At 37.1% G+C, this 288,358-nt stretch overlaps 1 protein-coding gene and 1 long non-coding RNA gene across 3 annotated transcripts; one reads left to right on the forward strand and one right to left on the reverse strand.

Annotated features, from left to right (window-relative positions):
- Positions 1-84,078: 84,078 nt before the first annotated feature.
- Positions 84,079-95,322, reverse strand: LOC105081545 (uncharacterized). Its single transcript, XR_836454.3, has 4 exons — positions 95,244-95,322; positions 89,575-89,691; positions 89,049-89,171; positions 84,079-84,394 (listed from the first exon to the last, which is right to left on the reverse strand). It is a non-coding gene; the product is annotated as an uncharacterized LOC105081545 (long non-coding RNA).
- A 95-nt stretch (positions 95,323-95,417) lies between these two features.
- Positions 95,418-214,831, forward strand: NECTIN3 (nectin cell adhesion molecule 3). 2 transcript variants are annotated; one of them, XM_074363162.1, is made up of 9 exons: positions 95,418-95,991; positions 135,170-135,511; positions 141,972-142,268; positions 145,363-145,480; positions 149,230-149,381; positions 166,550-166,688; positions 168,818-168,902; positions 205,897-205,959; positions 206,775-214,831. In XM_074363162.1, exons 1-9 carry the CDS (start codon positions 95,829-95,831, stop codon positions 206,952-206,954), a joined length of 1,539 nt encoding a protein of 512 aa, XP_074219263.1. In that variant the 5' UTR covers positions 95,418-95,828; the 3' UTR covers positions 206,955-214,831. The 2 variants fall into 2 exon arrangements, with proteins under 2 accessions (XP_074219263.1, XP_074219260.1); XM_074363159.1 differs by lacking the exons at positions 166,550-166,688; positions 168,818-168,902; positions 205,897-205,959; positions 206,775-214,831 and adding an exon at positions 155,067-159,017 and having other exon boundaries at positions 95,430-95,991.
- The last annotated feature ends 73,527 nt before the right edge of the window (positions 214,832-288,358 follow it).

Below are 288,358 nucleotides of genomic sequence, written 5' to 3' on the forward strand. Positions count from 1 at the left end.
CAAATGTGCCACAGGATAAATGCCCAGTCTTGCTGAGACTGAGCACAAGGGAGAAACACCCTTGTTGTCTTCTCAGAGATACCTGAGCAGGGGCAATAAAGTTGTGTAGAGGTCTAGAGTCCAGCAATGACCAGTGACAGCCAATGAGATATGGTAGAACTATCAAAGTGACCCCATTTTCACTCAGGATCTCTTAACTAGGAAAAAAAAATGGTTAATGTTTCCCAAGTGCCTTGAACATGCCAGTGATTTTTGCTTACAAGTTTATTTGATCCTCAAGTCAATTCTATGAGGCTCCTAATCTTTTCTTCATTTTATAGCTGAGAAACCTGAGTCTTAAAGAGACTAAGTAATTGGTCCCAAGGCTAGAAACTCATCAGTGCTAGCCTGGGGATTCAAATCCAAGTTGGGAGGTTCCAGAACCTGATGAGTAACCATTAAGGTGTACAGGCTACTTGTTTGTGCTCTGGACAGAGCCGGGAGGACTGGTGGTGAAGCTAAATGAAAATTCTTTGCTCCAAGAAAGGCCAGAATTGGTGCAGCCATTTAACATTAGCTGAGAATCCACTACAGCAAGGTGAGGATCAGGACTGGGGAATCTCCATCACCTAGTAAGGGGACATCCCAGCGCAGCCAGCCTGGCGTCCAGCCAGACCAGCAGGGGCAGGTGCCGGATTCTTGACAACTCCTGCAGCTGCTGCCACACCATCTTTGAGACGTCATGGCAAGTGCTCACAGAGGCTAGCACATTGGGGGAGCCCTTATCCCCTGCATGTGGACAGAGGAGGGGTGGGACAGTGTCACAGCCTCTGCATGGCAGAAAGGCTCACTCTTGGTACCGTTCTGGGCTAGGCTCTGGGGGATTGGAATTCTTTTTCCTGATTTTTCCTGAAAGAAGAAAATTACTTCCTCATTCTGAATGTCAGTTTCCTATGTTATAAACTGAGGGAGTTGGAGCAGCTCACCTCTGAATTTCTCTCTTTGACTAAGAAAGACTTTGAATTAGAAAACTGGGAAAACAGCTTTTATATGTACTGTGTATATATATTTACTGTAAAACATTACTGTGTAAGAAGGAGGGGGGGATAAGGAGAAGAAGAAAAGCAACAGAAAGAAAATGAAAGAGAAAGGAAGGAAGGAAGGAAGGAAGGAAGGAAGGAAGGAAGGAAGGAAGGAAGGAAAGAAAGAAAGAAAGAAAGAAAGAAAGAAAGAAAGAAAGAAAGAAAGAAAGAAAGAAAGAAAGAGAGAAAGAAAGAGAGAAAGAAAGAGAAAGTAAGAGAGAAATTTTTAAATAAACCAACGGAGGTAGGGCTTCAGGACTGCAGTGACTGTAAGAAAGGTAGAACAGGTAACAGAAAACAAAAGAGAGAGAGGGAAGGCGTCCCAGGGTTAGTAGCTCCTGGAGAGGAGTAAAAGGTTTTCTCCAGGTTTTAACAAAAATAGATTAAACCTTTCCTCAGTGTGTTAAAACATCCTGCAGGGCATTTTATGGGCCAAGATAAATCAGAGCCTTCTCCATTCAAGACCTGATGTTCAAAAAGAGTGAGGTGGGGAATGCTAGGAAGTTCTGAAAGTGACTGTTGGCTGACGGTCAGGGACACATTTCTTGACCTTGTAAACAATGGGATTTTCAGATTCGTCTCCTTTAAAAGAGAGTGAAACCTTTGTTCCTTAGAAAGTTTAAACTCAGCTAGACAAAGAGTGCACTGTTTTAGAAATGTTCTGCATTGTGTTAAAGAGCCCATGGTAGAGAATGGTCTGATGGGGATCCCCGGGGTAAAGAACTGGGTGACCTATAACTTCTCTATTCTTGTGGATTTCTGCTATCTTAAACCTTTTGCTGCAAGCCGCCAGGTCTCTGAGGAATGGAGAATTGAAATACAACAGGTGGCTTGGCTGGCTCTTTCCAACAGATGTAGAAGCATGCCAAATGTTTTGTCACCAGCATCACCCAGTGCTTGTTCTTTCTCTCTCTCTCTCAGACACACAGAACACACATGCACTCACACCTTTTCTCCTGCACAGCACTTGGGAGGGGCCTACATAGGCAAAGCGAGGAAGAACACTTTATGGCTGTGCAGTGTTAGAGCTCCCCATAAGTGGGGCCCAGGAAAGAGGCCAGTCATGCTTTTTATTTCATCATTGCCCTAAAAATGTACCTAATTTAGATCTACCTGTAAGCAATCATAGACAGAAACCTAACCACAAAAAACTAAAGCATTTTGAAATGTAAGAACAATACAGGAATATGTACACTCAGGAATGATTCAATTCTCTGACCCCAAAATACAAACAAAAACAAAAACAAAAAAACACCAAATAGACAGACTGAGCTGAGATGATGCTACTGTCTGTTACAACTTCAGTGTCATATGTATTTATAACATCAGATCTTGGAAAATGCCTAAAGATGATTCTGGGTATAGAAAATTGGGAGGGGGAGGAATTGTGCAGAAGAATCACGTAATTTCCATTTTATTGAAACATCATCATATTTTTACTGAATGTTTAGTATGTACTAGGCAAAATGTTGTCCCTGCCCTCAAGGGGCTTTCAGCTTACTAGAGAAAATGGTCATAGAAACACCCAATTATAATAAAAGAGAGTACATTTATAACTGAGGCAAAACAAGCACGATCAACACCCAGGAAGGAAGGATTCTGACTATGAGGTTCTGGTGAGAGTCATCAGAAAAAGGTTCACAAAGAAAGAGGCTGAGAAGGAGGAAAAGGAAAACATTTTTTTCTCACTTAGTAATCGTACATTATCCCCAATTTGCAGATGAGGAAATTGAAGCCCAAAGGGATCAAAAGACTCCCAAGAGAGCTAAGCTGTGAGAGACAGAACTTGTGCCCAGGCCTCTGTATGCCGTGTCCTTCCACCCTACCAAGGTAGTGACCCTGGAGCCGATCCATCCAGATATGAAGGGTTTTAGCAAACGGAGACCGAGCAATCACCCTGATTCAAGACACAGGGGAGTGGAAGTGCACCGCAAACTTGGCGAACTTCAAGAAATCTAATGAGGTTAGAGAATCAAACACACGGGTGGATACAGAAAATGAGATTGGAAACATTTTAAAATGACAAATGGAGATACAAAAAGTTCAAATCTTAAAAAAATATGAATCATAGGTTACTCTCCCAGTTGCTTAGCTATGTCTCCCTCTCCCTCAGATCATTCTTGCTTTAAGAAAACTTCGCTATGCTGGAGACGTGTATGTTAAGAGTCTCAATACTCACTGGATGGCTAAAATTGTGATTCTTTTCTTTTAATTATTTTATTTCTAACAATCAGGTAAGAAATGATGGGATAGTTTAAAGTTTGACTCATTATATGACTTGAAGAAAGAAAAGGAAGAGGGGAGGAAGATCAGAATGGGAAAATAAGAGCCTAGAGAAATCAAATCCACAGGTGATCCTGAATCCACATGTACTTATATAGTCCTCAAAGCACTTGAAATTCTATCACTGGCACATGTTAACCTGCTGCTGAAGTTTTATAAAACAGGGTAGGAGGAAGAAAGGCATTTGGTGTACATAATTTGTACAAAAAAAAAATCAGAGAAATAATCTCCTTGGTTGCTGCCAGAAACTGAACTTTATATGGAACCTTCAAATTCAGCCTAATTCCTACACCTCTCAAAATACTTCATCTCTTGACTCAATTATTCTCAGGCTATGATCACACCACATATGTGGTCTATAAGATGCATGTTTAGTGTAATGTGATCATTGTAATAAACCATATCTACACTACATTAGATTCTTCTTCATAAGATAATCAAATTAAATCAGCATACGCCCAATATTCCCTTTTTAAAGACTGTTTTTTATTCAAAGAATTGAATATAAATATATTCCCCTTAGTACTACTACCTCACTGCTCGAAGAATATAGATGTTCTTATTTATATGCTTTATTATCTTCATAAAATATCAAACAAAAGTGCTTTCCATATTTCCCCACCAAGTCAAAGAGAAATCCAGAAATTTACTGGGTTTCTATTGACCCAGTAAATGTAAGACAGAAATCTAAAGGCTCTTAAGATTGTTTATGCTGAAAATGTATCAAATTCTATTCTACAAGTACACTGACCTGTAAAAAGTATTTGTCTTGCTCTGGTAAATAGGAGCCCTATGTAAATGGATAGCTCAGCTTGAACTGAAGTTTACTTTGTTCTAATCAGAACTGATGTATCAGATCACTTAATAAAGTCCTTCTTACACAAGAGAACCATCCATTCTCCAGTTTGCATTGCAGCATATGGTACTCCACCAAACTCAAAATGAATAAAGTATAATTTTTTCATCCTACTAAATTGATAAATCTCTCTGAAGATAGACCATAACAAAAGATAATTCATTAAAATTGTCACTCTCAAAAATACACTCTTCAGAAATAAACATTAAAAAACAACTTTAAAAATGGATTTGGTATAATCTCATAGACCAGAAGATCAAGAATACAAAGGCATTATGGATATTCAAACTCCAAGATTAGCTCCTCTATCAAGTCTATTTGACCTTGTATGAGATTTAAAAGGGGATTAAGAATCTAATTTTCATCTAACTTTCTTTTAGAATAACTTTCTTTCACTCCCTCTTGCCTTTTGTTCCATGTACACCAAAGCATAATATGGAATAAGACGTCCCTTTAAGACAATTCAAGTGTCACCTCCATGACAAGCCCTCCTTTAACTACCAAGTTCCATTTAAATATCTCACCTCTGTGCTGCCATAGCCCCTGATGCAAAACTTCAAAGCTGCGATTACTTACTCTATCCTATAGTCTTTGACTCACTAGTCTTCTTGTTTTTAAGAAGAATTAGGACCATTACTTACTCAGTTTTGTTTTCCCATTACCTAGGTCAGTATCTGGGACACAGTACCTGCCCAATAAATGTTTATTTGATTGACTAAGTGACAATTGATAAATATCTATTCCTATAATAGGAAGAGCATTCTGTACATACATCCAAAATTGCATCTTTAGACCTGTTTATTCCCTATCCTATTTAGGTAAACCTCGTTCTATTATGCTTAACTTAATTTCACCGCACTTCACATATATAGTGCTTCTTTTTTATTTTTTCACAAATCAAAGGTTTTCGGCAATTTTGCATTGAGCAAGTCTATTAGCACCATTTTTCCAATAGTATTTGCTCACTTCATGTCTCTGTGTCACATTTTCACAATATTTTAAACTTTTTCATTATTATTATATTTGTTATGGTGATCTGTGATCAGTGATCTTTAATGTTACGATTAGAGCTGTCTTGGGGTGCCACAAACTGTGCCCATATAAGAAACAAACTTAATCAATAAACGTGTGTGTTCTGACTACTCCACCAACTGGCCATTCCCCCATCTCTCTCCCCCTCTCCTCAGGCCTCCCTAATCCCTGAGACAACAACATTGAAATTAGGCCAAGTAAAATCCTGCAATGGCCTCCAATGTTCCAGTAAAAGGAAGAGTTACACATCTCTCACTTTAAAAACATTAAAAATCTTAATGAGGAAAGCATGTCAAAAGCTGAAATAGGCCGAAAGCAAGGCCTGTTGTGCCAAGTTGTGATTGCAAAGGAAAAGTTCTTGAAGGAAACTGAAAGGCTACTCCAGTGAACATACAAATGATAAGAAAGAGAAACAGCCTTGTTGCTAATACAGCAAAAGTTCTGATATAGAGAAGGTTAATGGTCTGTATGGAAGATCAAATCAGCCATAATAGTCCCTTAAGCCAAAGCCTAATCCAGAGCAAGGCCCTAACTCTCTTTAATTCTATGAAGGCTGAGAGAATCGAGGAAGCTGCAGTTGAGAAGTTTGAAGCTGGTAGAGATTAATTCATGGGGTTTCAGGGAAGAAGCCAACTCCAAAACATTAAAGTGTGAGATGGAGCAGCAAGTGTTGACACAGAAGCTGCAGCAAGTTATCTAGAAGACCTAGGTGAGATAGTTCACGAAAACGGCTACACGAAACAAGATATTTTCAGTGTAGATGAAGCAGCCTCATATTGGAAGATGACATCTAGGACTATCATAGCTAGAGAGGAGAAATCAATGCCCGGCTTCAAGGCTTCAAAGGACAGGCTGACTCTCTTGTTAGGGGCTAATACAGCTGGTGACTTTAAGTTGAAGCCAGTGCTCATTTATCATTCCAAAAATCCTAAGGCCCTTAAGGATTATGCTAGATCTACTCTGCCTGTGCTCTATTAATGGAACAACAAAGCCAGGATGACAGCACATCTGTTACAATGTGGTTCACTGAATATTTTAAGTCCACTATTGAGACCTACTGCTCAGAAAAAAAAATTCCTTTCAAAATATTACAGCTCACTGACGGTGCACCTGGTCACCTAAGACCTCTGATGAAGATGTGTCACGAGATTCACATTGTTTTCATGCTTGCTAACACCGCATCCATTCTGCAGCCCATGGATCAAGGAGTAATTCTGACTTTCAAGTCTTATTATTAAATAAATATACTCATAAGACTATAGCTCCCATAGACAGTGATTCCTCTGATGGATCTGGGCAAAGTCAACTGAAAACTTCCTGGAAAGGATTCACATCCTATATGCCATTAAGAACATCTGTGATTTATGGGGAAAAGTCACAATACCAACATGAATAGAAGTCTGGAAGAAGTTGATTCCAACACTTATGGATGATTTTGAGGGGGTCAAGACTTCTAAGGCAGAAGATATTTGATGCCAGTCAGAAATTTGGATCTACAGAAATAAAGAACATTATAAACTGAATAATGAATGAAAATATAAATTTTTCTTATTTTAATTGTTCTAAGTAATAACTGACTGCCTAAAGCAATGTACTAGGTGCTCACAGCATATGTAAAAATAAATTTTGTGGTTGCCTTATTTTAAAAAATTGCCAAAGACACCCCAACCTTCAGAAACCACCATCCTGATCAGTCAGCAGTCATCAGCATGGAGGCAAGACCCTCCACCAGCAAAAAGATTATGATTTGCTGAAGGTGCAGAAGGTGGTTAGCATTTTTTTAGCAATAAAATATTTTTAATTAAGGTATGTACAGTATTTTTAGATATAACAATATGGCACAGTTAATAGACCATGGTGTAGTGTAACATAACTTTTATATGCACTAGGAAACCAAATAATTTGTGTGACTCTCTTTACTCAAATATTCACTTCATTGTGGTGGTCCAGAACCAAATCCACAATATCTACGAAGTATGCCTGTATTTTAATACACAAAGATATTCTAACTTTGGCTTCTGTGAATAATCTGACACATTTTGACTGTCAGCATTATGCTTTCCATCAGACAATATATCTCACCAAAAGGGTAAAAAAAAAAGTTAAAAATGTACATATATTTTACCTTAATATTACTTGAAACAATGGCATGGGCTTATGAGCACAGTGATGAATTTATAATCTGAAACTCAGTGATTGTGTTACACTGTGACTGGGGTATATAATTCTTTCTTCAGGCAAGAAGGGGCTGTCAATTGGCAGCTTCAAAAAATAATGAATGTTTGCAGTAATAATTTCATGGGTTGACTGAAACTTAATAGCCTTTATTTCCAATTTAGGCTCGTGATATGTTCCAGTAGAAACAGTCTCAAATGAAATATAGTCTATTACAATACTATTTAACCCTCTCTTATTTTTTCAATCCTTTGTTGCTCTTTTATTTGGTTTTGTGTTTGAAGCTGAGGCAGGCTGTGTTAGCTACCACACTTTTCACTTTACTGCACCTGTCTCAGCCTTTCAGTCCACTCTCCATTACCCAAGAGATGGATGTCCAGTGACTAATTATGTGAGTGATGAGGAGCCCTGCTTTAGTTCACTACTGCCAGCCTCCCTCTTGGCCCTTTTACTATTCAGCAGCGGATAAAGAAGGAAACAAAAAAGACTAAATCTAGATGAGTCCACCCTACTATTGCTAGTAGATCAAATCTGGCACAAGGTTAAGACACTCGTGTTAATAAAGGTATTTGATGTTCACGGTTACAGAAACATTTGACTGCCACTTCAATGGGCTTGAGTTTGCAGGTCCATGTGTACAGGGACAACACATACGGAGTATAACTTAGAATCTGAGAAAGAAAAGAATGAGACAAAAACTTGGGAGGTGCTGAAACCTTTGGGTTGCAGAGTGTATGATATACAGCAAAACATTCTTTAAAATAATGTCTTTTTTCAGGGATATGTGTCAGGTTCACTTGAGACAGTTTTGCAGAATTACACATAGATGGTATCTACCCTAGAACAAATGATTCAAAAGCTCCAGAGGTGGCCTAGACACAAGTGTTTTAAAAACAATCAACCAAACTCTCCAAGGGGGTCTGATGTACATTTCTGATAATAATAAACCATTCCTTAATTATTGTCCAGATATTACCCAAACCAATTCATTTGATAAGAAAAATGAATAAAATGGTTTATGGTAGTTAAAAGAACAAAAATTCATTGGCAGGACTTTTCCTTTTGGATCCTCTGTCATGGTGCTCAGGGCAGTAATGGCTACAATGCTTTTCCTAACACTAATGCACAGAGAAGTGTCTAACACCACAGACTCATTCTGCGAAAGAACAGGTCAGTCAATAAATATAGCAATCACTTTCAATCACCTTTTATCTAAACTAGACTTTAAAAAATCACAGATTTAAATAAAATTTCGCCAAGAGCTTATTATGCAAACTCAATGAATAAACTACAGTGGATAATGAGAATTCATTCAAGTGTTACCCTTTGCCTGCTCTAAAATTAAAGAGGTGTTTATACAAATCTAGTAACTAGATAATCTATAAAAGTGAAGCAATGATTCTGCTAAACTACATCATTTAAAAAGATTGTAGATACTAATAGAAACGATGTGGATGAAACAGGGGGTATTTCTTTTCTTCTAGAGTTGATACCAAAGTAACTGAGAGTAAAGGAATGAGAGTAATAGCACCAGAAGGAAGAAATTTTCAATGGAAACATAACATCTGAAGTAGGAGTAATAGAAGAAAAAGGTTGATCTTTTTGGTTCAAGTAAAATGACTCCTCTGCAGAGTCAAAATATAAGGGACAAGAACACCAAAAAGTTGACTTTTTTTACCAGAAAAAATAATCCCCTGGACAGAAATCAAGAATGCTTCTATGTTCTCAACAGTACTCATCATCTTCTTGGCCTTCAGTCAGTGTTAATAATTATAATATGTCTGTCCCTACTGTGACCTCTGAGAGAACTTGTCTTCCACAGCCTTTCTCCTGAGAAGAGCATCCCGTTCCCTCTGCTCCCGGGCCAGCCCACTTCCTTAGGCAGGGATGGCTGTCATCCAGATCCAGACCATTCCTGCTGGCAGCTCTTGTCTGGATCCAATTGGCCTCAGCTGGAGGTCCAGATGGCCCATTCCTTATTCCCCAGCAGGGTTTCAGCAGCATCCACCCTTCTGGGTCTCTCTGCCATTAGTGCCATCAGGCCTGAATGTTTTCCCTAAATCCTAACAGCAGATAAGTAAAGCATGTCAATTTTATTCCCATAGAATAGAAGATGGCAGTAGAAGGAAGATAGCTTCAGAAAGGGTACAATATCGTTACACAATATAAATGAGCAAGGTCCAATTGTGAAGTATTCTGAAAGCTGGGCTTTATTCATGGCATTTCCTGAATATGTCAATGATGTTTACATCTATATCGATATCTGTCAACATCCATTGATCCATCTATCAACTGACAGATAAATAGCAATGTCAAACGAACAAATGGATAGAAATTGTTTGAAAAATGCCACATATAGATAGAGATATAGACATAATAAAGAGATATATGTATATATAGCTAGAGATCCGTATGTACAGCTGCATCTACATAGACATAAACACTTTCAACAATGAGACAGATACCCTGCCTAAAAAGTTATAATAGATAAATCTATATGCATATTCACCTATCTATACAAACATTTTTAAAGAGTTTCTGACAATTTGTCGGTTTACTTATGGTTGCTATACTTTATGAGATTCTCACCAAATTTGAAGGGTATGATGAGATGATCTGAAATATAGACTCTGTGTCAAATGCAAAATTCAATCTGGGAGACTTTCTAAGATAGCCAAAACTGAGGATGTATTTTCACCTTATTTGAAGTATATACTTGGGATGGTCTGACTGAAGACTCGGGTTGTACAAAGCACACAAGTTTCACTTTGTGAACCCCAAGTACCTATCTGTCATCTTCCAGAACAGGTGAACTGAAGAAAGGTGTTAGTTTGCTAGGGCTCCTGTAACAAAGTACCACAAACTGAGTAGCTTAAAACACAGAAAAATTTCTGTCAGTTTTGGAGACTAGAAATCTGAAAGCAGGGTGTTGGCAGAGCCACGTTCCCTCTAAAGGCACTAGGGAGCAATCTTTTCTTGCCTCTTCTAGCTTTTGGTGGTTGCTGGCAGTCCTTTGCATTCCTTGGTTTGTGGCAGCATAACTACAACCTCCGCCTCTTTGTTCACATGACCTTCTTTGTGCCTCCTCTGTGTCTTCAAATCTCTCTCTCCTCATAAAGACACCAGTCACCCAATTTAGGGCCCACCCTAATCCAGTATTGCCTCATTTAACTTAATTACATCTGCAAATACATGATTGCCAAGTAAGGTCATATTTCCAAATGCGGCACCAAGATTAGAACTTTAACAAGTATCTTCTGGAGGGACATAATTCAACAAACAGGAACCATTAACCAACATGGGTGGATAACTCACCTGTATTAGGCACTAAATATCCATCTGGAAAAATAGGCCCTAGGCCATAAGATGCTATGAACATAGGAAACGAATAGAGCTGCAACTACGATCCTAAAAAGATTTAAAAAATTATTGCCCAAACTAAGATACTTTTGATAGTGAAAGTGAGTGCAATGAATGATTATGCCAGGACAACAGGCATAACCCAGCACTATCCTGACAAACTGTAATGTCACCTTACTCCTAAAGGGGAAAAATCACAGTATCAGGCTCTTGAATCACAAGTATTTTTTTGCATTTGAGTTGCTTCTCAAATGGGCAACTCCATGTAAGGTGCTCTAGGGTGAGGCACAGAGAGAGTTATATATTTAATGATGGATAATGAATTCTTCAGAGCAATAAACAATTGAAAGAAATTGTTTATAAGTGTTGGGATGTTTCAGTTTATCTGCAACTGTTTTTGCTATGAACTTTTTCAAGCACTTATAAATAGAAAGACTTAGCTACATTTAAGTCTGAATCTCATCTTCAATTTATGTTGGTTAGAAGCTCCCAAAGAACTATATGTTGTCTCTTCTCAGTGTATTTGACCATGTTTGGCAGGAATGTTACTGGATTTCATTCCTGAATCTTGTTTCTCATGCCACCAAAATTAAACCCATCACCTAAATCCTTATGAATAAAGTAAGGGACTGTACAATAATTGCTTAGCTATCCAAAGTCACTGAAATTCAAAAGCAATAATGGAGTGAGAAGTTTTGATTTAGATTTTTGCAGAAAAAAATATGTGGGGGAAAAAAGCCAACCTGCTGATAGTTTATTATAAAAAATAGGTCAGCTCACAGAATGAAAGGATGACTCTTTAATTAACTAGAAGCTTGAAACCCCAAAGTGTGTAAACCGCTGTATTTATCTTTTTAGAGATTAGCCTTTTTGCTGTCTCATATATCTGCCTCGGTCCTAGATAATAATAATAAATTCTTTTTGTTTGGAACCCCTAGGTTACCTACCCACAATGTTAGGTACTAGGGTAGCTACATAAAAATAAAATGTCACAAGTCTACAGACATTTTTGTATACACGTACAACTAGCAAAATGCAATAACAAACCAGTGACCCCAACTAAAATTAAGAGCATCTGAAAGCAGGGTGTGAATCGGTGTGGACTGTAATCATAAAGAAATCCTCAGAGTAAGTGTTGTAAGTGCTGCTCCTTGAAGGTGAAAAGATAGAAGAGAATATATCTGGAGGGAAAGAGAATGTGCAAAGTCACAAACAGAGGAAAGAAGAAGGAGCTAACATGTAATGAGTAACTACTATGCTAGTCAGAGTACTTCCCACTTCACGTATATTAACTAATATGACCCTCACAGCAAGCCTGGCAGGTAAGCAGAAGTGACAAATAACTCATTAAAGGGTCACAGCTAGGAGGCAGCAGAGAGAATACCTGAGTAAATATTCTCTGATTCCAGAACCTACTTTTGTGCCAGGCTCCCCCAGGACGCCTAGTCTACACAGTAAGGAGACTGAGCTCTCAGGAGGCCAGGCCTCAGCGCTGGATGGGACAGGACCTCCCAGGTGAGAGGAGCCTCCGCTCTCTGGAGTACCCCTTCAGGAGACAGTCACCACACCGAGGTGAAGTTTCCTAATTTGGAAATTGGTACACAATCTTCATTTTCTCTTCTAGAGCTATTTAAAGGAATTACTCTAAGACTTCGTTTATTACAAGGAAATGTGTGGGGAAAAAATGACTTTTCACAGCTGCCTGTGGGAGTAATTTTTAGCAGCTTGAATTTATATTAAAATAAGCTATAATGTAAGTGTAAATGTGATGAGTCAGTATACTGCCATTTTGTATATTTCAGGGCCATTTTTCTTTACTTGTTTGGCATGAGTTACCAGATTTTTTTTTCCTTTCACATACGAAGGACCTTGCAGGAAGGGATGGAAAAAATAATTATTTAACTCATTGGAGAAGTTATGCAGCTTGGCTACCCACTCAGGGGTCAAAGTTTCAAAACTTTTCAAATAATTATGAAGTGGATCGTTTCTTTAGGAATGACTGTCAAAGGGCAGGAAAGTCTCCTGGATAAAAGAATGCCTTGGACTAATACAACTTTTGATGTGTATTTTCTCATTAGTGGATAAAAATCTAGGGGCTCTTAGTTCACAGTGATAAAAGGAGCTATTGATGCCATCTCTTTACCTCTACACATGAGACCTTGTTTCCACTGGTTAATTAGTGTTGATAAAGCCATGTGAAATCCTAAGATAAAAAGGCTATATATTAGACACATGAGATGTTGGTGAATGTGTCATCAGGAGCATTATTTGAGTTTTCTTAAGCTGAAATATGGATTCTGCTGAAGATGCTTCATATTCCTTAAGATGAGGATTTTAGCAAAGAATGTTTCATAATCGTGAAACTCAAAGTTTTAACCAGGCAAACTCAAGTAGCCAAAAATGTGTGTAAAGATATTTTCCTGCCCTGGAAAGTGGGCAGATGTGGAATGTATTAACTCATAGACAGGTTAAGAGCAAAACAACTTTCCTTCCTCTGTAATTTGCTGAAGAAATCCGTCTAGGAAAGGAAAAATGGAGAGGTGGAGAAAAGTTAACGTTTTTACAAGATCGTTGGGCGGGGGAAGTAAGAGCTCACTCTATCTGGACCGCTGGGTCATTTAAAGATTTTTACTATGTAGCAGACTCTGCGCCAGGCATTCAAGGTACAACCTGAACCTGATGGACATAGGCTTGCAATCTCATCAGGAAGGTACACAAGTAAATCAGCAATAAGGATGGAATGTGATAAGTGATGAGGAGATTGCCTCAGACTTGGAGTATCTAGGAGGGTCTCTTGGAGGAAGCAACGTCTCAGCTGAGTCACACCACATGAGGATGAGTTGTCTAGACGAAAATGTGGGGTGGACTGGGATGGGAGTCGGAGTGGGGAAAGGGTTTATTGGGGATGTTCTAAGCATAGGCTAACTGTGTGTAGAGGGGCCTATGGTATATTCATACTGTATCCAAGGAACAAAAAAATAAAAGTTCAGAATGCCTGTGGCACAGAGAGCTTCTTCAGTATGGCCCGCTTCACAAAATACATTGGAAAACATAGCCATGAGCCTTCCCCTCAAAGAGAGTAATCCACCTGGGCAGATGAAACTATATTGCAAATCAATCAAGGACTACCCCCATGGAAGTGTTCTAAGACAATCAAATCAGCGGGGGAAAGGACACCTCACTTTTCTGCCTCCTCTCTTCGACATCCCTTGTGCACGTGAAAGTTTTGTGAAAATGAAGAGCAGGGTATTCATAATGACTCAAGCACCTTGGAAGAGGTTTAACCATTTGTCTGAGTGTAAGCATGCTCTCTGGTTCTCTTGCAAGAGGAAGAGGTAAATCAAAAGTGTACAAGTAAATAGAAGGGAGTGTCAGTCTTTGACTGAGGGTAGGAACATGTGGTAAAAAAAAGACACATGGTAAAAGCATCAGGTAACCCAGGAGAGGGCAGGAGTTGGTCAAGAATTTAGTGAGTCAATACATATGGCCCTTTGATCAGAGTGGGAGTTAAGTACGTAGACCAGAAGTTTGCAACAGGAGGTGTGTATATATAGTAAAGAGATTATTCTCTAAGGAAATTCCAAGATCTAATCACAAAACTATGGGGGGAAAAGTGAGATCCTTTTAGATGTCAAATCCCTGATAACCCTGTGCAAGCTGTAGTCAGAAACTCAGCTGCTTCCATCATCAGGGAAGAAGCAAGTTAAGAGAAGATTAAGGCAGCCACATTAATTTTAATGCACTATTCACCGCAGTGGTCAATCCTCACAAGGCTTATATGTATCACATATATATATCAAAGGGGTCATTTTCCATAAGAGGATTATTAGACACTTGAGTTAGTCAAGAGGTTAAAGACTTCATGCTCCTCTCCTTCATGCTCCTCTTTTTGGTGGCGCAGACTTACTGCTCTTTTTGTGGCAGAGAGGACCACAACGCTCTAAAGTACACATGGGAAGGTCCACCAGCCAGAGGGTGGGTAGCGCTTGCTAGGCAGTTTTGGGTTTTTTACAGTTTAGATGGCTGTGTGTGTGTGTGTCAGAACTAAGAAAACAGCATAAAGATGAAGAAAAAAAGTGAGGGAATGGAATGAGACAGATACAAGTGTAAATAGGAGAAAGAATGTGCAAGGAAAAAAAAAGAAAGGGCAACAAAAGTATAGGGATAGAGAGCAGGGAAATAATTGGTTAGGTGAAGTACACAAGGCTACCATTTATGTACATTTTTACACAAAATTACATAAATGTACATTATACAAAAAATTTATGCTGTCTCAGGGATGCATGTAGAAGTAGTTTTAAAGAACTGACTAGAAAGATCACATAAAGTTCATAAAATGGTTCCCTTTGTGAGGGAAGTAGGAAGAAAAATGGAACTGGTTAGGTGGAGAAAAGAAAGTCAATTTTACCAGTGCTTTCAGTTCAAAGTGAAATGTGAAAATGGCCCCATTTTTAAATTCCAGGAAAGTACACAGACATTTGTTATATTAGTCTCTATAGTTTGATGATGATGATGGTGACGTGTATGTGTATATGTAGGGGTGTAACTTTTCAAAATTGAAAAAGAAGAGGGGAAAGATGGGAAGGGTTCTGATGACCAAGTGTAGAGCAGGAAGGTACATTGTCTACCAGCTAAGTGAGACAGGCACGCGTTGAACGTCACAGCATTCTGGGAGTGGCTGGAGGGCAGTTTTCCCCCAGGATAAGGAGAGTTATCTTTGCTGCTCTATCTAGTCTCGGTAGGCCTCTCCTAACACCACCTCAAAGAACCACACTGGCTGCTCAGCAATCACTCTCTGTGGCTCAGCTTTGTTCACTTTCTGAGGTTGCTGATTAACTGATGTATTTTCTGTCAACTGAAATTTCCAGACACATTACCATGTTTGAAAGGCTCGGTGACCTACAGCACAAGAGCTTCCTGGGGAGAAAAGTGCAGCATGATTTATTGGGGCACTTTTACTCCCATCCAGCTAAAGGAGTGTTTCCTACCTGTATTAATACCATTGGTGTGAAATGATTAAAAATCCCTCACTACAATTCTTGTTTATCAGGTGCCTGCATTTCCAAAACGTACCGTTTCTTCTAAACCAAGGCAGGGTACAATCATTACTGGTAACACAGATTCATACTAACAGGTTATGTTGACCAAGCACAAGATTCTTTTCGTATGTTATGAAGGGGTGCAGAAGTCAACAAGTTAGCCAGGCTCTGAACAATTGCAGAGCTGGGAAAAGAGAAACTGAGCTACTCTGAAAGACAAATGAATAGACGCAAGTACACAGAAAAAAAAAAGACTGATTTGTATATTTCATTGTGCAGGAGCTACAGCAGCCCGAAGGCGTAGACAGGTTTATGAATTTCCTGAGGTCACACACATGATGAGGTTAATAGCAGATCGAATCAATGGATAACTCTACACCTGAAGAAAACCATGACAGGTAGGATGACTTTTAGGTATCCTTCAGCCACAAGATGAACCTTGAACATAAAATCCAGATAATCTGAGAAAGCACCACCGAAGATTAGAGGAAAGAGGGATTCTGTGATTTAAGAAATATACAATATCTTGTCTAGTTATTTAATATAAACCACATCAATACCCACTATCAGCCCACACTACCAGAAATGAAACTAGGCAAAAAGTAGCTGAAGGTCACAAAGCAATGCAGATTATAAATTATCACTTCCAGGCCCGTTGCTTAGCTACCAAACCAGCCTGTCTGCTTACCCTGATACTGCCTGCAGCAGCATCATTTGCAGTTATTTAATTAAACTCGAGCAAATTCTGAAGTAGAGACCAAGAAATTATTATACAGATACAATTAAATGAAAAACAAAAAAACTCATGAGTGTTTAAGATAAAATCTAAGGCCTGACCTAGAGTCTGAAAGTACTGAAAGGGTAAAATGTGGCTTTAGAGTATTTCTGGTCCAGGATAGAAATTTCACCAGTAGAACTAGAAGCAAAGGAACAATTGATCATTCACCTGAAAGCAGCTGCCAGACAGCACTAACTCTTTGGTGGTTTTGTGCTAGAGAAGAGACTGGTTTGTTTCCTGTCTAATAGGAATTGAAAGCTAAGCTGCCAATCTTCTAACCTTGTTGTAAATGTACATTATACACATGACCTTGTGCATCCATCCAAGTGAAATACATACACGCAGAGAATATCGCTCCCAAATATATTTACATACATATACATTTACTGGGATTCCAGTTCCTTGTTTGAGATGGTAAGAGCCAAGTATTACACAACCGTGGTATAGTTCCTCTCATTACTACATGAGTCAAAAAAAAGGAAAGAAAAAAAAAATAAGTACAATGAAATTGAAACAAAAACTGGCAGATGCTTCTCTTGTGTGATTTTTCTTCTAAAGAGGATGAAATGCAGATGCAAATGAAAAGTGAAAGTTTAAATGTGTTTTGTATAAATGTGAGGAGTAAACATGTCAAGCAGCTGAATTAGTTGCATATGTGTTGAGAGAGAAGTGTGATATTATCTGAAGAGCTAAAATTGGAGGTGAGCAATGACAATGACAGAGAAACAAACTCTCTAGGTGTTAGTTTCAACATAGGAGATGAGAAACAGAACCGACAGGCTAGAGAGGCGGTAGGTAGGGGGACATTCTGATCAAATTATGTTTGGTTGGAGTTTGAAAAGTATGTGGGAAAGTGGGCTAAGTGACTGATAAAGGGAAGGAAAGAGAGAGAAGTTCATTCCAACATACTTTAATAAGCAACCAAATAAATATAATTTTAAATTAACTTGCAATGGTGATATTAATACACTGTTAAAAGGACAGATGCAAGCAGAAGATTAGATGAGGAAGAAGCATACTATTTGGTAACTAAGAGAGAACTAAATATTTATATCATGACATCTAAGTTATCCAAAGTGGTGTCCAGGAAGATGGGGGGGGGCAGGTCTTCCAAGTAAGTGAATATTTAGAACAAGGAAAGTTTAACCCTTTAAGTCCAATTACAAACAATGTAATCATTTTGTTGAAAATCTCACTGAGATACATCACTTCACCCTGCTCAAATAACGTACACAAAAGGATTTACCCTTTTCTTGATAACACAGAGTGCTTATCATGTGCATCGGGCTGATGTTCCAGATGTTGCATGCAAATTGGAGACTTCAGACTGAACTCACTGAATTCTTCCCCCCTACTAATCTATTCCAGATGCAGATTTTTAGCATCTCCTCCTATGCGGCAAGTCCAAAGGTATGGAGAGCAGCCTCTTCACTAAACGTCCTCAGATTGCTTGCTGCTCCAGATATTTAATGTTTCTTCCTTTATTCCGAGGCTGGCTTCCTAGACATCCTTTGCTCAATTTCTGGTTGGAACCTAACATCAAGTAAAGACTGATAGAGGGAAATTAGTTTTAGTTATTTAATGTCATATTGACTCACAAAGGAAAAATATGGTTCTACTTTGCTAAATAGTAAAATGAAGGAGATTCGTGCATGGGCTGTATTCTGATTTAGAGAAATTTGACACTAAATTTTGGTAGTGAAAATTATATACTACTTGACAGTTAAGGGGAGTGAGTGCCTTGGTATTATCACCTTGCTTTCTCTCAACTCTGGCTCTTCCCCCTTACACTCACCCTTGCACAGACTGCCCACACCCAGCTTTGATCATTTTCCAACTTTTTACATTGACACTTCTGTGCAGGAGCATAAGCTCCAAAGAAGCCCTGCTCTGTAATGTGCTCCAAGATAAGATATACATAAAAATAGCATTTTTGGAAAACTTGTCACCACCTTGAACACAAAATCTTCTATAGCTCTTACTTCTTGTCCATCTTTCCTTCTTTCAGAAAGGAGGCAGGAGAGATTAGATGAAGTGAGGTAAGCATTTCCTCCCTTGGGAACCTGATGGCTCAATATCTTAAACTCTTGCTACTATGCTTAACATTCTCTTTGGATTTAATGTCTTGTATAAGATACAGTCACAGTAAACACAGAATGTGTACCCAAGCTTAATACAAATGACCTGGATGCTTCAAGGGGGGTTTTGTATACTTCCCTCTGAAACTAGTGGGTGTAGATAAGTGACTCCTCTTATTTCAGAGGGAAAGAAAGTTCTAGGTTTATCAATTGGCGCTTTTTTTTTTTTGTCTCATTATTTAAAAGGGATATGTCTTTCACTCAGCAATCGAAGTTTATTAGGATTGTCTGGATGTAATCATGAAGAATCAGACACAAAGAGTTAGAATGAAAAGTCCTGGGTTTTCTGATACAAAAAGGATGGTGTAGAAGACCATGAATTCACCTCTTCTCACGGACACACTGAATCTATACCTACTTATAGAGTAGTTCTTCCTAAAGAAGAACTGAGGGCTGATTGAACAGATTCTGCACAACAAATAATGGAGAGACGACATAGAGATGGGTAGGAAAGACAGACATGGTACCAATGGGAATCCACCCCCAACAAAGTGACCTCCATTAGGGAGGGATATCACTAAGGGGTCAGCTTGTAGACTCATCCACCCTCGGAAATAGTGAAAAAACAGCCATTCAAAGGGTACCTAGACTATACATGAAGGAAATCCATTTACTAACCCCAGAGCATCTGCCATACAAGTGGAGAACTGCTGGAACTCTCTCTGGGGTCAAAGGTGCCAGAGAGCACCATTTTTTGCATTCCCCCTCCACCTCGATAGCATGGTGAGAATATGGTCCACACTCAAGCCAGTCTGCCAAGGCTGCCCCAGTGCAACCCAGGCCCTTGGCCAACACTAACTATAGCAATCCCCCAAACATGGCCCTAGCATGGGGCACCCCCAGAACCCATGCCTGTATCTGCTCCAGCTCTAGCTATTTCACTAGGGTGTCTGTGACATGGAGAACCCAAGAATCCCCCATCATGCACCTGCTCCAGCTTCAGCCATCCTGCAAGGATGGCCCTGGTGCAGTGCAACCCAGGACCTCCATGGCCCACACCCACTCCATCTCCAGCTAGCCTGCTAAAACTGCCCAGGACATACAGTCTACACAGGGGATGCTCAAACTGAAAATCACATTTTCAAAACTGGGGGACATAGCTGTTTCACCTAATTCATACAAACACGGAAGTCAAACAAAACAAGGAGACAGAGAATTACATTCCAAATGAAAGAAGATAAAAAATCCCAGGGAAAAACTCTAAGGAAACAAAGGTAAATAATTTACCTGATAAAAGAGTTCAAAATAATGGTAATAAAGATGCTCACCAAACTTGGGAGAAGAATGAATGAAGACAATGAGAATTTCAACAAAGAGCTGGAAAATATAAGAAAGAACTAACTGAAGTTTAGGAATACAATAAATGAAATGAAAAATATGCTAGGGAGAATCAACAGAAGATTAGATGATACAGAAGAACAAATTAGCGACCTGGAAGACAAATAGTGGAAATTATCCAATCAGAACATCAAAAATAAAAAATAATTTTAAAATGAGGATATTTTAAGGGACCTCTGGGACATCAGTGTACTAACATTTGCATTATATGGATTCTAAAGGGAGAAGAGAGAACGAGGCAGAAAACTTATCTTAAAAAATGATGGCTGTTGCTTGCAAATCAATGAAGTTAGAATACTCCCTTACAGCATACACAAAAATAAATTCAAAATGGCTTAAAGACTTAAACATAAGACAAGACACTATAAACCTCCTAGAAGAAAACATAGGCAAAAACATTCACTGACAAAAATCTTAACAATGTTCTCCTTGGGCAGTCTACCCAGGCAACAGAAATAAAAGCAAAAAAAAACAAATGGGGCCTAATTAAAATCATAAGTTTTTTAACATCAAAGGAAACCATAAGCAAAACAAAACAACAACCTACAGAATGGGAGAAAATATTTGCAAATTATGGACAAAGGTTTGACTTCCAGAATATATAAATAGCTCATACAACTTAATAACGTAAAACAAACAACACAATCCAAAAATGGGTAGAAGACCTGAACAAGCAATTCTCCAATAAAGACATACAAATGGCCAATAGGCACATGAAAAAATGCTCAGTATCGTTAATTATAGAGAAATGCAAATCAAAACTACAATGAGGTATCTATCACCTCACACCAGCAGAATGGCCACCATTAAAAAGTCCACAAACAATAAATGCTGGAGAGGGTGTGGAGAAAAGGGAATCCTCCTACACTGTTGGTGGGAATGTAGTTTTATGTAGCCACTATGGAAAACAATATGGAGATTCCTCAAAAAACTAAAAATAGATTTACTACATGATCCAGCAATCCCATTCTTGGGCATACATCTACAGGGAATTGTAATTTGAAAAGATACCCTCAATGTTCATAGTAGCACTATATACAATAGCCAAGACAGGAAACAACCTAAATGTCTATCGACAGATGACTGGATAAGGAAGCTGTAGTATATTTATACAATGGAATAGTACTCAGCCATAAAAAAGAATAAAATGATGTTTGCAGCAATATGGATGGAACTAGAGGGTATAATGCTAAGTAAAATAAGTCAGATAAAGAATGATAAATACCTTATGATTCACTTATATATGGAATCTAAAAAAAAAAAAAAACAATGAACAGACATAACAAAACAGAAATAGGCTCATAAATACAAAGATCAAACTAGTGCTTGCCAGAGGGGAAGGGGTCGGGGGTGGATAAGTGAAATAGGTAAAAGGGATTAAAAGATACAAACTTCCAACTACAAAATAAGTAAGTCAAGAGGCTTTGATATATGGCATGGGAAATATAGTTAATAATATTGTAATAACTTTGTATGGTGACAGATGGTAACTAGACTTATCCTGGTGATCATTTCATAAGGCATAAAAATATCAAATCACTATGTTGTACATGTGAAACTAATATAATACTGTAAGTCAACTATACTTCAATTTTAAAAAGGGTAAAAAATCTTACTGCCTTAAGAACTAGACATGAGAATCTGAAAGTCCCTCCAACTAAACGGATGACATGAAACTAGAAGAAGGCAGCATGAGTGAGCAAAAAGAAGGCTAGACAACAAAAAGCAAGAATTATATACTGACCTAGAATCAGACTAGAGAAATACTATGTATTCCTGAAAAAGCAGTTGGTGGTCAAAGGATAAACTATCCTTATATGATATGTTTGTTTCCCAAGTGACCAAAAACAAGATGCCTCCATCTTCAAGTTCTCCAGTTTTTTGGGGTTACTCTTCCTGTAGTTTATATTTTAAGTAGCTTAAGCCTTCATTCTACATAATTCTCAGAGGATTTTATACATTTCACAAGAATTCTGAGAACTAGTAGGGTCAAATGTTATGCTCACCTCATCCTGCTTCATAACAAAAACAACAACCTAAAATCAAGTATTACACCTGTGTTTTTAAAGTCCTTCAACCAACCTCTATTCTTCCCTCCCTGTTATCATGGAAATTTCTCATTGGAAAGGTTTTCCTCACAATGTCCTGCTTCCTAACACACTGGTGCATCACCCAGCATATGCATCCTTACATCTCACCTTTTTTTGTGTCCCTAACCTCCCAGGCTACCTGAGTAACCTCCAGATTTTCTTCTGTGCAAAGTTATGCAGTGCTCAGTTTCGTCTTCTATTTCACAATAGTGATTGCACATTGGAACTACCTGAGAAGTATATAGCATACTAAAGTCCAGGTCCCACCCTATACCAAATGAATTAGAGCTGCTGTGGCTAAGACCAGAATATCATTATATTTTAAAAGCTCCTCAAGTGTTTCTAATGCAGAGCCATAATTGAAAACTTTTTTTCTAGCCCAGTGCTTCTGGAGCTTTAATGTGCATAGAAACCACCAAGAGATCTTGTTAAAATGCAGATTCTGATTCAGTAGACCTGAAGTGGGGGCCAAAGATTCTGTATTTCTAATAAGCACAGTACCACACTTTGAGTAGCAAGATTCTAGACCAGTGGTTTCCAAACTTGTGGCACACTAGAATCACCTGGGGAGCTTTAAAAACTGATGCCTGGACCCTAGCCCCAGCCACCAAGATTTTTAAAGTATCATAGGAGCTTCCAAACCCATTTTAGGCCATGAATGCAGGAAGAGTGAGTCTGTCGTATCTGTCATCTCTTCCATTTCCAAACCAAAGTCATCTCTCCAAAATGAATCTAGTTGCTCCCCTTGTATGCAAAAGCTTTGGTAGTTGGCTTTTATATTAAACAGCGTTCTTTCATCCCAGTTAAAGATGTTGTGTGTCTAGGACAACTATTTAATAAATAAGTATTAGATATTGTCAAAAGACTTTTATTTGCAAAGACCCAATACAATAATACCTGTAAGTATTATCTTTAGCAGGCATTTCTAAAACCAGCTGTACTTTTTCAGCCATCAGGTCTCAATAATAAGACCAATAGGAGATTGTGCTATAACTGGTGTCCTGATATGGGCTCTTTATAAAATTGGTACTTAAATAAGAGTGTCAAAGTCTTACCCTGGAGGGTAGTCAATGGGTTATTCAAGATAATCACTGGTGAGTTTATATGGGGAGTCAGTTGTTGACTACAGCACTGGCTTTACAGCCAGATACTCCTGTGTTAAAATTCTCTCTTTTATCTCTGAGCTCATTTTTCCATCTATATATAAGAATTAGAATAATTAAGCCTGCATGACACACACACACACATACACCATATATACGGAAAGAAAGAAAGAATTTAAAGAGAAATATAACCTGGTCCATAACCCTGTGCTCAATGAAAGTTAGCATCCTTCCTTTGCATATCACCCCAACCAGTTGTAATCATAGTTGGTAAGTAAGATTTTTCAAATGTCAGTACTTTCGTAGCTTGATTTTATTTTTCATTCTAATCTTAACTCAAAGGAACACTAAAAAGCAGAAGCGTATACTAGATGTTGTAAAGAGGTGTGAGAGAAGTAGATATGTTTTCCACATTTGATAAATATATCACTTAACGGCTTACAGGGTAAACATAAATATATGAATATATAAAAACACATAGTAAAACACACAGCTAGTTTCAGCTGTGCAAAGAATCAGACATGAGGTCTGAACTGTTGCTGAGAGACCAGGCCCGGGAGCCATCTATCTGTGAAAGCTGCATAAAAATGATGAGTCTGTCTAGAATTTTTAAGCCACAAAGGAAGGGCCTTGGTGAGACAGAAAAGGGAGAGAGGGCAAGCAGAACAAAGAAGACTAGCATTTACGCAGAGTCGCTGGCAGTGTTCAGTGGCAACACAATCCCATCAAGAAAACTTTACAGATCAGGATTTAAGGACCTATATTTTTAAATGACTGAATATAAAATGAATTAGATTTTTTAAACTTTAGGTTCAAAGGTACTACGGGATTCTCTCTTTTCTTCTCTGACAATTCTGTAGTGTTATATACAAAAGAGACATAGTTCAAGGGACTTAAAGGGTATCCTGTTACCTTGAAGATCAGTCTGATCTGCAATTGCCTTGCTGTTGTGTGTTCTTTCTCCCGAAACTCCCTTTGAATAGTTTTCACCTCAGAGTACTTTTAAGCATTTTCCTAAAGTGAAATGTGTGTTTGTCATGTGTATTTGGCAGGAAGGACAGGAAAGCAGATAAAGCTTTTATTGTACTTGATACTCCGACAATTTGAGTATCATTCACATACAATGAGATGGCTAAATCTTATGCAGTAAATAATAGCTGTACCATCCTCTCCTACAGGGTTCCATTCTTGTGTAACCAGACGATGTAAATGTACAGACCAAAAAGTCAGCAGTCTCACCATGTATTAGCAATGTTAAATTGATCAAATATCTTTTAAGATTACAGGTAAATGGATGCCACGATATGAGAGCTGGGATGGCCAGCAGGTTTTCTGGCACTGTTCAGCACTATTCTGAGCTCAGCTGTCTTTTCAACATTTTTCTGTCTTTCTTCTACTTTTTAAAAATCATCTATCAAGGGTACTTGAAAACAAGGATGATTGCAATATCCAACTCTTTTACTACATTTTGCTACTCTAAAGAGTCAAGAATCTCTATTCCAGCTTCTTAGATATAGAGCCTTAAATAGGTGTATATTCTCTACCAGAAATGGAACAAGACTTTTCAGTTTGGGAGCACTCCAATAGCCAAGTGCTATGAATAGAACAACAGTATAGATTGGCTGTCCTGTTTGTGTCCTTATGGCTTCAATATCCTGCTTCAATTCTATACTCAAGGTGTGGTGGTTCAATATGTAAGTTCCATGTAATCTCACACTAAGTACACAACAATAAAATGATAGAAAATCTACAATACTTAAACCTATCATTCAGCTGAGGCTGCAAGGCAACAAACTGATCAGAAATCTAAAAAAAAAAAAAATGCACTCCAAGGATAGATGGAAAGCAAGAATTTGATGACTTGGGGAAGATGCTGCTGGATACATGTAATAAGAATTCATCTAAAATATTTAAAGAATTGCTGCAGGCCAACTGTTGGCTAGCCAGAGAATAAAGCACCTGAGGGCGGCACACACAGGGGCACTTGCTCCCACTTGCAGACCCACTGTGCACAGACCTTGCTAAATGCTCACAAAAACACTGGTGAGAAGACTAATTAAGCCTGCTGAGATGCAGTCCTGGTGAAGGAACAGTCTCTACCGCAAAAGCATACTCCACTTGGATCCTTTTCTCCTATCTCCCCTACGATAAAAGGCCTTCAACTGTTGAAGAAGAGAAACAAGCCCTTTCTCCCTTCCCTTTGGGCTCCGTTGAAACCCACTGTAGCTAAGAGGCTGGAATAGAAAAAAACTCTCTACCTTTAGGGGAGGGGCAGGAACAAGTGCTGGGCCCAGACCATGAAACCTCTTCTCCAGCTGGGTGAGCAACAATATCATGAGAAGATCTCACTCCCATGACTCAAGTTGCAAAACATGCCTAAAACTAAATCTTAATCAAAACAACAGAGACTACTCCACCACAACCAAACACACACACGCAATCATCATGCAACCAAAGGTGAGTAGCAAGGAACACTGGTCCACTTTGGGGAAAAGAGCAAGACCACGGAAGATCTCTCGAAGGGAAGATCCAAAGCAGAAGGTGGAGAGCAGCCATCAGAAAAACCTGACAAACCAGCCTCCACCCTGAGCAGAAGGTAATGCTAAAGGATTCAGAGTTGGCATTGCACAGAAGGTATCCATGGCAACAATAAAATGCAAATAGAGTTCAACTCCTGACTTAACTGACCCAACCTCCCCTACACTAAAGGCCTAACAGAAGAAAGATGTTGTGTCATCTTCAGGCATAAAAATTATTTATCTCAGTCTTTGCTATCCTACACAAGATGTTCAAATGCCTACAAAAAATTAGGAGGCATCCATCAAAGTAAATAAAAAACAATGCATTGTCAAAAAATAAAGCAATAAAGATACCCAATCTCAGATATGATATAGCTGTTGAAAATAACAGACTAGGAATTAAAAATAGCTGTGATTACTATATAAAAGACTCTTATGTAAAAGGTAGACCACATGTAAAGTCAGACGGTAATTTCAGTAGAGAAGCTAAAACCATAACAAAAATATCACAGAGATGCTAGAAATAAAAATATAATAACATGCATAAAGAATGCCTTCAATGGGCTCAACAACAGACTTGACTCAGCAGAGAACAGAATAAGTGAAATTTAAGATAAGTCAAAAGAATTAACAAAATGAAACAAAGAAGAAAATGGCTAAAACAAAATGAACAGAGAATCCAAGAGCCATGGAACACTATCAGTCTAACATGTATGTAACCAAAATGTCAAAGGAGAGAGAGGACAGGGCAGGAAGGAACATTTAAAGAAACAAAGGCTGAGAAGTTTCCCAAATTAATGACAAACATCCAACTACAGATCCAAGAAGCTCAGAAATCACCAAGCAGGGTAAATACAAAAATACAAAAGAAAACAACTACATATATCATATTAAAACTGTTGAAAACCAAAGAAAAAGAGAAAAATCTTGAACACGGTCAGATGGGAAAAAAGATACATTATATACAGATGAACAAAGTTAAGAACTACAGCAAATTTCTCATCAGAAACAATACAGGGAAGAAAAAAGTTAAGTGTCACTTTAACAGTGCTGAAAGAAAAACTCTTATCCATAATTCTAAACCCAGTGAAATTTTTATCAAAATAAAGGAGAAATAAAACTTTCCTCAGATAAATAAAGTCAGAGAGAATTAACAGCCAGCAGACCTGCACTATACCACATGTTAAGAAAGTTCTTCAGACAGAAGGCATATGATACCAATCACAAACTTGGATGTACAAATAAATCAAGAACACTAGAAATTGAATAATAAATAAAAATATAATATGCACTTTATTTTTTCTTATTTTTAATTGCTTTAAGTGATAAATGACTGCCTAAAGCAAAAATAGTAGCAATCTATTGTATGCTTATAGCATATGTTAAAAATAAAATGTATGACAATAACACGATGAGAGAGAGAGATTGGGGACATACTGTTGTAAAGTCCTTCACTACATGCAAAGTGCTGTAATACAGACTCTGACTACACTGTAACTGCTAGGGCAACCATTAAACATTCTTTAAGAAAGATAAAAAAAATAATAAGCCAACAATGATTTTAAAACAGATTTATAAAAATAGTCTAAAATAAGAAAGAAAAAGAGGTAAAAATAAATGGAAAGTAATAAATAGAAAACAACTGGCAAAATGATAGATATTGGTCCAATCATCTAAATAATTTCATTAAATGTAAAGGGTCCAAACACATCTATTTAAAAGATAAACTGTCATATTAGATTAAAAAAAAAGCACAATACAACTATATGCTGATTACAAGATATTCACTATAAATATAAAGCCACAGGTGGATTAAAGGTAAAGGATAGAGAAAGATATATAACGCAAATGCTAAAGGTGGACTCTTAAAAAAAAAAAAAGACAAATGAATTTACATTTAAAACAGAAACAGACTCACAGACATAGGATACAGACTCGTGGGTGCCAAGGTGGGGGTGGGAAGGGATAAGCTGGGAGTTCGAGATTTGCAGATACTGACTGGTATATATAAAACAGATAAATAAGTTTATACTGTATAGCACAGGGAAATATATTCAATATCTTGTAGTAGCTCATGGTGAAAAAGAATATGAAAATGAATATATGTATATTCATGTATGACTGAAGAATTATGGGGTATACCAGAAACTGACACAACATTGTAAACTGACTAACCCTCAATAAAAAAAAATTTTTTTAATTAAAAAAAAAAGATAGAAATCTGGAGCAACTATATTAATACCGAAGTAGACGTGAGGACAAAAAATATTATCAGGGATGAAGAGAAATATTAAATAACAATAAAAGGTTAATTCTCCAAGAAGACATAATAATCCAAAATGTTTATGCACTTAACAACACATCTAAAAATACACAAGGCAAAAACTAATACAAATGAAAAGAGAAATAAACAAATCCACAATTACAGTTGGGGATTTATGCCTCTCATTATTTGAAAGAATAATTAAACAAAGAATCAATAAAGATATAAAAGACCTCATTTATATTTATACAATACACTACCAAATAACAGCAAAATACACGATTTTCAAAAGCACATGGAACATTCACCAAGATAGGTGATGTTCTGGGTAATTTAACAAATACAGAAGAATTAAATTATACAAATTAGATCCTTAAACCTCACATATAATCAAAGAAATGCAATTAACAATAAAGATAATAAAAATGAATAAATAAAGATAATACTTTTACCTACTCACTTGGAAATGATTTTTTAATATTAAAATGCAATTTTGAAAAGATTGCTAGAAAACACACACACACACTTTTAACAGGAGTGTGCACTAATACAACCATTCAAGAGAATTTATCAGACAATTACAAACCTTCAGTTTTGCAAAATTTGGCTTAGAAATACACCCTGTAAGAACTAATTCTAAATAAATCATAAGTATATGTACAAAAATATGTATAAGAATTGTCTTCCAGTATTAAGTATTACTTACAATAGTTAAAACTGGAAATAATTTAAATATGTATCAATATATTAACTCATTACAAATAAATACCATTCATTAGGCCATGAAAGAAAGCAAAAAAAATGAAACAATTGAGAGTAACATTTTGTGTTAGTGGTTGTTTGTATTTCTTTGCTTACATTTTAGGGTAGGGGAAATTTCATAAAATGTTTAAGTCTAGGAGAAAGTAAATTTCAAAAAAAAAGGTGGTTAAAAAATGCAGGAGAGAGTGGTTGCTTAGACAAGGCCCCCAAAAAGATGGAGTTTATAGGATCCTAGGCACAAAAAGTAGACCAGTCTTGAAAATGAAAAGAGGAGTTAGGGTTTTTCGAGCATGATCAGCTCATCCTCCTTGCGTGGCCCTGCAATAGATTTTTCTGTGCTCCAAACAAAAAAAAAAAAAAAAAAAGAAGAAACATTTTTTTTGAAATAGGAAAAATTAGAAGATAAATAAAACTGCAAAGACAGTTTAGATGATGCATAAAACCACAAAGATAGTTTAGAAGGAAATAAAGTTGGGAAATTTCATAATGAATATGTACAATTTCCTTAGTTAAGAGTTAATCAGTTGTGTCTATTCACAGTTAAACAATCAGGGATGAGTATACAAACTTGGCAGAGCAAAAGAAGATCTGTATGGCCAAATGCATAAAAATGAAAAGGTGTCAACTTAGATGAATAAAGGATTACTGAAGAACTATGAGGCACATCTACAACTACAGAGAAACCCAGTAATAGAGTAATCAATATGGCCATGTGACTTTCTCCAGATTCATTCTGCAGTATGGAAGCAGGATCAGAATTGAGATTAAAAATTAACTTGTTTTCTCCACTAATGCCTGTAAAAGATTTTAAATTCCATAGGTGAGTTACACCATAGGGGAAAAAAGGAATGTATTTAAGTGTTTTTTATTTTGGAATAGCATAGAAATATACTGTTTGCTGGGTTGGATTCTTCTTTTATTCATTATATAATTCATCTTGTCTTTAACAAGAAAACCTTTTCTCATGTTGTGAATGAGGCTCACTTTAAAAGTAGGTGTGTCACATATCTGAGACATATTTGAATTCGCATGTCTTGACTAACTATAGGTGGTATCAGCAGAAGCCAGCATTTTCACATATAATTCTTTTAAATCCAAAATTTTTCCTTTTCTATGGCTAGGAAAACAAGGCATTAAAAAAACAGTTCCTTCACATTACCTCAAAAGATCTTTAATTAGCATAAAAGTAGCTATATAAAATGTCAGTGTGCTACTTTGAGTCTTCTTGCTTCTACAAACACCATATTCAATCATGATTCTGAATCATCCTCACTGATTACCAAACCCAGTTGTATCTTTCTGTTTGGAATCTTCCACTGCTTCCTGACGTCTTACACATTCAAAATTCTTCACCTGGTATCGTCTTTCTTATCTAAAGTTACCTTACCTATTCTTTGTCCCCTAGAAGAAAGCCAAGATTGTGATTTGCTCATCATGGCATAAAAGTTGCATGGTAAAACTTTAATAAACATAATGTAAACAAAAATTTTAAACACTCAAGAAAATCATATGCAGGTTGGTCTTCTCTTGTTCAAGGCTTGTATATGTTTAGATGATAAATCTTTGCTTGGGATCCTTCCTGGCTCTGAGAAAAAACTGGTGGTTAAAAAGTACAGCCAAGAGAAGCACAAGCACGTCTAGAATAGGAAAGTAAAGACATCTGAAAATCTACTCTTCCATAAAAGTTCTTAAAAAATAAGAACACAGGTAAAAATTACAAATAACAACTTTTTGGAACTCTGGAAAGTAACACTTTGCATCAAGAAAAATGGCTGAATCTCAAGAACACTTTAACTTGTGCCATTCCCACTCTTCTCTCCCAGCTGTATGATAGGTCCTTAAACCAGGGGTCTTGGAACTGTGGTAGTTATAAAAACCAGCAGCCTAGAAGCCACTGGAGGAAACAAAATGGGTTTGGAACTCCCCGAAAAGCCCCATCCCAGAGAACTGCCACTATTAGATTTATTTGGCATCTCCCTGGAAAAGTCCCATTTGGAGACTTTTGTCTTTATTTGATTTAATTCAAAATTTCCTCAGTCAGTATCATGGGATGCTCAACTCTTTAAAGATAGTCATCGCCTCAACGTCCAGTTTTCATCTTTCTTCTCCCAACTCACCCCAGCAAACCTTGCTCCTACTTCCTACCCCAACCAACCCTCCTTCCAGAAACACTGAAATAGTCATCCATCTCCAAATCTGATTTTCTTTCACATGCCTCAGTAATTGCCTCTGTGCTCAATTTTACCTGTTTAAAATAACCCACCCATCTATGTGCTGCTTACTCTTTAATGCCAAGTTCAGTTAATACCTTCATTAAATCTTCCTGAGCCTCCTTCTATTCACACATGCCCAGATGGTGAGGGGCGTCTCATGGTGGCTTCTACATTTCCTACCAACTGCTTTGCTGTATCTTCTTCATCTCTCTTCACTTCATTTCCAACACTTACTGTTGGAGTGCCCCCAGGCTCAGTCCTTTGACCTCTTCTCCATCTCACTCACTCCCTTAGTGAGTAACATAAATAGAACATTGAAAGATGATGAAAATATGATTTGTCACCTCAATTTCCTCCAAGTGTTTACTCAAGTGATAACACTATTTTAAAACTGCAATTCTGATCTTCAACCTCAACACTCAATATTCATTCACCTTTCCTATTTTATTTTTTCTCCATAACACTCATTGCCTTCTAACATATATTTTACCTATTTATGGTTCATTATCTGTCTTGCCCATTAGAAAGTAATCTCATTTGTTAATTACATCTCAAAAAATGAAAAAAAAAGGAAGTAGTCTCCACAAGGGTAGGGGTTTTCACCTGTTTTGTTGACTGTATCCCTAGCATTAAAATATTGACTGGCGCACAGATGATATTCAATAATTTTATGTTAAAAGCATGTTTGTTATATAAATCTATTTTCTAATGTGAATTGAACTCATTCTCTTAGGATACAACGGGAAAGTATACGTCATTTTCATCAGCTTTTCACTTTACTGAATCCTCATATTCTTAACTTCCATGTTTTCCCAGAAGAATAAAGTGTTATTTATCTCAACTGACAACTTTTATTTACATTTTCAATGAGAGTACATTGCAAATAAAGAAAACTTAACTTAATCTCTTCATTTTTCTCATTATATAGTTGACTTATTACACAATTAAAGCAAGAAAGCATTTTATAAGGTCACTAAATTTAGTATTTATATAAACAGTATTTATACATTGCCACCAGGCTGACCACAGAAAACCCCTCAGAACTGAGAAAACCAAAGGCACGACAGCCAGACATCTGACAGAGTTAATGCTGAATTAGATTCAGCCTGATAAATAACAACTAAAGACAACAGGACAGTTGGCTGACGGAACCAAAGTATCCCCTTTACTGCTACTTCTGAAAGCTTGAGTAGAGATGTGGGACAACAGACTTCCTAACCGTGAACAGAATAACCCCACGCGGTTGCTGGCAGCACTGAATAAATGGCCACACTTTCCTATTTAGAAAGAAAGACTCTACCTGGTAGGCAAGGAGGAGCTGGCCTCGATGTTCATAAGCCTAGGGGTGAGCGCTCCCAAGAGGAGCCGAAGCCGCAGCACCAGGCACGCCCTGTCCCTCCCCTCTGTCAAATCCACCAATAAGATGAAGTCCTTCCTCCTTGCTGTGGGAGGATCCAATGAAGGGGCGGGTAGAGAGTTACGGAAGCATTCAGAGAAACGCCTTCCTCCGGTAAACTGTAGGACCAGGAAATGAGGATTCCTCCCAACGGGGTACTCAGGCTCGCCTCTTGGCTGTAATATGTGATTACAGTAATATGACAGCTGCCTTTACTAAGAACATTTGAAAGAAGATAGGGCCCTTTGGGCTTATCTTTGAGACTAGTATGCAGGTACCTCGGAAGCATGTAGTTTCTGCTCCAGGAGACGTTTTGGTGTGAAAGGAGAAAAGGTGCTCTTTTTTCACCCTTTCTGTAGGGTACCAGAGACCTTTGGACACTTTAAACATCAAGGTAAAATGGATTCAGCTTTCTCACTGGAAATAAGTTAATCTCAATGTTCAAAAAGTAGTTGTTACTTCTTATATTTATCATAGAAACATATGAAGAGTTTTAAAGGCTTGTAATAGAAACAACAGTCCCCTGTCTTGGACCTACCCTGCTACCAAACACAGTCATTTTAAACTTTGTGACTTTTTTTCTGGCACTTAATCTTCATATTGAAAAATATACCTAATCTGTTATGTCTAGATGTATCAATTTAAACAATAGTTCTTAACTTCTTCATATTTGAAGACATTAGCAGGTTTACTGTGCTTTCTCTTTCCCCATCCCACAAAGTTAAAAATATCAAACTTTTTATTAAGTCAGCATTTAGTATCTACATGAATGTTTTCTGCCCAACCACATAATATTACATTTTTTCTTAACCAAATTTTATTTTCCTCTGTAGTTAACAATTTCTTCCCCTTTTTTTCCATTTTGAGGGTTTTTTTGTTTGTCTGTTTATAATCTTGCTAGTTTTTCTCATAGCTTCCACAAGGCTCTTGTTTCACTTTTCCACGCAGTCCAAGCTCTTTTTTAAAATACCTATCAGTTCTGTGCTTTTCTGGAAATCACTGTGACCCCTCTTACCTTGCTCCTTTTGTTTGTTTTTCTCTCTTTCATGTTGGAAGAATTCCTCAACTGGAAGGTGATCCTTGATGACTCTTCCATATGTGAAAGTGATATACTGTAAGACTTATTGGAAACTTCTTTTGTGGCAAATTCTTGTTGAGAGTGAGCTCTTCATTGTGGGGAGTGGGTGGCTAACTAGCCTTTTTGCGAGCTCATACAAAAATGTATCATTGGTTATTTTCTGTGTGTCTCTTGGGTTTCCTCAGAGAAACATCCTCCCAATTCTTGCCTCAGGGAGGAGGTAACAGCTGGTTTTCTGGGATTTGAGCAGGGAAGGTGGGGAGGGGTGTGTTCTCATCATTCATTATATACACTTCCACTTAATCTATTCTTCTCTGAATTAGCCACCTTACCCACATTCATCTTTGTGCCTGACAACCACAAATCTAGAATCCTTATGGTTAAATTTCTTCTGAACCCAAACCCTTTATTTCCTATGGAGGTGGCAGCAAGGTGGGCAGGTGCTGCATCAGAGAGGGGTGGGGACCTAGATGACTGAGCCTAATTTGTACCTTAAACCAATTCATTTGTTTTTACTCCCCATTGTACCTGTGATTTGGGGTGCTATAACAAAATTCCATCGACCGGGTGGCTGATAAACAGCAGACATTTATTGTTCCCATTTCTAGAGGCTGGGTGCCAGCATGGGTTCTACAGGCAGGGTGTCATCCTGGGTGGGTTCTGGTGAGAGCCCTCTTCCAGGCTGCAGATTTCTCATTGTGTTGCATGTGGTAGAAGTGTCAAGGATGCTGCCTAGGGCGTGAATCCCATTCATGAGGGCTTCACTCTCCAGTCCTAATCACAAACCAAAGGCTCCACCTTCTGATACCATCACCTTGGGAGTTAGGATTTTAACAGATGAATTTGGTGGGGACAAACATTCAGACTGTAGCATCCCCCTCTTCTAATTAACTGGTACCTCTTAATATCTGAGCCTTCCTACAGTTTGACAAATGAATAGGTTTGTATTTTGTTATCTCCCTCTGTTTGCCCTTAAGATTCATCTTCTCCTGCCCTATTTAAGTATTTCTTCTACCCACTTCCATATTTCCCCCAATTTTTATTTTTCTTGTCCACTGCGATCTTCTCTCCCATTCTCATTGTCTTTCTTGTATAAATCAGTACCTTTTTATTCATTCTTGTAAATTTGCTAGAAATTTGGGCAGGAGCAAAGATGAACACTTTTGTTCAATCAACCACGTCTACCTGACATGTGAATTTCACTGAATTCTAAAGAACCTAAACTACCCTAGGCTGATGGGGGCATTCTAAGCAGTAAAGACTTTAGTTTCTGCTTTGGAGATCTTAAGAATTAAATTGCATTTTAAGATAATTATTTCTGAAATAGCCACAACGCAGTACAAATGAATGGTACAGACAAGAAGTAATATGGTTATTTAGATGAAAGATTGAGTGATATATGACATTGATGTTGAAGAATCAATAGGCTCTGGGTATTTAGGAAGAAAGGACTGTGTCCCAGGCCCAGGAAACTCAAGAAATAAGTGTCTGAAAGATTGTGTACCCAGTTGGGTTGGAATAAGAACAATAATAACTCCAAATTCCACTACGTTTTTTATACTGATGGTTGAAGTCTATTCAACCTACTAATCTATCCCCAAAGTTCCTCTTCCTACTCACTAGCATACATAACTCCTAAAATGCTTTAATTGACTTCATGTAATATTGTAGTTTAAATTTTTCATGCAGACAGCATCTGAAAAAATAATAATTTTTAGCTAGTCCCTGCTTAGTATTCATCTCTAAAATGTTTTGTTATAACTTACTCATCCAGCCTTATAGTCTCTTATTTTTAATTTGATCTTCTGACTGAAAAAATAAAGTAATACAATAGGTATATTTCTGATAGCTTTCCCCCCATTCTCCCAAAGTCCAAATAAAAATCTCAATATATACGTTGAATTCTTATGGGGTATATATGTAGAGATATGTTTCTCTAGATCAAGAAACAGATACTTGCAACTGTATCTGAGGAGGTAAAAGAGCCAGAAGTTGCTGGTGTTTGATTTTACAAAATAAAAAAATTTAAAAAATGAACAAATTCTATCATAGCTTCAGGTTTTAAAGTTTTAAGACTACGCAGAAACTTTCAGAATTTCAATCACAGCTTTGTAATATTTTACAGCCCTGCCAAGTTAAACAGCAACAGTTGTCAGATTTATCTGCAGAACACGTGGCTAATGACCTTTAAGGCAATTTGCCTCATATGTCAAATGGGGGGGGGGAACATGAGCTATAGCTATTGAGATTAGTTGCTTTTCCTATTTTTGCCCATTTATGTAACTCAGTATCTGGTTTAATAGATGTAACATAAGGGCATAGAGGTGTTTTAAAGGACAGTTTTTCTCTAAAAGATGTTATTTTTTAAATTAATTATTAAGAAAATTATGAGGTTTTTGGCATTTTGATCTAAAATATGTCAGTGGTTCTCAAAGTAATTGGGTTGAATTTTTCTACAAATGTGTATATTGGCTTATGTTAATCTTGGCTGAACAAACTGTTACCATGAGATTGCATTTAAAACAACTGGTGAGATTTGTGGAAAACACATTTCAATCACTAATAACTTGCCTTCATATTGCACACCTCTTCAGGCAGCTCAAAGGATTTTATACGACATATTAAAAATTATAAATGTCTTACCATATCTTACAAATACCAGACATTACTTTTATTACAAAGAGTTTTTATTCTTCCCACAGGAATGATTATCAATAAAATGCTACAGATAAGAAAACTGGAATGTCTGATGGAGGTTTTATTCACCAGAAAGAAAGCTTTGTTCTAAAACAGGTAGCAACAATACTTACAATAGGTTCTGTGTTTATGATCCATGGTTATCACCAAAATTAGGACAGTGTCTAGGTTAACAGCCATCAGGAGTATGAAAACAGAAAGGGCTTTGGTACTCCAGGGTGTTTAGTAGGATACTTGCAGGTTTTATTCACACAGGCTTGAAGTGAAATACTGGTCTGCTAACTCTATGCCGTTTAATCTGTGGCAAATTGCTTCACTTCTCAGTTTATTGATATAAGTAAAGGCAACATATCATGGCAAATAACAAACAGAGACCATTATTAATTTGTACAACAGAGGTAGCAGTTAATAAGTCAAGAATTGCTGGTCCCTGGTCAAAAAGGCAGGAATCTGCCTGTCTTGAAGGAGATGCATTTAGGTGAAGAGAGATTCTGACAGACCTCTTCAGGAAAAATCTGCTCTATTCCTTGCTGTTCCATATTTTCAACAGTAATTTGTAATTCTGCTGGTAACCTAAGTTTTTTGTGTGTTTTTTTATTCTGTATTTTAAAAATAGTTGCCTTTGCTATTACTAAAACTACAGAGCTAAAAACAAATCTTCATAACTTGTATTATTCTGGATAACAAGTTTTTCTGCATTTCTGAAGATATGCATCGTGTTTAAAATGTTAATAATTTGGACAGAAGCCTTTGTATGCCATATTATATGTTTCCTGGCTTCTTAGAGTATATAAAATATAATTTTAAATCTTTGTGATGATCCATGATCTTCACTGTGAGCAACTATTGAGTCATGCTCTATTCATTCTTTCAATAAACAATTATTGAGTACTTTGATGAAAGGAAAATTCCCTTTCTGATGAATGTACACTGTAGTATGAGAGACAGACAAGAAAATAAAAGTTATAGAGCACCTTTACAGTAACTGTGCTGTGGATAAACACAAGGTACTGTAGGAGCTCAGAAATGAAGTACCTAATTCAAAGCAGGAGTGTATGCTTTGGGATAAAGGATAGGAGAAGTTTCCTGAAGACAGGTGATTTCCAAAACATAAAGAGAAATTACCCAGCTAGGGAAGAGGAAAGGACACAGAGAATTCTATGAACACAGCAGAGTTTGGTTTGGCACAATAAAGGGGTGCAGGTGGCAGAACTGGAAGATATTTAATAATAGAGAGGTAGGCATAGACCAGATAATGAAGAATTTTGAATGCCAGGATTAAGAGTTTGATGTTTATCATGAAGGCTATTAGCCATTGGAGACTTTAAGAAGACTTAGATGATCAGACTCATATTTTGGAAGGATTATTCCAGCAGAAATGCGAAGAATTATAGCAGGAAAATGAGACCAGTGGTAAAAGGACAAATTAGGTGCCTTCTCCAAGATTACTGGTGATGCAGGTCCTGATGACTCTGGAAGTCAGATAATGGCTGTGGGCATAAAAAGAAATGGATAAGTCTGGGAGTTAAGAATAGAATCCAGGAGACAAGAACAGAACTGATTTCTGGCCTGATCAATTACAGAGTAAGGGCTGCTGGATATATTCTCTACTGTAAGTATTTATTAAACTAGAAAAATATATGAAGCAATTTTTTTCTGGCTTTAGATGAGAGAGAAGAGCTGTAATCCTAGAAAGGAAATAGATGACATAAGCTTACATTCATCCCAGGTTTCTGGCTGAAGACACTTTCCAAACTGTAGCACAGATAAGTGGAGTCAACATAGAGAGGAATTATCTTGCTGGTGAGAAGAGAGATTAAAGTTCACAAATGCAAAGGTGGCTGGAATTAGTCAGTCAGGGAACCAGAGTGCAGGGTAGTGATATGTAGTGATAGAGCTGCCAAAATTTGTAGAGTTCCCCTTCCTTCTTTAGCTATTTCCTAAGCTGTACAAGCATAGAAAAAGAGTAATTAAACCTAACAAAGAACAAGTATTGGGAAGTTATGAACTGAATTTAGATGTCCCAGCACAAAAGATATTGCAGTCAAGACCAACCAAACTAATGAAACCTTGCTAAACACTCTGGCCATTCTGAGGTCTCAGAAAGGCCATGCTTCGAAGTAGGGCTTTTCCAATCCTAAAGTAAGGGTTGCTCTAGATACATCCTAATAAAGCCTAAAATAAAAATAAATATTTAGCAAGAAAAGTTGCCACTAAATTAATTCACCCCTCAAAGGGTCAACACTCTTTCAAGAAAGACAACATAATCCAGATTCCCCACGTGTATCTTCCACAACATCAAGCAATCAAATAACACATATGAGGCAGCAGGAAAATGTGACACATGACTCCTACTCCACCAAAAAAAAAAGCAACTGAAACAGAACGAGAGATTATAAAAATGTTAGAATGACCAAACAAGGATTTCAAAACAAGTATTATAAATAGATGTTCAAAGATTAAAAGGAAAATACATGGACATAGTGAGTCGGGAGATGGAGGATCTCAACCGATAAATGGGAATGCTAAAAAATACTGAAATTAATCTTAGACCTCAAAAATTACAGTATTTGTAAAATGGAGAAAAACCACCAGCTAGTCATAGCAGCAAATTGGACCTTGCAGGAAAAAAGATCAGTACATTTGAACACAGGTCACTAAAAACTGAAGCACACAGAGGAAAAAGACAAAAAACAAAACAAAACAAAACAAAACAAAAAACCTGTGACCTGTTTTTTTGTGAGAAGATTATCAAGAAGTTTACCATTTAAGTAATCAGAGTTCAGAAGAAGAAGAAAAAGAGATTGGACAGAAAAAGATTTAAATAAATTATGACCAAATTTTTCCAAATTTAATTTAAAAATCAACCCACAAAACCAAAACTCAACAGATCACTAATAATCTAAATGCTGAAAACCAAAGATAAAGAGGAAATATTAGAGGCAACCAAGGAAAACAAGACAGCACAAGGAACTATATTCAGTATTTTGTAATAACCTATAATGGAAAAGAAACTGAATCACTTTGCTGTATGCCTGAAACTAATACAATATTTTAAATCAACTATACTTTGATTTTTAAAAAAAGAAAAGAAAAATAAGACATATATAGAGGACCAGCAGCAAGAATAATCACTGATGTCTCCTTAGAACCAGTATAAACCAGAGACAATGGAGTAGAATCTAGAAAACATTGAAAGAAAAAATCATCAATCTAGAATTTCATGCTTTCCCAAAAAAAAACCTTCAAAAATGAAGGCAAAACAAATACAATTTAAGTAAACAAAAGCTAAAGTAACTTTTTTCAAATAAGCAAACCTGTACTGCAAGAAATCATAAAGGAAGTTCCTTAGGCTGAAATGAAATGAAACTTGACAAAAACTCAAACTTACACCAAGGAATTAAAAGCACTAGAAATAGTAGATGTTTAGGCAAATATATAACATTTTTGTTCTTGTTTCTTAATATCTTCCAAAGACAGTATACTTTTTAAAAGAAAAAGTAATAAAATTGAATTGTGGGGAACATCATAAATGTAAAATTAAAACAGACAATAGCAATGGCACAATCATCTGAAAAGGGCTAAGTGCAAGTTTAATATCTAAGATTCTTAAATTATGTATCCTATGATATTATATTAATTCCGAGTAGACTGTGATAAGTTAAGGATGCATATAGTAAACCCTAAGGAAACCACACACACACACACACACACACACAAAGAAAGAGTTATAGTGAAAAGCCAAGAGAAGACATACAAAGGAATACTTATAAATACTAAATTTACCCAAAAAGGGGGGGAAAGGAGGAAGATGAACAAAGAACAAGACAAATTGAAAATGAAAAATGAATGGTGGACTTAAACACCAAAGTGTCAATAATTATATTAAAACTAACAATACTGAGCATATACATTAAGAAGCAGAGATTGTCAAACTCAGTAAGAAAGTAAAATAAAAAATATTCTTTTCAAAGGAAATATTATTGAAATAAGTAGATACAACATTAAAAGAATGGGATATTCTTTTACTTTTGACAAGAAGCATTACCATAGATACAGAGGGACATATCATAATTAAAAAGAGATTAATTCACTAAAAAAGACATCACAATCATTAATGTGTATGCACCAAGTAACAGAGATTCAAAATATATGAAGCAAAAACTAAAGGAATGATATAGAAATAGACAAATTAGAGTGTGAGATTCTAAAACTTCTTAAGTCACTGATAGAACAACTGAATGAGGGAAAAGGTAACTACATGGAAAATTTGAACAATAACAGCTACCAGCTTAAACTAATTGATTTATAGAACACTACATTCAACAAAGGGAGAAGAGACATTCTTTGCAAAGAAACATGAGTATTTGCCAAGACAGAGCACATGCTGGACCTTATAGCTTGCCACAGTTTCAAGGATGCTGGCAGAAGACAACACTCCAGAGTCAGAGATAAAGGACTTTATTACTCATGGCAACAGCTATAGCCAAAGTATCAGCGGCATTAGTGCCAGTTCACTGAGCACTCGTTCCCACAGGACGCCAGAAAAAGGGTCAGATGATAACCGTACACACAGTAGAGTGCATTTACAGGAGAGGAACCCTGAGTTTAGGGAACTCAAATCTTTTTATAATAGGCAGTGAGCATACCTGACTTTTTTGCCTAGGAGGAAGACATTACCTTTATTATGTTTATTATAATGGACAATAAACAAGCCTGCCTTTTACTCTAGAGGGAGACACTATCTCTTACCCTTAAAAAGATATTCCAGAACACAGGCCATCAGTACTTCTGCTCACAAGACATGCAGAAATGCAAGGAATTCATAGAGATGTATTTTCTAACAGTGGTATGGGCATAAAGATAGGCAAATAGATGAATGTGATAGAATAGAGCATCCATAAAGAGATGCACATGTTTGATCAACTGATTTTCCATACAGGTGCCAGAATAATTCAATGGGGGCAGAAGTTTTTCAACAGATGGTGCCAAAACAACAAGGTATCTATATAGAAAAAAAAGACCTTTTCCTCTACTTTACGCTATGTACAATGATTAATTAGAGATGGATTTCTGACCTAAGTGTAAAAGCTAAACTTCCAATGAAAATATATGAGAAATTCATTACTATGGAATAAGCAAAGATTTCTTAGGACACAGAAAGCACTAACCACACACAAAAACTTGATAATTGGACTTCATAATTTAAAACTTCTGCTCATCAAAAGACACTATTTGAGAAAATGAATAGGCAGGACATAGAGAGAAAATATTTGCAACAAGTATATCTGATAAAGGACTTGTATGAGCAGAAAAGCGAGACTACACAGATCAGGGATTTTTGGAGTGGGTACATTGGAAGGACAAGGGGCAAGAGAGAAGAGTACTGTGTGAGTGTCTGAAGTCTTGGATCACCAGGTGTAGACTGGATAGGGAAAAAAGCAAGAAAGTCAAGTTGATACATCAGAAGACAATTAAGCAATTATTTGACCAGAGATTATACTTTCTGAGAGTAAATACAGATACAAGCAAAGGATGAGAGTGGAGAACAATGAGAATATAATCAGAAAGAGCATTACTTGGAATTTAAAATTTCAGATTGTGGAGCAGACCTAGGAAATAGTGAGGTAAAACAGTCCTGACTGATACCAAGGCACAAGTCAACCCTGACAATGGGCAGCTGAAAAGCAGTGAAGTAACAATGGCCTAGGAATATTGACTGTATGCTGTTAGGCACTGAAGGGGAAAGGAAGCCAGTGAGCCAGGTGCCAAAGCTTCCATGGTTATGGAATAATCAGAAATTCAGCACTGGAATCTGACACAACATTGTAAAATGATTATAAATCAATAAAAAATGTTATATTGTTGTTCAAAAAAAAAAAGCTGTAGGAGTCCAAAAAAAAAAAAAAAAAAAGAAATTCAGTAGTTTAGAGTGACTAGGGGAGAGTGAGGGTACTAGTTTATAATGGCGTAATGGTTTTATACTCTATGCTGGTTGAGACATTTTCATATTAAATTTTCATAGCACCCCTATGATATTCGTATCTCATCCTCATTTCACAGATGGTTAAACTGGAGTTCATAGAAGTTAAATAATTTGCCCCAGGTTACAGAGCTGTGAATGATGGGGCTGGATTCAAAACCATATCTGCTTAAACCAAAAGTGTCCTTTCTACTAACATACCATACTAATATATATCATACTAATAGCCGGATAACCTGGGTGGTGAGTGAGAGGGTATGTGAAGGAACAGTGGTGCCGGTTGAGGAGAGACTTGAGGGTCAAAAATGTGGACAATTTACTCCCAGACCCAGAGAGACTAGAGTAGGACTGTATAGTACCTACTACTGAGAAGGTTGAGAGAGGCTGGAAGAGATTTTACCTTCAAAATAAGAGTAAGGTAGCAGTCAAATTAATCAGGTTGATGAATTGTTCTACAAAGACCTTGGGTGTATAAGGGAGGTTTTTGTGATTCTTTGGATTCAAGGACCTATTACTCCAAACCTAACCTGAAATTTTTTAATAATGAAGTCTGTTACTTATAGATTTTTTTTTTTTTACTCTTTTTTCCTTCCCTCAATCTCACAGCTCTTATTTCTCATAGTTGTCAGTGTATGAATGTAGAAGTTCCTCTCCCCTCTACTAATGTCTCTCCCAACCTAGGAGGGGGTTATAAGCCAGATAGCAAGTTTATTAAAAGCACAGGCTATGTAAAGCTTAGTAAAAAATATGTGCTACATAAGGGTAAATTAGTTTTGAGAGAGGGCCTGAGAAGGCCTATTACAAATGCGGAGCAAGAGTTTTTGTTTATGTTATCTATTTTGGTTTATTTTTAGTTTCAAGCTATGTGGGGGTGGGTGAGGTTGCTGGTTAACTAAATTCCAGATAGGTAAGGTGTTACTGTACAGAAGCAGAAAAATAAAATTCTTAAACATAATTTATTTAAATATTATTTAATTAACCTTTAGTAAATGTTAAATGAGTGAAATTAAACTAAAACTTTTTCAATTCTAATTTCTTTTTGGCCTATATATTTGTTCATCATTTGGAAGGTAAAGATATTTTTAACTAAATTCAAACAAAATGCATTTCTTTTGGGCAACTGCTAACAGCATCAGTGGATCTTTGAGCTGAGCCTGGAGCTCACTGGTTTGAAATTGGGTTAAAATGGTGGTATCATAATTTATAACAAGAGAATAGACTCAGAATGAGGCGTAAAAAAGCTCAGAAGAAATACATTAAACTTTAGGGCCACATATCTTGTTGTAACTATTGAGAAAACTAACTGCATTCTATTTGTCCATACGTACTCTCTTTCTCCGTAACATAGACTATCATCAGACTGTTGATGAAAAGTCCACTGGCCTAAGCTATTAATGTCTTTGGGAAAGCTTATAGGAGACATATTTCTGTAACATTTGGGTTTTATATAATGAACATGTATTATTCTTGTGTTCAGAAAAAAAAGATAAAATTGTTATAAAAAAACTAAGGAAAAATTTATACAGAATTTGTTAGGCATTCAAATTATACTGGAATGAAGTTGAAGTTCTATTAATCCAGAAAGCATGTAACAAACTGACTCTTGAAGCAAGCAGCCTTTGTCGCAAGCGCTAGCTCTGAACTACTGTGAGGGCTCCAGCAAATCAATCCAAGTGCCTGCTGTATTTTTCTACATATTAAAATACCTTAAGAAGACCCAGGGCTGGCTTGCAAAGAATAGGAAAAAAAAAAAAAAGGACATAAAAAAGACCATCCTTGCCCTGTGGAGGACACAAGAAAGGCAGAGTGTACAACCCCACCAACACCTTCTCGGTGAAAGCTTGCATCTGAAGACTGGAGCTCAGAAGCAATGGACGCCTTGGGCTTTCCTGTTGTCCTGTCTCATGCCTCAGACTGTTCCCCGGAATGCTGACACATCATCAGATTCTTGCATCAAAACTCTAACGTAGGCAGCAGTTGACTTTATTTTCAGGACCATCATCACCAACAAAAGAAATGTTAACTTGCTTAGTTATCTTTTTTCTAGCTCCTCCAGAATATGAAGGAAATAAAATCAAGATTGAGGCTTTTTTTTCTGTTTTTCATAGAACAAATCTATATAATTTATAAACAAAATTGTCAGTTGCTTTTAACTCATATTTAGATAAAAACAGTTGTTTGAGGTGGTGGCTGCTTTTTTTTTAAAAAAATTACATCTGTAACACATTCAAGGTAATCTTGAATTCCAAGTTTGATTCAGTAATCAGGGGAAAATTGTTTCAGTTGAAATTCTAAAGAATAGTATGAGTAAATGTTACTGTTTTTTTTTCTCCTTTGAATATGTGTTGTATTTAAATTTGAAGTTGAAATTTGGGGCACCTCATATACGAAGTGATAGAAATTATATTGTAATCAACATATTTAAGTTTGTGTTTCCTTACTATGCAGTTATGTTTACCTGTAGAAGATACAGTAGAAGGCCTCCTAAGAAGAAGTTATAAGTAAATTTAACCTTGAAAAATGAATTGTTTCTTCAACTATGCTATGTCCTCTTGTTGATGTTTATAGAGTTCATGTAAGAATTGCTAGGGAATGTGCTGGAGAATCTAAGGAAATGTTGTTTAAAAAAATAACCTTAACATTTAACATCATCTATGTTATATTGATTTTTTAGCTGAAATTTCATAAAGCCAAATTGCCTGTACACATTTTCCAGTGTGTAATATTTGAAAAAAATTATCCCCCTGGAAAGAATGATAAATGAATTTTCCTATAATTCACCCTGGCCATAGCCACTTAGTCTGGCTGCACTAGCATGAATGTTGGTACAGGGACCAGGAGGTGGGTACTAATCAAACCACAGCAACCATAACAACAGGTGGGAGCAGGCATAGGACTCCCAGAATTAGATTCTTTCCTTCACGTGGGCAGAACAAATAACTGCTCTAAAGTTTGATATAAAATCATGGAATGGTACAGCTTCTGGTAAATCTGAAGAGCAAAGAGATGAATGCAGCAGAATAATTACTTAATTCGTTACTTAATTGCTCCTCCCCACACCCTCTGTTTTCCTATTCACCATCTGGCTACTTGGACCACGCTATGGAAGGGCCTTCACTGCTTCGTGGTTGCCAACAGTGGAGTTACCAAAAATCTCAAACACATGTTTTGAAGATCAAAAGTCTTGAGCCAGCTGCGAGGCAGAAAATCTTGAAAAGGTGTATCATCAGGTATGTGCTTTCTCAGCCCTTCTACAACCCATCCACAAGTCCTCTTTGACTTTCGGTTTTGCTCTCAGTATCTCCCTGCACCAGTCTTCATCGTCCTCCAGTGGTGCTCCGTGCTTAGTATGAGGCCTTGAGGTACAGGAAGGGCTTTTCCCAGTGTTCCTGTTCTACCCTCAGCTTTCATCAGTCCCTGCACGCCTGCACCTCAGAGGCCATTTCTCTCCAAGTGCTTGCCCCGCCTCTGCAGTAGATGGCTGTTGCTTGTTATTTGGTGCCAGGCTCCTGCTGGAGACTGAGGGGTGGTTCTTGATTCTTCTAGTCCAGCCCTAGAGTTTGGCAAAGTCTGTACACCTGGGACTTGAGGATGGGGCCTTCTCAGTGTTCCTGCCTCTATCCCCATGGCAACCAGAGTTTCTACTGTTTCTGAGGCTCCAAGAGTGGCTCTATCTGGTCTTCTGCCCTGACCCCAATCTTTCTTGTGAGCATCCAGGGTAAGCCCATGGTGGAGAGTTTGCAAAAGACTGTGAACTCCCCTTGTGTACAGTTATCCTAAACTGATATGCTAGCCTACACATGGCCTCTAGGAATTCATTGACATTTTAGCTGATTTCTTCTTGCCTGCTTTCCTGAAGGCAGGAAGTTGCCTTCTTCTTGCTCTGCTGAAGTTATTAAAAAAGTTCATATGTCCTGTCCCTCCTCAAAAGGACTCATCACTCTTTGGGATTCAAAGTTCTCTTAGCTGCCCTGCAACTTCAGTTCTCTGATGGTTTAAGAAAAGATAGTCTCTTTTAGACTATGCGGATTTTTCCTGTTGTTAGTATAGGAGCAACTTGTGTGTGTGTGTGTGTGTGTGTGTGTGTGACTTTCTGTGTCCTAAACAAAAGTAGAATTGTCTAAAACAAAACACCCTTAAAAATTCCTTAAACTTTAAAAAAATCATAATAGTCTCAGTGAATTGAAAGAAAATGAGAACCAACAGTGCTTCTGCCTGCAGCAGTTTCTCTGGCTTCCTCCTCCAAGGGTTGAGAAAAAAGATTATTATTGCCTTAGGCCAAAGATCTGCCTGGTGAGCTCAGAAAAATGGAATGGGATGGATTCCCTAAAACTTCTCACATTTGGGTCTGCAGAACTCAGGGTCCTGATCACGCAGGGTAATGAACTGAATGTTTATGCTGCCCTAAAATTCATACGTTGAAGCCTTGCCCCTCAGTAGGATCATTTTTGCAGATGGGGCTTTTAGGGCCCTCTTGGTGAAATTAGTGCCCTTACAAGAAGACACATCAGAGAAGCTTGCTGTACCCCCCAACTTCAAGCACGCAAAGAGGAGGGAATGTGAGCCCACAGCAAGATGGTAACCACCTACAAGCCAAGAGAAGAGGCTTCAGAATGAAGTCTACCTTGCCTGCACCTTGATCTTGGACTTTCTAGCCTCTAGAATTGTGAAAAATACATGTCTGTGTCTCAGCCACATAGTCTCTAGTATTTTATTATAGGAACCTGAGCTTAGACATCCTGTATCGAGCAGTCGAGAATTATCCAAGGGAAATTTCTTAGACCAGTGAAAACTGTTATGGTTTGTCACTGGAGTGTGGGAAACTCTAACCCAGAGAGGTTTTAGTTTTGGAGTGGCTTTTTGTATAGCCTCAGCACAGGCTTGTGGGGGTGAACCAAGCCATTTGAAGAGTTACAAATAACGGACCTGTGTGACTTGAAGATCCAAAGTCACCCCTGTGGGACAGACAACAAAGAGGGCAGTAACATCTTCAAGAGGCTCAGAATAAAACACCCATAGTTTTCCAGACAGCACCCTAGTAAGGACTTCCCTTTCCTGTGTCTCTCCTTTGCATATCCGAGGTCCTTCCTTTAAATTTAATTCATTCATTTAACAAATATTTATTGAGTGCTACCATATGCCAAGCACTGCCCTGGAATGTTGGACTATATCAGAACACAAAACAGACAAAGATCCCTACATCTAATGTAGAGTTTTCATTCTAGCAGTGGGAGACAGAATTAAACAATATATGAGATAAATAAGTAAATGATACAGAATAAGGAAATGTGTAGGTGCTACAGAAAAAAAAAAAAAGGAAAAGGAAAGGGAGTCAGAAGTGGTGAGGGTGGTTGGGTGGCAAGTTACAATTTTAAGTACGGTAATTAGCTTAGACTCCAGTGCACAGGTGACATTGGAGCAAAGAATTGGAGGAGGTAAGGGAGCTGGCCATGCAGATAACTGGGGAAAGAATGTTCCCGGCAGAGGGAGCAGCCCACAGAAAGGCCTGGGTGGGAATGTGCTCACTGTGTTCCAAGAACATTGCAAAGACCAGCAAAGAGGAGAGTCGTAGGAGTGGATATTATTAGGGAGGCAAGGGACAGAAGTGGCAGATCATGTAAATACATGTAGCAAGGCTTATCCGGACATGTTGTTTCTAATCTCCATGCTGAATGCCCCTCCTGTTGGTGAATGATCCCTCTGTTCTTGTATCTAACTTTTTAAATAAAGGAGATGCTTACAATGTTCATGCTGAGAGTCACCAGACAGGGATTGATTGGAGAGAGGCAGGCAATAGTTTCAGTCCCAGATTAGTAATACAGCAGTTAATAGAACACCTGTTACCAGATAATTGAAAAAGGTCACAGTCTAGAAACCCTAAAATAAAGGCAGATCAGTGAACTGGGTTCCTAACTGTGTAGAAATACATCAAGATCATAAACAAATAAAGAAATACAGATGATCAATAAGCAAAATGAGAAAAAAGAAAATTCAACCTCATTAGCAATCACCAAGATATAATTTTCTACTATCAATATAGATTATTTCTATATTTCTATAATAGTTTGATATACAAGTTCAACATACTATTATCTAGTGTTACCAAAGGCAGGGAAATAGAAATTTTCCTATTATGTAATTGGGAGCATACGTAGGTTACAACTTTACTGGAAGGCAACTTGGCAATACATCAGCAGCTTCCTTAACTAGCTTCTTCTCAACCAGTTTTCTGAGCTAAACACCACCCATCATGCGCTCTACAAAGCACACTGTCTAGTATTATGCACACACCAAGTGCTTGAAGCTAGGGGGCTTCTCTCAAATTCACCTAAGTGCTGCCGCTTTCTCGATGTTTGGTAACCAAAGGGGTTTATCAAGAGTGTCTATCAAGTGTTTTCTATAAACTTACCATTTTACTTCTATTCATTATTATAATTGTGATTTAATAAATATTATATAGTGTGATGAAATAAAAGTCGTTTGTTTTTTTCAATGGAAACCAAGTGCTTTGAAAAGACTCAATGAATATAATTTTTTTTAAAGAAAAAGAAAATTGCTGTCAAATTAGATAAGGGTGAGTCAAATGCAGAAGAAATTGTAGAATTTTTGAAAAGCTGCTTTTCCAATGTTTTAAGTTCTCTCTCCATTTTAAGCACAGTGAAACTAAAATCTTAAATAAAATATAATTCTAGTTGTGATTTATGAAATAAAAGGGATTCAGAAATTCAATCAATAGAATGTACTAAAAGCAGAAAATAAAACATACAAAACTTTGGCCCAACAATTAAAATATTGGCAAGTGAAGGTACATAAATCAAATAAAATAAGTAAGGTATTTTGTATCATTTAAATATATTTTCTGCTTTAAACAACTTCTTTCACTTAACCTATCACTTATATTGTGATATGCATCACATACTTCAAATGTATAGGTCAAAAACCTTAAAGCCATATGGTCACATTAAACAGTCTAATAATAAGAAAACATCAGACAAATACAAACTCAGGGACATTTTACAAAATAGTTAAATGGTACTTCTTGAAGTGTTAAGGTCATGAAAAACAATTTGGAAGAAACTGAGGAGACGTGATAACTAAATGCAACATAGTTATATGGATTGGAACATGGAACAGAAAAAAAACTGTTAATGCGATAACTCAGCTTAGTATTTACCAGTGTTAATTTCTTCGTATTGGTAAATGTGTCATGGTTATGTAAGACGTACATTAGGGGAAGCTGGTTGAAGTGTATGTAGGAATTTTCTGTACTATCTTTGCCACTGCTCTGCAAATCTAAAATTATTCAAAATAAATTTTTTTAACTATATGGGAAAAATCCCCCTCACCCAGTTCCAGAAATTCTACTGCTGATAATTATTCTAAGGAAAATAGTTTAAGATGTATGCAAAGATTTAGCTGTAAGAAGTTAATTGGAAATAAATGAACAAAATTGGTGATTGGTTAAATACAATTAAGCATTACAATCAATGGCATAATTCACAGATATTAAAATAATATTTTAGAGGTATTTTTAATTATATGAAAAAATCTTTATAATATTAAGTGAAAAAAGATATGAAAGTAGACTGTAGAGTGCGAATCCATTTGTAGGTGTGATTATGTATACACTCCCACAGAAATGTACAAGCATGCACGTGCACACACACACACACACACGCACACACACACACACACAAGCATACACAGAAAAAATCTTTGGAGGGCCAAAGATTCTAATGGGGTAATTGCTAGATTTGGGGATCAATGTTCCTTTATTTCCCCTAATTTAAGAATGTATCGCATTTTATGATTTAACTGTGCCCGATAAACTTCAATCTTTTTCTTTCTTCCTTTTTTTAATGCCCCTTAAGGAGGGGAACTTTCTATTTTTTATTTCTCTTCTTCCTCTCTCTCCCCTCTTCCTTCATCTCTTCCTCTCCCCATCTCTTGCCCTTTCTTCCTTCCTTCCCTCCTTTTCTTCTTTCCTTTTTAAGAGGAACTACTGATATTTTCAGTATCTTTTTTTAAACATATTTTTTATTGAGTTATAGTCATTTTACAATGTTGTGTCAAATTCCAGTGTAGAGCACAATTTTTCACTTATACATGAACATGCATACATTCATTGTCACAGTCTCTTTTGCTGTGAGCCACCACAAGATCCTGTACATATTTCCCTGTGCTACACAGTACAATCTTGTTTATCTATTCTACATTTTGAAATCCAAGTCTGTTCCTTCCAACCCCCCATCCCACTGGCAACCACAAGTTTGTATTCTATGTCTATGAGTCTGTTTCTGTTTTGTATTTATGTTTTGTTTTGTTTTGTTTTTTTTAGATTCCACATATGAGCGCTCTCATATGGTATTTTTCTTTCTCTTTCTGGCTTACTTCACTTAGAATGACATTCTCCAGGAACATCCATGTTGCTGCAAATGGCATTATGTTGTCAGTTTTTATGGCTGAATAGTATTCCATTGTATAAATATACAGCTTCTTTTTTATCCAGTCATCTGTTGATGGACATTTAGGCTGTTTCCATGTCTTGGCTATTGTAAATAGTGCTGCTATGAACATTGGGGACCAGGTGTCATTTTGAAGTAAGGTTCCTTCTGGATATGTGCCCAGGATTGGGATTCCTGGGTCATATGGTAAGTTTATTCCTAGTCTTTTGAGGAATCTCCACACAGTTTTCCACAGTGGCTACACCAAACTGCATTCCCACCAGCAGTGTAAGAGGCTTCTCTTTTCTCCACAGCCTCTCCAGCATTTGTCATTTGTGGACTTTTGAATGATGGCCATTCTGACTGGTGTGAGGTGATACCTCATTGTAGTTTTGATTTGCATTTCTCTGATAATTAGTGATATTGAGCATTTTTTCATGTGCCTATTGATCATTTGTATTTCTTCCTTGGAGAATTGCTTGTTTAGGTCGTCTGCCCATTTTTGGATTGGGTTGTTTGTTTTTTTCTTATTAAGTCATATGAGCTGCTTATATATTCTGGAGATCAAGCTTTTGTCGGTTTCATTTGCAAAAATTTTCTCCCATTCTGTAAGTTGTCATTTTGTTTTACTTATGGTTTCCTTTGCTGTGCAGAAGCTTGTAAGTTTCATTAGGTCCCATTTGTTTATTCTTGCTTTTATTTCTATTGCTTGGGTAGACTATTCTAGGAGAACATTTTTGAGATGTATGTCAGATAATGTTTTGCCTATATTTTTTTCTAGGAGGTTTATTGTATCTTGTTTTATGTTTAAGTCTTTGATCCATTTTGAGTTGATTTTTGTGTATGGTGTGAGGGAGTGTTCTAGCTTCATTGATTTACATGCTGCTGTCCAGTATTCCCAACACCATTTGCTGAAGAGACTGTCTTTATTCCATTGTATATTCTTGCCTCTTTTGTTGAAGGTTAGTTGACCAAAAGTTTGTGGGTTCATTTCTGGGTTCTCTATTCTGTTCCATTGGTCCATATGTCTGTTTTTGTACCAATACCACCACGCTGTCTTGATGACTGTAGCTCTGTAGTATTGTCTGAAATCTGGGAAAGTTATTCCTCCAGCCTCTTTCTTTTCCTTCAGTAATGCTTTGGCAATTCTAGGTCTTTTGTAGTTCCATATAAATTTTATTATAATTTGTTCTAAACCCATGCTAAAAGAAATATTGACAGGTCTACTCTAAATAGAAAAGAAGCAGGATGCTACAAAAATGAGAAACTCATAACTGGAAAGATGATAACTACCATGAATTAAAAATAGAATAAACACAAAGTTGTAAAAGAAGACATCTAAATCATTAAGAGTGGGAGAGGGAAGCAAGAAAATATAGAATTTTTTTTCTTTCTTCTTTTTAAAAAATTTTTTTGTCTCAGTAGGATGGGTTTGAGATTATATTACTATCTGTTTAGTACAAACAGTTATAGTAATAGGTTAACAGACTTACAAAAAAGGGTAACCACAAGCCAAAAACTTACAAGTGAGTCACAAAAACTAAATAAAATCCAAGATAATACAAAGGAAAATTACCAAACCACAAAAGGAAGAAGACAGAAACAAAGAGGAAATACCAAATGAACTGCAAAAATAAGTTCAAAATGGCAATAAACACTTACCTTTCATTAATTACTGTAAATGTTAATGGAGTAAATGCTCCAGTCAAAAGATGTAGAGTGGCAGACTGGATAATAAAGCAAGAACCTTCAATATGCTGCATACAAGAGACCCACTTTAGGGAGAAGGACACATATAGATTGAGAGTGAAAGGATGGAAAAGGATATTCCATGCAAATGGAAAAGCCAGAAAAGCAGGTGTAGCAGTACTGATTTCAGACAAAATAGAGTTTAAAACAAGGGCCATAAAGAAAGATAAAGAAGGACATTTTATAATGATCAAAGGAGTAATACAAGATGAGGATATGACACTCATTAATATATATGCACCCAACATAGGAGCACCTAAGTACATAAAACAACTACTAACAGAGATAAAGGGGGAAATTGATGGGAATACAATCATTGTCCGTTATTTTAACACCATATTAACATCACTAGACAGATCTTCCAGACAAAAAATAAATAAGGCAACAGAGAAATTAAATGATACAATAGAAAATTTAGATTTGATGGATATTTTCAGAGCATTACACCCCCCAAAAATAGGATATACATTCTTTTCAAGTGCACATGGAACATTTTCTAGGATTGATCATGTACTTGGGCACGAAAGAAGCCTCAACAATTTTAAGAAGATAGAAATTATCTCAAGCATCTTTACTGACCACAATGCCATGAAACTAGAAATCAACTACAGAGAAACAAAGGAGAAAAAAGGAAAGCATGTAGATTAAACAACATGCTATTAAAAAAACCAATGGGTTGATGATGAAATCAAAGTTGAAATTTAAAAATGCCTTGAGACAAATGAAAATGAAAACACAACCACAAAAAAGTTATGGGACACAGCAAAGGCAGTGCTATGAGGGAAGTTTATAGCAATACAGGCCTTCCTCAAAAAAGAAGAACAATCTCAAATAAACAATCTAAACCACCAGATAAAAGAACTAGAAAAAGAGAGCCAAAACACCCAAAAGTCAGCAGAAGGAAGGAAATAATAAAGATCAGGGAGGAAATAAATAAAATAGAGATTAAAAAAATAGAAAAAAAAAAACAATCAAACCAAATCTGGTTTTTTGAAAGAGTAAATAAAATTGACAAACCTCTGGCCAAACTCACAAAGAAGAAAAAAGAGAGCACAAATAAGCAAAATAAGAAAGGAAAATGGAGAAATTACAACAAATAACATAGAAATACAGACTATCATATGAGAATATTATGAAAAACTATATGGAACCAAAATGGATAACCTAAAGGAGATGGACAAGTTTCTGGAAACATACAGTCCACCAAGACTGAATCAAGAAGAAACTGACCACTTGAACAAACTGATCACTAGAAATGAAATCAAATTAGCAATAAAAAACCTCCCTACAAATAAAAGTCCAGGACCAGATGGCTTCACTGGGGAATTCTACCAAACATATTTTCAGTATATTTGGTATTTCTTGAGGGAACTATATTTCCATAAGATTAGTAGCTTCCTGAGGTATAAGAGTACAGGAGCTCAAACTAGTTTGCCCTAAGATCCAAGATTATTGGAATCTGTTAGAATAGACTAAGATAACCCCAATAGAAGCCCAGTAACAAGGAAAGGCCAAAAAGCCATAGAAATAAAGCCACCACAGGGGCAGTAAACGCTAGGGACAAATGGCGTGGCTGACAGAAGAGAGGTTCTTCTCCCATCCCAAATCAGTTTTTCCACAGGCAGGCTATGTCTTCCTGAAGTAATTATGTGAATGAATCTAAAAGCTAGAATATAAGGACCTCATGGTAATTTTGCTATGAAACACCACTTTCCTAGTAGAATGCTGAGGAAGGTATTGGGGAGTAAGATGATCCTTCTCTGAAATCTTGAAGAACCAGCAGACAATGATCTGCACTGGCTGATGCAAAAGCTACTAGAGCATAAAGTTTATCCGAAGCTTCATCTTCTTGGACACCAGCCATTCTTAATGATTACCGAACTTGTAGATGCCTCCAACTTTGGCGGCAACACCAGCCACAAGTCTGTAGCACAGTGTTGGAGGAGGTGATAGCTTTTTACCAAGCAACCAGCAGCTGCTGGCAGTTTGGAAGTCCACCAGCTCCAGGGGTAGCGTTGCCAGATTTGGCAAACTAAAATTTAGGTCTCCCAGTTAAATCTGAATTTCAGATAAACAACAAATAATATTTTAGTAAAAGTTTGTACCAAATGTTGCATGGGGCCTACTTCTACTAAAAGAAAATTATTGCTTATCTGCAATTCACATTTAATTGGAAATCCTATATTTTATCTGGCAATCGCACCAAGGTGATGAGTCCAAATCCCCACTGTAACAAGATAAGCATATATTACTTCTCATTTTTCTAACTTGAAATGTTACTAAATAAAATAATATAATGGGAAACATTTTTGTCAGACCTTGTAGCAGCTCTAATGCCTCAGCAGGCTGATATTACAAAGAAGGTGAGGGGTGGGGGGAGAAGGCAGCTGGCCTCAGGCACTCTTCTAGTAAAAAGTGTCCTAATACCTTTGAGCTAGAAGTCCCTAAAAATTTAATTTGAAGAAGAACTTTTAGCCATAGGAATTATGTTAGGCATTGTTTAATTGCAAGAAATATAACAGCAATAAAGCTGGCAAGAAGACAAGAACAAGCAAGACTGGCCCTTGGAACATGAAAGGGAATTTGGGAGGGAGATGATCGTCTAGGAAAGAAACTGGATTTCTTGCTAACCTGCTGTCTAAGTGGGTAAAGTCAAATATAATACTTGGAAACTTGGTTCACTACTGGGGGCAGTTATTCATACCTCAACTGTAATTTGTGACACCCCAAATTGCATCTGCAAGAATCATTTGTGACTTCTTCATGATGATTAAGAAACAAAAGAAATAAGCCAAGCTTTTTAAGCTAGGAATTTAGGTAAGAAGAAAAAAATCAGATAGGTTACTGATGTCAATTAAGGCAAGCAAATCTGGAATTTAAACAACTGTGTCATAATCAACACCCTGCCATAAAATATAGAAAAGACTAATTCCAAGGCAGGAATACTTGACCTCTTAATATTTCCTGCCAAAAGGGAAGATGATAAGCAAAATCAGGGCTCCCTGGGGCTGCAGGTGATTGCAGGGACATTATAATAATTACCCTTGTGTTCCTACTGTCTAGGCCTTTGTTGGCATATAAATCATTCAAACTGCTTGGAAAGAATTGATGTTAGAACTACAGGCTTAACATACGATAGAGGTTAAACAAAGTTATTAAGCTTTCTTCCGTAACAAAGCATACAGCCCTTTTTGCACTAATCCACTTTGCAACCATGAATTTATTTGCAATACAATGAATAACTAAGTGTTTAATAAATGCTTTTTGATGGGAATGAGAATGCTTTGGATGATAATAGAAGGGCCAGAAGGAGACTTGAAGGGAAAATTGCTTGCCACCCATATTGAGAATACCAACTTGAAAGAAAAAGTCAGCTGGGCAAATATTTGATTTACTTTACTTGTTTCTATCTGGTTTTGTCCCAGTATGTTTTAAGAGGGCTTACTTAGCTGGGCAAATGTGTTCTTGCTTGGTAGACTAGCAAAGAACACACATGTTGGAAATGAGTTATCCTTTCTAGTGGTGCTGTGTTTTCTTCAGCAAGGGTGTAGTTCCTTCCAGAATGGGTAAATCCAATTAAACAATTACTAAGTCCTCACCTTACATTCCATCTACAAATATATTCTTCATATTTGTTCCTAGATACATGTTTGCTAGGAAATATTTAAAAGACTTTAAATCAACTACTGAATTATTGAAATTAATTCACTCAAGTGTTTCTTATGTCCTACTATGTGCAAGGACATTTGCTTTGTATTAAAAAAGGTTTTTTTGATGGAATTGAGACAGGAAGGGGGCAGGGCACAGCCATTCAAGGAATGGTACAGCAATTAACATCAAAATGGTGAAAGATTCAACCCCCAGTAGGCCCTTAGGCTCAAGATGGTGAGAGATTTAACTTCTAGTAGACCTTGAGCTTCATTGTATGCTTACTGTAATATATTAACATGGTGAATAACACGTCCACAGGCACTATGGCAATTCCAAGGCTAGCCACAAAAGGTCAAAGAATGGAAAATGGCCAACTTTCCTGGGAATCCCAGCCCCTTCCTCTTAGACTGGTCCTTCCACTTATTAGCATATGAAGCCACCAAGCCCATAAAAACTAGCAACTCGGTAGTGCCTTGTGGCCACCCCTCTCTCTCCCTCTTCGGAGACAGCCAGCATTCTGTCTATAGAATATGTACCTACTTTTAATCTGAGCACCCAACCCCCACACCTTGTTGCCTTTCTCTTGCCGTTCAATGTATCTCTCTGAATAATCTACCTTCACTCCACTGTGGCTCGCTCTTGAATTCTTTCCTGCGCAAAGCCAAGGATCCAAACTTGGTGGGGCACATCCCTGGGGCTCAACCGAGACCTGGGACATAGCCCTTCCCATGCCCCACATCTGTTTTCCTGTGTCATATCCAAGCAGTCCATCTGCTAGGCAAATATCTAAGAAGTCCATGAACACTGTCAATAGCAGCAAAAACTGGAAGCAACCCAAAAATTCATCAATAGTATAATGGATAAATAAATTGTAGAATATTCATACAATGAAATATTATTCATCACTGAAATGAATGCATGCAACCTATACTCATCAACATGAGTGAATCTCAGAATCATTTGGTTGTAATCATAGAAAAATTCATGAGTTCATTCAATTTGTGTAAAGTTTAAGGTTTGGGGAAATTAAATATAGTAATGTTGAAGGATAGATATCTAGGTGGCAAAGTTATAAAGAAAAGCAAAGGTAATAAAAAATTGGGATAGAGTTACCAGTTACCTCCGAAAGAGAGTAAAAGGGATACATTTGGCGAAGTGTCTCGGAAGTACCAATAATGTTCTGTTTCCTAAGATGGGTGATGGGTACAGAGATATTTATTTTATTATTATTTAAACTTTACAGATAGGTTTTATATGCCTCTTTGTAGGTATGATATATTTCAAAAATTATTTTTAAAAGAGAGGTTTAAAAAATAATTGAAGGGAAGCCACTGGGGGATATTTTTTCTATTTGGGCATTTCAGAAATACCAAGTCTATAAAACATGTTTTAAATATTCTACTGAATAAGAACTTTCTCTAGGTTTGTAAGTATTTAGATGTTGATATACAATGGGTAATTTAGATACTCACTATTATGCAGAGAATGTAGAGAAATGAGGAACATCTCCAAAGAATATGTTTACCATCTTTGGCTTTAAGATAGCCACATCTTGTTAAATAAGAAACCATATTTCTAGTTAGCGTAAATTTTAAAAGAGACAATGAATTAACTGAGATAATACCCTACTATACACAACTCTAATATCTGTTAGCTGAGAGTAATTGGTTGAATGAATGCCAAGCAAAATTTAGCCTCAAAACTGACTGGATGAGTCAACGATCCCATTATACAGATGGTGAGACTTTGATACAGTGCCAGCCAATATTAGAACTATAATATTAGTGTTTTAAAAATTTTTTTATTAGAGCACTGAATTCAGAGACCAGTTCTTCTTTTGTAGTGAGAAAAAGAAAAAATGACTTTTATTTACCAAGGAAAAAGTGGAATCGGGATTGTTTGACCCAGGGAAAAGAAAACTAAAAAACAATTGATGGCTGGCCTCAAACTCATGAAGGGTTTATACAGGAGAACCCTGAACAGATGTTTCCTGTGTCTGGAGAAGAATAAACACAAGACATCGTACTTAAGTTGAACAAGAACAGATACATACATACATACATGCACAGAAATATATAAGTGTACATTAATGTGTGTTTGGTTTTTGTTTGTAAATACACAAATCTGGAAGGATATGCAACAATGGTTAACCAGAATTTACTTCTGAGAAATAGCACCGGGAGACAGTGAGACTTAGGAATCTTAAACTTTCTGTACATCTGTGTTATTTGATTTTTTTTTTTTACATTGACCATGTATTACTTTTTGCTTTTCTGATTTAAATTATTAATGAAGAAAAAATGTAATGGGAAACATTTGGACTGGACAGCATGGTGGCTCTGATATTGACTGTTATCCCTGTTATTCTATTATCCCTCCACTTGAAAATAACGGACTTTTAACCATAAGTGTTGTCTTAGTCGAGCATAATTTAGTTGTAGGAAATAGAAATTCACTTGAGCAAGCAGAAGCAAAATTATTCCAGAGGATAAGGAAGTACCTCCGGGATGGTCAGGAACTCTCCAGCTCAAATGTTCTCTTTTCCCTGTTCCTCTGTGCTTATTTGCCTTACTCTTCTCTTTCTCTATGTGTATAGAAATAGTGTCCTCCATCTCTGAAGCTACATTATTTTCCAAGACTAGCTTCTACAGCCAAGTCCCTACAAATTCTAAATCATGTTTTCAAATCCCAGACTGCCTCTCTAAAGTCAATCATCTGTATCAGAGTGTTAGATTTACATGTTCATTTTTCCAGTTCACAGGGATGGATGGGAGCTCTGAGAATGAGAAGTGAACACGTTCTCTGAGATGGAATGTGGGGCAGGAAGGGAAAAATAGCATCTTTTCTAAAGTATCCTAAACCCTTATAATGACCTGCTAGGGTGTAACTTTGGGGAATATATTGTCTACCCCATATAGTCCAAGGGTCAATGTCATTTACTTCTAATATTCATATATGATTTTTATTTTATCTTCGAGTTTTCATCAGACTAGTTATCCATGGAACTTTATATCAAAATTACTCAGAAAGGGATATTGGTTGCTTTATAAATCAGAAGCATCTCTGCAAACTCCAAACCCTGGGAGAAGCCTAGTGAACATAAAATAGCAGTACATCATCCTGCACTATCAGGAAGGGTGCAAATAACAAAAGTCACCCTGGAGCAATAGAAGAAGATGGCAGGTCATCAATTCAGATAACCTTAATGGTAGGATGTCCACGGACATGATGCCAGTTTCCTCGAGACAAGACAGACCATCCCTGGTGTTTTGCTGAATGTCTGAGGTAGAGAGACAGGCTGAAAGCAGAAGTCATAACAGTAGGTATTTTAGTGAAGATAATGTGTGCAAAATGAGCAGTAGAAACCATTTTCTAACATAAAGTTGAAAAGTTTCAGTATTAGGTATAGAGAAGCAAAATGCAATCGGATCAAATCAAGGAAAAAAATCTTTTGAGGGGATCATTTTTACTGCTATGACCCTGGATGTGGATTTTCTACTCCTTTGTTTCTCATCTTTATTTCCACAGAAACTTCCTTCAAACTGGACATGTAACTGAACAAAAAAGAGTTGAGATGGGAGGAATTTATTGACAATGAGAATATATCCATCGTGAATCATATATTAATAGCTTGGCATTGAACATCTGATCAAGTAAAAAAAAAAATTTAAGCAAGGGAGCTAAGAAAAAGTACAGATTAGATCAAAGTCTCTTTTGCAGTAAGCGAGATTCCATGCGTTCATAAAGACCTCTGGAAACTGGTTCAGTGTAAGTAAAGTATTAGATGATCAATGAATATAATCTAACCTAGAAGATTTTTATTTAGTATTAGCTATACCTCTCTTGAGTCAATTAATTTGATTGGTATTAGGAGATGGAAGTAATGGACAAATGGTTTTTTTAAGTGCACGGATTCTTTGCTACAGCTAGAACTTCAGACTTGGCATAGGCCCGTAATCTTGAGGACATGTGCTGTTGGTAAGCTCCAAGTAAGACTGAGTAAGACAAAGTAGAGAGCTCAGTGCATTTTAAAAATCATGTCTGAACAATCTATTTTAAATATTTTTCCTTGCATGATAAATAACAAGTCTCCAGTTAAAGAATAGACATAAATTCAAACAAAATGATTTGTGGGGCAACCACTTGCCTTAGTTTAAACTAGTGGTTCACTGTTCTCAGAGTATAATTCCCAGACTAGCAGCATAAGCACCACCTCGAAACTTCTTGGAAATACAAAATTTGAGGCCCCACCCAGACCTACTGACTCAGAAACTCTGGGGGAAAGGCCCAGCAGTTCTAGAAGCCTTCCAGATGACTCATGTGCACAGTAAAGTCTGAGAATCGCAGCTTTAAACCATTCTACTCTGATGACCTTTATTGAAAACAGGGGGGGAAATCTAGGCCATTAACACATATGAATTCCCCTTCAAAACACCTGGAAATGTATTTTTAAGCTTTGATGGATTAATCATTCAGCCTGGGATATAAAGATTAACCAAAATAATTGCAATTCAGCAGCCTTTAAGCATTACATTATTTTAGATAAAAGAAAGCAAGTTTCCATTTTTAGGTGAAAAGTATTACAATAGTATTACAATAATTTTTCTTTTGCTAGTGAATATTCTCATTATGGCATTCTCTGTAATCGCACTGCAGAAATGATACTCTGGTAATGACTGAGAATGTTTGTTTAATGAGGTTGCCTAATTCAAAACTTGAATTGAAATTTTCAGAGTTAGTTTTCCCCTGGCCTAAAGACTTTTATACTGGCTTTTCATGTTCCAAAAGAATCACTCTTTATTCATATCTTATTTTTCTCACCTCTGTATTTTTCCCAGGCATGAAACTTCTGAGGACTTCAAAGGATGTTATAAATGCTAGTTAACATAGGAAATTGTTTACTATCTATTTTATGGCCTAATTACTCTTGTTTCTTTTTCCTACTTCTCTCTCATGCTTTTCAGATCACCCTTGCTGGTCTACAAGAGCACTTAGAGGCTAGTAATACTGTCCAGGGATTAATGAGACTAATTATATGTTAGGAAACCAATCTGAGTTACTGAAGACAGTAACAAAACTTTTACAAGACTTTCAAAAAATCTGTTTCGATAGGTTTTTAGGCCTAATCAAGCTTTCCTGTAGCAAATGGCCAATTTTAAAATAGCCTCATTTACATTACATTATTTTGACGGAGGGCTTTATGTATACAAAAAATAAATTTTTACTTTTAGAAAGGAGAAAGACATTGAAGACAAAGGCAGGAAGGCAATATATTCACAGTTACATTAAAAAAAACTATATAAGTTATGTAAGAAAAAAAGTCCTGTTCATTTACAATTTTTTCCTTTTTAGGCTTACAAATAGAATAAGAAATTTTCTTTTTTTAGATTTCTACTTCTCTTGAATATATATTCTCAGTTACTTAACTTTGAAAGAAAATATATATACAATATAACTTGAGAAAAACCTTAGTTATTATTGAATTAGAAATCAATAGCTAAAATTGTCTGTTATATAAATTTTATGATGAATATAATTTAGATATAACATACCTTAAGATAGTCTCATTACAGCTACCCAGACTTGCAGCCAGACTTTCCCTAAAAGATAGCCAAACATTTGAGGTCATTTATTCAGTATCAAATATATATTTCTTAATCACTGGTGATAGTATTATCATTGGATATAATAGCTCTGAGTTATAGCAGGATATAAAGCAATTATTATAATATTTCATCAAAGATCCAAAAACACTAGAATTTTGTCCCAGTAGCCACTCTTCACTATTGGAAATGTGACATACCCACCTATTTTGTTGATACATGTTTACTGAGCACCTACTACTTGCCAGGTTCTGAGGATATAGTATTGAACAAAACAAATCATGTTACTACTTTTATAGAACTGACTTTCTACATGAAGTGACAGATCCTAAACAAATATATCAAGTAAATATTTACTGTATCAGACAACAAAAAAGTGCTGAGATGAAAAAGTCAACTAAGGGATGAGAAAATGAGTGGGATGTAAGTGGACAGGGAAAACTACATTTTTTTTTTTTACAAGGTAGTCAGATCAGGAAAGGCTTCTCTGAGAAGGTGACAGCTGCAGAGGGCAGAAAATTAAGAAAGGGAAGGAGCTTTAACAAACATATGGGTTGAGAGTGAGTGGTAAGTGAGGGGGAGTTGAATAAGTACTGGGTAACAAGGAACAGGATCACCAAGAACTGTGTGAAACAAAGTAGATCCTTTGCGTTTCATTCTGAATGAGATAGAAAACATTAAAGTGTTTAAAGCAGAAGTGTGACATGGGTTTTTTAATAGTCACTCTGGTTGCTGTATTAGTGGCAAAGTTGAAAGCAAGGACATACATTGGAAACCACTGTAATAGCCAGGTGTGACAGAGACTTAGATTAAGATGGTAGAGGTAGATGGGGTGAAAACTGATCCCATTTTGGATATATTTAGAAGTAGAGCCAAGAGGGCTTACTTAGGAGTTAGATGTAGAATGTGAAAAAAAGAGAGGAATCAAGGATGATTCAGGGTTTGCAGTTTGAGCACTAGAAGAATGAAAGCTCAGCAGAGAAGATACTTATGGCAGGAACAAGAGAAGGTACTTCATCACTAGTGGAAGTTTTAACTTCTGGAAGACTTGTTACATCTAGAAGGAAAACCCAGCAGGAGAAGGAAATAATCTGGCAAGAGAGAGCAGTGTCCAGAAAGAGTGAGGGCCACTCCTATCACAACAGCCTGCAAGAGATGAGCAGGGCATTTGTGGGAGTCAGAGACTCTTGTCCTGGGCCACCTTCATGTGGCCTGTAGACAACACACCCTTCAGCACCAGGCATCCTCAGGTGTAGGTCAGAGTTGGAGATAAGGAAACTGGAGATAAAGAAAATGGATGACACCACATAATAATAGCTGACAGAACTTGGGAATTATGATAAAACATCCCCAGAGAATCTTCTGAAATAACTGTGGGGGCTGGAAGTTCTGCAACAGCAGATGTGAAAAAGACCCACCAAAACACAGGTTAAAGTGAGTGTAATATGTATTTCATTTAAATAAAGTTTGGCTAATCTAGATTGCTTACATGTTTATTCGGTTTTAGAGATTTTTTATAATTGAGAAATGGGAAGTTGCTTTCATTGCTGCCATTTTTCACTAGTGGAATGTTTTGCAATTAATTTTATATGATAGAGAAAATAAAAGTTTGAAAGTGGCACAAAAATGTCATTGAAAATGTCTAAAGCCTTTCTTTCCACATGATTTTATCAATAAAAGATATTTACAACTATCAGTATATATTTCAACCCTAATAAGAAAAAAATCAGATTTCTATGTGATATTACTTCTTTTGATATTTCTTCTGTAAGCTATCTGTGATTTTCTAGAATGTATAAAGATAGTTTACCAACAGCTTCATTCGAAATAGATACGTTCTAAGATATATTACATCTTCATGTAGACACTATATATAGTGCATGCTGCAACTGGTATTTTAAATCACTCCAAATATGGTGAAGGAGAGATACGAGGTTTTATCATATTATATCTAGGAATATAAACACCTCTTCTCTGACTGTACAGTATAACAGTCAGTGAGAGCTGATGATTATTTATGTAATAGGAAAGATGCATTTGGTTTTGTAATACACACAGCTATTTCTCTCGATTATTCTTGCCATTTCACCCATCATAGCAAGAACTACCTCAGAGATAAGAAACAATGACCATTTTCTTCCAGGAACAAAGTGAGAATTATTTTGTTTCATGATGTGATTTTTCTTTCACAGTTCAGAAAGCCTTGTTGGCGTGGAGGAGTTATTACTTAAAATTTTCTTCACACCAAAGATAAGAGTGAAAAAAAGAGAGAGAAGCCATCAATCTAGCACTATTTTCATATTTTAAAGGAATGATGAAGAGAAAGTAAGATCAAAATGTTTAGGAGCAGTGTTAAGATCATAACTGATGAAGTCCCAAATGGAAAACTGAGTTTCTGGCTTAATTCACTTTGATAAGAAAAAGTGAACACTGAGTTAGGTGGGGGAGTACAGATGACTTATTACAAAGCTTTGCTTTTTGGAGCAAACTTATGACAATTAGGAACAATTAGCAACCAAAGTATGTTAAAAACAACCGCGTACGTGCTCATCCTGGCTCATATGCTGGTGAGCTTGTCATTGTGAAAAGGAATAGAAAGAACTATTTCTACAAAATCTGTAATTAGCCCAAGGGATATTCCTCTGAATTTATAGCCTAGCAAGGATTCTAAATGGATTTAAAAGGTAGGCAAATGTAGCTATTGCATTTTCATGAATAACTCTCAAGGGATGCAACTGACATGAAGTAAGGATATCACTTCTCCTTTCCAAACAGTAGCAGTGCTTCCAAGCTGTGGAGAGAATTTCAGTGAGACACAAGTAGAAGGTTCCTTGAGTGAAACTTGGAACATAATCCTCATTATAGTAGAGAGCCTATTGATTTTGTTCATCTCTATATTTTTAGCACCTGCCACCATCGCTGGTGCCACATAATAGGAGCTCAACAAACATACTCATACATCACTGAGCCTGTTTAGGAAACCATACATGTGAGATGTACGATAACTACGCTATTGTGTGTGTACTCCCCGATGTATGCGAGTGAGCGGAAAGGGAAGATTATCTGGAAGTGATGGAGTAACCTTCATCAGAGCCAATTAAAAAACTTCTTATGATTTCATTTGAAAAGTTACATTAATTACAGGAAAAGCTATCTACAGTTTACATCTTTGTACCTATAGCAGGCACCAGTAGCATGTTAGTGTCCCAGCCATATCCCTACAGCTTTTACATTGTAGTCCCCTCTGTTCTCCAGCTACCAGTATCTTCATCTCTTTGCCAGGGGCCTCATCTGGCTGATCCTGTCAGGGCTGGCTTCTTGAGGTATGCCAGAGCAGTCTTACACGTTCCTAGACTCAGAAGAGGATCTCATGCTTGGGATTTAATTCTCTGCTGCTGCCATACTGAAATTCTTAGTAAGTTTAACTCTGTGTTCTGCAAGTGAACTCCAATGGGATAGTAGAACATGCACAGGCTTTTGGGACCTCCACTCATATGCACTCCCTCATCCTGCTGCTTCCTGCCTCTTCCCTACCCTGATGCAGTGACTTCTGCCACCTTCTGCTTATGGCCAGGGGAGTCTGGACACAAGTTGAGAATCAGGGTCAGGCACATGCATACAACACATCAACACATCCCATGTGCCCAGTTGTGGGATGCGTTCAGGGTGGGACTAGGCAACTGTGAGGATCTGCAGTTGCCCTGGTAAGTGTCCCTGTGCCAGAGGGAGGATGACATTAAATAAACAGAAACACACACACACACTTACTCACATGCACACAAATGCATGCACACTCACACCATAAGAGAGAGAGAGAGGCAGTTTTCTGGCTTTTGGAGCATGAGCTCCACATTCTCACTGTGATCTGGGCCAGGCAAATCCAGTAGTTGACTCGGTGGAACTCTCTCTGCCCGTGGGCATGGCAGACCAGCAGTGCCCGAGAATGAATCTCTACTCCACTCCCTTCACCCCATCCTTAACTAGCGGCTGATTGTTGGAGCTGGTGGGAGAATTCTGTGTTCTCCAGTGGCTCCAGAGTTCTCCAGCAGTATCCAGCTCCTTTTACCATGTGGTAACTTGCTTGATAAAGTACTCTTGTTGGCCACCTTCCCTTCTCTGTCTCACTTCCTCACTTCCCTGCTGGTGCTTCCCACCATATTACCTGTCTAATTTTGAACATATGACTAAGCATTTCTGCACAATGGAGATGAAATGGATTGGAAGAGATTATGCATTTGAAAGAAACTTTTAAAAGGTCTGGTATACAGTAGGTGTTCAATAAATGTTATTTAAAGTTTTATATCAGGTACTCTTCTCCTTCTTTAATACCAGATAATGTCATGAGATATGCTAAAGTCATTAAACTTTTTAATCTTATATTTGGCTTCAGAGTGCATTTAATTTTGTTTAAAAATTGATTCAACTTTATTGTCTATATTTTATTCCTCCTTCATTTTGGTGACCTCTAGGAAGTGTAAAAATGCTAATTTTCCTTGATTTTTAAAAATATCTAGAGTTTTAAAAGTAAAGCAGACTATAATAGACTGTTACAGTGGTAATTCTAATGTTCAGTTTCCTGTATTTCCTTGTCATTTGATGTCAGATAAAAGTCCTAGCTAAATGTACCCTAAAATTTCTCAGTATAAAAAAATAGCTTCAACATTGACTAAGCCTTTCATCCAAGCACCTGAAATCCCTTTATAGGCATTAGCTAATTAAGTTTTAAAACACCTCCATCAGTAGAGTAAGAATTAGAACACATGGACTAGAACTACATATGCTAGCTAAGAAATAGGGGCTCATGCTAGATCTGTCAGGGTAAAACTGAAAAGATCACGGCACAATCTGTTCATTTCCATCATCTTAATGACTGCTGTGGAACTCCAATTTTAAAATAGTTTTTTAAAATTGTATTTACATAAAAGTAATGCATGCATATGCTTACAAAAATCAAATAGGACTGGAAAGGCTACAGGAATATCAACAATTTCCTTCTCCATATCTCCCCAACCCCAGGTCTTGTTTCCCAGAGACAACCTTGCTTTAACTATTAGCTTCTGTATTTATAAATAGTATGTTTATATTGCTATTCTTGATTTACCAATGTTAGATACTGTTTATGACCTTCTGTGATAAATGAGGATTTGGCTATTACAACACAACCACCACCACCCCTCCTCCTTTCCTTCCACTAGAGATATATCACTTTTAATTAAATCACCTAACAGTGTTTAGAGTATTTTGAGTATATATAAATGTTCACTGTGGAGTCTAGTAGTTGTACTATCAGTCAAATAGTTGTACTATGGTTACATTTTCTTTCTTACACAGACTTTTAGTTTTGCTCCTAGAATTCCCAATTATTTTACTTTGTTCTTGCAGTTCTTCTTATAACCATGCTTATTTTTTTCTGAAGTCCCATCATACGAGGTATTTATGAAATGAGTCCCCTCTCTCTCCCACCCCAACCACAAAAAGTTTCCATCTCAACTTTCTGCTTCCCCTGGGGCTGCTGCTCTCCAGACCTGTTGCATCACTATCCTGGGATGAATCTTGACTACTCTCCTGGCTTGTAGCCGCTATTTCCTGGATTTCATGGCTTTCTGTTTCCTTATTATTCCCTATAGTACTAGAGGCAAATTTTATGAGTCTTTGCTGATTGAAAATATTTTTCGTCTAGTTTCTACCCCACACTTGAAAGATATTTTATCTAGGTATAAAATTCTAGGTAGAAACTCATTTTCCATCAGAATTTTGAAAGGATTTTTATGTTGTCTTCTAAAGATAATAAATGATTTACTATGAATAAACTGAAAGGTAATAGATTCAACATACCATGGTCTAGCTTGATGGCCAGCCCCATACATAAGCATCTTCAGAATTCTTAGGGAACAAAAGAAGAGTATAGATTACACAGGAACAAGATTTTGGTTTAAGGCAGGAGTGGCTGCATAATTTGAGGGGCCCAATGCAAAATGGAAATGTGAGGCCCTTTGTTAATAAATTAAAATTTTCAAAGCCATGACAGTAGAGCATTAAACAAAGCACGAGGGCCTTTAAAGTGCAGGACCCTGTGCAGTTGCACAGATAGCACACCTGTGCAGCTGGCCCCAGTTTAAGATCTGGCTCTATAGACCATCTCCTTAGTCTCCAATTCCTCACTTAGCTTCACAGAGCCTTATAGTCCCATTTACAAAACAGGAATAATAATATCTGTCCTTCCAACCATCCAGGGTTGTGGGGAGTTATATATAACACAGTAAAAATAATATATGTGTAGTACCAGTACTATGTAAATCATAGTAGTGTAAAGAAGAGTAAGTATACGTTAAGTATTTTCCTGTATCATTGATAGAAAGTGTTAGGTTGGTGTGTGCTTCACTGTATCCTGGTTTATGGCTGGATGACTGACATATAGACATTCATAGCTTCAAATATATATTGTAGAGCCACTCCAACACTAGAGTTTTGCACCAGAGAAGCTACAACTCATTGATTATGACATCATAATCTGAAACCCTAAAATAATGGACTTTTTAATGGAACTTTTCTGCTAATTTCACCTTACAGTTAGAATTTTAGAGTCAGCACTTGTATCTGTCTTAAGTTGTGAAACACAGGTGGTAACTGAGAGTATGATTTACAGTTTTCTGTCCTGTGTTTTATCTGGTGTCCCTATTAAAACACTGTGCTTTTATCCAATTTCAAGCTGTACTCAATGGTAAGTGTGTACAGATTCTCTGTTTTGGTGTCCGAATCCTAAATTAGTTACTAATCAGCGTACATGGTTTTATCATGACCCAGACGCACCCATTCTTTTACATAATGTCTGTGGCCACCTTTGCACTATGTAGCAGCAGAGTAGTTGCAAGAGAGACCCTGTGGCCTGTAAAGCCTACATATTTACTATCTTGAACTTAAAAGTTTTCTGGCCCCCATTAGACCAAATGTCCTCAGTTCTCACTACACAGCAACCACCCAAAGAAACCATGCTAGCACCCTCACATTGTTGCCGCCCTCTCTGGAAACAGATCACCCAGCAGCAGGCAGCATTCCTCCAGTCAGACCATCCTGACTCCCCACCTCGTGATGTCTCCCCCATCTCCTGATATCTGCTGCTGCTCTGGTGGGTCTGACCTCAGCTTCTTGTCATAACCACAACCCACAGTTCCCTCGAACATAACATCTGCTCCTGTTAATCAGAGAGAAGAGACGTGCAGATCCCATTAAGATGCAACACCCCACCCCAGCAGCTAACTCAGAATCGTCAAGTGCTTTCTGGTGCAATTTTGGAAAATTTTGTGCATTTCTTCACAGTGTATATTTTCACTCTTAGCCACTATGGCTATTAAACATTTTATTATATACCTAGCACTCTATTATCTAAGAGGGAGGGGGCTAGAAGATGGAGAGAAGGCTGATTTAGGGAAGAGGGAAGGGACAAAGGACGGTGGGTGAGAGAAAATAATCAAGAAAAATGAACCAGTTTAGTGACCGGCTGTAAGACACAGGGTGACTGACTGACTGACCAAATGCATAAGTGGATAAATATATGGGGGATCAAGGGAGTGACAGTGAAACAGTTTGCTAAGAAGACGGAATCTGAACTTAGCTAGTCCTTCAAGGGTGGTGTGGATTTGGAGAGTGGTTATAAGGGGAGAGTATTTTATATTTATATTTATTTTTTAATAAATAGGTGAAATGAGTTCTGTGTCTAAACAACTGACAACAGAGGTCACAAATTGTGGAGCCAACTCCCTCCCCAGTCTCCCACCCACTATTACTGTTGACCTGCCGCCCAGTCTCTGCAGCAGTAAATTGCAAAAAGTCACCTCCAATCAGTCCACTAGAACATGGCAACTGTCTCTGGCTGAACCAATCGGGTAAGGGCATCCTCTCCTCCAACAAGGCGGGCAGGCCTGCAGGAGGGCACAAACTTAGGTGGACAGGGATGGCTTTCAGTCTCTATTTGCATGCCCGGGGCCAGGCACCATCATGCATATGACAACCTGACCAATAATACATTGCAGATCTGAAATGAGTGAATCCTCAGCTGCATCTCCTGTTTAGACATACCTGGTTGCAATCTCCCAGTGTGTTAAAATGACTTAAATTAGCATTTGACAGCAAGCTCTGTTGGTGAGACTGACTAACTGGTTACACTTGTACACTGTTTTTGGGAAAAATAAATCACACAATTCCCACAGAGAGGAATTTGACAAACTCTAGGACAGTTACATGTGTATTTACCCTTTGACACAGCAATTCCAATTCAAGGCATCTATTGTAAAGACATACTGGCAAAATACAAAATAACTTATGTCCAAGGCAATGCTTTATGAGTATATTTTAGAATAGCAGTCAGCTGGAAGCAACCAAAACTTCTATTAATAGCAGAGTAGCTGAATAAACAAGGGTTGACAAACTTTTTCTATAAAAGTAGTAAATATTTTAGGCTTTGTGGGCTTATGGTCTCTATTGCAATACTCAACTCCACCATCCTAGCACAAAAGTAGTCATAGATGATAATGTGGCTGTGTTTCAATAAAACTTTTTTAGTGGACACTGAAATTTGACTTCTGTATAGCTTTCACGTATTATTCTTCTTTTGATTTTGTTTTCATCCACTTAAAAACATAAAACTCATTCTAGACTGGAAGTCCATACAAAAGCAGATGGTAGACTAGATTTGGCCCTCAGGCTGTAGTTTGTCAATCCCTGGAAGAACTATGGTATACCCCCACAATGTTACCCTATAAAGTTAGATAAAGAAATGAGGATAATTTCTATATACTGATATGGATCCAAATTGGTAAATGAAAAAAACAAGGGCAGAACGGTGTTTACAGGATGCTATTGCTTGTGTAAGAAATTGAAAGAAATATGAGTACATATGCATAATATTTATATTTTCAAAAAGAAATGATGGAAGGATAAACCAAAAGTTAATTAAAGCAGTTACTTATAAGGGGAGGGACAAAACAGGGTGGCATGGGCAGAGATGGGAGCAATATAACTTGTCAATGTAACTTGTAATATTGCTTTGACTTTGAAGCATAGTTTTGACACAACACAAAATGAAGTCACAAAGAAAACAACTGATTTAGCTATACACATTTTAAAAAATGGAGATATTTTACAAAGAATCTAAATTTCCTTTCTCTTGAAATATTGAAAGGTCTGTCTGGCATCACTGAGTCTGCTTTCCCACGTGGCAGACGTCTGAGGAAGTCACGTTTTAGCAACTTCCTTTTCATTAAGATATATATTCTCTTGGCCTGTATAGGCATTTAAGTTTGCAACTTCTTCCCCAAGAGAAGCAAATGAATTATTATTTGATGCTTAGTATGGCAAAAATAGGAACCTATTCAGCATGGAGCACAAGCATGCAATGATAAAAGTAGTGTTTCAGGGAGATTAACCCGTCAGTGCTGTATGTAATGATTAGTAGAGGGGAATGGCCTGACTGCAGAAAATCAGGGGATAGACAAGTTTCCGAAGGGGCTATCCACAAGGTCTGCCCCGCTCTCTGACGAGCTTGACGCTGCGCTGGGCATGGATCCCACATGCCTGCGGCGTCCAATACATCACTGCCATTCAGGTGGGGCTCGGGCCTCAAGTCCTGGACCACCCTCACACTCACCTTCTGGGCCCTCAGGGCCTGCAGAAGCCGGCAGCTTGACCGCCTCCTCCGCCGGAGCCCGGTGCCGCTTGGGAAGGGGCCGCTTTTGAGACTGGGGAGCCGGGGGTGGTGGACGGCCAGCCACGCCGTGCTTGTTGGGACTTGTGCGTGACCACGTGGCTCCGCGCTGGCAATGTGCCGCGGCCGAGTTGGGGCTTCGGGGTGACCACCCTCAGGCACTGAGGCGGTCGGGAGGGGGACCATGCCTCACCTTTCCCCAGCATGCACAGAGTGCTTTGCAGAGATGAGAGGTGGGGTGCGAGGCAGGATGGCAACAGGAGACGTGGCTGACTAAGCCTTAGGGGGTGGAGCAGCCAGTGCATGGGTCCGCGAAGGGCACCCTGGTCCGGCGCTCTGGGGCCACTCCCACTACCCCGAAACCACAGCTCGGCCACTGGAGGTGACTGCGAGTCTCTCCTCAGAGCTGGAGGACAGGTCACCGTGCAGGGAGCAGCCTCAGGAAACCTCCACCAAGTGCTTCAAGCATGATGACCGCCCGCAGCTCCTCTGCCGAACTCGGGGTCAGCTGTTGAACTCAGGCCACGGAGTATGGATGGAATGTTTTGTTTTGCTTTGCTTTGCTTTGCTTATTAACCACCAGTAGTGTGTCTCTGGCGGGAGGTGGGAGAGCAGCACCAAGGTGCGTGCATCACACGGGAGCCCTATCAACCAGCCACCACTGGGAATAAAAACAGTATTGCTTAAATAATAGGCGGGGGTGGGGGGTGGGGAGGAGATGAGAGAGAGAGAGACAGAGAGGGAGAGACCTGGACTTGAATCCGTTTCTCCTGTTCTGTACAGACAGCATCCTTCCTCTCACAACATACTAACTTAGGTCAGTTGATTCAGTTCTATGTATTCTTGGCTTATGTCAACAAAAAAGCAAATATATTAAAATGGGATGATGTCTGCAGACCCTTCCAGCTCTAAGACTCTGTTAGGAAACTGTGTGTGGGTGGGTGGGAGTGGCTGTGGGGAAAAGGTAGTAGTATTCGGCTTCCATTCTTCCCCCTGCCTCCCACTTCGCTTTAACTGTAAAGCAAACAAGAAAACAGAATATATTTGATCTAACAAGCCTATGGAAATCAGACTGTAGCTGGTCCAAAAAATGACTTCCGGGGTCACCCTGTCTGTCACTGCAGGCACTGGGAGGCTCTCATAATGTCTCATCTTTTGCAGGTAGGTTACCTCCACCTTCACCTTCACCTTTCACCCAAATACTCCCCAAGAAGCACGAGTTTTAGTTAACAGAATATACACACTGGCATAAATGCTAGATCTTAAAGTTGTGCTTGTTTCCAGAGCATTCAAAATGAAATAGCTATTAGAATGGTCATTCCGGCTTCATGTGAATATAGCTTTAGATAAATCCCTTTGTAAAAATTAAATAGCTTCTTTGTGGCCGTCTTACTTCTGTCAATTAGAATGATAAACTCATTTTCGTTTCAGCCTGGGAGAAAGATCCTGGAGAAGTGTTAGAAAGACTGGTAAATCATTCTTTCTTTTGCACTTCCTCAACTCTGTGGCCTGTATTTCCCTTGTACAAGGGAGACTCCTTTTCAATATAGTCTCTAATTTTGAGAAAAACAAACTGCCAGGAGCTGAATTGCTGTCCTGTGGCCAACAGGCAATTCCTAGCTTCTAACTTCTGGCTCTAACCTCTCTGTGTCCCTCTTTGAATTGTGAAGATAAGTGGCACAGTAGATCACTGTAGGCTGCCCTGCCTTGTGAGAAGACCTTTGGGTACATGTACTTTCCTATTTATTCCCTGAGCCAAAGACTACATACAGCAGAAATTCTTCAGAACAAAGATATGCCTGAAACATCAAGTATTATAATCTTTGTATAGAGTAACAGGAAATCCAGAATCCTAGGGACAAAATAAAATTGGAGGCACCATTCTTAAATATCTAGAAACTATTCTTTAAAGAGGATTCCATTCATGATTAACATATCTGAGATTGTTTATTGTATAAACCTAGGAAAGTAACTCAGAGTTATGGTTTCTACAATTAGAAATCACACTTGCAAAAAAATTACTAATTCTACTCACTCCACAATGTTCAATACACACATGCACACACACATGTACTTCAAGAGAAAAAAAAATCAAGAAAATACTGCTTCAAATACACTTATTTTTTTATATTTCAAGGTAATAACCACAGCTACCAGGACAGGCTTCTTGGGAGCTTCAAAAGCATCAATCAGTTTCATAGTTAGCAGCACCACCTTTCTTTGGGGAACACTTTGTATGAGGTAGAATGTGCCCCTGTTCTCACTAGGGCAGACAAAGGGAGCTGGACAGAGAGGATGAGAGCAGAGTGAGCTAGTCTGCTCTCCATGGAAGGGCGGGAGGGGAGAGTTAGTCAGCACTTACTCTCCCACCTGCTTCCCAGATGCCTCTTACTATTTTTTTTTACCTTATTTGTCTTGTCCTTCTAAACTTGGACCATTTGCATAATTCAATAAAAAGATGTCTCTAACCTTGCCATAAACACTGGACAATTAAGTTGGATATTCAGGAACTGCTTGACACCACTTTCTCTGGACCAGATTTTCAAGTTTGTGATCTGAAACTTGAAAGCATAGGAAAGGGAAATCTCCATACAAAGATGTTTTTTAAATTGTTTTTCCCACTCTTCTCTTTTTCTCTTCTCTCTCTACCTTTTTTCAGCCTCTCAATTTATAGAAGGGGGAAATATGTGAATAAATATAGAATATATTCATGAAAAGCATTCTGTTCCTTGCTTTTATTCATTTGTTCCTTTAAGAAATATTCTTTGAACACATCTATATTTTAGCTAAGTGCTGGGTATGTATGTAGTAATCAACAAAATAGAGAAAGTCACAATGAAACGTATATTCTTGTGACACTAAATCAAAATCCTTGAGCGTATCTACATATTTGCAAAATAAATGTAATGGAAAGCTGTAAACAATTTATTTGTAAGTAGAGGTCTACTCATTTTTCTCATTTCTCTAGAGTTGAAATTGGTTTCATCCAGCAAACTTGCATTTTCTAGTACTATGAGAGAAGAGCTCAGATAAAAATAGTTCTTTATTTGATGTCAGTGGGGCTTACTAAATAAAGTGGTAGAGTAAAGGCAAAAGCAGTGAACCATATATACTTTCCTTTAGATGTGTAAGGAGAGAATTTATAATCTCAATATGAATGGGGGAGTCTGCTTAATACTGTAAAGACTCAAACCTTTCTTGGATTACACCTTTGTAATCCAAGCAATGTGAAGGAAACAGAGAACACACAAACAGAAAGGAGGAATTTTTCTAGGCACTATCTTGGTTAAACTTTAAAACTTTGTTATAAATCCATGAAATACAGTCTACCCCAGAGTAGGCCCACTTTGGAACCACCTTCAGTGGAACTACTGAATTAACCAAGATAATGCATTTATAACTTGTTTTCTCATTGATATAATGCTTTATTAACATCCCCCCTGATTCTCAAAACAGATCTTTGAGGAAAGTATCATCACTATCCCCATTTAAAAGAACAAGGGTTTAGGTGATATACTCATAGCAAATTAGTGAGTAGGGAGAATGAGCTTCAGAACTTGGCTTTCTGAAACCAAAGCCTGTGGTCTTGCTGCTGAATCACACTGCTAAGCCTTACTGTAAATCAGAGAGTCCCTGAGGCTGTCTGGAGAGGAGCGACAGACAGATTTCATACAGTAAAATGGCAACTGAACAATCAGATTCTGCCGTCTTTCTCCACTTCATGGAGAGCAAGGGGTCACAACCTCATTTCATCCTAGTTTCCTTCAGAGATCCATTAAAGGATCGCACACTCAAAAGCAAAAGGGCAGATAAATCCTAAATTTTAACATGCTTTTGAGGCACTTTATGATTGGCGCCTGTAGAAACAAACTTGGCTCAAGTAAGACCCACATTTCCTCCATGAGTGTCTTTCATAAAGAGGCAAAAGAAAGGGGACAGAAGTCTCTACATAAAGTGAGAACTTGCAAGCATGCTGAGAACATCTCCTCCCAGAACAATATTTAGAGGAGCGGGTTCTTCAGAAGCCTGATTTGCTTTTTAGAGACCTAAAATCCTGAAAAGAGGTGCGTATGTCCCAATAATTTCAAACTTTAAGGAAAAGGAAGTTCCTGCCCTCAAGAAAGATGGTAATAATTGCAGTAATAGTAATAATAATAATAATAATAATAATAATAATAATAATAATAATAGCAGTATGGAAAATAGGACACCTTTTCCTTATTTTGTCTCCATTATTCTGAAATAATGCCACTTTAGGCAGCTGAAGTATCCTTGAATTATTTTTCATCCTGGAGTATTTAGGTGGGATATAGCCAATTTCCAAGTATAAGAAAAACGGATTTCTAAAATCATAATAGTTGTGCTGGACTGATATTGTTGGTTGGCCAACCCTACAATCATCTCTAAAATGATTCTTGCAGAAGGCTAGAAAGGCCCATCCTAGGCGCAGGCACGTGACCCAGTCCTAGCCAAAGAAACATGAGGGAGATCTCTTGGAAGGCTTTTGGGAGGAGTTTCAATATACTGTTGAAGAGATGTTGTTGACTTTGAATTCTCCCTTCTTCTTGCCTTTCACTTGGCTATAATGCCTGGAGCTGTTGTAATCTTTTCATGACCTTGAGCATTGAGGTTATGAGGGTGAAGAGCCAGAAATCTATGGAGACCATGGCAGAAAGACTGAAAGAGTCTAGGCCTTAGATGTTGTTCATTAGCTGAACTAACACCAGCAGTTGGCTACTTCCAGCCTTTCCATTATAAGAGAAAGTAAATCCCTTTGTTTAAACAAGTGTACCTGAGATTATCTGTAATGTGCAGCTGAAGATACTCAGCTGGTAACACTGTGTAGCTTTGAGCAGGTTACTTAAAGGGTTTGAACTAAGTTTCCTTGTGTATAAAATATAAGAAGGTTGAACCCTTTTAGATCTAAGAATTCTCTGATTCAAAAAGTACACTGGCCCTATCGTATTCAGAAACAAATTTTTACAAAAAAGTACTGTACTCATTTCAAGCTTCTGTTTTATTTTATAGATTAGCATTTTATAATTAGCGTTATCTCTGTAGAGCCATGGAGACATGGAACAGTATATATGTTAAACATATTTTGCTGTTGTTTACTGTTTCAATGGTTATATCACTTTAATGCAAAGTGTTTTGTGTCTTCATAATACTTCATAAGTGGGGATCCTAGTCAATGCAATGGGAATACTCCACTGGACTCATAGGGAAAGCCAAAATGCACAATTTATACTTGCCCATACAAACACTTATGTAACTATTGGCCTATCACTGAAGAGTATCTATTTTAAGGGGACTAAGACTTAACTACAAAATGCCTATCAATCCAGTCTTACTCTGAGCTCAGCACAAGGAAAATACCTTTTCCAATGACAATTTTGAAGAAAAAGTCTTTCTATTGTTGCTATTTAAAGATCACTATGGGAGGTAACGCTTGGTCACTGAAAAAATCTCCAAAGGCAAAAGAATGAAAGTAAGGGATTTCAAAAGCACTTTCTAAGTAGATTTGTAACAGCACACCTGCAAGTAATGAATGTTACCTTCATTTTCAATAGACCATATTATCATAACAAAAACTATTGCGTCTTCTCACACATAATTTTGACTTTTAAATGACAGAAGGGTCTTAGCTCTGTCTGAAGAATAAATTCCTGAGAAATTACATTTATTTGCAGCCTTAAAAATTAGAATTTTTAAAAAGCAATTCTGGTGAGCAGAATCTTTCAGAGTATAACATTTGGGGTGAAAAACTCGATGTGTTATGACTTTTAGGTGCTTCAATTTTTTAACATGTTAATATGTCAAAAATAGCTAATACACACAGTCTTTCTGCTCTTAACATTTCAATAGTTATAAATCAGCGTGATTCATGATATAGCTCTACTTCTAAGTTTGGCTTAAATGGTAAAATACTTTAAAGATTCAGTTTAGTATGCTACTCTTTTTTTAAGTTTCTTTTAAAAACTTTGAAACAGATTCATATTATACTGGATTTAACATGAGTAATAAATAAGTAAAAAAGAATTTACACTAAGCTGACAACTTGTTTATAGTTTTTATAGATGGAGCTTAAACTAGTCAGAATCTCACAAAATTTCTGAGAACTTAGGAAAATCAAATAGAATTTGTGTTGCTTCTGTGGAAGCAAATCCTTATAAATTTGTTCTTGTCTCTGTTTGACAGACGATGGTAAACAGTAAAATGGTACTTTTCCCTACTGAGGTGGCATTTCCAGGCAGCTTAATTACCCACCCTTAGGGTGTTCTCTAACCGACAGAGGTCATCTCTTCCTCAGTCTTCCTGATCAGCAAGAAACCAAAAGCAAAAAAGTAGACATTTCACTTTCATTAACCTCTCCCCGTTGGAGACAAATCGGACAACTGAGAGGATAGTTTGGAACTCTAGTAACTAACCTCTACTTGGCCATCAATAATACTGCTTTGCATTTTAACTACATTCCTGTGATTGTCACCGAATTGGTCAGGTCCCAGCCCAGCCAAGACCCCCTGTCCAATAACGAAACCAATGCTGAGACTAGAATAACACAGGCTTCATTCAGTGGGCAAAGAATGGAAAAGCAGGAACCTAGTTCACAAGTCATTTTCTCAACCCAGTTCAGGTGGAGATACCAAATATACGGGAGGGTCGAGGTAAAAGGGGGAGAATTGGAAAGAATGGGAGGAATATTCATGATTTATCCGAGAACAGGGATGTTCCTTAGACTCAGAACTGATGCAACTCTCCTTTTCAGTCCTTGTACAGGCTTTTCGGGTTGTTGTCATGGCAGTTGTCAACTGTCATGGTAGGGGTGGGTGTGTCATTTAGCATGCTAATGGATTACAATGAGCGTATAATGAGGCTCAAGTTCTACTGGAAGTCAAATTCTCCACCAGTTGGTTCTAGCCAGTTCTGGTTCTTCTCTCTCTGCAGCTTCCTCCTGAAACTTAGATAAGAGTAACTGGTTTCTATTCAAGGGAGGGGTAGAGTAAGATTCTGGGGCAGCAGCCCTGGTAACACGATCAGCTTGCTTTCCTCTTAAACTCCACAACAGTTATTTCCAACTCTACTCTTCTCAGGTTCCACCCTCTTCCATACGCCTTATACTCTCAGGGCCTTGCATTTTCCTCTAAAAAATAAATAAGTAAACATTGTTTTTAAGAGCTTCAAAAAAAAATTTCTTCAGCTTTCAATCTCGTGCCACCAAGTCAATGCTACTTCTCCCCTCTCTTCTTTTTGACCTGTAAAAATAAATGGGCTTTTTATTCAAGGCCAACCTCTCCACCTATTCTATGAATTATGTTCCCTTCTATATTTCCAAGAAACTCATAGGCATTTTGTTTTCAGATTTTAATTATTTTGACTAGGCAATATATATAAATGGTTCAAAGTTCAAAAGTTACAAAAGAGAATATGGTGAATAGTCTCTTTTCCATCCCTAGCTTCAGTCACCTATGTTCTCCTTGGGTCAATTATCCTGTCAGAGATATTCTGACAAGTAAATATATGCAAACATATTCTTTCCTAAGTCTTTTTTAAAAAAACAATACACTTTATACACTGTTACATATCTTGTTTTTTTATTTACAAATATACCTTGGAGATAATATTAAATCATAAAATATTAGTTCATTCTTTTTTAAATAAGTAGCATTAATTATGAATGTACCATAGATTATTTAATCTTACCTCACTGATGGACATTTAACTTGTCTCCAAACACTTAGCATCATGAACAACATTGCAAAAAATAATTTTGTATATTACTCCACATATCATATATAGAAATTTATATGAATCTATATAATCTACCTATAGATTAAATTCCTATCAATGGGATTTCAGAGTAAAAGAGTAAACACAATTGTAATTTTGATAGATATTACCAAATGAGCCTTCATAGATGACAAACCAAATTACAATCCCACCAAAAATGTATGAGTCATAATATTTACCCAACACCAACAGAAGGGCATCACAAACTTTTTTTTTTGCTGATTTCATAATGTAAGTTTAATTAGCATTTCACTTATCATAAGAAAGATTGACAATCTTTTCAAATATTTAAAAGCCATTTGTAAGTATTTTTCTAAGAGTTCTGTTCATATTCTTTTTCTACTTTCCCATGTTGTGTTTTTAAAATTGATTTGTATAAGTTATTTACATGTAAAGACAGCTTTTGTAATTCGAGTTGCAAGTTTTTCTTTTTGGTCATGTAGAAAATTTTTCTTAGTCAGATTTATTAAAGTTTTACTCTTAGGCCTCTGATTTTTGTAATATACTTTCCCTACTCCAAGTTTATTGGAAAGAAAATTCTTATGATTTTTCTCTACTACTTTTATGATTCCTATTTTAAAGTTTTCATCATACAAATTTTACATATTTCTTGTTAAGATCACTTCTAGATATTTTATCACTTTTAGTTATTTTAAGTGGATTCTGTTTTATTAGATCTCCTAACTGGTTTCAATATATAAAAGCTACTAATTTCTGTATATATTAATTTTGTTGTCAGTCACCTTAATGAATTCCCTAATTGTAACAGGCTTTAATTAATTGTCTTGGGATTTTTAGGTGTATAATTATACTACCTGCAAATAACAATAATTCAACTTCTCTTTTTCTAATGTTTAAACCTTAAAATTCTCTTTTTCATTTTCCCTGTTTAGTACCCCCAGAATAATGTTAGACAACAGTGTGATCACAGGCATTCTTGTCCTGTTACTCAAGTAATCTCACTTTATAGATTATCTTTTAACTCCCTAATATCAGCCTTCTCCACATCTTCTAGGTCTTTCTAATCTTAAAAAACTGTCCGTGGATACCACATTGCCTTCCAGCTACCCCTCCTTCATTTTCTTTGCAGTTATCTATACTTGTTCAAATCTCAGATCTTCCTCTTCCATGCGTTCCTCCATCGATTCCAGCCTAGCTTGTGTTTCCACCACTAGACAGATCAGATGCGCTGAGCTATGAACCATGTGGTATTTGAAAAACTCTTTGATGATGATCATGGTTGTCAGAAGACTGAGTTTCTGACGTAACAGTGACAGCAGAGTAAGAGATGATGTCTGATGGGGTTTAGACCCATTGTGCCAAAATAAGGCACCTTGACATATTGAATATTTTAAGTCGACGGTGTTTGAGAAAATGGCAGAAACAGGAAGGTCTCTCTGACTTTTCCCCTACTCTTCTCCCCAAAGCACAAGTCCCTCTTGTGAGAGATGCCTTCCCTATACATGGAGGAGAGGAGCATCCTTATTTCTGAAGACAAGGGGATGCCCAGAAGAATCAGACAGGCCTTGATAATTTTCCTCCAGTTTACTGCACTTACCACATACCCTTTGCCCTATCATATTTCTCTGTGACTGTCCACTCTGCCAAACTTGGGACAAAAATACTTAGGTTTAACAGTATCTTTGGGTTGCCAATTTCTTATAAAGCATCCTCTGTCAGGTAAAACCAGTATTAAATACATGCGTATACTTTTCTCCTGTTAATCTGTCTCTGTCAGTTTTTTTCCAGACCCAACCAGGGACTTTAATAGCAGTTAGGAAAACTTTTTCCTCTCTTACACATCTAATGTATGGTCCAAACCTTGGTCACCCCTGCAGTGGGATTTTGGACATTGTTTCTGGCTGCTAGTCTCCAATCTGGTTTACCAAGCCTCCCAGAGATTTAATGAACTACCCAATACCCTTGTAATAAATTCCATTATTATACTAATACAATATATTATATCATGTTATTATAGTAACATAATAAATTCTGCTTCTATTAGCCACAACTGGTTTCTATTGCTTGTTCTTCCGGAGATTACCAACGTCTTCCTTTTAATTGTAGCATTCAACCTAACTGATGATTCCCTCTTTCTAGAAACATTTTGTCCCTTAGTTTCAATGATACCTCATTTGTAGTTGCCCTTTTTCCTCTCTGACAACTCCTCAGTGTCTTTTGCCAGAGCTGTCCTTTCTTCCAAATGTTATTTACATATCCCCATTTGTCAGGATTAGGCCTTATCTGCTCACACTATACTCATGTCCTAAGTGAACTCATATATGTACCCAGGTTGAAATACAATCAGTTTGCTGCTTTCCTTTCATTTCTCCAGTACAGACCAATGCTATGAGTTCTGTATCTGGTTATCTGTGTACTCATCAAATCTGCTTGGATGTTTCATATGCACCTCAAATTTAAAGGTATAATATTTGCCCCTAAAATGTCTTATCTCAGTGATTGGCACCACTACCTACTCAGTAGTCATGTCAGAAACTCAGAATAATCCCTGACGTTTTTCCTCTTAACCTTCAAAATCCAACCCATCCCCGAGTCATATCAATTTCTTTTCAACTCAGTCAACTTCTCTATTTTTATCATTTTTTTCTCTATCATCAGTTCTTACTTAAATTCCTATAGCTATTTAACTGATCTTTACTCTTGTTATTACTGTTACTGAAGGCACGTTCACGTGCCTGACTCACCATGAGGCCAAACAAACTGAAAAGTAAGAGTTTGGAGCAGAGGAAGGTTTACTGCAGGGCTGAGCAAGGAGGACACGGTGGCTCATGCCCAGGAAAACCCTGAACTCCCCAGAGGGTTCCAACAAAGCATATTTAAAGGCCAGGTGAGGGAGAAGGGGTTGTAGGGTACTGACCAGCTCATGCACGATTGTCTGATTGGTTGATGTTGAAGTAACATAGCAGTCAACACTGTCAACCCCTAGGCACCAGAAAGTCTGTGCTCTTGATCATCAACTAGTTTCTTCCCTTTGGTGGTGGTTTTTAGCATCTGAAAGACTCACAAAATATGCCTGAAATACTATCATCTGCGTACATCAGAGAGGAGCTACAACAGAGGAAATGGGCGAGAAGTCTGAGCCTGGAAGGCCCCACATGGTTCCTGCTCAGTTATGTACCAATCCAGTTTGTCTATGGTAGTCAAACTGCTCTTTTTAAAAATGGAAAGTTGATCATGTCATCTCCCTATTGAGAATCTTTCAATAGTTTCCCATTACCGTTAGAATGAAAGTCCAAAATACTTAACACAACTAAAAGAATCTCTTTAACCTGCACCCATTCTACCTCTCTAGGCCCTTATACCATTCTCCTATTCTTCATTAGTCAGTATACAGCCAGGAAAACAGAACACTAGGATCATTATAGTGATGAGACATCATCTGAAGATCAGGAAGCTGCTGCCTTTCCTGAGCTGGAGCCCACTAGCCTTCACTTCTCTTTGATGTGCTGGAAATATGCCTGTTTCTACTATGCTTGGAACTAAACAGGTGCTAAAAACTTTTACTGACTACTAGAGCCCAGAGTTTTCTACCACTTCTGTTGCTGATACCTGAGGCTCCCAGAAGCAGAAAAAAAAATGACTTCTTCATGTCTCCTGCTCTAAATGTCCTGCCACTGTTGCATAGTATCAGAAAGTAATAGAAATTAATGTGCTGACAAGGAGTCTGCAAAATGTAGTTTGCCAGCTTCCAGCCCTTGTGAATCAGAGAACACAGAAGGTCAGGAATGGAGTTAAGAGCTACACACAAATAATTGGCACATGTGGACTTTACATTGGATCCTTTCAAGACACACATATGAGCTCATGTGGTTTTTATAGGGTTTAACACCAGGTCATTTTCTGGGTCTTAGCTTAAACAGTAGTTCATCAATAAAGCTATTTTTCACTCCACATATTAATTTTGGTCCCTTGATATTTACTCTTGGGCACTCTGTGACTTTCCTCACAATATTAACAAAATTGTGACCAAAAATTTGCATAATTTTTCATTTAATATCTGCCTCCCCTGCTAAACTGAAAAGTCATTAAAGAGAAGGACTTCTATGTCTTCTTTTTTTTAAAATTGAAGTATAGTCAGTTATAATGTGTCAGTTTCTGGTGTATAGCATAATGTCTCATTCACACATATACATACATATATTCATTTTCATATTCTTTTTCATTAAAGGTTATTATAAGATATTGAATATAGTTCCCTGTGCTATGCTGAAAAAATCTGTTTTTTTTATCTATTCTTATATACAGTAAATATTTGCAAATATCAAACTCGCAAATTTACCCCCTCCCACCCCCTTTCCTCCTGGTAATCATAAGATTGTTTACTATGTCTACGAGTCTATATCTGTTTTGTAGATGAGTTCATCAGTGTCTTCTTTTTTCTTTTTTTTTTTTAGATTCCACAGATATGAGTGATATCATATGTTATTTTTCTTTCTCTTCCTGGCTTACTTCACTTAGAATGATGACCTCCAGGTCCATCCATGTTGCTGCAAATGGCATTATTTTGTTCTTTTTTATGGCTGAGTAGTATTCTATTGTCAATGGACATGTAAGTTGTTTCCATGTCTTGGCTATTGTAAGTAGGGCTGCTGTGAACATTGGGGTGCATGTGTCTTTTCCAATTGTAGTTTCTCTGGATGTATGCCCAGGAGTGTGATTGCTGGATCATATGGTAAGTGTATTTTTAATTTTTAAAGGAACATCCATACTGTCCTCCATAGTGGCTGCACCAATTAACATTCACATCAACAGTGTAGGAGGGTTCCTTTTCTCCACACCCTCTCCAGCATTTATCATTTGTGGACTTTTAAATGATGGCCATTCTGACTGGTGTGAGGTGATACCCCATTGTAGTTTTGATATGTCTTCTTTATTGCTACGTCTCCACTGCATGGAGTTTGTGCTACCAAACCAAACTTGGGTCTGCTCACCTGCACACAGTAAAGCCAATCACTGGGTTGTGGTGAAGGAAAGTGCAGCATTTATTGTAAGACAGCAACACAAGGAAAACAGGTGGCTTGTGCTCAAAAAATAGCCAGACTCCATGAAGGGTTTCAACAAAGGCTGAACCTTTTTTTTAAAGGCCAGGTGAGGGAGGAGGGTTGCAGGTTATATGATCAGCTCATGCACAGTTCTCTGACTGGTCGATGGTGAGGTAACAGGGCAGTGTCACAAGGGTTAACATTATCAACCTTAAGTGCCAGTAGGTCTGAGGGCTGCATGCTCATGATCACCCAGTAGTTAATTTCTTCCATTTGGTGGTGGTTTTAGCATCTGTAAAACAACAAAAGTAATGTGCATCAGACATTATCATCTAGGTACTTCAGAGTGGAGCTACAGCAGAGGATATGTGGGAGGAGATTGTCCTGGGAAGGCCCCACAGGTTGATCTGAATAAATATTTACTGAATAAATGAAATATATATTCTATTATAGCATTCAAAAGGGTAGTTCCTTCATTCATTGTCAATAATCCCTGTAAGAATAAAATATTTAATAGTTCTGAAAGGTTATTTTATCATTAGGCTACAGGGTCAGTTTCCCAGGGATTTCTCTCATGTTATAAATACAGAGACTGGCAGAAATGACACATTAGTTTCTCTGCATAAGTTGTATTAGAAATATGAATACCTAGGTCTTTTTCAATAATGTAGTATATTCCACAGTAATTTAAGTAACCCTGGAGATAGTTATGGAAATAGATAGGAAAATACAAAATAAGGAATTAAAAAGATGGAATTCTTATGAAATATATAAAGGGCAGAGTAAAAAAGACAAAGAAAGTTATAAAGCAAAAACTCCCCCATCCCCATAGATCCTGAGGTTCTAGCCACCTAGTTACAGAATCACATATGAAAACAACCACAAAACTTTTTATTTTTTTTTAGATTCCACATATAAGCGATCTTATATGGTATTTTTCTTTCTCTTTCTGGCTTACTTCACTTAGAATCACATTCTCCAGCAACATCCAGGTTGCTGCAAATGGCGTTATGTTGTCAGTTTTTATGGCTGAATACACAAAACATTTATATACCCAAATATTCACATATATTTATACCAAAATGACATTTTCAAACAGTGAATGGCAACAGCTTAGCATTAAAATATTTGATCATGAGAAGGATAGAAATGATTCTCATGACAAGCTGGCTTATAGCTTTCTAATTTAGTTCTTTTTATTAGGTCAACTCTTTTGTTTGGCATTTTATTCCTATAACAGAAAGACTGTAGGGTACAAGAGGGCAGCAGAACTACCATCAGTCTGTTTTCTTTTTTTTAATTATTGAAGTATAGTTGATTTACAATATTGTGTTAGTTTCAGTTGTACAATAGAGTGATTCAGTTACATGTATTTTTTCAGATTATTTTTCATTATCTGTTATTACAAGATACTGAATATAATTCCCTGTGCATATAGTAAATCTTTGTTGCCTATCTATTTTATGCATAGTAGTTTGTATCTGTTAATCCCATACTTCTAATTTATCCTCCCCCTTCCTCTTTGCTAACCACAAGTTATTTTCTATAGCTGTGAGTCTGTTTCTGCTTTGTGTATAGATTCATTTGTATTATTTTTTAGATTCCACATATAAGTGGTATCATATAGTGTTTGTCTTTCTCTGTCTGATTTTCTTCATTTAGTATGATATTTTCTAGGTCCATTCATGTTGAGCTGCCTGCTGTCTTTAAAGCTGGTTTCCTGATTTGAAATTTGATTTTAAGAATTCTAACATGTAACATGTCTGGTCATTTTCTAAGAGGTGAGTAGTATCTATGTTCTGCAATCCTCAGGTGCTTAGAGTCTAACAATCTGACTGTTAGAAGGTAGGGGAGGGTAGAGATGATGTTTGTGTCAACAAACTTTTGAATTATTGCAAGAGAGAGGAAAGGGTGACAAGATAAGTTAAATTAGAAGGAGATTAATGCAATTCATCTAGAAGAGCTACGATTTTTCCAGGGAGATAAGAAGCATTGTTATCCAAAGAGAATGCAAGGGCTAAGGAAAGGGATGGAGGTCTGAGGAGGAAGGAAAAAATTTGGAGCCATCACTGTAAAGGTTTTAAGAAGGATGATTATAAGAACTGTTGAGCAGCTTTGAGAACCAAGGGGAATTTTGATACCATGAAATTTCAGGAATTGTAGCTGGTGCCCTGTTGAGATTTTATCAAGCAACTCCTGATCTACAGCAGGAATGCTGAGTGTTGTTAGTGAGGGTTAGCAAAGCAAACAAGGGCTGGCAAGTGTATTATTGAGATGTTTACCGTGGAGTCCAGTCTCGGTAGGAAGGCAAAAAAGCCAGAATGAGAATAATGGATTTGAAGATAAGTGTTAGAAGACAAAAATTAGAAGCTGAAGAATAAATTCAACAATGATGGTAAACTAGTAGGAAAACCAGAGGGTAGTTTAGAAAGAGCTCTTTAGTGAGAAATTCCCACTGAGACCAGAGGTCCACAGGAGGTTACAAAGTATTGATGTTGTCAGGGACTTCAAGTAGCAGAATAAAAAAGTGTACACAGAAATTCAAAGAAGACAGGTTGTTAAATGAAGTCTACAGAACAATGATCTAGAAGTAGATACACCCAGCCCTGCTCCAGGCAGCATGAATTGAAGAAGTAGAAAGAAACATAAGCTTTCTATATGAGATAATGCAACGAATCTTAAATTTTAGAGCAATATGCCTGTTTTATTTTGTTATAGAAGGTAGAAATATTAAAAGGATATGGGGATGTTTGTTCATGATGAAACAGGTGTCCTAGAGTCTCATGAAAAAAACAGACTGGCAAGGAATGGAGTGGGCCTAGGGTCTTAGTAGGGCAGGCTAGATAAGGTGCTTTGAAGTAATGCTGAGTTTCGTGTTAAGGTTCTTGAGTGTTGGTCAAAGGAATTAAGGTAAGAGGATAGGGAGGTATATCAGTAAAAGAAAACTCTTGTTTCATTTCTGCTCTACTTGCGCCAGCTTCTGATACCGAGTATGGTGGGGAGGATTCCCACATCAAACAATTCTCCAGCTCTTCAGACCAATTTTCCTACAGCTGGATTATGACACTAACTACCTGGAGTTAGCACAGGCTCCAAAGATTAAGGCCCCAGTCCCACAAGCCTGCCCCCATTTGGGATGCCAATCACAGGTTCCAGGTTGTCAGCTGGACTTCTGAACAATTGGCTATAAATTGAGAGTTTCCATGACCCCCTCCCGGGATTCAGTAAGTTGCTAGAAGGGCTCTCGGAACTCAGGTGAAACACTTAATTAAATTTACTGGTTTATTATAAAGGATACAACTCAGGAATAGCAGAATGGAAGGGATGCACAGGGCAAGATCTGTGGGAAGGGGTGCAGAGCTGCCATGCCATCTCTGAGCGCATTAGCCTCCCAGCACCTTCATGTATTCACCAACCTGGAAGCTCTCAGGGTTTAGAGTTTTTAATAGAGGTTTCATTAAGTTCACGTGATTAATTATGCCTTTGGCCATTGATGGTGAAATCAATCTCCAGCTTCTCTCCCAACCCCTGGAGGTTGGGAGTTGGGTGGGGCTAAAAGTTTCAACCTTCTAATCACTTGGTTGGTTTCTCTGGCAACTAGTCCTTAACTTCCAAGAGTCATCTCATTAACATAAGCATATATGTGGTTGAAAGGGATTTATTATAAATAACAAAAGATGCTCCTCTCACCCCATCACTCAGAAAACTCCAAGAGTTATAGGAGCTCTCTGCCAGGAACTAGAGAAAGATCAAATATATAGTTCTCATTTTGTCACAATTAGTTTTCTACTGTTGTTATAACAAATTACCACAGACAATGGTTTACAGGAACACAAATTTATTATCTGTCAGTTCTCTAGATCAGGAGTCTAACACAGGTCCTACCTAGCTAAAATCAAGGCATTGGCAGAGCTGAATTCCTTTCTGGAGGCTCTAGGGGAAAATCCATGTTTTTGCCTTTTCCATCTTCCAAACCCTGCCAAATTCCTTAGCTTATTGCTCCTTTCCTCTACCTACAAAGCTAATAACTTTGCACTCTCTGATCATTTTTGCCCACCAGGCAGCAAAGCCAATCTACTGACCCTGGGTTGTGTAGAAGGAAAGTACAGTGTTCGCTGCAGTGTGTCAAGCAAGGAGAATGGGCAGCTTATGCACAAAAGACCTGAATTCCCCAATGGCTTTCAGGGAAGGGCTTTTAAAGGTAACATTGGGAGTAAGTGTTGCAGGATGTGTGATCTTCTGATTGGTTAGTGGTGAGGTAATAGGGTGGGAATCTCAGTCATCAACCTGGTTCAACCAGTCTGGGGTCTAGTGCTTGTGACCAGCATGTAGTCACCATCCTTCACCTGGGGGGGAAAACGGGTCTAAGTTTTTACAGAACGACTCAAAGATATGTGTTAGATTGTTATATATATCCCCTGAGAAGGAACTAGGACTGTTTTATTGCTGAACTATTAAGCTAGCATTACTTTTCATGCCTGACTGCTTTTCCTTTATTTCTGCATTTCCTCACTTCCCTAGTTAGTAACTACTTGAGTCTGCTCTTTGGAACTCAGGGAAGGCATAGGAGACTAAAGCCTTTTTCTACAGACAAGAAATGGGGGACACAGAGGGGCTTTTGTACTCAGGAGGGCCCTGCAGGATCCTGTTGGATGTCAATTTCCCCTTTTCTTTTTGATACCCTTCAGTTTTGAGCAGAACAGGGGTAGGACAAGAACGGGAATAAAATTCAAAAGCAACTGTACTGGATATTGCAGGAATCTGAGATATACATATAAGAATCAAATGAATAATATACAGTGGAAGTAAATTATAAAATTTGTCCAATAATTTTAAAACCATCAATTAGAGTATTGCAGGCTTTACCATTTGATCTCCCTCCACCTATTTTCTTCTCCATGTTCTCTCTTTTAATATCCCTCTGCCTCTACTCATATTTTCATTACCTTCTTTTGAGTGCTTCTCTTTCCATCCTTTTTCATCCTTTTGTTCACGTGTCTTTTGCCTCCTACTTCCCTCAGCAACGTTTATGACTTTATGACTATTTGAATGTACACATATTCAAACCACTGTGGGAATAAAGCATTTTGTGTTAAAATACTAAAATTCTCCTGCATTCATTTTCTCCTTTCTACTCGCTTGATCACTGCTCAAGTTCAGACCTTTATTCTCTCTTCTCCTTACAACAAATTCCTTACTAAATTTCTTATAATTCTCCCAAATCCCCTGACAGTCCTTCCATCCTCACTTCTACCAGTTATTTGACTTTTCTAGCAAACCCAATCTTGTCATCCCACTACTCAAAATTCTTCACTTGTTCACATTACCTACCAGATAAAATCCAAACTTCTTTATAAGGTTAAAAAAAAAAGATCCCTGCCTACTTATCTAACTTCATTTTTGCCTTTTCTCCTAATTCCCCTTTGCATGTTACCCTATGGCAGCACAGAAATACTTGTGGTTTCATCATACCTTGCCATGCCTCTGTAATCTTCCATCTGTCATTTTCATATTCCCTCTGTTGCTTTTATCCTATCCGTATGGCAAACTCTTAGTCACTCTTTAGGGCTGTTCAAATACTATTCAGCCCTAGAAAAGAATGAAATCTTGTTATTCGTGACATGAATGGACCTTGAGGATGTTAGGCTAAGTGAAATAAGTCAGATGGAGAAAGACAAATACCATATGATTTCATTCATATATGGAATCTAAAAAAAAGAGACAAAACAAATAAACCAACAAAAAAACAAACTCATAAATACAGAGAACAGATTGGTGGTTACCAGAGGGAAGGAGGTTGAGGAATGGGCTAAGGGGGTCAATTGCATGGTGATGGATAATAACTAGACCTTTGGCGGTGATCACTTTTTTGTGCATTCAGATGAATTATAATGTGATACACCTGAAACTCATAGAATGTTCTATAACAATTTTACCTCAAAAAAAAAAAAAAAAAAAAAAGAGACTGTTCAAATGTTACCTTTGCTGTTAGGCATTCCCAGTCTCTTTTAGGCAAACCTGGGAATCATCCTCTGTTGTCTGCTATATTGTACATCACTCCATTGTTTGCAATAATGTTTTTATTGGCATTTGGGGTCAGGACTTGAGTTTTTCCATTCCCAACACCTTACATAAATTTTAGCACATAGTAGCTCAATCATCTTTGCTCAGTTAACCTACCCTCTTATTTAACCTACCATAATGCTATGGCTTAGCTCTTCTTTCTGCCTGAGTATCAGTTCCTCAAACTATGTTTTTGGAACCCTAGTGCCTCTTGCAAAATAGTTGTATATTATAAATAGAGTTAGCCTTTAGATAGCTGTGTGAAATGTATGTTTGTTTTCTTTTTAGGTTTATGAGAGAAGTCCAATTCTTTTTCCAAGTAATCCTCTTATCTTTCAGTTCCATAATGATTTTCTTTCTTTCTTTTTCTTTTTAATTAAAGTGTGGTTGATTTACAATATTGTATTAGTTTCTGATGTACAACATAGTGATTCAGTTATACATATATATTCTTTCTCATATTATGTTTCATTATAGGTTATTACAAGTTATCGAATATAGTTCCCTGTGCTTTACACAGGGACCTTGTTGTTTCATAATGATTTTCAAGGGTAATTAAGGTCAGTAAAATAAAGAAATCTCCTAGATTACCTAACATTAGAAAATTTTATTTGTTTTTCCATTATCTAGATTAGGAACATCAACCAAAAAAAACTATATATATATGACTAAGACACCAACATAATTACCTCCAAATTTTCTTATTTCAAACCCATCTCTGCTTAACCTGGATTGCTGTCAATGAAATAGAACAAATTTTGCTCATTTGCTTTATTGCTTTTACTTATATTGAGATTGATGTTGACTCTGTGATTTTAAAGTTTGACTTAAAGAAAAATAACTGTTACAAAGAAGGTTTTGGGAAATAGTCACTGAAAATAGAGCATCAATCAAGGTCCAATCAAGGAAAAAGAAATCATACCATGTTACCTAGGGAACTTAATAATAGGGTATTGTTACACAGGGGTAGGAGGGGGGTCCACCCAAAAAAGAACTCTGAAGTGATTCAGAGATATGTAATGTGGGAAGCTATTACCGTCTTAAAGCTGGGGAAACAAAGGGAAAAGTTTGGATTTTTAGAACTGAGAAGCTCAGAGGAAAGTTCCTGCTGACTAGGGCCTGCAACTCTGAGAAGTGGGCACAGCCTAGCTGGTGCTGGTCACTCTGAGGTGTTGTGATGGGTCTAGTTCTTGGGGTATAAAGTGGGAGGTTGGAACCAACTGCTGACGATGGGGTGAAGGGCTTTTACTGCTGAAGTGATGCTGATAGAAGCAGGAAGCAAGGAGAAAGGAACAAGTGTCTTCTCCCCCACTTTTACCTTCTATCCTCTCTCCAAGGGCTCCTATTGATAGAACCTACTAGGAAGCCAGCTGGCAAAGGAGACATGTTTGCAGAGCCCCAGCCCCAGTAGTATGTGTGAATATGGAGTAGAGAGACGACAGCTTAATAAGTAACACTAAAAGCAATTAAATTGAATGTTAAGCAATGATCAGTTAGAGTAACCATCTCCAGCTTCAAAAACTCAACAAGATCATATAATCAAGATCTTAAAAAATTAATATTATTCTCTTGGGTTTGTCTGTCATTAGAGGTGCACTCAAGTATGCTATGTCACTGTAGTTATCATTTAATCATCCAAACTGGGAGCTATATGGTAGATACTGTTTTAGGTGGTTGGGTTTCAACAGTGAAAAAATAAATAGATCCCTGTCCAGCCTTGTGGAACTTTCATTCTAGTGAAGGGAAAACAGACAATAAATAAAGATATAGTGAGTGCAGTAGAGATAATCAAGCAATCTGTGTGTCAGGGGAATAGGGATTGGGGTTGGGGGCAGCTCTTTCATCTGGGGGTGCCATAGAAGAGCTCAATGACAAAGTTCAATTTGAGCAAGGGCCCAAGGGAAATATGAGGGAAAAACACAGTATGAATATATGAGGGAAGATCTTTGCAGTCGGAAATAGCTGCATTTGATAAAAGTGGGTGGACTTTTTTGTTGGTTTGCAGTTTGTTTTAAACTATTTACATAGTTCTGCTTTAGAAGACTGTGATTCTAACTGGGTAACATCAACTTATTGTCAACTAGAGTACCAACTCAAACATACCACAAAGCATTGCTCATCTCTTCCAATAAGGGAAAAGCTATACTTCCTCACGCAGTGGGTTATAAAAAATTTGCTGATGGTAAAAAGAACTAGCTGAAGTATGTACATAATAGTCTACCTCTACTACAAAATAATTTTTGTTTCAGAATCAGCTATGAAATTCTAATAGTCTCAAACTTTTAATCTGGATTATTTGAGTAAATATAAAATGCCGGGCACTGTACATAATCACTTTTTTATTAAGATGTCAACCTCTGTTTTTCAGTTAAGAGTTCATGAATCTCGGTAGTTGATCAACAGTCTTTGAGGCAAAAAGTGGGATGGACATCATCAGTACTCTTAACTCCAAACAATGAAATCATTATTGGCATTAGAATCATGTTGCTTTTTGTTCAGATAATTTTTTGCCTTGGAAAAAGCATGCCTACTTTGGATTCCATAGTGCCAGAAGTATTAATAAGTTAGCTATGATTAAGTATTCCTTCAACCAGTTTGTCACTCAAACAATAAAGACGAACTTATCTGTAAAGTTAGGCGACTGAAAATGGTGTAAAACCTGGTAATACTCTCATGTTAAAGGTTTTTTTTCTTCTTTTTTTTTAAATCGACAGTAATTCTGGTCCTTGAAAAAAATGAGTTGTACCACATAATGTAAAATCTTTTTCTGTAGCTAGTAATAATTTCCAATATGAAAGCTTAAGGTAGGTATGTATTCATTTGAGGAGAAAGTAGTTTGAGATTGGACACTTAGAAGGTAGACATTTGAGTTACCTCGGTCAATTTGTTTTCTAACTTTAAAAGAAATCTTGAGAGGTCAGTGGTGTCTTCTGGAAGGTAAGAACTTGGTTCTGGCAGGGAAACCACCACACAGGCTTGTAGTATTTGCACTTAACCTCTGTGCCTCTGTTCCTCCAGCTGTCAAGTAGGGATAATGGTAATTGCAAATTTCCCTGGGAAGTAAGCATGTGCTTTGACATCTCTGGCTGAAGAGGCTATATCTACACAAATTATTATTATTAAAACATAATGCATGTATGCACAAAAACACCAGCATGGTGCTCTTTTAATGCTTATATAACATGTACAAATACTGCTCTTCCATGCTCTCCACTTTAGGTAAGAGAATATAATCATAGCTTGCAACTAATCCAATTCTCAGAATATGGAGGAAATGTATCCTTTAAGGCTCCATATCATCCTTTTGAGAAGCACTAAACCTGTTAATCCCTCATGGTCTCTGTAGCAATTGCATGAATGGCCCCCATATTAAGCTTTTGGCACCTTTTCAAATATTGGCTAAATTACTTTTGTTTTTTTCCTGGAGATTAGAACCACCAGGGAAAGGCTAGGGGAATGAAACTGGCTAGCGATATTAAAATTTTGGTTGTTTAACATTTAACTGAGTCTCAACAACGTGTTAAAGTGCTACCTAAACAGATAATTAGCTATTCGTTGCACAGTGGGCTCTGTCTAAATTTAGCTGTGACATTAGGTTTAGAGAATGAGAAAATAGGAAAAGAAATTTTCTCAAGGGAAACGGTGGTGTCAGCACAGCTGAGGAATGTCACAATGGCTACATTTCGTCAATTATGATCATCATCAGGGCATCTCCCAGAGCGATACAGGACAAGGTTTATTCATAAGTGCATCCTGAGAATAGGTGATGGAAAGGAGTGTTGCAGGAGACAGGTTTACAGGGGACGACAGAGGCAGACAGGCAGAGAGGGGAGAGAAAAGTAGGTGGAGGGAAAGAGGTACTTAAACCGAGCACTGGACGACAGGCTGGGAGGCGGAAGTTAAGAAAAAAGAGCGGTGGGCAGGGGGTAGAATTGTGTGTAGTCTTGGAGGTGAGTAAAACCTTGTTAGCCAGTGGGTGGAGGCTGGGGAGACCTTAGCGATTGAAGGGGGAGGACAGCGTAATCTTGGCGGCAGACAAGCATTAGTTTAACGGCGGCTGGCTCCTTATTCGACTTTCTTCTTATTGGAGCACATTTGTGGCTATCTTATGGAGATGGCAGAACCAACGTAAAATTAATGGATTGAGAACGTATGTCCTCTGCCTCCACTGGAGCCCCTCTCGGGACAGTCGAAACTGTCCACCACCCAGCAGAACCGCCGGTGATTGTAGCTCCAAGGTTAACCACCAGGACTGTGTGTGGCAGGCAAATGGAGAGGGCAGGGCGAGCGGACATCGGGGTGAGGGAAGGTTGTGGTGGATCACAGACTCTCCTCTTAGGGGCAAATGTTTACTACTTCCCGAGGTCGCTTTTCCGCGATCAGTTCACAAGAAAACAGGCAATGAAAATAAAATTACACGTGCGAACATGCAAATGAAACAAAACCAAAGGAAAACACCACCGCACTCTAGGCGATCCGATGGGGGAAATCCATGGCCTCCTGTTGCCGGTCGCCCAGCGGGGATAGCAGACAGCCCCGCGGCCAAAGAAGCAAGAGTGAGAAAGCAAATCTTTCGCGGCCCCTCTCCTCGCCCGGCTCTGTTGACCCTTTCACCAAACCGCCCTCCCAGAGAAAGGAGCAAGAAAAAAAAAACGCCTGTGCAAACGTGCCTCGGCGGGTTTGGGGGAAGTGGGGAGGGGAAAAAGGAGGGATTCGGAGATCACAGCTGTCCCGGGAAGCAGGAAGAAGGAGAAAGTCTCTCCTTTCAGCCCTCGGCGAGGAGGGAGATGCCTAGTCCATTAGGCTACGTCCAGCGTCCCACACAGGAACCTTTAGCATGGGCAACGGAAGGGCAGCCCCATCCTGCCTTCTCTTCCCCACCCCCTCTCCTCGGGTCCCAGCCAGAGGGAGAGCGCCGCTCGGGCGAGGCGAGCCGGGAGCACGAAACGTCCCGCCGCCCTCCGCCTCAGTCTGCGCCGGGGCCGCGGTGGACCCGCGAGGGGCGGAGTGGGCGAGACCATTAGAAAGGCTGGGAAGGGGGGGACGAGGCAGGAACGCAAGGGGCGGGGCCTACTAACCTATTCCAGATTTTCCAGTCCTCTTTAAAACCCTGCTTTGGAAGAAACCTGGCTATCAAAGAGGAGTGAAGAGTTTTTTGGTTTTTTTTGGGGGGGGGGGAAGGGGAGGAGCGTGTGTGGGAGGGCGGGGTGGGAGGAGCGCGGCTTGCACTCCGGGATCAGACGGGAGCGCGAGTTGCGCGGGCTGGGCGGGCGAGTCCCAGCTCCCGCTCTGAGGGTCGGCTTCCTTTCCCCCTCCCGTGCGGGGCGGGGTGGTGCGTTCCGAGTTCCCAGGAGTTCGAGGCGGGCGGGAGGCTGGCGGGTGCCGGGGGGAGGGGAGTGGCGGCGGCGGGCGGCTCCCGCCTCAGCCTCGGCAGTGGCGTCGGCGACGGCGGAGTCGAGGCAGCCGCGAGCGCTCGGCTGAGTGTCAGCCGGCGGCGACGGCTCAAGAACTGGGAGTTGGGGACGCGCGCACCGGACCTTCCGCCGCCGCCGCCGCCGCCGCCGCCGCGCCGTGGCCGCTGCTGCCGCCGCCCAGAGCCTGAGGCTGCGGGGCCGGGGAAGCCAGGGGGCGGGCAAGCGAGCGGGCCGGGGGGAGGGTGGGGGATGGCGCGGACCCCGGGGCTGGCTCCGCTGTGTCCCGGAGGCGGCAAAGCACAACTTTCCTCCGCTTCTCCCCCCGGGGCCGGGCTCCTGCTGTCGCCCCCGACGCCACCGCCACTGCTGCTGCTGCTGCTTTTCCCGCTGCTGTTCTTCTCCCGGCTCTGTGGTAGGTGAACCTCGGCGGCCGGCGCGGGCTGAGGGAGGCGCGACCGAGGGTCCCGGCGCCGCGGCCCGGTAGGCGCGGGCCGCTCTCCCTGGCGGGAGGCGGTTGTGTTCGGCGGTTGGCTGCGTGAGCGGGTGCCGCGGACTTTGGCTGGAAACTTTTCGCCGCGCCCGGGGCGAGGCCGGGGAAGGGCCGGGGCCGGGGCCGGCCAGTGCGGCGCTGGCCGCCCGCTCCCCTCCCCCGGGGCCGCGCCGCTCTCCACGCTGCGGGCCGGGGTTCGGCGGAGGTGCTTTCCGCCCGGACGCCGAGTGCTTGGTGATCAGGGCTTCTCCGTGTTTGCTCCCGGGACCGTTACTTCCTCCCTCATTCACGGAGGAAGCTGAAAGCGCGGACCTCTGTGCTGGGGACTGAGGTGCCGGGATGCTCGTTTGCCGCCTTCTTTTTTTCCCGGGTGAAACTTAAGTTGTGAGCCTGGATACCTTTAGGGACCAGACCCCGACGGAATGAAGCCCTCGGAATACCCACCCCTCATCACCTTACACGCTGGAGAAGACACCATGTTAGCCCACCCTGTAGCATCCTTTCCAGTCAGTTTCCTTCTGTCCTCCGGCCCCTTTCTGCCCTGGCAGCCTCTGGATCTCTTTGCTTCGAGCCGGTCGCTGCCTTCTAGTTTGGGACATCTATCACACTGTCCATGTTTATTTTATCAAACCCTTTTTGTGCTCAGGACTTCGATATATTTATGTGTTAAATACCTGAATGCATTGACTGTGTCCCCGGCTGTTCTGATCAAAACAAGTCCCACGCCTCTTCCCTGTCTCTTTCTTCCTTCTTGTTGTGTTACAGACTTTTTGTTTGGGGCGGGGGCGTCGTCACATTTGGGAGATAGTCTCTTTGTAATCAGTTTCTAGGTATGGGAAGACTAGAAGCCTATTTGTTGGGGATCGTGTAAAAAATATTGCATTCTCATGCAAGAGAAGTGGACGTAAGTGATCATTAATAGAAGGCCGTGGTTTGAGAAAATGAGGCCCCTAGTCTTTGGGGACTAGATCTGTCTTTTGGTAACAGCTAAACACTGCAGGACATTATTCATTCGATGACTCTCACTTGATGAGGAAAGTGGAGAAACAAAACTTAGGCTTGCTGAAAGAGTGGTTTACCTAAGTATTTTTACTGGTATACAAGTCTGCTGTAAGAGATCAGTGTTTAATGAAATCTTAAATGAAACCGTAAGTTTTACCAGTATTTATTACAAAGAGAGATGTGTGCAGATTTCTTGGATGGTTTGATTTAGAAGAAAGAGAATCCTGTACCCTGTAGGTGTGTCAGGGTTGTTGGTTATGAGGGAGGCAAAGTTTTCAAGAGATTGAGTGCCCCTTATAGGCTGACAGTTTCCACTACCAGATCACCATCACGTTTCAAGCACTGTAATGACATTTTCTAATTAATGGAGTACAGTATGATAAATGGCATGTTATCTAATCTACATTGTTTCTATAGTCCCACTCCCCAGATGTTTGGTTCCACTGCACAGTTCCTAACGCTGTTACTTCTTTAAGTTGATGGAAGATTCTAGATTGAATTTGTGTACTGTTCTTTTTCATTAAAGAGGATTGTGGATTACAATTGGGTGAGAGGAAAATGGGAGGGGATGTTAATAGTTTACTATCCTGATTTAGATTGTGTTAAGGACTAAGAGAATATTACTTGTACCTCCAATAAAGTTTTATCTAGCTAGGCAAAGCCCCACAGAAGACTAAGCCAAGGAATATGTGCAAGTAATAAAAGGAAATAGGATTTGAGTAATAATTTCACAGTGATTGTGTAAGTGAAATGTTGATTACTTTTTGAAGGAACACATTGGTTTTCACATGGGAGGAGAAAAAAGTTTAAAAAAACCTCTTTAATAATGTGCTGTTGGAGGGACTTGATACTTTATTTTAGAATCCTAAAAATTCAAGCAGTACAGGCAAATGGACTGTGATTTAGAAGAGGTGTAAATTAAAGTTTTTAGAGTTAACTCTGCTTGTAGTTGTAGAGACAGACGCTAGGTTTGTGTTGCTGTGCACTGCTCATTTAAAGAGCTTCCTTTTTTGGCTTATAGTGTTATAACACCCTAATTTGTGAACCCTATGACAAGTTTTTTCCATCAACCTTTATTTTAGAATTCAGTCTTTGAGTAGGGCACAGTTGTCCTGATTTATGGGTACTTCGTAAGTATGGAAGCAGAATTTTCTCTATGTAACCTGTTTTCTGATCTAACAGTCATAGTACTGGTTACAAGGTTTGGCATGTACTGATGTTTGAGTTGTTAGTTTTAGAGTTGAGAAGAACTGTAGGCTTTAAAAAGGTGACTCTGATGATTTGTTAATCAGAATGCTTATCTTATAACATACAAATTATTTTTTCTTTTTGCTACTATTTTTGATATACTGCTTATGTTTAACATGGTTCTAACTATGCTAAACTTTTACAGTATCTATTAACACAAAATAGTATTTTTGTCATGTTAAGTTTATTACTATTAAAAAAAAAACCCTCGTGTCAAATTAGATATGAAATTCTGAGAGCTAAAACTTTTTTCATTTCAACAAGGTTTTATCTTAAATGGATATTTGGAGGATAATAGGAAAAAAGATCTAATAATTGAACCTTTAACAGCACTTTCAGAACTTCCTATATTCCTGACACTTGGGAACATAAAACATGAATAAGACAGAGTCCTGGCTTCAAGGAGCTTACAGCATTATGGTAGACATAAAGTAAATAGATGATTATAAGGCAGCTCAGTGTTTATATGATAGAGGTCTGTATGAGGTGTACTATGTGTTACGCAGAAGAGGGATGCCTAACCTACTAGGTAAAGATATGAGTGTAAACCGAGAAAAAAAGTTACTTTAAAAAAAGCAGTTGAGTCAGATTTTCTTATTGAGACTTAGACATTGTGGTAGGTGGTATAAGTTTGTGTTCTCTCACCCAGTTTATGATTTAGGGCCTAAATAGGGAATTTGATTCTGAAAAAAGACTGCCACTTACTAGCTGTGTGAATCATTGGTAAGTTATTTAACCTCAGTAAACTTAAGGCTTCTCATCTTTTTCAGAAAAGGATAGTATCAGTTTGCCTGTAGAGTTCTTGTGAGGATTAAATGAAAGAATAAAACACTTAGCAGAGAGCGTGAAATATACCTTCAAATGTTTAGCGTGTATTATATTGCATATTATAAACCAACTAACCTGATACTTGTTGTTCTTAAATTCTACCTTGATGACCTGAATAGTTGAGTTTTCAAGTTGATTGACTTGTTGTATTTGCACTTTATGTCTTTGAATGTATATAGCCCAGTCAGTGCTTTTTAAATATTTTTAAAATTTACCTTGGGTAAATATACAGATGCCCGATTTTAAGAATGTTAGAATACGGTGAAATTACCTCAACTGTGTAATTGTATGGAACCTAGTTGAATCTTCCCTTAATGATGTAGAATACATTTTAGGACTTGGCAGTTGCATATGATCAGTTAGAATGTTAGTGGTTATATTTGAAAAATGTGGAGTTGAAAATGTGGGGTTGAAGAGGTATTCACAGTTTCACTTCTATTTTATCAAGTTACTAGCGGTATCAGGTCGGAGCCTATAATACTTACTGCCCATATGAATCTTTCTGAATCCTAAACAGATACAAATGGAAAGTGAACCAAATTTAAAAGCAATCAGAAAAGACCCTTTTTTGCATTTAGCTATAGTGTCAGAAAAAGGAATTGGAAAAAGCTGAGCAATTACATACTTGTAGGTGTATGTATATTTACTGTTTTATCTTGTTTATGCCACTTATGCTTATATATATATTTAATGATTCAGCAGCTCTTATATACATTTTGCATCTGTATAGTTAAGGAATAAAACTTATGGCTTATGCCTATTATTTGAAAATCATTGAAGAGAACCTGTCAGTGATACCCTTGTTAAAAAATAGAGTATTTTGACAGTTTATAATTTACTCCTTAAAAAATTAGCAAGTTAAAAATATATTGCTATAGCATATTCTGTAATCTATTAAAGTCCTTGTAAAGAGTGACAGTCTGGACTGTATGGTTTGTGAAAGATGTGATACTTAATTAATAATGGCTATTAATATGTAAATGTAGGATAAAGTCGAATAACTTTTAAGTAAGTGATGGAATGATTTTGTGTGCCAGACACTCAGATCCAAAAATCTAAGCACCATTTATTTCATAACTTTTGATTACCTTTTATATTTTTATGTAAAATTACCTTTCAAGCCTGAACCTGTATCCTTTCCTGAATTTCAGAAAGCTTATGATTTTTATTTTTACAATAGACTCTGATATAGTTTAATCATTTATGTAAATAAAATTTGTTGTGAATCATTATCCAGGTTGAACTTTAAGTTTTTTCCTAAATGACAATTATAGGTCATGAATTCAAAATTTTAGTGAGACCTGTCTCCTGTAAGTCTATATACAGCTTTTCTTCTTCCTGAAGTAATTACTCTATATGTTCATTGTTTAGTATTTAATTAAAAGTTATTTTGTGATGTGTTCTCTTTGCAGTAAAGACCTTGCCTCAGGCTTCACTGTATGTATCATAGCAAATATCACAGAATCAACACATGTTAATTTTTTAAACTATATAGGTTTTAACATGTCAGGGAGGAAGAAATTTTTTTCTACCTTTCTAGATTCTTTTGGCTGGTCTAAGAATTACATTGACATGAGACAGAGTAACAGGAGAAAATCAAGCAAAATTTAATAGCATGTATACGTGGAAGAGACCCAGGAAAATTAACTTGTCAAAATGGCCAAAACTCTCACCTTAAATACTATCTTCCCTTAAAGACAAAAGAGAGTGTTGGGGGTAGTGATTTGGGACTTCAGAGGAGAGGAAGATAATTCACATGAAGGTGGAAAAGCAAATGTTTGGTAAACAAATGTTTTCTGGGCCTTGTAGAAACAATGGGACGCAGAGTGGACTCTGATCTCTAGGCCCTGCTGAGTTTCCCCCACCACAGTTAGCCTGTACTCTTTGCAGATATCTCTGATGATAGCTTAATTGTAGAACAGCCCTGCTATCTAAATTTTTTTAGGCAGTTAGAGGGAAGGTCACAGTTTCTTCCTGAGACTTTTGGGCCTTGATTGTTTTCAGCTTGAAATAATTGTGTACTAAAGATATGTTTTGGAGTGGCAGATTTTGCTCCCCTACAAACATTTGCTTTTTTCCCCCCTTAATAACTGTTTAAGGAATTTGCTATAGAACAAAATGAAATCAAGAGAATACTTGGTTTATGATTTCATCTTCCATGTTGAAATAAAATAATAAAACAGAATAATAGCTGTAATAAATAACTACAAAAACTCTTCTAAGTTTGACTTCATTTCCTGTCTGATCCTAGGTATCTTTCAAATCCTTAGTCCCTGGAGCAAATTCTATTCATTTTTTCATGCTTTTAGATTTAGAGCAATGTTTGCCAAAGTGTTTAACAGAATGCTAGTCTCAGAAGATATGTTTTGGGAAGAAAATACCATAATTGAATACATTTAGGAGTGGGAAAAACTAACCATGTAACCCCCTCCCTCTTGGAAAGTCACGGTGTACATTAGTTAATTAATGGTCTAAGAAATTCTTGAGTAAACGATCCTTTTTTGCAGCCTAATTAAACAACCTGTTATGTTGCAGAAGCTATATTTATATTGTACAGAAGACACTATAGGAATTCTATCCTTAGAAAGGCTTGTATACTTGATAATATTCCTATCTTGACATTGTTCCTATTCCTACCTTCCAAAATGGGTAGAGGGGAAGAGTATGGGTGTGTGTGGGGGGTGTGTATGTATATACATATATATATATAGTATTTATTTATTTAGTAAACTGGAAAAGGTTGATAAGTTTTAAAGATGTTGCTTGGTGAGGAAGTTTTTCATTGGTTTTTCCTTTTTCTAAAAGTTCTTTTCACTTTGTTTAGTTCTGTCTCATTATTCTCCATTGTCTTACCCATTTTGAATCTGAGGTTTTGCAGAATTGACCTTCTAGGAGAAATATGGTGGTTCTTCTTTGGTGTTGCAAAATCAGCAGTATATTATTTACCCTAGAATATATGTGGTTTAAGCAGCTTTGGTGGGACACCTCACTTTATACATAACATGTCTCAGTCTGGGCTTGAGTTTTGGGAATAAAGTGGTTTAATTTAAGAAAGCTGTTTTGTTTTGTAATGGAGCTATACCAGTGCTGTTACTGGGAAGAACATGAAAAAAATTGATGCAGATATGAAAAAGGTGCGTACAGCTAGGACTCCAACTCAGCGTTTGAGAACATTGTATGCAGTTAAAGAGTGTGCTTGACTCTTCTGTGGCTCCATTTCAGAGGAAAAACAAGAATATTAATCAAAAGTTAGTATTGGAAAACTATGGTAAGATGAATTGCATATAGTGATTCTTCCTATGAGTTATCCATGATAGACATGATTGTCATTACTAAAATATCTGAGGTCATTGTTTTTGAAACTTCTTAATATTATATTTAATTTAGTCATAACTATTGTGGGCTATATTAAGATTTCCTTTCACAAGTGTCCTTGTCATTATGAATGCCAAAATCCCTTCTAATTTGATTTAGATTAGAGATAATCATTCATGGTTATAATTTCAGTTTAAATTTGACTAAATTAGACAATAAACTATCTAGTATTTAAATTTCCTTAGAGATACCCTGGTTCCTTTATTGTAAACGCAAAAATTTTTTAAAGCGTCTCAATTTGTTTAATTTTTTTTTCTTTAATTGAAGAGATTCAAATGGGAGACGGTACATAGCTAACAGTTCTGTGCTTACTAAGGGCACTGGGCTAGAAAGTCATAACATTTTTCACTAAACCCATGAGTCTGCGTATGTTAATTGCTGTAGCAGTTACTTTAAATCCCTGATTTCTGTTTGTTGAATTTAAAAGAGGTAAAAAATTATCAACAAAAGCTTTGGGAAACATGCAAATAATGCAGTTGTATTGAACATCAACTTTTATCGTAGCTACCTCATCCCTATAAACAATTCTGAGATTATAAATATATGAATATTGTCATGATACAGTTTCATTTACCTAGTCCAAATTAAAACCAGAATGAACTTTAATATTGAAATAACAGTAAGATACTCCTCTTTCAAGTTGTTACCTTCTGTTTTTTATACACTAACTAGTACAGTGTCAAAGATTCATTATTTTTCTTTTAAAGCTGGTATAGCCCCTACAGTTGACTGATTTTGAATGACAAAAAGAAAGGCAAGTCAGGGCTAGAATTAGTAATACTAATGAAGACATCTTTCTTAGCAGGAAATAACACTTTAGTTAGACTATTGACACTCTTTTCTGTATTTAAGAAAGATTATTTTTACACTTTTCAGTGTAAAACATTGTCAATTTTTAGATTCATAAGAGTTAGCAATTATGGTGGCTATTTTGAAACCATACATTGTTTATCAAACTTATTTTTCCATATATGTATGAAAGGATCTGGGCATTGATATATTTTTGTTATATTTGTAACTGATAGTGAAAATATTTAAACATATATGTACTGGTGGAATTTTTATATAGCATGTCAAAAAGTCTCTTGTCTTGTAAAAGCTTTAATCCTAACAGCATCTGTTAAAATATAAAAACAAATCTGAAGTTCCCTAAGAAAAATATATTATTTTTCTTTGAGAATACTACTGTTGCTTTGCTGCCCTCTACAGTCATCTAAAATAGTCACTCTAGACTTTTCTTCCTTCAGATGATTAAAATACTTCCTTGACCTTTGTGTGAGCTTTAAATTTCAAGAGTGAGTTGAATAATATTTACCCTTAAAATGTGATAACATTTTAATTAGTCACAACAGTTGATCTATACTGGTAATGCCAAAAATACAGTGCTTAGAAATTAAAGCAGGGGATGGACTGTGGGCTACTGAGCATTAGTAAACAGATGATAGAGCACCAACCAAGTAGTAGGCAATATAGAGTATACCCCAGTGGAATAAGACGTGCTGACTGCTCCCAAGCTTATAAACCCATTGGTAAGACTAACTGCAAGTTAGATTTTGTGTGTGTGTGTATATATATATATATATATACATATGCACGAAAGTTATTTATAATAACATACCAAGTAGTATGATACAGTCTAAAAAAAGATCGATAAGTCCTAGAAGAGTCAGGGAAAGCTAATTAGAGGAAATGATAATTCTGAGCTATGTCTTCAGGAATGGATGAGAGTTCAGACAGGTAAAACAGGGTTATTTCAGACAAGGAAGAGAATATTAAAACACAAAGCATTTTGTTCCACAGAAAGGACTGTTAGGTCCCTTGGAGTCTTTGCTCTTAAGAAATTTAAAATTTAACTGTTAGCAGATTTGGAATTAGAAAATTGTGTGTGTGTGTGTGTGTGTGTGTGTGTGTGTATTTTAAACCCAATTACTTAACTTTCTGCCTGTTTCATGCCCTATACACTTAGCTAAATGATACCTCCTTTGCAGCATTGCTGTGAAAATTAAATGAAATCCTTATGAATGGCAGTCAAGTGCTTTACAAATACAAATACCAATAATGCAAGGGAAAATGAATTGTCTTATATTGGAAGTACAAAGTGACTTGAGATTACAGAATAAAGAGTGGTTTAACTGGGAATGGAGGAAGACTTAACTGAAGAGCTAATTTTCTAGCTGAACCTTGAAGGAAGAGTTTTCCTTTTGTGAGGGAAGGTCAGTGAAAAAGAGGGCATTCCAGGCTGAAAAGAGCAGTGGACTGAGGACTCTGTGGAAGGAATTAATGTTTTCATGTGGGTCAAGCATGAGCTTCATGGAGGGGAATTATAGATTTTTGAATTCTTTGCTGATGCCGAGGAGATGAGACTTTGTATGGCAGGCAGGGAGAAAGTTTTGGAAGCAGGTAACTACTGAGTCTGTCTGTGATTTAAGAATATTAGATAGCTCTGATAGCAGTGTAAAAGATGTATGGGAGATATGAGAAGCAAGTGAAAGGGAAAACCATTGTGATTGTCCATGGGAAGAGAGGATTGTGGAGGTAAATGGCAATCTGGCAGAAGAATTTGAAGGGAGGGATGATAGTGAGAAGTAGATTATGTGGTGTTTGGATAGCATCATGGGTGAGGAGCTAAGAGTTGGATATGAATTTAGGTTTCTCTCTTGAATGACTAGAAAAGGACGGTTAAAGAATTGATGAGTCAATCTAGTGACTTTTTGGAGGCATTTTAATTTTGATGTCTCTGGGGCATATTTTTTGGAGCTATAGTTGAAAATTTGTTATGAGAGGGTAGGATGTGGAATTGGGAATGATCAGGATTGAAGTATTTGTAATACATGAGCTGTTTCAGAGAGAGAGGAGGCAGAGAGGGAGAAGGGAAGGGAAGAAGAAGAGAAAAGGGAGGAAGGGGTAGTTGGGGCAGAAGACTGGGAAAAATTTTAAAGACTGAGGTAATTTGATTGGATAAGAGGGAGGGAGAGGAGAAATAATCTAGGAACAAAATATTGATAAATAGACGAATGCATTTGATAGTTAAGTGGAGTGCATTGATGACTCAGTAATTTAGTAAAAGTGGTTAGGAGAAAAGTCAGATTCCAAAAAGCTAACTAAGGGGATAGTGAAGAAGTAGTAGGGTGTAAGGGTCTGCTCTTGGGAAAGAGGAAGATGAGTGAATAATTTGAGGGGAAAGAATAATGTATCAGTTGTTATAGACTTACTGTGTTGTCCCAAAATTCCTGTGTTGAAGCCCTAACTCCCAATGTGATGGTATCAGGAAGAGTTCTTTGGGAGGCGATTAGATTTAGATGAGGTCTTGAGGTTGAAACGTCCATAATGGGATTAGTGCCCTTGTAAGAGGAGGAAGAGACACTAGAGCTTCCTTTTTCCGTGATGTTGAGGATACAGCAAGAAGGTATCCATCTGCAAGCCAGGAAGAGAGTTCTTCCCAGAACCCAGCCATGCTAACATCCTAACCTTGGACTTCCTATCCTCCAGAACTGTGAAAAATAAATGTTATTTAAACACACAGACTGCGGTATTTAACTATAGCAGCCTGAGCTAAGAAAGAAATAAGAGTTCTTAATTACAAACATTTTAGATTTAACTTTGGCTAAAAGAAAATTTATTGAAGAATACTGAGTGGTTCAGGTATGGAAATGAAGAACCAAAGGAGGCTTGGCATCCAGAACCAATATCCAGAATCATAGCCAGGAGAATGTCTAGGGGCAGACTGTCAAGGTCATTGCTCGCTGCCCCTTGAGACACAGGGTATTATAGCTTTGTCTCTTAAATTGGCATTGCTGCTCTTAGAAAGTAGATACTGTTACTGCCATAGCCCAAGAGAATATATTTTCCATGGTGTCCACTACAGAATGTTGAAGAAAAGCTTTTTGCTTTTTATGATGAGGCTTCTCTGTCTTTGGGAGGTGGATAGATGGGAAAAGCACATTCATATGGCAAGGTATAGGAACAGAAAGTAATGGAAACATTACGAACACAGGTGAGAGTGGCTAGCCTTAGAAATGATGAGAGGCTCTTCCTTCTACTAGACAGGGAAAAAGAAAATAATACGTGCAAGTACAGAGACACTTTCAAGTAAAAGAGATAGAAGTTACGGACAAGTTTGATCTTTAGTGATTTAAATGATAAATTTTGAGAATAAATGAATGCAGGCTGATGCTGAGACTTAGTAGTAGAACCTTTGGGCAAAAATGGAATAAGACATCAACTGAGAATGAATAAAATGATGGATCAGTATTGAAGCCATGAGTTGGCATAACATGAACTTGTAAAATATGAATGATGATGTGGAGCTGGTAATAAGTTTATATTGGATGTTGTTAGTATTTAATTGACCACTGTGTCTACCAGAGATTATTCTAGTTACTCTGAAAAAAATAGCTGATAAAAGGATAAAATGTGTCTTAGGGGACCAATTATATTTATTTTTGAAAGAGGTAGACTAGAGCTAGGCTACTGAGTGGTTTTGAATATGTGATGTTACTGAAGTTTGAATATGATATAGGTAAAGTAGTATTTAAGGAATACTGATTTATCACAAGCAGGTTAATCTGAATGTAGAGTTAAGACCTGAATGAGGATGATAATGGTAGAAAAGAAAGGGAAAAGTTTGAAAACAGGAGATAATAAAAAGGCAAAATAATACTTCTTGATGATCCCAGGATATGAGTAATGGGGAAAAATTCATGCATTTGGATATTTTGCATTAGACAGATAGAAGAATGCTGTAAGTATTGCTGAAAGGGAGGTTGAGGTAAGAATTAGATATTACATGGAAGGATGTGTTAGTTTCCTAGGGCTGCCATAACAAAATACTACAAACTGGGTGGCTTACAATAACAGAACTTTATTCTCTCACAGTACTGGAGCCCAGATGTCTGAAATCAAGGTGTCAGCAGGGCCATGATCTGTCTAAGACGCTGGGTACAATCCTTCCTTGCCTCATCCCAACTTCCAGTGGTGGCCAGCATCTAGGTCTTTGAATTGCAGCTGCTTACTACAGTCACTGTCTTTGTCATCATGTGCCGTTCTCCCTGTCTGTTTCTGTCTAAGTGTGTTTCTCTTCTAGTAAGGACAGCAATCATATTGGATTAAATCCACCTTAATCCAGTTTGACCTTATCTTAATTTGCATCTTAATTACGTCTACAAAGACCTTATTTCCAAATAAGGTCACATTCACAGGTACTCGGAGTTAGGGCGTCAGCATATTTTTAAAGGAGATGCAACACCTCATAACAAAGGGGTAATAGTTTTGGTTTTGACCATGTTAATTGTGAGATTTGAGGCTTGATTCAAGTCAAAGTGCCAGGTAAATAATAGCATTTGAAGATGTGAAGTATGGGCTGGCTTGAACAAGACTTGAGACACAGATTTAGGAAATATTAAAACTTTCTGTATCTATCTAGCTGGCTAGCTATACATATGTATACATACACACAGAAAACTATAAATAGTAAATGTGCAGTTGGATGAATGTTACAAAGTGAGCATATCCATGAAACCATCACCCTAGTCAAGAAATAAATCTTTAACAGCACTCCAGAAGCCCCTCTCCCACTCCTTTCCAATCATGAATCCTCTCTTCCCCAGTAATAACCACAGTTCTGACTTCTAACATCATAAGTTAGCTTTACCTGTTTTCGAACTTTATATAGTATTTCTTTGCTGATATTGTGAGGTTCATCCATGTTGTATGTATGTAGCAGAAGTTTTTTTTTTTAGCACCACTGTACAGTATTCTGTTCCATAACTAATCCATAATTTATCAGCTTTAATGTTGGGCAGACAGTTGATTTATTTTCACTTCGAGGCTTTTATGAATAGTACTGCTGTGAACATCATTGTACAAGTCTTTCTCAACTTACGAGGGGGTTATAGCCTGATAAGTTGAAAATATCTTAAGTCAAAATGAATTTAAGACACCTATCCTAACAACATCACACCTTAGCCTAGCCTATCTTAAACGTGCTCAGAACACTTACATTAGCCTATAATTGGACTAGTCATCTAGCACAAAGTTTGTTTTTAATATAGTGTTGAGTATCTCATGTAATTTACTGATTCCTGTACTGAAAGTGAAAAACAGAATGATTGTATTGGTATAGAATGGTTGTAAGTGTATAGGTTGTTTACCCTTGTGATGGCTTGGCTAATTGGGGGCTGCAGCTTGCTGCCACTACTCAGCATCATGAGAGTATCCTACTGCTTATTGGTAGCCCAGGAAAAGATCAAAATTCAAGATTTGAAGTACAGTTTCTGCTGAATGTATGTTGCTTTTACATCATCATAAAGTCAAAAAATAAAGTTGAACCACTGTAAGTTGGGGACCATCTGTACTGCTCTTTTGCTGGTGAAATTGCTGGTTCATTTTATGTAAGTTTTTGTTGAAAAAGTTTTCCAAAGTGTTTATAACAACTTATAATTCCCACCAGTAACGTATAAGAGTTTCAGTTGCTCTGTTGCCTCACCAGCCCAATGTAATATCAGTATTTTTCTTTTATCCATTCTGATCATTATGTAATGGTATAAATAACATTGTGATTGTAATTTATATTTATATTTCTGATGGCTGAGATCTAAGGATTATGGACTATTTGAATATCCTCCTGTGAAGTACCTGTTAATTCTCTTCCCTTTTTATTTAGTTGGATTGTCATTTATGGATTTCTAGTTGTTTTTGGCTGATGGATGTGAACCACACATCAGTTGTTTGTATTGCAAATATCTTCTTCCATTCTGACCTTTTCACTGTTTTAATAGTGTTTGTAGACGAACACCTTAAAATCTATCCATGTAGTCAAAAAACCAGTCTTTTTCTTTATGATTAATTCTTTGTGTCTTATTAACAAAATCTCTATTACACCATCATGAAAACATTTTTCCCTAGAAACTTTATTATTTTGCCTTTAATATGATAACATCTAGAATTTATTTTTGTAATTATGAAGTAAGGTCCAAATTTTTTTCATTTACTCTCTATTTATGGGAAAGACTCTGCTTTGCAATACTGCTTTTATAATAAATCAAGTAGCCATATATGTCTGGGTTTATTTTTGTATTCTCTTCTTTGTTTCATTGGTCCATTTTACTATTTTTGCATAAATATCACAATGTCTCATTATAGCTGTATAATATATCCTGGTATTGGGTGCAGTGAAGTCCACCTACTTATTTAAGTTTATTGTAGCTAATCTTGGCCCTTTTCCTTTCCATGTAAATTTTAGTAGCAGTTTATCAATTTTCAAAAAAATCTGCAGGGGTTTTTAGTGCTACTGCATTAAATCCATATGAATTCATATGGGGCTAAATTGACATCTTTATAATACTAAATCTTGCAATCCATGACCTGGTTTATCTCTCCATTTCCTGAGATTCCCTTTACTATCTTTCCATTAAACTTTCTAGTTTTTTCTATATGTAGATGTCTTGCATAACTATACATTTTAGATTAAATTTAGTCTAAGTTAATTATACATTTCAAGTAATTTTTTATATTATAAATGATATTTTAAAATATTACTAGTTTTTCACAGGCATATAAAAATATAATTGATTTTTGATATTGTGACCTTATATCCAGAGACCTTGCTAAATAACTTCATTTATTTCTAATACTTTGTTGAATCTTTTGGATTTCCCATGTATACAGTCATGCCATCTGTGAATAATTAAAGCCTTATTTCTCTCCAGTCCTTATACTTTTTTTTTTCTTTTCCTTTGCTTGTTGTACTGGCTAGGACCTTCACTATGATATTGAATTAGAGTGGTGACTACAGGCATTGTTGTCTCATTCCTAATCTCAGAGGTAAAAAAGTGTTCAACATTTCAAAATTTAGTATGATGTTTGCTGTAGGTTTCTTGTTTTTAAATAGAACTCTTTTTATCAGATTAGGAAAATTTGTTTCTGTTCTTAGATTGCTTCAGAATTTTTATCATAAATGGTGTTTAATTTATCAGATGCTTTATCTTAATTTTGAATTGATATTATGAGCTTTTTTTTAAGTGGTGAATTACAGTAAAAACCACCTTTGTATTTTTGGAATAACTCCAGTTTAGTTTTGATGAATATATCTTTATTCTGTTACTGGATTCAACTGACTATTATTTTCTTTGTTTTTTCTTCCCCATCTACATTTATTAGTTAAATTGGCCTTCCTTTAATTTTCCTTTCTTATAATGCTCTTGCCAAGTTTTGGTATCAGGGTCATGCTAGATTCATTAAAAAATTGAGAATTAATGCATCTTTTTCTATTTTGTGTAAGAGTTTAAGATGGGTACGATTTTCTTTTTCCTTTAACTGGTGGAATTTGTTGGTAAAGCCATCTGGGCCTGAAGTATTTTTTATGGGAAGAATTTTTAGTTACAATTCAATTTTTAAATAATTATGCTACTGTTTAGATTTTCTTTCTTCTTGTGCCATTGTGTTTTTATAGAATTTGTCAGTTTCATGCTTTCACATCAGTTGACATGAAGTGACATGAAGTTGTTCATGATGTTCATTTATTATCTTTTTAGTGCCTGGAGGATCTGTAGTGATGCCCCCATTCTCATTCCTCGTATTTGTATTTTGGGTATTATTTTCTATATCAGTCTTGCCAGGAGTTTACCAATGTTATTAGACTTTTTGAAGAACCCATCTTTGACTCATGGTTGATACTCTTATTGTTTGTTTTCTTTTTCATTATTACCTGTTTCGTAGTCTGCTTTTAGGGAGGGTTTATTTTCTATTCTTTTTCTTTTTCTAGAGAAGAACAGTTAGATTATTGATTTTTAGCATTTCTCTTTTTCTTATATATGCATTTGAGCCTATATATTTTCCAAATAAGGTCACATTCACAGGTTCACACCTCCTAATTACTGTGTCTGCATCTGTGTTTTATTTTTTTTCCACTATAATATGTGAACTTTTGCTAGATGAATTTTCCTAGCTAATTTTTTGTCTTCCTGTATTCTCACTCTACAGTATTACTTATTTTTTTCCCCTCTTGCTTATTTACACTTTCCCTGACTAGCTTTTAAGCTCCTGAAGGATAAGCCCCTGGTCAATATAGGTAGGTGATAAATAAGTGTTAGTGAAAAAAATGGATGTGCAAACAAAGTGAATTAAGAATTTGCCTTTCTGACTTCATCTCTGTTGTTACCAGTACTTGGATTTTTCTTACTTCTCCAAACTTTTCTTGCATTTTATGTTTCTGTGAATCTTTTTACTTTTGTGCTTCTTCTACAGTTCACCTTGCCTAAGATTCAGCTTATGAAAACAAATGTATGTAAATTCATGTATGACTGAAACTTTGTGCTATACACCAGAAATTGACACAACATTGTAAACTGACTATACTTCAATTTTAAAAAATAAAAACAAAAAAAAGATTCAGTTTAAATTCTGCTATCCCACAGATTTACCAAATAAAATTAGAATGGCTAGTTTAGGCTTAGCTGAAAGAAAATTTTACTTTCTAGATGCAGCTTTTTTCATTGTACACACTTCTCTCATTCCTTCTCCCAAATCTCTAAGTTTTCACCCTCAACTATGGTGGCTTTCATAAAGGTGATTTAACCTATTTTGCCTTAGAATGTCTAGGCTTACAACTGTTATTCTGGCATATTTATCAATAATGCTCCTTCGCTTCCCTTTCACTCTAAAAGATGTTTTGGCTTAGGTAACAAATTATATGATCACTCTACCATACATCCATTGCCTTGAATGTCTTATTTTCTCTTCTAGATCCTCAGCTCTTGGAAGTCTTAGGCTATACTATTTTCTACCTTGTAATACTTAGTACTTAATATTCAGTGAATGAAATACAGTAAATATTACAATGAGCTCTTACTATGTGCCATGTATACTTATACTTTTATTTTGTTGATATTAACTCACTTATTTTTTCAACGTAGACTTATCTTGTAATTTCTAATCCTTTGCCCCGGTATTTTTCATTTATAGCAGCCTTGCAAAATCTTAACTCTCCATCAGTTCAGCTGTACAAATTCTTTATGCTTACCTCTCAGCTACTAGAGGGACTTGAGGAGAAAAAATCATATAACCATGAAGATTGGCACCATTATAGAATCAGGGTTTAGCTTCAACTGCATCTCAGGTTTTTTTTCAGTAATTTTCCTTTGGTTTAGTCAGTACATGCTCCCATGTTTGAATTTTTTCTTAAAAATTTTACTCTAACCTTGTTAATTAGGTAATAGTAGCCCCATTTTGTAAGTGATAAAATAGGCTTTCAAGTACCCAGGGTCACTCTGGTAATAATGTAGAGATCGGTGTGTTCTTGAATCTAGATTAGTCTGGCTCCAAAGTTCTTGCTTTTTTATTCCATTCTGTTACCATTAACAATTTTAAGTCTCATTTTTAGGTCTGAGAAGTATTATACTGAAGAACCATAAGCTCCATGTACTTGTTTAGAGATGCCTCTTTTAAAACAGAGATTTTTGGATTATTAATGTATGTTGTATAAATGTGTATATAAATTTTTAGGTGGAACATTCATTATAGGGGGCTATCATGAGAATTGATAATAGGTAAGTGTTTTCAAAGCACTAATTCTTTGCAGTGTCTACTTCATCTGAGAATATTTACATGTTCGCAGACCTTTAGATTTTATGTGTCAGTTATAATAATAAGGTTAAAGTAAATTTAAGGATCAGAAATAAATACACTAGTATGGTTAAAAAACAATTCCATTGTTTGAAAGTTGCTTACTGTTGGGTATAAATTTTACTTCTGGAATAACAGTAAGGCCTAAGATAATATAGTTACTACAGTATTTTGGGGAATATGTTTTATTATGATTAAAACTCATAATTTCATTAGTGTTTAAAAATTGTTACAATTTCACAATTTGAAATAGGAATGGAGAGAGTGAAGTCTTGTAATTGTTATGAATACCCATTCTCTACGCGTTTCACTTCTAGTGGAAGTAGTGCTGACTTAAGAACTACAGCCCCCCTCTGCTTTTTTATTTTGAAAATCATTGAGCTTTTGAATATCTCCATTAATAGACATTCTACGTTTTCTTTCTCTGAAATGTTTAGAATTTATTCATAACATTCTCAGCATGATGGAGTTGGAAAGTTTACTTCTCAAAGCCAAGAGGCTTCTTGTGTGTTTTGCCACTAGCCGTATGATAAGGGCAAATCACTTCACTGTCTCTGTAAAATGAGATTAAATCAGATGTACTGTAAATTCTCTTCCTACTCTAAGATTTTGTGCTTCTTTTCTGAAAATATGAAGTAATCTACTTATAAGCATGAAGCAGATTCAACTAAAGAGAAGCTTTTTTTATGTAGGTTGATTAAATCAAGATGTTTATTTGAAATTAAAAGGTAGTGATTGAGAATAGTGGGTGGAAACATTTTAAAAGGAACAATTTATAAAGACTGAAATTCCTACTGAAGTAAAGATGATGTACAGTGGGATGAAATTTATATTTAGTATTAATATATATGAATATTCTAGTAGAAGTTTGTTATCTCTTGAACCTGTTATTTCCTGTGCTGGTTATATGTAAATCATTATAGAAATCTAAACTTTAAAAAAATTAACTCTTTGAAGTTGATATATTTAAGCTTTCTCGAAAACTCAGACCTGTAGTTAACGATTGAATTCCATTCTAGAACTGTGCTGGCTAGAACTTTCTGCAGTGAAGCAGATGTTATAAAGCTGTACTCTTCCATACTGTAGTCACTAGCCACATGTAGCAATTGAGCACTTGAAATAGTGGCTAGTATAACTAAAAGCCTGAATTGTAACTTTTATTTAATTCTAATTAATTTAAATTTAAATAGCCATATGTGACTAGTGGCTGGGACAGTGCTGTTCTATGAAAAAGCTAAGCACTGTGCCAGAAGGGAATTAGAAAACTTCAGTTCTAGTTCTCTACTGTGTCGTTTCTGAAACTGGCTTTTACCCATTTTGGACCCAGCCTTCCCTCCAGTCTTATTTTATTTCTGTATTTTGTCCTCATACTGGATCTTTGCTTAGCCTGGAATGGTCTTCTGGCCAATGAAAGTCTTAGCCTTCAAGACATAGCTTATATGCCACCTCTTGGAAAGCTTTCCCTGATCCTCTGGACTATGGCAAATGGTACTGTCTCTTACTATTTATATGACCTGCAGTAAGTCTTTTAACCCTTTTGATTTTTGATCGCTCATATGGAAAAAAAATTATCTGTGCACCTCACCATGTGGTTTTTTTGGAGGAAGAGCTGGGATATGGGGATCAGATGAATGGTGTATATGAAAGCTCTTTAACAGTTTTCAAGAACATAACAACTGTAAAGTAGTGAGATATTTTATAATTGTGAAAACTGAGTCTCAGAGAGATTGACTTTTCCATTGTCTCACATTTTCTGCCTCACTTTGCTTAGTACTTCAATTCCAGTAATTGTTTAGTTACATTTGTTTCTGTAATCCTTTAACCCTTATTTCCTTCTTGACTAAAGTCTGTAGTCTGCCATTGAAATTATTTCTTTGCCTGCACATCAATCAACTGCTTGTTCATCTCTCTTTTAATTTTGCTAGCCTGGTTAATCTCTCACCCAATCTTTACTCCTTGCCTTCTCCATTTCTCCACTCAGGCAGCAGCCGAATGCTGCTTGTTGTTACTGTAATTCAAGATTAGTATGTACAAGTGGCTCTTGGTACTGTTCTGAAATCATATATTTTCCTAGTTAACAGTTCTCAAACTCTCTGGTCTTGGGACTTTTTAGTACTCTAAAAAATTATCGAGGACTGCAGTGAGCTTTTCTTAATGTGGATCTTATCTGTCGGTATGTATGTATGTATGTATGTATGTATGTATGTATTTATTTATTTATTTAATTTTTCCAGTTTTATTATGTAGAATTATTACAGTTCAACTGCACATGCACATTATATTGCATGTAAGTATACATATAAATAGTACATTGCACATTTTTTAGTTTTCATGTATGTAGTAATTATTGTTTCTAAGAACAGATTAGATCTTTAGCTTTTTAAACTTACATAATTATCAAAGGAATAAAGCCAAGTATAAAATAAGAATCAACAGAATGTGGTAAGCCAATTATAAGGGACAGTCAGATGTGCTTACACATATTCAAGAAATCAAAATAATAATTAGTTCATTTGTGTCATTATTATTGTTATTTTTTAGATTCTTCATATAAATGATGTCATATGGCATTTTTCTTTCTCTTTCCAGCCCACTTCACTTTGAATGACAGTCTTCAGGTCCATCCGTATTGCTGCAAATGGAATTATTTTATTCTTTTTATGGCTAAGTAGTGTTCCATTGTATATATGTACCACATCTTCTTTATCCAGTCATCTTTTGATGGACATTTGGGTTGTTTCCATGTCTTGGATATCGTAGATAGTGCTGCTAAGAACATTAGGGTGCATGTGTCTTTTTGAATTTTATTTTTCTCTGGGTATATGCCCAGGAGTGGGATTGCTGTATCTCGTAAGTCTATTTTCAGATTTTTAAGGAACCTCCGTACTGTCCTCCATAGTGGCTGCACCAATCTACATTCCCACCAACAGTGTAGGAGGGTTCGCTTTTCTCCACACCCTCTCCAGAATCTATCATTTGTAGACTTTTCAATTTTGGCCATTCTGGCTGGTATAAAGTGATATCTCATTGTAGTTTTGATCTGCATTTCTCTGACAATTAATGATGCTGAGCATTTTTTCATGTGCCTATTGGCCATTTGTATATCTTCATTGGAGAATTGCTTGTTTAGGTCTTCTGCCCATTTTTGGATTGGGTTGTTTGTTTGTTTGGTATTAAGGTGTATGAGCTGTTTGTGTATTTTGGAAATTAGTCCCTTGTTAGTCACATCATTTGCAAATATTTTCTCCCATTCTGTAAGCTGTCTTTTCGTTTTGTTGATGGTATCCTTAGCTGTGCAAAAGCTTTTAAGTTTAATTAGATCCCATTTATTTATTTTTGCTTTTAATTCCAATACTCCAGGAGCTGGTTCAGAAAATATATTGCTGTGATATATGTCTGTGAGTGTTCTGCCTATGTTTTCCTCTATGAGTTTTATAGTATCTGGTCTTACATTTAGGTCTTTAATCCATTTTGAGTTTATTTTTGTACATGGTGTTAGAGAATGTTCTAATTTTAGTCTTTTGCAGGTAGCTGTCCAGTTTTCCCAGCACCACTTATTGAAGAGGCTGTCTTTTCTCCATTGTATATTCTTGCCCTCTTTGTCATAGGTTAATTGACCATACGTGTGTTGGGTTATTTCTGGACTTTCTGTCCTGTTCCATTGATCTATGTGTCTGTTTTTGTGCCAGTATCATACTGTTTTGATTACTGTAGCTTTGTAGTATAGTCTGAAGTCAGGGAGCATGATTCCCTCAGCTCCATTGTTCTTTTTCAAGATTGTTTTGGCTTTTCGAGGTCTTTTGTGTTTCCATACAAATTTTAACATTTTTTGTTCTAGCTCTGTGAAGAATGGCTTTAGTAACTTGATAGGGATTGCATTGAATCGGTGAATTGCCTTGGGCAGTATGACCATTTTAACAGTATTGATTCTTTCAATCCAAGAACATGGTATATCTTTCCATTTGTTTATGTTGTCTTCAGTTTCCTTCATCAGTGTCTTATAGTTTTCGACATTTAGATCTTTTGCATCCTTGGGTAGATTTATTCCCAGGTATTTTATTCTTTTGGCATGATGGTAAATGATATCATTTCCTTAATTTCCCTTTCTGCTATTTCATTGTTAGTGTATAGAAATGCAACTGATTTCTGTATATTAATTTTGTATCCTGCAACTTTACCATATTCATTGATGAGTTCTAGTAGTTTTCTGGTTGCTTCTTTAGGGTTTTCTATGTATAGTGTCATGTCATCTGCAAACAGTGACAGTTTTATTTCTTCGTTTTCCAATTTGAATTCCTTTTATTTATTTTTCTTCTCTGGTTGCTATGGCTAAGACTTCCAAAACTATGTTGAATGAAAGTGGTAAGAGTGGGCATCCTTGTCTTGTTCCTGATCTTAGAGGGAATGCTTTCAGGTTTCTCCCACTAAGTATGATGTTAGCTGTAGGTTTGTCATATATGTCCTTTATTATATTAAGATATGTTTGTCTGTGCCCACTTTCTGAAGAGTTTTGATCATAAATGGGTGTTGAATTTTATCAAAAGCTTTTTCTGCATCTATTGAGAGTATCATATGGTTTTTATTCTTCAATTTGTTAATGTGGTGTATCACGTTGATTGATTTGTGTATATGGAAAAATCCCTGCTTCCCTGGGATAAATCTGACTTGATCATAGTGTATGATCCTTTTAATGCATTGTTGGAGTTGATTTGCTGGTATTTTCTTGAGGATTTTGCATCTATATTCATAAATGATATTGGCCTATAATTTTCTTTTTTTATGATATCCTTGGCTGGTTTTGGTATCAGGGTGATTATGGCCTCATAGAATGAGTTTGGAAGTGTTCCTTCCTCTGCAGTTTTTTTTAGAATAGTTTCAGAAGGATAGGTGTTAACCCTTCCCTAAATATTTGGTAGAATTCACCTGTGAAGCCATCTGGTCCTGGACTTTTGTTTGTTGGGAGGTTTTTAATTACTGATTCAATTTCAGTACTGGTAATTGGTCTATTCATATTGTCTATTTCTTCCTGGTTTAGTCTTGGCAGATTGTACCTTTCTAAGAAATTGTCCATTTCTCTGCGTTGTCCTTTTTGTTGGAGTATAGTTGTTCATAGTATCCTCTTATGATTCTTTGCATTTCTGTGGTATCGGTTGTAACTTTTCCTTTTTAATTTCTGATTTTGTTAATTTGGGCCCTCTCCCTTTTTTCTTGATGAGTCTGACTAAAGGCTTATCAATTTTGTTTATCTTTTCAAAGAACCAGCTTTTAGTTTCGTTGATCTTTTCTATTGTTTTTAAAGTCTCTATTTCATTTATTTCTGCTCTAATCTTTATGATTTCTTTTCTCCTGCTAACTTTGAGGTGTGTTTGTTCTTTCTCCAGCTGCCTAAAGTGTAAGGTTAGGTTGTTTACTTGAGATTTTCTCGTTTTCTGAGGTATGCTTGTGTTGCTATAAACTTCCTTCTGAGAACTGTTTTTGCTGCATCCCAGAGGTTATGGGTTGCTGTGTTTTCATTTTCATTTGTCTCAGAGTATGTTTTGACTTCCTCTTTGATTTCTTCCATGATCCACTGATTGTGTAGTAGCATATTGTTTAGCCTCCACGTGTTTGCAGTTTTTGCAGTTTTTTTCTTGTAGTTGATTATTTACCTAATAGCATTGTGGTCTGAAAAGTTGCTTGGTATGATTTCAGTTTTATTAAATCTGCTGAGGCTAGCTTTGTGGGCCAGCATGTAGTTGATTCTGGAGAATGTTACATGTGCACCTGAGAAGAATTTTGTTTTTTGAATTTTATTCTTTTGTTTTTTGGGGGAATGCTCTATAGATATCAATTAGGTCCGTCTGGTCTAATGTGTTATTCAGGGCCTGTATTTCCTTACTGATTTTCTGTCTAAATGATCTGTCCATTGCTGTATGTGAGGTGTGAAGGTCCCCACTATTGTGTTATTGTCAATTTCTCCTTTTGTGTCTGTTAAAAGTTGCCATATATGTTGAGGTGCTCCTGTGTTGGGTGCATATATATTTACAGTTGTTATATCCTCTTCTTGGATTGATCCCTTAAGCATTATGTAGTGCCCTTCTTTGCCTCTTGTAACAGTCTTTGTTTTAAAACCTATTTTATCTGATATAAATATTGCTAATCCAGCTTTCTTCTGGTTTCCGTTTGCATGGAATATCTCTTTCCATCCCCTTACTTTCAACCTGCATGTGTCTCTAGCTCTGGAGTGGGTCTCTTGTAGACAGCATATATATGGGTCTTGTTTTTGTATCTATTCAGCCAGTCTGTGTCTTAAGGTTGGAGCATTTAATCCATTTACATTTAAGGTAATTATTGATAGGTATGTTCTTACTGCCATTTTGTTAATTGTTTTGAGTTTGTTTTTGTAGGTCTTTCTCTCTCTCTCTCTCTTTCTTTTTGTTCTCTTTTCTTGTGCTTTAATGACTAGAGAAGTTCCTTTAATATTTTTTGTAAAGCTGATTTGGAGGTGCTGAATTTTTAGTTTTTGTTTACCTGTGAAATTTTTTATTTGTCCATCAAGTGTAAATGATAGCCTTGCTGGATAAAGTATTCTTGGCTGTAGGTTTTTCCCTTTCAGCACTTTAAATATATCATGCCACTCCCTTCTGGCCTGAAGGGTTTCTGCTGAAAAATCAGCTGTTAACCTTATGGGAGCTCCCTTGTATATTATTTGTTGCTTTTGTCTTGCTGATTTTAATATTCTCTCTTTATCCTTAATTTTGTGAATTTGATTAGTATGTGCCTTGGTGTATTCCTCTTTGGATTGATCCTTTGTGGGACTCTCTGAGCTTCCTGGACTTGGATGAGAGTTTCCTTTCCCAAGTTAAGGAAGTTTTCAGTTAGTATCTCTTCAAAAATTTTCTCAGCTGTTTTCTCCCTTTCTTTGTTTTCTGGGACCCCTATAATGTGAATATTGTTGTACTGTGCATTGTGCCAGAGTTCTCTTAAATTATCTTCATTTATTTTCATTCTTTTTTTTTTTTTTTCTCTGTTCTGGAATGGTGATTTCCACTATTCTGTCTTCTAGCTCACTAATCCATTCTTCTGCCTCGTTTAGCTTATTCTTGGTTCCTTCTAATGTGTTACTCATTTCAGTAATTTTATTCTTCAACTCTGTTTGGGTATTCTTTATATTTTCCAGCTCTTTGCTAAAAACTTCACTTTGTGCATCTATGCTTCTCTTGAGTTCTCTGAACATCTTCACCATCATCATTTCAAACTCTTTCTTGGATAAATTGCCTATTTTGTCATCACTTATTTCTTCTTTGATTTTATCTTGTGTCTTGTCCTGGAGGATATTCCTCTGCTGCCTCATTGTGTCTGTCTTTCTCTTTGTGTTTTTAGATAGACTAGTTATGATTCTCAACCTTCAAAAAGTGGCCCTCTATGGAAGATGTCCTATGTGTCCCAACAGTACACTCTTCTCTTATCACCCAAGGGGCAGGGTCAAGCTGTTCCTAGTGTAGTCTGGCTTGTGTTTGTGGATTCCTTCCACAGGCTTGGGGCTATTGTTTTCTTATTTCTGTTATCTGCCCCCTGGTGGATGAGGCTGGGCTATAGGCTTATGTTGGTTTCCTGATAAGAGGGGTCGGTGTCTGCCCACTGCTGGGTGAAGCTTGGCCTGAAACTCTGGTGGGTAGGGCCCTGCCTAGAGGTGTTTTCGGCTCAGAAAGTGTGATGATGGGTGAAGCTTTGTTTCCACCCAATATATTGTTTGGCCTGAGGGTTGCCAGCCCTTAAGCCTACAGGCTGTTTGGTGGGGCTGTGTCTTAGGTGTTATTAATCCAATCAAGATGTCAGCCTCCAGGGAAGTTCATGTAGATGAACATTCCCAGAATGTCTGTCACCAGCTTGTATGTCCCCTGGGTGACCTGCAGCAGTCCCCTAACTCCTCAGGAGAACTTCCAAAACCAGCAGGCTGGTCTGGCCCAGGTTCCTATGCAGCCCTTGGACCTGGTGCAGTCGAGATCCCGTGTGCACCTCCCAAGAGTGTTAAGTCTCTATCTCTCCCAGTCCTGTGGGGCTCCTGAAGTTAAGCCCCAAGAGCCTTCAAAACCAGATGTTCTGGGGTCTCCTCCTCCCACTCCCGGAACCCTGGTCTGGGGGGCCTGATGTGGGGCTCAGAACTCTCACTCCTGTGGGAGCTCATCTGTGACTTGATTGTTCTTCAGCTTGTGGGTTGCCCACCCAGAGGATATGGGGCCCAACTATATATCATGATCTCACCCCTCCTACCTTCCTGTTGTGGTTCCAGTTGAAGCAGATCCTTTTTGCTAGACTCCAGTCTTTTTCTCTATGGCTGTTGAGAAGATGGTTGTGGTTTTGTTGTAGTTACAAGGAGAGGCAAGTTCATGGTCCTGCTACTTCGCCATCTTGGTTCAATCTCTCTGTCAATATTTATTTGGTTAAAAATTAAAACTGAGAAATTTAAAATGTTTTAATTCCTTCAGAAATGATAAACCCATTATAATTAACATATTTTTATGAAAACCAAGTATTTCCTATAAAAATTAGTGATAAGAATGGCATTGTATTTTTATTTTGCGTGTCTTTAATATCTGTCATAATAGATAATGACTGGATTTTCATGCCTACTTCAGCATTCAGTTTGCTAAGTATCATGTTTTGTAACCTCTGGAAATCCACTATATACTCATGACACAATGAGAATGAAAAAGACAGATAACATCTTAGTATGACTGTGAAAATAGTTTTGACTTCATTAACCACCTGAAAAGGTCTTGAGTACTCTTAGGATCTCACTTTGAGTACTGGTGCTTCAGTGAATTTACTGTTTCCCCACAATTGTTTCACACCTTTCTTTTTAAGCCTCTGGAATCTTTTCTTCTCTTATTTTTGTATGAAATCCTTGCTTTCTATTTTAAAGAGCAAAAAGCAGTAGTCAGAAAAGAACTTTCACCACCATATCTATCAGCCTACCTATCTGTACTGGTAGACTCTGCCTACTATAGCTGATCTACAGTAAAGGACTAAGTTATCTCTTCTAGTTCTCACCCATACTGTCTTTTCTTAAAGATAACACTTCAACAGTTTTTCTTTCTCATGTCTCATACATTTTTCTTTTTTATCATTTAAGTCAACATAAAAATATATTATAACATCTCCCATTAAAAAAATACACTCCCTAATCTATCCTCTCTCTTGAGCTTCTTTCTGATCTCTTTGCCTGCCTTTATAGTAAAAATCCTTACAAAAGTTACCTATATATTGAATGTTCTCCAGTCCCTCTCCTAGTCTCATTTTTTTAAATATAAAACAGCTTTTTGGGTATAAGGTGTACAATTTGATAAGTTTTCATATGGGTATATACCTATGAAATCATCACTACAATGTAGATAGTGAATGTTATCGATTACCCTGAAAAGTTTCCTTGTGTCCTCTATAAACCATCCATCGCATCTCTTCCTACTAACCCTCTTCCTCCAGGCAAGCACTGATCTGCTTTCTGTCACTAAACAGTAGCTTATGTTTTCTAGAGTTTTATATAAATGGAATCATACTCTGGGTACTCTTTTTCTGTCTTCTTTCAACATAATTATTTTGAAATTCATACACATTGTTGCATGTATCAGTTTATTTCCTTTTATTGCTGAGTGTATTTAAGAGTGTTCTCTTTAAATTTTTTAATAGACTTTAATTTTTAGAGCAAAACTGGATAGAATGTACAGAGTTCCCATATAACCCCTGGTCTATGTGTGTATCACTCTCCCTGCCCCAACTTTTCCTACCAGAGTGGTATATTTGTTACAATCATTGAACATGCATTGGTAACATCATAATCACCCAAAGACTGTAGTTAATATTAGGATTCACTCTTGATGTTGTACAGTCTGTGGGTTTTGACAAGTGTATAATGACATGTATCCACCATTAAAATATCATGCAGGGTAGTTTCACTGCCTTAAAAATTCTCTTTCAGTTATTCTTTTCTCTATCCCCTCTAACACTTAATAACCACTGATCTTTTTACTGTCTCCATAGTTTTGCCTTTTGCAGAATATCATATTAGTTGGAATCATTTAATATATAGCCTTTGCATATTGGCTTTTAAAATTTAACAATATGCATTTAAGGTTTCTCCATGTCTTTTTGTGGCTTGATAGCACATTTCATTGTAGCACTGAGTGCTATTCCATTGTCTGGATGTACCACAATTTATTTATCCATTCACCTACTGAAGGACGCTTTGCTTCTCTGTTTTGGTAATTATGAATAAAGCTCCATGCAGGCTTCTGTGTAGGCATATGTTTTCTGCTCATTTGGGTAAATACCAAGGAACACAATTGCTGGATCAATAAGAGTATATTTCATTTTGTAACAAACCACCCAACTGTCTTTCAAAGTGGCTGAGTGGCTGTACCATTTGCCATTTCCCTCCAGCAGTGAATGGGAGTTTCTTTTGCTCCACATCCTTGTCAGGATTTGGTGGTGTCAGTGCTTGGATTTTGGCCTTTGTAATAATGTGTAATGATATCTTCTTGTTTCAATTTACAATTCCTTAATGATATGATGTTGAGCATCTTTTCATATGCTTATTTGCCATCTATATATCTTCTTTGATCAGGTGTTTAAGGTCTTTGGCCATTTTTTAATCGAGTTGTTTTCTTATTGTTGAGTTTTAAAAATTCTTTGTGTATTTTGGATAATGGTTTTTTATTAGATATTTCTTTTGCAAACATTTCCTGCCAGTCAGTGGCTTGTCTTCTCATTCTCTTGATATAATGTCTTTTGCAGGGCAGAAATGTTTAATTTTGATAATGGCCACCTTATCCATTATTTCTTTCATGTATCATGTCTTTTGTGTTGTAATCTAAAAAGTCATCACCATACCAAGGTCATCTAGATTTTTTTCCTGTGTTATCTCCTGGAAGTGTTATAGTTTTGTGTTTTACATTTAGGTTTGTGATCTGTTTTGAGTTAATTTTTGTGAAGGGTGTAAAGTCTTGTCTAGATTTATAGTTTTACATGTGGATATCCAGTTCAGCACCACTTGTTGACAAGACTATTTGCTCAGTTATATTACCTTTGTTTCTTTGTCAAAGATCAATTGGCTATAGTTAAAACATTCTGTTTCTGGATTCTCTGTTTTGTTCCATCAGTTTGTCTGATCTTTCATCAATGTCACACTGTCTTGATTACTGTATCTTTATAGTAAGCCTTGAAGTAATATGGTGTCACTTCTCTGACTTTGTTCTCCTTCAGTAGTGTTGGCTATTCTGTGTCTTTTGTTTCTCCACATACTTTTTTTTTTTTTGGTTAACAAAACCTGGCATTTATTTTTCTCTTCTACTCACATATAATCTTTGTTTAATACATTCATGTGCCTGCCTTCGTAAAAATAATCTTAGTCTCTCCCTAAAAATGGATATACAAAGTCCCATTTGTCTTTATATTCATCTTAGGTCCTGGATTCCCTGAGAATAAGAAATTTTAATGTGTCTCCTCGAGATTTTGTTAGGGTTCTTTAGATGTAGAATTACCCAGCATTCCTTTACGTATCTGCCATTACTGTTTTCCTGTAATTTTTTTTTTTAATTGAAGTATAGACAGTTACAATGTGTCAATTTCTGGTGTATAGCATAATGTTTCAGTCATACCTATACATATATTTATTTTCATATTCTTTTTCATTATAGTTTACTACAAAATATTGAATGTAGTTCCCTGTGCTATACAGAAGAAATCTGTTTTTTATCTGTTTTATATATAGTAGTTAATATTTGCAAATCTCACACTTCCAATTTATCCCTTCCCACCCCTTTTTCCCCTGTTGACCATAAGATTGTTTTCTATGTCCGTGAATCTGTTTCAGTTTTGTAGATGTGTTCATTTTTTTCTTTTTTCAGATTTCACATATGAGAGTTAGCATGTGGTATTTTGCTTTCTCTTTCTGGCTTATTTCACTTAGAATGACAGTCTCCGGGGATATCGATGTTGCTGCAAATGGCATAATTTTATTTTTTATGGCCGAATAGTATTCCATTGCATAAATATACCACAGCTTTTTTATCCAGTCATCTGTCGATGGACATGTAGGTTGTTTCCATGTCTTGGCTATTGTAAATAGTACTACTGTGAACATTAGGGTACATGTGTATTTTTGAATTACAGTTCCCTCTGGGTATATGCACAAGAGTGGGTTTGCTGGATCATATGGTAAGTCTAATTTTAGTTTGTTAAGGAATCTCCATACTGTTTTCCGAACAGCTGCACCAAACTACATTGCCATCAACAGTTATAGGAGGATTCTCTTTTCTTCACACCCTCTCCAGCACTTACTGTTTGAGAACTTTTGAATAATGGCCATTCTGACTAGTGTGAGGTGATACCTCATTGTAGTTTTGACTTGCATTTTTCTGATAATTAGTGATATTGAGCATTTTTTTCATATGCTTATTGGCTTATTGCATGTCTTCATTGGAGAATTGCTTGTTTAGGTTTGCCCATTTTTGGATTGGGCTTTTTTTTGTTCGGTTTTGTTACTAAGTTGTCTGAGCTACTTACATATTCTGGAAATTAAACCATTGTCCATCACATCATTTGCAAATATTTTCTCTCATTCTGTAGGTTGTCTTTTTGTTTTGCTTATGGTTTCCTTTGCTGTGCAAAAGGTTATAAGTTTAACTAGATCCCATTTGTTTATCTTTGCTTGTATTTCTATTGCCTGGGTAGACTTCCCTAGGAAAACATTAAGATTTATATCAGCAAATGTTTTGCCTATGTTTTTTTCTAAGAGGTTTATAGTATCTTGTCTTATGTTTAGGTCTTCAAGCCATTTTGAATTTATTTTTGTGTAATGGTGTAAGGGAGTATACTAACTTCATTGATTTACATACAGCTGTTGAGTTTTCCCAACACCGATTGCTGAAGAGGCTGTCTTTACTCCATTGTATATTCTTGCTTCCTTTGTCAAAGATGAATTGGCCAAAAGTCTGGGTTTATTTCTGGCCTGTCTAAAAGAATTGCCAAAGCGATACTGAAGAAAAAGAATAACCCTTCCAGACTTTAGACAATAGTACAGAACTGCAGTAATTAAAACAACATGATATTGGTACAAAAACAGATATATCTATCTGGTATCTTTTTGTTTTCTTGTCAATTCTGTCTTTCCAATTAGAATGTAAACCCCATAAGGACAGGGGCGTCTGTTCAATACTATTCCCAGTACCTGGTGCCTGGAACAAAGTACTTACTTGATACATAATGATAGAATGAATGTCCTGGATACTCTCAAACATGTTTGATATGTGATCCAGTTTTTTCCTTAGAATATGTGATCTACTGTGATCCCAGAGTTAGAGATTCTTTCATACTTTATTAGTATTTGAGTTTTAAGTTCATAAATAGTTTTCGTATTTTATTAGTCACTTTGTACTCTTCTATGCTTATTTCTGTTTTGAGTATTGTTTGGGGTTATTGTTAAAAAGACTTTTTTGTTACGTTTTGAAAGGTGTCATGGCAAACATCAGTTTAAAACAATTCAAACTCATTACTGAATGCACTGGGTGATAATTGATTCCTCTAAAATGTATTTAAGGGTACTGAAATTGTTGAGGATACCTATGCTCTGATTTTACTATATTCTTGTAAATGGATATTTATTTCAGTTGTTGCTTTAAAAATTATTCTAAATTCTGAGGAGTCTGAAATAATCCATACCTTAGAGATGTTTGGAGGTATTGTTTGTAGTTGGACACATAATACAATAAATATTTCATTTGTAGAATGTTTGTATGTATCTATTTTGTAGATCCTGACATTTGAAAGATCCTGGGGCCTGAAATGTCCAAGATGCTTGCCATTTATAGGTTGAAAGTAAGATGTAAAAGATAGCATTAAAATATCAAAAAGGGTAGTATTAAAGATAGATTTGTAGTAACTTCTTTTACTTCTTGATTCATTGCTCAGAGTGGGAGAGGAAAGTGAACTATTGCCATTTTAGTCAAACTTCCATTTCAATCACTTTTCTTAAATATGATCTCTAATATGACTCTCATCTTTTATTTATTTTTGTTTTTTAAAAATCCATAGAAGTTATATGAGTCATTATGTTTCCTTTTGGGGGGTGGTCACAAGCTTCTTGTTCAATATATGTATTTCCTAATGTCTTCTATCCTCTGGGCACTCTTCACTGAATGGCTATTCAAATACACATGAAAATTCCAGAGTTGTTTTTTCATGGTTGCAGTGGTATTTCTGGGGGGGGGAGGGAACCACAAGTAGGGGAAAACAATCATTTCTGTCTCTTTTCTCTTTGAAAGGATAATAAGTTCAATTTAATTAACTAGCTATGAAACTTACTTGAAGATCCAATAGACACACAAGGCAGGAACAGAACATTGTATGTTATTGTGGTTTTCCTTGGCCCCTCAAGTGTGCAGGTGTCCAGATATGACTAAGTTGGGGTCTTGTCATATATGAAAGGTTCAGTTCTTTGCTGTTCTTAGCTTCTTTATATTGTAGGCTTATGTCACCATTATTGAAGAACTTCAAATAATTTAGGTCTTTAGTAACAAACAGTTGTTTCTCCAGCACACTTATGCTCTCCAGTCAAATTCAGCTTCATATGGGAAAGTAGGAGGAGAAAGTAGGCTCAATGTTAGGGAGATCTAGAGTGGTGAGACATTCTAGTATTGATTGTGGTCCAAGAACCACAATGAAAAATCTGTTTCTCCATGATTTTAAAATTCTGTGGGGAAAATATTCAGAAGTGCTTTTTAACTTTTGGGTTTAATCTAGGGTTGGGAAATGTATTAAACACTCCTGTTTGCAATTAACAGAAACCTGCTCTGGCTAACTGAAACACAAACAAGTAGATAGGTCATTAGAAGCTCATGGAATCTAAGGGAGAGCCAAATATCAGTAATCAAGGGGTAGGATAAAACCATGATCAAATGTTTGGTAAGGGTTGAAACAAAAAAATTACACCAAAATTTCTTTTTTTCAGCAAGCAAAAACTACTTGGAATATTTCTGTAGAAAAATTATGAATTAAAAAAAATCACTCATAACCTCCTAAAAGTTAAAACAAATAAAGAAAAACCTGATAGGAACATTAATATTTGTTTACTAGTAAAATTGAACACATTAAAAATAGCCATTTATAGATTTTTTAAAAAATACCTGCTTAAGCTCTCATTAGGAGGTTAGTTTTTCTGGTCAAATCTATGAACCTTTTCCATGGTGGTTTTTCTGTCTTTGTTCTTAAACTGAGAGTGGCTTTCCCTATTTAAATAATGTAGAATATTTTAAATATATTTTTGATTCAGTGGAGATTTTTTTTTTCTATCTCCAAATACTCCCTTTACTAATGGTAGCCCACCAAGCCATGGTTCTTCTTTCTTTTTCTTTTTTTCAAAAAAACCCCCTCTTTTTTAAAAAAAATGAAGTATAGTTGAGTTACATTATATTAATTTTAGGTGCACTACATACTAATTAAATGTTTTTATAGGATATATTCCATACCGAGTTATTATACAATATTGATTATACTTCCTGTGCTTTACATTACATCCTTGTAACTTATTTTATACTTAAAATCTGTTTGTATCTGTTAAACCCCTTCACCTATTGTGTCTGTCCTCACACCTCTCTCCTCTCTGGTAACCACTAATTTGTTCTCTCTGTCTGTGAGTCTTCTTCTGTCCTATTTTTAGATTTCATATGTAAGTGAAACCATAGAGTATTTGTCTTTCTCTGTCTTAACTTATTTCATTAAGCATAATACCCACCAGGTCCATCCATGTTGTTGCAGATGGCAAAAATTTATTCTTTTTTATACCTGAGTAATATTTCAGTGTGTGTGTGTGTGTGTGTGTGTGTGTGTGTGTGTGTGTGTGTATGACATCATCTTTATCCATCTGTTGATGGATACTTAACGCTGTTTCTGTGTCTTGGCTGTTGTAAATAATGCTGCTAAGAACATTTGGGGTGCATATCTTTTCAAATTAGTGTTTTTATGTTTTCAGATAATACCCAGGAATGGAATTGCTAAATCATATGGTGGTTATATTTTTAATATTTTGAGCAACCTCCATATTGTTTTCCATAATGGCTGTACCATTATATTCCCACCAGCTGTGCATTAGGGTTCCTTTTTCTCTACATCCTCATCAACACTTATTCCTTGTTTTTTGGATGGTAGCCATTCTCACAGGTGTGAGGTGATATTTCATGTGGTTTTTATTTGCATTTGTATTTGATAGTGATGTTGAGCATCTTTTTATGTGCCTGTTAGCCATCTGTTTCTTCTTTGGAAAAATGCCTATTCAGGTTCTCTGCCCATTTTTTAATCGACGTGTTTGGTTTTTTGATATTGCATTGTATGAGTTCTTTATATAGTTTTTGTGTTAACCTCTTATTGGCCCTATCATCTGCAAGTATCTTCTCCCATTCAATAGGTTGTCTTTTAATTGTTCTTCTTCACTGTGACAAAAACTTTCAAGTTTGATTAGGTCCCATTTGTTAGTTTTGCTTTTGTTTCCTTTGCCTGAGTAGATAGATCCAAAAAAAAATCGCTAAGACTGTACTTCTTCTAGGAGTTTTATGTTTTCAGCTCTTATACTTAGGGCTTAAATTCATCTTGAGTTTATTTTTGTATAAGGTGTGAGGAAGTATTCTAGTTTCATTCTTCTGTGTTTGTCCAGTTTTCCCAACACCACTTATTGGAGAGACTGCCTTTTCCCCTTTGTATATTTTTTACTTCTTTTTTGTAGATTACTTGACTATATGTTTCTGTGGGTTGTTTGCAGGGCTCTCTTTTCTGTTCCAATCATGTGTTTTTATTCAATACCATACTGTTTGGATTACTGTAGTTTGTAGTATATATAGTCTGAAGTCAAGGAGTGTAATACCTCCAGTTGTGTTTAATTTTTTCAAGATTGCTTTGACTATTAGGGATCTTTTGTGGTTTTGCATGAGTTTTAAGATGATTTGTTCTAATTCTGTGAAATATGCCACTGGAATTTTGATAGTGATTGCGTTGAATCTATAGATTGCTTTGAGTAGTTCACATATTTAAATAATATTAATTCTTCCAGCCTGTGAAAGTGTGGGCATGCTTGTTTTGTCCTTTATCTTAAGGAAAAGCTTTAGCTTTTCACCATTGAGTATGATGTTAGATGTGGATGTGTCAGTAAACAACTTTTATTTTGTTGAGGTATGTCCCCTTTATACGGAATTTGTTGAGAGTTTATTGTGAATAGATGTTAAATTTTTTCAAATGCTTTATCTGTGTCTGTAGAGATGATCATGTACTTTTTACCCTTCATTTTCTTAGTTTGGTGTATCACATTGGTTTGTAGATATTGAACCATTCTTGCTTTCCTGGAATACTGCTTGATCATGATGTATAATTCTTTTTATGTCTTTTGAACTATCTGCTAATATTTTGTTAAGAAATTTTGCATGTATATTCATCAGAGATACTGGCTTACAGTTTTGTTTTGTTTTGTTTTGTTTTGTTTTGTTTTGTTTTGTTTTGTTTTGTTTTTTGTAGTGTCTTTTTCTGGTATTAGTATCAGGGTAACACTGGCCTGAAACTTGCAGAATGAGTTTCAGAATGTTTCCCCCCTCTTCAGTTTTTGTAATAGTTTGAGAAGGATAGATATTAACTCTTCCTTAAATGTTTGATAGAATTACCCTGTGAAGCCTTCTAGTCTTGAATTTTTGTTTGGAGTTTTTGATTACTGATTTGATTTTCATTACTGATAATTGGTCTGTGCCGATTTTCTATGTATTTGTTCCTGATTCAGTCTTAGAAGACTGTAATGTGTAGGAATTTATGTTTCCTCTGGGTTCTTCAATTTGTTGACATATAAGTGTTTGTAATATTCTCTTGTGATTGTTGTACTTCTATTGTAGTGGTTGTAACTTCTCTTTCATTTCAAATTTTATTTGCCCCCCCCCTTTTTTTTTTGAAGAGTGGCTAAAGGCTTATCAGTTTCATCTAAACCAGTTCTTGATTTCATTGATCTTTTCTATTATTTTGCTTTGGTCTCTATTTCTGCTCTGACCTTTATTATTTTCTTCCTTCTACTACTTTTGGGCTTTATTCTTTTTGTAATTCCTTTAGATGGAAAGTTAAGTTGTGTATTTAAGATCTTTCTTGTATCTGAAGGTAGGCTTGTATTGCTATCAACTTCCCTCTTGGAACTGCTTTTACTATGTCCCACAGATTTTGGAAAGTTGTGTTTCTGTTTTCATTTGTCTTGATGTATTTTTTTGGTTTCTTCTTTGAGTTCTTCATTGATGAACTTTTTTTTTTAGTAGCATGTTGTTTAGTCTCTACGTGTTTGTGTATTTTTCTGTTTTTCTTTCTGTAATTGTTTTCTAGTTTCATCATGTGGTTGGAAAAGATGCTTGATATAATTTCAGTCTTCTTAAATTTATTGAGACTTTTTATGTGGTTTAGCATGTGACCTGTCCTGAAGAAGTTTCCATGTACACTTGAAAAGAGTGTGTATTTTGCTATTTTTGAATGAGATATCTATTCTGTAGATATATATTAAGTCTGTCTGGTCTAATGTGTCATTTAAGGCCACTGTTTCCTTATTGATCTTCTGTCTGGATGATATACCCATTGATGTAAGTGGGCTATTATAGTCCCCTAGTATTATTGTATTACTGTCAGTTCCTTCTTTTATCTCTATTAGTCTTTGCTTTATATATTTAGATGATCCTATATTAATAGTTGCATGTATGTTTATGAATGTTACATCTTCTTCTTGGATTGACCTGTTTATTGTTATATGATACCTTTCTTTGTTTTATTGTAGATTATGTTTTAAAGTCTATTCTGTCTCATCTGAGTAGTGTTACTCCATAAGCCATGATTCTTATACGTTGTAAGGAGATACAATTAAAACTATCTTTCACAGTTTATTCTGGAACTTAATATCTTATGTGGAATTGCTATAACACAACACTGTAGACTAGGTGGCTTAAACAGCAGATGTTTATTTCTCATAGGTCTGGAGTTTGAGAAATGCAAGATCAAGGTGCAGGCAGATTTGGTTCCTGTTGAGAACCCTTTCCTAAAGTGAAGATGGCCACTTTTTTGCTTTGTCCTCACATGGTGGAGAGAGACAGGGAGCTGGACTGCCTCTTCCTTTTCTTATGAGGACACTAATGCCAGCACGTGGCCCTTGCCCTCATGACATCATATAAACCTAATTACCACACTTCCACATACCATGGCTTTAGAGGTCAGGTATTTAACATATACATTTTGGAGGGACACAAACATTCAGTCTGTAATACTTACCTCTTCTCTGCCTCCACCTGAGGGGGATGATTCTATTTTTATTTTTAATTTCCTCTTAGTATGAACATTACTTATTGTAAATGATTCTGACATCCTAGAGGAACAGATTGAAAACTAAAAGTCCTTTCTTTTAATCCTTAGTTATTCCACTCCTTAGAGTAATTAATGTTACCTTCCAGAATATACAAAAATTTACTATCAGTATACGTAGAGGCATATATAGCTATTTTTTTTACGTTTAGATCTCCAGTCCATCTGGATTTGTGTGTGTGTTTAGTATAAAGCAGGGATTTATTTCCAAATGTTTAGCTCTTGTCCTTTCAGCATATCTTGACTAATTCATTGTTTCCCCACTCATAAAACATATTACATACTCTATATTATTATATGTGTGTTTGTATGCTTCAGTTATTTTAAGGTACTGTTAGTAAGCTTTTTATAATTTTTGTTTTAGTATTTTTCCTCCCCCTTATTGTGCCATTGTGGGGTTTTTTTGGTAATATTTTAAAACATATTGTCCTTATTCTAGTTTCCAGAATTTTTTCATGGTTTTCACTGCAATTGCTTTCAATTTGTTAACATGGGGAAGTTGGACATCTGTGTAGTATTATGCTTTCCTTCTCAGAAATATGACATATCTTCCATTAATTCAAGTCAGTTGCTCAAGTCTGTAGGTTCTTAACATTATTCATGGATGTTTTGAATATTAATATACTGCAAATATTCATTGTCTTTTTCTACACTAAATTTGTAAAGGTTATCATGTATTATAACATGTTGGAGTATACATTTTGTATACATTTTTCATGTTTTGCAAGCAGCCACATTATTTGTTCTAATAGCCCTTTACTTTGCCTTCTTAGATTTTTCTAGTAATAGGTTTTTCAAATAATAATTTTATCTTGTTTCTTTCTAATATTTATTCTCCCCTGTTTTGTTTTCTTGTCTCATTCCACAGGAATTTCCAGGCTCTGTTGAATGGTAATAATGATAGTGCACTATCTTGTCTTGATCTTTCTTAAATAACCATGCCTCTCCTTTTTATTTTAGTGTTATGATGGCCATTGATTTGAGAAGAATCTACTTTATTATTAAAAATCCTTTTTTCTCACTTGTTAGTTTTTTTTAAATCAAATAACACATACCAAATTTTGTTAAATGCCTTTTCAGTCTCAGATGTGACCTTTTACTGTGATGAATAGTCTGAAAGTATTCTTACATTCTTGAATATTCTGCTTGATCGTTGTCCTTTTTAAAATACAGAGTTGTGTATTATTTTATAATGTATAAAATTTTTAATATTTATATATTGCTTTTTTATTTGTGTATTTTCTAGTGTAGTCCTAGGTTTATGATAGATTGCTAAAGTACGTTAGAATATTTACACATTATATATGTCTTAGATTAATGTTAAAAGCTTCTTAATTATCTACACTTGAACACATGGTAGGGCATGAATGGTAAATTTTTTGGACTTGATACTTTTTTTAGTGGAATAGTTTAAAAAAAACTTTTTTTTTTTACCCCATAGCTGTTAAGTAGTCAGTATGAATTTTCAGTCTTTTTTTGGAATATCCTTAGTCATCTCTTGGATCGTAAAGTTTTCCTTCTTACCTAGCTATATATCTGGGTTTTTTTTAAAATATATTCATTTATGTTTTTTTCTCCCAAAAAGGTTAATGAAAATAATATTGTGTAAAGTTTTTGTTGTTGTTTAGAACCATTTAAGGTGATACCCTTGTGAATTTTTGCGTTTATCTAATGATATTAATTAAACATAACTCTAAAATTTAAAGGTATTTATATAGTTTCCATATCCAAATGCTTATACTGGTTTACTTCTTGGTTTGAGGATTTATTTTGTCAGAACATATATGTGAGTTTTAAACTCTCCATGGACTTGTTATGTATGTTCTCATATATTTGTCAATGAGGAGTATATTGCTTGAGTTTAGTATGAGTGAATATTAGTCTTGTTTCCCTTAAAATTACTTAGATTTGGTCCACTGCTTTTAGGAAGGAAATCAGTATTATAAGGGTGACGTTTGATACTATTTTATTTTAACTTTTGTTTGTGAAAGTTTTTTCTTCATGAAATGGAAAAAAATTGATTTCACATTTATATGTGGCTTTTGGTTTTCTTGTTAATGTTTTCTGACATTTGGTCTATCTTAAAAATGAAGAGTTTCATAGTTTTTTGGTAGAGTAATCCTCCAAAAGAAGATAACTTTGGTATTGTACGTGGTTTGACATCCTAAATGCATCAGTTGTCTATTGTTGAATAACAAAATACCCTGCAACCTAGTAGTTTTAGAACAGCATACATTTATTATCTCTCAATTTCTTTGGGTCAGGAATCCAGACATGACTCAGCTGGGTCCTTTGTTTCAGAGTCTCCCAAGGCTACAGTCACGGTGACAACTAGGGCTAGGATTTTATCTGGAGACGTGACTGGGGAAGGATCTGCTCCTGAGCTTTATTTTGCCCCAATCTAGTGCTTTTCCCACTATTGATGATTACTTGATTTATTTAGGAGTCATTCTGTGGGTCTTAAATCCAACCCTAGGAACGTCCTCTGTTATTCAGTCGTGTGTGTGTGTGTGTGTGTGTATACTTGTAGGAGGGGAAGAAGGGAGAAAAGAAGACAGGAAGGGAGGGAATTTGATAATATGTTCGCATAACTTTTTTTCTATTTTTAAGAACTATGCTTTTCTTTTTTCCTTAGGTGCCTTAGCTGGACCAATTATCGTGGAGCCACATGTCACAGCAGTTTGGGGAAAGAATGTTTCGTTGAAGTGTTTAATTGAAGTAAATGAAACTATAACACAAATTTCATGGGAGAAGATACATGGCAAAAGTTCACAGACTGTTGCAGTTCATCATCCTCAATATGGATTCTCTGTTCAAGGAGAGTATCAGGGAAGAGTCTTGTTTAAAAACTATTCACTTAATGATGCAACAATTACTCTACATAACATAGGATTCTCTGATTCTGGAAAATACATATGCAAAGCTGTTACATTCCCGCTTGGAAATGCACAGTCCTCTACAACTGTAACTGTATTAGGTAGGTATACTTAAACCATGTGTTTTGGCGGTAGTGGTGAGGATTATATTAAAAGTATTTTCAAGAAATTAAAATGATTGAAATTATATATAAATGCAGGTTTAAATAAAAATTCAAACATTATTTTTCACGTTCTGTCTTAAAATTCTGTGATTCTAGACTCTCAGTGTAAACAAAATGTTGTCTTTAGCTACCTGTCTGTAATGCTATATAGTTTATAGGTGTTTTACTTTTCTTCGTGAAAGGTTCTTTTATTTATATTATCAAGTCCTGAGTTTCTTTAACTTTTAATTGTTTTCCCTCAAATTTTCAACCTTTAATTAAGTTACCACTTTTAAATAAACTTTTCCATTTTTTTAAGTGACTGTGGCCTTGGAGCCATTGACATCTCATGTTTGTTTTTCAAGTCAGGTTTTATTTCTGCTGTTGCGGATTCGCATAGCTGTTTGAATCTTGGGCTATTGCTTGCATTGACTGATCTTTGGCCTTTTCCTGTCTGATAACTATTAAAGTTTATGGTGGAATTTAGAATGAGCTTATTAGCATTAAGATAGCCACCTGCAGTGAAAGGTAAACCAATTTGGAATAGCTGGTGAGTACTTTTGGAATACTAGAACAAGAATTAAGAATAATAGCAATCTTAGCCATTTCCACCCAGGCTGAGGCTCCTTTAACAGACAGTCTTTGCTCTGAATCTGCCTGTTTGCCTGTCAGGGACTTTGTCAGATCTGCAGATAGCTCCCCCAACCCCCACTTATCCTTCTTTACTTTTCTCCCGGATGTTGTTTCCTAATAAGCCTTTTGCACACCTCACTTGATCTCAGTGTCTGCTTCCAGAGAACCAAACAACCACACAGCCCCGAATATTTAATGGCATAATTTCAGGGTCTCTGAAGTACAGCAAAGCATTGTTTCCTCAAATTTGCTGTATTTTTTTTGTGTGTTGAAAAGTACTGTTTAAAAATAAAAATTAAATATTTGAGGACTTTGTATGTTTAAGACCCTGCCCTAAGAACTGTGGGGAACTATAACTTATGTTTACAAAATTGATACTTTTGAGAATTGATTGGAAGGCAAGGAAGGCATAAATATCTGAAAAATCAAGTGCAAGCCATCAAGGTAAAAAAAAGTCACAAAAAATTCAATGTCAAGAAAATAATAGTTTGCATGTGGAAGAGAGAACTCATGAGAATGAAATTTTTTTGCTTTAAATTTTAGTAATTCTCATAAGTTAATATAATACTCAATGTTATATATAAAACTCAAGAATGTTTATACTATTAAACTAGTCATGATTTTACCTGGGTGTACTTTTCTAACTTCATCTATACTATTCCTTGCTTTACTTTTCCCAGCATCTCAGATTTTTTAATCATAATTAATTACTTGCAGTCTGTTACCGCCTATGTTTTTACGTGTGTTTTCCTTTATGCCTGGATTGCCACCTTTCCCCCTTTCTCCTCCTGCATTCTGCTCAACTGCTACTCATCAAACCACATCCTTTTCCAAGTCATTCTTGAAATTTCTACTACTCCTCTGCAATTTGATGGATTTTTTTCACTCTTTTACTGTTGTGTCTTGAGCTTCTTTTTAGTGTAGAAATTACCATAATGCATATTATATGTCCTCTCCACTATAAACGTGTAGTACACTGCAACTCTACACTTTAAAATTTAACTTTGTATCCCTAAAGCCTGTAAGAGTTCTTGATATATAGCAGTCATACACTAAATGTTTAAGGAGGGTATAGGAATGGGTTAGTAAATTTGGTAGTTTAGACATGTTTTGTAGAAAAAGATAGTTGAGCAAGCCCTTGAAAGGTGGGTAGGTTTTAGGTAGGCCAAAAGGAGAGTAAGTGAGCCAATGCAGGGAGGCAGAAAACAGTACATACTAAGGCAGAGTTTCTTCAACATTGGCATTGTTGAAATTTTGGGCTGGAATTCTTTGTTGTAGTGAGCTGCACTGTCCATTGTAGACTATATAGCAGCATCCATGGCCTCTAGCCGCTATTTGCTAGTAGCACTTTTCCTCATTTGTTCAACTTAGAATATCTCCCGACATTGGCACGTATTTCTGGTGGACCACTGAATACTCTTGATTGTTGAAAGGACTAATATAAAATACAAGAATTAAAGGCTGGAAAGGTAGAGTAGGACCGCTTTAAAGTGACCTGAATATTAAGATGGGGAATTTGAGCTTTATTTTACTGAAATGAAAACTTGGTATACACTTTTGTGCTCTTTCTCACCTTCCTTCTGTTATTCTCAGATTCTTGCGATTTTACGTATGGTTCGTGAACCAGCAGCAATGGCATCGTTTGGGAGCTCATTAGCAATATAGAATTACAGACCCCTCCAAGACTTGTTGAGTAATAGATCTACATTTTAGGAAGATCTCCCCAGTGATACGTACACACATTAAAGTTTGAGAAACACTGCTTTGACTGTCTTCTCACCTTGATTAGAGGGGTGCCTAATTCATAGAGTTGATGTAGGGAGTAATGTGATGAAAGTTGTGATTTGGGAAGATCATTCTGGTGTTTTCGATGGATTAAAATGAAAAGAGATCTTGAAATTGTAATGCTTTAGCCATGAGGCCATGAAAGCTTGAACTTAATTTTCTAATTTCTGCCACTTGAGTGAGGAAGGGAACTATTACAAAGGAAAAAGTAGCAGAACTTTGTAACTGACTGGATATAAGAAACTAGGGAGGTTTGAACAATAACAAGTTTTGAACCTTGGCGATTGAGTAAATTGTTACCATTGATTTAAATGGGCAAGTTTGAATGAAAAACAGATGTTGGGGATTGGGAGAATGAGATGAGTTCAGTATTTCGTTTATTGAATTTGAGGATACATAGAGAAAAAAATCCCAGATAGGCGGTTAGAAACTATAGAGTCAAGTTTTATATCAAAATTGAATAAAATTAGGGATCACCTAGGTAGTAGTGTTTATCAGATAAACCAATTGGTTTAGTACCAATTTAGTACATGTGAGAGGAAACTTTTGAGGCAGGGGAAAGAACCAGCAGAAAGAAGTAGGCTTAACAATCCTGGCATTAATACAGGGCTGGGAAAACTTCATGTTCCTCCCAGTCAGAGAATACAGGGCATAGGTAGCATCTTAAGCAGAAGCAACAGCGGAACTGCTAGACAGGGAAGGGGACAGGAAAGGTTACAGAGAAATTAACTAAAATGTTGAGGTATATGAGAAAAGAAACTTTATAAAGCCAATAACCTCTACAACCAGGAGATTGATTCCTTTTAGAAGTAGTAGAAATAGTTTAAGTTTCTCCAACAAAAGCTTCTAATGATGGCACAGGTTGGTCACACAAACTCTCCCATGGTGGGGCGGGGGATGGGGATGAAATATAAAAAACACCATTGAAAAATTCAAAGAAGTAGCAAAGTAGTGAGGAATATATCTAGGCCAAAATCTAGGAAAAGGCTAAAACATGGAAATAAGCCTAGCACTGAAAGCTGAAATCTGTATTCAACCTTGGGGACATTTGACAATTCAGAAGAAACACCTAAGATGAGCTAAGATTTTGAGATCCCTGAGAAGTAAGAGAGACAAATATCTGAACGCAATTCTACTCAAGGTAGGATGTCTAATAACCCTTCTTATATTCTCTTGATACCGAAAGGCTTATATTTTCAGAATTGTAGTACACCAGCAGCAAACCAGCCTTCTTACAGACTTCGGGGCCTGGTTTATATCACTTGAGTAGTCTGAAATTAGGAAGATCCTGAACTGGATAGTGTTTCTCAGGAGCTAGCTTAGCAGAAGAAAACACAAATCTTTTCTGAAAGAATGATACCTTTATTCTAAGCCTCAAATTATTTCTACCTTAATTATTCAATCACAGGCTTATCATCTGCTTGAATAATCAGACATATAGGTAAAGAAGACCCCACAAGCAGCAGCCGGCACAAACAAGACAACAGAAACAGGCCTGCGTAAGATGTTGGCATTACTGGACACAGACTATTAAACAACAGTGCTTGCCATTTGAAGGGATAAGTCAATCTATAAAATTTCTGCAGAGAATAGGAAACTATACATGAAAAAAAAATTCATATACTAATTTGCCCTTGAAATAGAGAAGTATTTCTTAGTACATGTGTATGTTGGAGGTATTATGGGTTCAATTCTAGACCACCTCAATAAAGCTAATTTTATAATAAAGGGAGTACCACAGTAAAACCATCACATGAATTTTTGGTTATCAGTGTTATAAAAATTATGCTTTTACTGTATTGTAGTCTGTTAACTGTGCAATGCCATTACGTCTAAAAAAATGTACCTACCTTAATTTAGAAAACTGTTGTTAAACAATGCTAACCATCATCTGAGTCTTCAGACAGTTATAATCTTTTTGCAGTAGTAACATCAAAGATCACAGATCGTCTAACAAACGTAATAATAATGAAAAAGTTTGAAATATTGTGAAAATTACCAAAATGTGACACAGAGATAGAAAGTAAGCAAATGCTATTGGAAGATGGTGCTGATGGACTTGGTCAACTTATGGTTGCCACAAACCTTCAATTTGTGAGTAACGCAGTATCTGTGAAGCACAGTAAAGCGAAGTGCAGTGAAACAAGGCATGCCTGTATATAAAGGCAGTGAACTGATGAGTTTTATAGATTTGAATGAAAACTTCTGCTTATCAAGACACAGCATTGGGTAAAGATACAAGCCCTAAACTGGTGAAAGATATTTGCACATATAATTGGAAAAGGCCCCCTTCTCCCAAATCAATAAGAAAAAAAAAATTGGCTTTAAAAGCTATTTTGCAGAAGAAATTCCAAATGGCCCCAAAACATGAAAAGATCGTTAACCTCATTCTTAATCTTAGAAATTAAAAATAAGATCCCAATGATATGCTGTTACTTACTTATAAGATTGGCAAACATTGAGAAATCTGACAGTATCACCTGTAGTGAGTGTTTTGGACCAATTGGAGTGCTAAGATTGGGAGTAAATTGGTACTTTGGGAAGCTTTTTGGCATTATCTGCTAAAGTTGAAAGTAAAAGTAGTCATAACAGTTTCAGTATAAGGGAAAAACTAGAGAAACTTTTGTACAAATATACCAAAATACACAGTATCAATAAGAATGTTTCCAATAAAACTGTATCAAACAGGAAATAGCACCTATGTCCAACAGTAAATGAATCATACAATAGTTAAAACTAATAATTTATACAATTACATGCAAATCTAAATGACCTAAAAGTAAAAAGTTAAGAAAATGAATTGCAAAGTAATCAACTAAGATTAAATGCCCCCACATAAATGAATCTCAGGAACACAAAATTGAGTCAAAGAAAAAATATTAAAAAATATAGTCTGATTTCATTAAACAATACATGTGTCTGATTCTATTCATTTAAAGTTCAAAAGCAGATGAAATTGTTGTTTAGGTTTGCACTTGCTAGTTGTAGAACTTTCATGAAAAGTAAGCAAAAAGTTATTTCCAAAGGTTAGTATAATGATTTCACAGTTGAACAGGCAGGGTGTTATTATGAAGATGGGGCATATGAGGGACTTGGGAGGTGCTAATATTTTTTATTAAGATGTGTGGTGGTTACATGAACATTTGCTGTAAATTATTCATTACATGTGTTTCAAGCGCTTTTCTTTTTGTTACTTTTATAATAATACATCTTAAAAAGAGGAAATGCTTAAGGAGGATATCCCTTAAAATATATTATGAAACAAATATGTAGATAGCAATCAAGAACAGATGACATTGAAAGAACCAACTGGAATCTTGGAAATGGAAAAAAGTCTTTCAGATAAAAAACATAATGTATGCAGTAAACTAGGCTTGAGCCAAAGAATTCATGAAGTGAGTACTGAAGAATTTATATAGAAAGAAGTTCTAAAAATTTGCTTGAAAATGTAAGGAGATAGCTAGGATATATGGCAGGTAGATTGAAGGGTCTAACATTAAGGTTACTTCCACTGCTGAGGAGCTTTCATACTAGAAAAAAGATAGGTAGCATGTAAATTCCAATAGACATAACTATTAGTGACATTATATTTTAACAGTACCTATTTTAAATGTTTTAAACAATTTCTTGCAAAATGAAGCATTCTATATTAAATGCTTCATTTTTTTCTCTTCAGAGTAATAGTACCCTTAACTTCATAATGGAAATGATCAAATTCACAAGAATTTTTATTATATACTAATTTGGGGGAAAACTCACTTTGTAAAGAAAAGTATATCTCTACCAGAGAGAGCCATCTTTGTAATGGTTATTGGCTTCTTGTTTGTCCTGGCTCATGATCTTCTCTTGTTGTAAGAATCCATTTGGTGTTGATATTACCTGTGTGTATTTTTTATAAGCAGTTGTCTCTAAGTTTATGAAATATGGTTAGATGTGGCTTGGAAGGATGTAGATATACTCTTAATTGAAAAGTAACTCATTTTTTTTTAAATTTAAACAGTTGAACCCACTGTCAGCCTGATAAAAGGGCCAGATTCTTTAATTGATGGAGGAAATGAAACAGTAGCAGCCATTTGTATCGCAGCCACTGGAAAACCAGTTGCACATATTGATTGGGAAGGTGATCTTGGCGAAATGGAATCCACTACGACTTCTTTTCCAAATGAAACAGCAACAATTGTCAGCCAATACAAGCTTTTTCCTACCAGATTTGCTAGAGGAAGGCGAATTACTTGTGTTGTCAAACATCCAGCCTTGGAAAAGGACATTCGATATTCTTTCATATTAGATATACAGTGTAAGTAAACGATAACATTTGCTTTTTAAACATGTCATGCATTTTAACTTTCTTTGACATAATCCTGTATCAAACTGTTTTTAGTTTGAATATTTAGTATTCAGATACTCTTACAGATTTTCCTTGTTGACATTTTTTTCTTAATTAAAAAAATATTTTCATGGAAATTTCATTTAACCAGAACTTTTTTTTCAGTTTGTAAAGATGGATAATGACTTTAAAGTTGCTGTCCAACTTAAAATTATTCAACTTTGTCCTTTTTAAACCTTAAAAATAGGCTGGACTTAGGTAAATTGTGGACATTTATACCTCAAAATTTGCAATACTTGGAGAATAACAGCTGCTTCTCCAATCCAGTTAACTTAGCTCTTACTGATTTTTATTGATGCTACCCATGATATTTTCAGCAAAAATCTTTTATGTTGTAGATGCATTTTAATTAGTTTGAAAGTCTGTATTTTTTCAATATTATTTCTAATCTGATTTTATTGATCATGTTATAAGATCCTCATAAAGGTAACACAATATTTTAAAGTCATCATTGGGATAATAATTGTTATAGATAAGATTCAAAACTGGCCATTCTTGTGCTTTTATTTCTTTTGTTAAGATTACTCTCTTGTGTATATGTGTGTTTGTGGATATACATGTGTGTGTATACTTTTCCCTTTTCTGCAAAGTTTTTCATTTTAGATACATTTTTTGTGTAGCATTTAAAATTTTTCAGCAAGAGAATAAAAGTGTGCAGGTAGTTTATAGCAAGGATAATGAAAATTAGGCAGATTAAAGATAAAATAAGGAGATGTGTTTAGGTTCTGCTGTCATTTCTATCCATGCACAGGTCATAAATCTAGACAGGTTTTTGAAGGAGATGTTGTATTTTTCATTGTTACTGTTTTGTTTTTTGATATGACATACGTGGAATTTTAAGTTACACATATTCATTACACTTGCTGTAATGATTTCTAAAGGTAATTCTAAGGATCTTTTCCAGCATTTATAGAGTTAAACTTGAGAAGCTTTCTTATGTGAAGGTTATTGCCGTTGTATTCTTGAGTGCTGATACAATCATAGTAGTCCCTCTTTATCTATAGGAGATTGGTTCCAGCACTTCGGTGGATACCAAAATCCAAGGACCCACAAATCTTTTATATAAAATGGCATAGTATTTGCATAAAATCTGTGCACATCCTCTTGTATACTTTCAATCATCTCTAGATTACTAACAATGCCTAATACAATGTAAATGTTATGTAAATAGTTGTAAATTCAATGTAAATACTGTGGAAATAGTTGCTGGTATGTAACAAATTCAAGTTTTGCTTTTTTGAACTTCTTAGAATTTTTTTTTCCTGAATATTTTTCGTCCACAGTTGGTTCAATCCACACATGCTGAACCCTAGGATACAGAGGGCTGATGTAACTTCTTTTCTCCTCACTTAATCTGGAGAACCCAGTTAAAATTTTTCATTATACTTTTCTTACGTTGCTTTTACATATTCTTAACTTTTCCCTTTTTCTTACACAATTTAAATCCCAGTACCATTGATATTTTTCTCATACATATTTTTTCTTCCCTGTGTCTAATAATGACTGAAATTTTCTTCAGCTATGTGTACTGTTACTTTTTTGTTTGCCTGAATGCAATTCTAAATATATAAAAATATTTATTCTGATGTGAGTCTTTATACTTATGGCTTAGATTTATTGGCTTGCTCCTAAAGTGTTCCTAGAGTAATTTTTTTCCTATTTTTAATTGGGACCTATAAAACATTGAACAAACTTTAAGGAGATAAGATCTTATGTCCAAAATTCATATCTCAAATTTTAGAGGTATTCTTTAGGGATACTTTAACACTTACCCCTCCTTTTAAAAGAAGTTAAACTCACAGATATCTGTACTGTTCTTTCAGCAACATTTTTTAGTTACCAACATTAAGTTAGAAAAATGTTTGTTAATTCTTGGTAGTTTCAGAGCAGGAGCTTGTTTTTTTAATTACTGAAGTAATTGTCCTTAGTATAAAGAGTAATTTTTTATCATGTTTTTGTAAACCGTGCTTGACAGTCAATCCTGCAGAATTAGAGACTGATCTGGCCTCTCCCTAACTTCCCATCTGGCCATGTAGTATTTATCTAGTTTACTATGTAGCTCACAGAAAGATGGAGGGTCCCTGTGCCTGCATAAATAACATTTCTTTACCTTCTCTCTTAGCATCCTGTTCTTTTCCTTCTTGGCCCTCATAACAGGTTTTAGTTAAATCTTCCCTGTTACTATTAGAATATAAATTTTATGAATACAGAGTCTATATGTGTACCAAACATCTAAAACTGTACCTGTCACTTTTAGGTACTAAACAATGTTAGTTGAATGGTTGGTAAGTATTAAATTTTATAGTTTGAAGGTATAAATTTATAATACTGGTAAACATGGATAATTGCTCATTTAACTAATTATATTGCACATATACTAAAAGACCTTTGGGTACATTGAATGGATAAAAGTTCATGTTTTAGAGCAGTTGAGGTCTCAGATAATTTACTTAAGTTGTAATTATAGCCTTAGAAAGTTTGTCACATCTCTGTATGTCCAAAGGGTATTAATTAATTGTAATATAAGGAATCTAATTTTGTAATTGACTTGGTATCTCTTAGAGTATATTTCCTTTCAGATTAAACATTTCTTTAAAGACAGTTTTACATAGTGACTTGGTACTTAAATGCTGTGTCTCATTATCAAATTAACTACTGTGTTTTCTTTGTTCATGTTTCTTTACGTATTTTATAATAGGACTCTTTTATTTTGCTTTTGGTGATTATAGATTTGTGAATATTCTTACACTTAGTGTCCATAGTAACTAGAATTGTACATGCTTATAATTGCCCAGTGTTTGTTGTTCACTGTCCATTCAGTCACTCATTTTTTTTGTCAACCAGTACCTACTGAGTACTGTATTCCTTATTGGTTATGTATAATGAGAGAAGGAAAATCATTTCTGTTCTTCTAAAGTTGTGTATTATGTTAATGCTTTATTTTTGTATATTATACCTATCATTAACAAAAGATAATCTATCCTGTCATACATTTATTTTATAGATGCTCCTGAGGTTTCAGTAACAGGCTATGATGGAAACTGGTTTGTTGGAAGAAAGGGTGTTAATCTCAAGTGTAATGCTGACGCAAATCCACCACCCTTCAAGTCTGTGTGGAGCAGGTAATGTTAGATATTTCTAAAGAGAAATTATTTAAAAGTCAAAGTATTCTTAAATGTATATTTAAAGTTGTGTTTATCAATGTAATACATGACTATAGTAATAGCTGGAAATTAAATAAAGGGTTTCTAGATATTCTTCTGTCCCACATCTCCCTACCTTCCTGCCCCTGTAGTTCTGTTCCTCAGAGTATACTTTAGCAATTTTAGCAATTTCTCCTGGTATTTACCATTATAGGTCTTAAACTGCTGCTTCTTAATTTACTAATTTTTAATGTTGTCTATGGACTTCTTACTATGCAAGATGAAAATTTAATTTTATATCTACCCCTTCACACATAAACATACCCGGATACTTATTCCTGCCCTTCATAGTCCTGATGAAATTAAGCTAATTTAGTTAAACTGTGTAATCATTGCCTCCCTATGACAGGTAAATATTTGCAAAGAGCTAAGTGGTATAGTGGAATTCTGTTTTCTTTTGGTTCTAAAGCTCTTCGATTTCCATGAGACTAATAATTGCTTCTTTTTTACTTGTGTAGTTTACTGTCTGGATATCCTCAGTTCTCTTTATCTGTGGAATTTCGAACTGTTTATACTGAGATTTTCATTCACATTTCTCAATTTGCACTATCGCCTCCTTCAATCTAGAGACTTGTTTCTGTGAACTGTGGATTCTTTTTCTTTTTCTTTTCCTTTTTTCTTTTCTTTTTTGTTATTTCCCCTGCCTTTTCTTTTCTGTTTGCTCATACTGGAATTCCTATTTATTGTATACTAAACATCCTTTCTTTCATAATTTTCAGTTTTTAATATTCTTCTGAGATTTCTTTGATTCTGCACCCTCCCCCAGCATTGATTGAAAATTTTCTTTTGGCATATTTTCAGTTTCTAAGAGCATTTTCTTATTCTCTGTTCATTTTTATAGCATCCTTTTCTTATTTTATGGATATAGTATCTTCTTACTAAGGATACGAGAGTTATTTCCTCTGCAGAGTCGTTTTCTGCTTCTTACATATTATTTCCTTTTTCCTCCAAGCTCTTTTGGTTTTTTGTTTGGTCTTTCATTTTGTAGATATTCTTTAATTTTTTTAGTTGTCCAGTCATTTCACAGTGGTGCTTTAAAATAAAATGCTGAGTGGAAACTCTGTAGTGGGAAGTACTTATTGGTAGATTCTACTTAGAGTGATGAGGTAGAGAGGAGGTTATTTCCCTGGAGAAGTTTCAGATCTCACTTATGGAAGAGTGGAGTACTCTTTTTCCTGGCCATTCAATTTATTTATTGAATTAACCTTCATCCTTTTTGCCTAAAACATAAATTTCTGGTATCTATACAGAGTTGAGAGGAGTCTATTGTTTTGTTTTTTTCAGCTTTCAACTAACCTCCTTATTTCTAGTCCTCTGCCTCACTCTGGCCTTCTATAATACAGTAAGTCAAGTTCCAAGTCTTTCTTGGGTTTTTTGGACCAGATTGGCTGCTTTCTTATCCATATGCCTCCTGCAAGCACTTCTTCAGCCAAAAGCAGAGCTTTTCAACCTTGGCGCTATTGCCATTTTGAACTGGATAAATCTTTGTTGTTGGAGGGAGTCCCGTGAACTGTAGAAAGTTTAGTGTCATCTCTGGTCTGAGATTTTCATTCACATTTCTCAGCGTTTGCACTACTGCCAGTAGCACATGCTCCCCCAATTCCCAGTTGTGACAACCAGAACTGTACGAAGATATGCCAGATGTCCCCTGGAGACAAAAATTCACTCCTGATTGAGAAATACTGGCCTAAAGCATATATTTTCTTCATCTGTTTTCTGTCTTCTAAAAGTTTGTTGAAACATTGTGAATGATGAATTCTGCCTCCTGTTCTCTTTCTCCTCATTGGTTTTTAATAGCTTTTTAATTGTGGGAGCAAGGAAACAGTGTATTTGGGCAATCTGTTGTCTTTAAGCAATAATATAATTTGGAAAGTAGAAAGGCCTTCCATTTATATTTTCTTAAAAGCAGAAGCAGGCATTGGTTAAGATTTATGATAGGGTATTTCTAAAAGTCATGTAATTCTGAGTTCTCATCCTGGTTTCTGTACTTGGAGATGTCTTTTTAGAGTTGTTTAGCCTTTCTAATCCTTTGTTTCCTCATTGATAATAGTACCTCAGAGTTTTTATGAGGGTTGAGACAGACAGTGAATATAAATCATGTAACATAGGTATAAACATAGAAGGTGTTTAGTATGTCATTTGTTGTGAGTTTAATATGATACTTAGGTTTCTCTGTCTGTGGCTTATTTGAATAAACAACTTTAAAGAATTATAAGCCATTGTTATATTTATCAAAATTAGAGATTAGAACTTTGGGCCCAAAGTACAGAGCTAATTGGTAAGATATATAGATTTCTTATTCACTTCTAGCAGAAGGGTTCACCTTTTGAAAGCTGATGCTTATAAAAATTTTCTTTCCAGAGTCCTCTTAAGAAGAAGGTATGGGATTTTTGTTTTTGTTTCTTAACTCATGTAAGAATATTGCCTTTATCCTTCAATGCTAAATTAAAGTCGTAGCAACTGTAGAAGATTTTACTGATTGTTCTTTTACCCACTGCTCTTGGGATCCCAGAGCAGTCCTTCTCTCTGTTCTCCATTGTTGATTTGCTTCTACTTTTTTATTATTCTTTGCTCTCGTTCCCTTTGTAATTAGTTGTTGATTTCCTACTAATGTACTCAGATCACTGAAAACAAGGACTAAATCTTATTTACCTGTGCATTTCAGCTACAACAGCAGATCAGGGTATGGTAGATGGTAAGTTCCTAGTAATTAAATAATGGATGGCTGAGTGAATTTTTTGAAAATCTACTTAGCTCAAACTATAGTAGTTAGATGCCTGAGTTTACTTCACTTTTTATCCTCTTAAAAAATAATTTACGGGCTATAAAAGCACTTTTAATATTTTTTTTTTTACAGGAGATACCCTAACGTTGGAAAAATGATGTTCCGCAGTATACTTAGTTCCACTGCACTGAATGGTTCTAGAGTTCTTATAGTGGGATTTTTTTTCTTGTTGTTATTTATAGTAATACGTAACACGAGACAGGACCTCTTAGCTAAATGAGTATAGAAACCATTTAAAGAGAGTTATTATTGATACCAAATGGTGCCTTGGTTTTTATTATCACAGATGCCCATCTTACGAATGAAATTATTTTATAAGAAGACCCTTGTTAGTGCTTTAGAAACCAACCATCTTTGGATATGACACATAAAGTATTGCTCAGTATTAAAGGATGCTCTTTAAATATATTACAGAGGATGCTATAACATTATCATGTACTTAAATGAGATGACTTTTCATTAAGAAAGTTGTAGATAAGATATATCATGAATAGATCCACAATTCACTGAGAACTATTTTAATTCTTTCAGTGATGTGGGTGTGTCTTCAGATAATATGTATTTCTAATTTTCTATTTTCTATTTCTTTAAAATCACATAATTTTTTTCTCTTCTTCCCTCATGTCCTCTCCAGTATGTTAGCCTAGCTATACTTAAATGAACTGATATTTTGAAAGAATGGATATTCTTAATGGACTTTATTATTTCATCTTTATTAAAATGAAAATTCATAATTTATTACATGCTTTCATTTCATAGTGTATTTTACTTGAAATATGCTGGTTCTTTTACTGACATCTCAAAAGTGTAATACCTTATTTGAACAGCTGTCAATGAATAGAATCTGAAGCTATTTAAAATAATTTCATACTTTTTAATCTAGGTTGGATGGACAGTGGCCTGATGGTTTACTGGCTTCAGACAATACTCTTCATTTTGTCCACCCACTGACTTTTAATTATTCTGGTGTTTATGTCTGTAAAGTGACCAATTCCCTTGGTCAAAGAAGTGATCAAAAGATCATCTACATTTCAGGTAAGTTACCATCTACTCACAAAATTATTTCTGTAACAACAGTCATAACAATAATACTATGTGATCTAGATGGTAATTTATACTTGTGAAAATACATATTCCTCACTGTGAGATTTTCCAAATAATCTAAAAGAAATCTAATGAAGTAACCTTAACTGAAATACATATATAAAATGACACTCCTTTATTTAGTGAAATGGCAAAATGTCTGTGCAATAGGTTTATATACATTTTAAGACCCATGCATATAGTGAATTTTTTTGGTTAAATAGTATTCTTTTTCTAGGTAGTGTGTGTACCATTCCAGGTTCTTTCATATTTACACAAAGAATAAGCATTGAGTTTTTTGTTAGTTTTTGGTAGCTACTCTGCACACAAATGTGATAAATAAAATGGGATATCAATTTTGATGACCTTCTTATTAAATATCATTGTCACTCAATATGGGACTATACCATATTGGATTATTAAGAGGTGAAGTAGGAATACTACTGAAAATGTTCTAATGAAATAAAATTTAAGATGTTTTTTATGGTCAGTCCTTAAGCCACTAAGAACTTAGATTTTTCACATTCCATTTGTTCCACTGTGAATGTTTTTGTTAATTTGACTGAGTATAATGAGTATTTACAAAATACAGTTAAAGCTAAAAATATATTTTTCCTGGGTAAGGCTATAAATAATAAATTATCAATGGAATGCTTGTTTATAAAAATTATATAAATATTTCAAGCATCTCCTTCCTGAGTGTAAGAATGTAGCACTCTTCATATCTAACAAATGGAAAATGAAAGGGAAAAGGAAGAGAACCTTGAGAAATGTAGGTTTATATGGTAGTTAGATAATAGATAGTTAAAATTTGTATCTCTGTACAATCTAAAACTAAATAAATTAGCAATTTTAGAGAAATTTTAAGCTTGCTTTTGTGTTACATTCTCAGTCCTGTGGTGACTAAATCTAAGAACAGTTCCCCATATTATTTTCTCATGGCATTTACCGCAGTTTGTAGTTGTATGCTTATTTATTCACTTTTATTTACCCTTATATCTAAACAGTTTGTGTTTGCTTTATCAGTGTATTCTCAGCACTTAGTGCCTGGCACATGATAGGGATACAAATTTTTTTTGCGTGAATCTCATAAGAAGCTTAGAGCTATGTACATTTCTAGCCCTCTCTGCCAACAGCAGTGCTTTGGTGGAGATCTAAATGAGATTAAATATTCATGTATTAGTCTTCGTTTCTTCCCTAAGAGGCTTTTTTATATTAAAAGAAGGAAAAAAAAAAAAGGAATCTTAAAGCTGTAGGAAATACATATTTAAAATGTAGTTACCTAAGGACTGCTTACTTTCTGTTTTGCAAAATTTGGTGTGGGATATTATTTGTAAATCCTAGGCTCAATGTGTTACAAGTATGTAATCATTAAAATATCGTCTCAATTTTGGCATTCTTATCTTTCGGCGATATGCTAAATTTATATCTTTGGTATTCTGGGGCCACTTCCCAGTACCCCTGTCTTGTGTGTCCATCTATCTATTAATGATCATTAACCCTGTGGAGAAGTATAATATGCATTTAAAACTTAACATTCAAAACTGAGTTCCTCATCTTTCTTCTGCCCTTTGCCACCAAATCTCTTCCTCCAACAGTCTTTGTCCTTTTAGTTATTTGTAGCTCCATCCATTTGCTCAGGGTATGAAATCTTTGATATTTATTCTTGATTTTGATTTTCCTCTTATACCCCATCCATCAACAAGTTGATGTGAGCTCTCTTATTATGTTGTATACAGAACCTTACCAGTGGTATATATTGCCATGTGACATACTACATGTTTTATTTTATATATATGCTTGCCTGTTTTTACGTCCATTAGAACATATGTCCTTAGAAGGCAGGATTTTTGTATTCTTTAATCACTACTATATTCCTACCATCTACAGCAATGTTTAACACACAATGAGTGTTCAGTAAACTTTTGTTGCATGAATGAATACATTTGTTTGAGAAGAAAACAATCAGGAAAGAATTAAAAATCCAGAATCTGCTTGTATGTAACTATAATTTTTTTTTGACAAGGGAACTAATGTAACACTGGTGATAAACTTTACATACTTTTTGATCAACATCTACTAATTCTTACAAAAGGGGAAGTCAAATTTTAAGTAAATACGAAAAATCACAGTTAATAACCACTAGGTACTTCTAGGAAATATGGCATTATATGAGATGGTTTTCTTTAAGTAATCATCAAGAATTAGACTTTATTTTTCTACCCAGAGTCTTTTATACAGTACACTGTTCTGAGTATAGCTAACTCCTCTAAGAGCTTAGAGTATATCAAGTACCCTAGATACAATATTGCCTTCCCAAAATAACTAGTAAAGCCTACTAGTAGGCTTTTATCACAGTGAAAGGCCATAATTCACACAGTAAGCGATCAAAAAGTTAATCTTTTTATTGTAAGTTATAGATAATCCTTTTTTCTTCTAGGAAGACATTTTTATCTCAGTAATAAAGTTTCATAAATGATTTTTTAAAATATATGTAAAAGGAATGTAACTTATGACTGGGGACTAAAAAGGTCCACCCAAAACAGAATAGAGGTGGTAGCTCTGTGGGACATCGTTCATAATTAGTTCCACATTTCCCACATTGGCATAAGTTTCTGGATAAAAGATGCAATATTCAAGGTTCAAGATTGCGATATTCAAGTTCATTTATTACTCATGGTGGTACAGTGGTGGTTCTTTGTCCAGTACTAACCAACTGGTGGGAATTGTGTTTTTCTAGTTTTTGGTGTGTTTTTACCCTGATACTTCTTACTTCTCTGAGAATAGAGAATTAAATTTTCACGTATCACTTAAGTTCTCCCATGCCTAAAGATCAATGTATATTCCTATGCTAACCTTGAATTTCAAATCATACTGATTTTAGTATCTAGACATACTATCAGACCCACTTAAATTAGCAGTCCTTAAACTTTAAAATTCATAGATTTTGTTTATTTAAACAATGTATATAGTATAAAAGAAAAAGGAACAAATGCGTTTGATTTTTTAGCATAGTAATTATTAGGCTAAAATGTGCATTATAGCTACAAAGGTCTTATTGGGCTATTTATTTTCCTATTTGGCAGAGCTCATTAATTTGAAAAAGAAACTTAAGAAATTCTTCATATGGGTGTGGAGAACTCAGAGTCTACTAGTTTATTATGTTTATCATATACTTACTTATCACACATTCGGTAAAGTATAAAAAAATTATGACTGAATAAGGAATGCTATTGGGAAGGATTTTTAAATCATGATAAATAAGTAGCTATTAGTGATTAGAAAGTTGTCCTCCTGTCTCCTTATCCAGATTTTGACTTTCATTGTAATTATCTTGGAGCAAGAATTAGAAAGCATGAATAAGTGTCATATATACATTGTCATATGTCCATTGCTTAAAATACAAAATATAGAGTTTAACAATAGTCCCTCTTTCACAAAATCATATTCACAGTGAGGCTAAGCTATTTTTAACACTGGTTGAGGAAGGGACAGTAGGTTAAAAAGTTTCTAGGACCATTGGCAAAGTAAGACTTTCAAACAGATTTTTTTGGTTACTCTTTTTTTTTTTTTTTTTTTTTGTAGTTAAATTTTCTGAAAGCGTTATTTGTTATATCTCAGTTAGATAGTAGACATCCATCTGTGTTCCAATAAAGAACATTGTAAGTAGAAATAAATGTCAGTGATTTTTTTTTTAAGGATACTTGGTAAAAATGTTCAGTTATGTATCTTATATGAGCTCTCAGGTGTATATGTACTGTCCTGAGAAGAATACCATTTCATTAAGAGCTATCAAAAACTAAAAATTTTATGTGCACAGAAATGTATGAATTTTAAATTATTACTCAAGTGATTTGTGCAGGTTATTTGTGCTTTTGTTTAAAACTTGCTGTTGCTTGTTTATTGTAATACTTTTTTTATTTGAGAATCATTGTAAAGATGACATTTAATACCCAAAACTTGACTTTTCCATTAGTCTTCTTCCTTCAGAAAATATGAGTTATCTTACAAATGATTAATTTTTAGTCTATTTCTTTAATATCCTGGTTCTGTGAGATTGGATTATATGAGTCTTTACTACTTTTATAGTAGAAATGATCCTACAATTCAACATTTTTTTTAAGATTGAATTTGTCAGCTAGTGAATATGTTCTCACAAATTAACTCTTCTTTGATTCACTTACTTACATATAATATGATAACTAATATTCACTTCAAGGTACTTGACTGGATTGCCTGTTAATATTGATTTAAACTCATAGGAAATTAGTTATACTGTACTTGTTACATTTTATACTGTACTTGCTAAATTTTTACCACATTCTGTACGTATGGCATTCCGTGATGAAACCTGTTTCAGTAAGTATTTTTCTTTAGCTTGTAATTTTAGAATAACTTACCCATGTAGATTTAGTATTTTTCTAACAATCATTTTTTGAAAGCTCTGTCAGTACCACTCATTTAAAAATTAATTCTAGGAGATTACCATTTGGGTCATTTATTTTTATCAATGAAGAACTTCAAAAATTTTTAATTCATCCTTTCTTCAAACTCTAGAATTTTGTGTAACATGACCTACAGATACCACTTTATTGATAATTAACCAATCTTTAATTTTTACTATTTATGTTTAGTTGCTTTTTAATATTAATGGCTATTTACTCTGTAATCTAATGGCAATACACAGGATCATTTGCATCTAATTTTAAGTATCATTAGAATGTTCTCTCTAAAATATTAGCTGCCTTTTTTTTTTTGAGACTCCATCCTAAAGCAATGTGACATTAAATTTTGCAGATGTGGTTGAAATTCCTCAGTTTCCTAAATGTTCAGATATCTTACCTATGGGGTATAGAGATGATGATGACATTTTTTTTAACACTTTATAGTTTATAGTATGTTTTTACTTTGTCTTTGTCTATTAGTCTCATTTGATAATAGCCCATCTGGCTAACACAGTTTAAACACATGCTTTTTATGTTTTAAATCACTAAATAATGGTATCAACTACATATATCCTTTCTAAAAATTGAAGAGTTTTCTTTATTTAAGGAAAATATTTTTGAGAGAATTATTAAACCAACAGCTTATACTATGGCCACTTAACAAGAATCTATAGTTTTTCATTCTTTAAAGATAAGTTCAAATCTTATAAAAAATAAACTCTATTAGGTAAAGATGGATATTAAGAAAACATACTTTAATTTTTTCATTCTTCTGTTTTCTTGTACTACTGGCTAAGAAAATGTACATTTGAATGATTTGATTTAAATTTTTGGTAATGATAATTCTTAAGCCAGCTGTATATGCGACACTTAAGTAATAATCTTCATTTAAAAAAGTATTCCATGGAGTGCAACATCATGCTTAAACTTGTAATAGAATGATTTAGGATTTACACCATACATAATTTTTCATTCCCTTTGCATAATTTGTAACTGACTAAGTGTCAGTTTTGTTATTTTTTAAAAATATATAAGCATCACTACCTTCTAATCTTAAATTAAGAATGAAAAACTATTGTTACTATGAATATATATTCATTAACTGTGCTGTCTTTTCAACTTGCTGCTGAATCAGCCTGCATTGACATTCTTTGCCTTTCTGTGTCTTGTCTATCTTTACTGTTTCCATCAGATCCTCCTACTACTACCACCCTTCAGCCTACAGTTCATTGGCATCCCTCAACTGCTGACTTCGAGGATCTAGCAACAGAACCAAAAAAATTGCCCTTCCCATTGTCAACTTTGGCAACAATTAAGGATGACACAATTGGCACGATCATTGCTAGTGTAGTGGGTGGGGCTCTCTTCATAGTACTTGTAAGTGTTTTGGCTGGAATATTCTGCTATAGGAGAAGGCGGACGTTTCGTGGAGACTACTTTGCCAAGAACTACATTCCACCATCAGATATGCAAAAAGAATCACAAATAGATGTTCTTCAACAAGATGAGCTTGATTCTTACCCAGACAGTGTAAAAAAAGAAAACAAAAATCCAGTGAACAATCTAATACGGAAAGACTATTTAGAAGAGCCTGAAAAAACGCAGTGGAACAATGTAGAAAATCTCAATAGATTTGAAAGACCAATGGATTATTATGAAGATCTAAAAATGGGAATGAAGTTCGTCAGCGATGAACATTATGACGAAAATGAAGATGACCTAGTTTCACATGTAGATGGTTCTGTAATTTCCAGGAGGGAGTGGTATGTTTAGCAACCACTAAATGTGACTTAACTATGTACAATGTTTCATTCATACTAGTTGATCATTTTCAGATTGTTCATACTTTTTCTTGAGGAAGAATAAGCTTTTTCAACTTGATTTTCAAGCTTACTTTTTATATTCTAATTTGACAAATGGAAATGTAAAATCTGGGTTCAATATATCTGAGCTGCTTTACAATTTTTTTTTTCAATGCTGTACTACTGTCTCAAGATTTAAATTTTAATGCAGAGTACTTTATTGGTCTGAGGCACACAGGTAAGAAGAAATGTCAACATTAATGTATGACTTTTTTTGGTACAAAAATTAAAAAAAAAAAGAAAAAAAAGGAAACTACCTTGGCATTGTGTATTAAATGTCTACCTAAGACTATAATCTCAATTATAATGTTTGTTAAACATAATACCTCTCAAAATTTATCACCACTAAATGATATAACATCAGAATTGACTACAAAACTAATTCAAGAAATGTTTATATTTTTAGTATACAAAAATATCCAGCCTAATGAAACACCTTTCTTTTCAAACATTATTTTCTAAGTTTCTATACAAATGGAATCTTTACCTCTGCATTTTAATGAGCCTTGCCATAATTACTGTAGAGTGGCTTTTCAAAGGTATTTTGTTGCACTAAAACCTGTGGTAGTAAACTCAGTGAACATGATGTGTGGAAGAGCATAATTAGCTGATCAATATTTTTGTCTGAAATACATTCAAGAATAATAAAAACATGCCTTTTAAACATGATAATACAGTTTTTTTCATCTCTGGAGGACAATGCTTATATTGCCATGTGAAAATGAGTTTTGGTGCATTAAGTGGTAGTTTTGTTTTGATGCTTTATATCCTAAATATAAGAATAATAATGGAAAAATGGTACATAGTTAAATATAGTACAGAGAGAGCATTTCAGTATATAGAAAAACATGGGGAAACAAACATTGGAGTACCAGTTTTAGAAATGAAACAAATGTTTCAGCCAAGAATCTATATAAAGAATTTTGTAGATCATCTTGTTTTAGTCATTTATTATTGATGTTCAAGCGGGTAAATATATAGAAAAAATAGAGTAAACTTGGAAATTTGAGACTGAACAAGAAAAATCTGAATTATAGAACTAATCACTAACATTTGCTGATGGATATTGGCAAACCATCCCCTTTTTCCTCCTAAATGTATGTATGTGTTTCAAGATTTTTGTTTTTCCAATTAAAACTGGAAATATGAGGTTTTTTGTTTTGTTTTTTATACATAATTAATTAAGTATATGCTTTCCAAAAATCGTGTATCTTTTGAAAAAGGAATGTTACTAAATCTTCAAATGTAGATCTTTTTGTGAGGTAGATTGCTTCTGCATTGGAGTCCTATACAATTGTAATGACAGCTATTTTGAAGCCCAAAGAAAATGTTTTTTTCTGTTGATGATTCATTTGAAAAAAGAACTGTGTAGAATTGCCTTAGGTGTTTTGCCAGGGAATTCAAGTAGACATAAGTAGGAGAATCATAAATTAAATAAATTATTTTGTTATTAAAAAGGCAGAGTAGGTACTTTTATTTTTCACCCTTCCAACCACCTTCTTCCCGATCCTCGTCAGATCCAAAAAATGTTTTTATAAAGCAAAGTTCTAACATGTTCATAGAATGTTGCAAGTAGTAAAGGCTTTATTCTACGTGGTTATAAACTAATTTGCTTTATTTTAACCATTTTTTTGGAAGTTAGAAACCTGTTTTATTTCTCTTCCCACTTAGTATAACACTAAAATACCAGTCAAGGATACGGTTAAGCTCACTGATACCTTGTTAGAAATATTTGATTTAAATATAACTAACCACTGATAGACAAATATTAAGACTCTTTGGTCCAAATCGTTGGAAGGAAAACTTTCTTGATCCATACCCTGTGACTTTATTTTTTTATTTTAAATGTCAGCAATGATACGGCCATAAGAAAGATGAGTCTAAAAGCTTTTGCTATGGAAGATGTAAATTTGTGAATTTTTTAATCAAAGTTTCATATTTGGAACAGTGGTTTGAAATGCTGTATGAATCTGAGAAGAGCAATTCATTTAGAATACTGTATAAATCTCAATTTGAGTCTAAGATCAGCAATGTATTTCGGAAACTATTTTTAAAATATAAATACCTACTTAGTGATTATTGTCTTCCTTTTGTATTATGGCCATTGTGTGGTTAGGGTTCTTTTGTTTGTTTAGTTTTTGTTGGTTTTTGGTTTTGGTTTTGGCAGTAGAGGGTGACATGAAAAACTGCAAGGGAGTATTTGATATATTCTGTATCCTTAATCTAGACCATTTGGCAAGCTAAAAGACTTCAGAATTTTAAGAATCTGATACTAGTGCTTAAGACTTTTTGAAGCATTGCACTGTTGTTTATTGGAACTTTATGTGTTTACTGTTCATAGAGACTTGTTTGTAAACATAAATGGTCATATTAATAAACATTTTTGTTAAATTTTTGAATATCAGTGATGTGCACAGCTAATTGATGGGTATAGATGAAATCCTACTCTCTTCTTTGAAAAGATGGAAGAATAGTTTTACTGTATTTTGGCCGTGTTTTAATTTATTTCCTTTATGTGCTTTGAATTGATTTTTCATTTTTGTATTCACTTTAGAGTCTCTTTCACACTGGTTAAAATATTTCAATAATATGATAGAGATGAATGCAACTCTTTATTTTTCCCCTTTTAACATTTTTATTAAAATACATTGAAACTTTAATAGGCTAGGGTTTAACTTTAAAAGTGGTATTTGAGAAGTACTTTCTAGTTGAAAGATTTTGTATTTTACCATGTGCCTGAAAGGTTTCTATTTGATAAGTTTAACATTAAAGAAACCATTAAGGTTTTTCAGTAATAGGTATTGCTTCTGATAGCCATATATAGGAACGTTTTGTATTGATAACCCAGGCTGAATGTTAGTATAAGGGGCTATAGGAAGTATAATGTGTAGTGTAAAAACTGAGAGAAATGTAACAAAAACATCTGATTTGAGTTTGATTTTGCTTTTGGTAAACACTGCTAAAACAAAGAATATGAATAAGAAGTTGTCAATGTGTGGAAGTAATCAATGTAAAGTATAAGAAAGGAAGAAATAGTACTCCTATTGAATTTTTAATTCTAACAGGAATGCTTTACAGATTGAATTGTTTTCCCTGTTTACTTGTTAATGTATCACCCATGCAGAGCTCCTTTCTCAAATTTTTTGAATATTGGGATTGGATTTAATTTCAATTTGTACCAGTGATTTTTTTTTTTTTTTTTTTTTACTAAGTTGCTTATCAGGTGGTAGCCCCAATAGCCATGTGACAAATCTTTAAATAAAAGTTTGTTTGTTTTTTAATTCTTTAGAGGCATGTTTCTATAATAAGCCTGTAGCTCTGGATTACCATCTTTGTCCTCATATTTGCTGGAATGAAAGAGAGACTGTGTGTGTGTGTTACCTAGTTTCCTTTAATTAATGATGTTTTTGTGGAATTAGAAGCCTATTTTAATTCTCTTCCCAAACAAGAGTGTATCAGGCAAAAGTTACAGTTAAATAGTTAAGTAATGTTCAAGGAAGCATCTAAGTTGGCATGTTAACCATTATAAAATTTGCTTTTAATTAACCATTTAATTCCTATCTCATACACATATCATGAGTAACATTCTACACAGTCTGAATTATCTTTGTAGCCCTAGCAGTTAAAACAAATTTTAAATGTTTTGCTGTGACTTGGACATAAATCAAATGTTTATGTATTAGCTTTCAGCTTGGAATTAACACATAAGATTGTTTTTAAGTTTGACATTTAGTGTCTTTCACTTACTGCTTGTGATCTGCCTTGACTAGGAATGACATTGTTTCTTACTGTTTGTAATCACCTTCTCCCTTTTCTGTACTATTGACACTGAAAATTATGACTTTTTCCTAAACTTTGAATTATTTTAGAGTGAGCAGCAGTTTTTTTTTTCAAATCACATAATTTGACTGGATTAAGTTTGGTTTCATTTCTGTTACACCAGTAAAAATTCCTGTAAGAATCTTTGGAATGATGTACACGATATACCAACTTTTCAGTTTTCTTCTGTTATGTTCCAGTAAGCTGCACTTTTTTCAAGTACCTGTCTACTTTGAGTAAAATCCATCAGAAGCGAGCTTGAAACCAAACATTGCTTTCCAAAGCTTTTGCTGTGTATATCCTTAGGGGTCATTTTTTTCTTTGAACCTTGATGACAGTTTTTTATCATGTTCATTTCAACTTCGAAGGCTAAAACTTAAGTCACTTTCTGGGTATTTTGTTTCACTTGGTCTTAATTTATAGCTGCTGTTTATTCTGGCTGAGTGCTACGGCTGAGGCCTAGTGAAAGTGAGTTTATTAGAATAAAGTATAAATAATCCTCAAAGTTAGAGAATTCAGGGCTTTATTTCCTTTCACACATAATACTTCTGTATAGACATGATACCTAATTTCACAGTCTCAGTTATGAGAAATACTTCGGGAAAAACCTAGTCTTGAAAAGAGGTTGATCTAAAAACTAGAGGTAATGAGATCTAGAGGCCTTGGCCTTCCTTTTTTAAAAAACATGAAAAATTATGCAAAAGTAAGATAGGATAATGAAATTAATATTCACGTACCTGTTTCAGTTATCAGTTCTTGGGCAGTCTTGTTTCATTTAAACTCTTACCACATAATCCCTCCTGCTTTTAGTTCATCTGTAAATACATCAGTATATAGCTCTAAAAGATGAACATTTAGAAAAAGTAACCACAGTTTCATTACTACACCAAAAATGAGTAATTCCTTAATATCAAGTATCATTCAAATTTCTAATTTTTTTTCCAATTTTAGCTGTTACCAAATACCTATACATTGGTTGATTGAAATTTCTTTTAATCTATGTGTTCTCTGTATGCCCTTCCCCATCCTCATTTTTTCCCATGCAGTTTATCTGGTGAAGAAAGCTTCATTTGTCCTGCAGTTTTCCAGTTTGCATTGTGCCAATTATACCTCTGTATTTTCTGTAAGTTGACAGTGAGATCTAGAACCTTGATAAGATTAAGGTTTAATCTGTGGCGGAAGGGACAAGGTTACTTCTTCAGTGGTGGTATGTTCCTTCATCAGAAGGCACATAGTAAATGATTTCTTTCAGTATTAGCAGCCATTTGATGCTCAAAGCATAGACCCTCTAACAGGGAACCTATTTAATGTCTAGATCTATTAACTGTTCTTTTATTATATCATGTGCTTTGATGTCTGAATAATTATGTCCATGCTGCTCCCTTTACCTGAAATTCCTCCCTTTGCCACACTGGGAAATTAGTCCATATTCAATCAAAGTCCAGCTCAAACTATAGCTTTATGAAACTTTTCTTTTTCCTTTAGAATTAATAACTGCTGCCCATATTCTTGTATCAATTTATATCTAATATAACCACATTTCATTCTAGTTCTTATCTAGTCTAGATCAGTGGTCTTCAACACTCTTGACTACCTGTCAGTTAGTTTGTATTCCTAATGTGTGTAAGTTTATAAATTTTATATGTACTCCTATAGAGGTTTGCTATATATACTATAAGATACTCAAACATGAAAAATTAGAAATGTTTAAGTCATGAAATAACATTAAATGTTTTTCACCAACAGTATTATTTAGGTAAACAATGTGATTATGCTTCATTTAAAAAGTTAACTTTTTCCTCACTAAAACATTTTTCAGGAAACCACATGATGTAATGTGCTTCATTTGGTTTTTTAATTTTGGTTTTTTTTGTTTGATTCAGTGATTCAAAGGTTTAAGTCCATATTCAGTATATTTTGATACTAATTTTTAGGTATGAAAGCTAATGCTACTTTAGAAAACATGTAAATTTAAATGGAAGAAGTACATTGTTGAGGATCTTGATAGTTTTCATCCCAACTCCTGTTTTTAGAGCTAGTCTTCCATGTTCAAGATGTTTGGTTTTTCAATGTCTTGCTAATCAGAATAGCTTCTTCCCTCACATTAGGTTATTTCAGCACAGGATACATTTAGTGTAAGGTTTATTGTTAACAAAAGTAAATATAAATCTGTATTTTATTTGGTTTCTGAATGTATTTGATTTGGGGGGCGTGATTTGTCATATCTGATTAGATTGCCATGGTTTTACTTCATAAAGTAACTGGTAAAATTTTAGTATTAGAAATAAGTTACTTGCATTGCCTTTGCTTGGATTTTGTTGTTGTGCTTACATTAGTGATACTATCTTCATTCTTTCAGTTGTTTGCAGGAATGACATTTACTAGGAATAAATGCTTGCTGGTATATAACGTGTTTGCACTGATACCCTCACTTGGTCTATGTGTCAGATGTTCACCTGTCACACAGAGCACCCATGTCATGCCTCCTGTGTATCTTTGACTTTTAGTTAAATCTAGGTAAGATTTTAGTTCATTCAGCTGAGCTTGCATAAGTCACAATGTGTCACAAGATACTGACTATGCCGAGAGGGACAACCAAGTAAAGATGGAACTGTCTTTTCACTTTCATTCTGGAACTGTCCCACTCCACACTTCTCGTAGGATATTGTGGTGCCCTGTGTGGCAGAAGATACCTGACACATGGACCAGGTAGGGTTCCTAGTGCCAGTCCATGTCCTATAATACAACATTAATTTTTATTTAATGCTCACTCCTCTGTTTTTAGGTTACTGATAATTTCTTTTTATACTTCATTGGAAAATAAATATTTTATAGATTCTCTGACCCTACTTTAGGGATTTGTCTCTCTATTGTGAGGACAGGGACTGCATAAAATTTATTCTTGCATTCCTAGCACTTAGCACAAGCCCTAGCACACGTTAGGTTACTATTGGTAATTTGCTGGATGGGAGGCTGAGGAAACTGACCTGACCCAAGTAGAGGACTTTTATTAAAAAGTAGTAAGATAAATATATGGATGAATATAAAGGCTTAGATGTCATGTTGAAAAGATAAGTATTAAAAGGTTATTGAAAAATAAGTGTGGGATATATTTGTGGGGAAAAACTGGTAATACAGTGATATGTATTATGGGAATACATGTATTTACTCCCAAGTATAAGGTGAGAAGATAAGTTTGTAGGGTATCACATTAATCTGTGAATCATGTGATGGTACTACAGAAGTTTCAGTGAAGGAAATGAAGAAAAACAGAGGGATGAAGCTTAATGTTTCAATTAATTTTTAGGACTTGGTATTTGTAAGTATGAAAAGGGACTGACTATAGATTTCTATACTCACCCATTCTAATTAGTTTATTGCACTATTCAGTTATTTTATTTTGGAGGGAGGTAACTAAGTTTACCTATTTTTGGAAGAGGTACTGGGGATTGAACCCAGGACCTTATGCATGCTAAGCTTGTACTCTACCACTTGAGCTATAACCCTCCCCCTGCATTTTAAATGATTTTAGCAAATTACTGTAAACATGTATTTTATTGTGTAGAAAAGTTAACTTTTAAAAACATTATAATGCCTCAGTTTTAGATGTGAATTAGGTGAGAACATGTTGAATAGCTTTTACATACGTTTTATTCATTTGTATCAGAGTAATAACAAAAACTTTATTTCAATTCAATTTCTATAATATTTACATTTTTTCAAGAAGTAATGAAAATTTTTTGGCATCATTTGTAACTGATTTTTGATCATTCTCCTCAGGACACAGGCATGGTATCTTTAATGATGGATAGTGTACTTTTGTTGTGTTGAGGGATGCTATTTTTCTGTTTCAGGAGGTGAATTTCCAATGTATATTGGTTAATAAGCTGCTCTGATAACTGGAACGTCTCTTTTAGGAGACGTTCACCAGTCCTTGATGCTAAATATTTTAATGCTTTTGTCTTTTTGTTTTCTGCTGCTTGTAAGCATATAATTAGGTTTAGTAGAACACCTCCTTAGGTGATACAATGTTGCTTCCTGTCAATCACTCTGTAAACTTGCTTAACGTTTAAAAATGCCAAATTTTTATACATCTGCTTACTTAATTTTTTTCTCCTTGTAATAGTTTTGTTGGAATATAGAGTGTGTAGATTATATGGGCAGAGATGTGGGGAAGCCATGTTGGGGCTAAATTCTCAATTTTCATCAAAATTCTTTGACTTGAATGTAAGAAATTTCAGCTCTTTGCATTTTATACTAGGGTTTATCACCAATTAATACCTTTAAAATCTTAATACTCTTAAATATTTTTTTATCTTCTCAATTAGAAGATCAGAAAAGAAAATATGAAATGTATGTCATATGTATTTAACATAGTTTAACTTATGTAGAGTAGGATATCCAGTTAGTAAATGGGCTTATACTTTTTTCTACCTCCTCATTTCAGCACTTACTAGCCTGTTCTGATACTAAGAAGAAGTGTGTAAAAAGAGGATAGATAATGATAAAAATGAACCAGGTGAAGTAAATATGCTCAAATTAAGACAGAAGGAAAAATTATGGTTATATATACAGTGAACTCTCAGCTATAGAATTCTAGAGCTAGAAATTACAAAACTAACAGGACAGAATTGGATAAGTAGACCATAATTTAAATGTTTAAAAAAATAGTATCTATTTACACTTGAGAATTACCTCAGGATATTAAAAAAGTATATATTCAGAGATGGGAATTGCTTAGGATATTAAAAGTCTGATGTTGTTTTATTACTTACAAAGCACTACCAATTGAATATTATTGCTAAGTTTAAATGAAAGACTTTCTTGGAGGAGCTATGAGGTTTAATGAATTTATAATGATCTGTACATTGAAGAATATTAATTATGGCTAATTATATTCAAAGAGTAACCTGAATTTTTGAAAAAATTTCAGTAGTATTACTATAAATATAATACTTACTTTGTCATTATCATCAAAATAACACTCAAATTTAAATTCTCCATGTTTGGGCAAAAATGATAGGGACACTTTATTCCTTAGCAAAAGAAAAAATTCCATTAAGTGAAAACCTTTAGACTAACTAGTATGGAATAGGTAACACACTTGACACATTGGGATTTTTTCTTTTTGCCACTGACAAGGTGTATGACAAGGTGTAGAAGACAAGATTAGCCCTAAGTCATCCCAAATCTCTTTTCTACATTTATAAGAGTAGAGTAATATTTGACTGGCTTGGATTTTAAATCTTTTTCTCATGTAGCACATATTCAAATGGAATTAGTTGTGGTTAGAGAAATGAGTAGGAAGACAAGCCAGACAAGTATTAGCAAATGAGGGATAACATCCTGAATAATAAAGCGGGTTATGTTATTTTAAATAACTATATTTTTAGATTCTATTAAGTGTTTGAAAGATAATTGAAATGCACTCATTGGTGTAAGATTTTTAGTCTAGAATGAGACTAATAAAATGACCCGTTAATAAACAAACCCAGGATCATTAGTTTTCTAAAGAATTTTTCATTATTGGAAAGAAAATAAAACATTCTTTTTAGCAATCTAAAATACTATGTGACTCACATTTTAATCAAAACAGTTTGAAAATATTTCTAAATATGTATTTTTAGGAAATACTATGATATTAAGTGAAACATATTTCAAAACCAATATTGCTTTCATTCTATTTAAATAGGCCACCTCTGGATTCCAACAGTAATTGTAATTATTTAAGAGTATATGTGAATGCCAATTAATTGAAAACTAAGAGGTCTACATTTCCAGATGGGGACCCAAAAGGATCACTGTGATCATTGAGAAAAATCATTCTCTCCCAGTAGGGGCATACCGTTGGAGGCTTCAATCCTGCCGCAACCTAGCTTTATTTCACCCTGTGTTCTTTCCTATTCATTGATTGAATGACCTTGGGCAGAGCATTTAACCTTTGAACTGCAGTATCTTCATTTATAGAATGTTACCTTAAATGTCTTTCTTATTGGTTAGAAAGATAAAATGAAATCATGTATATTGAGGGTACTTTGTAACTGATGGGTCACCCCACAAAATTTAGTTACTGGATTTAAGATGGCTGAAATTATCAAAATAATAACTTACACATAAGGATTAATAGTTTTGTCATATCCATAATACTCATATTTGAACATAATTTTTGTGAATTCCCTCACTTGGGAGTTCATAAAGTAGGGTAGCTTTTTATAGAATTGTGTGAAATGCTAACTGCTAAATATGCTTTAAAAATCCTTTCTTACAGTATTTGTGGGGCAGGCAGGGGAAGAGAAATTGGTATTCAAAAATGTTACAGTGTGTCTATAGCCAGGAAATAGGGAAGAATTTCTGTTTACATGAAACACTGTCTTAAGTGTACTTTGTATTAAATGTGTGCGAGTTAAGGGAAATTATCTGCAACAAAGACTGTTTTAATAATGTCTGCTTTAAAAACTACTTTAAAATTTTTCCATGTCATTTTTTGATTGCATTTATTAGATCTGGGATATTTTCTGTTTTTTAGTATTGTTATTTTGCCCTTTCTTGAAGTTTTTGGTTTATTTAATATAATCTCTTTTAATGGAATAAAAATGGTAAATGTCTATATTGTTGGCTAACTCCATTAAAGAATACTGAAATTTTTTTTGTTTTGTCACCTTTTAGAGTAAGAACTTCGTTTTCATCCTTTATCTTCTTTTCTCCTCCAGATATTCTTTGACTATAGAACATAGATTCACTAATTGATGTCTAACTGGGTATGCTCTTTTCAAAACTTTAAAAAAGCAAAGCTGGAGAACTAAGGCGACATTTTGCCAAGAATAAGGGTGTTAGTGTAATGCTACTAAAAGTAATGAATCAAATTTGGGGTTCACTAAGCTTGCGGTTGGCTAACATATTTTAGTCAAGTCTGCACATTTTAGAAACTAAAGGATACAGATTCAAGAACTCTTCTTAAAATTGTTTAAAAAACCTAATTTTTGTTACTTTACAGATGTTCCATTTAAACAGACCTCTTCTATAGCTGTGGCTGGAGCTGTAATTGGAGCTGTCCTTGCCCTTTTCATCATTGCCATCTTTGTGACTGTGTTGCTGACTCCTCGGAAAAAGAGACCATCCTACCTTGACAAAGTGTAGGTAACTGTTTTGCTTGGATTCAACTATGAATATTCAGTATTCATCAGTCTGTATCTTTATAGTTACTCGTATGAAAAGTGTCTGAGGGACAGCAGTTGATACTGTTAGGTCTTGTAAGATGACCATGGTTTTGTCAGAAGGTATCAAACTACATTTTGGTAAACAAACAGTGTCAATGGGCTACTAAAGACAAATATATTAGACACCTTTTTTTAACCTACCATATATTACATCTTTCCAAATGGTAACATAATGACACTTTTGTTGTCCTGCCTTCTGAATAAAATGCAAGTCTTCGATGAAGTAGTTGAAAGACAGGTATAAAGAATCTTAGAAGTTTACTTGCTTCTTCAGACTGTGTATGCCTGTCTTATGTACAGGTATAACTTAACTTTCAACTGCCGAGAGTTATTAAATACATTGAGTTTTAAAGCTTATAAACAATTTTGGTTTCGGTAAATTATAAAATATGCCTCTTCAAGAGAAAGCAATGTTTTGGGCCTAATCATTGAGATGGAATTAGGAAATAGAAATTGCACTTTGCTGTATAATCCAAAGACCAATGTCTCAGTTCACTAAATTCCATCAGTGGTTTTTGTTGCTTCATCTGTGAAATGTGAATAATACTTTTCCTGCTTACCTTACATTGTTGTGTTAAGAATAGAATAAGATGATGTCATTTATGAACAGTTTCGTTCTATACAAATGGCATTATTTCTTGTGTAGTTATTAATGTTTTTTATGAGGCTATAAGGCTGGCTCTCAAATGCATTTCCTCTGTCTTCCTAAGTGCTTTGTGTATGTCTCTGCCTCTCTAATCTGGCCCAGTTATAGCACTAATTTTTTTGGATTAAGGAAACCTGGGTGTTAGCCTCAGCTCTAAGATCAAATTAGTGGTCTGACTATGAATGTCACATCACCTCCATGAACCTTGGTTTTCTCACCTTAATGACCTTTGGGACCTTGGAGCTATAAATTTGCTGTGGTTTTTGCTACATTAAAGAAAATACTTTAAATAAAAGGACTGTAAAGTACTCTTTCATTCTAATATCTGTAAGACCAGATTTTTTTTTACTATTTCAAGAGTAAGTACTTTGTGGTTAACATCATCTTAGTTCCCAAATTATCTCAAGTTTTTCTATAATTTCAAAAACATTATTTACTAGTAGGCTAGTAATTATGTCTGTGTAACCATTTCATTTATTATTTGAATTCTATTCATTTAAAATATTTTCTGTCCAAAAGTTATTAGACCACTGAGAAATTGTAATTATTTTGACCTCTATAGATTTCATTCTCTTTATCTTTTAATAAAGGTAAAATTTTTATTTGATTTATAATCTCAATTACTGAAAATTAGTTGTCTGACCTTCAAAAGTAAGAGTTTATAAAAATTATTTTCTAAATTGCAGAGAGCTATGAGATATGTTTAATTCTATTTTTGTTGTAACTCAACAATGTTTAAAATATATGAAGATACTTTTTTTAGTGGATTAGGTAATTTTGGCAAAAATAAATGCATTCCCTAAGGATGTAATGGTCTCTTTATTTCAGGTGCCAGGATTTATAATGGTTTGTAGATTGAAAATGTTAATTTACATGATAAATATTCTAAAAGTGATCATGGCTTTTGAAAATTTGTTACAGAATATTTCCAAAATATAGTATAAACTATTTTTCATCATTATTTTAACAACAGTCTTTTAAATCACTTTTATGACACTTTGGAGAAAAGTGCTTTCTATTACACACGTTTGACTATCTTTAAAATGTTGGTAAGCATAGTCACATGTAAAAATGTGCAATACTTATATGCAATACTTGGTCATATACTAGATTACTTTCTTAATAATAATTTTTAAAAAAATGATTCTATTTGAGTTGCTTCTTTAAATATGAATTAATTAGATTGGTCCTAAACATTGGAACCTTTAAAACTAGTTTACTTTTTTGTCCCATCTATTATAGGCTAATGGAAATGGAAGAACTGAATTAAATAAGTACACTAATATAAATATTAGTATGAGGAAAGTGTCCTCAAAACTTAGGAGAACCTTGATTGTACCCCTCCCCTTGTTTTTTTTTTTTGCTAACTGCAGCAATTTTTTTTAACTTTTTAATGCAGGATCGACCTTCCACCCACACATAAACCACCTCCTGTGTATGAAGAGCGATCCCCTCCTTTGCCTCAGAAAGATCTTCTATATCAGGTAAGTGTTCCTGAGTATACTTAAAATAAAGTGAAGTAAAATTAAAACTACTAAGCAATGTATATGATTTATTTCAAAATATTATCTAGTTCATTATGTATTAAATATCACATAATAACACATAATCAATTCTCTGAAACATTTAGGGGATCAAATTTTGTCTATAAATTAGTAAGAAAAGAAGTTATGTCCAATGTAGCTAAGACAAATCAACACTGTCTTAGGGGTACACATTTTTTACTAAAAGCCTATGTCTAAAGACTTACTGTTAATACAGTTTTATTGACATACAGATTCATTATGAACTATGCATTTTTATATAAATAGAAGATGGAAAAATTGAGTGGTAGGGTATGATGCATGATGGAGAGGTTTTTCTCCTTGGCATATGTATTTTATTTTTGTTTCTTTTCAGTATACTCAAGGTCTAAATTTTAGCCTTCCTTTATTTAGCAACAAAAGATTTATATTCCAATTTAAAATTCTAGGTATGGCTATTAAGCCTATTCTACATTTATGATAATTTACTATTTCTTTTGGAATCATTTTACAGTAATTTATGTGAAAGTATTGATTCAGTGCTTCTGTCCTGGATTCTATATCTTGATTAATATGTTCTGCTTGGGAAAGTTTAAGCCATCAGAATGTTTGAATACTTTTTTTCTTAGCTTTAGTTGCTTTGTTTTTATTTTTTTTCCCTGTATCACCCATTCAGCTTACTGGGGCTCTAACCCTATATTGGGGTTTTATTACCTGTGGGAATATTCTATAGAATTTTTCTCCTAAAACAAGGCTGTATCTTCAGCTTAAATAAGGCAAATCATTTGCTCACCAATTAATTTATTTAATTTGGTGGAAAAACTGCGGGAGAATATATCTGTTAAGATGCTCTCAGCTTCTGTTCCTTGGATGACCACATAACCAATCTACTGCTCAAGAGTGGGGCAGGGAGGAGCATTCCCTGGCATGTGCACTCACTGACAGTGGGCACCACCTTTGTCGTCTTAACACAAGTTTCACGTCTTAGGGGTGAAGATGTGCCATCTTTTCCGAACTCTTATTTTCACATAAAGAGTATAGCTTCATATCTCTTGGCAAATAAATTAACTTGACAAGTAGTGTGAAATGTCATTAAAATATTTAGCTAGAGGTGTTGTTAACTGCTGCAGAAGGATAGCTGTCTTCCTCCTTCTCCAAAGCTAATAACTAACCAGAGGATTTCTAGATTCAGGTTTGGGAATTTTTTAAAAACATTGTTATAGTAACTTTTTAGGACAACCGTAATTGCATGTAATTTTATTCTTCTCTGTAAAATCAATTTATTATGTCACTTGTTGTTATTTAATATTTTCAATTTAAATATTTACAAAAGCTTATGAATGGGAAAAAATTTTTTGGGCTCAGATCATATGTCCTGGAATTTAGTTAAAATATGATTGTGTATATATGTATGTGTATAATATGTAGGCACTGCTAAATGAACACAAAGGGATGATTTTTCTTGAATGATTTGACAGTGGTACCAACTGCAAGTTTTAGTATTCTTGGAGTCAGAGAAGTCTTCATGGATGGATCAGTTTTGGAAGTAGGAGTTTTGATGCGTGTGATGAAATTACTCCGTTGTTGATTAGAGCAAATTGCATAATCCCAAGCATAAATCTAGGTGGAAATGAAAAAGTAATGGAAATTTTAGAAAGGAAATTGATGGGCAGCATCTGCAGTGGATAATAAGCATTGGACTTTGGGAGTCATAGACCATTTAGTAACATTGTGATTTTCTCCTCATCTGTAAGATTAAGCAGGTGAAAAACATGATTGATTTTTTTTTCCCTCTTCTTGCTGTAAAACTGAGTCTATAACATATTGCTAAGAATGAGCTGGTTGCTGTCATACTGCTTAGGAGAGTCAAAACTTGGAGATGAAATAATTCTTAATTCTATAAAGATTTTAGGAATAATTTACACTGAAATCATTATCCAACAGTAATATAATTTATTATGATTCATGCATTATGTCATATGTTAATTATATGATTGTGTTTTAATTAATGATGTGATATCAAAATGCAAAATACGTAGAACTGTTTCCTGATTACCAAGAGATCTATACATGTGTAATTACTGTCTAATTAGTTCATGCAATGATAGCATGCTATAATGGTAAATGCCTTCATAATGTTCCACTTCACTACATAACTTGTCAATTTTAAGCTCATGAGGTTAATTCCTACTTAAAAGTCGTTAGTCTTCAGCCCTCATAACCAGGTCTTGTGGCCTAGTGAGCTAGGCCATGCTCCCAAATGCTACCATGGCTTTACAGAAGAGAGCCCACTTTTCTACCCATCAGTGCTCTGCACTTGGGAAACCACAGAAACAAACAGTTCTTCACTACTTACATTGGTTCCTGCTACTCACTCATTATTTTTGTGGTTGTAGTGCCAAAATTCATACCTGAGAATTTTCCCTCTAAATCTAAATTATGAGAATGAAGCCTGGTTTTGCAAAGAGGCGATTTCCTTGAGTGGGAACTATTACCATATTGCAAAGATTCATAGTTGATAAATCCTACAAAAGTGAGTCTTCATTTAGGAAACAACATGAACTCATGACATTAAAATGTATTTTTACCTTTTTATTATGTTTTATTTTCTTAACATTATAGGTAATGCATTAAGTATATTCTTGGTACAAAGAAAAATCAAATACTGCAGAATTATAGAGTTAACTGTTGAAGATTCTCATTCATCCCCCTGTTCCTGAATATATTATTTCCTTCCCCAGAGATCACCATTGTTACTAACTTAAATATCCCCCCAGACTTTTTTTCACAAGTTTACTTTTAAGTGTACATCATCCACATTTACATCTACAGATAATTTTTTAGAAACATAAATGTGGTCACAGAGTACATATTGTTCTAAAAATTGTTTTTTCCACTCTGTTACAAACCAGTATTTTTCAGAGTGAGTAATGTTGCCACCTTTATCAAAATTCCCTGGGTTATTGAAAATGAAGATTCTTGAAGACAGTTTCAGGTTTACTGAATCAGAATCCCAGGGGTTGGAGACAGTGGGCATTTTGCCTAGTTCACCAGGTGAATTCTAATGCATATTCAGGTTTTAGAACTATTACTGTCTCTCTGTCTCATTCTGGAATGGCTGTGACAGTATTCCATTGTGTTGATATACCACAAATTACCTAATGATCTTCCGAGGTTGTTTCCTTTTTTTCCCTATTACAATAATTGTGCAGTGAGGGTACTTTTTGTGCACATGTATTTATAAAATATATGCAAAGAAATAGAATTACTGTGAATATTTTTACATTTAAATAGGTGTCATATTGCTGGCCAAACTAGCTATATTAATTTATATTCCCATAAATAGTATATTAAAATCCATTTCCCTCTTTAATATTGTTTAATAGAACTTTTTTTTTCTGTCAGTTTGATAAAACTGGAAAAATAGTTCATTTAAAAGCTTTGTAGATTCCTGGAAGAGGTTTCATACTTGATTGCCTTTTTGTAGTTCTGTAAACTACCTATTTGCATCATTTTTCATCAGTTTTTTAAACTTTGCTTGTTAATTTTTTAGCAGCTCTTTGATATGGACAGTAATCTTTTGTCTTATATTTGCTTCTTACTTGTTAACTTTATAGTGTCTTATACAGAAAGTTTAAGTTTTTATGTAGTCAAAATCACTGTCCTTTTCCTTATAGTTTCTGGAAATTATACATTATCTAAAAAGACTTCCTCTCCATTCCCCCTCTGCCCCTGATCTGAAGTGTTTTAAAAAATCATATAAAAACTCTCATAGTTTTATGGAATTTCTTTTATTTTAATTAATCTGAAACTTATTTTTGCTTATGGTATAAGGTAATAACCTAATTTTTCCCCAGTAGGATAACAAGTTGTCCAAAAACTATTGAATATCTGTCCTTTTCCATGATTTGAAGATACTTTTATCCTAAAATAAACTCCCATGGATATTAGGTGTATTTCTGAACTCTTAATTCTGTTATATTGTTCTATGTTTCTCTCCTTAAAGCAAAACAACACTATTTTAATTACTGTCTTATAGTATGATTTGGTATTTAGTGAAGCAAATTTCCTCATCTCTGTTCGTCCTTTCCAAAATTTTCTTGGCTTTTTTTCATATCAACCTTAGAATTGGCTTCCCAGGTTCCATAAAAATCTCACTGAACTTATTAATTTAGTGAGACTTGTCAACTTTGTAATGTTAATTCTGTCCAGAAACCAGATAAGCTTCTACTTTATGGTTCTTTTATGTACTAGATAAAGTCTTTTTTAGTATATGTTTTCCACATTTCTTATTACAGTTATTAAAGGCATTTTGAGTATTTTAATTGATTATAGGTTTTCCTCTAATCCCCTGTGGCTTTTTTTGGGGGGGGCAGAATCTTGGCTTTTACCTCCCTCTTTTTTTTTCTTATTTTATTTCTATTTTATTAAAGTATATTTGATTTACAAAGTTATGTTAATTTCTGGTGTACAGCATAGTGATTCATTTATACATATATATATTCCTTTTCATATTCTTTTTCATTATAGGCTATTACAAGGTATGAATGTAGTTTCCTGTGTTATACAGTAGGACCCTGTTGTTTATCTATTTTATATATAATTTCTACAAATCCTGAACTCCCAGTTTATCCTTCCCCACCCCCTTTCCTCCCTGGTAACCATAAATTTGTTTTCTGTGGCTGTGAGTCTGTCTCTGTTTTTTAAATAAGTTCATTTGCGTCTTCTTCAATATTTATCCATATTACTACAAATGGCCTTATTTTATTCTTTTTTATGGCTAAGTAGTATTCCATTGTGTGTGTGTGTGTGTGTGTGTGTGTGTGTGTGTGACATACATATATGCCACAACTTCTTTATCCAGTCATCTGTCAATGGATATTTAGGTTGCTTCCGTGTCTTGGCTATATATAGTGCTGCTATGAACATTGAGGTGCATGTATCTTTTTCAAATTAGAGTTTCTTCTGGATGTATGCTCTGTGCCTTTTTCTAGTTGGTTATTAGCATATAGAAATGCTTTGAGTTTTTTTAAAAGTTTCTAGGCTTTTTTCTTGAACTTGTTATTCATTCTAATAGATTTTCAGTTTATTTTCTTGAATTTTCTAGATATATAATCTACTCGCTGCAAAAAACAACAGTTATCTTTTTTATTCCTTGTTCACTGTGATTTATTTATTTTTGCAGTGATTTTACAGAGTGCTAAATGCTGACAGTTGTAGGGGACTGTTTTTTTAATCTCATTAAGCTTCAAATCCAGCATGAAATACTGGACACTGATATAAAATTTCTTTGTATTAAAACTTTGGACAACATTGTGCATTCTATGTATAATGCTATTTTTTAGCCTTGTATTGGAAGAGTTGTATACTCTGATGTGAAGAACTATTTCCCAAACCAGCTAAAATGATCCAGGGAGCTTTTCTGGGAAAATATTTTTAATGTATACAGTTTTATTTTTAATATGAAAAAATCTGAATGTAAATGTGAATCTTTTAGAATGCTCTGCTTCAGCCTGAGGTAGCATTTATTCTCTGGAAGTCAGGACTAGTGACTATTTGAAATAAATAGCATTACTTGACTCTACTAAGGAACCTAACAGGAATTTCAGTCAAGAAGCAATACTGTAGGGAATATGGCTTTGGAAGTTATTTTTGCGCTGACATGTCACAAAGCTTTGTAATCTCTTCAACTATCGTGAGATTTTCTTCCCCCTTGATGTCCACATTTTCAGAAGTAGTTATCTGTCAGATGATTTTTTTTGGTAAATTTTTGATTTTTAACAACCTTGAAAATGTATTATGAATGTTATTTCAGGTGTTAAAATACACAGGACAGTTTTCATTATTTAAAATATTTCTTTTATATACATGTAAACATGTGTATATTAATCTGTGGGATGAAATGGAATATATGCATAAAGTATATGACTGAATTCCAAGCTGAACTAATTTCCTTTTTTGTCAAACACTGCTTTTACTTAAAAGAATGACTACCAAACTATGATTATTCAGGCTTGAGTATTTTGCAGACATTTTCTCAAAAATCAGTGAAGTGAAACTGTCACTCAATACAAACAACTGACAGTACTTGTTTATCTGGAAAGACTATTAAAATATTCCTCCCTTTTCCAGCCATGTATCTGTGTGAGGCCATTTCTTCTAACTATATTTCAACCAAACAACATATTTTAACAGATTGAATGCTGTGGCAGATGTGAAAATCAAGCTTTCTTTTTTTGACTCAGATATTAAAAAGATTTACAAACGTAAAAAAATAAAAAAACCAAAACAGTAAAAGACCACTCTTCTCACTAACTTTTGTTTTGAAAAACATGGTTATTTTTCATTTAAAAGATGCTGTTTATATTAACATATTATGAGTTTATCTTTAAATCAATTAAATATCTTAAAAATATTTTAGTTTTAATGTTTAATATAGCTACTACCCATATAAGTAAAAGTACTTTGGGTTCTCAAAATTTTAAAGTTTAAAGAGGCCCTAAGGCCCAAACTTAGAGAGCTTCTGCTGTAGACTGTAAGTAGTATGAAGACAGAGACCTTTGCTTGGTACTGTCGTCCCAGGGCACAACACAGAGCTTGGCACGTTGTAGGTAACTAATAAAATTTTTTTTAATGAATATGTGAAAGAAAGAATAAAGCCCCACTTTATATTCTTTTCAATCTATGATTTGAAAATTTCTGCATTGTTTATTCTAGAATATCTGATTCTCAGATAATATATTTCAGTATATTTAATGTCAATATTATGTAATATCAGTGTATCAGATTTCAATATATCATGTATGAAAAAGAGCAGAAGAAACAAGAGACCCTATAATAATACACCAAAATGTTAGCTGTGATATCTGTATATTAGGCTTATCAGTGAATATTACGTTTTATATTCTATTTTTCTATAGTTTCTGATTTTTCTGCCATGCTTTTTCTCTCCTTTGTCAGTGACCTTTTAGCAGAGTAAAATGTAGATCTGTTGAAAACCTGAATTACTACACTGGAATGTTTCATCAGTCTGGGAAAATTATGATTTTTCCCCAATAATTCACTACCATATGTCTTATTTTTTAGTAAATTTTTATAAATATTCATGGCAGAGTGTTTTTACATTTTTTGAGTGGATAATACACACAAAATAATATAAAAGGGTATTTTCTAAAATCTCACTATCATTTCCATTCCTATCCTACCCTCACTACCTTCTACAAAAAATTACTTGTATAAATTTCTTTTGTCTTCATATGGTTTATATAAAACATAAGGCAAGGAAATACACACACATTTTATCTCTTCTCAAACAAAAGGCAACATACATACTCTGTTATACATCTTGCCGTTTCCTCCTAAAATACGAAGATCTTTCTTTATTGGGAAAGAGAGAATTCTCACTCTTCTGTATATCCACGCAGGATTCTAACATGTATATACTATATAGTTTGTAATGTCAAAATATTTTAATAAACCAATAATGCTACAGTGAATAGCTTTGTATATATGATATTTTGTATCTACACAGGTATAATCTGCAGGAGAAATTTTTAGACTTGAACTTGCTGCATTAAATAGTATATGTGTTTAAAATTTTGATGGGTATTGTCAAATTGTCCTCTATAAATATTGTACTTTTTTGCACTCCTATGAGCGATGCTTGAAAGCACCTGCTTCTCCACATTCTCACGAAAAGCATATGTATTCTGCCCAATTATTGGTAATCTGATAGGTGAAAAGTAGTAAATATATCATTGCAATTTTGCAATCTCATTATTAGTGAGTTTCAGCATCTTTTCAAGTGGTTAAAGGGTCATTTTTCTCCTGCAAACTGTCATTCTTTTGTGTGCTATTTAAGCATTTTATAAGTAGATATGAAAATTTTTTGTTTTGATTCATATGTATATATAGCATGAATTATATGTACATTGTTCCTTGGTATCTAAATTTGTGGTATAGAAAGTTAAGTAAGATGAATCATGTTTTCCCATAGACTTACATGATAAAATAAGAAGATTAAAAAATTAAGAAACTATGTTATGACTAGAGCTCAAATGTTATCAAACTTTATGGTTTTAGAAACATATGGTGGCCCTACTTTTTATCAAGTTACGGAGTTAGAGATATGTCCTCCAAGTATCTTAATATCATAATACCATATTTCATTTAAAGATTTACTTTTTTTGTTTGTTTTTTGTTTTTTTTGTTGTTGTTGTTGTTTTGTTCTTTTTGTTTTTGGTGGGGGGAGGTAATTAGGTTTATTTAATTTTTTTTTTTTTAGATGGAGGTACTGGGGATTGAACCCAGCAGAGCGCTAAGCATGCACTCTACTACTTGAGTTAATACCCACCCCCGCACAAGGCTTTCTTAAACCTATTTACCCTACTACTCTTTATAATTCTATAGAGTCTCATTATTCTCAAAACTTATCTTTCCAATACATCCCTGCCATTTTTTCAATAATATTTTTAGATAAGTTGCTTTTGTTAATTATCATCAGTGGTCTGTTTTTCTCCCAGGATCTGAATATTTTAACATGTTTCTAGATACCAGATACCAGTAGTTGTGGGCTTTGGGAAGAAAGGAGGGAGGAAGGTGCTACAAGAGTTAACATTTTTATTCCAAATTAGAGGAAACTGTATGACTAAGTGGAATATTTAGTAACTGAATCCTGAATATTTCTAGAATGATTTTGCCCTCGAGTAGCAAAAAAGTTTTCATCTTGCATATTGCCTTCAGGTAATAGGTAGTGGTAGTTACTGAGACAAGTAGTGAAAGAATTGTAGGACCTTGTTCTGGTCGGAGGAGGGAAGAAGTTTTGTAATCAACAAAGTTTAAATGAAATAATGACATAAAATAATATTGAAATAATGTATTCAAATAAAATATCAGTGCAACATCTGAAGTGTAAAGGATTAGTATTTTTACTAAATCAAAGCGCTTACTAATAAATTTTATAAATGAGGAAAAGATAAACCTACTTTATAAGGTTTTATAAGGATTAATAAATTACCATATCTTATATCCTTAGAACACTGCCTGGCATATAGTAAATACTCTGTGTTTTCTGTTATTATTATTGTTATTTAAAAAGAAGTTATGTAATTCTTAAAAAAAAATTAAAGAGACAAAGCGGTGAAATTATTTCAGTAGAAGAGTAAAACTTATACTACTTTGACTCATGTAAACCCAGCATATATTTCTTTTGGAAATCATTGATACTCTTATTATAAGTTTAGTTGTGCTTGAAATGAAATTAAAATGGAGTCCATAATTTTTGATTCATATTTCTGTTTTTTTCTCTGTTATTCATTTATCAAACAGCTATTTTTTGAGTACTTAATATGTGTCAGTATTGGGAATGCATAGTTAATGAAACAGAATTTTTTAAAGTATTATCTTTATGGAGATTATATTTTAGGGACAAATTGATACATGCCTATGATGATGTCTTTTTTTCTTTTTTTAAAAAGAATTTTACTGAAATACAATTGGCATACAACAAACTATACATATTTAAAATGTGTTTGATGTATTTTATATATACACAAACATATACATATATACACATAGCCAAGAAACATCACCACAATCAGCATAATGTCCATATTCACCATTTTCAAAGGTTTTCTGGGAATCCTGTGAAATCTTCCCCTCTTGTCCTGCCCCTGCTCCCTCTCCCCATCTCCAGGGAAACAATTACTGATTTGCCTTCTGTCTCTATATATTACTTTAATAAACATTTTTGAATTTTATGTAACAGAATCATACAGTAGGTTCTCTTTTTTGGTCTCGCTTCTTTCACTCCACATAATTTTGAGATTTCTTCATACTGTTTTATCAATAATTCATTCCTTTTAGATAGGCATACTTGTAGATTGACTACATTTTGTTTATACATTCACCTGTTGATGGACATTTGCATTATTTCCACTTTTAGGCTATTATAAACAATGCTGTTATGGACATTTATGTATGCCTTTGTGTAAACATATGCTTTCATTTATCTTGAGTAAACACCTACATTTGAAATGGCTGGGTCATATGGTAAACATAACTTTAAAAATGTTAATAAAAAAAAATGCCAAATTCATCTTAAGTGGTTTTACCATTTATGTTTTCACCAGCAATGTATGAGTTGCTCCATACCTTTACCACCATTTATTATATTCAGACCTTTAAAATTTTAGACATTAATAGGTGTGTGGTTATTTCAGTATGGTTTTAATTTGTACTTTTTCCCCTAGCTACTAACACGTGGAACATTTTTTTCATTTTCTCATTTGTCACCTGTTTGTCCTCTTTAGTGAAGTCTCTTTTCAAGCATTTGCTCATTTTTACTGGATTAAGAGTTCTTTATATCTTTTGTGTTATGGAATGAATGTTTGTGTCCCCTCTCCCTGCCCTCCCCCGCCCCACTCCGATTCATACATTGAAACCCTATCACTAGTGTGATGGTATTTAACAAGTGGGGCCTTTATGGGTGATGAGGTCACCAGAGTGGAGCTCTCATGAGGGGATTAGAGCCCTCATAAGAAGAGACAGGAGAGAGATTATTTCTCTTTCTGCCATGTAAGGCTACAACAGGAAGATAGCTGACTGTAAATTTGGAAGAGTGCCCTCACCAAGAGCCAAAATCTTAGACATATAGGAGGCTAGGACTTCCCAGCCTCCAGAACGGTGAGAAATAAATGTTTGTTCTTTAAACCACCTAGTCCATGGTAGTTTGTTATAGCAACCTGAGTGGTATAAGACATTTTGGATACAAGTCCTTTGTTAGGTAATATCATTTAGAAACATTTTCCCCCATTCTCCTGCTTATCTTTCTCTTTTAAGGGGGGCTGGGGACAGGTAATTAGGTTTGTTTGTTTGTTTATTTGTTTATTTAAAAATAATTTTTAATTGAGGTACTGGGGATTGAACCTAGGACCTTGTGCAAGCTAAGCATGCGCACGACCACTGAGCTATACCCTCTCCACTTGCTCATCATTCTCTTAACAGTGATTATTGAAGAGCAGAATTTCTTAATTTTGATGAAATCCAGTTAATATGATTGCAATGCAATGCCATACTTTCTCTCTGGAATGGGGGTGGTAATACCTATTATTGTTTCTATTAATATGGTTAATATACTTTTATGATACATCATTTTATTTTTCCTATATAAGCTTCATTGACAGTAAATTTAATGAATTAATTCAAAGACAGTAGTTTTTCGTGGTCACTAGAGTTGCTCCAATATCTAGTAACCTCAGGAGATATAAATACTGTAAGTAATTCTCATCTCACCAAGAAATATAGATATTAAGAAAGTGGTACATGAAGGAAAAATATTTGAGTCATGTTGTTAACTCTTATTTTTAGTAGCATCAGATGAGATTAGCAATCTTGTTATAATAAGAAGATTCAAATTCAGTTATTTTGACTTAAGTAAATCATAGAAATACTCTAAGAAAGTTTATTTTAGACTTACTGTATACATATAAACCAGTGCTGATCTGGGGATCCTGGAGTGATGATTTCTAGTCAATAAAGATTCTGGGTATAATTGCATTTCAGTATTTTTAATGTATCAGCAACATCAGTGCATTATGTGATTTTTCAGGAAGGAGTTGAAATCCTCTGACCTTGATTCTTACTGTTTCTGATTTGTAGTTTAACTGCCTGAGTGGGAAAGTTAGGACTATCTTAAGAAAGAAAAAAAAAAGTTATGCAAAATAGTTCCCTCAGAACTATTTCTAATACAGACTGAATTATTTCACTCAGATTAAATGAAAAACAAAACAAACAAAAAAAAAGAGCTGGCTTCATCCCAATCACCAATACTCAATACTGGAAAAAAAAAAAAAGTAGATGATTAAAATAAAAGAATTAAATGTTGGTCTTTTGAGATGTTCTGAGTGAGCCAGAGAGAACATCTAATTCACATCTTTTATAAAACTTTCTATAGTATAATTCCACTTGGTCCTATCTTTGTTAAGAACATCTCATCTTCTTCCATTGAATCTATAAGTAAGTTATAAGAACTGATTCATTATAAAAATGATATACTCATTATTTGTACTTAATAGATGTGTATTTGTGAGTCCTCTATTTTCCTATTTTCTTAATTATAAGCCCTTGGAAACAGAAACCATGGTACTACCTTTGTAACCTTCCTTGATAACTAATGAACTGCTCTGTACAGAGGCTACTCAGTAATTGTTGTTGAGTTGCAGTGATAGTGAAATTAATTCTTTACAAAAACAATTTCCCAAGCTAGCAGGTTATTCCAGGCATTTGGCGGGAACAAGCAGGACATCAGAATCTATAGCAGTGTCACCTCATCCTTCTGGCTGTGTAACACCTAGAAATTTTGTTTTAAACAACTTGGAAATTTTATAACCAGTACAACGTTGTTTTTAAATAAGATGGTGTAATTAGGTACCAATCTATAATATCTTATCATTTCGAAAGAATTAATTACTGCCAATGTACAGTAACTGGAAATGAACTTCATCTTTTTAAAGTTGCTACCAAAATACTTTAACATGGTTTATGAGGTGCTATAAAGTAAAGTCTGAAACATTAACTCAGATGTAATGCTAAACTTTGGGAAAATAAAAACTTTTAATTGCTTAATGCTACTTGGGAACTCCTGCGAAAAGGTATTATTCTAACCATTAATTCACATAAATTGTGTGTTTTCCCTAGGGTTTTAAAGAATTAAATTTAGACTATTCATACTTAAGACACAATCAGAACATTAAATTTTGAGTGGTTTATTTGAGATCTGTTTTAAATTCACACTGCCATCAGGGAGCTATAAGCCTTGATTAGAGGTGACTGTTGATTGACTCAGAAATAATAAGAAGTAAAAGAACTATTGAAGTTAAACAAAGTAAGCTAAGAACAATGAAATTTCCTTCCAGATTTTAAGGGACCTAATAGCATTCTTTATTTAAAAGCTTTCATGTTCTTTATTGGGAGCAGTTCTTTTTTTTTTTTTTTTTTTTTTTTTTAAGTATAGAGCAGTCTGGACAGAGAGCTGAGTTATTTTAAATGTTCACTAAATTGTTTTCAGAGAATAGACTTCTTATTTGTAAACTAAATTTTACATAGACATTACCAATCTAACTTTATTTTGAATTTGGCTACTTAGTCTTAATTTTAGTCCTGGCAAATTGTTGTTTTGGAATTTTTTAACATGTTAAAAATTAAAAAAAAAATTAAAAAACAGTAAAGGCCACAAATGGACTTTTGAGGGAATAATATAAATAATATGTTATTTTAGGTAAGTACCAATATGTCTAAACTTACAGTGTTCATTCAGTGAATTATAGTGAGCCAAGCTGAGGGAGGTTTTTTAGACTCTTCCTAAGTAGATTCAATTACGGAGTCCTTGGTTAAATTAAGCTGTCCTAAGTGGAGCGCTGCTTTAGGCAGTTACTTTCGTATTGTGATGGGGGCAGTGCCAGTGAGGCCTCCATGCCTGCCACAGAGCCTGACTTACCGTCAGAGAATAATAGTAATAGAAATTAATGGGGATTAGTAGTGATTAATTTAGTAATCTGTTACTGCCTGTTAACATGAAAACACTGCAGGGAGACCATGTCAGGCTATTAATTATTATCAAAACCTTCCTGACATATTGATTGTTACAAGAATCTTTTATCCTAGAATTTCCAGGATGACCCTGATATCAAATATTCATTCCTCAGTGTCTGGTTGTATATAATAGTGCACCCGCCCCAATTTTGAGACTGCTGTTTCTGTAAGAGACTTCCCTTGTACTTCTGACTTCTCTACTACTCCCAGGCCTTTTCTCCAATCTCTTAGTAGCCTCTTTCTCCATTTCTGATCATTCCTATTTAAAATACTTTCCTCCCGTAATTAAAATGGCTCATATATCACAACCTCTGAAAAATCTTCCTAAGGTAATTAGAAGAATATCTAATTTATAATAAAACATACCCATGTGAACTGTAGTAAAAGTACTTATCACTGTGATAGTCACTTTGGAGAGTGAAATAGGAGGCATTAATCTTATAGAACTTGAAGAGGTGGAGAGTAACCTGAGTTGTAATGTTATGATTTGCTATGTATTGTTTAATATTTCATTTTTATTCTCTATTTCATAAAATAATGGAGTAACTAGAAAACAGCATAGGATACATTTAGAAAGGAGTCAGAAAATGGGTAGTTGATACTTAATATAAAACCAATTCATTTAATGACAAATTTACTGAATACTTCACACACTTTTGCTTTGAATTGATTCCAGTTTCTTAAATAAGATGAAGTTAGAATGAACATTTTCAGTAACATAAAATTTTAAGTTTGAAACCTCTTAAATCTGAAGAAAGCATATTTGAATGAACTAACTTAAACCCTTTTAGATAGTCCATTGGTTTATTAAAAAAAAAAAACCTCAATGATAACACACCGGCCATATATTTTTAAGTGCTACAAGTTAAAAATCAGTTAGAAATACTAAATTAAATTCAAGATGTTTATTGATTTAGAAATCTTTACAATGCCAAAAATCAAGAATTTAAAAAAATCTAATAGGTGAAAAAACATTCCAAGGGATTTGACTCTAGCTTTTCCTTGGGTGAGTTAACATTAGTCGTTTGACCTAGTGCCACTAAATTATTCCATTTTTCTTCTGTGGGTCTGAGACTCACCTAAACTGTCTTGGCAGTTTGTCAGATGGATTTCCATAGTTACCAAGCTACCATAGTACCGATTTCCTGTTTCTAGGCAGGATAGTAGACACAGTTACCACTTTCTTTCCCCAAAGACATGCTGTCACTACTGGTTAAGTTTGGTTGTGGCATGATTCCAAATTTATTTTGTTGATTCTTTGGCACATATTCTCAAACCAAGATGTTGGTCCCTCAAATTTATGTACTCTTTGTTTGCTTTACTGGTATTTGCTTAATAAGAAATATATTCAGGGCAAACAACTATCCTATTGTTGACTAAGTGTTGTTAATATATTGATTGCTTGCTATTTGGGAATCTGATTCTGAAAAGAAATAAGCCCCAAAGTGACATATGTGTTTCCTTGGGCATGTAAATTGAAAAGTTAAACTTATGATCAGACTAAACAGTATTTTATTAGTGAGGAATTAGTAAGACTCATTGTTGGGGGGAGAACCTTATCTGGAGTGTTACTTTAGTTTGAATCATTGAGGCTACCTTACAAATATTTTTTGGAAATCATCAAAGCGGTTAAAATCATTTCCATATTTACAGAAATGCACAACTTTCTTTACCTTTATATGCTGATTACGAGCAAATACATGTGTAACACACTCAAGAGCTCTTATGGTGAATTCTTTTAGGTCTGTTTCTTGTTTTCAAGAGCCCAGCTTCAGTTCATTTAGTATTTCTGTGATTACATAATTGCTGTTTAGTTTTTCCACAGAGCTGAACTCCTTGATGATTTCCTGTTGATTTGGGGAGTATAATTTTTCTTTATAGTTTTAGAAAACAGAGCTAGGACCAGAAGGTGAAGGACACAGGAACATAGATTTGAATACTCAGTATAAAGAAGACCTCTCTAGTAGTTGGGTCTGCTGATAAAGGGGTTGATATCTAGTACATGTTTCCCAACTGGCCGTGTTGAAAGGACTCAGCTATTGTCTTTTGTTGTATTTCTGGAGGAGGCATTTCTGCATTGGGAATAAAGTTGAATTTTAAGGCCCATTCTAGTTCTATCTCTTGACCTTTTTTTTTCCCCCTGAGAAAATAATACTGATGGTAGATTGAAAAATAATCGGTGTTACTTGGGACCAATGTCCTACACAGATAATTCAGTGTGATTCTGAGTGTAATATTTAACTAAATAATTGATTAGTCAGCTAGTGAGTTACTAAAAGCAGACTGGAAGTAACTGACTATTCTATGCGTGTTTTCACTGAGTTTAATCTCAAGATCTATTACCATTTTCATATAATATTATTGAGTATTCATAAAAATCAATTTGACATAAGCAAAAATTATTTAAAGTTTTTAAACTTTTTTTAAAGAATAAAAAGATTTTCTTTTTAAAATGCAAATTATACATTGTTTTATGGTTGGTTTACCATTATAACCGTTTGACTGCTCACATACATACTAAAGCTTAAAATACACTTTGAATGAAATCTTTACAGTACCTTTAACTACAGTGAATGTTAGATGAGACATAAAACTTGCTAACTGCAGAATATTTCATGCACATAAGTAACTTTGGAAGAAAGAGAATTGTTAAAGTTCTTTAAAAGGAAATACTTAGCTTTATAATGATTCCTATTTTAAATTCATTGGTGCTTTACAAAGGTAATAATCTCAATTTCAAATGTTTGTCGGGCAGCAATTATTTAAGCTATCAATCCTGTTTATTGAAAGAAATGCCATGTAAATGTATTTGAATCATTTAAATGCCTTATTACTGATGTATGTGTTCCCATGGAAACCACAAATACCCCATTAGAAATATGTTAAAGTAATGGCTTCACTTTTAAGCAGAACTTGAAAAATTGCAGGCTGTATTCAAAAAAGGTAGCGACAAGGTTGAAAAATTTTGCTGTGGTTACTTCCTGCTGAGGTATAAACTACATGTAAAATTGTAAAACCGTGTGTGTGTGTGTGTGTGTGTGTGTGTGTGCACGCAATTTGCAAAACAATTTAATCGTACTAGAACACAAAAACATGGAATAGAAAAGGGAAAAAGTATAAACTAGATTTATTAGAGTTAAAAAATTCAAGTTTTTCTTTTTGAAACTATGGAAATTTTTTTCAAATTTTTTTGATCCACAGTTCGTTGAATCCTCAAATAGGGAGCCTGTGGTTATGAAAGGCTGACTGTATAGACTTTTCATCAAAGAAGATAAACTAATGGCCAATTAGAACTTCACTTTTTATAAGCTTACTTTTGTATTTGTTTAATTTATATAAAAGCAACTTATCCTTTAATTTATTTTCCATTTTTGCTCTACTAGGTTAATTTTCATTATTCTGTCCTTATGTCTCAAAGTACTGTATATACTTTGAAGTCCAAATACCAAAATTGTTCTTATAGTGTATACTCTCTTTCCTGTTACAATGCTTGTATACAGGGACTTATAACGAATATGTAATACAGTTTTGGATGCTGTAAGAAGTGACTCAAGTTTATATTTTTATTTTAAAGTTCTCTGCAACTGAGTAATCCTGTTCTTGATGGTAGTATTTTTTTTCCCATAATGTACTAATTGCCACTGATCCACAGTACATAGTTTTTTAAAAAAACAAAGATGTGATGTTATGGGTTACCTAACCTGCTACACTTGCATTAACAATTTTACTAGCTCCCGAGGCATTATATTTTATTTTTGATAATTAACATTGCTAGAAAATTAGAAATCTTGCTACCTTTCAACTTAGTTAGTCCCGATTCTGATTTCTATAATACTTAAAATTCTTTTAGGCCTTTTAAGCTGCAGCTATTAAGAACATATTTCTTTTACCCCAGATCCTTTTTTTACACACCTCAAATGCTTACAACAACCCTTCAGAAATTGTTTGATAGCTTTTCAAATATGTAAATTCTTCTGACTTGCTCTCAGTATGTTTAAAAACCAACTTGAGTGTTTACAGGGTTTTCAGTCATTCCTTGTATGATACAGTTTATCTTCCCTCTCTGGTCCCTCTCCTCTGAGAAAGTTCTAATTTAGTATTTCTCATGAAATATGTTTTCTGGAATGAAATGCAATACTCCAGGATTGTAAGTGCCAAATATATTTGGACTATAACCTCTTCTCGTCTAATATCTGTACATCTGTTAAAATGGTCTGCTTTCATTCATGTGTGTGTGTATGTTTGACAGCCTGCCACAAAGGATTGTCCTTTCAATCCAAACATCTTCCTTTCAGTTATATTGATTTTTCTTAACTTAATTATGTTTTTCTCCATTAAATTTAACTTTTATTTTAGATCAAAATTCCAATCTATTGCAGATTTTTTAACTAATATAATAAAAATTCAGAAACTGTGATTTTTTTTTAATTCCCTGAGCTGGTGTGAGAAGAAATAGGTAACCGAAGTGATATGTCTTAGAATAAGTAAATGAGATGTCAAGATCTATTTGGATCATCAAAATCAGTTATTGTAACATTCATGCCTCTGTACTGCTTATTTTCCCCATGCTCCATATCAACACTTTTTTATGTCATTTTTTTTCTTTGTACTTTATATGCTTTATACTGTGTAGATTTTTCAAAATATGGGCTCATATTTTCTAATTTTAAAACCTATAATTAAGAAATTAAAACTATTAGAAAAAATAGAATGGGGTATAGGGAAAAGCAATTGTTGAGAACAAGAGTAGAGAAAGAATGAACTTGCATCTCTGATAATCCTGAAAGTAGGGAAAACTGTGAAGTTGTAGAATACAAGTGAAGTGGGGAGGAAATAAAATATGTATGGGTTCTAAAGCTTTTCAAACACAATCTGATGGTGAAGGATGTGTTATACTCAGAAGGTATTTATTTGGACTTTCAAAGAAAAATTCGTGCCCAAAGGTTGTTAGTCTGGGACTACACCCACCTTTTTCTAGTGGTTAAGTGCTGCCACTTGGCTCTGCCATCCTAGGATGCCATTTTCTCCATTTAATTTAGAAGCCCTGTTCATTGACAGCAGTACCTAGTCATTCTTGGCTTACAGAGATAGAGCTCTTCAGTGATGCCAGAGCCCCCCTCATGAATGCATTTCATACAGAATTGGTCAAGAGATTGTTCTCAGGACTCTCCCAGAGGGCACAGTTAGGTGATCGCTAAACAGGCCTCACATGATAAGTCCACCTTAACATTTGGTCTCCTTAAGATTTGGATACTTTGCTTTATAGTATACCAAGGAAATGCTAGAATTTCACCTTCCTTTAGTGTAGTCCGCTTTTGGGCCTGGATTTCAGTCATCTAACCAAGCTGTTAGAGCTACTATTGCCAGCCACTTGATATACTGAATCAAGAATCTTGACTTAGTACATCTGTATTAAAGATGGTTTGTTCGGCTCAACATTATACTCTTTCTACCTGATTCAAAACCCTTAGCATCTATTTCCACATAGGTTCTGAAGGTTTCTATCTCTGTAAACTGACAAAATTTTGCCATTTCTGGGAGGTGGAGGCACACTTTGTTGCTTATCCTAAGGTAAGTTGATGAAGAATTTTAAACAATTCCTTTAAAAAAAAAATCTTTCATATACAGCTAAAAGAAAATAGCTGGCTGGCACCTACAGAGTGCTGCCTAGACATCACCTAAGGTAAATCTACCATTCCATTATTTATATAATTCTTTTCTACATCATCACAGGCAGCAGTGCTTCTAAACTTTATCCTGCTATACTATAAGTTTCCCTTTCCTTCAGCTTCAATAGCATTTTCCTCATCTTTCTTTAAATGCACACCAAAAGCCTCCTTGAAGGTCATCCAGCTTCTATTATCTCTTCAGTGCCCTTCCAACTATTGCCTGTAGTCTTGTCCCAAAGCCACTGCCACATGTTTTAAGGTTTTGTTATACAGCCTCTCATTTCCAGCTAGCAAAATCTGTTGCTTTTCTGTTGCTGCATAGTAAACTACTTAAATTTAATGGCTTAAATGGACAATAATCATTTGATTACTATCATGTTCTAGGAGCAGTTAGGTGCCAGTGGGTGGTTATTGCTCAGAGTTTCTCGCAAAGTTTCAGTCAGATGGTGGCTGGGACTGTAGACATCTGAAGGCTCTGATGCAGGGGTGGGAAGACTCCAAAACAGTTGGAGGTTGGAACAGTTTATACTCCTGCCCCCAAAGATCTCTCTCCCTCTCTCTCATTCTTTCTGCATACTCTCCACCATAGCTTCTGGGCAGCTAGATTTCTTACATGGCAGCTCAAGATTCAGGGTTATGAGGTAAGGTGGTGACACGGACTGCTGGGGAACTATATTCTGTTAAAGCATATGTGACTGGAAGTAATGTTTCAGCTATTTTTGGAAAATACAGTTTGCTTCCTTTATGTGTTCTCTTGTATCAGAGCCTCTTGAAGGATATAAATATAAAACTAAAAGTCAGTAGATATCAATATAGGAATGTAAATCTTTGCAAGACTTGTAATGTCACTTTACAATCTGTTTACATTATATTTGCATTGTAGTTGCCATACATTGTTGGATAGTCACAACATTTCATAACCAATGAGAGACTGAAGGCAAAGACTTTAATGCTGATGAGAAAAAATTAAGTAAGAAAAAAATGTCTCAGTAGGAATTCACTCATTCATGCTTATTTTCATGTCACAATGATGTTTTCTTTTCTGTGTAGTGTCATGACTGCAATTACATGGATAGATATTTTGAGAAAGAGGATTTCTTATTTTTCATACACAGATAGAAGGGATCTGATCTGTAAGAATAAATGGCATAATTCAAAATCAGGAAAAGATTGCCCAGTGGAAGAAGTGGAACAAATAAAAACTAAGAATACTATCAAAGTAAATCTTTAAAAAAAAAAGTCCAATAAGAATAAAGAATTACTGTCTGTAAAGCAAAAAAGAAACTTAAGTACAAAAGTACAAAGTGGGAAAGGTAGTTATATTTCAGAAGTAATTGGGCTTGAAATCAAGTTAATGAAACTAGAATGAATATTAGAAAATTAGCAAAATACCATAGTTCCAAGAAAGAAATCTAAAGTCTGTTGTTCCTTGTACTTATTTTTTTTGAATCTGAAACTTGTATCCATCCATTTACCATTTTAGAAGTCTAGTTACCATGACACTTTATTATTTACATAAAATTTAAATATTTAATTGTATCAAATAAAATTATATTAACTGAACATTTATATGCTATGTCTTGAAGCCACCTCCCATGTGGAGTCCTTTGGTCTTATTTCTCTGAGCTATACACCATCATGTACTGCCCTGAGTCTTGGAGAGTCAGCCTTCAGAGGGGATTTCTTACCCCACATTCCCACCACTGACAACTACTGTGACTGAAGTAGAGGTATCCGACTATGTGTGTTAGTTTCCTAGGGCTGCCTTAACAAGTTACCATAAACTAGGTGTCTTTAAAGAATGGAAATTTATCCTCTGACAGTTTTGGAGACACAAGTCCCAAATCAATGTGTGTGTGCAAGGTGTCTGGAGGCTCTAAAGAAGAACCTGTTTCATACCATTCCACTAGCTTCTGGTGGTTACCAGCAATTCTTGGCTTGTAGTCTTCTTCACATGATGTTCTCCCTTTGTGTCCAAATCCCCCTCTTATAAAGACAACAATCATTGGAGTAAGGGCCACCCAAATCCCATATGACTTCATTCTAACTTGACTACATCAGCAAAGATCCCATTTCCAAATAGGGTCACAGTCAGGTACTGGACTTAAAGCAAAGGAATATTTAAGTGATGGGACATTTTATGCATGTTTCATCTTTTATTGTCAAAATTTTTACTATTAAAACAGCTAAGTTTAACCTCAATCAAGAAGCAGATAATTCTTTTAGCATTGTTCATTTGGCAAAGATGCCACCATATGGATATCCTGGTATCTTTGCCAATTAAATTTTTCAAGCAAAACAAATTTCACATAATTTGTTACATCTTTATTACTTACAGAATGAGAGGGATTTCTTCAAAATGGCTTTCCTAAAAGAATTATAATAATACACCATGGACAGAATGTTTGAAACTGACCCATATTTCCTGTTTATTTTGAAGAATTGACTGACTAGCCATTGGCAGAGCAGAGGAAGCCTTTGAAATTGTGGTTGTCCCAGAGGGCTAATTTGACTGCTTCACACATGCTTGTGAAATTTAAAAAAATAGTAACTTACACAAATAAGTAACTTGGTTACTTTGACTGGACATCACTGCTTCATAAGTTTGTTAGCTGCACAATGGAAGACAAAAGTTATGGAATAAGAAATTTGTAATGATTAAGATACTGTATATTTCAAGAACAATATTTGGGAAATCACTTGGTCTGACTTGTAGACAAATGTGTTGAATAAAATAATTTTAAAAGCTCTTCCGATACTGAAGTTACATCCATATCTATATATAATTATATATAGCATACATAAGTATATAATGAAAAAATATATTTTTATCTTCAGGTAGGATTTTTTAGGTGATTTTTTTTTTTTTGCCTTCATGGCTTTTATTTATTTTTTCAGCTTTATTGAGGTATAACTGACAAATAAAATTATAATATATTTAAAGTATGCACTATGACAATTTGATACATGTATACATTGTAAAAGGATTCCCACCACTGAGTTAATTAACACATCCATCACCTCACATTTTACTTTCTTCTTCTTCTTTTTTTTTTTTTTTTTTTTTTTTTGGTGTAAACACTTAAGTTCTATTCTCTTAGTAAATTTCAACTATACAATTCAGTATTATCAACTATAGCCACCATATTATATGTTAGCTCCTCAGACCTGACCTGAAACTTTGTATTCTCCTATCAGCCACTCCCTATTTCCCTCTTGTTTTGTTCCTAATCTTATGATTTTAGTTAAAATATACATCTTTTTTGTTGTGAATCCATTAAGAAATTGTAACTAAAATTTTTTAATACTTTTGCCCTTTATCCTTTTTGCTGGAGTTAAGTGGTAACATACCATCATATTACAATAGTATTCTAAATCTGACTATATACTTATCCTTACCAGTGTTGTATATTTTTATGTGTTTTATCTCACCTTTATTTCAGTTGGATAACTTTGCTGGTAAAGTATTCTTGGTTGGCAATTTCTTTTGTTTTCTTTCAGCACTTTGAATATTATTATTCCCTCTCTCCTGGCCTATAAAATTTCTGCTGAGAAATCCACTTACAGCATTATTACAAGGAGTTCCCTTGTATGAGAAAAAAATTTTCTCTTACTGCTTTTACAATTCTCTTTTTAATTTTAGGTAGTTTATTATAATGTGACTCAGAGAAAATTATTTTGGATTGAAATTATGGGGTGAACTATTATGTTCAGGAACCTGGATGTCCAAATTTCTCCCTAGGTTTGGGAAGTTCTCAGCCATTATTTCTTTAAATAAGCTTTCTGCCCCTTTCTCCCTTTCTTTTCTTTCTGGGATGCTAGTGATGCATAGGTTGTTTCTCTTAATAGTGTTCCACAAGTCCTGTAGACGTTCTCAGTTCCTGTTCATTCTTTTTTGCTCCTCTGAATAATTTCAATTGATCTTCCTTCAAGCTCACTGATTTCAGGGAACCAAATGTTGGGGCATATTGTAGCCCTGAGTCAGATGGGGCATGATGTCTCTTTGGCTAAGGTCCACTTGAGTCCACCGCATTGACAACTGTGTGGTCCATGGACAGCTCTGTTGAGATCTTCAGCAGCACATCCAGGTCCAGCAGTTAGGGACCAGGGCAGGCAGCAGTGGTGGCCAGAGGCAGTCATATGCATATGCCAGGCTGTAGGGGCCAGCTGCAGATTCCTGCATAGAGGACACTGGTTGTAGACACACACGTAGTGGTGGGGGCCATGGCAGGCAGCCACAGCTGGGGCTAACTGTAGGCACATTAGCAGCTGTGAGGGCCTTAGCTCTCAGTGTGTACTTCTGTGATTGCAGGATCTTGCTACAGGAACACACATGGCAGTGGAGGCCAGTAATGGGCCTAGGCTGGTGTTGTGCAGGTGCACAGCCAGAGCAACTGGCCCAAGCATGTGTACATGGTAGGAGTTATCCATGGGGTGTCTAGGCTTATGTCTTGCACCCATGCAGCCACAGAAGTCCGGGCTGGCTGCCAGTGAGGATCCTGGACTACAGAGGAGTCAGAGAGGGGACGGAATAGGGTAAGACTCAGGTGGTTAGTGGTTTGAAAACGGAAATACTTTGGGATGAAAACTGGTGAAATCTGCAGAGATTTCATGGTGGCTGTGTTGACCATTGGTTTCTTCAGTGACAAAAGCTGCTGGGTTCATCTGCAGAGCAGGTCACTGGAAACCATGGTTACTTCCACTGTGTGGCTGATACTGGCAGCTCCTGCTCTTTCTCCTTGTTCCTAGCCATCCCTATACATCTCAGCTGTGCCAGTCTCCGCGTGGGGTGTATCCGAGGCAGATCCTTCATGTGGTGCGCCGAAAGGCTGGAGAAGTTGGTGGTTCACCCAACTCTCTCTTTCCCAGTAAAGGGAACTCTTTCTAACTGGAAGTTCACTCCTGGCCCTGCTCAGGATGGAATGAGGCAGCAAAATGAAATTATTCTTCCTTCCCTTTTCATGTAGTGATGCTCAGGGTTCTTTGTTCTGCTTTTTTGCTGAAAGTTCCTGAGTTGACTCCTGAGCTCTCTGAGACATGTTTTTGTTTTTGATTAGCTGTCTCATTGTTGATCTTTGTTGGGGGGTTGAGGCTGGACTGACTCTCTTACTCCACCATCTTACTGCTATCACCCCCCAAAATTAAAATCAATATTTGGCATTAAGCATAATCCAGCATGATACTGTGATATTATCAATGAGCACTTTTTCCCCTAGCAGACTCTGCCCAAGAGTGAGTAAAAATGCAGTATTGTAGAAAATTGATAGATTATCAGCATGGTTACCGGAATATAGGGTCTAATGTGACGATATCAGTTTTCCATTAAAATCCTCAATGATAGGTACATATGACTAGGTACTGGAAAGATACCTAGAACCTTGAACTAAGAATTAGGAAAACAGTTTTATATTCAGCTGCAACTATTAATTTTTACATACCTGGAAGCATAGTTATTAGATGAATCCCTAAGAAGTGGAAATTAATGGGTATATGGATTTTTATTTTTATGGTTATTGCCCACAAATTTATACTTCATACCAATGTACATTGCCAGTGACAGCATATGAGAGAAAGCGTGTCTTTTAGTTCATTTACTAGCTTATTCTGCATTTAACAAAATTATTGCTATATTTGGTTAAGGCCCTGAATGGTATGTGGTGAATTCAGTGTCCTTATGCATCTACTTTTTCTTCTCTCTAGAGTGTCAGCTGTCACCCAATGTTATGTTTGGATAAATCTGGCCATTTATATATTAAATGAAGTCCTCCTTCGTTTTAACTTTTTCCTTCCTTCTTTTAATGTTGAAAAATAAATTCCCTACTCTTTTCTTACTTATTGGGCATAAGGATGGAAAAAGGTGAAAGGTAGAGGGAGAGACAGTATTAAGTAGGGAAGAAATAGGTTGGTGATAGAAAGTTATGTTTTCATTGAATTATGGTTTGTGAAAATATCTATTATTTATTGAGCACTACTCGTGTGCCAGGCACTGTTGTAAACACTTCACATGAAGGGTCTCATTTAATCCTTACAGTCACCTTCGCAGGTAGGAACTACTATTTTCTCTGTTCTGTAGATGAGGAAACTAAGGCTTCAGGGGGTTAAGTAATTTCCCCAAGGTTATTTCTAGTGAAAGGCTTCTAGGTTTGGGTTCTTAACTTCTGTTCACTGTTGCCTACCAACTGAGAGAGTATATGTTAATGTTAACTAATTAGATCTTATATTTATTTAGCACTTAAACGCAAGGCATTGTCCTAAGTGCTTTATATGTATGAACTTACATACTCCTCATAACAACCTTGTGAGGCACTTTCTTGCACGATCCTCACCTCTCATGTGAGCAAACTGAAGTTCAGTGCATTAAATGACTTCACCAGTGTCCCCTGCTATGAGAGCCGAGGTCAGAACCCAGGCAGTCTAACTCGAGTCCACACTGTCGCAAACATTGGAAAGATCACTGGCCTGGGAGTCAAGAGATGTGGATCTGGATTTGTGTCCCAGTTCTGTCATGGGTGAGTCCTTGGGGAAATCCCTTTACCTCTCTGGAACTCCATTCCCTCATATGCGAAAGAGGGCATTTGTTTCTGGGTAATTCTTGAGGCTCTTCTTGCACTAACATTTTAGAATTCCTCAGATGAAAGGGGCTAAGCCAGTCTGCTCTGTCTGATTCATCAGTTATTAAGAACAATCTTAGACTTTAGCAGCTATGTTTTCCCACAGCCTCTGAGACTGTACCCGGAAGATGCTCAGCTGCTGCGATGTAATTCATCGTCCTTTCCCAGCACATCAGGTGCCTTTGCATCTGCACAGAACAGAGCACTGTACTCCAGTGCAGATTGCCATTTGAAAGCTATTTATAAGGAGGATATCATATGACCTCATGGCACATATGGGTAGAACTTTATAAGGAAAAATCTCTTAAATTAAAAACAGTTGAAATGTATATATGTCATCTCCTAGTAAGTTCAGAAAAGAAGTTTAGCTGCTATGTGAAGTACATGCATTTTCTCAGAACAACTCACTTCATCATCCAGCTTGCCCTGTTAAAGGTCTGTTGCACAGATTTGTAGCCAAATACTTGAGATAGATTTCTTTCAACATTTCACGAAATAGGGAGACATTCAGGCATTTGCTGGCGTTAATCATCTAAATATTCTGAGCCATCTCTTCTTGTTTTGAACTAAATGCAGATTCAACTATAATGATATTTTAAAATAAGTTGAGGACTTTGTGCTGTTACACCTCCTTTTTCTTTTGGATACTTGCCAAAGTCTAGATGAGGAAGGATGAAAATAAAAAAAGATTTTTTTCCATCGACTTCTACACATTTAAAGGGTCTAAAGTTAGCATGGATTCTGTTTCACAGAAAAGAAATTTGAATTTCCATATGTACTTTTTAAAAAATTTTATTTCTCCAAACTATACTAAATATAAGATGGTATGGTATTTAAAACTGATTTTAGAAGGAGAAAATCAAAGTGGGTCTTTAGGATCAATTATTGAAAATTCTCCATCCACAAATTGTTATCAGGAAAATATAATTTTCCTGTTGGTGTCTGTCTTTGATCTGCCACACACCATGCACATTGGTTGGAGACCTCATTTGTTCCGTGAACACAGTGGAGCATCTAGACTTACTGTGAAATCCTCTAAATCCTTTTGGAACTGAAAATGAGATTCTAGCAAAGTACTCTGAGCTTCTTTGGAGGAAAAGTGATAGAAGATTTTTGCAGCTTTTGAAGCCACTTATATTGAGTATATTCCTTTCCCCTTCTCTTCCAAATAACTTACATAGAAATGCAACATTAAAAAAAAAAAAAACAGGCTACAATCAAAAGCAAACATTATGCCTTTTCCTTGAATACACAGATGGTGCTTACTCTCTTTGATGTGTTACCCGTTCTGAGTCTGTTAGGAAAACATGACTCCTCTTCCAAGTGCATGCCACTCTTCTTTAACACAACATGCTTCATCTCTGTGAGCAAGGAAGGGCTATTTCTGAACCTGCAGCTGCTCCTCATCTTCGCATGCGCAGCAGTGTTTCCCTCCATGTGATAACATTTAACCCCTCCCCATTCTGTTGCATCTTGTCATTTTCAGGCCAACAGCTTTCACCTCTTCTGACTCTTTCCCCTGTAATCATGCATGATCCTTTCAGTCAGAATTCTTTGATTCAACTCCAAGTCACTTTAATCTTTTATGGGGGCCCATAAAGTGTAACCCACCTTTTTCGGGGCGTAGCAGCCCTGTTCCTTCTCCTCCACCGCAACTTCACATTTGCTTCACTGTCTGTAACATGAGCTGCTCATTCACCACTGTGGGATTTTACAGGCTTTGTCCTCTCTTTAAGAACTATAATTCTCCCCCTTAGCTGGCCTCTATAATATACTCCCTCCTACAATGGAGTGGGTATACCTTTCTCCTTTATTGTGCTTTGAAAAAATCTATGTTCTGTTTTCCTGGATGGAATGTGCTTTTTCTGATGATTCAACTCAATCTATAATAATAATCTCTGCTGTTATTCATACTGTTTTCCTTTTCATGGACAAATATACCTTCTGTCCCAATAACCTTTAATGAAGTATATGGCCTCCATTGATTCTTTTTCCTCTAATTATTTCTTTTTGTACATGCTTGCAGCATCTGCAGACTTGATTTAAGCCTGTAGGTCTGTTGGTGTTTTCCACCTTCTCTCACTTCCCCTTCTCTTCTCCCTGCTACTGCTGGTTAAATCCTGGATTCTCCTGTGCTCTGAAAAACCTTGCCACACTCACCATCATCATTACGATCATCATCATTGGTCAGATTAATATTTCTCAGGCTTGCTTTCACTGTGTTGCTCCCATAACCTAGGGTCCAGGTGGCTCTGGAGGAACTCTCCATCTGGTGCTCTGTGCTCAGACTCCCCCATACCTACCCCATCTCCTTAGGGTGGTCACGTGACTCTTCCCACCCCACCGGTAAAGCCCGGGTTCTCACCAATACTGTTTAACCCCCACCTCTCCGCAGCTTACCTTGATTGCGCTAGCCTCTAAACTCTGATCACTCTTGTGATGTGAATTATAGGTCCACAATCTGTTATCTACATTTCTAAAAATCTCTAAGCATCTAAAGCTTACTTTTTAACTCATTTTGCACCAAAACCTGACCTGAACTGCTGACTCTCATGAAGTTATACATAGTCATTACTTTCTTCACTTATTGTGAATGGTCATCTTTCCACTGCAGAAATCTATATGTTTGACTATGGAGTTCTGTACGAGATCCTTCTGGAGATGTTTATAAATACATGAAATAAGTACATGTCACCTTTCCAAAAATCTGAACAATTCTGAATTCCAAAATACATCTCTTTCTAAAATTTTCAGGTAAGAAATTGTGGACCTGTAGTGATTTGACGTTATAATCAGATCACATCAGTAGTGGTTATGTACCTACAGTCCTTGTGCCGGGTACTGTGGTAGAAAAGAAAAAGTAAAAGCATAAGGTAGGACAGGCTTTCTACTTTTAAGTGGTTTATATTCAAACTGCCTTGCTTTGGTGTTTAACTATTTGGAATACAAGACACATGAAACAAGGTTGTAAATTCCTGGAGAGCAGGGGGACCCATAGTTCTTTGGCATTTCCATTGGTAGAGTATTACTAATGATGAGGTTATTTCAGAGGACAGACTATTAATTTCTGGCCTGTTTAGAGAAGACTGAAGCTCATCTCCATAAAGCTCAGTTCCCATAGACAGCAGGACCAAAATTCCCATCCGATCTCAGGCCACATAACCCAGACATGATGGCACTTCTCATACACACTGAGTCTGAACTGACTGGCTGCATAGGACTGAGGAAAGGGCTGCTGCTGCTTCAGTTGCACCTTCTCATGGCTCCTGAGGAGGCCTCTGGAGATAGGATCGATTCCAGCCAGGGTCACCCACAGCCTAGAGCCATTCCAGCGTGGGCAGGGAGTAGATAACTTATGTCATCTTTAATACCATTAATATTGAATTATTTAAAATGCCTTTTGAGTTGGTATTTTTTAATTTGGTTTACTCTATTGTTTTCCCGAAAGTTCACATTTAGTTCTTTGTTTTAAATAGAAGAAATCCTAACAGACTGACTCCTTTCAGCATCCAGTGAAGGAATGTCAGTTGCCGTGGCATTTACAAATCCCAGACTAGGTAGATGACCTGTTATTCATAGTTGTTAGCCTGTCCTAGGGGCTAAAAGAAACTACCCAAGCTCTGTTTGGCCATTTAAATTATGTGTGCATGAGGACAAAATGCTATGTTAACTATCATTTACTTTTATAGTAAGTAGTGTTTCTTACTGATAGAGGAATGGCATCTAGTAAGAGCCTATCTTGAACACTCAATACTGACTCTGTAGGGTGGATTGAAGACTTAAAAAGATCCTTGACTTTAACTAGCTAAGCACCATTATCTCCACCAGAAGGATTCCCCTCCTTTTGTGTCATCTGTTTCACTCTTCTCCTTGAACCACTGGTGCTGTGAGCTCTGTTCCAGTCACTGACATGTTCTGGTCGTGTTTAACTCATGAGCAGATTCCAGTTCAAGGTGTTTTTGTGCAGGTCCCTCAAGGCATCAGTGCCTGTGTTCAGGGAAATGCCAAGTTGGGATTACAGCTACTTCTCTAATTCAAACAGAACTGCCTACTTTGGTTTTGTGTTTACAAAATTGCTGTCCCTGAGGGTTAATATTAGCTTTCCACGCCAGGCGATTTCTCTTCCATCTCACCTTCTTTACTGTTACTAGGTTATTTTTCTTTAGAAGAAAAAATAGTGTATGTTACCTATATATATATATTTCTTTTTTCTTTTCAGGAAAGTGATGAAAAATGTGCTTCAATTAAATGTAAGACCCCAAGGAAAAAATACATATAATTATTAATTAAATATATTTAAGGATCCTTTAGATGGTTTATGGGATAGTAATCATTAAGCAAACAGATAAAGACCTATTCATATTTCATTTTCTACCTTTTAATTACATGCTCAATAGAATCAGTAGTTTATTGGTAAGGGAAATGATTCTTGTATTATCTCATCATTCGGTAGGAGTAAAAGAATAGTGGTGTTCTATATTTGGTGTATTGCCTTTTGTTTCACAATCTAAAATATGTTTACTAGTAAAGATTTTAGGAGGCTCTTTTTACATTTTTTATCTTTTGCTAAGAATAGCATGACTTACTTAACCACAAAGAAATTCTTACCAGAATTATCTTTTTCCAGTGTCAGAAGTTACGGAACTTAAATGTTAGATTAAATATGATATTTGGGAAGGTCTATTTTAATAGTTTCTAGAGAGAAATTAGCATTTGGTTCTTATGTTAGCATGTATAAGATAATATTTCTGCACATAGTAGCTTGGAGTACAATGCTGTACCTGATACATAACAGGCAATTAACATCTTCTTTAAGGGTGTTTTTGTGCATGGATGAAAATACACTGACAGCTCTGAATTGAAGGTTTACCTTGTAGGCAAATTAGGAGATAAAGTGGTATGCATAGGTCATCTGGTGCAGCATCAGGGCAAGGAGCTGAAGAGGAAAGATGCCCATTGTGACAAGGATGACATAGCATTCTGATGTTACAATGTGCAGGTATTTATTGGTTATGGAAAATAGCACATATGAATGCAAAATCATTTGATTTGTATCCTTTAAATGGGTAGGATTTATGATTGGGGACATCTTAGTATTGTATGTGTCTCCTTTGCCTGCAAATAATTTTCTATGAGCTTTATCATCTGTCTGCCTTAATTAGGTACTTTGCATATATTACAATTTAGGTGAAGTATCACTTTCATGTGTATTTTGAGGTAAGGTTTAAGTGAGACCACAGCCAAGATAAGAAATTTCTTTAAAATGTGCCATATCAAATTTTACTTTGAAAAATTAAAATTTAGAATGTATACTCAGTAGAATTAATGAAATTTGTTTACCAAGGATAAGAACACTGTCTTCTTTTTGGATAAAACAGCGTTTTCAACTAGGCTGTTATAATTCTGTGGCTACTTGAGAAAAACCCAGTGCTACCTCATTGGATAAAGTATCTAATGTTCTTTTATCTTATAAGTCTCATGATTTAAGCCTACACTTGAGAAGTTTGCCAGGAGGACATCCTGTGGTTACTTCTGCTTGTAATTGCCTCATTGCTGTCTTTAATATTATAAATTAGAAGATTGGACATTGCATTTTAAGGTACTAACCATATCACTGAAGGGTATAAACAAACAATAAAACAAGAGGGAAAATGCCCTCTAAATTAATGTTATAATGTATTATCCTACAGCAAATGACCATTAATGCTCAGCCCTGGGCTGAACCATTAGAAGTGTACCATTCTTTCCCTGAAATTGGGAAAGAGGATTTGTAAGCAAATAAAAGCTCAAGTCTTTGGGAATAAAACCCAGGTAGACTTTATGCATTTAATCTGTGTAATGTGTAGTGGCAATCTGCATTGATCACAATTGATTGTAGAAACTAGAAATTAAAGAATTAGCTATTATTAGTTATTATTAAATTATTATTAATTATTAAAAATTATTAGTAAGGGAAGACTCTTTCATCAGTCCTTGTAAGTTACAATTATTCTTTTGCCTAAACAGAGCCTAATGAGGTCTGTTTTAACCATGTTGACATTATTGAGCCAACTTCTTTGTCCCGTTTTTCTCTTCCTTTAATCTTAGACCCTCTCCTGCATCTTTCTTTGTAAGATTTCTGCGTACTAAGGATCTAGAACCTATTTTCATGATGTTTACTCTCTTCTCATGAACTAATCCAGACCTAACTCTGCCTCGTTCCTTCCAGTTAGGAATTCAGACCCTCAGGTTTTTAGTCTAGTTGGCACAAGTTTCCCAACATAACTCTAGCACCCAAGACCTTTGTGGGGACTGCTGGCTGAGACTGGGAGTCAGAACAGACCCTGTGTGTGGATGACTTACATCTGCAAGTGTTCACTGAGCGTGTACTGTGTGATGGCACCATGTGAGGTCTGGGGGAAACCTCCCAGTCACCTTCTCAGAGTGTTAACAAGAAATGATTTGTAGGATGGAGTGCATGGATGGAACATAAAAGTGTACCATTCTTTCCCTGAAATTGGGAAAGAGGATTTGTAAGCAAATAAAAGCTCAAGTCTTTGGAAATAAAACCCAGGTAGACTTTATGCATTTAATCTGTATAATGTGTAGTAACAATCTACAGTAGCATTGATCATAATTGATTGTAGATACTATTAACCAAAGAATTAACTAAAAATTAATAAAGAAACATTTCTAAATTGAAAAGGAAAAGACTGATTAACAATAGAGCATCCCTTTGATATTCACAGAGGATACTTTGCAGGCTTTTGAGAAACCCTACGATCTTAAATTCCTCTGGTTTTTATAGAACTCATACACGAGTTGAGAATAACCAAGATGCACTGGAAGATGGGTATTGAGCAGTTAGTTGCTAAGCTTGTTAACTAGCTAAATGACTATTCTATGACAAAAACCTCCTCAGTCCTGATTCAAATTTGCGTTTCAACAAAATTACAAATTACAGCCTTTCATAACCTTTTAAAATCCACTCATGAATGGTTAAAACCAGCAATGTTAAATCTGTGAATGCCAAGGGTCTCCTATAATAATAAGAGACATTCATGTGAATAGCTCGGGTAATTATCCTGGAGAACAGTAACAATTATGTATCTCGTTAAACAAGTGCCTAATTAATGTTGTTGTAAATTTTGCTTGTTTAAAACACAATCTTTATAGTTGTTGCTCAGACAACATGGAAGACCGCTCTCACAACTATTAATAAAATAGAAAATCGACTCTTGGTTCACAGTTTTAGCAATGTTTTCTAAATTATTTCAGAGAGATACTTAATAGATAGGAATGTGATATCCCTTATGCCTTGAGGAATCCATATTTTGTGAATTATGTGTGGTAGCCATTCCCTCATGTGTTATTCCTTTAGTGTCATGAAATCATCTCTGTGGATTAGGGAACACGGTCACTAGAACACAAATAAGCAGTTGGATATTGTAGCTGAGAAACTCCTGCATCAAAGATGATCTGTTATAAAGAATTTATTGAAAATGTACTATGTGCTTGTATCACGCCAGATTCCAGACTAATGACCTTTAGAATTTAAGACGTTGAAGTTTTAATAGATATTATCTTTTCATTTATCTCTTAAGATGACAGATGGTTGTACACGTTTGCCAGGAGGAAGGAATCCATGGGGAAAAAAAAAACAAGAAGAGAGCTGAGAGATGAGAGAACACTATAGAAGTTCTTGTAGGTGTGGGAGTGATCTGCAGTAGTTAGGAGTCCTTCTTCCTCCAGGCTTAAGGACATTCTGGAAGAAGCAGACATCAGTTGGGGCTAGGAATTGGAGGAAGCATGTTAGAGAAAAGTATGAAAAGGTGGGAGAATGTGTTTAAAAAGAACAATGTTTAAGGTTTATAAATCTGAATGAAAGATTCTGGGCCCAAGGAAGACATGGTCCTGAGGAAGAAAGTACGGAGCACTTTGAGACTAAAATTATCAAACAATGTAGAAGGCCAGCGGGGCTCAAATTTGGTAGTGGGGATAATGGTTCCAGATGGAACTCTAGTTTGAAGTTTTTCCACTGCCAGAGCAAGCGGGGTATCTAGGGTTATTGTAGACTTCTTGACAATAGCAACCTGAAATCTTTGTTCTGTCATCACTGAAAATAAGCCTTAGTAACTCTAAAAGCTCTGTTTATGGGATTTAAAAAATATCTACATGGAAACAGGATAAAATATAACACATAGTAAAGAGTTGAGGTTTTGGTTTCTTCGTCAAGTCAGAGAAAGTAAAAATATTTATTAAGATAATATGTAATAAAACTTGAAGAACTAGTTTTATTAGCACCTGAAAGTCAGGAATGAAAGTCTACATGACTTCAGTAAATCAGGAAAGTGAATATAGGCTGTAGCTCAGTAGAAATTGCTACAAGATTGTACATGTAAGCAGGGGAATCAAAATATGTGTTAGAAACTTAGGGTAGCCCAAGGCTTTCTAGGAAGAAACGCAATAATAATAGGATAATGTGTTTCATGTATACGTCAGTTAAAGTATTAGAGGTTAATTAGTACTTACACATTAAGCACCACACATACGTGAGGTATCATGCAAGACACTTTTCTGTACACTGTGGTGATTAACTTCTTAAAAAAGTCAGAATATGCAACGTTTCAGGTAGTTTACAGACTAGCAGAAAGACAGCACGCGTACCCAACCGCCATTAGATTAAATTAAGTTCCTCATGTATCCTGCAGAAGCTGGATGTCCACACAATGCAGAAGCAAGCACAGTGTGCTTTTCCATAGCCCCTGGTCCCTAACGCAGGGTCATCCCTAGGATGTGTGGAGTCTGTCTACATAAAGAATGTGATAAAACATTGTATTACAAATTCATGGGCCCATGTGAGGTGTAGCTGATGAAGGGTTACAATATTGGATAGAGAAAAGGACCTAGCATTTGCTTATTGTCCAGTCAGTGCAAGTGAAGATGATTCCTAGTGTCCAGGTACCATTTCTTCCTATTCAGTCCTAGGAACTCTCTTTTCTTGTCCCATATTTTCAAGTGTACCACTCACTTGTGGCTGATTGGATATCTCAGGCCATGAGAAAAGGGTAGCCATGCTACTATTACTCATAAAGCCATGACTCATCTAAAATAGCAAAGAAACTAAAGAGAATGCTAATTTTAATTTTAGGTAGTTTTTTTTTTTTAAGTCTGTTTTCATTGGACCAGGATCAACTACATCATTTGGGAGGCACAGCGCAAAGTGAAAATGCAGGGCTTGTTTAAAAATTTTAAATATTAAGATGGTGATACCAGGTTCCTAGATGAGTGTGAATGAGATGTGTCCTCCAGCCACCTGCCAGGTCCATGATGCAGAGGGCATGCACTCCTGACCCCAACCTTCCCTGTACCAGCACTCAGGCCCCTGCCACAGCAGAGGGCAGCAGCAGTCACTGGACAGGGGCAGGGAGAGGGGAGGGGTGCTTGGGACACCAGGTCGGGGAGTGGCAGCCAAGAATCATATCAAAGATAAGCAGCAAGAGATAGGACACCCTTGGGCTGAGGCTCCAAGTCCCTGAAACACGCCTCATTGTCCCATTAGCCCACTTACAAAACACAAATTCACAATAAAATGATTAAGAAATCTAAGATGGCAACCACGGAACATTGATCCCCAAAGTGGGAACCTTCTAAGCATAAGGCACAGTGTGACTGGTCACTCGTCCATGAATCAGGCCCCGCTTTGGACTTTGACCAGTGTGTACTGTCTGCATCAACTGGGCATGTGGGAGCACCCTAGAATCATGCAGAATATGACAGGGGAACGAATTTGCCACAGGTAACTTGTAATTTGGATAACATGACATATGACATGAGATAAGAATTGATAGTTGAGATTTCAGTAAAGTTATTAACTAATGACTTCTTACTATTGTGGAACTAGGCTGTGAGGATGGCTAAGAAGGAGTCATTGTTTACTGGGGTTGAAAGATACAGACACTGGGGACTATAAAACAGACAGGCCATGATGTGTGCCATAATGGACATATAAACAAGAACAATGGGAAAAGTAGGAGGAAATTAACTTTGATGGATAGTGTGGAAAAGCCTTGGAGGGGGAAAAAAAGACTTTAGTCAGGCCAAGATGGGTAGTATTTCAAGTGCCAGAGGCTAAGTGGCACAGCTTCCAGGCCAAAAGGACAGCAGAAGTAAAGACAGCGAAGGGGAGAACATGTTGATAGATATGCCTACATGCTGGGACTTTCAGACATTCCTTTATATTTATTGAACATCTATTTTTCCAGGCACTGAGTAGAAGCAGAGGGTATAAATATATAGGGTTAGGAATCAGACAAAGCATCTACCACTTACCAGCTGTGTGACTGGAGACATCTTAATTAACCACTCTGAGCCTCAGTTTTAGTCAGCTGTAAAATAAAGACATTGGTTTAACAAAATTATTATAAAGGTTAAATGAGATAATGTTTGTAAAATACTCCGACCAGTACCCTCAATCTAGAGGAGAGAAGCAAATAAACAAATAATTGTGGTAATACAAACTGTGAAAGCACAGAAAGGGGAACGGCTCTCTCTGCCCGAGGGTTTTGTGCTATGCTTCCTGAAAGAGATGATATTTGAACTTGAGGCTGAAGGGTAAGTGTGTGTTTATAAGCCAAAGGGAAGCTGAGAGAGATTCTTCTTAGGGTGAGGTCTGAAAACGATAAGTCCCCTTTATGATCTGTATGGGGTCGGGGGATAGGGGGTGGCAGCAGGAAGAGAAAGCGGACCACGTATACATCCGTAGGTAAAAACAAAAGATAACTTTTCATTACCACCCCAAACCACTTTCTGTGTGGAGTGCTCCCTCAAGTAAGATGTAATCCAGTTTGCACGAGAGTGCCTGGAGCAGATGTTCTGTGTATTTTCTTCCTTCTACAAGAAGTCTGGAGCCAGAAGGGAGGCACACTCTCAAGAAATTTAGTTGCTTTTCCCATCCTCATGTGGAGCATTTTGCTTAGTTGGCAGACATTTAACAAGATTTGATTGGCTCTTTTAAAAATAGGAGTCTTAGTGGTCCTGATTGATCTGTTTTATCATGTGCTTGGTGCTTTAAAGTACAAGTCTTTTTCTGTCTTCTCCCTCCAGACTGAACACTTGCCTCTGCAGACTCAGTTCAAAGAAAGAGAGGTTGGCAGTCTCCAGCACTCTGTAAGTAACACAGACCTCGGGTGGAAGGAATCTGCCCACGCCCAGCCGGTGGCCACCATGTTTATTCAAATACCATTTTATTTCCATGAAATTTCATTTTACTCACCTCTACTATCTGAGCATCTGTAGTATGATTTTGTAAAGTCCTTGAGCTTGCTTATTCCTCTTAGAAGTAATCAAGTTTATAAAACCAATAATCTGACAGAGGGTCAGAGACACCATAGGGCATTGGGGTGGGGAGGTTCATTTTATGCTGTCACCTGGGACCCAAAGTCAAGTAAGGAAGAAAGGTAAAGACAGGAGGCTATTTTTGACAGCATTTCTTATTTTCACCCGCATTGGACATATGGTCAAATACCAGATCATTTCTCTCTGTCTCCTCCCTAATTCTCCAGTGCTGAATCCTGTGGCTTCCTTTGGTTTTGTTTGGGTTGTTTGATTTAATACTCTGTATTACCCCATGCATGGACTCCAAGCTTGAGCCTTGCTGAGACTCCTGAGGTTCACAACCTTGTTCTTCTTCAGTTTACCTTAACTGATCCCAATTCCAAATTCCAAAACCTGAAACTGACTACAGTCCCCATTAGTCACCATTTTTTATTTAGGAGATGTCACCACTCTTTTTCAGGGATTGTAAGCAACAAATGACTGGAAAATGGTAAGTTGTTGAACTTTACCTTGCCATTCAACAGTGTGTGAAATAACGAATCAGGGACACAGACTGTAACGTATTCTGTTTCTGCCTGTTTTTACCCAAGAGCTAGGAAAAATGCAAATAGCTGCTCTGCTAATGTAAGCAATGTTTGAATTTTTAGAATGGACTGAATAGCAGGAGATTTGACTATGAAGATGAGAATCCAGCGGGGGCAGATGGGATTCAGCAGATGTACCCCCTCTACGATCAGATGTGCTACCAAGACCAGAGCCCTGGCAAGCATCATCCAAACCATGACCCGGAGAGGGTCTATATCAACCCGCGGGAACACTACGTGTGACTATCCTCTTTTTCCAATGGGTGTTCTAACAAATGTTTATTCTTAGACTGGGGAGAGAAACTGAGGCCAGTAGGTATGATTTTATTCTCATATAAAGCAGACCTGGTCTAAGTGTATCAGAAGTGGTGATAAATGGCTTGGAGCCAACAGCGGATTCCTTCCCTCCATTAAGAATTTTTTAACCACCAGCTGTGTTTGTGAACTTGACTCTAGCTTTGTGTGTTTTTGTGATGATGGTGTTTAACTACTAACATTTGGCCTACAATGGCACGTTCATTTAAAAGCAGAGCATCTGCCTGGGATGACAGCCGTGATTCTCCAGACAGAAAGGCCCCAGCTGGGAATATTAACCTTGCTGGGTCTCAGGCAGTCCAGCCTGTTCATCTATAACTCAAACAGGCAGAAAAAGGAGCTCAAAATCCATCTCACTGATTATTTAGTTGGGATTTGGCTTTCCCTGGCATGCTTAATATAATTACAATACCTGCTTACAAACAAGAGGCTGGAAGAAAGAGGCAAAATTTGCCATTTATCCCAAAATAACAACCAAATGCAGTATAAACCTTCAAGCCTGTTGGTTGCTTTTAGACTCTTGGGCTATTGTAATATGTGTTCCTTCGTGATCACTGTCATCCCGAGGGATGCATATTTCTTGCTGTTGTCTGCCTGGTCTTGATTAGCTGTGTACAAACCAAGGTTCTTCTCTCACTTGGTCATTGTTCCCACAGTTCTGCTCTTTACAGGCCAGACTAGCCTAGTTCCCACCTATTAAATTCTAAAAGCCCTGTCTAAATGGTGGACAGCCTTGAGCCTTTTCCCTCTTTTCTGTGGTGTTGTATGTGACAGGCTCGGCTTTCACTACTGAAATTTCTTTCAAACTAATCCTATCCACCCAGGTTTCAGCTACCCTCTGCATTCTTCAGACTACTTGCTGTCCATGTTTTATCTACCTCAGAAAAAAAGCCTGCTGGAAAATCACCATGAAATAACTCATGCTCTTAAAGCCAAGTAGAAAGTCTGAAAAGCTAAAAAAAAAAAAAAAAAAAAAAACCCCTACCTTAATATGGCATATGTGCTAATCATGTGATCCTTGATCCCTCCCCCCCTACTTTCCCTGGTAAACAATTAGAGTGAAGAGATGCTAAAGTGCAAATAATACAATTGACTGACTTACCAGTGTATCCTGCAACACCTTGGTGCCTGCCAATATCTGTCGGGAGTTTTCTCACTTCCCTTTGCCAACTTTTCCTTGCTGAGCTTGAAGGTAGCAATTATAGTGGTGAGAGCAGAGGAGCGAGCACAGGTACACGTGCAGGTGTCAATCACCCTCCCGCACATCTTAAGGAAAGCATTGCTTTACTCTGTGCTCTGGGAGATTATAGGTCTGTCACAGATGTAAAAAACACTGCAGACTTGTCATATATTAGGGGAAAGTGACATAAAGCACTAAAATAAAATAGTACACATTTCCAGCCTAAGCTTCAAGGGGATAGAATATTAACATAGATTTCTCATAGGATACCAAAGAAATGTTTTGATTCATGTTGTGCTGCCTCTATTTCTTGCTTGTATGTTTGTTTCCTTTTTTTTAGGTGCCATGCTTTGTCAGACAAACTATCCAGGTTGTTCTGCAGTGGTAATTCCACCCCCCTTCAATTACCTGGGTGGCCAACAGTTCTGTAAAAGATGATGGTTATATGGCATCAAAGGGTAAATTCCAGGCACCATCATTGCTGTATCACTGTGCTACCTCAGAGTTAGTTTACTGCCCTTGCTAGCAAGCTAACACAGAAAGAGGACATCTGACTTTATTACTTATAATCCCATCAGTGAGTTAACGTAACTGAAGGTGCAGAGATTCTTGCAATTGTTTTCCAATAGAAAGATAACTCCAGTCGGAGCTCTCCTTGATAAGGAGGTATTTTATAAATACTGGCTGTTACAGAGGAGGAGATACTGTGGTGCATTGCCTCCTTTAGTGAGCTTTAAAAATGTCTTACACCTTGATGATGGTTTCTAGGGTCCTGCTGGGAAGCAGGTTGTTGAATTAGTGTCAGAAAAGTGTACCCTGGACCTAGGGGAGATAGAGATCATTTGCACTAGGGAAAGAGATTTGGAAGAACTGAATTTCAGAGCCCTTTGACCTGTCTTTCACCCTCCCTACCAAGAACCCACTATTGCATCTTTTTTTTTTTCACATTCTCAGTGTAGTTCTAGAAAAGAAATCTCAGGATATAGACACCTCTCTCAAAAGCCAGCCAGTTCAATATCCTCTTTACCTTTCTGTCAGCTATGCTATTTCTTGAACAAACTGGTAGATTTTATAGCTGTTGGCCCCTCTACTTGGGTCACAGAAGCTATATAATTGGTGATCCTGGTGCCTCCCATCTGTTCTCTCTAAATACTGAGTGGAATAGAAAGGAGCTTTAAAAGGGTTTGATCAACCAGCCCCCTCAACCAAAAAATACCATCCAAAATTAACCTGATGAGCTCTAAATTTGGAGCCTAGACTACTTGACGATGGCCATTTAAATTTGGAATAGACTCTTAAAGGTCAGTGAGTGAGGCTTAAGGATGTAAGCCTCAGCTGATACTAGATACTCTCCCCATAACTGGTTTGCTAAAACACACTGAAACAGAAATAAATCCCCAGAGTGCTTATCCACTTATGGTTGCAGCTTTGCGTTTCAAGGGGAAGTGTGCAGACCCCATCCTAAACACCGGCCTTGGCTGCCCGTTTTGTAGGCAGCCCAAGCTCCGGGAATGTGCATTATAGCTGCAGTAGCCGATCGCCAGGTTCTTTGCACAGCACACTGAAATAGAGCATCTGCACCATTTAGGATTACTCTGACATAATGGGATAGGAATTTAGATTAATTCTTAAATGGCAGTGATTTATTGCCTCTTCTGTGAGGGTCCCCCTATCCCGGGCTTTCTTATATGTTCTAAAATTGGAGAAGTCCATGCTCTTTGAGGCATGCACTATAAAATTCTTACCTGTGCTAGGCTTCCCGGTAACATGCACTTAGTAAATACTAAAGAAATGTGCTGTAAACTAAATGAACTGGTCCCCTCATTAATTTTATGGCCTTGTTTACTCATAGAGATAGTACAGTTTCTTCATCCATCTTTTGGGAATGCTTTCCTAGTTCCTCTTTCACAACAGTCTAAAGCTCACTATGTTTTTCGTTGTGTAGTTTTCCCTGCAGTGTACTCGTCTCCTACTGCTATTCTTTATTTGCAACAGAACCTTTCTTCAAGCCTCTTGTTTCCTGGGGCATAGAAGATACATCATTATACCAAGAATCAGAGAACAGGTTCTAGTCCCAGCTTCACCCCTTTCTAGCCATGGAAACTTAGGCAAGTCCTCTAATCTGTCTAGGGCATCAGTTGCCCCTGTTCCTAAAGCAGAGATTATAATACCTTCCCTGTCAGCCTCTCAGAAATGGGGGAAGAGTTAAACACGCTAATGATGCATGGGAAATTGTTAAGTTCTCTTCACATGAAGATGCCCAAGACTCTACCATTGCTGCGTGTTCAACCTGAGCTCCCAGCACCCTTGCCAGCATTTAGAGTACCATAGTGTCCTCAGGGAGAACCAAGTGCCAGATGAAAATTTGAGTTCAACCTGATTTGAGTACAGCCAAGTGAAAACGGTAGACATCTCTTTTACTGTAACAAGCATCTGTCACATGGAGGGCTTCATATCTGGATTTTAGCCTTTTAAACTCTGCTGACCAGTTGTTGCTCTTGATTTACCGGTTACTACTGAGAACAGCTACCATTACTGAGGGTGTAGTATGCGCTGGATTCCAGGGCAAGCACCTTACCTGAATCATTTCACTGATTAGACCCAAACTTCTGTTTTGTCCCCTTGCGAGGAGCCCCTGTGGGAACAGAACGGCTCCTACTCTGCACACCCCCAGATCATACCACTCAGCAGTTTGCTGTTACTTCTTCCAAGTCTGCTCTGGGGGAGTGGTGTACGGGAAGAGGCTTTCCTGACTTCGTTTTTAAGCAGAGGTCTAAGGGGGTACATGGAAGAAAACCATAAGAGATGTTTACTGAGAGGAAAGCAATTGTATATGCTCACCTTTACTCACTTTTTGAACTTTTCAAAATACTCAGAAAGAGTCCCATATCTATTAGATTAACCATAGATAATAACCATAACTGCCTCCTCCCCGCAGTCTCACCAGGTGGTGTATTACACTGAAATCAGATTTTAAGCCAATTGCTGCGTCATTCGTGTATATAAACAAGCGGGTACCAGAACGGGCATTCTGTAATAATAGTCTGTCATATAAGATTGAAGAAGTCCTCAGTCTATTCTTTTAGAGAAGCCAACGGTATCTTATGCAAAAGGGTTATTAGACGTGAATCCAGTCATATTCCAGCAGATTCAGTGCCAGACAGCCTGATTCCATTTAACTTCTAGACACAGGACAGGTTAGTAATCTAGGCATCATGGGGCTAGTGGGCTTACTAGAGCTGTATGCCCTGTTCCTGGAAGGGATGGAGTGCCCTACAGTACCGGGGCCAATGCACATACCTTTAACACCACTAATTTGACTGATTCAAAACTAATCACTTATTAACGAAGTCTCTGGTGCTGAGCTCTTGTGGTGATAGCATCTGAAGTGACTCTGAAGTGAGTTTTTCAGATATTAACAAACTGGAAGGTGTAGTCCCAAAGAGGAAACTTCACGTGTTAACTAAACACTCCTAGGGTGTATATTAAGACCAACTAACATATGCCAAAATAATTGAAATTACGCTCCACGTAACAAAATGTGTTAAGGATTCCTTGTGTTATCACACCCTCGCACTGGGGTACGGTCTGTTCACCGCTCTGATGTCAGCCACCTGCTGAATAGTCTCACTGACATTTCTCCTTAGTGGCAGCCTTTCCCTTCTTACGGGTGGAGGTGTGTTTGTGTGATAGAGAAAGACAGACAGACAGAGGAGAGAGAAGCCTACTTAAAATTCACAGTTGAAAAAAAATTTTTTGCAATTCACACATACAGGAGAACGCTCACATCTACAAACGTTCCGCTATTTCAGACCCATTTTATTATATTTGCTTTAGCATTATCTCTGCAAAAAGTTAGTGGTGGGAACAGAAGCCATATTTACCTTAACAGCTGAAATATGTAAAATATTAGGTTTATTTCTAATGTATTTCCATTATTAGGTTAGTTATTATCTATTCACCTTTCAGTTTGATTGTGGAAGTTTGCAGCCAAGTAGACTAGAATAAAAGAGAATGTCAAAAATTCAGATGACACTAAACATCTTTTTATCAAACGTTATCAATTGAGAGCATGATGTAGAAGTTCCTTGTATATCTCAGGGAGAAGGGAAACCACCATTGGCAAATAAAAGGATTCTCCATTCCATTGGTTGGGAATAAATGCCTTCCACTGATCCATTCCCCAGAATATTCTAATCAGTGTTTGGGGGCTAAGGCCATGATATATATCAAATTGCACACCTCCCGAAACCAAAAAGTTCTAGTTACATCCAATGTCTGTTACCTTTAGCTTGAGGTGTAGGGATAAATGCCTGAGTTTGAGGCGGAAAAGGTGTTGTGAGTATTTATGGAAAACAGCAACATCTCTATGACTCTTTCTGACCAGTAAGTGGTGAGAAGCATTTTGCAAATGTCCTGTACTATATAAATGCACGGTGAATAATCTGGAGGGTCCTCGGGTAGAAATGTGCTCTTGTGTAGCTCAGTTCAGAATACTAATCCACCTACTGTTTTCAGAAGGCAGCACCGTGTCCTCTAAAGTGCCCCCATCCTAGAACTGTGTTGTTTACAGTTGCCCGTTGCACAAGATTTACACAGGGAGCATGTCATTTGGACCCAAGGAGATAGACTAATGGAATTGAAAATTTTTACCCCATCTGGAGGTGGGAGACTGAACAGTCCCCTTCTTGAGATTTTTCCTAGCTTTACCATTTAAAGTTCTTATGATCAGGTTTCCTGCGGCTCACTAGGACCCTCGGTATCATGGCCTAAACCAGTTGTGTTTATTATCATGGCATGGGACCGAGCTGTGAAAGTCGATTAGAGGAGACCTGGAGGGAAAGCACCCCTGGGAATCCAGAACATCAGATTTGCTACGCTGGCTTAGAACTGTGGCCTATCCTGTTACAAATATGTCTGACAGCCATGAAGGAGTGTTTTATGTGTCTCCTGCAGAGGTTAGGAATGTACTTCAAACATTTATAATGTCCCTTAATAACTCACAGTGGGTCTATAAAGCCCAAAGTTCCACATGATTTCCCAAACGCATGGGCACCATTGTTTTGGTTTTCATTATTCTTGCCAAAAGTGACCAGCTTTTTTTTTTTTAATCCACCCTAACACATTGATCAGGCTAAATTAAATTCTTCTCACAAGCCATGCTGAAGGCTCGGCATTATCATATTTAACTACAGACAGCAGTGTTTTGTCCTAAATGCGTTAGTTTGCACTTGCCCACACTGTGGCTGTAATGCCTCTGTTTTTTCACATGGTCTTATGAGAACTTGTTGCTATATTCCCTTCAAACGAGCATTTCAATACCCAGAAGAGCATTTGTCATCTTAGGTTTCACTGTGTACTTGAAATTCCAAGTCCTTTGTGAAAAAATGTTAAGTAGCTGGTGTTGCTACTGGATCTGAGGATTATTCCACTTGTCCATCCAGAAAAGTTCCTGTTTATCCTCTCCCTTCTGTTTCTATTTCTAAGCCAGTGCTTTAAGGCGTAACATCTGCTCCAGCCTGTTCACTCTCCATGTGGTCTTAACCTCTTCGCTTCCTTACTTCTCGGGTTCCCCCCTGTAAGCTGGTACTTTCCACCTCACAGGGGTTCTATGGAGAGGGAAAATAAGACGTTTAAGGGTTGTCTTCAAGAGAGGTCCTACTTTTAAAGTGATTTTATAAAAGCCCCTTGGCTTAGAAATGAGAAACTCTATAGCTATTATTTTTTCCTATTCCTATTTTGCTATTTTTATTTCTGAAAGGTGATCTCTATCAGAATAGAGTCTTTACTTTGGTTTTAGCTTTTTTCTCATTAACCCTTTTAATACTAAAATTGTACTGTCTACCTTATCCACGCTCTGAACTTTTTCCCTATAGAGCCAGAATTGATTCTCCCACGACAAATCCCGCGTGCTCTGACTTCCATCATTGAACAAATTCATGTCTTCCAAAAAGAAGCTTCTGGCTCTGGACATAAGAAGTCAGAAGCCAAATGAGGTCTCACTTTGGCCCTGGCAAGCTCTCACCGTGTGCCTTGGTTCTCCCTGTGTAAACTGAGGTTAATTCTGCTATTTCACAGCACCTGGGTGTTGTGAGTCCTGACCAATAAATGGTGAAAAGCATTTTGCGAATGTCCTGTACTATATAAATGCATAGGAAATAATCTGAAGAATCCTCAAGTAGAAATGTGTTCTTGTATAGCTCAATTCAGAATGCTTATCCACCAGTTGTTTTCAAAAGAAACATTTTACTAACTTGTTCTTTTTTTAAGTGAAAATTAGTTTCTAGTCATTTGACCTATTTTTATTTTTCTGTGTAAGAGATGATCAGTAGCATATATTCCTGCTTTTCAGAAAATAGCCAGGTTGTGTTTTAAGTGTTAAAACTGAAAGGGTTACATAACAATGTAGTGGGGTAAGGAGGAGGAGGGTTCTAGCTCAAATGTAGCAAGATAGAGAAATATGTAGATTAGCTTTGATTCTGAAATTGTGTTATAAATAGTAGATGTCAATGTGGTTGTTTTTAGATACTCTTTATTTTTAAGTCATCAGAAATTGTCTTTTATTTTTGTAGTTTTGAACTATATGATTCTTGACAAGTTTTGAATAAAGTTTTTATCAACTAAAGGTTTTCATTTTCATTGTTGTCAGTAAATCAAATATTAAAATACATATAAAAATTAATAACTTAATTATATGACTATAAAATTCAAGATTTAAAGAACACCTTTTATAGAAAGTGTAAGTTTCTATACTGGAGTCCTTTGTAAAAAGTGATTTTAAAAATAGTAACAGAAGTACTTTTAAATTTCAAGCCATATTGGAAATTTTTTAAATGTATAAAACATTTTTATTATTTAAATTTCAGAACAAGTATCACATTCAGAATAAGAACCACACACTAGTTAAGTTTTATAAAACCCACCCTAAGAATGGATGGCCACAGTTCAGTCTAAATATTTTCTAAATGTTCTTTGAAGACAAAGTTGAATTTATAATATTCATTATATAATTCATTAACCTGCTCAAGATCACAAATGCACTAAATTCTACTTTAATAATATATCATTCAGTTACCAAAAGGGCATAATATTATAATGTAATGCAAATTGGAAATGGAGAAAAATGTAAGAAGTCTTCAGATAAGTCTTTTTACCTCATAGCCAATAGTTTCAATCTCCTCCCAACAAAATCTTTTCCCAGAAATACCAATACAAAATTAAGGTTCTTAGAGTTTCCTTACCTTGGTGGTGGGGCAAATATCAAAAGTTGGCATCTGTAGTGGATCCCTGTATCTTATTTCAGGGATGGATGCTTTACTGGTCTGTGAAATCTCAAAATCAGGGAGCCACTTTAAAACAAAAACACCCCAAAATTGTATTGAGATACCATAATATCCTCTTAACGTGTAAACGTTAGTGCTTTTTAGAATATACACAGAGTTGTGTAATCATCACCAAAATCAGTTTTAGAATATTTTCATCACTGCAGAAAGAAACCCACTCCCATCTGCACCCTGCCTCCCCTCCCCCTACCTCTTCTCAGTCCCTGGCAACACCAGTCTCCGTTCTGTCTCTGTGCCTTTTCCCCTTCTGGACGTTATATATAAATGGAATCATATAACATGTAGGCTTCTTTCACTTAGCATAATGTTTTCAAAGTTCAACCATGCTGTAGCATCTATCATTCATTTCTTTTCATTGCCAAATAATATTCCATTATATGGATATGCCACATGTTATCCATTCATCAGTTAATGGACATTTGGGTTGTTTCCACTTTTGGGAAATAATTATGAATTATTTGTGGTCAAGTCTTTGTGTGAATATATGTGTTTATATTCTTCCATATATACCTAGGAGTGGAATTGCGGGATCAGATGGAAACACTATGCCCTAACCCTTTGAGGAACTGCCAAACTGTTTTCCAAAGCTGCTGCATCATTTTACATTCCCACCAACAGTGTATGAGGGTTCCAGTTTCTCCACATCCTCACCAACACTTGTTATTATCTGTCTTTTTGGTTACAGGTATCCTAGTAGGTGTGAAGTGCTAGCTCATGGCTTTTTTTATTTGAATTTCTCTGATTCCTAATGATGTTTGTTTTTTTTTTCTACAACCCACTAAAAATGTAAAGCCATTTTTAGCTCATGGCTTATAGCTCATACTGCAGGCTGGACTTGACCCACAGTTAGCCAACCCCTGACCTAGAGGGTAGAATTAGTAAGCAAATACATTAAAGTGGTGTTATAAATACACTCTGTTCTGGAACGTAGAGGACAGCATAAGCTGTTTAGAGGAAGACGTGGAATAGTAAAAAGAATACCCATGGTATGGCACTAACATGTGCTTGCTGGACTGAAAAGACCAGACAGACTTGGTTCATAACATTTGCTGATTTCCACGGTATAAATACTCCCACCATGGCCAATTTTAGGCTATCGACATGACACCACTGAACTTGAAGTGGGAAGAGACATGCACAATTGGCACCAGCTGACTCTAGCACATTGCTGACCTAAACATATGATGTACAGTAATCAGAAATCAGAGCTGCCACCTGCATGGCCATCATCGGTCTTCTCCATAACCAACAGAAGGGAGGGTATCTGCCCTCTCCCACTGTGTTACTAGACTCCTAAATAGCCTGGCTCTTTCTCGGTCTTCATTACTCAAGAATCATGGCCACATTTCCACAAATGTGTATACATGCACACTCTCTAGAATGTCTAAAAAATGTATTGGAATAAAGTCAGAGCAACAAAGGGGACCATATTCTGATCCATCCAGAAAACGTCCTGGAAAATATATTTCAGCTGGGTGTTGAATGGATAGGAAATGGCCAGGTAAACAGAAGAGCACACATATTCCACACAAATAGATGGTTTGTGCAAGAATTCAAAAGTAAGAGTCAAAAAAAAAAAAAAAGGTAAAATTAGTTTCCCTGTTAAGACACAGAATTGTGAACTCTTGCAATCAGGTATTTTGCCTCAGTTCTCCCCAGAGGTTCTGGGAAAAGCCTCAACTTTAGATTTATGCTTTCACCAAAAAATACATAGTGAGGAAAAAAGAAATTCCTCCTACGCATGAAATTGCTGCAAGGACGCTCTAGAGCAGTTAGTTGGCAAATCATCCAGAAAATAAGTAGTTCGTATCTCAGGCCGGCCCTTTGAAATTCTAGTCTAATATGTTTCCAAGTTGGCATCAGTTCATGAACTGTGTTTCAGAATAACCCAGCCTTCTTGACCATAATCTCCTGCCCCCAACCCTCAACACTTCTCAACACTTCCCTTCCTACTGATGGTAAAGCCCAAAGTTACAGTGAGGGATTGACGCTTTTGACCTGTATTTGTCAGCTCAAAGCAAAGCAAAGCAAAGCAAAACACTGCTTTCCTGGGCAGACATGGTCATTATGTTACCTTGCTCAGTGTAGCAAGGGGCAGAGCTATTCATTGCCCAGAACTCAAAATCGCAAATTCCCCACATTTGAGATCTCCTAAGTAGAAATGTGTGGGGCAAAGGGACATGAATCTGTGACTTCTCTATGAACTGCTCTGTTTTGCTGGCTACGAGGGAAAACAAAGCCTTTTCTCCTGTGTGAAGGGCTTTGTGCTATGATTCACGCCTACCTCCTGGGTTTCCTGGCCTAGTCCTGTTTTCCAAAGTCTGTCCCAATTTACCTGTGTTCTGTTAACTCAGAGATCCTCAAACTTTAGCTTGCATCAGAATCTCCTGGGAAGCTAGTTAAAACTCAGGTTCCTAGGCCTCACCCACAGAATTTCAGATTCTGTCGGTCTGGGGAGGGTTGCATTTTTAAGAAGTTCCCAGGAGCTGCTGCTGCTGCTAGTCCCGGGACCCCTGCACATTTTCTCCATCACTCTGTGCAGGCCCGGCCCCCTTGGCTGCTGCTCTCGCCTTGCTGCTCATGTAGGATAACTGCACCCACCCGGCCTGCTGCAGGTAGTGGCGCGCTTGGCCTTTACTGTGTGGCAGTCTATCATCGGGGGTACCATTCTACTACCGTCTGTGGTGCTTTCATCATTGCTGGACATTTTAGTGATGCCAAAGCCCCTCGTGAGCATATTTCTGGTGGCCTTGGTACACGGTATGCCCTCCAGGCCTTCCTTTGGTTGCTTTACAAGCCTCACATAATATCTAATATTATCTACTCTGGTATGTCCACGTCCCTGAGCTTTTTAATTCTTTCCTCCTCAATCTGCCAAGGACATTCTGGCATTCCAAGTTCACTTAGTACATGGGCCATTGGTTTTTCCATGCTTCTAGGCCCACCCTGCCCCCTCCCCCTGCCCCAACCCCGTGTCCTTATTCTTGCATTGATCTAACCTCAACTCTAGTCTTACAAGTATTTCTTTATAGTGGCACTTTAGGAAAAACTTGACTTCACTCATTTCTTATTTTTATCCTAGAACTTTTTTTCCCCACTCTCACATTCATGTTCCTTTCCTTCATCTCACTCATCTCATATCTTCATTCTTTCTTATTTTCAATTTCCATATATGTGAGGTTCTTTGAGAGATTTCTCATTGTAAAAAAATGGATTATAATGTTTGTCATAAGAAACCTCAAAATGCTATTTTTAAAATGATATCTTGAAGTGAATAGAACATAATACTGATTTTAGAATTCTGACCAGTATTCAAATGGATTTTTTTTTTCAGTAATATCAAGCAGAATTAAAGATAGAAGAAAAAAAAAAAGGGACATGTTTCAAAACCTCATTAGGAATATCCTGGAAAGAAAAGGTTGAGAGTTTTCATGTAGCAGGATGATTAATGGGTCTCAGTCAGATGTTCATCATGCTTCAAAGATGATACCCTTTGTAAAACTGAGCCTTATCAGCCCATGTTTCAGACACTTTGAGTGACAGCAGGGCTTTTGCTGAGAGGACTGGCATTTCCTTAATTCTTCCTCAGATAACGAAGAGGCTCTGGCACCTTGTACGGCTCTCCATAGTTACCCCCATTTCTCCTTTTTCAGAGCTCTCATCCTCTTTACACCTGCGGCCCTTCTCAGCTTTCTGCCATATTCATTCATTTAGTATTCATCCATCCATTCATTCAATATATGTGATTTGAGTGCCTATCAAGTTCTGCTCTGGGTGCTGAGAGTATGGCAATGAACAAAACAAACAAAAATCTCTGCCTCGAGGGGCTGAGGGGAAGAGAGACAGTAAACAGTTTAATCGGAAAAAGTTGTATGTTAGAAAATGATACATCTGAATGAAAAACAAATTAGGAAAGGTATTAGGAAGTGTTGGGAGCATAGGGTTTAAAATTTTAGATGGGATGGCCAGGGAAGACCTCACTGAGAAGGTAATATTTAAGTAAAGGTAGAAAAGGGTGGAGGGACATGCATCTGGGGAAAGATCTATCTGGGCAGAGGGAGCTGAAAGTGCAAAGGTCCTGTGGCAGGACTATGGCCACCACATTCCAAGGAATAGCAATGAGTAAGTGAAGGGGGAAAAAGTAGAAAATGAGGTCTGAGAAGGGATGGGAGGTGGGCACTGGATCAGTTAATACTTCCTTGGGGCATTAATGAGGACTTAGGCTTCTCCTTGCGTGATTTAGGAGTCATCAGAGGGTTCTCAATAGAGGCGTTATATACTATGATCATATTTGAATAGGATCACTCTGACTGCCAAAGGGAGGCAAGACCTCAGCAGGGTGTCCAGTTCAGAGAGCAAACAGCTCAAGCATTTAGCTGAGAGGCTGTGGTGGCTTAGGTCAGGGTGGTGGCAGGAAAAGTGATGTTTGTATTGAAGACGTAGCCCCCTGACCATCTGTCCATGCTCTAATCCTCCCTGCGTCCTCCAAGGCTGGACCTCCTTCTAAAAGTCCACCTTTCTTATGTCACTCTGTTACTCAAGAACACCAAAATAACTCACTGCTGACCAAATCATGTTCTGTTCTTTATTTGAGAACTCTAACCCTGTGCAACTTGGTATTCTTTCTACCTACTTGATCCCATCCCACTTCCCAGCTGAATTCTCTGTTCCCATCAGCTTACCTGCCAGTCCCCCAGCACACACGACCTGCTGCTCTAACCTCTGCAAGGAGAGCCCACACTTTCTTCTTTGGCTTGATCATCCCCATCCTTACAGCCCATTTCAGCTGCACCCCTCTTCACGTCTCCCTTCATATCAGTGGTCCTCCTGAGTACCTCTGTCCTCTGGCCCAGCCCGTAGCTGCCTGCATCTTACATGCCGACAATTTAGCTTACATCATTCTGCACTATGTTCTCATTTGGTTTTTGGTGCCTCCATGAGTTCATAACCTCCACAAAGGCAAGGACTGCATAGGATATTTTTTTGCCTCTTCCATCCCCTGCAGAACAGGTGAGGCATCTAACAGGTATTTGGCAAATATTTGCTGGATTGAACAAAATATGACATAAGCTCGTCGACACTAAAACAGCTCTTCCAAAAATGCCTTTCGGAGTAATTTGGCAAACTGTCTTGAATGTGTAAAAGACACGTGGGAAAACAAGACGATGTTGACCACCACCTACAACTCCTTCCCCCTGTTCCTAACTACTTTATCCTAACGCATATCTCCTGGAGTGGTAACATGCTTTAATGCCTGCTTTCTGGGCCTGCAATGAGGGCACTTCAGATACTGCTTATTCTAATCCCCATCTCAGCTAGCCTGCGGCAGGGCACCCCCCGAGCTGGCTGCCCTCCCTCCCTCCTTTCCCTTTACCAGCCCCTGCCCATGCTGCCTCCCTTCTCCCACATTGTGTGAGTTATTTGCAGGCATCACTTCAGGACTGACTCTCATCAGAACCCTCCAGGCTGCTGTTTATCCAGTCTCCAGGCTTTCTTACCAGCTGTGAACTTTTTGCCAACTCCACGTTACCACCTAATTGAAATGGCTGCTTGGTTCCATTTCCCTTATTAAAGACAGATTAAGAAAATCAGTTCAATACCTTTGCCATTTTAAAGTCATCATGAATCTCATGCTTTTGATTTACAAGCTGGCTTTAAAAAAAAAAAAGCGTGCCTACAAATCCTTCTCCTGCTTTTCAGCCCCGCCTCACAGTGCACTTCATTTTGGTTGCTTGTGTTGTTCTTTTTAGGCTAGTTTAACAGTTAAGGTTTTTGTTCATTTCCCACTGGGCCTCTTCAAATACATTTTTCCCCCTCACCCATACATTTCTTGCAATTTATCATCTGAAATGATCAGTTGTGCATGAACTTGAGTGGTGAGAATGAAATGCAATATTTTGAGTTTCATTTGGGGTATCCTCCAGGGCTCTCTGCCTGTTTTTCTGATGACCCTTCTGGCTCCTCACCACCTCAGTCCACTGGTCCCCAGAGCTGAGACTTCTCAAACCTGTCTGGAGGCAGAGTCTGGGGACAATCCCTGGCCTCGCCACAAGAATGCATGGAGTCGGTGTCCAAGCTCCTGAGGATCTCTTGGCCCAGCCTGTTCCTTGCTTTTCAGCTCTAGAAACTGGCCTCTTGTCTAGATGTCTAGCCCCGGGGATCTGACCTGACTTGTCAGATCCTCAGATCATCCAGGGTCCCCTTACCCTTGCTAGTCCTTCCCCGAACCACAGTTCAGGACTGGGGGTCTGTCTTTGCATGTTGCAACCCTAGATCTAGCCTCACGTTTGGGCTGACAGTGTATTTAGCTCTCCACGCCCTACCGAGGTCAGGGACTCCCACCAAGGATCGCCCAAGGACTCCCAATGCCAAGTGCTGTCTGCTTGGACACAGCTGCCATCTTGTTCTCCAGATGGCAGACTCCGCCTTCTCGGATGGACATCTTGCCACTGTGTGCTGCCTGCCTGATGGGAAGGTCTGACTTGTTCCATTTCTAGCAAGCCTCTCAATCTGACACCCACATTTAATGATTTCTGCTATCCCAGCATCCCCTCGAGGCTTTCAGCTCAATAGGAACGTTCTCAATAAGACAAGCCATTAGACAGTATTTGTCTCAATACCTTCATAGCCTAAGACTCTTTTCTATCTTCCAGCACCTCCTTTCCCAGGGTCCAAAGTCCTCCAGCTACAGCAGCTCTGACAGGGCCTGCTCCAGGCTTGAGAACTGGCTGCTTCTCAGACCTGCCCTTTCTCCCTCTCCTCTCTGCAGCCAGTGCTCTTATGTGTTGATTCCACAAGGCATGGCCTCAAAGCCTGGCGCGTTTTTCTTGAAACCCTGCACTGAGAATATCACGGTTACCACTAAGCAGTTCCCTTTGCGACAGTTAAAGGACAACCCTCTGGGTAGAACTACTATAGATGTTGGGAAGAAAATATGCCTTACACACAACCACTCTTCTTTTCCCTAGAAAACTGAAACCTCTTAAACACTAGGAGGCTTGAAACAACAATGAAATGGCTGTTTTTCACCCCTTATGGAAATAAAGTATGTTTAAATCATAATACTCAGTATTGAAAACAGGCTAATAAAATAATACTCTCATATACTGCTTCTAGGACTATAAACAAATATATCTGTCTGAAAAGAAAGCCCATCTCTGACTCGATAATTTCCCATTTAGCAATCTACCCTATAGATATAGCAAAAGCAATCAGACAAAAATTCATGTATCAAGATGTTTTTTAAATTATTATTTTTTAATTGTATTTATTTTATAGTTAGTTTACAATGTTGTGTCAATTTCTGGTGTACAGCACAATTTTTCAGTCATACATGAATATACATATATTCGTTTTCATATTCTTTTTCACCATGAGCTACTACAAGATCTTGAATATATTTCCCTGTGGTATACAGTACAAACTTTTCTATCTATTCTGTATATACTTGTCAGTATCTACAAATCTCGAACTCCCAGTCTGTCCCTTCCCACCCCCCTACCCCCTGGCAACCACCAGTTTGTATTTTATGTCTGTGAATCTGTTTCTATTTAAGTTCATTTGTCTTCTTCTTTTTTCTTTTTTAGATTCCACATATGAGTGATATCATATGGTATTTTTCTTTCTCTTTCTGGCTTACTTCACTTAGAATGACATTCTCCAGGGACATCCATGTTGCTGCAAATGGCATTATGTTGTCATCTTTTATGGCTGAATAGTATTCCATTGTATAAATACACCACAAAACTTTTTATCCAGTCATCTGCCAGTGGACATTTAGACTGTTTCCATGTCTTGGCTATTGTAAATAGCGCTACTATGAACATTGGGGTGCAGGTGTCTTTTTGAACTAGGGTTCCTTCTGGATATATGCCCAGGAGCAGGATTTCTGGGTCATATGGTAAGTCTATTTTTAGTCTTTTGAGGACTCTCCATACTGTTTTCCATAATGGCTGCACCAAACTGCATTCGCCCCAACAGTGTAGGAGGATTCCTTTTTCTCCGCACCCTCTCCAGCATTTATCTTTTGTGGACTTTTGAATGATGGCCATTCTGACTGGTGTGAGGTGAATATTATTTAAAAGAGCAAATATTTGGAAAAAAATACAACAACGTATTAGTAGAGGAAAGTTAATAGATAATGATATATTCATTCTATGGACCATTATGCAGCCATTGAAATTTTTCCAAAGAATATTTTACATTATAGGAACAAATTAATAATAATTGAGTGAAAACAGATTCAAAATCTCTATCCTATAATGTCAATTATGTCACGAGTGGGAAGATATGTAAAATGTATTTGTGCATATGCATATTATATAAATAATGCTGGGATAAGTACACCAAAACGTTAACAGTGCTCCTTTGTGCAGTTAAAATAGATTTTTATCTTATATTTATGTTTTTGTGTTTTCTCAGATTTTCTACATTTTAGTAAATATGTATTAGTTTTACAGCCCCAAAACGGCATTGAAAACACATAGGTAGTTCGCCTTGAGTTCAATGAGAACATTTCTCGCTACCGGAGCTGTTGCCTGGACCTCCCTCAGCGCTGCGAGGAGGGACGTACAGGTGGAGCAGTGACATGCAGGTGTCAGTGAGATTGCCTGTCACGTTGCTGGAGAAATTACATCCTTTCAGCGTCTCAGCTGATGTGTGTAACATATTTTCTCATGTTCAAGAGGAACAATTAAGGGGTTGAGCATGACAACCATAATGGTATAAATCTGTGTTTGTGGAGATGAACCTCACGTGGCAAAAACGCTGGAACTCAGAGCGAGCAGCTCACTGAGCGGCGGGTCCCCAACGCATCTTGCCGGCGGAGCAGAGGCGAGCGTGCAGGTCAGGCCCCCCTGTGCTGGGCGCTCCCCGGATGCAGAAGTGCCGGCCTGAACCGTGGAGACGTTCACCACAGGGAGTGCAGAGGAACTCAGCAAGTATGTAGGAGGATTGAAGAGAATTTTGAACTCCTAAAATGTTGGGTGTCTTCTATTTAAAATTTGTTCTTGTTTTCCTCGAAACAGCTTTGAGTAACTTCGCAGGGAAACTGCCCTCAAGTCTTCTGTGTGAGGAGGAAGAGGATGGACCGCTGGTGAGGGGTCAGGCACACCTCAGACGCCTTGCTGGGCTGGGCGCACGTGTGGTTTGGTGTTTGGAGCCACAGAGCAGCTGCGGTGTAAGAGGCTGCGTCCCGGCCCCACCGTCCTCCCGGTTCCCGCAGACGGGCGCCAGTCGGAAGGCCTTGCAGGCTGACTGTGTGAACCCCTCGCCTTTACCTCCCGTGTTCTAGCTGGGGGTGCACGGCTCTGCCCCCACGGCTCCCGCATGCTCTCAGCCGTGCCTCTCTTCCCACGTCACCAAGTGGTCCAGCTCTGACTTATGCATTCCTTACTATAAAGCTGCATTTTCCTAACCTCAAACCAGAACATGTGGGATAAGGACACTTTCCCCAATTTGTCTTGGAAAAGTCTTTCAATATAAAAATTAGGTCATATTTAGTTATATTTAGCAAAATGCTGCTTTTGAGGGGAAAAAAAATGCATGAAATTGAGCTGTCCCAGCACATCTGGTTCTTATGGTCCCTGCACTCCTGGCTGACTGTCCTGAGGACACGCTATAGAATCCGCGGGGCCTTCCTCAGACTCCCGCCCAGCCCACGTCAGGTTACTCCAGCCTAAGTGGGCAGCAGAGTTTTCTTTCCCCTGACGCTCCAGCTTCCAAGAGAATTTTGTGCAGAGTTACTTGGCCACCTACGATCTAACAGGCTAGCAGTTTGCAGCCATCTCCAAGCTTAGTCCTAAAGTAGCCTTAGTATCTTCACTGCCAAGCTTTGAAAACAGGAAAAATTTGATAAGCAGGAAAATAATTAGATCTATCCTTTCCTATTTTTCAGTGGTAGTTTCATTTTTCCAAAGGTTAACGAAAGACAGGAATAATTTATCTCAAATTACAGATTATTTTATGTCTGTGTATTTACTCAGCAAAAAATCTGAGTAAAACGTTCTGAAGGGGGAATAGACAGGAAGGCAGGAACTTGAAGGTGAGGGGCTTCTCAGGGCCCCTAGAACCTCACCGGGTGGGTAAGCACTTCTGCAGAAGGTCAGCTCCACCGCCGAGAAAGATCTCTTTGACATGGGGACTGTCTTTCATGAGTTCCAGGGGGTTCCAATGCCTCATGAATGTTGTGATGTAACTCAGGATATGAAATAGGATGAGCATGTAGGAATTTTTTTCAGGGAACAAAGAGAAGAATCCCAGGATTTTGGTTTTTTTTAATTGAAGTACAGTCAGTTATAATGTCAATTTCTGGTGTATAGCATAATGTCCCAGTCATGCATATATATGCATATATTTGTTTTCATATTCTTTTTCATTAAAGGTTACTACAAGTTATTGAATATAGTTCTCTGTGCTTTACAGAAGAAAATCATTGTCTATTTTTATATATAATGGCTAACATCTGAAAATCTCAAATTCCCAAATTTATCCCTTTCCATCCCTTTCCCCTGGTAACCATAAGATTGTTTGCTATGTATACGAGTCTGTTTCTGTTTTGTAGATGAGTTCATTAGTGTCTTCTTTTTTCTTTTTTTAGATTCTACATATGAGTGATATCATATGGTATTTTTCTTTCTCTTTCTGGCTTACTTCACTTAGAATGACGATCTCCAGGTACATACATGTTGCTGCAAATGGCATTAATTTATTCCTTTTTATGTCTGAGTAGTATTCCATTGTATAAATATACCACAGCTTCTTTAGGATGTGCTTTTAATGCTAGCTCCCTGTCTTGGTTCCCTTCCATTTAGAAGACAACCAAACTGGTGGAGATGAGTTGCCACTCCTGCCCTCTCCAGCTTATGCTGTCTTGGAAACTGTGGCTGGTCAGTAAAGCACAGAACTGTCACCACCAAACTCAGGGCTTCATGGTGTAGACTGGCAGCGTCACTTTGTGCCAATATTATGGAGAAAATCCATGTTCCCAGACTGAGGTGACATCTTACCCTGGTCAAAGAGAAGCAGAACGTAAGAGTATTCAGGAAGAGAGCAAATCCATTACCCCAATATCCATTCACCCCAAATACTTGTCCTGCTGTTGAAGAACAGCAACACTACCTTTCTGTCTGCAAAGGAGATCACTGCTATTATTCTGGGTTGCAAAAGTTTTAATTTAATATAATTAAATGTGCTGTTTCATAAAAATGGAGAGCAAAAAAAGTTTTTTAAGCTATTGTGATAGAACGGCCTTGAAATATATCAATGGTCTCCTCATTGAAGAAGAGGAGGGAGTACGGATGTCTAAGTTCCATTTTTATTATTCAGTTCTTTCCCATGGAGATTTAGATAAACTTGTTTCTTTCTCCCTAATCATCTCCACGAGTGGAAAGGATTTCCTCACAGAATTTTAATGCAGGAAGGAACCCTAGAGAATGTCAACCCTGAGGGTAGATTTACCAGAAAAAAAAAAAAAGTCACCTTTTTTTCAGACATTCAAAAGAAACTTAGAGCCAGCTCCCCCTCCTGGGAGAGACTCATAAAGGTTGTTGATCCCTCACTTGAAGTGTAATGTCACCCAGGAAGACTTGATGAGGCAGGAAGGAGAGGGCCAGATTTACCCAGGTCTTTTTAACGTAAAACAATGGAAAAGAAATAGTTTAATTAAATGACTGATGGGGGAAAGGGGGGTCTTTGAAAGTAATATATAGAGGTCATGAAATATAAGTTTTCAAACAAACCATGGTAATAATAATATTGATGGTTAACCCTTGTCTAGCATGTGCCATGTGCCAAGTATTGTTCTGAGTGCTTTATATGAACTCATTCAGTCCTCATGAGGTAAGTGTCCTATTACCATCCACACTTCAGAGGGGAGGGCGCGCTGCATAGGGCAGTGAAGTAACTTGTCCAAGGATTTATAAGCGGAAGGCGCTGCAGCTGGTGTTGGCAGCGGGGCAGTCTGGCTTCAGGGTCTGCACTCTTCCCCACCACACACACTGCCCTGAACTGACGGGAGCCCGTGCTCAGTGGTTCCACTCTGTTACAGACAAAATCTTAGTAAAGGACTAGAACGAGCGTTTATCGAGTTCCTACTCACTCACTGGGCCGCTCCTCGCAACCGCTCCTCGCAACAACCCAAGGAAATCTGTTACCGCGAAAGTCTCAGTATGAAATTTGAATGAGAATTTATCCGGCACCTATTGTGTGCCAGCTATTGGGCTGACGCTCACAAAATCTGAGGGGTGGTTTTCCTTACCCCTGTTTTACAAATGAGGACACAGACTTAGAGAGATGAAGTTTGGGGAGGTGAAGTAACGAGCCCGAGTGATAGCTGGTCACGAAAGGGAGTGGACATCTGAAAATGTGTCTTGTTTGGTTTCAGACTTGTATTCCTTCCACGGAGAAGTACAGGCAAACGATGTAATACCTGAATTTATCTGGCTCTCCAGATTTTTAGTTTTAAAAATATATAATTATTAAATTTACCACATGAGATGTCTATTGAACAATATACCAATGATCAGTTAACACTATTTTATTTTGACCTAAGATCTTAAACACGTCTGGTTGAAAGCAATAACATGAAAAATAGCTGGAAGGATAAACAATGTAATTCACATTCCCAAAATGATACCTGGTTACCTGGTTGGATCATGTAAGCACCAGAGATATACGTATAATTGTCTAATCTAACTTGAAGGACCTTCTAGAAAGAGAGGCTTTAGAAGTAGAGACCATAGCCTGCTGTTTCAAAACAGTCATTTGCCACTCTGCTCTGATTAGGGCTTCTTGCTTGACCAGTGATGAGCAGAGACTGAATTACAGATTTTGGCTTTCTCTGTAGGCCTCTGTTGTGCCAAAAAAGTGGCTGATTTATCCTTCAGATCCGTGTACAAAATGAATTTGCCCAGATAAACAGATGGCCTGGTCAGAGTGGTATTTCACAGCAACATGTGTTTGTCTGAATAACATGGTCATAAACCTTTTACTCTGGATCTAAAATTCAGTTGTGGCTTTTGGATGTTACCTGGGGCTACTCAGGAGAGAGCATTCAAATGTTAAATGTAGGGCTTAGATTCAGCACTGTGTTCTACCTAATTTTCTACATTCATTCATAAGAAGTTAAAACATGTGTATGTTTTGAGTAGGTGTGTGTGGTGGCGGGGCTAAGGAGGTGGGGCGGGTTGCGGGGGTGGGGTATTGTACATGGAGATCCAAGCCCTATGATTCTAAGCGTAACTAAACAGACAGATTAATGCATGGGTCTGTGCCTTATCACATGAAAAACATACTTCACTGCCACTGTAAGCCTGAAGTTTTACTTTCCAACACAATAGCAGGCCAAGACTCTGGGATTGACTCTGCTATGAAGTTACTGATTGTCTCTGTATCTTAAAAATTAAGAGAAAAGAAAAAAAGCACTCCGTTCATACAGTATCCTGCCCTAAATGGTCTGACATTGCAGTCCTCTTAAGAGCCAAGGATGATGTAGGCAGGATGATACATTTATCAAAGGTAGAATAATTGGAAAAAGGAAACTTGAGTCCACAGTGCAGTTTTGTGCCGTTTTTTCCTCATACTTCATATGCACAGAGGATAAATAAGACTGATTTTGTTTGTCTTTTTAGAGTCATACATTATTATTTGAGATATTCTAAAAAAACCCATCCTATTCTGTGTGTTTATCCAATTACTACTCACGAGAATAAAAGAAATGGCCGTTATTTTTATAATGGTGTAGTGGCATTATGGAGATCATTTTCTCATTCCTGTTTACTATTATGTTATAATTTTTAAATAAACATTTTATTTTGAGATAATTACAGATTCACATGTAGTTGGAAGAAACAATACAGAGGGCTCCCTGTGTATCTTTCACCTAGTTTCCCTTAGTGGTAAAATCATGAAAAAAATAGTAAAATGTGACAAACAAGAAACTGACGTGATACAGTTCATGGGCCTCAGCCAGACTTCACCAGTTCTACATGCACTCATTTGTGTGCGTGCGTTTGTACTTCACACAGTTTTACCACAGTATAGACTCATATGACCACCACCAGAGTCAAGGTACAAAACAATTCCATCATAAGGCTCTGCCTTCTCTCCTTTTACAGCCACAGCCACCACCCTCCCTAACCTCTCATAACCACTAATCTGTCCTCCATCTCTATGCTTTTGTCATTTCAAGAGTGCTATATAAATAGAATTCAATCATACAGAATGTAACCTTTTGATACTGGTTTTTAAACTCAGCATAATTCCCTTGAGATCGCTCCAAGTTGTGTTTCACGGTGTAGATGTACAACACTTTTTTTTAGTCATTCATTCCACTGAAGGGTAAATGGTTAGACAAACTAGTTTTGTTTTTTTTTTTTCCAGTTTGGGGTTATTATGAATAAAGTTGCTATGAACATATGTGTACAGCTTTTTGGATGAATGTAAGTTTTCATTCTTCTGGGATAAATGCCCAAGAGTGCAATTGCTGAGTTTTAAGCTAAGTACATATTTAGTTTTGTAAGTAACTTCCATACTCTTTTCTAGACTGACTAGACCATTTTACACTCCAACCAGCAATATGTTAGATTACTCTTATAATAATAAAATGACATTCCACGCATTTTTGATAGCCCCAATCAATTCAAGTTCTCAGTGACGTCTTCCCTCTTTCACTATTTTTGTCTGTACTTAGCTCTCTCCATTTTACCATTCATTAACATTTGTAGAATAGATAAACAAGATTATACTGTATAGCACAGGGAAATATATACAAGATCTTATGGTAGCTCACAGAGAAAGGAATGTGACAATGAATATATATATGTTCATGTATAACTGAAAAACTGTGCTCTACACTGGAATTTGACAACACTGTAAAATGATTATAAATCAATAAAAAATGTTAAAAAAAATTTGTAGCCTTCCAATTTTTAAAATATTTTGCCTCATTCCAACTACAATGAAAACTCTCTGAGCCTTAGGATGATTGTTTTCCTTCAGCATTTCCCTTGCCAAGCTTGGCACAATTGTTAGTAGTCAGAAAACAGGTTTTGAATAATTTAAAGTTGAATAGATAAAATGTAATATGAACCAATGAAATGTGTTGTAGTTTTCAAAAAATTACTTACTTTTTAGAAGGGATGTTACCACACATAGGTAAATTCTAGAACAATTGTTATTAAACAACTTACTACAGATACAGCAAACTAAATGTGTGATTATTCTATTTTGTTCCCAAAATAACCTTTCTCTACGAAGATGTTAAACCATTAGAGAAATATCAAAATATTTTAACAGGTTTTTAATTAGGATATCTTAATTAAATTACTGCTTTTTATTGTCTTTCTCTGGGTGTTTCTTGTCTAGCTATCCGTTAGTTGACGTAAGAGCAGTGATGTTCTGGTAAATGTTTAACAAGTTCTCAGGAAACAAAAAAAAATGCTCGGATGCCAGTTTTCATGATGTAAAGACTGACCGTGGCCAATTTCAAGCTACCATTTTGACATCACCAAATGCAGATTCAGAAAGAGATGCTTGCAGTAGGCTCTAGTGAGCCAGTGCAGCCTAGCCACAGCCCACCAGCGCTAGGGAGATCTTAAATTTAATTAATGGAAAATGCTTTACAATAGACATCAAAATTCAAATGAGTCATCAGCACGTGGACCAGTTTTTGAGTGACTTTAGTGTTTAAAATCTGTTTTCTCACCAGTAACCTCTAATGTTTAATGCTTTCCCAGAAATAGTCTACTCTTCCCCCAGCTAGTATCTATTCATCCTTTTCGTCTTAGTTTCACTAAGAAACTAACTGGGTGTGTGGGGGGAGGGTTGCCCCCTCTCACATCTAATTTATCACAGGACCACATGTTATAATTTCTCAATACAGTTCTTACTTACCCTTCAGTGTACTGCATACGACTTATGGATTTACATTTCTTTTTTTTTTTTTTTTCCTATTTAATGTCCATACTACACTGGACACTTCATGAGGGCAGGGACTGAGTCTATTTTGTGCCTCTAGCCCCAGCAGCAGGATGAATGAGTGGATAAATTCACCTCCTTCTGCACTGGGGTGACCGTTCCTCTGCTCACTTGGCCTGTGCGCTCCCTCGTCTGTTAAGGTATCACAGGGCAAAAGAAGCTAGTGCATTTCTAGCCATTCTCATCTGTCGGAGGAGGTGACCACTGGTTGGACAACGAGCTGGACCTAGGCTGTAGGAGGCTCCTCACTTCTCCTCTGTCCTTAGAATTACATTCTGCCTACTGTTCCCACAGCCAGAGCCATTTTCAACGATGCAGCCTTGAGAGAGCAAGGTGGCACTGAGACCATCTGGATGGTACACGTAAACTTCTAAGAGTCCGGCTGGCAGTGCGGAGATTTCCGCGGTGTACAGAGCCAGTTTCAGATTTCACCCAGGAGACTCGCGAGGTTTCGAACTGACATCGTCCCAAGCCACACCCACATTAGCAGAACAGCGATGTGTTCTATCTGCGCTATCACGGTCGGTTGGTGCGGAGGTTGTAACCCAGCAAAGGCTTGCCGCCCTGTACGCGTAGAAACCAACGAGTACTGTACGGCTTCTGAGGCAACAAAAGGCTTTGCTGCAGAGCGGCCACGCAAGCCGACAGCAAGGCTCCAATCTGTGCCCCCACGGCAAGGTGAGGTGGCTATTTAAGGGCTCGGGTTCCACCGCAGCAAAGAAAAAGGGAGAGAGCGGCTGGATACAGACTTTAAGGTGCGCAGGCGCAGGCAGGCTCCCTGGCTCTCCCGGGGTCGCACGTGCAAATTCCGGGCAAGCGGGTATGAAACACACAGGGGAAATTCCCGCCGCGGCTCAAAAGGCTGCCCATTGGACGAGCAGGTTTATTCTGCGCAGACTCTGATCAGCCACATGAGTTCTGTCCGGTTTTAGCCAGTTTTGTTGTGTTAGAAGCAGAGGGTTTATTTATTTATTTATTTTATTTAAACAAGCTGTTCCCTTACCTGCTGTTCAGTAAGACAAGCTCGACAAATGCTGTTGGTCATCCGTTTCTGTTAGCCGTTTGTGGCATGTCTCAAGGTAGGGGGGATTTATTTCTTTCATTAATTTTTGCCAGTTTTTTTCTTTTTTCTTTTCCTCAGTTGGTTTTCCTATTCTTACTAAAAAGTCGCTTCCTGGTCAGCTGATTCATTCAGCCCTGCAAATGTTCCCAATCTCTCTCTCACCTTTATATAACAGTCAAATTATGCTTGTTGTCATTATAGAAGTAAAGGGGTATTAACTGGTTCTCTTCCTGTGTTTTTTGCATCACTCACGGAAATTGCAAAGCTAAAAAGAGATTTTCTTCGCTGTTTTTTTCTCTCTTCTCCTACTAGAATGTAAGCTCTCTGAAAGTTTATTTTTGGGTTTTTTTATTTTTTATTTTTATTGTGTGTTCTATCATTTGGGACTAGAACAGTGCCTGCTACACAGTAGGCATTCACTGAATGTTGAATGAGTGAATCTATTTCTGAATCATTTTGATAAATTAGAATAGTATGCAGTGCGTCCTAGAAAGAAGCCCGAGGACAGATGTTTTATATGAGAATGATAAATACCTTAAAAAGAAAAACAATCGAAACAACTCTACAAGAATTAGTAACTAAATAAATATCTGAAATGAAATAACTGTTAATTTAACAGAAGAAAGTCAGAATATTATGGGATTGATCATTGTCTGTCCTTCAGACTCTGAATTTTAAAAGTAACAATTTCCTGAATTAATAGCTAGTTGATTTTTCTCTTCAGTGATAACATTTTACATGTATGTGGCACTTTATTGATTACAAAACTGTTTTCTTATAGTGTCACACTTGATTAATATTCAAACCAAATGGAGAATTTCCCATGCTTGAATTCAGGTTACATGCTTTTACATAGAAGAAATAAAAATACTGTGTCAGAATATGCTGTTAACTTTGAAGATCCATTTCTCTTTCCTTAGAAAGAACAGTAATTTTAAACTGGGCAGATCAGACATCTAAGAATCTATTTTTTCTCAGCTCCTTTATAGCTCACTGTGAATATGTAACTAAGTTTTTGTCAGTGAGATTTAAGGGACACTGTGGGCACCTCTTCCCTTAAAGGGAGGAGACTTGCAGACTCCCTACATCCTAATACCTGGAATGCATCTGTGATGGCTGGAGCTCTACCAGTGATTTTAGACCATAAGGGAAAAGGCCACAATCATGTCCATCTTATCCCCCATTGTATTTTCAGTACTTAGCACAAGGCACAATAAAATTGTAGATTTTAAATAAATATTTATTAAATAAATAAACATAATTTCCTTGATAATATTCTTTCCTCTTTATTTTCTTCTTGGAGATGCTTTGGCTAACTTTATCCAAAGGAAGTGGTTATAATAATAGGGGTATTAAAGGCCCACATTTGCACAGTCCTGTGCCATACCATAAATCATTCTAGTCATTTACACAATTAACTAGTTTTATAAATCTATAGAATTATTTTGAAGTCCCCGTGTTCTTGGGAGAGTCACTGCATGTAAGGCTTCAACATGGCATAAGAAGCTCGCGGAAGAGAAGTTATACCAGATGAAAGATCTAGGAGGTAAGGACTAGATTCTTGCAAATTTCCAATAATTTCAATAAACTAAGGAAAAGGAAGCAGGGGACCTAAAAAGACATTAACTATAATTGGAGCCAGAAGGCAGGGGAAGATTAATCTCAGGAGGGAACTGAGGTCTACTCTAGGGTGTGATTCAGGGTGGGCTTCTGAGCCTGAGGCTGTTACTGCACACTCACTAGCTTTTACTCTTCGTGTTCTTACAAGGGTCAGTCACTGGTAATTCCTGTGATTGCATAACTAATTTTACTTAAAAGTTCGTCTTGGTAATAGCTGTCTCTGATTGTCATTACATTGTTGCTTTAAGGTGTAAACTCTATAATAGCTTTTGAGAACAGATATCAATGTTATATGACTATTTAGTATATTTCCAAATGATCATTTAAAATATTCTGAACTCACAAACTTTCAGAATTCCTTAATAAATTGCTCAGGCAAAATAACATGTGTAGTATCAAAAAGATTTCAAAGCAATATTTATACAAAATAATAGCATATTTTTCCTACCTTACTGGTTTGAAAGATAATGCTCAGCAATGTCCAATAAAATATCTTAAAACATTAAGCATACCCAGTCTTACTGGATCCCAGATGGACTCATTGCTTAATCTTTAAAAAGGATGGATTTTTTTTTTTTTGGTGTGTGTTTAATGGTGGTATTTTTTTTTTTTTGCAGTAGCTAATGCTGAGATTTCAGAGAGAAATTTGGTGCTGGAAATATTTACTATAGTGCTGGCACATAAACCAAAAGCTATTAGACTTTAATGCATTTTTTTCCCTAAACTTTTTATAGCCTTTCATTTTTAATCACTGCCAATCTGCTGATTTTATTTTAAATAGATACTTCAAGACTGTGCTTTGTCAAAACAGACAGATGTATCATTAAATTCTCTCCCAAATTATACATTAGGCAATGTCTTTGTGTCTTTGTTTCATGTGCTACTGAGGTATTTGAATTTGTTATAATCTCTAGATTATCTCTAGAAGGCCAGAGAGCTGATTTGCAGAGCAAAAAGCTCTGTAATTTTGAACTGATTGTTCTGATTGCATACGACTTTGTGAAATGCATGTTACCCAGAGTGAGGGTGGTCTCGGTTCCTTGTGCTCACGTGTGCAGTGGCACGGTTTTGCTAAAAAAGGCTAGTGAAAGAGTCCACACTAGAAGTCTCTGAGATTGCTTTCCTGTCTATTAATCCTCTCTTTATAGAAAGGGGTGAGGGATAATTTGGGTAATTCTCAAATGTTCCTTTTCAATTGGGTTATGTAGTAACTTCCTATTAGTGCTGTAACACATTACCGCAAACTAAGTGGCTTAAAACAACACAAAATTTAGTATCTTAGAGCTCTGGAGGTCAGAGTCTGAAGTGGGTCTTATCAGGCTAAAATTAAAGTGTCAGAAGAGCTACATTCTCTCTGGAGGCTTTAGGAAAGAATCCATTTCTTTGCCTTTTCTGTCTTCCAAAGGCTGTCTGGGTCCCTTGGCTCAGGGCCCTTCCTCTATCCTCAAAGCCAAAAGTGTAGCATCTTCAAACTTAACTCTGACCTTCCCACCTCCATCTTTCACTTGTAAGAACCCTTGTGATCATATTGAATCTACAAGAAAATACATCTCCCCACTGCAAGCTCCTTAACCACACTTTCAAAGTCCTTTTTGCTATGTAAGGTTACATTTCCACAAATTTCAGGGATTAGAACATAGACATCTTTGGGGAGGCCATTATTCTGCCTTCTGCAGATTATTTAAATCTAATGACTGCATATTAAGTGACTTCTGTATGTAAGCCCTTTTTCTAAAGCTGAGAGCCTGTGATAGATTTCCTTTCAGCCTGAACAGCTCTGTCTGGAAAGCCATCTTTTTACTGAATAAGTCTAGTTAATGGTTTCAGCAAATGAAAAGAAATAGAGACGATCTTCTGAAGAGGAGCCTGTGCTCCCAAAAGGGAAGCATCTAAGTAAACTGAAGTTGGAAGAGCTTGCATATCTTGCCCGTTGCCCCCACCCCATAATACACAGGACAGCGGGGCCACTTCATTGTCTTCTGTGACCTTTTGTTTTCTCATCCCATGAAGAAAATTCAAATCCCTAACCTTAGAATTGAGAGAGAAAGCTTTCCAGGAGAGGATGGCTGGTATACGGTGGTTATCATATCTGTGTTATGGTTCACCTGGGTAAAAGATTGAGATTAAAAAGACAATTTGGAATCTTTAGAAAAGGCATCTCTGGATGGGAAAGTATGAAAACTAGCATTGGAAGCCCTCGTCATGGGGATGATGGAGAAATTTCCGCCAGCTGTGGCAGCTGCCGTGTTCTGAGAGTGGTGTGGTTTACTGAGTTGTGTGAAATGACTGTGCCTAGCAGAGTAAGCCAGGCTGCCAAGGGGAATATAGCCGGTTCGAATGACAGCAGAGTGACAGAAGAAAAGCAAAACGTGTTTTTTATGTGCAGCTTGTCATTGGAGAAGCCTGTGCATCACTCTTAGTACGCCTTACTAAATCCTGAAGATGTTCTCTTTGCTCCTAAAACTGTCCCCATCTTTGGGACTAAATGTTCTTTTCTGTTCCTTTTACTGCCTCCAGGGTGCATTTAAACCTCCCTTTAATACCTGAAGTTTGCCCTGTGTTGGCTCCTCCGGTTTTTGCCCAGATGAGCAATGTCCCATTGGGTTCCGGAGTCTCCTTGATCAACTGCTTATTGGAGCTCCCTTGTGGCCACTGAATGAGGGTTTCTCTTTAACCACCAGAAAGAGATAGACATTTTTACATTTCTTCCCAGTTCTCTTAGACCCAGAGAAGGATGTGTGCAGGCCTCCCGGTGTGTTTCCATCATCAGAGTCATCTTGGCTTCCTCTCTGGGGACAGATCCAGATACTTGATACCAACATGGGTGGCAGACAGGGGTAGATGTTCTACTTTTAAGGTAGTTTTGTCTCTGCTTTTTCTTTTCTCCTGTCAAGTTAAGGGAATTGATGGGTTTTTTTCAGTCTCTTTTTCTCCATGTAAAGTATTGATCATTAATGTTCAAAACTTTTAAAATTAGTTTCTCTATTCTTCCAGCCCTCATTTATTGAGAGTCTGTGATATACAATGCTCTGTACTTAGAATTTGTAAGGATTCTGTATCTGAGTCCAAAGAATAAGCATAGAACGGAGCAAACACAGGTTCTCTCTGAGATTCTAGACCTCGGTTTGTTATCATGTCATAAGCATGTTGGGACCTTGAGCAAATAAATCCTTTCCTCTCTTGGAAACTCTGTTTCCTCCACTGTGAGAGAGGGAGGGCTGGTTGATCTCCAAGGCCACTCAGCTCTGCATTCGGATGAGTATTACGGCCAAGAGTGCAGCTCCCCTTGCCTGCCCTGTTTCCACGAGCGATGAGGAAGTCTTAGGGAAAGGTGGGATGGCAAGGTTCCTTGTAAAAAGTGAGACTTTAAGGGGGACACTCCCTTTACCTCTCCAAGATAAAAACTTGCACTTAGTATAATGCCAGGAGTCGGTAATGAAATCTGTTTAAAATAAACCCAAGGCAAACTGACAAATAAAATAAGGAAAAAAAAAACTGGAAAAATAAAAACAGGATGGTAGTAATTTTTAGAAAAGTAACCAACTTTTTAAAAATTAAAAATGTAGCACATACTCAATGTCAAAAATTTAGAAAATAATAAAAAGCAAACAGGGGAGGGGTAAAATTTAGCTAGCCCCTCTGTTCAGAAATATCCAGGGTTAACATTTTAGTGTGCTTCCTCAGAGGCTTATAGTTCTTTGTAGTCCTGCCATAGGCTGGATGTCTGTGTCCCACCCAAGATTTATATGTTGAAGCCTAACCCGCATTGTGATGGTATTAGGAGGTGAGGCCCTTGGGAGGTGGTTAGGTCATAAGGGAAGAGTCCTCATGAATGGGAATAGTGTCCTTATAAAAGAGACCCCACAGAGCTCCCCCCTGCCCTTGTATGAGGACCGAATGCAGGGACAGCCATTTATGAACCAGGAAGCTGGCCCTCACCAGACACCAAATCTGCCAGTGCCTTGACCTTGAACTTCCCAGCCTCCAGAATTGTGGGAAATAAATTCTTACTGTATTTAAGCTATTAAGTCTATGATTATCTGTTATAACATCCCAAATGGACAAAGACAAGCCCCAGCTAAAATTAGGAATACTTTCCACATAATACATCTTTTTTTCAGTGTAACACTGTATCATAAGTTATTGTAAAATAATATGTAACTACCACTATATTTTTGGAAATTACTTAAAATATAAGGAAGAAAAAATAATCACCTTAATTTTCACGTTAATTCTTAGTCATGATTTTTTGTCTCTTTCCCACTTTGTACTTCATGCTTTTTCTCAAAGATCTCATTTGAGACTCGGCACTATTTTCAGGCAGCATTGTTTCTGCAGAGAGGCATGACACTTTCCTCTTTAAGCGCAGGTAAAACAGCATGTGGTTCCTGCCCTGCGGACACTTTCCTCGGCATCAATTACACTAAGTGCTGTTTAAGGAGGGAGGATGTGCAACCTGGAAATTAAACCATTAACACTAAATTAAGGCCATTTTGAAATGGTCAAGACACCTTTTAGACACAAATACACTTTGTTCTCTGCCTTTCTGCTTGACGCAGAGATTTGGTGAATTCATCCAAATTACGCTGAGTTGGTCAGGTGGATATTTGAAGAAGCATGGTCACTAGGACACCTGTCCTTGCAGAAGTTTCTGCCTCTTTGCTAAGGCAGTGGGTGCCAGGCTGTTCACGGTTCACAGAGAATTTACTCCTTCCCCGCAGAAAACACATTTATGGTGCATATTATTTGTACTCCTTAAGCTCTATGTGTGTATGCATGTGTGTATGTGTATAAATGTGTGCCCGCAACTGTGAGAGTTTGTAGACACCTAGGCATTTTTAAATATATAAGCCCAAGTTGTAAGTAGTATAGAGCACATTTATAAAGGGATTTAAAGTCATAATGCTTTTTTTGTAGTTAAATGTGCATTAATCTAGCTAACTGGATATTTTCTTATATTGAAGATTCCAATATGTCACAATTTAAATAGCCATCTATTTATTAGTATTTACTGAGAGCCTCCACATGCTAGGCACTCTACTGGGCATTGGGACTATAACAGTGAACAAATAGACAAACTCTCTGCTCTCCCAGAATTTATGCTCCAGTGGAGGGAGGCAAAGGAAAAAGCAAACAGATAAATTGAATAGATGTTAATAGCTTCTTGGGAGAGACAAAATGCAAGGAGAGACCATAAAGCAGGGGCGTAGAGAGTGTATATGTTTGTTGATGGGTGTTAGTGGGGAAGGGGTTGGAGGGTGGCTATTTTAAGAGTGTGGTTAGGGAAGGCCTGATCATATGTCGCAAGTCATGTACATCATAAATGTGATTGCTAAGGAGGAATGTCAGTGGAGACCTACAGGACACGAGGAAGGGAGTAATGCAGCTATCTGAAAGAAGGTGATGTAGGCAGAGGGATCAGCAGGTGCAAAGGTCCTGAGGCAGATACATGCTTGATGTATTTGAGGAAAAGCAAGGAGGCCAGTATAGCTAGAATAGGGGAAGTGAGGGAAATAATGATAAGAGGGAAGGTCAGAGAGGAATCAGGCTATGTCCTCAGCCATGGTTGTGCGTTTGGTTGAATCACTGGGAGAAGGTGTACTGGTGTGTATACATCAGGGGGCAAGAACATTGGGACCACCTTAGATTTCTGCCTATCATAGTAGGGAAACCTACAACTAGAATATACTACACATAGGAGGGGAACATTTGTGGGAAAATGTCCTTAGGCATACTCAGACCCAAGTCATCCACATTTATGTTGGAAAAGAGTGAAGGGGGTAAGGTTGAGGAGGAGGGGGGTTTAACTGTGCTAACCCTGAATCACCACTGATGAAGGTGTGAGGAGTGGGAAGAGGAAGTGGCATTTGTTGAGCACGAGTGTGTGGCCCCCTGCAGGAAAGTATGAGCACTGGCACAAGTAGGGAGGGGAAGAGACAGTGAGGGGTAGTGGCTGCACAGGGAGATGGAAGATTAGGGGATCAGGAACACAGAATTATGAGTAGTCTGGACAATGAGTTTTATCTGCTGGGGCGGTGGGGGTCGAGCCTATGAGGAAAGTGAAGTTGAAAGAATAACATCTGGGAAAAAGTGTGGCCAGGACACCAGGCCAGGCCTTTCCCAAACCTCCTGTAGGTCCACTAATGCTATTCCAAGTATGGTCCATGAACTGACAGCATCAACATCCCTGGGCGCTTCTTAGACATGAAGAATCTTAGGTCCCGCCTCAGACCTCCTGAATCAGAACCTGCATTTTATCAGGGTCCCCAGGTGGCTCCATGTGCATTGAAGTTTGAGAAGCACTGCTCTACCTTCTTGCCCCCAAGGATGAGACCTTTTGTTTGGACTTCTCAGGAATCTAGCAGAAGTTCTGCATGCAAGGCAGCCCCTGAGTCTCCAGCAAACTGGAACCGATGGTCATCCAGGCTTCTGTCCTCCAAGGCACAGTTAGTTGCAGCTGTAAACACCTGCTACATGTCACCCCTCTGGCCCTGTGCCATCCCCTCTGGTGCTCTCACTGTCTCCCAGGTTATATCATTCCTAGAAAAGGCTTCTCACAAGAGGCGAGCTTTAGAAAGTAATTTGAGATCCTTTGGGCTGATGGAACTTCTTAAAAATATCCAACCAGAATTATGACCATTGCGAATTATGACCATTGCTGTCATAAACCCATTGAGTGCCTGTCGGGTATGAGAACTCAGGAGGCAGGACTCAGTCTGCCCAAGCTGATCAAGCAGAAAGGTTCTCCCTGAGAAGCCAGACGCTGTGAGGGAGGCCCTGGGGAGCCGGTGGGACTGGAAGGAGCCATCAGTCTTGTAAGCTGCTTCTCTAGTGCTTTAGAAATAATGAGTCTGCCCAGTGGGATGTGACTAAATGGCTTAAAGTTATCAAGCTGAGTGCCAGCCGAGGGCCCATCCCCACTAAACAAACCTGCCAGCAGCCCCCACACAAAACCCCCCAAACAAGATGAATGGTCAGGTTACCTTGGAACTCCACCAAAGCTTCTCCCTCTGCCAGGATGATGCGTCAGGTGTCTGCCATCCTGAGATAATGATAGAAGCAGTTACAAGCTAATGGGGTGGACCCTGGGCCAACTACAGTGCTGAGTGTTTTAGTACATCTTCCCTGGTAAGCCTCACGACAGTTCTAGGCAGTGGCTGATTTCACACATGGGGAAGTTGAGATTCAAAAAGGAAAACAATCAGAGAGCGAGTAGCAGGTCCCGGCTGTTTCTCACCCCAAGCCCACGTTCTTATCGTGGCTCTGATATGAATTTGCCTTGGCCATCCTTTACCGACTGCAGAAATGATCCACACAGGGGCTCATTCTCCTGCAGAGAGGACATCTGTAAGCATCACATTTGACAGCATAGCCCAGCCCACCAGACCTTAAAGTTGTTCTATCCTAGAGGAGGCAATGAATAGGAAACTTATTTAAAAATTTGAAAGATCTGTAATCGTCTGTGTTCCTAGTACCCTAGCAACAATTATGTGAGGGCATGCTTCATTTAATAAATACAAGAATGACAATATCCAGCATTTTATAATATGTAATAGTTTACTCCCATGTGTTATCTTCATTTATCCTCACAATTATTTGTGGAATATGTAGAAGAGATATTTTGACACTGAGGCTGAAAAGTGAAACCGAACTTGTCCAAAGTCAGGCTGCTAAAATGTGGTTGAAAACCCATCCCTGTGGGTCCTGACTCCACGATCTGTGCTCTTTCCCTGAGGCCATGACTGTGGCAGCAGATACGCCCGCATGTGGCGGTGGTGTCCCAATCACAGGTCACCGTCTTGCGGGGACGTACTGCAGGGACACAGAACCCAGGATAGCCGGCATGATACATGTGGTCTTTAAACTTACGAGTTCCATCTGTATAGACCTAATAAGGTGTGTTCACAGAAATTATCTCGTCATACACAGCAATCTTGTGAGGCGACACCGAAGCCACTCCACTTGCCACAGGTGACTCTCAGGCACTTGAAATGTGGCCAATCCAGATTGAGATGTAAAGTGAGGCTTTAGGTGAGAAGCTTACTGGGGAAAGGGTTTAACTGAACCAAACAGCAAATAGAAGCTCTAATAAGCTCTCTCATCCTTTCAGTTAAACATATTTCTAAAGTCAGATTGGAATTCCTCTTTATGTTGGTTCTGGCTGAGGTCCGTTAATGAAACTCAGATTATCTTTTCTCCTATCTTTTCTCCCCTTTGTTTCCCAGCATTTTGTTGAGGATTTTTCTTTCTCGGAGCCCCTAAGTATTGCTGGAGACCGTCTAAATCCTCCTTTCCCTTTCCTTTTCCTCTTCTCCTGCCACCTCCGCTTCCCTCTCCTCCTTCCCCACCTTTCCTCTCCTTATCATTTCCTTGCCATCTCCCCTGGCTTTCAGCTGCTGGTTTCAGCTGCTTGCTTTTGCGCTGGGATCTCTGGGCTTGGATGAGTCTGTTTTAGCACAATATTTGTGCACAGTGTCTAAGACCTGAAGTGCGCTCCTCGGAGGAGGATGCCTCTGTCTTGATGTCTCCTTCGGCATGGCAGAAGCAGGAGTGCAGCTGTGGGGACTTGCACATTCTTGTGCTGGAGCCCAGGCTAGTGAGACAGTCTCCAGTATCAAGTGGGCATTCTTCCCAGGGATACCATCTCAGCCAAATTACAGGCTTTTCCTCTCTCAGCATTAAGTTATTATTATTTTTTAGCCTCTTGCCTCTCCTTAAATCCAACATTATCTTATAGCCATCTGGGGAACTAAGCCTTTATTTTGCAGTTTGCAGAAAATTTTGGTAAGAGCTTGGTATAGAACTCATAATCACTTTATAAACCAGGTTGTTAGGATGGCAAAAACTGGTGTTTTCAAACAAAAGCCAAGTAGCCAATAGATTGTGTTTGAGGAGTAGTTGGCCAGTAGGAAGTATAGTGTCGTGTGGCTTTTGAGGATAGAATTCTGTGTCTGTATTTTCTCATGCTCTATTTTTTTTAAATGTATTTATTTTTTTAGGGCAGTTTTAGGTTCACAGCAATACTGAGCAAAAGGTTCTGAGATTTCCATTTCCCCCTCCCCCCTACGTGCATAGCCTCCCCCGTCATCAGCATGCCCACCAGATAGTAGTTCTGTTGCAGTCGACGAACCTTCATTTATGTGTCATTATTGCCCAGAGTCCATAGTTGTATTAGGTCACTCTTTGTGCTGTACCTTCTATGGGCCTGGAAAAGGGTATAGAGAGATATATCCACCATTATAGTATCAAACAGAATATTTTCATTGACCTAAAAATCTTCTCTGCTTTACCTCTTCATCCCTTCCTCTCCTCAACCCCAGCAACACATTGATCTTTTTTATTATCTCTGTACTTCTGCCTTTCCCAGAATGTCATATAGTTGGAATCATACAGATTATGATTATTATTATTTTCAGATGAGCTTCTTTCACTTATTATGTCTTTTTGTGCCTTGATAGCTCATTTCTTTTTAGTGCTGAATATTTCATGGTCTGGTTATAACGCAGCTTATCCTTTCATCTACTGTAGAACATCTGGGTTGCTTCCACGTTTTGGCAATTATGAATAAAGCTGCTGTAAACGTCTGTATGCAGATTTTGGTGTGGACATACGTTTTCAACTTTGGGTAAATACTAAAGATTGCTGGGGCATATGTTTGGTTTTGTAAGAAATGATCAAACTGTCTTCCAAAGTGGCTGCTCCATTCTGCATTCCCACCAGCAACGCAGGAGAGTTCCTGTTGTGCCACACCCCTGCCAGCATTTGGTGGTGTCGGTGTTCTGGACCTTGCCCTTTCTCATAGGTGTGGTGGTGTCTTGTTTTAATTTGGATTTCCCTGATGACGTACGATTGGAGCGTCTTCTCACAGGCTTATCTGACATCTGTATATTTTCTTGGGTGAGGTACCTGTTAAGGTTCTATTGTTTTAAAAAATAAAGCTTTCTCTTTAGTATACAGCAATATGTGTTTGAAACTAACCAGCAGTTTCCCATCTCATTCTATACTTTTACAATTCAGATGAGGATGTGGCTTGCTGGGGCTTAGTTTGAGTCAAGAACCCAGAGATCCTAATATCTGTCAACATTCTTTAATCAGAAGCAAGCAGACTGTGTATCAGTCAGGGGGTTTGGTCAGTGAAAAGAAGTTGCTCCAGGTATCTGAAGTAGGAAAAGTTTGAATAAAGGGAACATGAGTCGGCATAATTGGAGCCCGAGGTTGAGAGGCTGGGAGAGTGAAGGCAAGCAAGACTGCTGCCCAGAAACCAGCAAGAACAGGCTTACAAGAAGCCGTCACCGTGGCCTCAGCTGACTTCCGCGTGGAGAGGTGAGCGCCCCTCAGGAGGAAGCCTAAAAGCCTCAAGTGAATCCCCAGCCATGTCTGTCATCTGCTGACACCACATCCTGGTCTGCAGCTGCCACTTAGGGAATAGCAGGCTCTTCTCTTCTGTCCTCAGAACCTCACACGAGTGCTTCACCCTGGCCGAATCTAACTGGGTCCACTGGCAGGGCTGGGAACTGTAGCTCTCCTCCCCACAGTACAGAGGAGAGCTTAGAAAGGTAGGAAGGGCCTGATTTTCAGCAAACGAGATCCAGCAGAGATTGTTCATTCATGAATTAGGGAATTTGTGGTGAGTACAGTCTATTCCTGCCGATCATAAGCCACCTGGCATACGGCAATGGCAAATTTTAAAATCTGAACCTAGGGTTAGCTAGGGGGAGTCACTAGATCCACCCTACATGCTTCTTCTTTGCCCCACGTAGCATTTCCAAATGTGCCTCTGGAATGAGTGTCTAGGAGTGTGCCAGGTGACTGGATTCTCATGTCCTCAAATTGCAGTGTATTTGTTTTTCCTCCACTGGAAGACCCAAGAGATGCTTCCCCCCGCTCTCTTGCACTACTCCATCCCCAGACAAGTGTGCTTCTCCCACCTGGCCCTGCTCTGGGTCTAACCGTGGCTACAGTTGCTTGCAGGTGTGCCTGCAGCCAAAGGGCCAGTGTCCCTGAGCATCCAGGTCTCAGCTCTTCCCTGACAGCCCAAACACAGCCTGAGAGGGGAGGGCAGAAAGGAGTGCTGTGCCAGAGGGAAGCCTTGATAATACTCCAGTGGGGTCGGAGCAGGCGAGGTAAATATTGTCCTGCCTCCCCATTAGAGCAGAAATGAGGCAGAACGACTTGCTATCGATGGCATGGTTGCCATGGTCCTTGCTACCTCTCCTGGCAAGTCAGCAGTACCTGGCCGGGAATAGATCTTGGAAAGATGGCTCCTATTCCGTTTTGCTCTGACACATTGGTCTCAGCTAGTTTGGGGCACATCACTGCAAACCAGTGTTCAAAAATAGAACCAGCCTCATCTAGGAGTTACTCAGAGGCCTTTTTCATAGTCTGTTACGTCATTTTGAAAAGCCTTCCGACAGATACATTCGTATAGTTGGCTGGAGATTGGGAAGTCAGGCCAGTGAAAGGAGATCTCATGAACTCCTGGGTCACAGAAGCATGAAGATAGTGCCACCCTTGTTAGCCAGCAGTGGTCCAGTCACAGCTCAGAGCGTCATATTTCTCTTCCAGCACACCCACACAGCACATTTCCCCCCACCCCATGGTGACTCCATGAACTTCCACTTCCCTGTCTGACATCACCACCGATCACTTAGAAATCCCCTGAGACACGCCATGGACTTGAATTTTATGCAAAGTGTCAAATTCTTTCTCTTACCACAAACACTATAGGACTCTTTGGATACATCTCTTGGTTAGATATTTGACTCTTCGGAATCCTAGTCAATGTAAAGAAATCAGAAATTTCATAGACAAGGATGTAATACTCTCTCACACTCCCATAATTACTGTCAACACAATCTAAGAATTTCACTGAAAAAAATACTCCTTCCATGTGTGGCCTTTTGATTCAGGAACTGACTTCACTTTCTTCATTATGTCTCCTTGGTGACTGCAGAATCACTAATTTTATGCTCTGTGCTGTACCCTGTTCCCCTCTGATTCCTGGGGACCCTTTCCTCCACACTGAGGCTCTCATGCTCCACAATCATCAGCTTCCCTCTGCCCTCCACGCCCACCCCACAGACTCCTGCCCTGTGCTTCCAAATATGCACAAGCCTCTTTGATTGGGATGTGATCTTTGAATATCCTTCTAACAATTATCCTTTTTATTTTAACCTGACTGCTTCTCAACTAAGTGATCTCTATTTATCAGTGCATTTCCTAACCCTTTCCGCTGTTTTTATTCCTTGAAATCTAGTTTTTGCACTTGCAATTTTCCTGAAACATTATCGTTCATTCTTAAAGATCTCTAGTGACTACCTTGTTTCCAAATTCAATAGTCTTTTTTTCCTATGTCATCTCTGATGTATTTGCTACAGTCAGCTATCCTGATGCTTAGCCGTAGCTGCATAACAAACTGACCCCACACCCAATGATGTAAAACAACCATCAGATGTTACTGCTGGCACATTTTGTGGGTTGTTAGGATTTGGCTGATAGAGGATGGGTTTCACTGGTGGCTCTTGCTTCAGGCTGTGGTTGCTGGGTGGCTGGGCTGGACATGAAGGTCAGCCAGTGGGGCTCTCCTCCACGTTGCTCTCAGCCTCTTCCTGTGATCAGGGAGCAAGTTGGGGCAAGTTCTTCTCAGGGTAATGGCTGAGACACAGGACGCTGAGTGGAAACATGTAAGGCTTCTTAAGGCCTAGACCTGGAGCTGGCACCCTGTCCCTTCTTCCCACGTGCTCTTCCAGAAGAAGTCACGTGGGCAAACCCAGCATGAGTACATTCACTTCTGAGGAGGACATGGCAAAGGCTGGATGTAGAGAACTGAAGCCAGTCAGTCAGTTCTCTGAGACCGACTCCTATTCTGGCTTTGGTGACTCTGCACTATTCTGAGACTCACTCAAGGTTTCTGGTGACCTTTCACTGGATCCTCTAATTATAGCTTTTCAGCAATATGCTGTTTCCTGTCCTGTGCTCAACTGTTATCTGTAAGATCTTTAAATTCAGTTATTACCTCAATATTGAAGTACCTCTCAGATCTGTCCCCTAAGCCCTATTTTCTTGCTAGTTTTGGTTTGTTTCCTCTACTGAGATTTTAGTTTTTATAATTCACTATCACCTTATATTCAACAAATCTAAAAAGAATTCACATAAAAGCATCTTTTCCTCTCACTTCCTTTTGACCCTTGTCAGTGGTACCACATGACACTGGAGTTGTCATTTTTCCTTCTGTATCCTTCACACTCCTTATCATGGACCACAATAGATGTTAACAAATTCTCTTAAGAAATGACTCTCCTTATCCTCCCAAGTGGCTTCTGTTTTCCTTACCCTTTTCCGACATCGAGTCAAGAAGGGGCAACACACGGTGAGCCTTTCCATGGAGCTCCCTTCTCTGAAATCTTCCGATTTCTTTGGTTTTCTTTGCATTTGAACTCCAAATCGATTTCGAATCTGTGCTACAGAAGTTATGAATATTATCCATGATCAATTTATCAATTTAGTGATCTCTGGTATAATTTGTTTTGTTCAATTTGTATACATCTACTCTCCCCAAATAGATTGTAACCCAAGGAGGCAGTGTATTGCACTGAGGAATGCAGAATTTAGAGACAGACAAACCTGGTTTGAGTTATGTTTGGCTTCTGACTACCTGTATGCCTTGAGAAAATTACTTAAACTCATTGAGCATCAGTTTTCTCATCTATAAAAATTATTTACACTAAAGAATCTCAGGAAGAAATGAAAGAGGTCATGTATGGAAAGCACTTAGCACAGAACAAGCTCTCAGTCATGCTTTGGTTTTCTTCCTATTTTCCTTTTTTCTCCTGTGACTTCCTGTTTCTGTTTCATATTACTGTGTTCTGTTTACACGTTTTCAATCATTCTCCTTAATTCTAAAGCAACTTCCTCAAATTTAGAAATCCATGTCATTTGTATCTCTTAGTTACTTGCACGTGTGGAAGGTGTAAATCCTGTGGTCTGAAGTCTTTATCTGTGAGATAAAAAAGTCTTTTCCTCCAAAGTTCCTAGGAAAGAGAGCCTGCTTGTATTAGTAGAGCCCAGGGAATTGTGAGCAAACTGCAGTTTCTGTTGAATGTTCCTAGTTACCCTGTTTTGGATAACTTTTTTCCTACCCTGTTCAGGAATCCAGTCACTTTTCTCCTATAAAACATTTTCTCATAGTGTGTCTAATATTGGTCATTTCTCACTCAGTGTGATTTTTAGCCTGGGTATTTATTTTCCAGGCCCCTTCCTAGTGATTAATTAATTACATAATTAATTTTGCTGTTATCAGTGGCTTTTGTCTCCTTGCAGAAATTACATTACTCCAGGACAGTGGTGAATTCGGTCCAAAAGATACCCAACCTTCTCACTCTGTTCCATGCGCTAGAATGTAATAGTGCTCCTTTCTTACTATCAGCAATTTAAGAAAATGCTCTTTTCCCTGTGACTTGGATGAAAGCTTCCTGTCTGGTTGGTAGTTTTGTAGCTGAAACTGAAGAGGGAAAAATAGAATTTAAAATGCTATTATTAGGATAGAACAGATAGAACACTGAAATCAAGCTAATAAGGTAAAATCCAAGAGATAAAGACCTATGTTTAGTACCAAATAAGCTTGACCTTATAATATTACACACAACAAAAACAAAAGCAAGCAAACGAAAAACCATAACACATTGGGATTCTATGTTGGTAAAAGTACAGAGTCACTCTTTGTTAGTTGGAAATCTTAGTCCCATTTTACTAGCTGCATCTGGAATACTGAGTTAATTCTGCATAACACACTCCAGAAAGATTGCTGGCAAACGGGGAGCCATTAGAGGAGGGCAGTTAGGGAATGAAGGGTATGGAAACCCTTCATGCCAGGAGGCACAGTACAGAGCTGCCCCTGAGTGTCGGGAAGTCTGCCTCTTTGGATAGACAATAGCCTTGCTTTATTCTGTCCCAGAGGACAGAACCAGAAATGGAAGGTTTGCCTTGTAAAGTACTAAGTTTCCTGAGTTTTCCTGAAGTTTCAAGCTAGGGTTCAGTGGTCACTTGAAAATGACAATGACCACTCACATTTACTCATTACCAGGCACTAGTGTAAGTGAGTACTGTTGATATGTGTGTATATTTTATATCTACATAGTATACATTATATAGATATAGATTAATTCTCACAACTCTAAAAGTCAGGTATTATAGTTATTCCCATTTTAGAGATGAGGAGACAGAGGCTCAGAGAGTTTGTTGCACAAGGTCACATAGCTAATTAGGAGCAGAGCTAAGGTTTGTATCCAGGCAGTGCAGTACCATTCTGTTTCTAAAAGGTGTTCCAGGTGGGGTTTCCATATGGGATGTGCATTTAGCTGCATGTGCTCTAAGTTCCCTTTCATCCCTAAATCTTTTTCATAGACGTAGTCCTTTCCCTATAAGTAACAGTTAAAAATCTACATATGCTTCATATGTGCTTTGGATAGTTTTGTAGATTTATTTGAATCCAGTGTATTTTAAGTGTTATCTGGAGGTAGAGCAAAAATAACATAAAAATTAGGGCATACAAATGATGTCTTCTTTCTTGGGAAGCGATGGCACATCTAAGTGGGTTATAATATACCTCTCTTTTTTCTTGAATTATTCAATAAACCCTGGAGTTCTTTCTAAATCTCTGGGAGTTATTAGAGTTGCTCTGATTTATTCAGATGGGAGAATAGAAAGAAGGGACCTCAGTATTTGGTGAGCATTTTCCAGGTGCCAAGAACTGTGTCTGGTGATTTATGTATGTTTACAATAAGATAATGAGCTAGGCATCATTCCCATTTTATAGATGAGTAAACCACAGGTCAGAGGAATTACCCACCTAACACCACTAGTAAGTTGCAGAGAATATTTGGTGCCAAAACATGCTTTTCTAACTCTGCTATATTGCTTCTCAGTCTCAAACACTTGGAAGCCACTGTGAGTTTGGCCAAGTTCAAGAACACAATGGGGAGTCAATATACTTGTTACCTTGTTACTGTCTTTCTACACTGACATGCTCACATCCTCTCTTCTATCCAGAACTTTTGAGAAATTAGGGGAAGGAGGAGTGTCTCAGAGTCTGGGCATTCAGAGGGAAGAATTCTTACATCGGGTTTGGGTGTGCGACAAAGCTTTTTGCTTTTACTGTTCACTGCTTATTCTACCATTGCCACCAGTCACAGCTAAATTTTATGTAACTCTACTAAATTTTAGGCATTCTGTATTCATATACACCTCAGATCTCATTCTCACAACAAATCTGTGAAGTAAATATTAATAGTCTCATTTTACAGATGAGAAATAAAGACTCAGTGAGAGAAACTAGCTTTCTCAGAGTCAGAAACTGGAGTGGTGGGAAGAGAACTTAAACTCAGCTCTGCCTGACTCTGAAGTCCATGCTATTTCCACTACACAATGCTTTATTTAAAATACCTGAAGCTCCCTCCAAAAGATTAGAAAAGACCTGTACCCCAAACCAATTGCAAAATTCCATAGGCGGGCAGGAACCTATTCCTCATCTGAGGTTCCATCCAAAGATTCCTTCTACTACTCAAAGTAGCCCACTACCACTAATCTAGTATACTTGCAAGTCATAGAAATGAAACTGACTTTGTATGTTAATTTTGTATTCTAAACCTTTACTGAATTTGTTTATTAGTTCTGATACATTTTTATGTGCCTGTGTATGTGTGGAGTCTAAAGTTTTTTACATAAGAAGATCATGTCATCTATAAGTAGAAATAACTTCTTTTCCAGTTTGTATCTGTTATAATTTCTTTTTCTTGACTAACTGCTGTGGCTAGGACTTCCTGTACTGTGTTAAATATAGGTAGCAAGAGTGGGTATCCTTATCTTGTTCCTGATCTTAATGGAAAAGCTTTTAGTTTTTAGCATGATGTTAGTTGTGGACTTTTCATATATGGCCTTTATCATGTTGAGATAAGCTCCTTCTGTACCTAGTTGAAAGTTTTTATCGTGAAATGGTGTTGAATTTTGTCAAATGCTTTTTCTGCATCTATTGAGATGATCATGTGGTTTTTCTTTCTGTTAATGTGGTGTATCCTATTAATTAATTTGCATATGTTGAGCAATCCTTGCATACTAGGAAAAAACCCCCACTTGATCACTGAATGGTCCTAACCTGTTAGAAATAATAAACAAATACAGATGCAAAATCAACATGAAAAAATCAATTGCCTTTCTATACACTAATAAGGAGTTCATCATTTCCAAAAAGAAAATTAAGAAAATAATCCCATTTACAATGTCAAAAAGAATAAAATACTTAGGAATAAACTCAGCCAAGGAGGTGAAAGACTCTGGCAGAAGCAGGAGAAGGGGAGAGGTGAAAGCAAAGGTGGATGGCATAGTTTGAGTGATGTTCCAGGATGTAAGTCATTAGTGGTTTCACAGGCATTCATTTTATTATTATATTCTATAACGTTACATTCTTTAGTAAGTATCAAATATTGCATAATAAAAAAGTGAATATAGAAAAAAGAAGTCACCTTATTGGGTCTAAGGTTGGATTAGGCCAGGGATTGACCAGCCTGACTGCACGTTGGAGCCACGGAAGGAAGAGTCAGATCTCCTGAGTCAAAATCTCAGCTATAAGTTTCATTCATGCAGGGGTATGTGAGTCATTTACTTCTGTGTCCTTGCACCTGTACCAATGCCGGAAACCTTTTGGTGACTATATGTTACGTGAATGAATGCATGAATAGGACAGCAGTCCACATTTCAGTAAACTTCCCATGTGATCTGCTAGTTAGTCCACTAAAAAGGACTGCCATCTTCGTCTTTTACAAGCCACGGATTCTTTCTCCTGACGAACGACTTGGGAGTCATCACACAAAAGCCCACTTCATGCATAAGGAACAAACGTGTATCATCACCTCCAAGGAAACCTTAAAGAAAGGAGATAGACACCCTGGGAGAGGTAATGTGAGGTGGGCAGGCTGCCAGAGTGTGGCAGGTGGCCAGTGTACAGCCTCATGGTGGCTGAGGCCTGAGGAAGAGAGAAACGGTGGAACAGAGGAGGCTCCAGAGCCTGACCTGACAAGGGAGACACCCTCTCCTGAGCCATCACCCCATTCCTTCTCCAGTGCCAGCTGACTTTGCCCAGCAACACTCTCTCTCAGTACCCACCTCCTCAGGACACTTTTCTGAAAGTGTGTTCTCTCCTCTTTTCTTAGTAGAAACACTTAGAAAGGGGTGCTCAGCTCAGTCTACATCAGCAAGTCATCTCTGTGTGCTGCCGAGTGGCACCATCCTGTGGGCAAGATCCAGAGTTTCTGTATTAGCTATCTATTGGTGCATAACAAATGACCCCAAAGCTTAGTGGCTTAAAAAAACAAAATATTTATCTCACAATTTCTATAGGTTAGGAGTCTGGGAGCAACTTAGCTGGGTAGCTCTAGATCAGTATCTCTCATGAAGTTACAGCCAAGCAATCAAGTCTGCAGGTTCTGAGGCTTAGCTGGGGCTGAAGGAAGCACTTCCCAGCTCAGTCCCATGGCTCTTCGATTCCTCACTACGAAGACCTCTCCACAGGGCTCTTCTCTATGGTTTCTCCCAGAGCAACCAATACGAGACCGAGAAAGAGAGAGAGAAAACCTAAGATGGAAGGTTTTGTTTTGGTTTTTGGAACAACCTAATTTTGGAAATGACACCGTCACTTTTGTTATATGCTGTTGATCACCCAGACCAACCCCGGTAAAAGGTGGGAGGGGACCATGGAGGGCGTGCGTTCCAGGAGCAGGGATCATTGGGGCCATCTCTGAGGCTGGCTACCCCTTTCCCTGGATGGGCTTTCAAGTCCTTCGGGCCCTTCGGTTAAAATGCAGATGTTTCCAGAGAGGATTAGCATATTAACAGGCAATTAGCTAATAGCCAAATGAAAAGCAGAAAATAGGTGGGCAAGTGTGTGTGGAGGGGGAACAGGAGAGGTAAGAGTTTCTCTGTGAGGCTTTGGAGGAGGGTCAGTGGGGAAGGATCTACTATTTGTGGGAGAAAGTCTTAGCACAGAAGGATAATAAAGACACCCAAGAGCAGGATCCGTGTGTAAGAGGAGGGGCAGAGTGGGAGCGGGGACCGGAGAGACCGCCCATTCACTGACGTCGCAGGCGTCACCTGCTGAGGCTGCGGCGTGCCGCGGCCTGGGGTCTGCGCTGAGATGGGGAAGAGGTGCCGCGCCTCACTGCTGCTTCATTAAATGCTGCTTCCCAGGCAGCTGGTGGAGTATGTGCCTATATACTGTTCTCAGTTTGGTTTTTCTCTTTTTTCCTAAATTGCACATTTTAATTAACCTTCAAGCCCTTGCTGGGGCTTTGAAAGAACTTAATTGGTCTGCAGGGATTGGAACATGCAACAGTCAGTTGTTTTCACTCCGAGGACTTACAAAATTGAAATTATTGTTTTATTTCATTCTTTGAAGCCCAGAGCTACATGTGGATTCCTATTTGGAACTGGTAGAAACATCCTTGAATACTTAAGTGAGGATCCCAAGAAGATATTTAAGCTGCAATGACATGTGAGTATTTAATACTTGAATATTTCATTCATCTTGTGTCTTTGGGTTGACAATGAGTTGAACTCCTGTTGACTTTTTTTTTTTTTTTTTTGGCTTCCTCATCAAGGATGGGAAATATTTTGACCTGAATTTAATATGCAAACTTTCACAATCAGGTGGGAAATCCTCTCTTGAAATCAGAACTCCTTAAGAGATTTTCAGATCTTTTCAGTTTTGTCATACATAATTCTGAGAATCACAGTGAATGTGTGGATTTTATTTTCCATATGAAACCATATGAAAAGCAACTCACTTATTGATAACCCATGATACAAAGAGATCAAGGCTGGAGGTAAACACTTGTATGTCTTCAGAATTGAGGAGATAATTCTGAGGATAAAGCCATATGAGTGAGTGAGTTTACCAGTGGGGTGAGACAGGGAGAGAAGAGCAGAGAGTCAGGAGCTGGGATGCTGAGAATCTAGAGGAAAAGAAGCTGTCGAAGGTGAGGGGGAGGAGAAGGAGCCTGTGAGGTAGGGGGTGCCCAAGAAAGCAGTGAGGAAAATCAAGGAGGCGTCTCAAAAAAAGGAGAGTTAATCATCTTAAACGTTGCAGAAATATCAAGGAAAAAAAAAAAAAGAATGAAGAAAAGGCAGCTGGATATAGCAAAAATGGGAGGTGGGGGTGACTGGTTTTCTGTGCTTCACTTTAATTTTGTATTAGACGTTTACTAGGTCCTTTAACTCAGTGTGCCGGTTATCTGTTACTGGGTAAGAAACCAAGCCAGAAATTAGTAGCTTAAAACTATAACTGAGTATTTGGTCACAATTCCGTACATGGGCAATTTGGGCTTATGATTCTGCCCCCGTTTACAATGTGTGGGTTTTTTCCCCACACCACTGAGCAAGTCTCAGACACTAGCTGGCTGTCCTATGATTCAACTCAATTCTGACACTGTCTCCCTGGAGATAGCATTGTGTGCCACTAGTTAAAGACTCAGTTCTGTAAGGCTGCAGCCCCCTTCAGATGCCAGTCACAAGTCCAGGTTGTCACCTGTTTTCTGAGGGATGGGTTGAAGCTTTCAACGATCCCCTACTTGGGTTTGATTGATTTGCTAGAGTAGCTCACAGACCTCAGAGAAACATTTTATTTACTGAATTACAGGTTTGTTATAAAAGGGTATATATCTCAGGAACAGGCAGCTAGAAGAGACGCATAGGGTAAGGTGTGGGGAAAGGGGCACAGAGCTTCCCTGCCCTCTCTGAAAGTGCGCCACCCTCCCCACCATCATGTGTTCACCAACCCGGAAGCTCTCTAAACCTCATCCTTTTGGGTTTTTCTGGAGGCTTCATTATATAGGCTTAATTGATTAAATCATTGGCCATTGGAAATTGATTCAACCTCCAGCCCTTTTCCCCTCCTGGGAGGTCAGGGGGGTGGGATCCTCTAACCAGCATGGTTGGTTCTCCTGGCACCCAGCCTCCATCCTTAAGTGCAGTTCCAAAGTAACATCATTAACATAACAAATAACACCTTTGTTACTCTTATCACTTAGGAAATTCCAAGAGTTTTAGGAGCTTCTACCAGAAACATGGGGCAAGACCAAACATATATTTCTTATTATGAATCACAGTATCCTAGGACTAGACTCAGCTGGAAACTCTTTTTGCTCCTCTAGTGTTGGCTGAACTCCTTCACATGTTCTTGGAGAGTTGGTTGATGAGCTTGGGACTGAGCCATTCCTAGATGACCTCATTTGCTTGTCTGATGGTTGGTGTTGGCTCTCGATGGGGCCTCTCCACAAACTGCAAGGTGTCTTCAGGCTTAGCCTTGGTGTCACACGCTATTACTTCACTACATTCAGTTGGCCCAGCTCACATTCAAATGACAGGAAAGTTGATTCTACTTCTTGATAGGAGGAGTGGCGGGCCACATTGTGAAGAGAAGTGGACACAGGAAGGTGTCATTCGTTGGGGACGTTAATTGTGACAATCTGTCATATATACCAGAATGGATAACCAGAACCTTATAAAAGGATCAGTTTTCTGATCCAGTATTATTTCATGCACATTATTATTAGCATTTTTCATGTCAGAATACATCCTACAATGGTACCTTGCTTCTATTCAATTAGGAAAAAGTTAAGGCATAAGTGAAGTGAAGGCATAACAGATAAGTAATCAAAGGAGCCTCCAACCTTGGCTTAAACCCACGTTCCTGCTTCTTGGCCCCTGGGAGACCCACCTGACTTCTTTCTTTCAAAGACACAACCACTTTCCCACTATCCGTTTCCTGAATTTTCGGTGGCTGAAACTGGGTTAGAAGCAGATCTTTAAGCTTCTCTGCATGAGTCAAGGGCCTTCACTTAAGGTGTTGGGTGAGACCACTCACTTTGCAAGATTATGGAAATGAACCTATGGATCTATGAAGTGCCCCCTGTCATTGGATTTGAGCTCGTCTCCAAACTCTATTCCCTTTACCTATTTCTTTCTCCATTTTAATATTCCAAAGAATGAATGTTATGTGAACTTTATTTAGCATATGTGGATTGCAGTTGATTCAGAAGAATTTACTTATTAGTCATAACCTGGAACTGGAATATCCAGACTTGATAGGTGCCACATCTTCCATCAATATTGCTGTGAAAAGTCAGAGTTTGGTCCTTAAGGAACAGTTTCATAATCAGAAGTGGGAAGTAACTTGAAACCAACAATAAGACACAATAACAAGAGAAGCAAAAGATACAAGAGCAAAGAGAGAAGGGATCTAACCCTATTCTCAGCTCCTGCTGTGAGCCAGGCACTGAGGTAGGCGTGTAATCCACATGCTCTCATTTGGTTGCAGAGCCACTAGCAAGACAGCTACTTTGACCCAGTTTTACAGATGAAAAACCTGCAGCTCAAAGAGGTTAATAACTCGTCTGAAGTCACAAAACTAGTAATTGGTGGAGCTTGGGTTTTGACTACAGTTTGTTTGATTTCAGTGTACGTGTTCTGTCTATTTTGCCAGGGTAGTACATTCATTTTCACAAAGTAAAAACCTCATTAAGAAAATCATATTCTCCCTGTTACGCAGAGTTCTTTTGTTCTCTATTTCATAGTTCAATTTTCATGGTCTATGAGTTCTAGAATCCATGATGATTTAGAGTAAAAAGGATGCATGGTATCCTCAACTCTACAGACTGTTCAAGTTTTATCCTGACCTAGAGTGTTTCCTTTTCTCCCATTTTAGCAGTTGGTGATCGGACATATTGAGCATGCAAATGCTGATCAGTTCATTTGGTTGATGGTTAGCTGTTTTCAGACAAAAAGAGTTGCTAAAACAGATTTACATTTTTGTCAAGGGACTTCAGTTGCCTGTTTATCCTCATCCACTACTATTCTGGAAAAGAAAGGATTCACTGCCATTAGTACCTTACAGCCTCTTCTGATTTTGAAAGGAATACTTCTTAAAGGAAGACAACACTAAAACCTGGGGAATTCAATTCATATAAGTGTGAATATCTCAGAAATTTCTTTCCAATGAACAGAAAAGTTCATCTTAGGAAAACTTTAATTGATTTTGCTTATTATTGCTAGCAGTTTGGGAAACTAGCAAGGAATTATCTTTATCACTTTTGTGCCTCTTTTAGTGCTAATTCAGGCTTCTACTGAGGCTGTTTAATTGGTTCTCTGTTTCATAAAAAAAGAAAAAGAGGATACATAAACCTGGGCAGTGACTTTGTTTCTAGTTCATAAAATTGCTTAGTTTAATTACAACTGCATTTGTGTCTCATTATAATTTATGCATCTAAGATATTCACACTAAATTTTTGCTCAACTTCAGTGTAAAAACACAAGTCTTCCTATCTTTCTATCTTGTTATTTCTCCCGTGTCCCTAAAATGGTGCTCGCTGACTATGGGCTATATTGAGAGAGAGAGGAAGTATGCAGTAATAATTAGGAGTGGCATTCTATTGAGTACTTACCATGTGCCTGGTTCTGGGATAAGACTTTCTATGCCTTAATTCATTGAACCCTTGCCTATCCCTATGGGATGGGTGCTATTACTAACCCTAAATGAAAGACAAAGGGCTTCTGGTTCAGGGAGGTTAAGACATTGGCCAAAGTCAAAGAACTGCTAATGGTGGAATTGGAACTGGAATCTTGTTCTATCTGACAATAAACTCTGTACTCTGAACTACTATGCTTGCCTTCCTAGAGATTTTTCAATTAAACCTTTAATTTGAAATGATGGTAGATTCACATGCAATTATAAGAAATAATACAGAGAAGATCCTGTATATCATTTACCTAATTTCCCCAGTGATGTCTTGCAAACTGTACTACAGCATCACAACCAGGATATTGACATTGATACAGTCAAGATACAAAGCAGTTCCATTACAGGGATTCCTCCTGCTACCCTTTTATAACCACACTCACTTCCTTTTCACCTTCATCCCTAACTCCTGGCAACTACTAATTTGCTCTCTATTTGTATAATTTTGTCTTTTCAAGAAGGCTATATAAGGGGGAGGGGATAGCTTAGTGGTAGAGTGCCTGCCTAGCATGCACAGTGTCCTGGGCTCAATCCCAGTACCTTCACTTAAAAAAATAAGTAAATAAATAAACCTGATTACCTCTTCCCCTAAGAAAAGGGGGGGGGGCTATATAAATGGAATCATGCACTATGTAATTTTTGGGGACTAGCTTTTAAAAGTCAAAATATATAATACCAAGTATTTTTTCTGACCACAGTAGAAAGAAAGTATTCAATAGAGGAAGGAAAACTGGAAAAGCCACAATTCTGTAGGAATTAAACAATACACTCTTAAACAGCCAGTCAGTTAAAGAAGAAATCACAGGGGAAGTTAGAAAATATCTTAAGATGAATGAAAAGAAAAACACACATATCAAAATGTGCGGGATACAGTGAAAGCAGTAAAAAGAAGTAAGTTGATAGTGGTAAATAAATCCATTAAAAAAGAAGAAAGATCTCAAATCAACAATCTAATTTTATACTTCAAGGAACTAGAAGAAGATGAACTAAATCCAAAGTTAGCATAATGAGGGAAATAATAAAAGTTAGAGTGTAAATTAAAAGCAGTAGGAAAATAATAGAAAAAGTTAACAAAACTAAAAGTTGTTTTTTGAAAAGATTAATAAAATTGACAAACCCATAGCTAGATTAAGAAAAAAAGAGAAGACTTAGCTAAAATCAAAAATGAAAGAGTAGACATTATAATTGATGTCATGGGGGAAACTATGAACAATTATATGCCAACAAATTAGAAAACTTAGAAGAAATGGATAAATTCCCAGAAATTTATAACCTTCCAAGAATGAATCATGGAGAAATAAAAAATCTGAACAGACGTACAATCAGTAAGGATTATGAATAAGTAATCAAAAACCTGCCAACAAAGAAAAACCCAGCATCAGATGGCTTCACTAGAGAATTCTACCAAACATTTAAGGAACAATTAACATCAGTCTGCCTAAAATTCTTCCAAAAAATTAGAAGAGAGGGACTACTTCCAAACTCATTTTATGAGGCCAGTATTACCCTGACCCTGATACCAAAGCCAGACAAAGATACTACAAGAAAGGAAAGCTACAGACTAATATCCTTGATGAATGTTAATGTAAAAATCCTCAACATAATTATAGCAAACCAAATTCAGTAAGACATTTAATAGATTATACTCCATGATAAAGTGGGATTTATTCCTGGAATGCAAGAAGGCTCAACATACAAACATATATCAGCGTGATATACCACATTTGCAGAATGAAGCATAAAATCCACATGATCATTTCAAATGATGCAGAAAAAGCAATTGACGAAATTCAACCCCCTGTCATGATAAGAACACTCAACCAGGAATAGAAACCTCAGTATAATAAAGGCCATCTCTGACAAGCCCACAGTTAATATCATTTCCAGTGGGGAAAAACTGAAAGCTTTTCCTCTAAGATCAGGAACAAGGCAAGAATGCTCACTCTCACTACTTTAGTTAACATGGTACAAGCAGTCCTAACCAGAGCAGTTAGTCTAGAAAAGGAAGTAAAAGTCATCTAAAGTGCAAAGGAAGAACTTAAATTATCTCTGTTTGCAGATGATATACTCTTTATGTAGAAAACCCTAAAAATTCCACAAGAAACCTGTTAGAATTAATAAATGAATTCAACAAAGTTGCAGGATAAATAGAAAAGTCAGATGCATTTCTGTGTACTAACAATGAACATAAAAATTAAGAAAGCAATCCCATTTACAATACCATTTAAAAAATGCTTATGAATAAATTTAAAGTAAAAGATTTATACATTAAAAAGTGTAAAATATTGCTGAAAGAAATTAAAAGAAGATACAAATAAATGGAAGGACATCCCATGCTTATGGATTGGAAGACTTAATATTGTTAAAATGTCCATACTACCCAAAGCAGCCTATAGATTCAATGTAATCCCTGTAAAAATCTCAATGGTATTTTTTTCTGGAATTTGTATGGACTCTTGAGGGTCCCCAAATAGCCAAAACAATCTTGAAAAAGAAAAACACAGTTGGAAGTCTCACATTTCCTGATTTGAAAACCTGTTACAAAACTACAGTAATCAAAACAGTATGACATAAAGACATACATATCAACAAATGGAGCAGAATAGAGAGCCCAGATCTAACACCCCATGCATACTGTAAAGCAATCTTCAACAGGGGTCTTAAGTCTGCTGAAGAAGAGAACAAATGGTGTTGGGAACTGGATAGCCACATGAAAGGAAGGAAGTTGGACACTTACTTTATACAACATATAAAAATTAACTCAAAATGAATTAAACACCTACATGTAAGACCTAAAGCTGTGAAATACTTATAAGAAAATATAGAGGGGAAGTTTCATGACATTGGCTTTGGCAATGATTTTTTTTCAGCTTTATTGAGGTATATTTGACAAAATTATCAGCTCTAATGTTCTAGTTGAATAATTTATTTGAGCTTTAAATCTCAGAGAGGCTTTCTTGAAGTTAATTTTCTTCATATCTTTCTGAAGACCTTTGTAATAAGGAATATTGAAATGTTTTAAAGATTGATTTTTTGGTTTTTGTTTTTTTTAGCTTTATTGAGGTATAAGTGACAAATAAAATTGTAAGATATTTAGAGTGTACAACAGATGATTTTATATATGCATGTATTGTGAAAGGATACCCACCATTGAGTTAACTCACATATCCATCACTTCCATATTTTGTTTTCTTTTTAGGTAAGACATTCAAGTTCTACTCTCTTAGCAAATTTCGGTTATACATACAGTATTATCAACTACAGCTACCACATTATACATAAGATTCTCAGACCTTATTTGTTCTGTAACTGAAAGTTTGTACCCATTTCCCAACCTCTCTCTACTTCCTTTACTCCCCAGCCCCTGAAGACCACTTTTTTATTCTGTTTTTGTAATTTGGAATTTTTTTAAGATTCCACACGTAAGTGACACCATGTAGTATTTGTCTTTCTGCATCAATTGATATCCTAAGAAAATTTTACATAGTTCTGTGTAAGATCAGGATATTTGGAAGTCCACATAGAAATGAAAATTTGGTTGTGACAACTTTCTTCTGTTGGCGGCATTTTAAATCATTTACCCAAGTCTCCCTCCCTCCAACTCAAATCACATTGTCCTAAGTTTCCCTGCCTCTCAGCTTCATTGCTTCCCATCATCTCCCCAGTAACTTTCTAGCACTGCTCCAAACCAGACTGATACTTACATCCCTGTGACTGGGCAAAATGTGAGCAGTTTTAATGATGACGTACTAGAAAGTATATGTCCACCATCAGCATCCTCCTCACAGTGTCTCAGCAGTGGGAGTCTGTCCAGGTGATGTGCCTGCCACGCCTCCTCTCAGCAGAATCTTTATGTCCCTCCAGTGCTAAGGAAAACCTCATCTTTGTCTTCACGAATTGGGTGCAGTTCTGCCTGAAGGGAGAAGCTAGGTTAATCAACTTCTTAGCATCTATTCTAGGTCTATGAATCCATGATGTTTTTACTTATCATATAGAAACTTACTGTGGTTCAAAAAAAGTTTTCATACAATGACACTTAATATGTCTTGGCAGCTGAGCAATTTCGATAGTTATCAGGCAGTGATCGTTAATGTCCCCCTTCACAAAGAGAGGTACTACACTCAGTGTCCTTTGCTTTAGGAAGTGAAGTGAATACCAAGCATCCTTTCCTCTGTACTTTTCCTTCTTTCCTCTTTCCCTGCCTTCAACTAACAAACACTGAATGAACGGTTGACATTGGTGGGACAGAGAGGTAGGCTTGGGCAATAAAATGAGGTCAATACCCTTTTATGTCTTTAAAGATTCACATTCTATGATGAGAGATATTCTCAAAATAAGAGGATAAAGAGCAAAACAGGAATTTCAACTTACATAACCATAATCACAAGCTACTAATTGGAAGAGCTGAGGTTTGAAACCCAATACACCTGATTCCAAAGCCTGAGTCATTTTCACTACACTGTGCCCCCTTGATACTAAGTTTAGAGGAGGGAGAAATGTCCATTTGTGAGGACAGTGACAGGAGTGTTCACGGAAGGGTCCACCTATATAACTTGGACCTTGAAGGATGGCCAGGATTCTTGGTAGATGGAAGGAGCTGGATGGAGAGAGTGGAGACCATAAGAGCATATTTCAGCAACAGAAAAAGAGAATTCTGGATATGGTATGCAAATTTGTCTTCAAGTTGAAGCACATGGTTGTTTTTGCTACTGTAACATTTCTGTGGGAGGACAAAAGGAAAGGTGATTGGGATAGGAATGTGTAGGGCTATTAATGCTGGGCTGAGAAGTTGAACTTTATTCTATGCTCAGCCTCAAATGGGAGTTTTAGTATATCATTACACTAACAGCCCTGAGTGAATCATGACTTCTGGAATTTCAGGACTTTGTGTTGTTTTCCTCCCACTTTGATTCTGGGTTTGGCTGTGTGAACAGCTATGTGATTTTGGCCAGTGGAACCTCAGTGAAAAATGACACAAACTGGTGGGGAGGATATAGCTCAGTGGTAGACTGTGCCCTTAGCATGCATGATGTCCTGGTTTCAATCCCCAATACCTCCATTAAATAAATAAATAAATAAATATCTAATTGCCCCGCCCAAAACATGACACAAAAAGAGGCTTAACACATACTTGAGTATTGGGGCGCTCTCTCTTGGAAGGCTGCTGCCTCCATGTAAGGAGCATGGGAAGGTCATGTGGAAGAGAACCAAGGGGCTGCAGATCTAGTTGAATAAGGCCATTTTAGACCCATCCACCTCTTGTCCAGCCACCATGGGTGATCTCAGGCAATATGAGCAAAAGAACTGGCCAGCTGAGCCCAACCCAAACTGCAGAATCACAAGCCAGTAAGTTGTTTTATGTCCCTGTGTTTTGGAATAGTTTGTTATATAGCAATAAATAACTTATTCACAGATATGAAAGCTCATCAGAGGTAGGGCTTATATCCTGTGTGTATAGATAAGGAACTTCATAGTCAAATCAACCACTCTACAGCAATGAGGCAGAGCCACAGTTATCTGGACAAGGTAAGAATAGTGATTGTCAATAAGGGGGGATATACAAAGATCTCCTAACAAGCCCTTGAATTATAATGATGGATCTGTCACTTAGACAAAGATTCACTTTGCCCCAAACAATAGATTGTTGGCTATTTCAGAATCAGTCTCAGGTCTATGATCACTCAGATGTCCGGGAGATTTCATCTTGCATGTAATATCTTAATTTGAAAATACATTTTCATTGATAGAACATAGCATTAAAATGAGCAACTTTATGATCCATTTCATTTTGCTCCTTGCAGTCTTTTTAGCAATCCACTTTAATAAGCAGGTGTCTGTGGAACTCCTGTCCGCTCATGTAAATGAGAAGGGGCACTTATCTTTATTCTTCACTGTGATTACCTTTTATTTATTTTTGAAAGCTTCCTGGATTTCAGCTCATTGTTCAATTGGGAATCATATCTGTTCTATTCAGAGCAGTATTTTAATATTCAGATTCTGAGCAGACATTTCTGTGATTCATTTTGCTCTGCCTTTTTGCTTTGGTTTTGCTGAATGTAATTTCTGCCATTTTTTTTGATATCCTGTACCTGTTAGAAATCACTTTAACTATGGAGGCCTTGTCTTTCCTCTCTCCCTCCTTGCTTCTCAATCTAATTCTCAATAGACAGCCTCCCCTGGGCAGACAGAAAATGGGAATTTTGTGACATAGATTTTTGCTTTCTGATGTTTTTATTTTCATGCATGATTATCTTGGAGCTTCAGTGAATGGCATATTTTATGAACCAAAAAAAGAGAAATACTACAAGCCAAATGAAATTACCAACATCTCGTAGGAATATGGAATGATGAGAGAGCATTTTATTCCATACTGTTTTTCAAAATAACTGGTGTCCAGAACAATACAACATATGTCAAGAATGAGTCATTGAAAGTCTGTAATAGAATGGAGAAGGAGCTGGAAAATGATTATATACTGCATGGTGTAAAATTGTGTGCTATGAGGTACTTGCTCCCTTTTGGAAAATTCTATGAATCATGTTCCAATCCAGTGGTTCTCAAATGTCATCTATATCTTCCCCTCACAGCAGCCATAACCAGTCCTGTCCCTCATTTGCCCCACTGTCCCTCAATTGGACATAACCTCTCCTCCTAGAATTCCAACACATCCAAAGATGAGAGGTGTGTAAGGAGGATCCCCGAGTAGGTGTCCATCAACTCTTTGATTTGCTTTGTTCATGTGGAATGGGGCTTTCCAGCATCAGTCTGAACTCCTGCTTACCAGGAGTGTGGAACTGGGGCAAGTTGCATGTTAGACCAGCATCTTAATGTGAAGCAGACCCAAGTTCCTGATGACAATCTATGGTGCAAAGGACACTTAATTCTTTGTATGCGTATACTTGCTCTCTGAGCCACATTGGCAGAGTGGAGTCATGGTTGATCTGTTTTAATCAGCTATCTGCTCTTTTATGCATAAAAGTATATATAACAATCTCTGTCATTGAAATTAGCCCATATGAAATGGAACTTAGATGGGAGGATTTCAGTTGCCAGTGCTGCACATAGCTCTCTGTGTTCTTAGCTCAAATCTCATCCTGTGACTTAGATTCTCTAGCTGCACCTTTGAGATGTTTGAATTTCATTCCTCTTCAGTCGGGGCTATCTCATTTTTAAGCAACAGAGACCCAGTCAGATCAGATCAGGTAAAGGTGGGAGGGCATTGCCAGGGTACAGAGCTCACATAGGGATCTGAGGATGTGAACCACTGTAAGTAGGCCTTCTGGTAGCAAAAGTCACCAGGTATCAAAACTGCTTTCTACATTGGTTAGGCCCTGATGAACGACCAGCCCAGTCCTCCCCCGCACGCCCTCTCTATCCTCCCTTCTTTAAGTACTGTTTTACCTCATTACCGGCGTCTCTGTGGCTGCTTGAATTGTTTAGACATCCTCCAGTAGTCACGATCTTCCTGCTGTAACGTTCACCATTGACTAGCAGTATTTTGTATTTAAGGGTCCTTAAAAAATAATTAATTAATATTTTCAAGTTTTATCAAGAAATGACACCCATAACCATGTAAGTTTAAGGCATACAGCATGTATTGTGGAGTGGTTACCACAATAGGTTCAGCTAACATACATCTTCAAAGAGAGAATATCTTTTGGGGCCAGTTCCTCTAAGCAAGCCAAAGGCCTCAGGTCATGAATTGGTAGCCTCTGGTTAAGATGTTTATCCATATTCCAACCAGTCATCGTCTAGGATGGGGTGGAAGCACACAGTGAAAAGCACTGGCCTTAGAAACTGTAGGAAGGGCAGGTCCACAAAACATTTGGATTAAGTTCTCACCACAGATGGGAAGAAGAGAAATGTTAAGTCAATTGAGAAAAATAACGTAATTATACTATTAACACCACAAGAAGCAATCGTGCTGTGAGCTTTCTGTGTTGAAATGATATACGTGCACTACCCATCACTATGGGCAAAGACCATGGCATAATTAAAAGTCCCGTATAGCAGTGGTTTGAAATGAATGTTTCCTGTTTTTCATGCATATCCTGCATGCATCAGAGGGCAGAAGAAAGGATTGTAGACAGAAGTTAGGCAGAAGTAAATTGTATAGGAGAGCATTATATAAAAGTACATGCTCACATTTAGAGTGTTTTAAAAGCTAGACAAGCTGTCTCATTTAGTAGTGAGTTACCTGTCACTGGATGTGTTCATATTCCAACACTGAAGGAGTATTTTACAATTTTAAGATTCCAATTCTCTGACTGTAACTTTGAGCTAATTGGTCTTTCAGAAAACAAATGGATTATTGACAAAGACTTGAGGCTTAATACATACTGTGTTAAAACTAAAATTGTAAATTTTTTTTCTTGATAGTGCTCAGTGTAGTAGGTGAGCTAAATCACTCTCTTGACCATGGATAGCTCATTCTGGTTGTGGCACCAGAGGAGCAGGGGTATGAAAGTTAGTTTTGTCTTATAATAAACATTAGGGAATCTCACCAATATTTTATTTAGCAAAAATCCACCTCATATCTACAGCACTGTTATCAGTCAACAGCACAAAAAAAATCAGCATTTTAGACACATTTAAAAGATCTGTCTTGAAGTGGCCCCTATAAAGCATCCACTCAAAGTATAGCTGACAAATTATGGTTAAAAGAGAGGCTAAGAGGTACCTATTCACTTGTCTAGGTTTTTCAAACTCTATCCTTATAAAAATACAATCATCAGGATGCTGTATACTTGGAATGCTGTCTTAACTTCCCACAAAGGTATATTCATGTCAGGCTTTTTTTATGTTGTTGGGTTTTTATTAAATTTTGATATAGGGAGGAACTATCTGAAGAATATTTCATGATCACCTCCAAAATCGTTATTTTTCATTGTGCTTACTCTATTGCTTACTGTTTTATATATGACGTGGAGTAGAAAATCATTGTCCAGGAATTTAGTGTCATGAAACTGTCCCCCCAGGTGAAATTGTGGCCTTCCTTTTAATATAATTGTATAGTATTATAGTTAATATTAGCCTTGACTACTAGGAAGCTGGGAGATAAAATAAGTGTTTAATTGATGTAATGATCTCATTCTACATGTGGATAAAATTATTCTTTCTCCCCTAAATTGTTTCTTTAACCTTAATTTTAAGTATATGTATTTAAATCATATAATATCCCTTTTAGAAGCAGATAAAATTTAGAGGAGTAAAAATGGGGGAATAAATGAGATAGCTACTGAACCACATAGGCTATTGAGTCAGTTAATATAATAAGAAGTTCCAGATTATCCTTGATGTTTGAAATATGGGTGTTTTTGTGAGTCTGACTTAACCCCATCTTCCCTTGCTCTGCTAAATGTGCTGTAGTAAATTACCAGCAATAAACTTCAAAGGGACTACAACTTGGAAGAAAATGTTCTAATAATCCATAGGGTTATTATTGGTAACAGATCAATGTATTTACTTACTATCCAGAAAAAAAAATCTGTTGACAGAATGAAAACTATAAAGTGCAATCTGTGGTACACTGCTAGGAAGCTGAAGTCTGCCAACAGATACAAATACCTACTTTATACAGTTTGCGATTTTATTCCACATCATCTATCTTATTTATGTACTTATAATTAGGGTTCCTATATGTTTAATCTTGCCAGATTTTGCACTTTCTAAGCATTGACTCCTCTTCTTGGGAGGATAAAGGGTAGGAAAGGGTTTATGGTGGTACTTCTGACAGAGTCACCATATCTACTCTTTATTGAACCTGGAGCATAGCCATTTGCAGATGGATTAAAAAAAATAAAAAATAGGGAGATCAAGATGATGGAGTAGGAAGACCCCAAGATCCTTCTAAAAGGCGTGCCAAAATTACAACTACTTACAGAGCGACTGTCTATAAGAATGACCTGAAGACTGGCAGAAAAGATTTTCCACAACTAAAGATATAAAGAAGGGTCACAATGAGACAGGGCAGGGGAGTTGCTGGTGGCAGAGACACACTCTAGTCAAGAACCATGCCGCTGGATTGGTAACCCACAAGTGGGAGGGATAGCACAACTGCAGAGATCTTTCCTGATGTGGATCCTTCCCAGTTGCACATCTAATTTCCCAGCCTGGGGTCCTGCACCAGGAAGATAAGTCCCCAGAAAGTTGGACTTTGAAAATGAGTGGGGCTTATGTTCAGGAGAGCTGGATGGCTACAGGAAACAGAGATCCATTCTTAAAGAGCATACAAAAAAACCCTCAGTGCTGCACTTTGAGACAGTACTTTGAAAGGTGTGTGAGTCAGACCCACTTGGTGATCTTGAAGAGCCTCCCAGAGAGACAGGAGACAACTGAGTTCCCCCTGAGGATGGAAATACTGGTAGTAGTCATTTTTGGAATTTTGTTCTGCTACATTGACACTTGTACTGGCAAGTGCCACTTTGGAATCCTTCCTCTATCCTATTAACACCAGAGTCCTGTTCCACTGACCAATGGGCCAGCAGCAGTTAGTTGCCATCAGGTCACACAGCCAGCTGTGTAGGGAGCCATCCTCACCTGCCAGCATGCCTGCAGCAGCCATGTGAGGCAGAGACTCATAGCCAGCCAGGGTAGGGCCAGCCTTGCCTATCAGTTCATCCACAATTATCAGCAGCCCAAAACAGAAGAGTGCATACAGCCCACACAGGGGACACTCCTGGAGCATCTAGCACTGGTCACCAGAGGGGAGTGTACTGCTGGTTCCCATTGGTCTCCTACATAAGGCCACTTCTCTAAGATTAAGACAAGCAACAAACCTACCTAGTATGTAGAAATAAACATAGAGAATTAGGCAAAATGAGGAGACAGAGGACTATGCCCCAACTGAAGGAACAAAATAAAACTTCAGAGACAGAACTGAACAAAGTGGGGATAAGCAATCTACCCATAAAGAGTTCAAGTTAATGATCATAAAAATGCTCATCAATCTCAGGAGAAGAATGGATGAACACAGTGAGAACTTCAACAAAGAATTAGAAAATATAAAAAACAATCAGAGCTGAAGAATACAATACTTAAAATGAAAATACATTAGAGGGAATCAACAACAGATTAGCTGATACAGAAGACAGATAAGTGATCTGGAAGACAGAGTAGAGGAAATCACCCAGGCTGAAGAGAAAAATGAAAAGAAGTTTTTTTTTTTTTTTTTTTAATAAGGATGGCATAAGGGATTAAACATACTAACATTTGCATATATGGTCCAAGAAAGAGAAGAGAGAGGAAGGGGCAGACATATATACAAAGAAATAATAGCTGAAAACTTTCCTAACCTAGGAAAATAAACATACATCCAGGTCCAGGAAGTACAGAGAGTCCCAAACAAGATGAACCCAAAGAAGTCCATACCAGGACACATTATAATTAAAATGGCAAAAATTAAAGATAAGGAGAGAATATTAAAAGCAGCAAGAGAAAAGCAACTAGTTACATAACAAAGATGCACCCATAAAACTATCAGCTGACTTTTCAGCAAAAACTTCCAACTAGAAAGGAGTGGCACAATATACTCAAAGAAATGAAAGAACCTACAACTGAGAAGGCTCTACCCAGCAAACTTATCAATCAGAATTGAAGTGGTAGAGTGTTATAAACAAGCAAAAGTTAAGAGAGTTCATCACCGCTAAACCAGCATTACAAGAAACATTAAAGACTTTTCTAAGTGGAATAGAAAAGGCCACAACTAGAAGTATAAAAATTATGGAAGGAAAAATCCCATTGGTAAAGGCAAACATACATTAAAGATAGAAGATCAGTCACTTATAAAACTAGTAGAAAGACTAAAAAAAAAGTAATCTATATCCACAATAAGTAGTTAAGGGATATACAAAGTAGAAAGATATAAAATATGGTATCAAAAACATAGAGCAGGGTGAGTGAAAATGTAGGACTATTAGAAAGTATATGAGCATAAGAGATCATTGACTTAAAATAGATACTTATATAGTTTGTTGTATATGAGCCTCAAAGTAACCACAAACCAGAAGACTGTAACAGATAAAAAAAAAAAAAAAAGGAGAGAAATGAATCCAAACATAACACTAAAGATAGTCATTAAAAAAGGGAAGAGTTCAAAAGCAGAAAAAAGGAACAGGGAAGAAATATAAAACCAGAACACAGTGAGTAAAATGGCAATAAATATATACCTATCAATACTTACCTTAAATATAAATGGATTAATTCTCCAATCAAAGCACAAAAAGTGGCTGAATGGATTAAAAAATGAGATCCATATATGCTGCCTAGAAGGAATTCACTTCACATCTAAAGATACATATAGACTGAAAGTGAGGGGATGGAAAAAGATATTCCATATAAATAGATGTGAAAAGAAAGCTGGGGTAGCGATACTTATATCAGACAAAATAGACTTTAAAACAAAAACTGTTACAGGAGACAAAGAATGACATTACATAATGATAGAGATCAATCCAAGAAGATATAACAACTGTAAATATATATGTATCTATTATAAGAGTAGCTAAATATTTAAAGCAAACATTAACAGACAAAAGGAGCTATTGACAGTAACACAATAATAGTAGGAAACTTTAACATTCCACATATTAATGGACAGATCATCTAGACAGAAAATCAATAAAGAAACATTGGCCTTAAATAGCAGTTTAGACCAGATGGACTTAGTAGCTGTATACAGAACATTCTACCCCGAGACAGCAGAATACACCTTCCTTTCAAGTACATGTGGAACATTCTCCAGGATATATGAAACAAGTCTCAGTAAATTTAAGAAGATTAAAATTCTATCAAGTATCTTTTCCACCTACAATGTTATGAGACTACAAATGGTATGAGAAATCAACTAAAAAAAAAACTCAGAAAAAACATAAACATATGTGGAGTCTAAACAGGAGACTCCTAACAAAATGGGTCATTGAGGAAGTCAAAAAATACCTGGAGATAAATGAAAATGCAAACATAACATTCCAAAATCTATGGGACACAGCAAAAACAGGTATAGGAGAGAAGTTTATAGCAATAGAGGCCTACCTCAGGAAATAAGAAAAACCTCAAATAAACTATCTAATGTTACAACTACAAGAACTAGAAAAAGAAGAATATACAAAACCCAAATTCAGTAGAAGTAAATAATATAGATGAGTGTGAAATAAATGAAATAGAGGCAAAAAAGAAGATGGCAATGAAAGCAAGAACTGGTTGTTTGAAAAGATAAACAAAATTATAAACCTTTAGCCACAGTCATCAAGAAAACAAGAGAGTGGGCCTAAATAAAATCAGAAATTAAAGAGAAGTCACTACTGACACCATAAAAGTACAAAGGATCATAAGAGAATACTATGAACAATTACATTCCACTAAAATGAAAAACCCAAGAGAAATGGATAAACTCCTAGAAACATACAACCTCCCAAGACTGAACCAGGAAGATATACAAAATACGAATAGACCAATTAATAGTAATGAAATTGAATCAGTATTAAAAAACTCCCAACAAACATAAGTCCAGAGCCAGACAGCTTCAAAGGTAAATTTTTACAAAACATTTAAAGAAGAGTTAACAACTCTTCTCAAACTATTCCAAAAATTGAAAAGAAAAGAGTGTTTTTAAATTCATTCTATGAGGTCAGCATCACTCTGATATCAAAACCAAAGACACCTCCCCCTACACACACACACACACACACACACACACACACACACACACACACACACACACACACACTACAGGCCAGTATCACCAATAAACATAAAAGCAAAAATCCTCAACAAAATATTAGCACACTGAATTCAGCAATATGTTAAAAGAGTCACACAACATGATCAAATAGAATTTTTCCCATAGATGCAAGGATGGTTCAATATCTGCAAATCAGTCAATGTAATACACTACATTAATAATTTGAAGAAGAAAAATGATTATCTCAACAAATGCAAAAAAGCTTGACAAAATTCAACATCCATTTATGATAAAAACTCTCAACAAAGTGGGTATAGAGGAAGCATACCTCAGCATAATAAAGGTTATATGTGACAAACCCACAGTGAGCATCATACTCAGTAGTGAAAAGCTGAAAGCATTTCCTCTAAGATCAAGAACAAGACAAGTATGCCCACTATCACCACTTTTATTCAACATAGTATTAGAAGTCTTAGTTACAGCAATCAAATAAGGAAAAGAATAAAGGAAATCCAAATTGGAAAGGAAGAAGTAAAACTATTGCTATTTGCAGATGACATGGTACTATCTACAAAAAATTCTAAAGACACTACCAAAAAACTATAGAACTAACTTACAAATTCACTGAACCTGCAGGGTAGAAAACTAATAAATAGAAATATGTTGCATTTCTATACATTAGTAATGAGCTATCAGTAAGAAAAAAAATCACATTTACGATTGCAACAAAAAGAATAAAGTATCTAGGAATAAATCCAACCAAAGAGGTGGAAGACTAGTACTCCGAAAAGTATAAGACATTGATGAAAGAAATTGAAGATGGCACAAACAAATGAAAAGATGTACCATGCTCATGCATTAGAAGAACTAATTAAAATGTTCATGCTACCCAAGGCAATCTACAGATTCAAGGTAATTTCTATCAAAATTCTAGTGGCATATTTCACAGAACTAGAACAAATAATTCTAAAATTGGTATGGAAACACAAAAGACCTCAAATAGCTAAAACAATCTTGAGAAAGAACAGAGCTGGAGGAATCACACTCCCTGACTTCAGACTGCAGTAATCAAAGCAGTATGATACTAGAACAAAAACAGACACATAGATCAATGGAAAAGAATAGAGAGCCCAGAAATAAGTCCACACATTTATGGTCAATTAATCTAAGACAAAAGAGGCAACATTATACAGTGGAGAAATAGCAGTCTCCTCAGTAAGTGGTGCTAGGAAAACTGGACAGCTACACGTAAAAAAATGAAATTAGAACATTTCCTTACCCATATTCAAAAATAAAAGGGATTATAAACTTAAATGTGAGACCAGAAACCATAAAACTCCTAGAAGAAAAACACAGGCATTACAGTCTTTGACATGGGTCTTAGTAATATTTTTTTTTAGATGTATCTCCTAAGGTAAGAGAAACAAAAGCAAAAAATAAACAAATGAGACTACATTAAACTAAAAAGCTTTTGCACAGCAAAGAAAACTATCTACAAAATGAAAAGGCCACCTAATGAATGGGATAAGATATTGCAAATGATATATTTGAGAAGGGTTTAATATCAAAAAAATACAAAGAACTACAGCTCAACATCAAGAAAAAAAATACAACCTAATTAAAAGTGGGCAAAGGATCTGAATAGACATTTTACCAAAGATGACATACAGGTAGCCCACTGACACAGGAAAAGAGTATCAACATCGCTAATAATCAGGGAAATGCAAATGAAAACCATAGTAAGATGCTCCATCATACTTATCAAAATGGCTATTTTGGAAAAGACAACAAATAACGAGTGTTTGCAAGGATGTAGAGAAAAGGAAGCTTCCATGCACTGTTCTTGGGAATGTAAATTGGTGAAGCCACTGTGGAAAATGGTAAGGAGGTTCCTCAAAAAATTAAAAATTGGACTGCTACATAACCCAGCAATTTCACTATGGATATTTACCTGTAGAAAACAAAAACACTAATTCTAAAGGATTCATGCACAACAATGTTCATTGAAGCATTATTTCCAATAGCCAACATATAGAAGCAGCGTAAGTACCCATTGATAGATGAATGGAAAAGACGATGTGCAATATTTAATATTACTCAGCGATAAAGAAAAATAATTCTTTCCTTTTGTTAGAACATGGATAGATCCAGAAGGTATCATGCTAAATGAAACAAGTCAGACAGATAAAGGGCATGATCTTACTTATATGTAGAATCTAAAAAACGAAACAAACAAAACAAAATTAAAGCAGGTTCATAGATACAGAGAACAAAGTGTGGTTGCCAAAGGTGGGAGGGAAAGGGGTGAAACAGGTGAGGGAGATTAAGAGATACAAACTTCGGTTATAAAATAAAAAAGACCCAGGGAAGTAATATACAGATATATGGAATATATCTGTATATTATACAGTATATATACAGTAATATACAAATATATGGAATTTGGTCAATGATATTGTAATAATTTTATATGGAGACAGATGATTACTAGATTTATCGTGGTGATCATTTCATAACATATGCAAATGTCAAATCACTATTAGGACACCTGAACTTAACAATATTATACATCAACTATATTTCAGTAAAAAATAAAATGGTTGGATTTAAGTCAGCCATTTTGCTATTAAATAAAAACAGGTATATTCTTCTCCATACTCATAGTAGGAATGATTACTTTCGATGCCTTGATCGCGGTTGTACTCTTGGTACCTAACATGATATATTCCCAATAAATATTGTAGTAGGTGTGCTGACTGAAGTACTGATGAAAAAGCATATTTCAGTTTGCAACAGCAGAAGGAGAATACATGAAACAGTGGTTTCAGGTGGATGGGGAGAAAGTTAAGTAATGCTGAGGGGGTTTGCTTAGGTGAGTAGGAGTAAGTGCCAATGAGGGGTAGGCTCTTTCTTGCAGAAAGCTATTAATTATCTAATTTTCATAGATCATAGGAATGGGGACATAAAAGCTATAATTGCTTTGTTCCCCATTTATCAAGCATAACCACATAATCGTCTTTAATTACGATGGACATAACTTAGAAAACACTAATATATTGTCCCTAGCCTTAAGGTAATTTCAGCCACCAAAGTGTGCACTGATTAATTTCATTTGTGAGGCTAGGAGGTTGTGAGACAAGGTCTGTCTCCTTTTTTCATTCCCTCCATCAATTTAAAAACAATGACACCAAGATTTGTTTTGTTTTGTTTTAGCATAAATAGAGATTCTGCTGCTAATGATTCCTAACCTGCTCTTCTTCATTTGGCTTTATTACCTAGGGCCAGGAGATTTACCTTCAACTACATTCCCTACTTATCTTTTGTAGATTAAAACTTATTTATTTATTTACTTAGGCCCAGTATGCAGCCGAAAATGGTGTTTTCAGAGTAGCTAGGCAGGTCTGTTTCTTCTATAATTTGAGAAACCTGGATTTCTGGTCCCAAATCCCTTCTTGGCATGCAATATTGAGCAAACCACTTATTTCTTCTGAGGCTTTCTTCACCTAGAGAAAGCAGAATGGTGAGAAGACCAAGTAAGCTAATATATGTGAATGCACTTTGAGAACAGAAAGGAGCTATTACAGAGAAAATTGTGATACTGAGGGGTGGAAGACGTTACCTGGTCACCAGGAGATTCTGCAGAGGATACGGAGGGGAGAGCTTGTCCACTCAAGTGTTTGTGAAGATGCAGAGGAAAGAATGTAACGAAATTTGGTGTGCCATTCCTTGAGTGGCTCACCTGCCAGTGAGAAGGGCAATTGTATTATTGCTTCTTCCCCAGGCCTGTAACTGTGAAAACTTTCCCTGTTACTACAGACTAACCAGTATTGATCACCTGATTATTCCTGCCATTCATTGTGGACCAACTAACAGCCTGGGACAAAAAAATTAAGGGGAAGATGGATCAGTGTTTCTCAAGGGGAAGGATGGCAGCAGCCTATGAGAAGATTTGAGTTTCTAGGAACGATAGGCTATTTTTTTTTTTCTATTAGAGATTTTTATGAATACTTCTCAGAAGAAATGAGCCCCCAGAATGACTCAGTGGAGTTCTGATCACATCCCACCATGTCATTCTCTCATGTCCTCGGCCTCCATCACAATTTGAATTGTACCTTCCCACACTGCAGTGTTTTCTGTGCACTTACTTATTAACTTAAATAATAAATGATGAGTGATTTAGGATGACAATTGTTCTTTGAGTGCAAACCTTAAGAACAAGGGTGACAGTTATCCAGAACAGGCACAGCAGAGCATGCCGAGACAGTGGTGGTCTTTTTTGCCATTTTCCCTCTTGGTTGGAAGGACATCTGCTGTACCTCCACATACTGCTTTTTCTCAAACGGGCAAACACAGATAATGCTGTTTTTTAAAACAATTTTACCCCCTCACAGACCACCTTCTTGCCCAACCTCCTCTCCCAGTTTTTGTTCTCTTTCCCTATCGTTTTCTGTCCCATCCTTTCCCTCCTCCCTCTCTCCCTTTCTCTCTCTCCCTCCCATTGCCTGCTCCCCCCTCCCCCCTTTATGCACCATAATATATTTCCTTTTATCAATATAGAGTATCCTGAAAACTAAGGTGAAACCAAAACCTGGCTCGGTGCCCAGGCATTGCTTTCTGAAGTGACAGGCTCTGGTAATAGGGGAGGGTTTGCAATTATACAGATCATTGCTTCGACCTGGTGCAAAGTCAACCAGGCCACAATGCAAGAACAAAAAGGTTTAATCTCTGCAGCTTCCACAAGGGCTGTGAGCAGTGCCTCCGTGCTCACTGGCCTGCCTGCTGTGCCCGCCGGCCTCCTGGGCTGCTTTTCACTGGAAGACCCTTGATAAACAGCTCAGCTCATTTGATGCTCCCCTGGTGAGCCTCTGCCTTGTAAAGTAAAAATTAATGTCCTTATCACATACGTTCTTTTTCCTCACAGTCTACTCAAAAATGATTTGCCCACAAATGAAAAAAAAATACCCTCTTAATGATGCAAGGCTCTATATTCGAAACATCTGATTAGCTGTCCCTTTCACATCTTAGCATCAGCTTTGATAGCATTTGAAAAGGCTCTCTCTAATCTTTCTTTGAAATAAAATTTCTTCTTGCAGGCTAGCTTAGCTTGTGGTCTGTGAAGAATATAGGGACGATACTTTCTTTCAAAATATGTTAAGGCCTTCTAATCACTTTCAAAGTAAAATGAGGGCAGGAACTCAAATTACAGGAGCATGTTTGTCAGCCAGATAAGGGGAGTGTGTGCTCTGTAATTGAACCCCTTATTGCTATTCACTTTGACTTTCTGAGTTCAGCTTGTCTAGAGGCATCTATTTTTTTCAGTCTTTGGAGAATTAGAAATTTAAATGAGGTATGGGAGAGAGAAGGGGAGCCCTCCTGTGAGCGTGCTGCACATTTCTGGACTCAGCAGTTGTAGGGGTGGGGAGAGAGCTGCATTAGAGTCAAGAGGAAGGAATGAAAGCATCTTTTAAGCTGGGAAGAAGCGGACAGCCTTCGGCAGCTTGCAAAGTCCTCAGAAGTCAAAATGTGCACAGTCGAATTGTTTGCACTTTTATGGTTTACTTGTAGATTGTTTATGCCCTCATTAAATTTATTTCTTTTTATTTCTTGTTTTCCCAGCTTCGAAGACAATTTCTTTTTTTTTAAGAAAAGCGCTTGCATTGCTTTGGCTTCATCATTCTGCACAGTCCACCCTTTCTCCCTTCCGTGTCTTGAGAACACAGATCTTGAACGTTCGCTTGCAGTTGTGCCATACGGGGTTTCTTTTCTCCAGGAGTAGCACTGACAGTGGACACAACGTACACATTTTCCTGTGCTCCCTGCATCCCTGCCCGGAGCCTGCATTAGAGCACGTCTGTGTCTTGCACAACTAGGACTTCTCCTCAGCCTCAGCCTCACTTTTTGCTCATGCCCAAGGTCAACAACAACCACAACAAAGCAGTTCAGAGGTGACATGCGGGCACTAAGGCTTCAGATGACCGGCGTACCCCCCACCCCCAGCGCCTCTGCTCTTTAAACTCACATCTTGTTCTGTGCTCACGGAGCCACTCGTTGCTGTGGGGCAGGTCGGGAGTGGGGAGGAGGGAAGAGCTTTTACCTGAGGTAACTATGAGGCTTGATTTCGGGGAGGAAGAGATGGAAGAAGGTAACTGTATTCATTTCCTAGAGCTGTCATAAGAAATTACCACCAACTTGGTGGCTAAAAACAACATAAATTTATTCTCAGGCAGTTCTGGAGGCTAGAAGTCTGAAATCGAGGTGTCGGCCGGGACTTGCCTCCTCTGAAGGCCCTGAGGCAGACACCTTCCTTGCTTCTTTCAGTTTCTCCTGGCTCCAGGGCTTTCTTGGCTTGGGGTAGCATAACTCTAGTCTGCCTCCATCTTCACATGGCCTTCATCTCTGCATCCTTCTGGGTTATCTCCTTATAAGGACACTTGTCATTGTGTTTGAGCCCACCCTAAATCTAGGATGATTTAATCACGAGGTTCTTAACTAACTGCATCTACAAAGACACTATTTCCAAAAAAGGTCATTTTCTGAGGTTCCAGGTGGACGTGAATTTTTGGATGACACTATTCAACACACTGCAACAGCAGAAGCATGTAAGGTAAAAGCTGAAAGGAGGAGAACTAAAGATCGTCAAGTCCAACCCTTTTATTCTGCAGGTGAGGTAACAAAAGATGAGTTACCCAAACTTAAATGGGTTGTTAGCGAGAGAAATAGTTTTCAGCCTCAGTGGTAGATACACTGGGCTATGTGGAGAGAGGAGTAAGTTTAAGAGGAAAAGAGAGTGTAGCAGTTTTGTTTTTTTTTTTTTCAACTGGCTGCAAGTTCTTTGGCACCCCTTCCGTTGAGAGCTCAGGTCTGTGTCTCCTCCCCTGGACAAGGAGGGCCTGCTTGGACCACTGGCGTGAGGGGTGGTGATGCTGTGGCTGCTGAGCTGGGCTCGTGAGAGGTGAGGCAGCTCTGCCACGTTCACTGCAGTGCTCTGTTTTGGAGCCCTGAGTCACTGTGTAAGAAGTCTGACAACCCTGAGGGCACCGTGCTCTGAGGAAGTCAAGTCGCATAGACAGACCACAGATCAGTGCAGTCCAGGCACCAGCTAAGTGAGTGAAGGCGCCCCCCAGAGGATTCCAGCCCCAGCCATCCAGTCACCCCTAGGCTGTGAGTCTTCTCAGACGAGGTGCCAGACTTGGTGGAACAGAGGCAAGACATCCCATCAGTACTTAACTAATCTGTGTGTGTAATAAAACGGAGGTTGTTTTAAGCAACAACATTTTGGAATAGATAGTTACACAGCAATAGTAACTGTGTGGTAATTGGATAACAAATATATATGTGTCTTTATTCTCCAGGACAGAGAAATAATCACCAGGATTGAGACCAGTTTAATTCCAACAAGGATAGACTCTCCGGGGGTGCACTCTGGTGAATGCTGACCCCACTGAGAAAAGGAGCTCGGCCCTCTGACTGTGGGAGAGGCAGGGGGGTTAGCTCATTGTCGTTTGTCTCTTTAGCTGAGGGTGTGGCCGCATAATTGTTGCTCTGACCAGCCGACTGGAGAGAGTGCAGGTTTAAAGGACAGAGTTCACTATTAAAGAGCAGTTGAACCCCCAAACTTATAAACTCTTCTCTCTGGGTTTTTGGTGCTGAAAATAAATGAAATCTGGAGTCTGGTGTGACACAGCCATCCTGCATTCTTAGGCAGAGATGAAAGTAAACCAGAGGTCACTGGCTTTTACAGAGAGACAAAAACAAACAAACAAACACCTCTATAATTTCTCCTGTCTCAAGCAAAGGATGGATCTGTCTGCATGCATCTTTTCAGGCAAGGTACCATTAATTAGCCAAATGTGAAGAGTACCCATAGGCCAGGTACTTTTTTGGTCCTAGGGATACAAGTATACAAGAGTGATGTGTGTGTGACAAAGAAGCATTCCTTTATTATGTAACCTACGTTCTAGAAGGGAGAGATAGACAATGACTATCTGAAGTAATATTTGGGTAATGTGAAGTACCTTGAAGACAATTAAATAGGAGAATGTGGAAAAACAACATGTGTATGTAGGGGTTGTTTAAAAGGAGTGCTCAGGAAGGCCTCTCTTTACAAGGTGACATTTGAGTTGAGTGAGTCTTCAGTGATCTGGGCAAAGAGCATGACTCACAGCCTCAGCTAGCATGGGTTGGTGTCTGCAGGTGGCTGACCTATTTGAAGGTCAAGTGTATAGAAGATTTCTCAATTCAGAGATCACAAGTTGTGAACTTATCCTGGTTAGGAGTCACTGCTGATTCTAATACTTCTCAGTGGTAAGTGCTCCAGCAGACCAGTTTCCCAGTTCTCTTATGGGCAGTTGAATTCTGAGTAGATGGAATGCCAGTGATGGATTTGTGCCTAGGTGCTAAAGTGCCCCCAGGATCTATTTTAAACAAAGTTTAAAATTAAGCCCTAAATATCATGCTCTATAAATGGAATGGCATTTATAATGTATGTAGAAAACAAAAAAGAACTACCACCAATCACCTTCTATAAAGAAAGTAATCAGGAAGTAAAAAAATAGATGAATAAACAAACAAATACATACAGAAACATGACTGGACAGAGACTCCCAGATGGACATAGGTAAATGTGATGAAAACATAGTTTATATTCTGTGTCTGATAATTTAGGTATCTACATACTTTGTAGGTAGAATTCTCTAATTAGTTATTTCTGTTGTCACCCATGCGACCTTATTCCTTGAATGTCAGTGACTGCTTTTCCTAAAACAATTGCGAGCTTGTATTCCTTATAACTTTCCCTTGAGGTTTGCGTTTCAAGATTGCTTAACCAGAGAGCATTAGTGTTTGCTTCTGCCAACTTGAAATCACTTTAAACCAGGGGACAGCAAACTTTTGCTGTCAGGGGCCAGAGGGTAAATATTTTAGGCATTGTGGGCTGTGTAGTCCCTGTGACAATGACTCAGTTCTGCCGTCGTAGACTGGAAGGATGTATAGTCAGTGTGCAGACAAATGGGCATGACTATGCTCCAGTGAAACTTTATTGGAGACTGAAATTTGAATTTTATATAATATTCATATATCGTGAAATATCTTCTTTTGATTTTCTTTCAACCATTCAAACATGCAAAAGCCACTTTAGCTCATGGACTGTGCAAAAGCAGATGGCAGACTGGATCTGGTCATGGACCATGGCTTGCCAATGCCTGTTTTAGACTAAATTTTCAGCATGTGGTTTTTTTGAGTCCTACAATCAGTGTGCATTTTAGCCCTAAATTTGTGTGACAGCAGAGTTGTGGTTAAGATTTCAGAGGAATCATTTTCTCTTCTCCCCTTTTCCCAGAGCCAAGGCCAAGGTGGATAAATATCCTACCGCTTCTCTCTGTGAGGCAGTTTTTTCCCTAGTTTACCTACAGAAACTTGCAGGGGCCTTGCTTGATACCGATGTCCCCGATCTGCATTCCCACCTCAAGTGGCCTCCTCATGGTCTGCCAAAGCCAAGTTATAATCCATCAGGATTGGAAGAAGACAAATGCTAATTTTTAATATCTAGATGATAAATTCTGATAGTCTATTTCTAGATTTGAAATTTCTTTTTTATTCTCACCTCTAAGGACATCTCTTACTTTCCCACATTTTAACCATGCATTAAAAAAACAAGTTTTTTACATATTGCCCAGAATTTTTAGGTTTCCTGTGTATGTAACGATATTGCTGAAAACAGAAGTCTCTTTGAAATCTCCTTCCTGTGCTTTTCCCCATATTCCACTCCTGTGCATGTTTCATGCTACTCCAGGAGGCTGGTTGTGCTTAGGAACAAAGTTGTGGGGGAAAGGAAACTTTGGGAGAACTTGCACATTCCGGAGAGGAAGCAGGGGTAGAACAACCAAGAAACAGAGGGGTAAAGGAGTGGAATACTTTTAGAGGAGAAAAAATTCCTGAGAAGTAGCTGAAGTCAAAAATGAAGTGGTGGATATTGAAGTGGCTGAAGTCACTTTCCCACCAAAGAAGTAAAGTGTAATATTTGGATGGAAGATGAAGAAAGGTAATTTTGCATCAGAAAACAGGGCAACAAATAGCTTGGAAGAAGGAAGGAGGCAAATTCCAGACATGGTAAAATGAATGTGCCCTGGGACTGGGGCTGTGTGTATTCAAAGATGGGAGGGATGTGAATACCTGCATGAAATAAGAACCATTGTGTTTTTGCAAACAGGCAAGATGTGATGAAAACTATGACTCAGGGAAGATTAATCCTGTGGCAAAATGCAAGATGCTTTGGGTCATAAAGACAGTGGTTGCAAAGAAGGCCAACAAAGAGACTATTGAAATAATTGAGATGTGACTGTTGAAGAATTTTGCCTATGATGTTTGGTAGCCAGGAGAGGAACAGGCAGCTCTGAGAAATGTGGACAAGAAGGCAGCAGAATGTGATAACCAGCTAGAAAAGGGAGCAGATGTCAGGGAAATCTAAGGTGTGAGAGGGCACATGGATTCTAACGTGGCTTCTAAAGTTTCTTTTGGTTTTGCTTTAACCTCCAGAGGTATAATTTTCCAGCTCATTCAATGGGGAATCAGGTAGATTCCAAGATACAAAGATCTCAAAGTTGAAGTTTGAGTTTTATGCTATTTTTTCCTTCCAAGTTGACAGAATTGGGAGTATGGTTTTCTCAGATCATTTCTGTCTTTATTTCCGAGCGTTGACAGTGGTGTGAGCTGGCTCCCTCAGTGTTTTCCATAGTAACACAACACTGAGCTTCCCTGAAAGCCTTTGTGACAGCTGAGCCAGCCGACGGTCCCTGCACTGTCTTCCCACCAGCGCATGGTTGGTGAGTCAAAGGTGGCGGTTACTCACTGCGACGCAGATCAGAAGAGGAAAACTCATTTTCTATAAACCAGGGTCGAAAATTGACAATGTTCCACCTTAACAGCTTTTCATGCTTGACACACTTCAGAAGCTATTCTTTCTGACAACGTAATTAAGGATAGTGGTGGGCTTAGTGTTTTGTTTTGTCTTCTTTATTATGAAGGTGTGGTTGTAGTTTCTAAATGAATGGTCCCAAGAATAACCTTTTGGAATGGCAATGTCGCTTTTTCAGGAGGAGGCAGAATGGCCTTGCCACTTCATTTTGTAACACCTTTCTGTACCCTGGGTGTCGGTTGCCTTTTCAGAGAGCTTAATTAATTTATGAAATAGATGCTCTTGGAGGCAGAGGTACCAACTATGGCTAACTGTGGTCAGGAAGAAAACAGGCAACAAGTTAGAGGGGGAAGGTACACCAATGTCGCATTACTGCAGTGCAGCTAGAAATAACAAGCGTGGTTTTGTCTCCTTCAGGGAAGTAACCCCACACTTGATTTTGCTTCTATTGAGATGCTTGGAAAGAGCCATCTTGAAGGAATAATAATTTCTTAACTCACTTCTTCATGGGAGTGAAGGAAATACAATACAGAGGAAAGGAAATATATTTCTTTCTAGAGCAAGAAGGACTAGAATTTGGATGGTAGAGCTCTAACAACCGAAAAAGTTGTCCAATGTGATAAAAAGGAATGAACTTTGGACTGGAAGTCAGAAACTTTGGTTCTAGTCTGGGTTCTGTCAATAATTGCAATAGTCGCCATTTATCAAGCGCTCACCGTGTCAGACATTGGGCTGCTTTTCATACGTTATCTCATTTGATTCTTTTCACATTTCTAAAAGGAGAGTACTGTTCCTATTTCTGTTTAAACAGATGTGAAAACTGAGGCTCAGAAAGGTGAACTAGCTTGCCCAGGGCCCCACAATCCGTAGGTGCTGGTGCTGGAATCTAAACCAGTATAGGACTCCGTAGAGCTGGAGCTCTCAGTCATTGCTTCCCCAAAGAGTATTTGGCCTTGGAAGACTCAACCAGCCACTTTTAGCATTAGTGGTAGTACAAAATAAGGAAATTGGCCTTGATGATGCACGAGGTTGCTTCCAATTTCAAGATCCTGTCCAATTCTGTCTTCTGATGGATGGAGTATTAAAGAGGTAACGTGATACAAACGATTAAAAATATGCGTCCCTGGCTGAGAAAAGCCAGCATTAGAGACCAGGCAGATTCCTTTGGGGAAATAAAGAGTCACCACCGCCACCGCAAACTGAGTGGTTAAGTCCTAGAAGAGTCCTGGAAAGATTTCTAAAATATTACATGTTGAGATGTCTTAGTAACAGAAGGGTGAATCCTAGTTTTGGAGACATGACTCACGGGGGATTGAAACACATCATGTGGTTTCTTTTCCCTCCTTAATCGTTGGACACTTAGAAGATGGGACCTGAAGCTGTGCAAAAATATAAGAGATTCCATTTTGAGGGATTTCTAGGTAACCTACCTTCGTTCTGGGATTTCCCACTTTTTGAAATCTTTTATCTCATTTTGAGTGGATTATTAAACATTCTCTTCTCCATACTGAACCCGAGTTGAAAACTAACCAAAACCCCGCTTAGGCCTGTAGGCAAGGAAACTCAGAATTACATGAAGATCTAGCTGTATCTCCCTCAGCGTGGGTTGAGGTCTTGACATGTGCTCACCTGGTCTGTATAGCACGGAAAGACAGTTTAGTTCTAATGAAGTGTTGTGGACAGGGATGCAGTTTAAGTTTCCCTTCTCCTCCCTCCCTTCTGTCTCCCCCACATTTCTTTTGATTATAAGCAGTGTTATTACCCCTTAAGCAAAAAATAGGTAACATGAACAGCCAATCTGATTACAGGTGTCCTCCATCTGTCTTTCATCTTCTGATAGTGAGATAAAGCTGGCTTCTCCACTCCAAATCATTTCCATTCAGATTTTATTATCTGCATGATTTTAAAAACATTCCAGCCAATACAGTTGTTCTGGTAATCCTATGGCTAATTATGTGCAGGGCGACTACAATTTAGCTGATATGAAAAATTGTTCAGAAGGAGATGACCTCTGTGCTCTTGGTAACTGCAGTGTAGGGCCCAACCAGCTCCGTGAGGCGTGAAAAACATCTTAGTTCATTAAGATCAAAGGAGCTAGTCACTTGATCACAGTGCAGGTTTCTGCAGCTGAAAAAGTTTTTACACCAATTAACAACTTTTTAAGGCCCTCTGCTTGAATTGTTAACCTTCAAATAAGCGATCTCTGGGGAAATCATTGATGACACAGCCACTGTCTCAAAAATTCATCCATCTGATCTTTATTGAACTTGATGTGCAAACATTTAAGTGATAATTGAAACACTAATTAAATACTGTGGGCACTTGAGTCAGGAATTCACAGAGAAAGGCTGATTTACTGTTGACAGTGTCAGGAGCCAAAAGCCCAAGGCGCTGCCAGTTTGCAGCTGGAGCAGTTTAGACCCTTGGTAGGTTGCCCTGATATCTGTTGACATATGCAAGACACTTCTAGTTGTGCCATCAAATGCAACATAAGTGACACATACAGCTTGTAATCCCAACTGATCAGCAAAAAGATGTACCATCCATCCCAGAGATGTGGTATCAGTGACATTCTAGATGTGAGTGTTGATTCAGACTGGGATACAAAGGTGAAATCATAGTTTTGGATCGGGCCATTGTTTAGATTTTTATTTTTCTGTTTTTGTTGTTGTTGTTACTTTTTAGTTCAAATTTGGAAGCACTGGTGTGCACCTGTTTCTTTTCTTTTCATTCAGTGGATTAAAGCAGTGGTTCTCAACCCTGACTACATATTAACATCAGCTAGAAAACACTGACGCTAGGGCTGCATTTGATGCCAGCTGTATCAGAATCTCTGGTGATGAGGCCCAGGCACTGGCATTTTAAAGTAGCCCTGCTGGTGATATTAATGTGCGGTCATGGTTAAGAATCACTTCACTAGATGTAAGCTCCATTAGGGCAAAAACTACGTCTAGTTCATTCACCCTTGCATTTGTAGAATGTGGTACAGGGCCTGATACATAATAGATATTTAATACATATTTTTGAGTGACATACGCTGTGTAAGAATCTTGAGTAGAGCTGAACTGGCTAGGGCCTCTATGAGGGTTACGGAGTGTACCAGGTAAATGAGGCAGGCGGTGTATTCCCACCCTGATTCTACTGTTGCTCCCTAGCACCAGAAATGATCCTGGGGCAATCCCTGGGAACTTGAATGCCTTCCAAGCTGCTGTCTTTCTCTCAGTCCCTACCAGATGTGCTCCCTTCCTGTGACTCCCATGACTGGCTCCCTCTTCATTTTCTCCTTGCACTCTGATTTCTTTGCACTTTCCCCCTTGGCCCATTGTTAACCACTAGTTCTCTGTATCTGAGTCTGTTTCTTTTTTGTTATATTCACTAGTTTGTTTTATTTTTTAGATGCCACATATAAGTGATAACATACCATATTTGTCTTTCTCTGACTTATTTTGCTAAGCATCAATACCCTCCAAGTCCATCCATGTTGTTGCAAATGGGATAATTTCATTCTTTTTTATGGCTGAGTAGTATTCCAGTGTGTGTGTGTGTGTGTGTGTGTGTACCACATCTTTTTCATCTGTTTGTTTGTTGATGGACACTTAGTTGCTTCTGTATCTTCACTATTCTAAATAATGCTGCTATGAACATTGGGGTGCATGTATCTTTTCAAACTAGTGTTTTTGTACTCTTCAGATACAGACCCAGGAATGGAACTGCAGGGTCATATGGTAGTTATATTTTTACTTTTTTGAGGAAGATTCATACCGCTTTCCACAGTCACTGCACCAATTTACATTCCCACCAACAGTGTACTAGGGTTCTCTTTTCTCCACATCCTCTCCAACATTTGGTACTTATGGTCTTTTTGATGATAGCCATACTGACAGGTGTGAGGTGATACCTGATTGTGGTTTTGACTTGTATTTGTCTGATGATTAGGGATGTTTAGCATCTTTTCATGTGCCTGTTGGCTGCCTGTATGTCTTCTTTGGGAAAATACCAGTTCAGGTTTTTTGCCCTTTTTTTAAAATCAGGTTTTTGTTTGTTTGTTTGTTTGTTTTATTGAGTTGTATGAACTGTTTATATATTTTGAATATTAACTCCTTATTGGTCATATCACTTGCAAATATTTTCTCCCATTCAGTAGGTTGTCTTTTCAGCTTCTTAATGGTTTCCTTGCTGTGCAAAAGCTTTTAAGTTTAGCTAGGTCCCATGTGTTTATTTTTACTTTTTTTTTTTTTTTTTTTGCCTTAGGAGACAACTCCAAAACAATAGTGCTACAATTTTTGTCAAAAGGTATTCTGCCTGTTTTCTTCTAGGAATTTTATGGTTTCCAGTCTTATATTTAGATCTTTATACATTTTGAATTTATTTTTATATATGGGGTAAGGAAATGTTCTAATCTCATTCTCTTGTAGCTGCCCAGTTTTCCTAGCACTACTTATTGAAGAGACTGCTTTTTCTCCATTGTATATTCTTGCCTCCTTTGTTGCAGATTAACCGACCATAAATGCTTGGATTTATTTCTTGGCTATCTATTGTATTTCATTGATCTATGTGTCTGTTTTTGTTCCAGTATCATACTGTTTTGATTACTGTAGCTTTGTAGTATAGTCTGAGGTCAGGGGACATGATTTCTTCAGCTCTGTTCTTCTTTCTCAAGGTTGTTTTGGCTATTTGGGGTCTTTTTTGTTTCCATACAAATTTTAAAATTATTTGTTCTAGTTCTGTGCAAAATGCCACTGGTAATTTGATAGGGAATGCATTGAATCTATAGATTGCCTTGGGTAGTATGGTCATTTAACCAATATTAACTCTTTCAATCTGTAAGTGCAATATGTCTTTCCACACATTTGTTTTGTCTTCGTTTTCTTTTATCACCTTATAGTTTTCCAAGTACAGGTTTTTTACATTCTTCGATAGATTTGTCCTTAGGTATTTTATTCTTTTTGATATGATTGTAAAAGTTGTTTCCTTAATTTCTCTTTCTGGTAGTTCATTGTTAATGGGTAGAAATGGAACAGATTTCTATATATTACTTTTGTATTCTGCAACTTTACCAAATTCTTTGATGCGCTCTAGCAGTCTTTGGTGGTGTCTTTAGGATTTTCAATGTATAGTATCATGTCATCTGCAAACAGTGACAGTTTGCTTCTTTCCTTCCAGTTTTGACTTCTTTTATTTCTTTTCCTTATCTGATTACTGTAGCTAGGACTTCCAAAATAATGTTGAATAAAAGTAGTGAGAGGGGGCATCCTTGTCTTATTCCTGATCTTAGAGGAAATGCTTTCAACTTTTTCACTGTTGAGTATGATGTTAGCTGTGGGCTTACCATATATGGCCTCTTTTATGTTGAAGTATGTTTCCACCATACCCACTTTCTGGAGAGGTTTCATCATAAATGGATGTTGAATTTTGTCCAAAGCTTTTTCTGCATCTATTGATATGATTGTATGGTTTTTATTCTTCAGTTTGTTAATGTGGTATGTCATATTGATTGATTTGTGGATGTTGAAACATGCTTGCATCTCTGGGATAAATTCTACTTGATTGTAGTGTGTGATTCTTTTAATGTATTGTTGGATTCAGTTTTCTAATATTTTGTTGAGGATATTTGCATCTATGTTCTTCAGTGATATTGTCCTGTAATTTTCTTTATTTGTGGTATCTTTGTTTAGTTTTGATACCAAGGTGATCCTGGCCTCATAGAATGAGTTTGGAAGCATTCCTCTTGCTGCGATTTTTTGTAATACTTTGAGAAGTTTAGGTATTAACTTTCTTAAATATTTGTTAGAAATCATTGTGAAGCCATCTAGTCCTGGACCTTTGTTTGTTGGGAGTTTAAAAAAATTTTTTTTATTACTGATTCAGTTTCATTACTGGTAATTGGTCTGTTCGTATTTTCTATTTTTCCCTGGTTCAGTCTTGGAAGATTTTTATTTGTAATTGCCTAGCTATAAATATATTTAGTCATCCTTATATGGTAATTTTCATGGTAATT

The sequence above is a fragment of the Camelus bactrianus genome, chromosome 1, assembly GCF_048773025.1.
Source record: "Camelus bactrianus isolate YW-2024 breed Bactrian camel chromosome 1, ASM4877302v1, whole genome shotgun sequence".
NCBI classification, from domain to species: domain Eukaryota; kingdom Metazoa; phylum Chordata; class Mammalia; order Artiodactyla; family Camelidae; genus Camelus; species Camelus bactrianus.

Coding starts and splice junctions, on each gene's coding strand:
- NECTIN3 (XM_074363159.1), top strand. CDS start 95,829: ATGGCGCGGACCCCGGGGCTGGCTCCGCTGTGTCCCGGAGGCGGCAAA. Junction 135,512..141,971: donor TACAACTGTAACTGTATTAG/GTAGGTATACTT, acceptor AAATTTAAACAG/TTGAACCCACTGTCAGCCTG. Junction 149,382..155,066: donor AAAGATCATCTACATTTCAG/GTAAGTTACCAT, acceptor TGTTTCCATCAG/ATCCTCCTACTACTACCACC.